Below are 243,793 nucleotides of genomic sequence, written 5' to 3' on the forward strand. Positions count from 1 at the left end.
CCATTCCTCCTCATCCTAGTAAAGGAAAGAATGTATGGACTGATGCATGTGAGGAAACATAACAGACTAGGGAAAAGGCAAACCGAGCACATAAATGTATTCCTCTGAAGGTGCTCAATGCCACTGAACAAGATATCAGGAAGCAGCAAACTTTCTGGAAGGAGCTTGTAAATGATACTGGACTCTGCTGTCATAGTAAATAACTCACATAACAGAGCTGTGCTGCTACAAATGAGTCTGAAGTGCTGATATCTGCATCTTGAAAAAGAATTTGCACCTACTCCCTCCCAGGCTCGTGTAACAGCTTGGCTCCATGCCTTGATTAAATTTTATGGCTTTTTCAAGGCAACCTCCTCCTGGAATTATCGGTACATGTTGCAACTCATAAAAAAAAATAACCCAACCTGTTTGCTGTCACATGGCCAAGATCACAGCACAGAGGGGAAATATACAAATCTACATACAGGCAAACACACTTAGCTTCATTTTGGAAATTAGGCCTCTAAATGTTGTAGACAGGCAGTATACTGGTTTGTATGAACTGTGCAGCTGTTTATCCCACTAATATTGCTGGTGTGGTACAGTACACAGTGTACACTGTGAAACATAATCCATCATATAGCAGCAGTTCAGGACATTTGTTTATCCGTTATGTTGTCCTGTTCCTAAACATTCCTGCCTCATGGTACAGCTGTTCAACAGAACTATAACACACATTTCCTATGGATCTTTAATAGAGCAGGGATTCAGAAATGAAAGAAAAATAGCCTTCCATGAAAACTCTTCCCAGCAATAATCGCCAGTGAACTCTGCCCTCATTATAAAACTCTACATAGCTTGCCATAAAAAGAGCCCCGTGATGCACATTATTTTTCACCTCTATATTCTCTGTAATATTCTTGGTTTTAGTATTCCGTTCTGATATGCTAACCATTTGGAATGTTAATCTTCATCCTTTTTACTGTTTGTCACCAGACATTATGTGCTAAACCGGCTCAGAAGATTCTGTGTGCTGTAGTGCTATCTACTGAACACAGTCAGTAACTGCAGAAGTAGCACAAAAGCCGGGCAGGGAGGAATTGCACAGGCCAGCAAGACACTCAGAAGCAAGGAACACCGTAAAGGAATGAGAACAAGAAAACACCGTTAGCACATTAAGAACATTAACAGGCGATTACTTGTATGACAAATGTTTGATTACTTAAACCTCTTTATTACTTAATTGTCTATTTGAAGAAATGGCTTTTTATGCTCAGAAATCTGTGCAAGAAAAATAATCTTTGGGAGCTCATTAATTAGAGGAATTGTTCCTTGTCATGTTTGTAGAGGCAGGGGCTTAGCATAAAGGGCAGGGTTGTAGCACATTAGTGACAGTCTTATTGTCACCCCTACCTACCATACATCGGCACCACTGAGCTTTCAGACAATTAAATAGCTTACAGTTAATGTAAGACTTGACCGGTGCATTACTATTAATAAACAATAACGCCATTAAGGCCTATTAAGGCCGCACAATGAACTTGTCACAACGGATGATCTACAAATCAATATAAATAACAGTGACGGGTGATAATTGAATTCCAGCAGTCCCTCAGCACACGCTGTATATGAAGAGACATGACACACTGTAAGTAAAGTAGGAAAGCCAAAAGAAGTGATAACATGAACATTCTTATGTGAAACTTGATGTCACTATAGCTTTTAATGGGGTCACACTGCAAATATGTACTGACTTCTTTAAAAACAAGAAAATAACTAGATAGTTACCCACTCTCCCAAATTTGGAATTAGACATAAAAGTTTAGCGTGATTCTAGCCTTGGTTCCTTCCAAACAATGAATGCAGCCCTCAGATGGATTCATTAGTGGGTGCATCGCTTGCACCTTGGTTACAGTAAGAGTGGGATTTTGTGCAAGCCGGGAAGTCTCTGAAGTTGCTGCCGGTTGATTCATCACTTTACATAATCAAAAAGGTACCAGCAGAAGTAAGGAGGTCAGGAAAAATAAATGATGCCATTATGCCATGCTCTGGGTTGGCATATTACTTTCAAATTCAGTTATAACAAGCTAGGTCCCAAATATATGCACATGACTAGACCATTCGAACAGAAAGAAATACTCTGGGTCTGCAATGATCTTTTCGATGGAAATGCAAACTCCAGCAAATAAGTCCCCATAGGTTCTTCGGAGGAATCTATGTTCAAACTTTTATTTTCTCTTGAAGCAGCAAATGAAAGTCCATCCTTCTTACTCAAGTTTTTAAAGGCGGGCACAATGCCACCTGTGTTTTGGAACTGCCTCTAAAGATAGAAGGTAAAGAGATCAGATAATATTGTTGAAGACTGTTTTGTATGTGCCTCCTCTGTTACAGGCAAACAACCACTACAAACAAAGGGCTGGCTGATCTCTGCACATCAGGAGAGTTCTTAGAAATGTAAGCATGCAGTGTGTCAGAAATAAAAACTGGATTTGTACATATGCCTTGTCTGCACGCTTGTTAAGAGATGACACAGTAATAAGGCCTTTAATAACAGGGGAATGAGTAAGGAAACAGAGAACTAGTAAAGGAGCTGTTTGTGTGATGCAGGGTCAGCATGAATTGCCAGAAGCAACAGAGTACTGGGCTGCCATGGTTTAAGCAATGAAAAACAACAATTAAAGTAAAATTTCTGTTTAATATGAGATCAAGCAGCCTGTCGTCGTTACAGCTGTCACATGTCATTGTGCTCGGAATGGAACCTGGGTGATCAAGGATTTGAAGAATGAGGGGATGTTTCCTGCATTTTTTTTTTCAAATAAATGATAGTAAAACTGTTTTGTCACAACACTGTGGCGTATTTAAAACAGGAGGAAAGCCTGGAAGGGATGCTTCCAAGGGCGTGAATATTTTCCTTTTCAATATTTTGTATCTATTTTGAGACCAGTCAAGGGTAATTTAGTATTTTCTACATGTAAGTCCTAATTCAGCCGTTGGACATGCTGGCCACACTAACATACCCCAGGGTTCAGGGAGCCAGCGTCTGGAAGTCTGCCCACAAGCTGTTTGCAGAAAAAGTGCCCACAATTCCCCACTCCACCAGGGGACAGTTAACTCTTGAGCCGTCCCAGAAGTTTGTGCTGTTGGCTGGGGAATAGGTATGACCAGCGTAACCTAATATATTGAAGTAAGTTACACATTCGCCGTTGATCCCCTGGGATGCTTGGCAGTGCCAGTGAACACATAGGCACTGACTCCATGGGTACTCCAGGGCTGGAGCACCCACAGAAAAGAACCTAGTGGGGAGTGGAATGGGCAGGACCAGCCCCTTCTGGCTGCTGGGACACTGCTCTGCAGCGTGGCGGGCTGGCGGCTGCCTGAGAGAGCCTGGCTGGGGAAGTGGCTTCCATTCCCCACCTCCACCCCCGGGCAAGCGTGCCAGGGGCGAGCAAGCCAGATCCTCCCCTCTCCACCAGCATGTTTTCAGCTCATTCAGCCGAGGTCCCCGGCAGCTGAGCTCTGGCAGGGAGCGGAAGCCACCTCCCCAGCCTGGTTCTCTCAGGCAGCAGCTGGCCTGAAGAGCAGTGACTGGGAGGAACCGGTGTCCAGGGGCAGTGCGGGTGGGGGACCATCCTGCATCCATGGGGCAGCGTGGAGAGGAACCAGCTCAGTGCACTAAAGGGGCAGAGGACCAGGCTATGGCCAAGGCAGCTGAGGAGCGGGACCCACTGGGGCTGGCTGATTCGGTGTTGGCTGTCCCCAATCTGGGCCGTGCCCCCACCCCCAGGCACAAAGCTCTCTGTGTGTCCAAGCCCCGCACGCTGGGCCTGGGACCGGGGCAGTTTGGCCTGGGGAGGCACCTGGGCTGAGCTGGAGGCAGGAGACACTGCGGGGGGAGAGGGAGGAGCAGGGGGGGCATGCTCAGGGGAGGGGAAGGAACAGGCAGGAGGCAGGGGAGCTGGGTGGAGGTGGGGTCTTGGGGGAAAGGATGGAGTGGGGGCAGGGACTGGGGTGGAGCAGGGGGTCGCGCACCCCAGGAAAATCACAAAGTTGGCACCTGTGAGTGAACCTATACCTTAGGTTGTCTTTACTGTCCTAATTTCTTCTCGATTTGTAATGTCTTTATTGCTGTGTCCATGACTCTCTGCTTCCCCAAGTCCCCACCTGATCTTTTTCAAATCCCTTCTGGAAACCCACCAGATCTGAAAAGCTGCAAATTGCAAGAGTCTACATGATGCACTGTTCATTAACTGTCATGTGCCTTCAAATTACAGCCTGTTGTGAAGCATCATGCACAATAACGGCACTGTTGGAATCAACAGAGCAATAATAAAAGTAACAAGGTTGACACCTTCCCATCTGCCATGTTTTGCTAGACCACCAGAGTCCTAGAGTAGATGCACTTACTCTGACTTTGCTTTCACTTGTATCATTCTTGTTTTCTGATGTAACCCCCTGTTCGCTGGCCCAGTGTGAGGTTGTTCAAGATAGGGGAAGCCTGCCTTGCGACTTTTCACTCAACTTTGGGAAACTGGGCTTGAGGCTCTTTTGTGTGCTCTGTGTTGTGTGTCAGTGTGTGTTCACCTCAGACCAGACCCACTCCGACAAACCACCAGGAACAAGGCTTTATTCTGTAAAGAACATAGAACAAGGATTACAGACCAGCAGCCTCCTCTCTGCTTGCCTGCTACATGCTCCCAGCTCAGTCAGTGCTGAGACGTCCTGCTGGGGGTGAAGGTGGGCGGGGGGGGGCAGAGGGTACATCCTGTCAGGAACCAGGAAGTTCTCCCAACATGCCGCAGTTTGTAATCCACAATCTGTAGTTCCCAGGGCTGCTGTTGAAGCACACTGCACCTTGGACTACACCCTTCCCCCACTTATTGAAAGGGCAACCTCATCCCTTGCCTTAGTTTAAACCTCTCAGATTGACTATCACATCCCCCCTTTTCAATGTTTCTAAGAGCTTCCTGCTGCACATCGCCCCACAGCAGCACTGTGACTGGTTGCGTCCAATTTAGCAGTAGTAGTAACATAGGTCAGTGGATTGTTGTCAGTCAGCACTGTAAATTGGTGTTCGAGTAGATAGTCTTTAAATTTATCTGCCACCACCCATTTTAACACCAAGAACTCCAGTTTATGGGCAGGGTATTTTTTTTTCTGAAGGAGTTAAGCCCCTGCTGGCATAAGCTACGACCCTCACCTTCCCCTGACTGAACCTGAGCCAGTACAGCTCCTAGCCCCTCTGTGGATGCGTCTGTCTGGAGTATGAATGGTAATCTGTAGTCAGCATATCTCAGTATTGATGTAGTAGTCAGCTTTGTCTTCAGCTCTGTGAAAGCTTGGTCACATTCCTCTGTCCAAACAAAACAGGATATCTTAGTGGAACCCCTCTGATTTCTCTTTCTGGTCTGGGCTTCACCTGCAGTTAATCTGAATAATAAGGCTGCCAGTTTGGAGTAGCCTTTGATGTATCTCCTGTAATAGCCAGTGAATCCAAGAAACGGTAACACTTCCTTCCTGATAGAAGGGGTCTTCCAATCCCTCACCTGCCCTATCTAATTTGGATCTGTTGCGATGCCTTGGGCAGACACTATGTGCCCAAGGTATCCTACCTCTTCTCGTAGCAAGTGACACCTCCTGGGCTTCAGCTTGAGACCGTGTTGAAGGAGTCTATCAAAAACCATCTCCAGGTGCTGCAGATGCGCTGTAGATCCTCCTCAAAAGTACGGGAGAACACCATGACATCATCAAGGTAAATCAGGACTGTTGAGAAGTTTTAATCCCCGAAGACATGCATCATCAGCCTCTGTAAGGTAGCCAGGGCATTCTGTAGACCAAAAGGCATCTGAGCAGAAGGGAGAAAAAGGAAAATATATCCCATTAACTTGTGAATGATTCAACAATCAATAACCCCATGCCTTTTGATGCGCCTCCACGGTGCGAGAGGGCTGACACAATATGAGTGGTTGAATCTTCATGCTCAATTTGCCATTTTCCCATTTAAGCCATTCCCAAGAGAAGACTTCTATACTAGAAGAGATACCTCCATCCTCACTGCCAATGGAGTTACACTAGGGAAGCATATCACTCATTACCTTACGTCAGAGGCATCTCAATCTTTGAGCAGGACTATGAGGTTTAACACTGATTTTTGCAAAAATTTGGCCCAAAAGAACCTTTGTCCATTTTCATCACCAAAATAGCTTTCTTTTGTGTAAAGTGTGCCCTTTTTGCTCCTTAAGAATCTCATGAATGGTAATAAAACTATGCAAAGTCTAAGCCTTGAAAGCTACGCTTCAATGCATTTTGTGCCCACTGGCTGGCATTTTTCCACCCGGGCCTTCTACCTTTCCCTTTTGGAAACTCTTGATTCCCTCCTGGACTAGCTGAGATCCCAGTGTCTTTCCAGCCGGTGGTCTGCAGAGGAGCATGTTGTAGTGTGAAACACTACAAGTCAGTGAAGCCATTGCCCATGAGCATACATGCCGTGGATTATACAGGTGTGCACATTTTCATATATTTGCATAAATTCAGGGGCAAACAAATAGAAGAACACCACTTCTAATTTTAAATTACACTGTATCAAAACCTTAGTGTTGGAGGACACTGTGGAGGTGGGGGGGTACTCAGGGCATTAAGCCCCTAGTATCCCAACAACCATCCCAAGCAGATCACATGGCTCCACCCCTCTGTACTAGGGTTAGAGCTGCCCCTTAGTAAGGGGAGGATTTGGACCCAGAGCACCAGGGACAGAGGGAAGGAGCCAGCCAGTTTCCTCTGTCCACCAGAGCAGCAAAGTCAATGGGGAGTCTCCCAGGGTGATAGGTGTCCTGTACCCTTCCCTCCCATCACAAACAACTACACAAAGGAGTGATCCCACCACTGGCTCCAGTCCAGCCCTAGGGAGGGGGAGACTCAGTCCCTGCTAGGCGCTGGAGGACTAGGGCCCCCTTTCACCATTCAGTGCCCCAGGACAGTGACATTACCAACTACCATTGCATTTCAACCACTAACAGTTGCCTCTACAGCATCAGGAGATAAGGCACTAAGGGGGTGAGTGTGGGCCACTGTCCCTCCCTCTGCCTTTACCCAAACCCCACTCCCTGCATCAGGCTTCCTTCTAGCCTTCTCTTCCTGAAGCTACACTCAGTTCTGTACAGAGCACCTCTCCAATATGAGTCTTTGCAGTGTTGTCTCCTTGTCCTACTCGTGGCTGCATATTACTGTCTTTGCCATACCCCACCATATCCCTTCTCCCACCTGCCTTCTCTTCCCAGCAATTTCATGCTCACCTATTCCTACTGTACACATCACCACTAAAAACAAACATCAGATTCAGTTTTGAATTACCCCAATATATATAGATAAATGAATAAACCTATAAAAACAAATAGCAACTAGACATGCCACTAAGCTAACCTAGGATCCTGTTCTTGTGTAACCTGTGTTGCTTATATCCCCTGTCTCTTCTTTCTGTTCTGTCTCCTCTGCACTTCAGTATCAATCCTTTAATCCGATCCTCACATCTGAGCCATGATCTGAAAACATGGTTCACAGACATCCGCAGATTAGCAGGGCTCTAGAGGTGGGCCCTTAGCCGGAGTGGGATCTTCTTGAAATCAGTGGAGTTCCTAGTGAATGGAGGGATTCCTAGTGAATCATCCCATACAGCTCATGGTGCAGGATCAGGAGCCTAGATTCCAAGTTCTCCAGAGCATGGACTGTGTCTGTTTTATGTGCCTGTGTGGTACCACAGGCAGGGCTGGCTCCACATTTTTTGCCGCGTCAAACAAAAAAAAAAAATAATAATAAAAAGCTGGAGTGCTGCCCCTTGGAAAGGGCCGCCCCAAGCACATGGTTGGAACACTGGTGCCTAGAGCTGGGTCTGACCACATGCATTTGGGGCTGTAAAAGAATAAATGATAACAGTGTATAGATGGTTTATAAGAGAACCAAAAGTGTGCAAATAATCACACATTAATGTCCATATCAGATGTCTCACACTGTTAATTTTCATGGTGACATATCCTAAAAAGGTGAGACAGGGAAACAAGGACCATCCCTACTATGTATATCAGCCAATTCCAGAGGGATTGTCAAAGGGAAATTCAGAAAGATTAAGACATTTCAAGCACTCTGTGCTGGTGCAGATGAGAAGATCTAGTAATGAAGGGCTTCTTGAAGTTGCACCTGTGGAAAGTCCAGGATCCAAATAAATAATTCATTCCCATTTCCTTTACTGCAAAACAGCTTGATCTTTTACACCAGGGACAACCTGAAATATTACAAGGGAGCCCAGAAGCTCTCATAGCAAATTTCAAACTTAAAAGGGATGAAATGGGAAATCTGAGAAATAAGGACATGGTGTGTGGGGGGGGTGTCAAGAAATATACTTAGAATGATGTCTTGTCACAGAGTCTGGCAAATCTGGATCTGGATACTCTAAATTATGAGCAAAACAAGGAAATGGATAATTATTTTTGATGGAAACTTTTAGCTGCCTGCTCTGTTATTTTACAGGTATATATCACTCCAATCTGATATGAAATAACCATCTGTTTATCCCAGAGTGCTTAGGTTTCCCAACAGGAAGTGCTAAAAACCAGTAGCCTGCCAGGGAAGCAGAAGAATTGGCAGGACTGTATTGGCCTCAATAAACCATCTCGAAAAAATGTTTGCCTTTGGGGTTTTGGGGACTGGGAATGCCAGTCAGGAACAGATGGAAGATCTTTGCTACTGCTCACTGCCACCCTAGCTGAGATCAGACAAGAACTCTCCAAGTTCACCAGTAACAGAACGTTTCATATATGTCTGTTACATTAATACACAGTAGTAACTCGGGGCACACTAAGTGGATAAATTGCAGCTGTAAAATGCCCCAAATCACATCTCCTGCTGTGATTTAAAATGACAATTTCTGCAGCAAGCTGAAGTATGATGATCTTGCAACTAAGTTTGTTTTCTATTGTGGCTGGCCATTAGCCAGGTGCAACTCAGCCTGCCATGCAGAACACTTACACTGTTCCTTTGAAAATAATGAGATTTTACAAAAGACGTTTCACTCCAAATACCTAACATGGAGTCTGACAAAAGATCAATCGATGCAACCCAGAAGCTGATTGTACCAACGTATACTTCCTGTCGTGCCCAGCTTCATTATTCTTCATTTGTTTGTGAAGCCCGACAATGTCTAGAGTCATGGTCTCTTGAGGTTCTCAAGCAAGAGTCTGCTAATTGTTCACCTATAACACCATCCAGGTGCAAAGAATCAGCATAATGCCATTTTGACTTCCTAGGTGGCTGTTCCTGCATATCAAAGACCTAGTGACAAAAACAGGATCTTTGATCCTTGCCAGCAGAAAACAAATGAAATCTTATCATCCCTTGGACACAAGGACAAATCTCTATTTGCTGCAATCTGCAGCCTCAACATAAGAAATTAAAATCCTTTTGCTAGTTATGAATATAAATACAAATGTCTCTTTTTAGGAGAGCTGCAGCTCACAGTGTGTTCCAGGAATAGTATCTAACTTGGTATTTTGGGGGAGTAGCCAATTCTAAGCTGTTAATGGAAAAATATACAGGTTGATGCTAACGCCACTGATTCCTTACTTCTCTGCAATTTCTAGACAACAGAAAGGGTGGGTGAAAGACTGAATCCAAGTCTGGAAATGTCCCTGGGAGATGTGCTAAAAGATCCCTTTGATAACATAATGTCTCAGCAAACACTTTGCCTTTAAAATATGATTAAAAGCAGTGGCCAGGCAGAGTTCACCTTTAGAAAATAACACAAGAAATCACTTCCCAATAGGATAGTTGCTTGAGTCTCAGAGATGAAGAAGAGATTTGATGGATGAGAAGGCAATATTAAAATGTCTCCTCACATAAGAAAACAGAACAAGAGCAATCATCAGAATTTATCAGCCAGAGAGAAGCACTGTGTTTTCTTGGTACTAAAGGGACCTGATATACTAAATCAAAATAAGCACACACACAAGAAGGAGAAAGATGTCACTGTGGTATAAATACCATATAAATGAGCCTCTTGGAACTGGGAGCTTATTGAAGTCCACACAATAGTGACATCTGAGAAAGAAAAAGGGGGAACCAAATCAAAGTACCGGATTAACATCAACAGTGAAAGCAGCAATTTCTAAAGAATAATGCCCCATCCACCAACTCTGCTGGGGAATTGTGCCTTTCTTATCTAGTATCTACCACATTGCAAATACCAAGTTCTTATTACATCTAAAACAAGAACTAGTTACACTTCTCCATCCATTTTGCAATATATCTATATGCACATTTATATCAGGCTCACCAACACCACATGCCGAAGTCAGGAGGAATGTGCTGGTGTCACGCAGTGAAATATGTCTCATTGTGAGTCATATCACTAGATTTTGTGAAACCCTTTGAAAATTAAGACCCTAATATTCCGCATTAGCAAATGCGCTCTTGGTTTGTATGGGTTTCTCCCAGCCCTACCACAGGGATTTTAGTGACTATACTGGTGTGTTTTTAACACAATGTTCAGTTGTGGTTGGTGATTTTTAAAATTGTCCTTCTTCAGACAATATACAAAATAGAACAGTTTGACCAGAGCCTCTTTTCTTTTATGAAAATAAGTGAATCTTTCATCAAACCCTAATTGAGGCCCAAAGTGTGTTTTGTATGGGTACACGTGCATTTACAAATAGGCTGAACTGGAGGCCTACAATAAATATTTACATCCAGCTTAAAGCTATTTTTGATAAGCCAAAGTTCATATCACTGGAAGTACAATCTGCAGGTAATATAAGGACTGATCTTGTGCTGTGTAGGGATACTGGAACAATTTGTATAGTGGGGGTGCTGAGAGCCATTGAACCAAACTATAAACCCCGTGTCTAATGGAAAGCACTCCATGCCAGCGGGTGCTGCAGCAACCCCCACACCCCTAGTTCCAGCACCCGTGGTGCAGGCTGTTTAACTCCAAAATTTAGTTATTTCTCCTTAGCTCTTTCTACTTTGGGTTTCCTACAGAAAAGCTTTGACATTGTTCTTCCCACACTCATCTTAAGAGAAAATCAGCACGACTAGGATCCCAAATTCATTGCTATAGACCAAGTAAAGTGGGGGAAAAACAATGGGTTGAACCCCTGGCACCAGAAGTTACAGCACAAGGCCAAAGAGATTATAAGCCATCCATTCCCACTCAGGTATTTAGGCCATCAAGTAAGCAGCACTGCACTGGAGCCATAAATGAAGTTTGCGAGGCAGGATTTGCACATATGGATGAACATATCCTGATTTTTACCGAAAGCTCTGTGGAGAGCCAGGAAACTTGTATAAAATGTATGAGAGCACATTTGTTCAGCAGGAAATGTTATACAAATGCTGCATATGCTGAACTCATTTTAACTTCTCAAAAGCTGAAAGAAACTGGAGCCAAAGGATTAGGTCATCACTTACCTTGAAAAATATTCACATTTTTGTACTGTGAAAGTGCTTAATTGTTTTGCCACTGTTGAATACTACCCTCTTCTGGGGATATTCAGGGGACAGGTACCTAAATACAAACATTTTTGGCATTCATATATTCCAGGAATATATAGAAGTCCCAGTCATCAAGAATATATCAAGCTGCTATTAGTACAGTCATCTGGGGAATTAGGATAAGATAATGAATTAATTAGTTCTAGGACATTGAATTTAACTGCGATGGCATACATATATTTCATTCCTTTAAACAGGATTATTTTGTCCAACTACAGTGATACCAATAAATATCTGATTTAAATGAAGCCCTTATTTTGTCATCCTGACTGTGGTCAAACAGGAACTCAGCTTCTGATCTGCTATGAAGCCAAAAAAAGAAAAATGTGCAGGAAGTAAAAATAGCTGCACCATGAATTTCCCCACTAACAATCCTAAATAATAAGGGTGAAAAATGACTGCTCCAATTAACATGATACTTCATTTTCACTGGCATTCACTATGTTAGATGTCCAATCACCACCAACCTTCTTGGTGAACCAAAACAAAGAAGTCATTAAGTACCTCTGCGATTTCCGCATTTTTTATTATTGTTTTTCTCCCCCTCACATCTTCCCATGAACTGCGCTGTACAATTGGCCAGGTGCAGAATGGTTGGGTGGATGTGCCACAAAGTTTTCTGCAACTATTCAAATTTCTTTTGAGTTAATTTACTTTGTATACACTCCCCGCTGGTGTTCACTTCCTGAAAATAGCCAAGCCAAGGAGATTACTGGCAGGAATCTTCATGATGAGATCAAATTTAAATAACTGTGGCAGCATCTCCTTGGAAAACAAGTTCTGAATGTGTATCCCCAAGTAGTCACACTAGAAACCTGATTCTAGAAATTATGGTCATCCATCCAAGGCACTACACATACTATGTGACTCTTGTGTCCAATCAAAACAAGCTCAAAATAACTTGCAACAAACTGCTTGTGAATGAGCGGCATCCCAAGTATATGCCCCAAAATTATGTGGCAAATAATTTGTGACTTGATGGTAGACAATTCACCAGTTGAAAAAGGAGTCCGGTAAATTATTCTGTACAAATGATCTGTAATGCTTAGGCCCCAATTCTACCATGAAAAGTGCACAGGCAAATGCATTTGCCCATGCACAGCCCCTCTCTTCAAGAGGGCTTTGCCTACACCAGGCGTCAGCAAACTTTGGCATGCAGCCCATCAGGGTAATCCGCTGGCGGGCCACGAGACATTTTGTTTATGTTGACCACCCAGAGGCATGGCCCTCCGCAGCTCCCAGTGGCCACAGTTCACTGTTCCCAGCCAATGGGAGCTGTGGTAAGTGGTGGCCAGCATGTCCCTGTGGCCCACGGCACTTCCCGCAGCTCCCATTGGCTGGGAACGGCGAACCGCAGCCACTGGGAGCTGTGGGGGGCCGTGCCTGCAGACAGTCAGCGTAAACAAAATGTCTCATAGCCCGCCAGCGGACTACCCTGATGGGCCACGTGCCGAAGGTTGACGACCTCTGGCCTACACATATTTTATCGCAGGATCAAATCCTTACTGACTGCTGCTGGAGACAGGTCACTGTACTTGAAGGATCAATTGCCTGATGTGATGGTGCAAAGGATGTGTATTCTTGACCCTTCGGCATCTAGGCCCAACCAGAACCAACAAGTGCACAGATGCGAAAGATAAAAATGACAGTTAAATGAACTTTTTCAAAGAGCCACATGGGTCCAGGTTTGGTCTGAGTTTGGACAAAGGTTCAGGAGAACCTCATTTCATCCCATCCAGTTCTCCTACATCACATCCAACAATAAGAACACGTTTAAAAATTATTTTCCTTATCCTCTAGTACATCAGAAGAGACAGGAGTTCCTTACTATCCCACCTCATCAATGATTCTGCATGCTGCGCCAAAGACTGACCATGAGCCAAACCTTGACCTCCCCACTGGAGTCAGTGGGTTTGCACGGCTGACACTGAGAGCAGAATTCAGCCAGTTTTTCCATGTATCATACTAAGTCGCTGGTTAAACTTCACTTGGAGATATTCTCACAGGTTACTGCCAACACATCTTGTCAGAAAGGTCAGCTCACTCAGCCCCCAGTGGGTTCAAACACAGCCCAGCCAGACGCGCTTCAGGCTGCACTTGCTGTTACACTGATATAGAACATGACAACTCAACGTATTAACCATAAGGTACTCACAGGCTCAGCTTCTGTTTCTAGCAGACTGAGCTCTGCTTGAGGAAGATATTCTGTCCTGAGGGGTCACGAACAAGTCACATTTTAACAGACGCACACTAAGCAGATTCAGTTCCTGGTTCCAGTTTTATGTTAGAATTTTCCCTCAGTCTGTTGATGTTTAGGGCTTACTTCTAGGCTGCAGTGCAGCAATGAAGTTGTTTTAGGGTTTTCTCTTCTGCTCATCCTTGTAGCATCTATAATGCATTAATTAATAAAAGAAATAGTTTGGTGAGTCAAAATGGCATTGATTGATTGCCTTCTGATGGCTGGCATGTGAAAGTGGGCAGAAGAGACTGTGTGACACTGCCTTAACTATCTTGTGTCATCGGTAATTTCCAACACCACCTGTGCAATCATTTGCAGAAACATTAGCTATTTGATTTTTTCCCCAGTTTGCTTCCATAGCAACATCCATCAGGAAGACAACAGCGGGTGCATATGGTGGAGTTACAAAGCATATTTTCTACAAGTAAAAGGAGGCCAAAGCATTTAGCACAGCACTCAGGTTTCCCTTAGTAACTAAAAATCCAAAATACCTCTCCTGTTTCAGTGTGTCCTAGTATTAATTAGGATGCTTTATAATGCACTAGCTTAAACTGCTGCAGGCTAAAGTAACACTTGGACTGTCTTTAATTAATCTGGGTGCTGGAATGTTTGCATGAGATTTAAGCCTATTGCCAAAACACAGTCATGTTACATTTGTTTATTTTTTATTGTTAGTAGTAATATGTTTTACAGGCAGGGCTCTGAGCTGTTTGACAGCCTTTGACATGCTAAGTATTGGGGGAGGGGGGAGGGGTATTGAGCCCTCAGTGCCAAGGAGAAATCCAAGTACTGAAAATTATTTATTTGAAGTAGTTGAAATCAGTCATTAAGGAAGTAGCAGAAAACTGTTAGGTTAATTCTGAAGTAAGTTGGGGGGAAAAGTGCACCTCCTGCTCAGTCATTTCTCTCCCTGCCAGTAGCTTGATACTCACAATGCACAATGATATTTTAGTACTGAAAACCATAGTGGTGCTTCTCCTTAGTTTGAAATACAGCCCTTTAAGCTGAGTAAGAAAAAAGGAGTATTGAGGGGAAAGAAGAAACACATTTCCAGTCTCAGACTACAAGGGAAAGGAAACCAGTTTGCAGCCTATCACAGCTCTGGAGTAAGCTAACAGCTAAAACAAAAGCCAGGAATCTAGATACACACCAACTTTCTGAAAATTTAAGAGCTGCTAGGCCTTTTATTGAAAGCAACAGTTCCCTTTTTGTTTTTGGATAGGTACCTTCTCTGTCCTTATTTGTTACTTGTAATGATAACATTGATATTTTGGGTTTGTCACATATTTCATAAGTGTAAATGTTCTGACCATGAGCTCTATAGGACTGGGCTATAGTTTTGCAAGGAACTTAAGTTGACGGAAATCAAATCACTGGAGACTGGACAAAAAACCACTGGAATGACTGTAATGAGCTGACAAGTGTGTGGTTATCCCACTGCCCTCTGTCATTTATCTTCATCATTATTATTAGCCTAGTTGTGTCCAGGCTGTGGTAGGCACTGCCCAAAGAAGTAGCAAGACACAATCCCTAATCACCCAGAAGTTCGGGAAACTGAAGAGAACAATTTTGAAATACTAGGTACAATTTCCCCAAGACCCTCTGCCCTGAAATGTACAGCCCTCTCCTGGAACACTCAGAGAATTAACAAGGTGTATTGCTCCTTTAAAGAGACAAAAGCACAACTTATCCCTTTAACTGGCATTAACGACCATTTCAGTTCAAACACAGCATAGAGTGAAAGTAAAACAAAAGCGAGGTTTTAAGAGAGTTCATGAACAAGGGATAAAATATAAAAATGGTTACAAGCACATAAAAGTAAAATACATTTTCTAGTGGCTAAGACAACTCAATAAGCTACCGCCTTGGTTCAAGGTAGATTTCTTTCCAATCTTTCTTTCCAGCCATGACTGACTTTCTCTCAGTCAGGACCTTCCACAGAAGTACAAGCTGCTAGTTTCCTGTTTCCTCAGAGGTGAAAGATCTTTGCCTAGGCTGGTGTCTCACTTATGTTCAGTTTCCAGAGAGTTCAACCCCCTGGGCTGAAGGACCTGTCTTTCTCAGCTTGTCAGAGCTCTAGCCTCTTGTGTCTGTCCAGTGATGGGTGTCAGGATGGTTTCTTTCTTTCCTTATATCTTCCCATATTCACTGTTTTGTCCCCAGACTCAGGATCACCTCATGCTGTTCTTGCTTTCCTGTGGACTTCCCCTCCCGCTGCTGATTTGTTTGTAAATTGGGCTTCCATTATTTTTTATCACATTTTGCTTTTAATTTCATTGGCAACAGGTAAATAGTTGCCTTTGCTCCTGTCTGGGTGAAAACCTGGTTCTCCCTGTGCTTGGTCACAGACTTTAAAGCATCATTGAGTATCCATGTTTTTTTCACAGTGTTAATAGATACATTTCACAATAAAATTAATCACCAGTGTGTCATTAGCTTTCGTAAAAGACCTCATTTGATAGACTTTTATAAAGAGCAATATTGTATACAATCAGCTGATTCAATTGCATTTCATTTGAGGTTCAGCCCTCCCCGCCACCAGAGGCTATCTCCTCCACTCACTAGCTCTGTTTACCTTTTATATAAATATACCTTCATTGTCTCTGCCTGATGGCGAGGCTGGTGAGCCAAGCAAATACACATTCCATTGTCTAGGGCAGACTGGCCTTATGCATTGCTTGCCAAACGCATTTTAAAAACATAATTCTAGCACATATCCAAAACTCTTTGTACACACCTCATAGACATATCATTCAAGAATATTAATGACCAGTGAGTTGAGAGTTTTGTGATGATATATTACATGCTACCTTTTAGTTATATCATGACAACAAGTGTGTTAGGTGTATTGAGTATGTCAGGCCTGACAAGAGCAGCTGACAGAGAGTAGTGAACAGTCAGTGGGCCTCTGTGTCACAATAACCCCACAAAAATAACCTGCTTACCCTGCTGCTGTACTGCATGATCATGAATGGAACCATGGAGAACATGAACAGGTGACTATAGCAGCTGTAACTCACAATAGTTGTGAATTCTTGATGTTTGGTCATCTTTTCCAGAGTTTATTTTTTTAAAACCAGAACTTGAATAAATACATTTCTTGACTTTTAACCAGTTTTTTGGGTTTAAACTGAAAACTGGAATCCCTAGACTGATAATACATGGTAAGGGACAATCTTGCACTGGAAAAGTGAAGGGACTAGTGCCTAATAGTACTAGTCCTTCTTTAATGTCTGTTCCTCTGATATTCCAGGGGAGTATCTCAAACTCTGCTGCTATTGGAGGTGACAAAGTTTGAACATATCCACTTAGAAGTTGTCAAACACTAAATAAAGAGAAAAGTAATATCTTTCTCCCTTTATGAAGAAACACCTGCCACATTGACTAAGTGATAACACATATAGTGCATGAAAAATGAAATCCAGCAGGCCCTGCTAGGGGAATTTCTTTTGTCAAACTAAACACAGCAATGGACAAAGCAAGGGGTTTCACTTGCCTCAACTTGCAAAGGTGGCTCTACTAACAGCTCCTGAAAAGCTAGCCAAAACCCTAGCCAAACCTCCGCATGTGAGAAAAAAAGCAGAAGACAGGAAAGCCCTGAAAGCTGAGTCTGTTTAGGCTGCATTCCTTTGTGTAGCTGAAGGCATAAGACAAAAGGCTGAAAAGGAATTGATTTTACTCCAGATAAGGGCAGAAGACAGCAGCTATTAGTTTGTACCTATAGTCAATTTTTTTAAATGTTAGCCACATGCACTTTTTAAAGAAATATTCCTAAGTAATTACAGATCGCCACTAGATGGAAAACAATACTCCATCCTTTGCTATGGTATGGACTGGAGCCTTAGAAATGACAGACAGAATATGATTCCATTACTGCATCTGTATTATTATTTTTACAGCATCCAAAACTGTTGCAAGTGCATTATGGGTCAGATAGAAAGGCCCAGTCCCTGCCCCAAAGAACTTACAATGTAGTCTTGGATGTGACATGACAACTGGGAATAACAGGAGAATGGTGAAGGAGAGGTGACGAAGGACAAAGGTTACGGCAATAAGACAGGGCTTTCCAGCTTAGGTATGCCTATAGCTCAATCGGTGGTTAAATTACACAGACAGGCTGAAATGTGAGATTGGCTCAAGGGCAGTAGTGGAGAGATAGATTTGAGATTTGTCAGCATGAAGAAGAAGAAGTGAAGCCAGACAAGTGGACTGAGTCCCTCCTTTAAAGGTCATTAGAAACCTTGGTGCCAGCAGTTGCAGAGGGTAGAACGTGTTGGAGGAGAGCTAGGATGGAGTTAAAGGAGAGGAACTTGGGGCAATGGCTGTGGATGGCTCGTTCAGTGAGTTGAAGGCAGGAAGATGGGTAGAAGGAAGCGGAGTAGTATTTGGAGAGGCTGACACTTAACTCCCCGGCTTCTTCGACTACCTCTCTGGCTCCTTCTCAACGTATCAGGGCAAGAAAGAGGGGGAAAAGAGAGTCAGTCACCAGGAGATGGATCAAGGGTCAGGTGAGGACATTAGAAGTAAAGAACTGATGAGACCCCTCAGAGTCAGTGAGGGGGGAAGTAGGGAGAGGGATGAGTTTATGTTCTGTATTTCAGTAAAATAAACACAGAGGAGAAAAGAAATGCGGTGCATGATTTTTGCCAACATTGTTTAAAACCAACTCCGTATGAAGAAAGAGTCACACAGACCTCATTGCTGCAGATGTGTCCAGAGCAGAGCTAAAAATAAAAGTCCACAGCTTACAGTTTAACGCTCTGTAAAAACTCTAAATCCTTTCTGAGACCCATTATTTTCAATATTATAAATAACCCTGCAAGGATTCAATAAGGATTAAGGGCTTTTATCTTACCATGAAAACCACCGTCAAGTTCCCTCTCACTTGTTTAATTTTTAACAAACTGTGCTCAGCTGCACTGGCTTCCTTTCATCCCTGTGTGTATGAGGAGGTCTCTTATTCCGCTGCTCCATCTTCAAATTAGCCTCCCAAAAAACAACTGTTGTTCTTTAATTTGTACAAAACATAAGAGTTCTATTTCATACAGCTTGCGCAATTTGCCAACTCTTATAGTTCTGGAGTTTTGAAGTCTTTTCCATTGCTTCAAAAGTAATTTGCATATTGTGACGATTGTGAGGATTATCTGTAATATTTGTATGAACGATCAGTATGACTCTGTACCTAACACCTTGGTATCCGGTGGGTTCAGAAGGGTTAAACTGTGGCTCTCAGAGCAAAGCAGGAGACTTGAAGTGTTTGTGGCAGGTAGCAGTCTTGGATGATATGAATGGGTCCATTCAGGACTGGCTGGAGCCAACCCATATTGGAAGATCCTACAGAGACAATGGAAAGCTCAGCTCCTGAACAATTTACAACAGAAGGCTCCCAGCTGGCTAAACAGGTAAATTCAGCATGGCTTTGCAGCAGGAGGACAATAGGCAGAGGTGACAAGAGGCAAAGATAAGAACTGGGTTTGCAGAGACACAGAGCTCTTACCTGCGACTAAGACAAAGGAACAGAAAGACGCAGCAAAGATGCTACAGCAGCATGGCTCAGGGGATCCCTGGTGTTGGCCAGTCTGAACTCTGGCTTAGGCTTTGTCTACACTACAGAGTTTTGTTGACACAAGTTATGCCGACATACAGCCACTGCTATAATTAAACCACTGTTACATGCCCACACTATGCTCCTTGTGTCGGCGGAGCGCATCCACACTAGCAGCTCTTGCATCGACACAGAGAGCAGTGCACTGTGAGTAGCTATCCCACTATGCAACTGGCCCATAGGGTACTTTGGGAAGGGTTTGCAATGCCTCATGGAGGCAGGTTCAGTTTCACCTGATGCAGGTTTCCCAATCCCGTTGTTCCACCAGCATCCAGTCACTGCCAATACTTGCTGACGTTCATCAATCCCTGAACTGGTTAAAAGTCTCTGTCCCGGGATTCACTCACCATTTGTGGTGCCTCCTCCTGGCTACCCTGAGGATTAGCTCCACCAGCCTCATGCTCTCCCGCCGGTGTTGTCTTCCCCTGTCCTGTCCCACACTCTCAGATCAGCAGTCTCCTCTTTGTGGGTTGGCCACTAAAATCTTCCCCTTCTGGGAAATTCAAAGTCCTTCCAGACTCACTGTCTGGCTGCCATCTCCAATGCTCCCTGGCTCCTCCTCCAGGTGCACTGGGTGGAGTTAATTGGCCTTCCTGAGCACCTTAAATTCTTTCAGCCCTGTGTGGGGTTGAACACTTCTCTAAACAGGAGTCTCTCTCTCTCAGTTGGCCTCGCTGGGCAGAGCTCATGGTGAGACACAGGAGTGCTGGAGCCAAAGGCTCAGTCTAGGATGTGTTACAACCCACATGGCCAATCCTTGTGGAAATGTATGACCGCTTGGGAGGTCTGGCCCACTGAAGGGGTCCTCCCAAGGAATTGCTTAAGGTCGGAGTGTAACATAGGCAGTGCTTGAATTATAGGAACAAAGTAGAGAGGACCCAAGCCAGAAATATAACCCAGGAGTCCTGGGCTCTGCCTCCTGGGCACTAGGCCATGCTGCCTCCCAGCAGCCTGGCTGCATTGCCAGCAGAACCCAGATAGCTCCAGGGACTATGCCCCTCCCCTGCTACTTTCTCCTGGGGGCTGGACCCAGGCAGGATTAGGGATTGACCCTACCTCCCCCATGGCTATGTAAGAAGCCAGGTCCTCGCACATGGGGGCGGGGGGCCCACACTCCAGTTAGGGTGATCACATGCCCCAATTTTACAGGGACAGTCCCGATTTTGGGGTCTTTTTCTTATATAGGCTCCTATTACCCCCCACCCCCATCCCAATTTTTCACACTTGCTGTCTGGTCACCCTAACTCTAGTATCCCTTTCTGTGAGGCCATCCCCATCCTGGGAGCACATGCCGGAGTCTGCCCACAGAGGCCCCAAGCTGCTATACTTACCCCCAGGGAGTGCAAGCTCAGAAGGAGCATGGCCCCTTTAAGAGCCCAAGTAGCACCCTTTGGCAGCTGACACATACAGTAACAGCTGCCTGGGTCCCTGCTGAGTGGGTGGGGCCAGAATAGGTAGCATGTACCGGGGCCGGAGTGTGTGGGTGGTGGTGGAGCCCAACTCCCTGGCCTGGTTTGGTGTCTTCAGCACCATGCACCTCTGGGACCTGCTGCAGGACAAACCCAAGCTGAAGCACAATGTGCAGCTGAGCAGGAAGGTATCTTGAAAAGTAAGGGGGCCAAAATCCGGCCCCCTCCCAGGTGTCTTTGAATAAGAGAGAAGCGAGGTAGCCCCCTAAAAGTAGTAAGGGAGCCTGCCACTCCCCAAGACGCCTGGTATTAAAGCACAGGTCCTGTAACTCCATGTGTCAGATTCAGCCCTTTCTTAAACATGAATAAAAACCTGTGATGCTTTAACTATCCAAAGGCAAAATCACAGAGCTAACACCCATTATCCATCTCAGCAGCCAAGAGTCCCTTTGAGCCACCATATCAGTTTCCCTGTGTAAGATGGAAGCTGCACCAGAAGCAAATTCCAGCTCCCTAAAGTGAGCAGCCTCTTCAGCCACTTTAGAGAATTTTTTTTTTTCAAAACTGTCCCTTGGGACAAGTACATGCATCGCAGTCTCATGCCACTTAGGCTGCCATGTTGGGACATAGCGCGACAAACATAATACAGGTGATAATGTTCCTATTTGACACCATTATGCTGTATAATAATGTCATCGTATCGACTTCACATGGTAACACGGTTGCTGCAGAGATGTCATCATGCTGTGATACGATGTTATTGTGTGCTTCGGGTTTGTGCGTGTCAAAGTTACTTCCAAGAAATCCCGGGATACGTGTCAACCCTACACTTTCCACCAGTGACCTCTTCCTACCCCTGCTTTTTTGATGAATTCAGGATGCAGCCTTTATGGTGCCCCTGAGCAGTGCCACAGTTTGCTCCCTATTCAGTCACACATGTTTCTCAGGACACTTGAAAGTCTAGTCTGCTAGATTCACATAAGATGGGTTTACAGAAGCTATGTGAAAGCCCTGTTGCGGGCAAGAGAATCCAGAACTGAATGGCAAGCATCACTCTGGAGCTCAGCAGAGAGGCTGTGCTGAGAGTTTAATATTAAGACCAATACAAGTGTGGTGGAGACTGCCAGGCCAGGAGGGAATGGCCAGCTAACTAGCAGTGCTAATAGTCCTATGTGCCAGCACTAATACATATTCTAGTGGTTTGCTCCCATTGATCTCAGTTACCACCTCACTCAGGCAAGAGAGCTCACTCAATGTCCCAGGGATATCCTGATCAATTCAGTGCCATGTGTTTAGCTTTATAATACAATTTCACCATCTTTAAGAGGCTCCTGGTTATGACTAGAGAGGATAATGGTGTGGAACACCCAAACTGCTTGAGTGGCCTCAGGTACCTTAGGATTTTGTTGTCTATAGGAGAGAGAGATAAAGAGAGAAACGAACCATTCTGTGAAAGACAACGCAGAGGTTCTGTACTCTGATTTAATTAATTATTATTATTAAGTGCTTTAAACTGAGATCTGTTATTACTGATATTAATTAATATTTCATTACATGACTGATATGCCTGTCAGCCTAGATATTAATTTAAAAAATAATCTTCCCCAGATAAACCAAAATTCTGGATTATGTGCTCAATTTCTGCTCAGCCCTGTTCTGGTAAGTCTATCTACCTCTAAAGTGAAGTTGCTTCTGTATATTCTGTCCCTCTAAAGGTATGCCACTCTGAAACACCTGATTTGTATTTTCGCCTCTATGCCTCTACCGGCAGGCCTTTCCCAGACAAAACGTCCATTGAAGGCACACAGAGATCTTTCAGGGAAAAGCACTAGGCTTCTAAACAGCAATAGCATTAGAACAGTTACACTTCTGTTTACACTGTGCAGATATTACCAACACACTTAAATAATCTGAGTTTGGACTGTATGGAGCAACTCTAAATTGGAACTCCACAAAGTCTATCAGTGATCCTGGGAAATGGAATTCTCTGATACTCTGAAAATCTGAATGTTTAGCTAGTATTTAGGGACTGGTTTATGAGGAGCTGTCTGGACCTTATAGAGTATGTCTACACAGCAAAGAAAAACCCACAGCTAGCCTGTGCCAGCTGATTCAATCTCACGGTGCCCAAGCTCTGGGATCATCCCATCCCACAGGGTCCTAAACTCCAGACTGCAGAAGTCTACACAGCAATTAAACAGCAGTGCAGCCCAAGCCTTGCAAGCCCAAATCAGCTGGCAGGGCCATCTTGATTTTACTGGTTTAGATATAGATATAGGATATACGAACCCCACTCTGGAGAGAAAAGGGTTAAGGAGCTGCTCTATGCCCAGGCGGCCTCACCCCATTGCACCTGCAAAGCCCGAGCAGGCTGGAGGAGGGGCGTAGAGAGGCGAGCAGAGTAGCTCAGTGACAGGCAGACAGTGGAGGTCAACTGACATGCACTGTAAGCTCCTAGGAAGGAGCATTGCAGGCCTGGCGATAGTGACCCGGCCAAGCCTGCAAAGATGGGACTGGTGACTCTATGGAGGTCAAAGGCTTTATCTCTGTGTTTGGTTCTTTACTTTACTCTGTGAGAAGAGAGGAGGTTGGTAGGACGTGATCCAGGGAGGCAGCTGCATAGCACCCCAGGATGCAGGGCTTAGCTGCCTACCATTGGGCCCTGGATTAGAGCCTGGTGGAGATGCTGGATCTGGGCTCCACTACCAACCTCTGAAGAAGGCAATGAAGAAAATCTATCCCTCAGTGGGGAATCTAATTAGAGGAAGAACCTGAAGATACAATGGTCTGGGCCATGAGGTCCTGACCCAAATCCCTCACTTAATCCTGATGATATTTGACTCTTCATATACCCTGAAAGGGGTGGACTTGAAAACATGCCCTGGCTGGAGGACTGAGTCACAGAAAGGACTGAGCACCACAGGGCAGAATAGTGGTAAGAAAGGGGAACACCAGGGAGGAAGTCAACCTGCTGCACCTCATCTGACCCCTACAAGTATGTCTACACTGCAAGGTAAGCCCAGAGTTAGTGGGACTTGAGTCATGTGTTAGTGTACCCTGGACTTGAGTGTCTACATTGTATTTTAACCCTATGTTAAGACTTTTCTAACCTGTGTTCAAACCTAGGGTTGTGGTGTCCACACTGAAGGTGCAGATCAGAGTCAAAGTAACCATATCACAGAGTTCCTAGCGCCCACCCCCAAAATGTGGACATTCTAGCCTAGGACTGTGGTGCACTGTGGGAAAACTTTACCTGCCCTGCACAATACCAGGAAGCAGCTTGCTGTGCAAAAGGCTCGATCAGTTCAGTCTCCGTTGAGACTCCAGGAAGTCTCTCTGATGGTGTGCTTGCAGGTTGATGATCAGAAGAGAATGGGTTAATACTGACCTGAGTGGCTTCCATTTTCAATAGAGTGGACTGCAGATTGTTGGGCTAGAGAGGACTAAGAAAGTTGTCCCATGAAACTGTGGGATACTTCCCACTGACTCCTGGGACCCGAGTCAAGTGGGGCTGCATCCACACTGCAAAGCATTAGGGCTTGGACCCTGCGTCCTGACTTAAATCAAGCTTGGACCATTCAGTCCTGCAGGATCTGAGCCCTGGGTTAGCACAATTGCAGTGTAGATTGAGCCGGGGCTCAAATACAGGTTTACGTTACAGTGTAGACTTACCCAAGGTGGCACTGGTGGCGAGCATTCCTCTCACAAACACTTGTGTGTGGCTCCGCAGTAACGTTTCTCAATCATGGTGACTCATGGTTATTTTACATGTTACTGTAGCTGGACAAGAGAGAGCAGTGCTGAACTGACAAGGATTGCTGAGGCAAATAGGCAGGGTATCACTATCCTCCTCCTGATAAACAAAAGAACTAATGGAAATTTCAAAAGACCTGTGTGCAGCCTTTACCTGCAATCAACACGTTCATCTACAAGAAACAGCCATACTTCTGTGCCATTTCCTATAGCAGTCAGGTAATCAGAATTGATGTGCTCTCCCAGGAGATTTCACTGCTACAGTGAGGAAGGAGGCTTCATATCAAAACAGTCAGGGAATATCAAGTACTTTGCTAGAAATGAAATTTTTGGCTAAACATTTTAGAATTGTACAGATTTTAGGTATAAAAAGTGTGTGAACCTAGCACTGGATTCAGAAAAACACTGAAAAAACAACAACAAATCAACCAACCCCCTCGCCCTCCCACAAAAAAAACCCAACCCTATCCCAAGCAGAGTTTTTACATCAAAAAGGGAAAAGCCTGAAACTCCATGGAGTTCGCTAAGGACTTCATTATTGCTATCAATTTTAAATTTAGAGCTAAGTGTTTAGATGTGACAGGCTTTAAGCTTCAGCTGAGTTTTCAGGTCTGAGAGCTCAAGATTGTTTTTGAAAAAGAACAGATTTACTGAACATTTGATTAATATGAACTACTTGGGAGTGGGGGGTGGTGAATGTTTTACCAGTGGCCCCCATTCCTTATGACAGGAGTAACTCTGCTGAAGTCCATGGAATTATACTGGTGTAAATCAGAAGACAATCAGGCCACTGCTTCTAGAAACTCTCGGGATTTTGTAAAAACACTGGCACAATACAAGTAGATGCAAAACTACTGAGGTTTGCAGAATTGCACCTACTTAGACCAGGCCAGAATTTGTCCGGAGGGTGGAGGGCGGGGAGCCTTAAAATATAATAGAAATAGACCAGCAGAAAAATATTCTGAAAAATGAATCATTCACTTTTCCTAGTAGCTTTTAAAGGTGTGAGAGTAATGAACTTGCACACAGCTCAAGAAGAAATAAAACAAAATGGGTCTCACACAGATAGGAAAAATCACCACTATGCATCCACTGTTCTCAGAACGTAAACCAGCTGCATACCTTTGCAGGTTAGCACACTCTGCACACAAACATCTTTATTCGCTAATCTGTGTGTTTACTGTTACATATGAAGAAACCTCTTATTGTCCTGTAGAGATGCAATAAAATGTAACTAAGTCTCGTTGTAATATCAGAAAGCCCAGAACAGAAAATCAAACACAATTTTAATGATACAGTTACCTTTCCTTGGTGTGTGACATGACTTTATTTTCCGATGAATGCCAAGTGACAAATGTAAACTCTCTTGAATCTATGTGGTGGGGGGAGAGGGGGCTCTCACCTAGAGAAGGTGGTGTATAATAGATGGTTTCAGGGAAAGACGGCCTGGCAGGAGGGTGAGTGTATCTCTGTGAAAGGAAGAAATGTGCATGAAAGTCTCGTAACCATTTCACCAAACTTTCAGTTTGCCATCTAGCACTTGTATTTTAACATTGAATAAAGTACAGCCTGTCCTTGCTGTGCCTCTCTAATACCGAACCAGTGGGGGATTTCAAAAAATGAGTCATCGGCAAGATAAATGTTTAGTGCCTTTTCTTTCTTCTAAACCTCTTGACCTCAGGTGGTGGGGAGCATGCACAAATCTGTAATGTAAATCATGTGGATTCATCTCATTTCATTTCTGACTAACCCAGGCAACTCCATGAGGTTCAGAGCTATCTCCTCTCAGAGGCAGCAGCCTATTTGTTATAACTGCTCTTCATTGTACAAAGTGGCCAGGTGCTGTTACAGCTTATTGAAGCTCTCCGAGTCCCTTCTACAGGGTTTTTCTATGATTATCTTCCTCCAGCCCCTGGGGATATGATTAATTCATAGAGTGTCACTGAAGGCATCTTTCTATGGCATATGGAGTGAAAGTGTCCTCTTCACACAGCTGCCTGGGGACAACTGTGAAATTTGTACAGACAATCCCACTAGGTAGTCAATCTTGTAAAAGCATTGATATTACAAAGTAAATACAAGTGATCTATTTGTTTAAGGTTATTACTGTGACCGACAGGGTATTAAAACAATCTTTCTACTGACAAAAGATATCAGTCCTGCATTCCCATTTGATGTTCCTAAATGTGCTTTTTTCCCTCACTCTTTCACAGCCACTAAGCTTTGGGGTGTTCATAAAATTTGACTGATCTGGAGATAGGAATACATTGCACAACCAACCAATTGAAATTCAATTCATATACAAGCTGAAATTATAAAAAAGAAACCTCAGCTAGTAATAATACTTTGATGTACAGATACATAAAACTTTTAAGCTTCCTCTTTCTTCTTAAGGAAGGCAGCTTCCAATCATGCCATTGGTTCATTTTTTATCTTTTACTACACCCAAAGCACAAGTATTAAACATTGCACTCTGAAGAATTATATTTGGAGCCGTTTGAAGGCTTCCTTTCCATGCTCTGATCACTGTTGTATACAAACAGTTGCACAAGACAGACGTATTCTCCCACTGTACAGAGAGATTTTGCCCCTTTCATGGAAATGACCAATTTCACTTGAACTGGGAAATGCAAATAAGAAGGTGAGGCGACAACAGTATTATTTACTGCCTGTAGTTCAGTAGCACCAATGATGTGCTAGTCACTCTGCAAACACAGAACTAATCATGGTGCCTGCCCTGAAAAGCTTAGAACCTGAAAACCACAGGAGCAGTCCCCTGAACTTTAAACAGTCGGGTCTTGATCAATCCCCGTAACCATGTTCTCTGCAACCTAGGAAAAATATGTGGAGGGAGACCTTTGAGTCTGCAAGACAATACCATCCCCAAAGGGTTAGCCTGCTTCCACTGTAGTTAGTGGGAATTTTGCTAGAGACTATAATTGGGACCTGAACATATCCTCAGATGGGTACAATTAGTACCCTCCCCTCCCAGTTATGTGGGGGACAGGCTAGGTTGGATAGATGCTGCACTCCCTGGGGGCAAAAACTGCACAGCGATTGGTTTTCAGGACAGTAGGTGTGGCCAATGGTGACAGGGCCAGTGCACTCTGCTGAAGCTGCCGAATGAGCGTAATGTAAAACAGGCCAGCTGGGCGTGTTCCCACCAACAGGCAGGGACAGCAGCATTTAGAGAGACATGGATGACCATGCCAAGCACTATGGCATTCACCAAACCCCACTGGTGCCAACGAGAGTAAAGGTGCACTACAAATGCCATAGATAATTACATTAGTTTCATAGTATGGGAAGGGGTCAATGATATCACTAACCAGCAGGGAGAATGGTGCCCACAGACCCCTATAAAGGAAGGAGGAGAGATTCTGTCTTCACTTTTGAGCTGTCGGTTGTTCATATGTCACCCATATGTACCTGTGACATACAACATCATTTTTCTCCTAGACTGGCTCCCTTCATGCTCCCCTACTGGGCCCATTCCATCCCCATCTGGTCTTCTCTGGGCCTGTTAACTATTATTTACAGATGAACGAGTGGTTGCTGGGTGCTGCCATTTGGCCTGCACTATTTACAACTGTTGCATGATCTCCATTTCTGAAAGTCCTGTGTCCCTCTTGACCACTCCCTGTGCTGCCTGCGTGCCCCTGGAGGAAAAATTGCATGCACCCTGCATGTGCTGTTAGAATCATAAGGTTAGAAGGTACCGCAAGGGTCATCTAGTCTAACCACTGTCAAGATGCAGGATTTGTTGTGTCTAATCCACCCAAGACAGATGGCTGTCCAGCCTCCTTTTGAAAACCTCCAGCAAAGGAGCTTTCATAACCTCCCTAGGCAGTCTGTTCCATTGGCCTACTGTTCTTACAGTTAGGAAATGTTTCCTGAGATTTAATCTAAATCTGCTATGCTGTAGTTTGAACCCATTGCCTCTTATCCTGCCCTCTGTGGCAAGAGAGAACAACTTTGCTCCATCTTTTTTATGGCAGCCTTTCAAGTATTTGAAGACTGTTATCCTGTCCTCCCCTTAATCTCCTCTTTTCCAAACTAGACGTACCTAGTTCCTTCAGCCTTTGCTCATATGACTTGCATTCCATCCCTTTGATCAACTTTGTCGCTCACCTCTAGATCCTTTCCAGTTTCTCTACGTCTTTTTCATATGTTGGTGTCCAAAATCGGACACAGTACTCCAGCTGAGGCCTAACCAGTGCCAAGTGGAGTGGTATTATCATTTCCTGTGACTTGCATGTTAGGACTCTGTTAATGCAACCCAAAATTGCATTTGCTTTTTTTTGCAATGGCATCGCATTGCTGACTCATGTTGAGGTTGTAATTCACCGCAACTCCCAGATCCTTCTCAGCATTGCTGCTGCCAGAGAATCATAGACTTTAAGGTCAGAAGGGACCATTATGATAATCTAGTCTGACCTCATGCACAATGCAGGCCACAGAATCTCACCCACCCACTCCTGTATCAAATCTATGTCTGAGCCACTGAAGTCCTCAAAGCATGGTTTAAAGACTTCAAGGTGCAGAGAATCTTCCAGCAAGTGACCCATGCCCCATGCTGCAGAGGAAGGTGAAAAAACCCCAGGGCTTCTACCAATCTGCCCTGGAGGAAAATTCCTTCCCGACCCCAAACATGGCGATCAGCTAAACCCTGAGCATGTGGGCAAGACTCACCAGCCAGACACTAGGAAAGAATTCTCTGTAGTAACTCAGATCCCACCCCATCTAACATCCCATCACAAGCCATTGGGCATATTTACCACTAGTAGTCAAAGACGAATTAATTGCCAAAATTAGGCTATCCCATTATACCATCCCCTCCATAAATTTATCAAGCTTAGTCTTGAAGCCAGATATGTCTTTTGCCCCCATGACTCCCCTTGGAAGGCTGTTCCAGAACTTCACTCCCCTGATTGTTAGAAACCTTCATCTAATTTCAAGTCTAAACTTCCTGATAGCCAGTTTATATCCGTGTTATCCCCCATTTTGTATTTGTGCATTTGATTTTTCTTCCCTACGTGTAGCACCTTGCATTTGTCAGTGTTGAATTTCATTATACTGTCTGTAGTCCAGTTCGTCAATTTATCAAGATCCATCTGAATTTTAGCACTATCCTTTAAAGTGTTGGCAGCCCCCTGCCCCAGCTTTGCGTCAGCTGCAAATTTGATCAGTATGCTCTCTATTCCTACATCCAGGACATTAATGAAGATGTTAAACAACACCAGACCCAGAACAGATGCCTGTGGAACCCCACTTGAGACCTCTCTCCAATCTGACACCATTCCATTAATAGTTACTCTTTGTTTGCAGTTGTTTAATCAATACGTGTCCATTTAATGGTAGTTCCGCCAAGCCCACATTTCTCCAGCTTACCTATTAGAATGTCATGTGGGACTGTGTCAGAAAAGCCTTTTGAGTGTGTGCTTATTTTTATGCCTCTTGGGATGATCAAAGTTCTGATTTTTTTGTAATTTCCAATAATTCTCTGTCTGACATTTACATAAAGCACCATCTGAATACCTAGGAGTTCAGACTGCCTTTAAATTAACTAGCAAACCAGACTGGTGGCTGTAGCTTGTGTTAATTCTAACTTGTTTTCTTTGTGCAGCACCTTTTAAATGGAGATACATTTCCCCCTTGCCTGCAGAGACAGCTTGTCTTTTGTACTGAAATGCAACCTGTTCCAGGGCTGAAATACATCTTTTTCTGCACTTGGAAAATTAGGGCCTGTAAATTGCCACTTGTTGATGCCTAGATGACATGGTGGTAAAAACACCTGAGTCTTTTTTCTACTCTATAGCCTGCACTTGTGGTAAATTATGGGTCCTAATTTTGGCAATGTAGATGCAGCCAGTATGTGCTTTCTAGTTTTCTTCATTGTTCTCTTAATATAAAAGAAAGCTCTCTCTGACTGATTGTGCTGACCTTGAAACCAAAAGGGCTTTTGCTATTGACTTCAATGGGAGCAGAAGTGGGTCGGTTTTAAAGCTGTAAGTAGGAAACAATGGACCTCATTCTGATCAGTTATGGAGTGGGGTAATTCCATTGTCTTGGGTGCAGTCACTCCTTATTTACATCAGTGTAAATGAGAGCAGAATCTGCCCCACTGTGTAAGAAAAAGCCCCAGTAGACAGAGATAATGGGCCTAATGCAAGCAATATAATCTTTCAAAATATCAGCATATATTGAGGAATAGTGAGAAAGCATAGCAGTCGCCTTTGAATGTTCAAGTTAAGGATTTATCATCCAGTTATGAAATCTCCTTAGGTAGAAATCTATGTTTTCCCAAACAGTTGGTGTTAGCTTACACAGTCACTGTGAACCACCCACACCAAACTGCAGCTGTGGATCATGGGAATAAGTCAAGACCTAACTATAATTTACATTTTGTACTTGATTTAACCCGAGAAATCAGAGCATCAGATCTCTTGGGTGTTATTAAAACAAGTCATGAGAAGTTCCAGGACAAAAGGTTAAGCTTGTAAAATCCATAATTTGTTTTTAAAATAACTCCATCAGATTTTTCACTAGCTAAAACGTCAGAGGTGTTAATTTTTTGCATAGAGCTTGGAGCTTCAGCAAGTAGAAGTCATGGGAGGCAACACCTTGCTGAGATTCCACTGGTGCTAATTTTTAAAGCTCTTTATAGAGTGTTTAGGCTGCAGTGGCAATTTTTCTGTTTTGCAGTACAGTATCCGTTCAAAAAAAGTGAAGTCTGGATTTTTGTATTGCGTGACATTGAAAAATAACTTGAGACAATGTAACTGTGATGAGATGTCTTTTCCAGCCTTCTTGAAAGTCCGCAGATGGCAGAGTCAGACAGTCAGCCTTTGCCTGAAGGATTGGCTATCAAAGAAATTAATAAAGTTCAGCTCAGATCTTCTTCTCAGGCTTGGCTGCTTCTTGGGTTCTACTGGACAATTGTTCAGCCTGCACCCTAGATCCTCTAAGCATGTACCTGCTCCAATGAGTTAGCAGAGCCCATCTCACTATCTCCCAATAGAACCAACACTGTTAGCAGGGTGGAGGTGTTTCAACCAAACGCTGCCATCCACTTACAATTATTTATTAACGAGGGAGCCCTGCGGAATAAATACTTTCTTCAAGGGGCAGTTGTGGATTAAGGTCAGTACTTGGGAGTTGGGTAACTTGCATTCTCTTTCTGCTTATGATCTGACGTGTGACCATGAGCAAAACACCTTACCTCTGAGCCTGAGCCTGCTGAATGGGGATAATGCTTCCCATTATTGCAGTGGGATTACAATTTAAAAGGATTTAAATAGTCCACAGTAAGGGGCTAAAAACTGGTAACATTTCTGTAAACAGTAGTTTGGGCTGGGTTTGTAAAAGGAGCCTATGGGAGTTAGATGCCCAACTCCCATGGAAAGTCAGTGGGATTTAGGCACCCAACTTTCTTAGGCTCCATTGAAAATCCTAGTCCTGGGCTATTACTGTAGAATAATGTGGTAGGTTTTCATATAATCACACAGAGGACAGAAATTTACTGTATGCAACTGGCTTAAAAGGGAGTCAATAATTTATGGTAGCACCATATTAGAACTGAAACCAGCAGCCTTCAGTAAATATTATCTTGAATTTGACTATCAATTTTAAAAAGTCTGGGCTCTATTCTCATGGTCTAAGAGCCTTTCCAGCTCTTTTCCCTGTAGTATTTGCCAGGGAAGCAGGTAAATACAAGGCAAACATCCTCATGTCTCATTATTACTGGTTATCCAACTCTGGTCCACTTTTCTCCCGTTTGTTCTGCGGGTCCTTCCTTTTTTAGCCAACGCCATCAATCCCCACCCTAACAAAGCTTAGAGATTTATTGTGAACTGCATCTCCTCATTCCGCTCTGAAGTATCTGGCAGCGAAGCTAATTAAATCACATCCTTTCAGAAAGAAAAAGGACTGACATAAGAATCCTGCTAATGGTACATTGCACTGACCCAGTGGCTTAAGGCTGCAGCCCCTGGGTCTGCCACAAATTTGCAATCCAAGCTCTTTATCAAGAAATACAAAATTACAGCAGAACAAGTCTATGGTTGATGCACCTGTCTGTCAGCAGCCCAACAACCGATGCACTATTGCAACAATGGAGTTTTACTTCGCTGGCATCTCATTTCAATAACACCAGCATAAATGCAAAGTAACTCCATTAATCTCAGAGCTGTTGCTCTGGATTTACATTAGTGTAACTAAGATCTGATTCTGTTCCAGTGTCTTATTCAGTCCCAAAGCAAGTTAAAAATGGCTTCCTTTTCAAAAATGATAGCTTAATGTGCATTCGTAAGGGTAAAGAGTAATTACATCTCCCCATCTCAACAAAAGAATCAAGGCAAAAAAGATGGATATTCTACCTAGATCACATTTCACTGCCCATACCTGCTTTTGCTGCTGCTGCTTTTTTTTTTTTTTTTGTAGGTCTTAGAATAACATTGCTTCTGCACTCAGACACCCCTAGTTTCTGCGAGGTATTTCCAGTAGGCCATTCCTCAGGTTGGAGTTAGTTTTTCCTCTTTGTGCAAAGAAAAAGAGCAGTCCTCTCGTGGGGTACATCAATAGAAATGGTAATAACAATACTCTATATACAAACTTGTTCATCCATAGAGTCAAAGACTTTTACAAAAGAATGTAAGTACCATTATTCAAATGTAACAGGACAGCAGGCCCATTAAATAAAACTGGACTCAGCTCTCCTGTTCTAGTCCAGGGGCTCCTAGTTGGGCCAACTAAGGTGTGGAGGGAAAGCTCCTGGGGGCTATGGATCAGGAACTCCTGCGGATGCTGCCATCCTTCTATGCTCAGCTCAGGAGGGTGAACATTTCCCATCCACAAAAGTTCTGAGCTTTTTGACTCTATCATCCCTCCATGATGGGGGCTATAACGGGTCAGTCCGGCATTGGACAGGAGTTGAGAGTTGTAAGAGACAGGAAGTGTAATGGTGACCTAGGGAAGCTCAGGTCACAGGAGACTGTGTGGAGCTGGGATGAGCCACTACAAGGAGAAAGTTTGGGTCCTGCAAAGCCATTACCTGATAAAGTCTATGAGTGAGAGTAAACGGAGAGCAGAGCTAGCAGGGGACTGCAGAGTGAAGCTACGGGGACAGAGAGCCTCCTGCAGTGGTCCCCAGGGAAGAGAGAGTACCTCATGGAGGAGTGGCTATGCCCAGTTTAAGGCTGGGAAGAAGATTTCTTCTATTTATTTTTTGGGAACCTAGCTTCAAGCCAACGGGCATGTCCCACTGCTGCTGCTGCTGCTCCTCCTCCTGCCTTCAGCCCTCTGCCCCTGGCTCAGAGACATCAGCCAGCAAACCCCATTTCTACTCTCCTGCCTTCATCCTTCATCCAGGAACCACCTTCCGTCTCTGAGTGCTCTCATTTCTTGACTGACTTGGCCTGGTCTGCCTCCTGACTGACATTTTATAGCCCCCACGTGCTACCCACCACTCTCTTAATTGGCCCAACTGGAAGCACCTGGACTAGAACAGGAGAACTGAGCCCAGTTTCATTTAATGGGCCTACTACCCTGTTATGTACATTATACATGTGAGAAAACAAAGGCCCAGAGAGGTGAAGTGACTTGCCAAAGGTTATCCAGCATGCAGTAGCAGAGCCAGGAATAGAACCCCACACTCCTGAGTCTCAGTTCAGTGCCTGTCCATGGGACCATGCTGCTCAGGTTCTTTTTGGTACCATCATCCTACTACATTAGCAGGGCTGGCCCTCATTATATTGTGTGTTAAGTAAATAATGTTTCTGGTGCTTCCTCTTACTCATTGAATCATGACCCCCATTGCCTTCTCTTCCCCTCTTTCTGGGTTGAGCCCCATTTCTTTTCTGCTGGACAGGGAAGTTGTCTTAAGTGGCTAGAAGAAGCCTCCTTGTGCAGATTTGCTTCCAGAACAGTGGATCCTTCTGGGAGAGGGAGTCTGCCTAGAGCGAGAGCAACCCCTGGCAATGTGTCCCCCTACACAGCTTGCTATGCAGCCCAGGCTTTAAAAAGAGGAAATGATGAGTTAGCATTGACCTAACAGGCCAGTTCCACAGTGATCGTTTTATAAATGTGTTGCTTATAGACATGGCACAAGACCTCACTGTTGCCAGTTACTCATTCAGTGAAGGCCACTCAGTTTAAGATATTTTAAACACCCAGGAATTATAGAGCTTTACAGCCTTCTGCTGACGTGACATACAAGCAGCTAAGTGCAACAGATTCAGGGGGCTGATTTTGAACTATGGGTCAGAAATGGAGATCTGCAGAAAGGCAGGAGAAACACATATACTGCAACATGACTGGGACCTTCCTGGATCATGTGCAACACCATGCAAATCAGACACGCCATCAGGGGCTCGTACACCTGCACATCTACCAACGTGATATATGCCATCATGTGCCAGCAATGCCCCTCTGCCATGTACATTGGCCAAACTGGACAGTCGCTACACAAAAGAATAAATGGACACAAATCTGACATCATTGGCCATCTTAATTATCACTTCAAAAAGTTTTTTTCCCTGCTGATAAGCTCATCTCTCAATTTTAGACTTTTTTTTGTTGTTATGCATATCCACCAAAAAGTTTTCATGTTCTCTGTATGTATAAATATCTCCTGTCTGTGTGTTCCATTCTATCTGTTCACCCTGCAAATGCTTGTTAAAGCAAAAATGATAGCTGAGTGATGAGTCAGATTGATACAAAAATCCCTAATGTTCAAGAGAACAAATGAATTGTTCCCCCCACTGTGCTATTTACAGTTATTTGAGAATTTGGCCCTGTTCTTTACAGAAAAATATCCTCTCTCTGTGTTTCTTGCTTATATGTTGTAAATTCTATAGTACATGAGGATTTCCTGGGAGATACAAGCATACTGTTGAGGTAAAGATCTGAATTCAAAATAGAAATATGTTTGATCTTAAAATGCTGCTCATTGGAGTGCGGCACAGTTATGCTGAAAAGTACAGGTTTTCTATCTCTGTCAATACTGATGCACTTTTGCCATTAATAACCCCTTGTTGGCTGAACTTGATGTGCATTCTGAGAATGAGTAGCCTAGAATAACCTGCAAAAATGACTGGTGATCAATACCAGCGCTACTCAGCTTTTTGTGAACACTCATAGGAAATTGAAAGAGGCAATGCTTATTTCCATGCTAACAGGCCACACTGTCATGAAATGCCTAAAACAGGAAGATAGTTGGAAGCCTCAACTCCTATTGGAGTGGTAGTTGAGGACTCTCATCAACTCCAAAGAGATGCTCAGCACCTTGTAGGATTAGGCCTTTAGGATTTTGAATTCACTGCAGAATTAAGCAGATGATGACAGGACAATGAGGAAAAAGTAGGAAGCATTTAAAACTCAGCTTTTCTATAACTGTCAGCAAAAGCAAGGAAAGCAGAGTGTTAGTGCCAAATAGCTGTTTGGGTCAATATTTTCTTTCTGTGCATTTCCCCCACCCTGAGAGTCCTACTACCAATTCTATTTAAACTGAACTTGAAAGAGCAGGAGGAGGCACTGTCCAGATTCTCAGATACTTGAAGTTACTGTGCATAGAAGTAATAAGTAATTTCAACTACCTCTGTTAGTTGTTGCCTGGGTATTACAGTGATGAGCTGAGCTGTCTTTCAAACAGTTGACCCAGTTTGCTTCAGCTAGTTCCTGAAGTACCCTAGGATGAATGTCATCAGGCCTTGCCAACTTGAAAACTCACTGCTGTATATTGACTAGGAATCAATCTCGCAACAATAAGTGATTATTTTTAAGCACTCCTGGAGGAGGGGTGAGATCCCAGAGGACTGGAGATGGGCAAACATAGTATCTTTGTAAAGAAGAACAAAGAGAACCCAGTGAATTATAGCCTTCAATACCAAGAAAGATACTGGAACAAATTATTCAACAATCAATTTGTAAGCACTTAAAGGATAATAAGGTGATAAGTAATAGCCAACATGAATTTGTCAAGAACAAATCATGCCAGATTAACCCAACTTTCTTCTTTAACAGGGTTACTGGCTTAATGGACAGAAAGGAAGCAGTAGATGAGATATCTTGGATTTTTTTTAGTAACCCCTTTGACACAGTTCCATGTGACATTCTCATTAGCAAACTAAGGAAATGTGGTCTAGATTAAACTACTATAAGGTGGGTACACAACTGGTTGAAAAAACATATTCAGGGTCCACTGTCAAACTGCAAGGATGCATCTTCAGGGAGGGAGTGCCATAGCTTTCTGTCACTAGTCAATATTTTCATTAGTGACTAGGATAATGGAGTGCTTATAAAATTTGTGGACAATATCAAGATAGGATTGGTTGAAAGCACTTTAGAGGGCAAGATTAGAATTCAAACTGACTTTGATAAATAGGAGAATTGGTCTGAAATCAACAAGAGGAAATTCAATAAAGACAAGTGAAAAATACTACTTAGGAAGGAAAAATCAAATGCACAAATACAAAATGGGGAATAATTGGGTAGGCAGTAGCACTGATGAAAAAGATCTGTAGGGTATGGAAGATGACAAATTGAATGAGAGTCAACAATGTGATGCAGTTGTGAAAAAGCAAATATTACTCTGGGATGTATTAGCAGGACTGTCATATGTAAGACACTGGAGTTAACTATTCCACTGTACTTCACACTGGTGAGGCCTCCTATGGAGAGTTGTGTCCAGTTCTGGGTGCTACACTTTAGGAAAGACGTGGACAAATTGGAGAGAGTCCAGAGGAGAGCAACAAAAATTATCAAAGGTTTAGAAACCTGACCTATGAGGAAAGGTTAAAAAAACTGGGCATGTTTAGTTTTGAGAAAAGACGACTGAAAGTGGACCTGATAAGAGTCATGAAATATATTAATGGCTGTTATAAAGAAGATGATGATCAATTGTTTTCCATGTCCACTGAAGGTAGGTACAAGAAGTAATTGACTTAATCTGCAGCAAGGGAGATTTAGGTTATATATTAGGAAATATTTTATAACTCTAAGGATATTTAAGTACTGGAGTAGGTTATCTCAGGAGGCTGTGGAATCCCTGTCATCAGAAGTTTTTAAGAACAGGTTAAACAAACACCTCTCAGGGATGATCTAGGTATACTAAATCTTGCTTCAGCATGTGGGTTGGACAGGAGTTCCCAAACTGTGGGCTGCGGCCTACAGGTGGGACACAACACAGTCCCAGGTGGTCTGTCAGCGCAACTGCATTCTCCAGTCAAGCTCTTGGTAAATCTTTAACTCCACGTGACTCGTGTAATCTAAGTAAAGGCAATATACATGTGATGTTTTGAACTGTATATGTTTGACAGTGTATAGAAAAAAAGTATTTATTTAAAAAACAAACAAGATGCAATATGTCAAGTTTAATTTTCACGAGTACAATGGTGCGTTTCACTGCAAGGTAACCTAGCAATGTACACACAGTCTGTCATTTACAACTGTAAAAAATGGCAAGCAGTATTTCAATCTGACATGGATCGATCTATTTGTCAAAAATGAGAAGGGTGCACTAGTGGAGAAGATAATGAAAGTTCTGGGCCATCTACAGCTACACAAAATGAGCCAGTCAAAAAAAAAAAAAGAAAGAAAGAAAGTGGTAAGAAAATATGATGACATATACTTGAAGTTTGGATTCTCTTTTACTGGATCGGATGCCTCAGTGTGTTATAATATAAATGTTATTTTATATTTTTATTTACAATATTTGATTATTTTATAATTAGTAGAGCGTAGAGTTGGGTCTTTATTTATACCACACAGAAATTCAGATTTTATGCACACAAAAATTGAAAACTCAATATAGTGTTCAAAGTTGGACAACTATTTTGTTTTAAAATCCAAAAAATAACACAATGTGGTTTTTTAACAATTTTGTTAATGTTGTAACTGCTTATTGCTCAGTTTTATACAAAGCTGTGTTTTCCCTATTTTAATACCATATTTTGCTCTCAACTTTTTTTTTAAAAGTGTAGTTTTACTAAAACTGTTTAGTTTCAAAGATCTTGCAGCATTTTTTTGAGTGGCTATTGCTAGGGATTTCTCTCATTACAATTTTTTACATTCAAATGAAAAGGATCCCAGACATTGTCTATTTGCAGTGTTATAATTTGTGTATGTAATAACTAAAATGAAGAGAGAGAGCGCGCACACGCTAGCTGCTCTACAGCCTTAGCTAACAGCCAATGGGCTTTTAGCTCATGCAGTAGAGGCTCATGCGCTAAGCTCCAAAGGCCCCAGGTTCAATTCCACCTGCCGACAAGCAGGGTCTGTTGGCGTTACACAAACACACAGCATTACATTCAGTGGGCTTGGCTACACTTACAAGTTGCAGCGCTGGTGGAGGCTTTCCAGTGCTGCAATTAACACCCCGTCCACACTTGCAGGGCACAACCAGCGCTGCAACTCCCTGGTTGCAGCGCTGGCTGAAAACCCATCCGGGTTGGGGTATAAGGAGTGCAGCGCTGGTGACACCAGCGCTGCTCAGCAGGTGTGGACACTCACCAGCGCTTTACCTGTCCTCCAGGGAATAAGGAGCTATCCCAGAATTCCTGTTCAGCCACTCTGCACATCAGTTTGCACTCTACTGCTCTTGCCTCAGGTGACCTGCCCTTTAAATGCCCCGGGAAATTTAAAAATCTCCTTCCTGTTTGCTGCAGCCAGGTGTGGAGTGCAATCAGTTAATCAGTTACAGGTTACAGGTAACCATGCCTCCACGCGGCAAACGAGCCCCAGCATGGAGCACAGGTGAATTGCAGGACCTCATCAGTGTTTGGGGTGAGGCATCTGTTCAGGCACAGCTGCGCTCCGGCCGTAGGAATTACGATATCTTTGAGCAGATAGCAAGGGACATGCTGGATAGGGGCCATCAACGGGACGCACTACAATGCAGGGTGAAAGTTAAAGAGCTGCGGAGTGCCTATTACAAAGCCCGCGAGGGTAATCGCAGATCCGGAGCTGCTCCCACGACCTGCCGTTTTTACTTGGAGATGGACAAGATACTTGGGGGTGACCCCACTGCCAATCCCAGGGTAACGATGGACACTTCTGAGCAGGCTGGGGGACAGGAGGAGGAGGAGGCTGCGGGGGGGGGGGAGAGGAAACCGCGAGTGAAGCTCCTGGGATGGGGGAAGAAACCGCAGATTCCCTGGAGGCATGCAGCCAGGAGCTCTTCTCAAGCCAGGAGGAAAGTACCCAATCGCAGCAGCCAGCAGTTGCAGAAGGACAAGCAGAGGAGCGGGGTACCGGTAAGCGGCTTTTATTTTCTGGGTGGAAATGTTTCTGGAGAGGAAGGGGGGTTATGGATGCATGCATGGCAGCGTCTAGATGTGGAATAGCCCGTTGATGTGGTCTATCACGTCGCGGTAATCTGCTTCAGTTATCTCAGCAAAAGCTTCATCCAGAGCGTGGGCAATATGCCTGCGCAGGTTTATAGGCAGAGCCACTGTGTCCCTTGTCCCAGTGACGGTGACGCGTCCGCGCCACTCTTCGGCCAGTGGGGGGGGACCATTTCTGAACACAGGCACGCCGCATAGGGTCCCGGGCGGAATCCACATTGCTCTAAAAGAGCCCCCCGCTGTTCCCTAGTGACTCGCAGTAGGGAAACATCTTCCAGGAAAAATGTTGGGAGACTCTTTAGTGAAGAGATAGGGAGATAAGATCACCCCTGCATCTGCATCTTCACTCAACCCCTCTAGCACTCCAGATTACCCGAAGCAACCAGCTCCCCTCTCACTCAAGCCCCTCTTCTCCCTATATAAGTAAACACTCCTCACTCACCATTTCGTGGCTTCTGTTGTGTTTTCCTTTTGGGATAAAGAATGCAAGTGAGAACTTGCAAGTGAGAACTCCCTCAGTGTAACAATTCATGTCTGGAGATAGTGGATACAATGCTGCCCGTGTTAAATGTTGTCATTTCTGTGTCTACAGTGACCTTGACTGGACTGCCCAGATGTTCAACATCACAGAGGCTTCAAAATTTGAGAAAAAATCCCCGAAAGAGCAAAGAGGACATGCTGAAAACTGTTCTTCAGCACTCTGCTACAGAGAGAAAAGAATTGAAGGAGTGGCGAGAGAAAGAAAGCAGGACCCGCAAGAGAAATGCAGTGGCCAAGAGGAAAAGCATGGAGCGGCTGCTAAGCATCCTGGAGCGCTGCGGAGTCTATAGAGTCACTCGTTGCCATGCAAGCAGAGCACTACCGTGCTACTCCCCCACCCGCCCCGTCCTTTGTGCCTTGTGCCCCAATGTCAGCTCAAACCACCTTTCCCCAGCATCCAGGCTCTTACCACCACCAGCTGCCTCCAACACCTGTACGTTCCCCAACCAGCCCTGATACCTACCACCACCCTTACCCTCTGCATTCAACCCCATCACCATGCAGTATATGAACCCTGAAGTGCAGGATTCATTAAACAGCAATCCAGACATGGCATATGCAAACTTGTGACTGTACAGTTCACCAACCCACACCCTTGCCCTCTTGTGTTAATGAAATGTTGTGTGTCTGTCTGTCTGTCAAGGAAGTTTTTTTCTTTTCAATAAAACAATTCTTGGCTTTGAAAACAGTCTTTATTATAGCAGATAGTGAAAGATACCTTAGCCCAGTAAAGAAAGAGGCACTGCAAATGATATTATTATTATGGATAATAGAATAACAGTGTAAGCAGTGCAATTCACTCCCATGCAAGGCAGCAAACATTACTGTTGGCTTTCAGCCTCAAATTCTTCCCTCAAGGCATCCCTAATCCTTGAAGCCCTGTGCTGGGCCTCTCTATTAGCCCTGCTCTCTGGCTGTGCATATTCAGCCTCCAGGACTTGAACCTCGGTGGTCCATGCCTCACTGAATGTTTCACCCTTCCCTTCACAAATATTATGGAGGGTACAGCAAGCGCTTATAACCGCGGGGATGCTGCTTTCCCCCAAGTCTAGCTTCCCATACAAACATCTCCAGCGAGCCTTTAAACGCCCAAAAGCACACTCCACAGTCATTCTGCACCGGCTCAGCCTGTAGTTGAACCGGTCCTTGCTCCTGTCAAGCTTCCCTGTATAGGGTTTCATGAGCCAAGGCAGTAACGGGTATGCGGGGTCTCCAAGGATCACAGTGGGCATTTCGACATCCCCTACTGTGATCTTCCTGTCTGGGAAAAAAGTCCCTGCCTGCATCTTCCTGAACAGGCCACTGTTCCGAAGATGCGTGCATCATGCACCTTTCAGGCCAGCCTGTGTAAATGTCAATGAAAGCGCCGCGGTGATCCACAAGCGCCTGGAGAACCATAGAGAAATACCCCTTACGATTAACGTGCTCTGATGCCAGGTGGGGGGCCAGAATAGGAATATGCGTCCCATCTATCGCCTCCACAGTTAGGGAAACCCATTTGTGCAAAGCCATCCACAATGTCCTGCACGCTCCCGAGTCACGGTCTTTCTTAGCAGGATGCGATTAATTGCCTTGCAAACTTGCATCAAAAGCGATTCCCACGGTCGACTTTCCCACACCAAACTGGTTCCCGACCGACTGGTAGCTGTCTGGATTTGCCATCTTCCAGATTGCAATAGCCACCCGCTTTTCCACCGTCAGGGCAGCTCTCAATCTTGTGTCCTTGCGCGCGCAGAGTGGGGCGAGCTCAGCACACAGTCCCATGAAAGTGGCTTTTCTCATACAAAAGTTCTGCAGCCACTGCTCGTCATCCCAGACTTCCATGACGATGTGATCCCACCACTCAGTGCTTGTTTCCCGAGCCCAAAGCGGCGTTCAACGGTGCTGAGCATTTCCGTGAATGCCGCAAGCACTGTAGTGTCACACGCGGCAGACAAATCCATATTGATATCATCGTCGGACTCCTCACTGTCACTTTGGAGCTGAAGGAATAGCTCGACTGCCAAACGTGTTGTGCTGGTGACACTCATCAGCAGAGTCCTCAGCAGATCGGGCTCCATTTGCCACAGAAATCGCGATTCACAGAGAGTAACAGAAAGACACTCACAATGGCGCCAAACGCTGCCGGAATGAATGCTGGGATGTGAAGCGATGCACCACGGGGCGCTGGCAAACAGGAAGCGGAATGACCCGCACACTTCCTTCCCCTTCCCACAATACTCAGCGCCAAAACGGCGCCAAAACGGGACGAGGTGTTCTGTGGGATAGCTGCCCACAATGCACCTCTCAATACAGCGCTGGAAAGTGCTGCAAGTGTGGCCACACTGCAGCGCTGGTAGCTGTCAGTGTGGCCACACTCCAGCGCTGGCCCTTACACAGCTGCATGAGCAGCGCTGTAACTCCCAGCGCTGCAACTTGTAAGTGTAGCCAAGCCCAGTGATGCAGAGTCAGGGAAACTGTCTGCACGATGGAGTGGCCAGGTTAGCTCAAGGGCTGTCTGTTCTCCCTGGAGGGAAGAAAATGATGGGGGAGAGTGTCCCTTTCCTTTCTGCCCTTCCTCCCCATCCCCAGGCTTCCTTCTGGAACACAGGGGAGAGACAATGGCTCTCTCTGTCCCCACCCCCACCACATAGAGCAGGAGGAAAATGGTTAACCCTTCCATCCACCCCCCAAAAGCAAATGAAAGGAAATTAGTCTCTGTCATGCCCTAGAGAAGAGGGATGGGAGAGAAAGTCCTGCTGTCCTTCCTGCAGCAGGGTGTGAGGGACTAGCCCTGTCATCAGTGGAGCAGACCAATACAGTCTGAATAACAAATCCTCAGCAGAGAGAACTATCCATGATCAATCCAGGGATGATAACAACAGGCAAAACCAGTTCTTCCAGTTGCAGATAAGGAATCTGAGAGGATCACAGCTTGCTACAGGCAGAGACCTCATGAGTAAAAAGAGGCAACATTCACCCAGTAAGTTATTTGCCAAGGATGGCCTATTCAGCTCTACTCTGCCCCTCGCAGTGAGATCCTAACTCAATGCTTGCTTCTGGCATAACTTGCTTTTCATCCCACACCACTCATGGAGTGAGGCACCAAGGAATTTTCATTCCCCATTTCCTTCTGATTTCTACTTTTCTCCTCCGTGGCTGAGCCAGAAGGGCCACCAGGAAATTGTCAGTATGTTTCCCCTCATCCCTGAGCCATTCCTTTCTGGAGAAAAGAAATCTAGTGGAGAGGGAGATCATTTCTGTGGTGCTGTGAAGTCTGTAGGCTACATTTGGGAGAGGAGGAAACACCTCGTCCCTCCCTTTCATTCTTCCTAGATAACTCACCTCCCACCACCTCCATTCCTCCGTGGCTTAAGGCATCAGTCTCTGCTCTCCTCTCAGCAGCAACTGCCTCGTCTCAACAGGCATAGGAGGGACGGGGCAAGGAGGCTTCTTTCATCCTAGCATGAGGAATCCTAGACTTCTATGACCACCATGAAAAAATTACTTTCTTACTCTTCATGTACTACTAGAGTCCTTTGGGGAGTTACAAGGTGCCCAATGTTCATCTGTACAAGTGAAAAGTAGGGAGGCAACAGTCACCAGCAGCAGAAGATATGGGGACTCTCACTTCATTTGGCCCCAGCTCAGACCCTAAATGTCCCATGGCTTCCTCTGAGCCTAGAGTTCAGCACCGTCCTCAAGTTATCTGCCTCCTGCCTGCCTTGCTCCCACAGGCCCATACCTTACTTACTGCTCTCACTTCTAAATTTGACTTCCTATAGAATTCTTAACATCCACAAGAGCTGCTATGGACCAATTCCACTAGATACAGGGTTCCCTCTAACCAAAACATTCCAAAGGATGGACATTCATAGCTAAAGTCACCAATAAACTCTATACCTGTGGAGAAGCCCTGAGAAAAATCAGAAACTCTGAGTCCAATTTATTCATCCCTAAGAGTTTAATCTTATTGGTAGACAAAAAAACTAAAATGCCTTACTCTTAATTGTGCACCATTAATGCTAGCTACAGGATTTTTTTTATGGCCACACAGAATCCACAAAAATGAAACACTTCACAAATTCCTGATTAGACAATAGCTTACTGAAGCCAGTCTTCATTAAAATTCTATGTACACAAGTATCATTAAACACATAGCACACATGTCCCAGTATCAGATCATGAAATTGTAACACTTAATTATGCTCAGGACAAAAACACGAGGCAACAAAATATCAGACATACTGTATGCATGAAACCAATTGTAAAACTAATACTTTGTGATGCACATTTTTTAGACTCCACCCCTAATCTGTACAAATACGCCAAATGCCACAGACTGCAGACTTCTTAAAGCCTTTGTGAACAAACGTGATGAAGGCAAGAAGAAGGCATGTTCACTGCATGATGACTGCATTGCACCCATAACTGCAGACCTCTTAAAACGCTTAGTAAAATGTCCTTGATCCACACCAACTCATCATACCCCCTATATGAAAGATACTACGATAGCAAAGTGGGAGGCTGGGGGTACCACTAAAGGGCCATAGGTAACATTGTTGGGGCAACTTAGCTGTGTATGTTGATACTTTCAAGTGTTTCCGTTTCTTTTTAAGTTCAACTTTACCTCTGAATTTCCCAGATTTCTAATGTTTTGTTGATAACTACAATGTTCTTGTAAGGCATTTTCTTTTATATTACTGATATGTACTGCCACCCTTACCTCCAGGTTAGCCAAGTTTTTGCCTGGGAATGATAACTTTGGTAGCATAATGTGGCATATATTTCAGCTATAAGAACCATAACAAGTACAAAAACAAAGTAGCTTTGAGTTAGATGAGACAATTATTTCATTTTTCCATAGTGAGGTCGCTGCCTGCCCTACACTCCTATGATTGTTACACTTTGTCACGTTTATGGGCTTTTAGAATTGTAGCCTGTCCCCTGAGATGTGCCCTCTCTTCACAGGGGTTGAGTCCTGGATGCCTGATGCCTCCTCACGGGTCCCGAGACACAAGGAGTGCTGTCCCTTGTGAAAACTACAACTACTACTGCAGCTGGCAAGGAGTAATAAATCCAGTATACAAGAAACAATAAAGTGCATCAACAGAAACCCCAGCAAAGGAATGACATCCCAAAATAACAATATAACCAAGGGGGAGCAGGAAAATAAGATCTGGTGAGTGGAAAGTTTAGTGTTAACTAATAAGTACCAACACACCAATGAATTTTCCTTCTCCCAGGCAGATCATAGATTATTAGGGTTGGAAGGGACCTCAAGAGATCATCTAGTCCAAACCCCTCCTCAAAGCAGGACCAATCCTCAAATGGCCCCCTCAAGAATTGAACTCACAACCCTGGGTTTAGCAGGCCAATGCTCAAACCACTGAGCTATCCATCCCCCCCAAATGGCATATTGGGGATGAGACCTGTGCTGCAGCGCTGGGAACGTTGGCCAGCTTACACCCAAAAAAGAGTCCTTTACGGTGTCGTCACCTGGGTGAAGACCCGGTCATAGTCCCTTGGTTAGAACCGCTAGCGGCTCAGCCTGGCACTCCAAAAGCTGGCAAACTCCAAGTGGGGGTTACAGGATTTTAATGTTAAGGGTAATGAGTACATTCCCCCCATTCTGTTTTCCAGTAATACTCCCGTTCCATGTTGATGGTTTCCGTGCCACTCGTTTGAATGCTATGTCTTACATGGAAATGGGGAAAAGCAGCCTACGGAGTTCTTTAGTATGGCTGTCATCTTCATTAATATGGAATTGCCGCTATCCGCAACTACAAATCCTAGCAGGCAGTGCTCCCTCTCTGTCGGTTCCATTGTACGTAGATTAGGTGTGGCTCTCCGGCAATTAACTAACGTGGCCTTCAGTTGAGCAAAGTTTATGCACATCTGCTTTACAGTCTTGACACAATGAAGATTTAGCTTTGACAAAAGGATTCAACATAAAGAAAGTATCTAGGAGCTTCAGAGCAAGTGCCAGGGGTATTAAAATACAGCTGAAGCATAAACATACACGGCACGTGTCACAAAACGAAATCACTTTACCTTTATTGTACTGTATTGTCTGCCTAGTGACCATAACTGCTCTCCGTAGCACGGTCAATTTATGGCATGAAACGTCTCTAAATCAAATTTAAAATGTTTGGAGATTTCTCGGGAGTACAGCTCAGAAATAAATAGCAAAGCAGCATTTCTTTGAAGTATCTAGTCACCAGTCATCATCAGATCTGACAGACAGAATAAGGTGTTTAGAAAACATATTGAATATGGACAGTTTTCCCCTTATTTAGCTATGAACTGAAATATTTATCTGATGTCCTTTAGCTTTTCTTTACACACAAAGATTCATTGTTCTACTTTTATTGCAAATAGAGTGTATATATTCATCATCTGTAATATGGACCATATTGACTACAGTATATTGTGTGAATCTTATACTTCAAATAGATTCATATTTCATGGCAACATAGTTTTTTATGCTTTATACATATACATGATATGCAAAACTATTAACATTTAGGTGTGCATAGTTAATACAGGACAAAATTCTGCTCTGATTTACACACGTATACATCTAAAATAACTGGGGACTTCTATAGTTACTCTAGATATCCACGGGTGTAAGTGAGAGCAGAACTAGCCCCAAACAGTTTTATATATTTGTATTTTGCTAGTCTTTAAGGGCCGCAATCAGAGCTCAGTACTGCATAGCAGAAGACACTATACAAACACGAATCAAATGTCCCTGCCCTTCTAGCTGAATCTTCAGTCTATTTCTAGTCTAGCTTCACCTGGACTCTGTTTTGCCTTTGTCTGCTAGATTAAAGATATATCTGCTTTCTGAAATCTTCTCCCTGCATAGGCCCTTATAGCAATGAACAAATCACTTAATCTTCTTCTGGAGAAACTAAATAGATTGAATGTCTCTTGTCTCCCTGCAAGGCAGGTTTTCCAGATTCAAATCATTCTCATTGCTCTTTCCTGAACCCTTTCCAATTTATCAACATCTTTTTTAAAGTATGGACACCAGAACTGGTCACGGTATTTCAGTAATGGTCTCACCAATGTAGGATTGCCAGGCATCTGGTTTTCAACTAGAATGCCTGGTCGAAAAGGCACTGCCGACTGGACCATTAAAAGTCCGGTTGGCGGCACAGTGCGGGCCCGGGGCTAAGGCAGGATCCCTGCCTTCCATAGCTCTGTGCGGCTCCCAGAAGTGGCCGCCAGGTCCTTGTGGCCCCTGGGTGCATGGGCAGCCAGGAAGGCTCCATGCACTGCCCCCGGCCCGAGTGCTGGCTCCGCAGTTCCCATTGGCCGGGAACCGCGACCAATGGGAGCTGCAGGAATGGTGCTTGCAGGTGTGAGGAGCCTCCTTGGCCACCCATATGCCTAGGGATAAGTGCCGCTGGGACCCCACACCCTGAACCCCCTCCCACACCCCAACCCCCTGCCTCAGCCTGGAGTCCCCTCCCATACCCAAACTTCCTCCCAGAGCCCATACCCCTCACTCCCTGCACCACCAGCCCTGAGCCCCCTCCTGTACCCCAAACCCATCATCCCCTGCCCCAGCCCAGATCCCACATCCCCAGCTGGAGCCTTTACAGCCACACACACCCAGGACTCCCTCCTGCACCCCAAGCCCCTCATCCCCAGCCCCACCCCAGAGCCTTCAACCCCAGCTGGCACCCTCACCCTCCTCCCATACCCCAACCTCCTGCACCATGAACCCCTTATTTCTGGCCCCACCCGGAGCCTGCATTCCCACCCCAGAGCCTTCACCCCCTGCCACAGCCCAACCCCCTGCCCCAACCTGGTGAAAGTGGGGGGAGGGGAGTGAGCAACAGAGGGAGGAGGGATGGAATGAGTGGGGGTGAGTCCTTGGAGAAGGGGCAGGCCCTCAAGGAAGGGGTAGGGTAGGGGTGTTCAGTTTTGTGCAATTAGAAAGTTGGCAACCCTATACCAATGCCATCCATACAATGGTAATACCACCTCCCTACTCTTGCTTGATAGTCCCCTGCTTATACATGGAAGTCTTGTGGTAGTTCTTTTAGCCACTGTATTAAACTGGGAGCTCATGTTCAGGTGGTTATCCACCATGCCCCCTAAGTCCTTTTCTGAGTCACTGCTTTCCAAAATACCTCCCCTCTCCTGTAAGTACGACCTTGTTTCTTTGGTCCAAGATACATGACCTTGTGCTTTACTGCAATAAAACACATGTTGTTCAAGGGAGCCCATCTTCCCATGTAATTCAGATCACTTTGTAGTCTCGACCTTTCTTTATCATTATTTACTACTCCACTAGCTTTGTGTCATCTGCAAACTTCACCAGCATTGAATATGTTTCTTCCAGATCCCTGATAGATATAGAACAGAATGGGCAAAGAAAGATCCCTGGGGCCCCAGTAGAAACACTCCCATTGGATGATGATTGCTCATTTACTATTATTTTATTAGATCTGTCAGTTAGCCAATTTTAATCTATTTAATATGGGCTGAATTGATTTTGTATAGTGCTAATTTTTAAATCGGAATGTCATGCAGTATTAAAGTCAGATGCATTACAGCACTCCAAGCATATTATGTTAACAGTTATCTTTATCAACCTGATTTGTAATGTCATCAGCAAATGATATCGGGTTTGGCAGAGAACTACTACACACTCATTTGCCTGCATAGACATCAAAAGCAATCAATCCTGCAAAACTTCAGCAAGTAACAAAATGTATTAAATTGTTCAAATACTCAAAGAAATAGATTAAGGTCATCCTCTTGCAATTGTCCTGCAAACAAAAGGCCTTCACTTCTGCTGGCTATTTGGTTACTCCCAGAACGTCTGAGACAGCTAACTTCTTTCTTTAGCCATTTAAAGCAGATGGATAGTATTCGCGCACAGAGCTTTCTAATGAATCAGGCCAACTACAATTGCATATTATATTATATAATAACCATTTGTAAAGAACTGGTCACTGAACCAATTGAAGTCATCACTTTCTTTGTTTGTCCAGCTAGTTTTTACTGTGCATTTACTGCCATCCAGTGCTTATGTGGGATAGTGCATTTACACTTTCATGTGAAGAGCTAACCCAGTGCAAGGCGATTTGGCTCCTTAACAAATAGGTTGACCTCCTTTGTAGAAGAACTGCTACAGGTGTTGTAGGTAACAGGCCAAAGCATTGCCATAACCCTGCAAAGCTGGAGTACCTTGAGATCTATTGTATGATATTGGTGTAATAAGGACTGAGTGCTCATCTGGTCATCCTCATTTCAGGTGCCTCAGTTCTTAAGTGCCCAGCTTCAGACACCTTAACAGCTGAGTACCTCTAGGCTTGGCAGGTCACAGCCTCAGCACCTCTGGGCTCCCAGCCAGCAGCATCTGCTCTCTGGGCACCCAGCTCTGAAGGCAGAGCCGCCGCTAGCAGCAGCGCAGAAGTAAGGGTAGCAATACACCACACCATGCCACCCTTCTTCTGTGCTGCTGTTGGCAGTAGCGCTGCCTTCAGAGCTGAGCAGCCAGCCAGCAGCTGCCGGTCTCCAGCCACCCAGCTAGTGCTTAATTTGTGCCAGGGTTTGCGAGGACTGAGCCCCAGCACCTTTCATTACAGCAACTCCCACTCTCCTCTCAGAGCCAGGATAGGGGTCCAGGTTCCCAGAGGCTTTGGTCTGCACAGCCCTACTTCTAGATTTGTTGTTGCTGTCTGTATTTTCCTCAGCTTAGGTTGTCCTTTCTCCCTATGTCGTTCTTTTTTCACTCCCCCTGTCTCCGCTTATTGTCCCCCTCTCCGCTTTTCTTGTCTCCACCTCTCCCCTCCTTCCCTCTCTGCTTTTTCTCTTTCTCTCCTCCCGCTCCCCTGCTCTTTCCCCCCTCTCTCTGCTGAAAGTATTTACTGTCTTTGAAGACATGGTTGCCAGGCAATACTGATCAGGGCCTGGGAAGCAGTTTTGAGAAAAGCAGAAAATTAGCAAAAGAAGGATCGGGCCCAAAGATTGAAAAGTATGTGGCCGCATGAAGCAATCTTGTTTAATGCCATGGTCCCTCCTAAATAAGATTTTAAAGGAGGGCAAAAAGGAAAAATGAATGAAGACAGGCCCTTTCCAGGGTCCAGTCAAAGCTCTTGATCCCTGGCGGGTGGAAATTTGGAAACAGTTTTTAAGCCTTGTCCACCCTGGAATTTTTGTTGAGGTTGGCTGAGCATGCAGAAAAAAACCCCTGAGTGCTCTGCTACCATAGACAGTTTCCTCCATGTAGGAAGGCCAGTGCCCCAACTTCCCTAGTAATGAAACATTTGGACACCGACAGGTGGGGATGGTTCATGGTTTGTGTGGAGTTTGAAGGAGTGGAGGTCAGACAGAATCTGTTGTTAGATACAGGTGCCACTTACTCCTTGATGAATACCCAGACTGAGAACCTGTTTGGCCTGCTGGCTGGAGCTAAAACCTTACAGGGCTTTAATGAGACAAAGAATGTTGTTCCCTTTTGCAGAAATATTTTGTATTAGGTGTGAAAGAGGAGAAATAAATAGCAATTTGGCTTAATGAATTTGGGAGAAGGCGGCATTTTGGGAATCGATGTTTGAGGAGAATGAAGAGTGTTAGCTGATTTTGCTAGCAGGGTTCTATGGAAAATAACTCCTGATATACCCTAGGACAGGGTTTCTCAAACAGGGGTCACTGCTTGCATAGACAAAGCAGCACAGGCTGAGGGACTTACTGGCCGCCACTTCCAGCAGCTCCCATTGGCCTAGAGCGGCGATCCACAGCCAGTGGGAGCTGCAATCAGCCAGACCTGAGGACGGGGCAGGTAAACACACCGGCCCGGCCCACCAGGGGCTTTACCTACACAAGTGGAGACCCCTGTTTGAGAAACCCTGCCCTAGGAACCAGTGGAGATTTTAGCAAGCTACCAGATAGCAGCCTTTAAGACATTTGAAGAATTGGAGTGGCCCACGTGGACTCCAGAAATGTTGGCAATTGCAGAGAAACACTGGGAGGTGTGGGCCAAGAATACAATAGAATGTGGCAAAATTGAATCCTAGTTACCGACCCCCATCCCCCACCCCAGAAGCAGTACAGGTATCCAAGGGAGGCAGAAGCCAGCCTGAAAGAAACAATTGATGGACTTTTAAAGCCAAGGGATTTTAGTGAAATAGTCAAGCCCCAAAGCCAGTCCTTGAAAGTGATGGCAAGACCTGGAGGCTGGTAGCTAATTTTCGCCCACTTGATCAGGTAACATCCCGATAGCCCCCATAGTGGCTAAGTATTAGGAGGTGGTGTGTGTGGGGGGGGGGTTAGTTTTGTCTTTGGCCAATGCTTTCTTTGCTATCCTTTGACATTTGGACAGCTATTACAAATTTGCTTTTATCTTTCAAGGGAAGCAGTTGTGTTTTGCCAGGGTCCCCCTGTAATCAAGATGTGGGATGGGATGCCTGAAAGAGACAATGTGAGTTCTTTATGTGGATGACATCCTGATATGCACTCAGACCAGACCAGCAAGAAACTAAGCAGGGAGGTGCTTAAGACTGCAGAGATGCTGAACTAGCTGCTCAATACCATCAGTGGCTGAGCGCAGGGCCGGCTCCAGGTTTTCTGCCGCCCCAAGCAGCGGGAATAAAAAAAAAAAAAAAGGCCAATCAGCAGCTCAATCGCGCCGCTCCATTCTCCAGCAGCAGTTCGGTGGCGGGTCCTTCACTCCCTCTCTTCCTCTTCAGCGGCACTTCGCCGGCAGCTCAAATTGGAAAAGAGGGACTGAGGGACCTGCCACCGAATTCCCACTGAACACCCAGAGGTGCCACCCCAATAGCGGACGGAGTGCCGCCCCTTTGTATTGGCTGCCCCAAGCACCTGCTTCCTTAGCTGGTGCCTGGAGCCAGCCCTGGCTGAGCGGAATGAGCGAGGGTGGGTATTGCTCATTACTGTGCAGTCTGTGCTGTACTCAAAGTTGGCATTTCAGTGGGTGGAGGTCAGAGGGTAGGGATCAAGTACTTACATGTGATCCTGGGAATATAAATGAAGTACTTAGCAGCTATTTTTGCTTCAAAAGCTACTCTAAATCCCACCTGGAGATTGAGGCAGGGCGGTCCAATGATTAGAGATAGGACTTAGGAGACCCAGGCTCAGGTCCCTGCTCTGTCACAGACTTCTTGTGCAACCTTTGGCAAGTCACTTACTAACTCTATGCCTCAATTTCCCACCTGTAATTAACACTTCCTTACCTCTGGGGGTGTTGTGAGGATAAATACATTTAAGACTTGAGGCTGCAGAATTCTACAGTAATGAAGGCCATATAACTACCTCAGATTCCTAAAGCCCTCAGGTAAGTATGTTCAGCAGCAGGATTTGTCCATTCTGGAAAGTACAGACAATAAGCCCTACCCTGCACCTACCATTGCACTGAGTCACAAAGTATTCACGAGCCAGTCCAACTGCATGTCAGACCCAAAGTGTGCACTGTGAGCTGTATGTTTAAAGCAGTGTTTAGCATTTACCTCAGGTAACTCAACTATTTTTAAAACTCCCTATTGTATACTGCTAACACCAAAAATGTCAGTCTCAAAATGCCCAGCTGAGGAATGCAGTCAATTCCTCTTCTATGTAATAGCTCAGCATTTCTCAAACTGGGGGTCCCAACCCAAAAGGGGGTCATGAGATCACAAAAAAATATAGCCGGGGCAGGAGGAGCTCAAAGGGAGGGGGGAACAGCAGCTGCCGCTCTCTAGCCACCTAGTTGAGAAGGCAGCACTGCCACCAGCAGCAGCACAGACGTCAAGGGGGCAATACCATGAGTGTGCTCTTATGAGTATGTACAGTAATTTGCTATCACTTTGGGGGAGGGGGGTTGTCACAGCCTGAAATATTTTCATATTTTCAAAGGGGGGCCCAGCAAAAAAAAGTTTGAGAACCCCTGTAATAGCGGATTGTTCATCATCAATAAGGCAAAGATTTTGTCATGCAAAAAAACCCTCAGTCAGGGAAAGTTCACAACCACCCAAATGGTGGTAATGAGGCAAATAAGGACTTTAAGGATTTACCCATGGAAATTTGGCAATGTTGTGTGTGGTGTATGAATTGGAGGGGAAAATCCTAACCTGGTATAAAAATATCAAATTTATCAGGAAATATTGCATGGTATTCCTTAAAATATGCCATAATAAATGACAGTGGGAAACAGTCATACAGATAGGTGGTTTATCACAAAGGGATGAAAATTATCACACTCTGGCCTCCTGGGGTGTTTGGATTATGGGGTTCCACAACTGGAGTGTGGTATTACCATGTGTAATCATAATGGTACCTCCATAAAGGACAATCCTTAAACTTCCAGACTGGGCATGAAGTCTCCCCTAAAATGCTGGGAATATAACAATTAACTGCTTTGCAGAATGTAACCCTACAGGCACTATGGATGCCAAGCTGGAAGGATTCTGATTTAAACTGGCTGCAGCCCAGAGCAGGAAATACTCGTGGGGAAACGTGTGGGAGCCACTGTGGGAGCGGGTGCAACCAGAGCTCGTCAATGTGTCCTTTCAGTCCATTGCATGGATGGGTGGTACACCCCAGAGAAAGGGGGGTGGACCAGGTACACCCCAACTGCAGCACATACATTGAAGGGATCTATGGGCAGTTGGAACTACAGGGTTGGGTGTATGGAATCTGGGGGACTGTTGGATAACTAAGTAATTAATAAGCTAAAATGTAAAACTTCAACAACAAATCAATGAACTACTGGTACAGCAACTATCTACAATTGCAATGGAATGAAAAAGGGCGGCAAAGGTGAACTCAATGAACAGGGAGGGGGGGGTAGCTTCAAAAAGCTAACTTGGGGGAAGAAGGTGTGTATGAAAATGCTCAACTAAGGGTCTAGCACCTGGGTAATAGTTGCTGTAGTACCTTGGAATGAGATGGCAACTAAGGTGGCCCCCATGAGCCCTATGGGAATAATAAGAAAGGGAGGAGCTCACTGGGAACCACTGGAGGATAGAGAGGGAGAATGAAATGGTGTAAAATAAACAATAATTCAGTTACGTAATTGTTTGTCCAAAGAAAATATTTAAATGTGCCCCTCCTCGACGGCCATGAAGGAGCAGACCCAATGGCTTGTGCCAGGGGTGAACACATATTCTAAGGGACCAAGTGGCCCATTAACACCTCTGCAGTCATAGGACAAAAGGGGGGCAGGGTTAGTGGGTTACAGATTGTTGTAATAAGCCATAAATCAAGTGTCTTTATTCAGACCTTTTTTGTGTGTGCGTATGTCTAGCAAAGTTATGGAGTTACGCTCCAAGGCTTCCCTTTTGAAAGTGTTGGGAGGGTTTCCTTTGAGGATGAGAACTGAGACATCAGATGTGGAGTGATCATTTTGTGAAAAGTGATCACCCATGGGTGATAGGGTGCTTTTGACTTCTATCATTTTTCTGAGTGAGTTCGTTCGAGAGTGTAGTGGTTCACTACAAGTGAATCACTCAAGTGGTTGTTACTGCGTCCTCAAAGGAAGCCAGCCCAGCACTTTGAAAAGACGAACCTGGGAGTGTTCCTGTCTGTGTCTGGATGACTCTTACTGGGATGTCTCCCTTGATTTTGAATTAGGGGTACAGACAATCCTGGACAGAGTTGATAAAAGTACTTCATATACCCTACCCAGCCATCCCTGGAGCTGCTGAACACTGCATCATCCCACTGGCTTTGAAGAAAACCAGATCTGCTAGCTGTGGTCTGGGCGTCTACCACAGAGGGATCTGGTTCTCACAGGGGCCCCTCTGTGGTTTCCAGATTACATTGTACTGTGCCTTTTCTCTTTTCCCTGGGCCCCTTGGACTCTAAGAGTCTCCTTCCTGGTATGACAATGTTCCCTTCAAGGCCTGGGCTGGGTACTGAAGAGTTTGGGATCAGAGAAGATAAAGACCTATTCTGGCGCACTCACCTGCTGCGTGTTGATGCCTGAGTCTGAGCCTGCTCCAGCTGCCTCCAGTAAAAGATTGGCTACAGAGCCCAAATCCCAGCCCCAACTGGGGAAGGCAGCTGTTTAGCTACAGCTACTGTCATACATTATTAAGGCCTCCCAGGGACAGTTATAGTCATAGGTAGGGCTGGCTGTCTCCATGGACACAGTCTATATTTAATTACTTTCCATTGTGCAGAATCTCTGAGGTAATTAGCTGTCCAGGCACGTATGTCTGCCCTGAGCATGAATCCACCAGGCCTAACACCATTATCCCATTTACCATGACTGGAACTACATAGACTTTTGAATCAGGGGGTTCCTCTTGGGTTTCAAAGGCTCAGGTTTAGGCATAATCACACTCCACACTGGGACAATCCCAATACCTGAGGACTTCTTGCCCACAACAGAAGCAAAAGGGGTCACTGCAATCCCACTATGAAGCCCCTGGTCCCTTTAGCCAGGGATTCCAGCACTGCATGTTACTTGTTCCCAGTCATAGGCCTGATACTGGCGTCTAGCCCAGGTCTCGATCTCCCCATAGCCTAGTGGAACCCTTTCCTGTGGGGGCCTTGTAACCCTGGCCACCCCTTCATAATCCCAGCCACTACTGGCTTCACTTTCATAGAGGGGCTGGTTTCAAAAGTCTCAGTAGTCCCACAATACAGAAGTATCTTCAGAAAGTTCTCCTGGTGGTTACAAACCCACTTCTTGGGCCCTATTAGTAGGATCTGACAAAATTTCTCTAGGCCACCACTGCCACAATTTCAGGGGACAGGATCTCTGGCCATAACTAATGAGAGCAGAAATCCCATAACCATTGAACCGCTGCTTGAGGCTCAGAGTTTGCAACAAGTTTTGTCTGAAAGAGTCATGGTATTCCTCCTCACTGAGACCCAAGCAGTCCAAGATGGCTGCTTTCAGCAGCCCATTGCTCTTTGCCAAGGCCCCAGCCGTAGCATAATAAACAGCCTGGGACTCCCTTGTCAATCAAGGAGCTATCTTGAGGGCTGTAGCCGAGTGATTCAAGCCCCGCAGGGCAGGAGCGGGTAAACAGCCCAGGAGAGGGCTGGGGCAAGAAGCCTGGGCTGATTGGAGGAAAGTAGGCCCAGCTGGCCCCTATAAAAGGCTGTGAGCCAGTGGCCTAGGCAGTCTCCCTCTGCCTGTAGAGGGAGAAGGGCCTGGCTGCAAGGTGCCAAGAAGGGAATGAGGAGGTTACTCACCTTGTGCAGTAACTGACGTTCTTCGAGATGAGTGTCCCTGTGGGTGCTCCACTCTAGGTGTCGGTGCGCCCCTGCACTTTTGATCGGAGATTTCTGCAGCAGTACTCCTACCGGCCACGCATGCTCAGAGCCTGCCCCCCCGCTCTGAGCATACCTCTAGTGAGCATGCGCAGCCAGTTCCCTCAGTTCCTTCTCTACAATGGAGGCTACCCCAACTCCGAAGTAGAGGGGAGGAGGGTGGGTAGTGGAGCACCCACAGGGACACTCATCTCAAAGAACGTCAGTTACTGCACAAGGTGAGTAACCTCCTCTTCTTAGAGAGAGATGTCCCTGTGGGTGCTCCACTCTAGGTGACTTCGAAGCAGTGTATCTCAAGGAGGTAGGGACTTCGGATCTGGCAGGAATGCCGTGGTTAATACTGCCCTGCCTAATCGAGTGTCAGAGAGAGGACCCTGAATAAGGGCATAGTGTTTGACAAATGTGTGCTTGGAGGACCAAGTGGCTGCTTTACAGATATCAGTCAATGGCACTTTACATAAGAAGGCTACAGAGGTAGATACAGATCTAGTGGAATGAGTTCTGATGAATGCTGGTGGTGTAACATTTTTTATCTGATAGCAGAGTCATATGCAATCGGAGATCCAGTTTGACAGTCTCTGGGGAGTGATAGGCATGCCTTTGGAGCGCTCCGCGATGGAGACAAAGAGCCTAGGAGAGTTTCTGAAGGGTTTGGTTCTGTTCAAATAGAATGATAAGGCCCTGCGCACATCCAGTGTATGCATTGTGGCTTCGAAAGAGTTTGCATGTGGTTTTGGGAAGAAAGTTGGTAGATGTATTGGTTCATTGATGTGAAATGAAGTGTGAACTTTAGGAAGGAATTTCGGGTGCAGGCGTAGGGTCACTTTGTCCCTGAAGAAGAGCGTATATGGTGGATCTGCCATAAGGGCTGCTATCTCTCCTGCCCATCTGGCGGAGGTAATCGCCACCAAAAAGGCTGTTTTCATCGAGAGGTGCAAGAGGGAGCAGGTGGCTAATGGCTCAAAGGGTTGATGAGTTAAACAGGACAATACCAAGTGAAGATCCTATGGAGGGACAGGTGGCTTAATGTCTGGATATAAGGCTTGGAGTCCCTTGAGGAAACGCTTGGTTATGGGATGAGCAAAGACCGAGGTATTGTCAACTGTACCATGAAAGGTTGTGATGGCAGCTAAATGGACTCTGATGGAGCTGAAGGAAAGGCCGGATTGCTTAATGCTCAATAGGTAGTCGAGTATGCAGGGAAGGGGTGCCAAGGTAGGAGACAGTTGTTTAGTTGAACACCATTCTGTGAATCGTTTCCACTTTCGGAGATAGGTGGTATGGGTGGATTGTGTTCTGCTGTGTAGAAGCACCCTCTGAACTTGGTCGGAACAGTCTAGTTCTCGTTGGGAGAACCATGCAGGTACCAGGCTTTGAGATGAAGCATGGGCAGGTTCGGGTGAAGAAGCTGGCCGTGTTGTTGTGATAAAAGGTTCGGGATGAGAGGCAGTGAGATCGGTGGTCGAATTGACATTCTGGTTAGGAAAGGGAACCACAGTTGTCTCGGCCATGAAGGTGCGATCAAGATCACCCTGGCGAGGTCCGTCCATATCTTTATGAGGACCCTGTTGAGCAAAGGTATTGGGGGAAATGCATAGAGCAAGTCCCGGTTCCACAGGATCATGAATGCTACTCCGAGGGAGTGTTTGCCCAGCCCCACCCTGGAGCAAAAATTGAGGCATTTCGTGTTTTTTGCGGTTGCAAAGAGATCTATGGTTGGGAGACCCCAAGTGCGAAATATGTTGTAAATGATTCCCTCGTCTATCTCCCATTCATGGTCCAAAGGGAAACGTCTGCTTAACTCGTCGGCAGTGGTGTTCATTACCCCTGGGAGATAAGCAGCTGATATGCGGATGTGGTTTGCAAGGCACCAATTCCAGAGTTTTATGGCCTCTGAGCAAAGAGAGTGGGAGCGAGCCCCTCCTTGTCTGTTTACGTAGAACATGCAGGCAATATTGTCTGTCATTATGCAGACATGTTGATTCTTGATCAGTGGTAGGAAGTGGCGGCAGGCATTTCGTATGGCTCGAAGTTCTAGAACATTTATGTGCAGGGAGGTCTCGGACGGAGACCATAACCCGTGGACTGTTTGGTGAGAGATGTGGGCCCCCCAGCCAGTGAGAGACGCATTGGTCACCATTATCAGAGTTGGGGAAGTCTGGAGGAAGGGGACTCCAGAGCAGAGGTTGTAGGGGATCGTCCACCAAAGGAGAGTGTCCTTGAGTCGGTAGGGTATGGCCAGGTGTTTGTTTAGTGAGTGCACGTTTGGTTTGTAAACTGTGGCCAGCCAAGCTTGGAAGCACCTCATGTAGAGACGTGCATTCTGGACCACGAAAGTGCACGAGGCCATGTGCCCTAGTAGTTGGAGGCAGTCTCGGGCGTTGACCCGGGGGCTGTTGCAAAGTCTCGTAGCCAGCAGTTTTATGGTATTGAATCAGTCGGGTGGGAGAGATGCCAGCCCGGTTGTGGAGTTGAGACTCGCTCCTATAAACTCCAGGTGCTGGGTAGGACTTAATGTGGATTTGCTTCTATTTATTTGCAGACCCAGGGATTGGAAGCAATCGATGGTGAGTTGTGTGAAGCGGAGGGCCTCGTCGAACGTGGAGGCCTTCAGGAGGCAATCGTCGAGGTAAGGGAATATTATGACCCCCTTTTTTCTGGAGGTAGGCAATGACTACCGCTAGTAGCTTGGAGAAAACTCAGAGGGCAGTGGAAAGGCCGAAGGGTAGAACTCTGTATTGGTAATGCATTGAGCCGAGGGTAAAACGAAGGAAACATCTGTGGGCCAGGTGGATAATGGCGTGAAAATAGGCATCTTGTAGGTCAAGGGCTGAAAACCAATCGCCCTGCTCCAGGGCTGGAATTATGGTGGTGAGAGTACCCATCTTGAACTTTTGCTTTTTGATAAACTTGTTGAGCCGCCTGAGGTTGCGGATCGGTCACCATCCTCCAGTTTTCTTTTCTGTTAAGAAATAATGGGAGTAAAACCCTTTTCCCTTGTGGCATTCAGGCACAAGTTCGATAGCCCCCAGGTGGAGGAGATGTTGTACTTCTTGCTGGAGGTGTAGCTCGTGAGAGGGGTCCCTGAAGAGGGACGAGGAGGGTGGGTGGGTGGGAGGTAAGGAGAGGAAGGGGATAAAATACCCAGTTGTGATGAGCTCTAAAACCCACTTGCCGGTGGTAATATTCTGCCATTGGTGCAAAAATGGCAGTAGGCGGTGTCCAAAGATAGTTGTAAGTGGTGCATACGCTGAAATTGGGGTGATGTTTACGAGACCCTCAACCAAAGATTCAAATCTGCTTATTAGCTGGAGGAAGCTGGGGCATCCCGGAAGAACTGGGGCAACGCCTCTGGTATCTGGATCTCTGGCGTTGGTGTTGCTGATGTTGATCCTGAGATCTTGGGAACTGCTGAGTATATGGGGGGTAGCGTGGACGTTGGTAAGGTTGATATCTGTACTGTCGCCTTCTGGTTGTAGGGGTTTGGATGCCTAAGGATCAAAGAGTGGCCCTGGATTCCTTCATTGAGTGAAGCACCTCATTTGTGGTGGAAGCAAAGAGTTTATCACCATCGAAAGGGAGATCCTCTATGGTGCTCTGAACCTCGCGAGGAAAGAGAGAAGAAGAGAGCCATGAACCTCGGCGCATGACCACCGCCGTAGCGGTGGACCTTGCTGTGGTATTGGCTGCATCCAGAGCTGCTTGAAGAGCCGTGCGTGATATAATTTGGCCCTCGGAAACTAAAGCTGAAAACTGTTGTTTCTTCTGGTCCAGAATGTGTTCAATAAAGTCCATGAACTTATTATAGTTTCTGTGATCATACTTTGCCAAAACTGCAGTATAATTGGCAATTCGAAATTGTAAGGTTGAAGAGGCAAACTTTGCGACCCAGCAGGTCTAAACGTTTGCCTTCCTTGTTGGCTGGGGTATGGCAGGAATACTGTTGTTTGTTCCTTTGATTGGCTGCGTCCACTACCAGTGAGTTTGGCGCAGGATGGGAGAAAAGAAATTCAGAGCACTTAGAGGGGATGAAGTATTTACGGTCCGCTTGTTTGCAGGTAAGCTGGCTTGTGGCTGGAGCCTGCCAGATGGACTTAGCAGGTTGCAGAAGGGCTGGATTGATTGGTAATGCCAGTCTGGATGAAGAAGAGGGTTGCAGGATGTCCGTTAACTCATGTTGTTGGTCCGGTACTTCCTCTAGATTAATTCTGAGATCGCTGGCAACCCTTTAAAAGAAATCCTGGAATTTCGTAAAATCGTCTGAAGAAGTTGGTGGGGGGAAGTAAAGCTTCTTCAGGCATTACTTCAGTTGGTATTTCAGTTGGTACTGGGTCCGGGGCAGGATTTAATTGATCCTGAGAATGAGAAGGTGCTGCCAACTGAGAGACATCATCTAGATGTTGGCGTCTCGTGGAAGTGGAATAGCGGGTGTGCTGCCGAGGGAAAGGTGCCCATGGGGCCCAATACTGCCATGGTGATGGAAAAGGTATAGGTGGAGCCATCCAGGGGTTAACGCACCAGGAAGCAGGATCTCGAGGAGAGTCTGAGACAATTTTCCTGTGCCCGCGGTTGACAGGAATCCGAGGATGGAATTCTGATTGCATTGAGGCATCACCCTGTAATTCAGACTCCTCTTCACTGGAGGAATGCTTTTCAGATCCTGAATCATTGGTAAGGAAGAAGCAATCTTTAAGGAAGGGTGATTGCATTGTAGGTGACACTAATAGGTCACTTGACTGAGTAAACGGCAGCACTGAGGCAGCTGAGGGTGAAGGCTGATAGAATTGCTGCAGGGGAACTCAGGCTTGCACCGGTGTTCTAATTCTTGGCTCAGTGCCAAGTAGCGTTGTCAATTTCGGTGCTGGTGTCGGCACCACTGCCGTGCTATTAACAGCAGGCTGCGGTGCCTCAGGGGGGTCCTGGAATGTCGGCACCGCGTTCGTCGCAGTGCCGATGGGTGCCATAATCGAGGCAGGCAACTGAAAGCCTGTCGCCTCGGCACCGGAGCTTCGCGCCGCCGCCAAAAGCACAGGCGGGTTTAAAGTGATTCCTGAGGACCCCGGCTCGTCTAAAGTGCTCAGGCGGGGGAGCACTGGTAAGGAAACTGTGGATCTCACCGGAGAAGGTTTGTATCTTAGGGCTTCTTTTGTTCCTGTCAGAGGGTGCCCTCATTTAGTTGATTTCTTCTGCTTTTTAGCAGCAGGTGAGCTGTGTTGGTGAGCGGAGGCAGAGTCGGCGCCAGGGTCTGAGGTGGACCCTAAGGATTTTTGCAGTAGAATGAATTTAAGTTTTAGCTCCCTGTCCTTTCTTGCTCTGGAGCTTAGTTTAGTACAGTGAGAACATTTTTGGGGAATATGAGTTTCCCCCAGGCATTTTATGCACTGTGAATGACCATCGGAGAGAGGGATAGCGTCCTTACAGGAGGAGCAGCGCTTAAAGCCTGTGGAGCCAGGCATGTCTGAAGCGCTGAGAGAAATTATTTTTTTTAAACGGTAGAGAAATAGGTAAGTAACACTAACAAACAACTAACTAACAAGAAAACTAAGTTATTTTATGATAAGGCAGAAATTCTGTAAGGAGTCTGCTGAGCTCCGTCTCAAGCCGGGGACGGTAGAGAAGGAACTGAGGGAACCGGCCACGCATGCTCACTAGAGGTATACTCAGAGCCGGGGAGCAGGCTCTGAGCATGCGTGGCCGGTAGGAGTACTGCTGCAGAAATCTCCAATCAAAAGTGCAGGGGCGCACCGACACCTAGAGTGGAGCACCCTCAGGGACATCTCTCGAAGAAGAACTAGAGTGGAGCAGGGCTGGGGAAAGACCCAGGCTGAAGGCCTGGTAAGGCCCATTAAGTATTGGGTTGCAGGAGGCAGCCCATGGGTAGGCAGAGGCAGCAGGTCCAAACCCCTTTTCTGATGGGTGGCTTACACTACAGACTGCCCCAGTGAGCGGGGGGCTAGATGGGGACTGGCGGTAACTGAACACTGAGGCAAAGTGGGCATAGAGGGTGGGGGTTCCCCTGGGAGGGGGAGACCCTGAGGCTGAAAGGGGTTACTGCCAGGGGGCAGCACCCTGGGTAAATGGGGCAGCGGGGTCCTGGGAGGGCCACAGGGCCACAGGTAAGGCGGATCACCGGCCTGCAGAGGGCACTCTGGAGCTGGAATGAGCTAATTCCTGGAAGTCACCAGCAAGAGGCTCCGCGGCGGTGAGTCCAGATGCTTACAAGGGCCCAGACCTCCTGGGCATCTGCCACATGTTCAAAGGTCTCTAGGAAGGCTTTGGAGTCACCCTCTGGCCCCATCTTAATGAGAAATCCTCCCCTACCTATGGGTAGCGACAGCATTACATCAACCTGTGAATCCTGGCCATTCTGAGCCAGCAGTTGGAGCAATAACTGCTGCTGGCTTTCCTGTTGCTGTTTAATCTGCGGTTGCTGCACTTGTAGCTGTTATTGCTGGAGCTGTTGGTACTGCTGTTGCTGTCACTGTGCCAAAAGCTGCCTCAGCTGCTGTTATTCTTGTAGGGCTTCAGGATCTAGTTTCAGGCTGTGGCAGTTTGCCTGTGTTCCCCATCATGTGTAAACTCATGGGCCCCCTCACTAGCAAGAAGCCCAAGACTTGGTGGTGATGGGGGACTTCAACTATCCAGATATATGTTCGGAAAATAACGCAGCAGGGCACAGACTATCCAATAAGTTCTTGGACTGCATTGCAGACAATGTTTTATTTCAGAAGGTTGAAAAAGCTACCCGTGGGGAAGCTGTTCTAGATTTGATTTTAACAAATAGGGAGGAACTCGTTGAGAATTTGAAAGTGGAAGGCAGCTTGGGTGAAAGTGATCATGAAATCATAGAGTTTGCAATTCTAAGGAAGGGTAGAAGGGAGTACAGTAGAATAGAGACAATGGATTTCAGGAAGGTGGATTTTGGTAAACTCGGAGAGCTGCTCCACTTAGGAAGGGAATCAAGACTGAGGGGAAAAACAACTGAGGAGAGTTGGCAATTTTTCAAAGGGACACTATTAAGGGCCCAAAAGCAAGCTATTCCGCTGGGTAGGAAAGATAGAAAATGTGGCAAAAGACCACCTTGGCTTAACCACGAGTTCTTGCATGATCTAAAAAATAAAAAGGAGTCATATAAAAAATGGAAACTAGGACAGATTACAAAGGATTAATATAGGCAAACAACACAGGAATGCAGGGGCAAGATTAGAAAGGCAAAGGCACAAAATGAGCTCAAACTAGCTACGGGAATAAAGGGAAACAAGAAGACTTTTTATCAATACATTAGAAGCAAGAGGAAGACCAAGGACAGGGTAGGCCCACTGCTCAGTGAGGAGGGAGAAACAGTAACAGGAAACTTGGAAATGGCAGAGATGCTTAATGACTTTTGTTTCGGTTTTCACCGAGAACTCTGAAGGAATGCCTAACATAGTGAATGCTAATGGGAAGGGGGTAGGTTTAGAAGATAAAATAAAAAAAGAACAAGTTAAAAATCACTTAGAAAAGTTAAATGCCTGCAAGTCACCAGGGCCTGATGAAATGCATCCTAGAATAGTCAAGGAGCTAACAGAGGAGGTATCTGAGCCTCTAGCTATTATCTTTGGAAAATCATGTGAGACAGGAGAGATTCCAGAAGACTGGAAAAGGGCAAATATAGTGCCCATCTCTAAAAAGGGAAATAAAAGCAACCCAGGAAACTACAGACCAGTTAGTTTAACTTCTGTGCCAGAGAAGATAACGGAGCAAGTAATTAAGGAAATCATCTGCAAATGCTTGGAAGGTGGTAAGGTAATAGGGAATAGCAAGCATGGATTTGTAAAGAACAAATCATGTGAAACCAATCTGATAGCTTTCTTTGATAGGATAACAAGTCTTGTGGATAAGGGAGAAGTGGTGGATGTGGTATACCTAGACTTTAGTAAGGCATTTGATATGGTTTCACATGATATTCTTATCAATAAAATAGGCAAATACAACTTAGAGGGGGCTACTATAATGTGGGTGCATAACTGGCTGGATAACCATACTCAGAGTAGTTATTAATGGTTCCCAATCCTGCTGGAAAGGTATAACAAGTGGGGTTCCGCAGTGGTCTGTTTTGAGACCGGCTCTGTACAATATCTTCATCAACGACTTAGATATTGGCATAGAAAGTACGCTTATTAAGTTTGCAGATGATACCAAACTGGGAGGGATTGCAACTGCTTTGGAGGTTAGGGTCATAATTCAAAATTATCTGAACAAATTGGAGAAATGGTCAGAGGTAAACAGGATGAAGTTTAATAAAGACAAATGCAAAGTGCTCCACTTAGGAAGGAACAATCAGTTTCATACATACAGAATGGGAAGGAGTACGGTAGAAAGGGATCTAGGGGTTATAGTGGACCACAAGCTAAATATGAGTCAACAGTGTGATGCTGTTGCAAAAAAAGCAAACATGATTCTGGGATGCATTAAAAGGTGTGTTGTGAGCAAGACAAGAGAAGTCATTCTTCCGCTCTACTCTGTGCTGGTTAGGCCTCAACAGGAATATTGTGTCTAGTTCTGGGCACCATATTTCAAGAAAGATGTGAAGAAATTGGAGAGGGTCCAGAGAAGAGCAACAAGAATGATTAAAGGTCTAGAGAACATGACCTATGAAGGAAGGCTGAAAGAATTGGGTTTGTTTAGTTTGGAAAAGAGAAGACTGAGAGGGGACATGATAGCAGTTCTCAGGTATCTAAAATGGTGCCATAAGGAGGAGAGAGAAAACTTGTTCATCTTAGCCTCTAAGGATAGAACAAGAAGCAATGGGCTTAAACTGCAGCAAGGGAGGTTTAGGTTGGACATTAGGAAAAAGTTCCTAACTGTCAGGGTGGTTAAACACAGGCAGTTTATTCCAAGGGAGATTGCAGAATCTCCATCTCTGGAGATATTTAAGAGTAGGTTAGATAAATGTCTATCAGGGATGGTCTAGACAGTATTTGGTCCTGCCATGAGGGCAGGGGACTGGACTCCTTGACCTCTTGAGGTCCCTTCCAGTCCTAGACTATGAAATACGTGAACTGGTAGACCCCCAAATGGTGGTAGGGCTTACAATAGCAAGAATAGCAGCAATGATTGGTTTAAGGTCCGGGCATCCTTGTTTTCCTTTGTGGGTTTACCTGTAAGATGCATGCAACAGAATTTATTTATTTTCATTTTTAATTCCCCTTTTGTGCCTTTTTATTTGTGTGCAATAAACCCATTTTTGTTTTGTTTTTAATGGCAGCAGACTGGGCCCCAATTAGTCAAAGACTAGGTAAGGAACCCTCCTTTTAGGAACTGGGAATGGATGGTGTTTGCTGCTATACGCGTTAACCCTTCTTGTACAATATCCGGCAAAACAACAAACAACAAAACAATTTTTGTTATGACAGTGTCGAAGAAAAACTCAGTTCTCGCTTTTTGTTTGGGTGCAGCAAAATCAAATACTTTATTATTTCTCCAGTAATTACAATGGAGGGAGAGAGTGCCATAGGACACAGGGTCGCCCCAGTCCTGGACAGGTCTCTCAATTGGTAAACAGTCACAGCAAGCCTTTATACCTTTGTTACAGACAATTTCTAGCAATAATACAGACAGTAAAAAGCAACAAATACATTTTGTTTATACATAGCAGAAAGGCTTATCTTATTTGTCTCACTCCTAAGAAAAAGCAAGCCTTCATTTTGGTTAGTGATTGCAAGGTCGTAATAACTTTGTACACAGTTCTTGTCCTGTCACCTCGCACTATCTTTGCTCCTACAAGTCTCACGTAATTAGGGTTACAGTATGGCCTGACTCTTGCTAACTGACTGACACGTATTAAAATCCCCTTCAAATCCTTATTGAAGCTTTCCCTGCTTCCACACTCCCCCCTTTTGTACTTCTAGTACAATATTTTCAAATCTCCATTTGCATTAATTCGTGGAGTTCAGATTCTACAGCAGATATGTCAACCTTAGGGGTTGTCAAGGGATGTAATGACAAAGCATGATTAGCATGAACATGAAAGGTAGTGCTATTCTTACGTTTTTTACAACAACAACAACAACAAATCCCAAGCTAACTAACAACACTACAAACAATAACATTCCCATAGGAATAATATAATGGGGCTGTTGTACAATTGTGATTACAAAGCACAAAACATCATACCTAGTACATAAAGTAAACACTCTATAAGCTGTATGAAAGGCATTCTTTTCAGCTTGATATATATTCTAAAGCATGTGAATTTGCCCTTGCAATTCAGAGATTCTTTGAACCTTTGGTAACAATGAAAGCAAATTTTGAAACCGATCAGGCACTACTCTAGTCCAATCAAAATATACCTGAAATCTAAGAGCTACTTGCAACATTCTATCTGCATTCTATCTGCAGGCCAGTAAATGATATAATTGCCTGCAGCAGTGGTAAGATCAATATGTATATCTTGTGGTGTTATTCTAGGGGTACTGTCTATAAATCAGGTAGGTATACCAGGTGGTCTAATTTCCCAGACGTCTCGGTAAATAATTCAGTTCCACATGCATCCTCCCCATGGACCCAGCAGGATTCGGTATGTGGGAGCCCACACCCACCCTAACCGGTCCATATGCTTGGAAGGAGCACTGTGAATGTCCACACTTCCATCCAGAAAGTGTCCAAGTATGTCTTCATGACCACAGATCAGATGGTACTCCTGACGTGTCTGTAAGGGCAGTGGGCCAAGTCCGGTCTAGATCCCACTGCAATGCCTTCCCAGCCTCAGTGATATTGCAATACCATCTCTATCAGTAACTTCTGGGTCATAGAACTAAGGGTGGAAATGACATGTAACTCACCAACTCCAGCCTGTACTTAAGATAGCTGAGCTTCAAAAATAAGGCTAGTGGCCTTTTCTAGTAGGCCCAATTTCTTATCATGTTCTTGGCCTGGAAGAATAGTCCAAATGGCTACTACACTATCGGCCCCAGCCCACAGGGATCTGGTCAATTCCCTTTTTGTCCAGAGGAAATAACCCAGCCCTTTTTGTTGTGTCAATCTAATGGCAGCCCCTCGTGAGCAATCTGGGTATGTAGAAGTGATTTGAAAACCTGATAAGGGCAATGTCATTTAAAATCCAATTAGGGAGGGCAATACATACTGAAGGATTTATCCAAAACACAGGGCGCAGCCTGTAGATTAAACCCCAAAATCCAATTAATACCACATCCCCAAGCATGGGTCCCATAAATTTCTTCTTGCCAGTGTACAATTCTTTGTTTCTTCACCAGGGTCAGTTCTCAATGTCCTTTTAGTCAGGAATTCCTGGACTTTGGCAATGTCAGTGGAGTGAGTGTTTCTTCTTCTTTCCCAAACCAATTGTGGTTTAGCATCCTACAGGGGAGAGGTTGCCAGCACATATCACCCTGTAATGGCTTTGCTTTTTCTAGAAAAGTCTAAAGGCACAGTTGGTCTGTCAGTGGACAAGGGAGAGGTCGCTAGTACGTCACCTTGTCCTTTTTCCCTGCTGTCCAGAAGCACAGTAGAGCTAGAAGAAGAAATAGGCTAATCATCAGTAGGAGAATTCTTCTGATGTGGAGGGGTCTTTTTGCAGTGAAAATCCTGGGTCCAAGCAGTCAGTCTCTGGCACTTCACAGCGATGTTGGTAATCAGCAGGACTTGGAAAGGCCCTTTCCAGCGTGGAGCCAAGGCAGTCTTTCGTTGATAGATCTTTATGTAGACCCAGTCTCCTGGTTCCAAGGAGTGGCAGGGCTGCTAGGATCTTTGGGTTGTTTCTTCTTTATCTGTGAGAAAAGAAACCTAACACATTGCATTAGTGTCTTTGCAGATTTTACAAATTTTATAGCTGCACGGGCAAATTTAAGTCCTCCCCTTTTTCTGGTTTTTAGCCAAGTAATGGCTCTTATACTTATCAGTGCCAAAGGAAGGGCATCTGGCCACTTCAAGTTCGTCTCAGCACAAATCTTGGCCAGTTTATGTTTAGCATGTTAGCTATTAGTTTTTCTCAGTTAACTTGTTTTTCTCAGTTAACTTGTTTTGCTTCTTTTCCCATTTTTTTGGCTTCCTTAACCTATAAAGGAAACTTTTACTCTTTACTTATACACATTCTTTTATACCATGAACACATAAACATTACCGTTATACAGTACATTAGTCTTATTATTCAATGTATGTCACATATACCCTTTCATTAAAATAACCTTATTACAGAACTTTGGAATAACAAGCCAGGACAAGCACACCCACTTTGAGAAGTTCACTTAATATAACTTCCAGTCCAATAGCTTTCCACCATCCCCAGCCCTCTGGCTAAAAGTCTGAGGTAGCCAGAAGGATCCCTTGTACAATATGGGGAGTGGGTTAACTTTTCATGTCCTTGCTTCCAAAGACTGTCAGTATGATTTTAACAACAATTCTCAATTAAAAGATTTGGCCAATGTAGTTTCTTTCTCTTACTGAAGAAAATGTATTAGACTTTAGTATATCACATTTTTCTGATGTAACCAAACACTTTGTATTCTAAGTTGAACAAAACAAGTATCTGCATTTCAATCCAACACTTCCGCTTGATTTCAAATCAGACCATCTCATGAAAATATTAAACACAACAATTCTGGCCACGAGACAAACACCACAAGACAGAACATAGAACACACAACATAATTTTTACTGTGCCAGTAAATCAAGGTACGTTGAATGTTGTGCAGCTGCCATTAGTTTTCTTTGATTATCTGAAAGACAAAAACAGAGGTCCACCCCTTCTGGGCAGTTAAATACTTAAAATATACAAATACTCTTGTTGATTCTAGGCAAAACAGAGGAATTACCCCATATTTTCTCATGTGTGTTTCTTAGACAGCCCTGGTTCAGCGGCCTCTACCTTATCAGTTAGTTAATTTGCATTAACACAGATGCTTTCTGGCTTGCTTTTTTTACTTTTAACTCCTGCTTTTAAACACTGAAAGAAAACATCACCACTTATAGTGTCTGTAGAGCCTAATAAAATTTTCATTACATAGCACTGTATACATTCTTCAACTGATTTAACAAAATTGTTCATAGCCAAACAATTGCAATCTAATAATTTCTTTGCCTGAATTTATTTACAAACATTTCAAAGACACCAAAAAACTGTTCTCTTAAAAATCACTTTCTTTTCCCTTCCAACAGCCACTTTACCAATTCAAATCACCATTCCAAATATCCTTCTGAGTATTTGAAATTCTCATGCTTATATTCACTTACTCCTTCTTTCCACTACACCTTCAAAAGTTTCCAACCTGTTTCCCATCACTCTGTCTGTTGCCTGCCCGCCTGGGCCCGATCCTTTTTTTCTCGCTGAGCCGTCCCTTCCATTTGGCACCAATTTGCTCCACTACCAGTTTAGCTAGGATGGTGAGCTTCTCAACTAGCCCCACCCTTCTGGTCTTTTCCCCAAAACATTTCTACTCACAAGACTACCTGAGTCCTCCCTTGTAAGGCTTGCCACCTGGGCAAAAATACATGGCCATTGGGTAAAGGCCATTTACTCAACACACAATCCAAACCCCTTTAGGGGGTCTACCCAGAGACCCACCCATTTGTCTGCTGACCCTTAAACAGAAAAGAAAATTACACAGAAAGCAGAGAAAATTACAGTCTAAGCCAAATTTTTCTACTTCTATTACATTGTCCGTTACAGGGGGCGGGACAGAAAGATCTCAATACAACCTCAGAGCTTCATCGCACACATGGCTTCCACTCTGAGGAATTACGAACGAGAAGTTCAGTTCCGCTCACACACCCAACGCCCAAATGAACAGAGCAGAAAAACAACAGTAACCGGTTAAACAAAACAGAACAAAACTAAATAGTGTTTCCTTATTCTATTAGGGCTCACCTATAATCATGCAATCCTTATCATATAACACCAACAATACCAAACAAAGCAAACATAAAATAACAAGGGTAAAACAGATAGATGGTGTAAATTCTGCAGGGCTCCCCCATTATTAATTGCTCACCAAACTGTGACAAATTCCTGTTACTAATTTATCCCTCATGTCAGGTGATCAGACAGACTGACACTGCAGGAGGTCGAGGGAAGAAAACACACCATATAACCAAATTTTAAAGCTTCATTAAAATAATAAAACAACAATGGAGAGTGTTGGGAACGCTCCCACCTCACACAGGAAAAATATGAACGCCCCAAGCCTTAAGCCACTTTAATACTCACACATGTCTCACGGGAAAGCTAAGCTTTGCAAATATAATTCCAATTCTGTAACTTGTACTGCCTTTGGTTTGCCCCTGTCTCTATTTTCCACAAGCAGCTGGGGCTGAAAGCAGTTTTTCTTTGCACTTAGCATAGTCCGCACTGATTCTTGACCTTGAACACAAAACAAGTTCTCCTTTATCTCTGGGCTAAGCCGAATTTCAAATTAACCCGTTCCTAGACAAATTGCTCACACTGTGTCAGAGGCTTTTCTTTCGTGATTAAAAGCTCCTCTGAGATATATGATCTTATCTAGATTGAAGGTACCTTCTAATGGGCATTGTTTAGATGGATTTTCACGCGTGTGAAGATTCCAATTCTCTAAAAACCTGCAGGTTTTAGGACCATAATGTACGTACATGTAATATGCTGGGGTACCCTTAGGGGGTGAGGAGGAATGTTTAGACTGTCCCTTACCCATTTTCCACTTACACACACAGAGAGGGTGCCTTGTCCGCGCTAGCGGCTCAAAAACTAAGGAGATGATCAGACTGTCAGTAGCCCACATGGAAGGGAAAGGGGAGGGAAGATGGGTTCACGCACCCTTAGACCCAGGCAGCTTCCTCGCCGAACTATGCCAGGCTGAGTCAGCCCACCGTGGGTCGGATCTCCTAAAGATCCACTAGTTACCGGGCTTGCGTTAGAGCAGTCCTGATCATTAGCTTCCGCTTCACAGGGTACTCTGGGCGTCTTCCGATAACGACCACTCACACTGGTGTACACACACACACACACACCAAGGCCTCTTTTCTTCCTTTTTGTTAACCCTTTTTTAACCGTTTTATCTCTTTTTAAATTTTTTTTTTTTTTTTTTAACCACGATGCATCTTTACCTGGTCCGGACCAATACCATGAGGCGGTATGACAACCCCTCTTGAGGCGGTAAAAACCTATGCATTTACCTTGGCCAACTCAGCAGTTTCCAGTACTGCTATAAACTAACCTTATTGGGGCCTCTCCCCAATACCACTTTGCATCTGATCCTGCTGCACAGTCAATAAGTTCAGATGGCGTGAGCCCAACAGAGACAGACGTCCTCACGGACAGTCCTCCTCCGATACCCCAATAGAGATTTCAAAAGGTCTCATACCTCTCATGTGGCGCCATGGGGTTCGAAGGGGAATGATCCATAGTAGCCGTCTGTGGGTCCGTGGGCGTTGCCATCCCGGACGAGCCCCCAAATTGTCGAAGAAAAACTCAGTTCTTGCTTTTTGTTTGGGTGCAGCAAAATCAAATACTTTATTATTTCTCCAGTAATTACAATGGAGGGAGAGAGTGCCATAGGACACAGGGTCGCCCCAGTCCTGGACAGGTCTCTCAACTGGTAAACAATCACAGCATGGTGTTCTGGGTTGTTCTTCCACTGGTGCCAGCTTGCCCATATTGTGCCTGAAAAACAAAATGAACATTTCCCAGCTCCTGGGGACAGATTATTGCTTAAAAATATTTTCTTTTACAAATCTTTTTGCTAGCCGCAGGAAACAAAAAAAAATTACCTTCATACTTTTCTTGTTTTGTTTTATAGGCAGGCTAGGTTTTTACCTTTAAAAGGGAAAGGGTGAATTATTCCATGGTTCATTTATGAAATTCTTGAGGTTGTGTACCTCTTACACAAGAGATCAGGTTTGTAATGGTTTCTCTGCTGTGCAAAGTTTTACGTTTATTCACCGGTAATAGCTGAGAGGCACTATTACTATGAGACCTTTGAAATTTGCTTTCAATTACCATTTTTAGCATGCTTAAAAATTTCCCCCCAAAATCACACACATTATACACTGTCACTGGATTACTTACTAGCATTTATTCCAAGGTTTAACACTGTGACCGATTACTTAGAGCCACCTTAACGCTCAGTGTTGTGCATTTCACCTGCTGTTGCTCCAGAAGGGCACGTTTTAAAAACTTTTTTGTTCCCCTCCTGCAGTTCTTAGCTGCCAAAAAAAAAAAAAAAAAATCAGAATCTCTCCCCATTCTTCCTGTTTAGGCTGCCCCAGCCAGGAACACATTTTCTGGTCCTTATTTAAAAAGATATTCAACTTGATAAAAAACATGGAAGTATCCAAAGGGTTAAATGCTAAATACCAAAGCCACATCACACTAGCTGTCCCTGTCTAGCACAAGGGTCTGTCAGTGTTGCAACTTTGAGTGAGAGATTTAAATGTTCCCCAAAGGAAGGACCTGAAAAGAGACTCGGGAATGGCTCTGAATTCTAACTGAGCTGGTGAGGGAGCCCATCGGGTTACAGGGATGGAAAGTCAAACTCTGGATATTTTTCACAGAACAGAGAGAGTTTAAAAAAAAACCCTAGAAATGCTTAAAGGTTTCATTCTAGCTAGATTCAATCCTGAACTGTGTCTGCCTGAGCCGCAGCGGTGCTTCCTTGAAGCTGCACTTCAGCTCCTTCATGCCCCCATTCTCTGCTATGGGCTACAGTCCCTGGCAGGACTATATCTCCCATGATCCATCACAGTCATGGCAGTTAAACCAGAGAAGAGCCTGCAATGCATCCAACCCCATACAGAAGGGTGCCACAAGGAACCCAAATTCCTACAAGACACCAGGGCAGTTCAGGGGGACAGATTAATGTTGACTTGACCCAAAATGTTTCAGTGCAGATCAACAAACTGAAATGTTTTGATTTGGGTTAACGACTTAAATATTTTGTTTTGATTTTAAATCAAAAATGTTTTCAGAAACTGTTTTCCTTTGGAAAAACCATTTTGATGACCATCCCTATGCTTTTTAAAGCTTCAAAAGTTAACATATATAGCCATGAGTATCAAAATGGTGACGTATTTTCTCCAAAATTTCAATAGAACATATCAATAGCACACTACACAGATTTAGCCACTGACAATATGTATTTATTATACAAGTTCAGACTTCCAACTTCAGTATAGCATACTGTCCATCACCATCATGTAACCAACACATTATTGCAAAATAATCATAACCAAACATTCCAATTATGTTCATGCTAATATTTTTCTCTTATCTATCAAGTAGTTAGGTGTCCTCCAAATGCACAGCACTTCACAATAAAATTCATACAAATATTACATAACTTAGGCAATTCACCAAAGTATTTAAGCATCTGCTTAGCTTTAAGCACATGAGTAGCCCCATTGGACTCAATAAGGCTACACATGTTTAAGGATGCGAGTCTGTCATGGAGGTCACGGATTCTGTGACTTTCCCTGACCTTCGTAACTTCTGTAGTGGCTAGTGCTGGCTTCGGGCAGCCTCTGGGCCAGCAGCAGCAGTTTGCGTGTGTGGGAGGGGGCTCAAGGCTAGGGACGGAGGGTTGGGGAGTGCAGGGAGGGCACTTACCTTGGGATTGGGAGGTCCCTGGTTCCCACTGGCATGTCCCCCTTACAGCTCCTAGGTGGCAGAGGGAGGTCTCCACACTGCACACTTCCTGCCCCCATAGGCCCCACCCCCACTGTTCCCTGCAGAGACCCCCGTATCCTCTCTCTCATGCAGAATGCGCGGCACCAGCGCATTCGGCTCTGTGAATACGGTCCCTGCCTAAGGAGACTGCAGTGCACACGGAGCCAACCCCCTCTTACCTACTGTCATGGGGAGTGGGTGAAGCTGCTGCTTGGGGAGTCTAGCTACCCAGCACATCTCTTCTGCCTGTGGCCATACCCATACTCCACCCCTGCTCCGCCCCAGGCCCCACCACACCCTGCCCAGGCCCTGCCCTCTCCCCACTGTCCCGCTCTTCTCTTCCCTCCCACCCAAATCCCTGAACCCAAATGAAGCAAATTACATTTGAAAAAAAAACACTTCTGCAATTTCTTTCTAAAGAAAATGGAGCATGTTTTCCACTGAATGCCAGATGGTGAAGATTGGACATGCAGAAGGTACCTAATTAAAAGCACTAAATTTGGGAATAAAAAATGTCAGTCACAGGTTTTTTGATATGCCCTGAAGTTTGTCAGAGATTTATTAGCAAAAACTTTGTAGTAAGGGTGAGTCAGCTGTCTTGCTGAATACAACATTAAATATTATGGAATACATGATACAGCTCTTCTCTGTTTTACATTTTCTTAATCAGTATTTCTAAGCTGATTTTATATTTTAAATGTACTCAAACTCACTGAAACAAAGGCCTGGACTACACTAGCGGGGGAGGTCGATCTAAGTTATACAACTTCAGCTATGTGAATAACGTAGCTGAAGTCGACATACTTAGACCTACTCACCGCGGTGTCTTCGCTGTGGTGAGTCAACTGCTGCTGCTCCCCTGTCGACTCTGCCTGCGCCTCTCACAGCAATGGAGTACAGGAGTCAATGGGAGAGTGCTCGGGGGTCGATTTATCGCATCCGCAGCGGGTAGTATAGACATACCCAAAGACATTATTTTAAATTAATCAGTCACAGAGGTTTAGTGTGTTCATAACAATGTTGATTGCTTTTAGAAAAAGGGGACTCTAATTTACTTGATGTGATCTCCATAACAATAGACATGTTTATGAAATTTCACCAACTTTAAAAAATATGTTTCCAAAGATTTTAGGCGTAACAAAGAAGTTTATATCTTACTAAGCACTGATTTTGCTGGAGGGTTCTCTTAAATCTAGTTCGTCAGATATTCAGAAGTAAAGAAAAGGAAGCTCTTTGTCCAGCTATCTGGAAGGAAAAGGGTGTTGTCTCTTTAAGGGCTCTTCAACAGCAGGTGGGAGAGGCAGAAAGGGATAGAGAGAAATGACAGGAAGACTTTGGAAGCAAGTTTTTTTTTTGCTATAGTAATTCAAATTAAAATGTGTATTTTAGATAAGGGTGGTCTTTTGAAGGATTTATTTAAAAAACTATGTCTGAAGAGCCACACATTTAAGGTTAAAGATGATTGTGCATCTAAAAATCTATGCAAGGATTTTTTTAGAGATGTGATTTTATAATCTTCACCAGCTCACTAATGAAACATTTTAAAGCAATTTTTAAACTAAGGTCCTGTAGACTAACATGTTCTGAGTAAATATTACAGTAACACACAACTGTTTTTGTCAGTAAATTCAGAAACTGACAGCATATACCTCAGGTTGGTAAATGCCTGTTAAATGGCTTCATTACCACTTGAATGGCTCTTTAACAGTTTCAGTGCTGTGCTAATAGGTCTGGGAGGCAGGAAGGCCTTCTCACTTTTAAGTACTAGATCCCCTCCAGAGTAAGAGTCACCAGGATGCAGCAGCCAGCTGTGGGAGCCTGCAAGAAGGATCAGAACAGGGATAGGGAGAGCTGGGAGGGTGGACTCTAAGACCCAAAGTGGTGCCCCAAATTTGCAGGTACCCTACGCAGCCACATATTCTGCCTATAGGTCTAAGGACAGCCCTGTTACCATCCCAGGTCCAGATCTGAAACTGGATGTGCTGGCTTTTTGGAAAGTCATCAAAATACACTTCCGAACTTCAGCAAAGTGGCATGGTGAGCTTTGAGTGTACCCCCTGGATCTATTGATGCAGAGTGCTTCTATTCAACGTTGGACTACCTCCACGACAGCAAGAAGCTCCACACGAGTGAGAATACTTTGGAGAAAATTATGCGAGCATATGCAAACCAGGATTTCTGGAAAAACTACTAGCTCTGAGAGATACAAAATACCTTTGTACATAAAAAAAGTTTGTTATACTGTAGTAAAATTAGTATCTTGTGAAAGGTTTTTTTTTCCTCCCAATTTTTAAAATTATTTTTAACCAGATTTCATCCTGGTTTTAATGCTTGGAAGATAAACACTAAAAAAAATTCCTGGATTTTTTTTTTTTTTTTTTACAAATAAAAACTGAAAGACTCCATTGTCTTTATGAAAATGTGCTTATGATATGGATATGACATAACTGAGATGTACTTTATGCAAGATGGCTCATGTAAGATGTCATTGGAAAGGTTATGATTTACTGAATGTGCTTATCCAATTTGTATGCCTGTATCATTTCTGTATCTGAAGTTAGAAATATTGACCATGTATCTGTATTTCAAATGTGCTACTTTGGGTATCACCCACAACTAGCCCTTCAGGTACAACAATGGAGAGCCAGACAGGGCTAATGGCCCATTGGCAAAGACAATGGACTATGAAAGGGCTTAGTCTTCCTGTGGACGCTCCAGATAGCCTGTGAGTAGTGGCTGCCACAGCCCTGCAGAGACGTGGGGCTGAGTCTCCTGGTACTGGACCCATCCCTTGGAATGCCTGTGTTCTTCCACTGGGAGACAAAGGGTTCCCGCCTGACACAAGAGCTATATAAGGCAGGGGAATGACATCATCATGGTTCTCCTCTGCCGCCCCCCCCGCCCCCACTTAGAGACACTGAAAAACACATTGTGGGGGAGAAGAGTTGATTCCAGGCTGGAAGGGCGTACAGGCTGAGTGTGGAAATACCTGAAGTTTCAAGCTGCAGACCAGTGCTGCTGGCTTTCAAGACTCTCTGTAATCTGACTGTGACAATATTTGGGATGAGAAATTACTATTTGTAGCCAATTTCTTTAGTGAATCAAGCTTAGTTTGCTTGTTTTGTTTTATTTGCTCAGTAATCTGCTTTGTTCCGTTTGTTATCACTTTAACCAACTTAACTTTTTATAGTTTTATTTGTTTGGTTTATTATTAAACCCAGTTTGTGCAATTTCTAATGGGGGGGGGGGGAGTGGAAGAAGTTGTACAGATCCTCCTCCACATTGAGGAAGGGGGTGAATTTATGAGCTTACATTATACAGATTTCGCTACAGCAAAAGACAGTATTATTTTGGGTTTATTCCTCAAAAGACGTGTAATGTGACTAATACAGAACTGACTTCAGTCTGTGTCTGCAATGGGAGATGGCCCTGCCTGTGTGTGCGCTCGATGAGGCATAAGAGCCTGGCTCAGTAAGTCAGGATAAAGGGTGCCCAGGCTGGCAGAACAGGCGGACTCAGTGGTATCTCAGCACATCAGGTGGCATCCTGAAGGGGGACAACCTGTCACAGGGAGAACACTACTGATCCTACAGTCAGATCTACACAGGCAACCCTTGCACCAAAATGGAGCCCCATATCTTTTTAAGGGACACTATCAGTTCTAGTTTGGCCCAAATTTAGGCTTCCAATTGCAGGACCAGGGCTTACATTTGTGGCCAAACCACACTTGACAGTATTCCTTCAACAGATCTGGATGACAAGTTTGTAATGTTGGCAGCTTGAAATGGCCTGGTAAGAATATTTCACATTATGAGAGCTGAATTCACAGTTTAACCACAGAAAGTAGTGAGGGTCACAGATATTGGAGAGAATGTTCTTTCCCATACTCTTATATAATTGGGTCAGAAGAGACCACTTAGCCCATTCTGATCTTACATTTTTATAGGCTTGCTCACTACATCATTTCCTATGAAGTCTCTCTCACCTGTTCATGAACATTTGCAATACTCATGAGTTTGCTAACTCTACTTTGGTAGCGTATTGAACCCCTGCCCAATTACTCTTAAGAACTTGTTCATAATTTCTAGCCTAAAATTTTCCTTCTTTAGCTCCTTGTTCTGTTGTCTTCATAGACCTCATTTATATTACGACCTTGAAGGTATTTATAGACTGTGATTACGTTCCCTTTAGTTTTCCCTTTTCTAAACTGTATACATTTAGTACTCTGTCTCCTCATACAATCTTGTCCTCCACGCGTCAGGGTTTTTTGTTGTTGTTTTTTTCTGGGGAGGGGGGGTGTTTTAGTTCCTCCCCCACTTTTCTTTGCAGTTTACTCTTAGTTTTTCTATATTATTAAAACTTCACCAAGAATGCACGTGCTCTCTCTCTCTCCACATTTTTAATGTTTTGTTTTGCTCTGAAATGTGTTTTTCGCAAGTAAACAGCTCAGGCCAGTGTTCTGTAGTTTTGTTACCTAGACACACAAACCTACTGAACTAAGGCTCAGTCCTGCTAGTTAATAAGTGTCTTTCCCATCCTGGGCTTACATGAGAGCTGAGGGAGCTCACCACCTCCTAGAAGCATTCAGTACAACACCGGATCAGACCCTTAGTAAGTATGTATGTGTAGTAAAAGGACCCCAATGCATAAGCTACTTTCAATAATGCCACATCATAGATTTATTACACTTCAATTATATTTAAACTCATTCTAAGTAAAAATAATTTGATCATAAAATACACATATTTTAAAAAAACAGGTTCTATCTGGCTACTGGCTAACAGCTCTATTGTAACTAGAATCTACAGTTGTTAAAGCCAGCCAATTGCCACTCTAACAACATTAGATTGCAATCGCTGTTTCCAAATGCAACTATTTTAATAGATGTGACAAATTGAAATGATAAACACTGATCATCATTTTAAAGCCAACATTTGGGAACTGCTACCTGAACTCAGTGCTATCTGAGGTTAGCATAGCTTTTTCCTGTACTTAGAAAACTATAAAGCTGGCTGGGAATTTTCTCTCAAAATGATTTTTTAACAGAAAACAGCTTCCACAAAATCAAAAATTTCCAAAGGGCTTCAATTTTCTGTCAGGAAAATCTAAAAAATATTTTTGGTCTGAGTTAATTCAACCCAAAGTGAAGCATTTAGATTTGTCAGTTCAACATTAAATTGCATCTGTCTAAGCTGCTGTGGTGTCTCATGCCCATATTCTCCCCTGGGGGCTGGGCTTTTCACTGACTACATCTCCCATGAGACTGCCCCACTATCTCCTCTATGTTTGAGCCATGTAGAGAATCATGGGAGTCATGTGACTGCAGGTGCATCATGGGAGATGTAGTCCACCCTGGAAGTCCAGGACAAGAGGTACCTGAATTACAACTCCCATGAGGCACTGCAGCATCAAAGGCAGGCACAGTTTAGTGTTGAACTAACTGGAAACAAAACATTTATATGCTTCTGAATCAAAAACCTGATATTTCAACTTTTCAACCTGATTTGGGACACAAACTATTTTTGAAATATCAGAATTTTCTATAGGACAGACATTCCAATTTTCTTGCAGCTCTAGCAAAGAATACATCTGCGATAAAAGACGCATAATTTAGAACAGAAAATATCTGTAGTAACAACTGGAAAATGTTAACTGTATAATGTCTTCTGCTGTATGTGAGAGCAATCAAATATTTATAGAACATGGAAAAATCTATTGACTCAAAGGAAGTAACGAAAGTACCTTGAATACCAGGCTGACATACTGAGGTCATACTTTATTGATACTACTCACAAGTCTAAGGCAAGTGTAACCATTCTGCCAGTTGGAGCCAGCAGCAACCAGGGCCAGGTTCAATATCTAGGGACCCCTTCTCAACACTACAACACAGACCCAGCTCGAGCCCCCACCCAGTAACCTGGAAAAATTACACACCACCCCTGGGTGCCTCTGAGAGGCAACACTTCCCCTCTCACAAGAACAGAATCTGAGTGTAGAAAAGAAACTTTTAATGAAAGGAGAGAAGTCACACGACATTAATTAAGGAAAATGCTGCAAGCAGGATTCATAAACATAGAACTGTGAACAGGATACCCACCCCAGAGTGCGTGTTGCAGTCTTCTGCCTCAGGTTCCTGAGTTCTACCACCGAAAGCCTCCTTCACCGTACCCACTCAAAGTGGTTGTCTTTGGTCAGTGAGGATGCAGGATTCAGAGATGCATCTGTGTGAGTCACCTCCCACCCTGGGAAGAAGGCACCTAGCTTGCTCCACCATCTGAGCAGACACTGTCCCTCACCGCGTAGCAACCCTGACAGCTGCTGTTCCTGGCCATCTGGCCGCCCCACCAACCGCTCCCTCTGGCTGACTGCTGGCCACTTTTGCTGGCTGTTCCCACCAGCCAGGACTGCTTGCCACTTTCACCGGCCACTCTCGACAGCTGCCCATCAGTCACCTTCTGCTGTGACCTCTGTAGGTCAGTCTCTTAGGCTATGGCTACACTTAAACTTCAAAGCGCTGCCGCGGCAGCGCTTTGAAGCGCTAAGTGTAGTCAAAGCGCCAGCGCTGGGAGAAAACTCTCCCAGCGCTGTCCGTACTCCACCTGCCTGTGGGGAATAACGGACAGCGCTGGGAGCGTGGCTCCCAGCACTGGGGCTTTGACTACACTGGCGCTTTGTAGCGCCGCAATTTGCAGCGCTGCAGAGGGTGTGTTTTCACACCCTGCTGCAGCGCTGCAAATTTGTAAGTGTAGCCAAGCCCTTAGTGATTTTTAGCTCTCAGCAGGCTGGGCAGAAACACTACCCCACCATAAGTGATTTCAGCTCTTACTGAGTACTTAAAGCAACAAAAGGCTCCTAATGAAGCCTATCTTTGAACAGTGGGGAGGAACAGGTTAAACCAGTCCGGGGACCCTTAGGGACAGTCCACATCTCCTGGCTCGGGCACCTGTGCCCACCGATCTCTGCTTTCACAGGGGTCTGGCTTTCACGCACCTCCCTTAGCGAGTACTTTTCAACTGAGGGTGACTTCTCAATCAGGACAGGCTCAGCTCAGTTCTGCTCCCCTTTACTCATGCAATAAAGATAACATTTCACTACCTCTACATTTCACTACCTCTACAGTGTTTTTTAACCCAACACAGCTCCTGTCTGCTGGATACCTATGCAGAGTAGGTGTGTTCATATAAATACAGTTTGCTCCCAGCTAGCTGTCAGGGGAGAACTCATTCAGACACTGCTTACACATGTATTGTGTGAAGCATGCTGTATAAAGTATTACCTCAGTGGATTATATGCTATAGAGATGTGTGGCCTTATGGGTAGACCCTGATTATGACTAGAGAAAATGAGTGCACGGTGTTCTGCTTTAGAGATTGTCCAAACAAGATTTGCCCACCACACCTCTAGCAGAACACAAAAGGATTAGGTAATAATAGGTCATTGGTTTATCAGAGTGCATTACAATATGTAAACTGTACCCTTACGGAAAATCCAACAGAGATTCAATTAATAGAATTCTAAAGAAATTACTCTAAACACCTACAACAATTAATTTTGTTTAAATGGTTGTTTTAAGTTAAGCTTTCCTATAGAAGGGATATGATTTGCTATTACTTTCTATGGGATGGTTCACAAATCTATAGAAAAGCTGCCATTTTTCAATAACTTTTCCATAGTTTTAAATGAGATTAGATTGATGTAAATATGTTTTGATGAGAAGCAGTTAATAAAATGCTCTTCACTTCTTCCCGGATACCATTTTCCCCCCACTGTTGCTAACCAGGGTCTCCCACAGAAACAGAGAACAAAGTCTGTGGCAAACTATAGCCTAACAGTTTGAGTGACATTTTAAAATATCTCTTCATTTTTGCTATGTCAAATATCCCCTTTAGAAGATCCAACATTTCACACTAGTATTTATGCAAATAACAGACCTCCCCCAACATGCTTAGCACTAATTTCTGCGGTTCTCACTGACTTGCAGTGAAGTCCAATTCTATATTTATTAATTACTGAAAGTAATATATACCCATAATAAATGCTTTCAGTCTTGCCAATCTGCTCATTTGTTAATCAAATAAACAAAGGAAGAAGCTGGTTAATTTGATAGCGTGTAGGCTTCCTTCACTGATATTATTCATTATTATTCGGTTATTATTCGTCTCCCTTTCAGTGATGAGTTAAGGATTGCTCCCTCAATGACTCCAAGTCTGTAATAAAGACAACGGATCTGATGTTACATTTAAAAAAAACAAACATATCCGTCATGTCTACTTTTAAGTGAACACATTAAGACACTTGTGAAGAAGAGTTATAACAGAAAATAAAATGGAAAATTTATTCACCTTGATCGATCGGTCCTTCAGCCCTCATATAGATTGCGCTGATCACAACACGTCTTCCATTCTTCTCATATCTTGGCCTTCCTTCTCCTTGTGTGGCCATGTCTTTTCACAATAAAAACTTCCCATCTCTTTGGAGGTTGGCCAAGTGGTCATTTCAATTCCTGTGGGTACAACTTGGTGACAGCTGCAGTCCATTGATTGGCAGCTATATGCCCAGCACATCACATTTTACTTTACCTGCTTTCAACAAGGACATCCTGTACTCCAATCTGCTGACTGATCACTTCATTGGGGACTTGATTGTGGATTGAAATTCCCAGAATTATTCTTTCCATTGCCCTCTCCATGACAGACAGTTGCTGCTCCTCTTTCTTCGTCAGCACCCATATTTCACTACCGTACAACATTGCTGGTAGTACTGTTGAGTTGAAGAGGCTGGTGTGTGTTGCCTTGTTGATTTTTCCTTGGAGGACATCCTTGCTAGAACTGAATGTGCAGCAACCTGCTTTCTTTTACCCCAGTTCCCTAAATGGCCTCCTCAAGGATTGAACTCACAACCCTGGGTTTAGCAGGTCAATGCTCAAACCACTGAGCTGTCCCTGCCCCCCCCGATGGTCACTACTGGTGTTCAATGATGGTACTACTGAAATGTCTTGTACAATGCACCACTTATTGATCAGAACATAATCATTCTTGTTCTTTGCATTGGGCACAATCCATGTCCACTTCCTCTTGGCCTTCTTCTTAAACCAGGTGTTACCAATAAATTTATTACCAACTTTAATCCATTTTGGATTTTTTATTTAGACAAGCTCATTATGCCAGGAGAACTGAAGTTCTGGAGGAGCTGGGTTTCTTCTACAGCGCTCCGATGAGCAAGCCTCATGATGTACTGAAGTGTGAAGAATCACAGTTCAGGGCTGAATCACTAGATCAACATGAAGATGGAACAACACTAGAATTAGATGCACTATCAAATATATTGATCCAAACCTCAGGGGCGGCTCTACCGTTTTGGCCGCCCCAAGCAGTCATGCGCGGGAGGTGCCCCGGAGCCGCGGGAGCAGCGGACCTCCCGCGGGTATGACTGCGGAGGGACCGCTGGTCCCGCGTGGCTCGGCTGGACCCCCGCGGCTGCGGACGGTTCGCGGGTCCGGCGGCTCCGCTTGAGCTGCCGCAGTCATACCTGCGGGAGGTCTAGCCGAGCCGCGGGACGAGCGCCCCCTCCGCAGTCATGCCTGCGGCAGGTCCGGTCATCCCGGGGCTCCGGTGGACCTCCCGCAGGCATGACTGTGGCAGGTCCGGGGCCCCAGCCTTTTGCCGCCCCCTAGATTTTGCCGCCCTAGGCAGGTGCCTAGAGCCGCCCCTGCCAAACCTTCACTCAGAGTCCCTTACTTTTCACTTCTTCATGCACCTTTTCCTTCCGCTGGCAAGCTGTCTGTTTCCAACTCTGGCACTTTTATGATGAAATTCCTGTTGAATTTTCAGATATTTCAAAGGCATTGTGGCTTTGTTTTTAATTTCAGCCCTGCAATTTCTACTTTGCTATTCACACTGGAAGTCACATATGGTTGGACAAGATATCACGTTTGATGGGTTTTGAATCAAAACAAAGTTGCTCTGCATCTCAGAGCTGCCAGGTGGGGCTATTAAAAACATTTTAAACATCGCTGCATTTCTTCTGCTTTTGTGAGTGAAATCACAGGCTACTTTGATCTTTGACAAGTAAGTGATGATTACTCCAGACTGCACAGAGAATGGTATTTTAAAGTAGCTGAAAGCAGTTACACAGTACACCCATTAATTTAAATCCACATTTACCTCTCAGCCACATAAGCCTGCTGTCATCTGATGGTTTACTACATGCTCCAGACTGTGGTTATGCCTCTCCTATGCTGAGCCAGCAATGGTGATCTGCACCTTTGTGACACTTCCATTGACCAGCCACAGTGTGCTCTGATCCATCACCTGCAGTCTGTACAGCACGCAGCAATTCCATTCTTGTTAGACAGACTCTGCTCACCCCTACCTGCTGTTGGGCTCCCTTAATTATTGTCTGCATGGGCAGATCTTGGTTTTAACTTTTAAGGCTTGAATGGTCCCAGATACTGTTTGGATTTCTACCTCTCTTTGCCCCCCAGGGGATGAATCTTAGAGCTTGCCAGGCCTGCAGGGGAAGTGTCTCTCTGCTTCTATGGTGCTGGGACAGTGCTAAGGAATGCTCTTGCTTCTGCACTGAAGATGACTAAAGAATCAGACCCATTTAAAGCCCTTTTTAATTTGGGAGTTTTTTAACATGATCCATTCATCTGATATATGGCGAGTTAATTTTGGAGGAAATTAGGGGGAAAAAAACCCTCCATTCCCCCATCTCTGGATTTTCCATTGCATCCTGTCTTCGGTGTGTCTACTTTCTAGAACAGGGGTTCTCAAACTTTTTTTGCTGGGACCCCCTTTGAAAATATTTCAGGCTGTGATGCCATGCTTACTTCTGTGCTGCTGATGGCAATGCCTGTAGAGCTGGGCACCCAGCCAGCTGCTACCGCTCTCTAGCTGCCCAGCTCTGAAGGCAGTGCAGAAGTAAGGGTGGCAATACCACGACCCACCTACAATGGCCTTGTGACCCCCTTTTGGGTCGGGATCCCCAGTTTGAGAAACGCTGTTCTAAAACCAACTCTGCTGGAGAGGAACTGCTCTACATTGCAGTACACAGCTCCGAGATACTGGTCAGCACTAAGCAATTTAAATAATTATGGGTTTGTATTTATTTCATTCTTAGCGAGTTAGGGCCTGATTCCCCTTTCACTTTACACAAGCTTTACGGCAGATTGACTTCAGCATCTTTCCCTTGACTTACAAGACTAAGCAAGACAAGAATCTATCCTTACCTGTATTTGTTTTATTGTACAATGTCATTGCAGATAGACACTATATAAAATATTCTGGAAATTAAAATCCCTTATAAAAATACTAGTCACAGTCCAATACTCTAGAGCATTTGGAGCCAATATGGTGGAGTGTGTTCTAATAAGTATGAATTTAGAACTGACATGAACAGATGCATAAAATTAAGGTTATAGGGAAATGCATATTACAAGGCAAACTGTAGAATATCTAATGTGGAATTAAAGCATTTTGCACCCAGAAGATTTTTCATTTGCAGCACTAGAAAAATAAGTGTGTAGCTATTGAGATTTTTGTAGTGGTGGTGTTTTACCTCGGGTTTTTTAAATGAAACTGCAATTGTCACAGAAGAAAACTCTTTTGCTTTTCCTACAAAAATATTTAATTGCAAATGCCCCCTCCCCTTGCCAGTCATTTTTCTGATACACTGCTTATAGCTATACAACAACTTTGGTATTGATGGACTAAGGATACTCAGAGCAACTGTAATAGGCACGATAGCAGCAACTGCAGTGACATATGTTGATTCAACCTGACAGTAAGATCAGATATAACCTATTAGCTACATTCAGTAGTGCAAGTAGGGCGGTTGTCTCCAGTACACAGTACCAGCAAGAGATTTTTAGCGGGTACAGAGTACCAAACAGACTTGGGGCTAGTGTCCTGGATGGGGAGTGCTGTGCTCTGCTCCTTAAAGGAGCAGAACATGGCTAGGGGGCAGTCATTCTTTATATGGCTTTAACAGCCTTTGTTTAAGTTGGTTAGCATATGTATTGTGATGTTAAGTTGGTCAGGAGTCCTCAAGAGGGGAGGGATGGGTGGGACGGAAGGTGTTTAAATAGTGTTTTTGATTCTGTTTCTCCCCATTGGTCTGAATTATCCATGACATTCATTCTGCATCACATCAAGTCCAAATCATTAGAGCAGGGGTCGGCAACCTAGGGCACGCGTGCCAAAGACTGCACGCGAACCAATTTTTAATGGCACACGGGAGCCTGCCAGGACTCCAGCATGCCATTAAAAATCCTGCCAAGCCTGGCCCGCTCTCCTCTGCCCTCCGCTCCCCCACGGGGGCAGGGAGCAGAAGCATAGCTGTGCACACGGGGTGGGCAAATGGCCCCACTCTCCGGGCACGGCAAGCCGCGGGGTCTGCGCTCCCGGGCCGGAGCACCAGGTTAAACGCAGCAAGCTGCCCCCGCCTTCTCCCCTCCCCTGGAGCCCTGCTGCTGCGCACAGCGCTCTGGGGGTTGGGGCTGCGTGCTCCCGCGGGGCAGCATTTGGCTCTGCGGGGAGGCAGACACGGTCCCTGCTCAAAGGGAGCTCTGCCACCACGCTCCGAGGGCCAGGGCTGTGCTCTCCCACGGGGCAGCGTGTCTGGCTCTGCGTGGAGCCTCAAGGTAAAGGGCCCAGGGCTGGGGGTGTTGGATAAGGGGTGGGGGCAGTCAGGGGACAGGGAGCAGGATGGGTTGGATGGGGGGGTGGGATCCCGGGGTGGCTAGGGGCGGGGTCTCTGGAGGGGCAGTCAGGAGGCGGGGGTTGGATGGGGCATGGGACTCCTGGGGTTTGTGAGGGGGCAGGGGGTGGATAGGGGTCAGGGCAGTCAGGGGACTGGGAGCAAGGAGGGTCATGGGGGCCAGTTAGGGTGGGGAGTCTCTGAAGGGGGTGGTCCGGGGACAAGGAGCTGGGGGGGTTGTATGAGTTGGGAGTTCTGGGGGTCCTGTCAGGAGGCAGGGGTGTGGAGAGGAGTTGGGGCAGGCAGGGAGTGAGGGGGAGGTTGGATGGATCGGGAGTTCTGAGGGTCCTGTCAGGGGGCAGAGAGCAGTTGGATGGAGCATGGGAGTCCTTGGGGTCTGTTTGGGGATGGGGGTGTGGATAAGGGTCGGGGCAGTCAGGGGACAGGTAGGGGGTAGGGTCCAGTCCGGGGACAGGGAGGCTTAGATAGGGGGTGGGGTCCCAGGAGGGGGTTGTCTGGGGACAAGGAGCAGCGGGGTTGGGAGTTCTTAGGGGGAGGGCAGTCACCCAGCCCTCTCCCCTGAGCCCTGACACCCCCCCACACACACACACACACCATGCCCTCTGCCCCGCACACCCCCCAGGCCCCTGACCTGACCCCTGTACCTCTCTCATACACACCCAGCCCTCTGCTTGACTCCTTCATCCCACCCCCAGCCCTGACTCTGGCACCCCCACCCATACCTAGCCCCCGCTCTGCCCTGACACCTCCAGCCCTGACTCCAGCCTGCCCCTAGCCCTCTGGGTCCTGGCTGCCGGCCCCGCACAGTCCGCTGCTGGTCTGGGGTTCTGGCTGACGGACCCTTGCCAGCCGGGGTCCCTGCCGCAGGCCTCGCTCAGCCCGCTGCCGGCCTAGGTGAACAGAACCCCAGACCAGCAGCGGGCTGAGCGGGCCGGCAGCGTAAGATCAACATTTTAATTTCATTTTAAATGACGTTTCTTAAACATTTTGAAAACCTTGTTTATTTTACAATACAACACTAGTTTAGTTATATAATATATAGACCTTCTAAAAAACATTAAAATGTATTACCAGCATGCGAAACCTTAAATTAGAGTGAATAAATGAAGACTCGGCACACCGCTTCTGAAAGGTTGCCGACCCCTGCATTAGAGGAATGCCTCTGCTTGCACTGACCAGAGGATGTTTGGATTCTGATGTCAGCCCAGTTCTGCAGCCTTATAGGAATCAGGTGTTCTCCCCAGTGTACATAGAATTCTTCTTTGCAGCCAAACTAGTCCAACATGCATTTTGTTAACTGGAGCAGCAAAACAAAGAAAACAAATGCCTCATTTTCCAGCTTTGTGGGTGAGAGAACTATAAGTGGAGTTTATAATGCCAGACACTGATAGCCTTAAACCAGCTGCCTCAGGAATCTGCCAAGAACTTTGCTGAAAATATGTTCCTCATCTTAGCAATGGAGCTAAGACTTATCACACATCTGCCCACCTTCATTTGAATGAAGCTCCTTCTGATCTGACTTCTTGGGCATTGTCAGTTTCATCCAGAACAATTTACAAACTTGGAACCTAATCCTGTAAACCCTTAATCATTTGATCAATTCCATTGAAGACAATGGGACTATTTGCATGAATATGACCACTTTTGTGGTAAGAGTTTCAGGGGTCTGTTCTGTTCCTATAAAGGAAGTTGAATCTCCCATTGAAATGCAGTGTTTGGGTACGGTACCATAATGCAGTTTAGGATACAGTTCTACTTAAAATTTATCTTTTAATAAGTCATACATATACTGAAATGGCTCCTCACCCAACTCCCATATTCCATATAAACAGACTGAAGTACTACATATTTGTGGGGGAAGTGAGTAGTTAAGCATGTTGATGCTTGTATATACAAACACACATTTTCCAGTACAGTGGAAAATATAGCTGAAATTAACTTTCTATGGAATTTGAAAAAAAGTTTAACAGCCCCAATTGTTTTCTGTGTTAATCAGTGTGAACCTGAAAAAATTACATGCCTTCTAAGAGAAAAGAATCAGTCCACACTTACTGAAAAAAAATTTCTTCCAATTAATGTAGCACTCTTCTGAACAAGACACATACATAACCTTGTGAGCAGAGGGTGGCAAGGATACCCTCCCACATTATGACCAACAAAAAAACAAAACAAAAAACTAGTAATAAAATCTCAAAAAGAGGCAAAAGTTCAGATTTGCAAACCTAAAAACCTGTGTTATGTTTTAAACCACCTCAGCACATACCAGGTTTATGAACATTAAAAAGTTAACTGCAAAGGAGCACTGAAGCCCATTAACCTGAATGTGTGCCAGCCAGTATGTCCTTACTGATTGAAGGTGCAGTCACACCTAAACAGCTAAAAATTAATCTTGCCCTTTTAGGCTAAACAGAGTCATGTCACTGGCTCCATCTCTGTTGTTACATAACAGATAAAACTCCAGTCGGGCATGGTGCTGGCACATTGCGTCTCAGGTATGTGGTGTGATTTTTTCAGAATCTCTTTTGGGAATAGTCACATACGTGAAATAGCTGGTACTTATGATTATGCTGTTTCTATGCATGTATATTCATCTTGGTATCTGAAGTTATGAATATTAGCTCTGTTTACTACACGTTTGGTCCTGTGGTAACACCCACAAGCTATTTAGCCAGCACATGAAGGGACAAGTCAAGTTGAATGGCCCATTAAGGAACACTTAGCTCACAATGGACCCTGGAAAATGCCTGCCTACACTTAATGGACTTTTTGTGAATGTTCTAACTACAATATGGGTGGGTGTGATGGACATGTGACTTCAAACACCATCTTTTACAGTGAGAACAGCTTTTGCTTTACGTAACACTTGGCAGAAGCTAAAAGGCCCTGGCCTGGAAACATCTCCATTTTGCCTCTTTCCTGCTCCAGCCTCTGGACTATAAACATACACTAATGGGAGCATTCCAACCAAGGGACTGAGGACTTTAAGGTAATCTGGAGCTTTCATATTTCCTTGATCCTTTGCAGATGGACTTATGAGTTGGATATGGTACAGACACTGTTCTAGCCTCATTGACAGCTGATTTCTCCTTTGCAATGGACAAAGATCAGATGTTTGCTGACTTTCTCACACGAGTCAGCAGCCTATGATACCTGGGGTATAAGCAGCACAGCCCTTGCTTGAGTGGTTTTGTTCTTTCCTCTCCAAATGTCAAAGCATGTTCTCATTGAACTCAACAGCAAAACTCCTTTGATTTCAACGGGAACAGGATTTGGCCCCAAGAGATCAGAGAATGTGATTTTGATCAATTGCTTATCTGTCCAGAGGCAGTTCTCATGCATGTTCTGCCAGGCTAATTTTGATTGCCCCTCCTGTATGTCATGCTGAAGATGATAATAAAACAATTTGGGCTGTAGTTCTATCAAGATGTAGATGGCACACACAGTTCCATGCCTCTTTTCCATCAAACCAAGATGGCGCAGCATCTTCGCTTTCCTAGTGCCTGGCGGAGTGCAATACTTAGATAAAGGCAAGCTGGCAGCAGCTTAGTTTGGACATAAGGGAGGCACTGATAGTGTGATAAGGGAAAGTGGGGTGATTGTCCCTCCTTCCTTCATTTAAGAAGTTTTCAATTTGGGGTGCTGCTGGATCCACAGTGGCACCTGGAAGTACAGGTGGCACCAGGGGCCCAAATCATCATTTTACAACTGCACCTATTTAACAGATGCAGTTGTAAAATTTTAGACAGGTAAGGGGAGTGTCGGAGGGGATGGGGAGAGCGTGGGGGCCCTGGGCTAGGTGGGGAGGAGTCACATGGCGAGGTCATGTGCCCCCCCTTGTGTCCTTCCCATGAGTGCAGTACCAGCAAGAAATGATTTCTACCTGCACCACTGGCTACGTTCACGATTAAAAAAGGGTCTGAGTTCTGTCTGAGGCTCTGGTGCTACTCAAGGAAAACCTTAACTTAAATTACAACAAACCAACCCCAGTTTAACAACAAAAGGAAAACCCGAGGAAGGGGATAGATTTGGCTCATCTCATCTGCAGTTTATATGCATTGTGTCAGGAAGAGGGTTGAAATGCCATCTGCTTGCAGACCAGCTCACGGCTGTTTTCCAAAGGGGCTAAGCAATCTATTTAAGTTGTAGTTATAGCAATAGTCACTATAGTATCTAGATGCTATATCTTTGCCCATGCAAATTAGGAGAAGGAAACTAAGATTGGACATCTGGAGAAAGGGAATACCGGAGCTAATCCAAAAAATGTTGTAACACAAATCCTTTTAGTTTTGAGAGCTGGGCTACACATACTAATGAAGACTTCTAACACTTGGACTTGCAAAGCCACACAAAAACAAGGAAGAAATAAAGAGACACTATCTTTGATGGGACATGACTAAGGCTACATTTTAGTCATGAGTATTTTTAGTAAAAGTCATGGACAGGTCATGGGCAGTAAACAAAAATTCATGGCCCACGACCTGTCCATGACTTATACTATATACCCCTAACTAAAACTTGGGCCAGGGGGCCATGGGTGCTATGGAGGGGTGGCCTGGGGAGTGGGGTGTGCTGCGAGTGCTGGGGGAGGGGTTGATGGCACATGGCCCTGGACTCCCGCTCGTGCTGGGGGAGATGGTTGGCAGGCTCCCTACCAGCTCCCCAGAAGTGCCCAGCATGTCCCTGCAGCTCCTAGGGGGAGGGTAGGCCAAGGAGCTCCATGCACTGCCCCCGCCACAAGTGCCAGCTCCGAAGCTCCGATTGGCCAGGAACTGCAGCCAATGGGAGCTGCAGGGGCAGTGCCTGAAGGCTGGGGCAGCATGCAGTCCCCTGGGCCCTCCGCCTAGGAGCTGCAGGGACATGCTGGCCGCTTCCGGGAAGCCCCTCCCCCACACCCTAACTCCCTGCCCCAGCCCTGAGCTTCCTCCCACACTCAAACTACTGCTGCTGCTGTGGGGAGGGGGGCGCAGTAGCCCAAGACTGCCCCAGCAGCGGCCGATGTGGCTGGCCCAGGGGCTGCCTGAGCTGCCCATTGAGCCTGACGATCTAGCCAGCTTTCTATCCACCTTATAGTCCATTCATCCAATCCATACTACTTTAACTTGTGGGCAAGAATACTGTGGGAGACTATCAAAAGCTTTGCTAAAGTCAAGGTATATCATGTCCACCCCTTTCCCCATATCAACAGAGCCAGTTATCTCATCATAGAAGGCAATCAGGTTGGTCAGGCATGATTTCCCTTGGTGAATCCATGTTGACTCTTCCTAATCACCTTCCTCTCCTCCTTCAAAATGGATTCCTTGAGGACCTGCTCCATGATTTTTCCAGGGACTGAGGCAAGGCTGACTAGTCTGTAGTTCCCTGGATTCTCCTTCTTCCCTTTTTTAAAGATGGTCACTATATTTCCCTTTTTCCAATCGTCCAGGACCTCCCCTGATCACCACCCATTTTCAAAGATAATGGCCAATTGCTCTGCAATCACATCAGCCATCAGGTTCATTTCTCTTTAAAATGGTTTTTAAAGCACACATTGGCCATGTTTCATTTTATGTGCCTTCTGCTGTTTGAACTCTTAAGTTTCAAGTTTTTCCTCTGCAGTCTTGAGGGTTGGAAACATTTATTTTAAGTGAAACATAATATTGTCATGTACTCCCATGACTACAGGAGCTGTCGATAGAAGACACACCAAATCACAAGCCTCAATAAAATCATATGAGTTGGCAACACTGTGCCTGAATTAAGCAATGTCTGATAAAATGGAGCTCTGACCCAGAGCTGTTTATCACGTGGTTTCCCACACTTCAGAGTGCTGTTACTTTGCTTACATACCTTCAAATTATTTCAGTTGAGAGTGTATAGGCCTGGCCAGCAGCTGATCTGTCTGTGAACAATGTAATGAGATTACTGCAGTAAAAAACGCTGACAGGTTGCAAAACATTCTTGTTCAATTCGAGCTGAGTAACTCCTTGTCACCAATAAAAAAAAAATAGCCTTAATTTCTGAGTAGTTGTGAACACATACAGGCAGCCAAAACATGATTATAGTTTTGTGTAATGGTCAGTGGGGAAAATGTTATCAGCATCCAATAATTATAATATACAGCCGATAGGATGCATCTAAGCATTCCAATTACAGCAAAATATAAATAGCTTAATGTAAAGCAACTCATATGAAACCAGCTTTCACACCTACTGTAAAACTGTCTTCCTGTAAACCACATTTAAATTCAGTCATAACATTTCAAACATGGAGAAATATTTTAAAGGCACTATTTCAATAGCAGACATAAGCCCAAAATCCCTACGTGACCTCCAAAGCAATTGCACTTCAGAGGGACAAATATAACATTTTAGACTGCATCCATTGTAGCAAAATATTTCATGCTTCAGCCTCTTTCAGGCTAGTGCCCTTCTCCATAGCTCAAGCCTCCTCCACTTTGTAAAGATGATAGAAGAGAACCAGAAAGACTGGAAGGTTGAGGAAGGCAAAGCTTCCATTAACTTTCTTCTGATGCAGGCTGGCAGCGCTGAATTTGCATCTACTGCCAACTCACGCAAATCCAAGGTTGATCCTTTGAAGTTTGCTTAAGAATTTTACAGGCCATGCAACACAGCAGCCCTGGAAATAATTAATTTAAGGGTGGGAGAACATTCATATGCGTGGATTTCCTCTCGGCACCTGCGAAAGCCCAGGTTCACCAAAATCATTTCTAAGGCTGGGGAGCCATCCTGCCCTGACTTTTATCAACACTGCCACTCGGGTGCCACCTACCCATGTGCTTAGGGTGACCAGACAGCAAGTGTGAAAAATCGGGATGGGGGTGGGGGGTAATAGGAGCCTATATCAGAAAAAGCCCCAAATATCGGGACTGTCCCTATAAAATCAGGACATCTGGTCACCCTACATGTGCTAGAGCCCATTATTTCATACAGACGCACTTTAATGGAATGCTAGAATCCTAACTGCATTGCCAGCACTTGTACTGTCAACGCATCGGGTTAACTGTTGAGGCTCTAGTGATAAAACAGTTACCTCAGGAATTTTGCTGGAAGATTCCCCCTTTTGGCTGCTGGAGGCTGCTTGTGCTTCAGGCAGCCATAGCCTCTGCCTCCAATATCAGGGCATCCTTGTGTGCTCTGAGGGGGAACAGGAAACTCTGCTGCGATCTCAGCCTAACCCCCCACCACTGTGGGCTAATGGAAGTAGGAATCCAGGGGAAAAGGTGTGGAGCCTGCAGCGAGGTGGGAGCTGGGGGAGTAAGAGGCTGCTGGAGCCTGCATTGGGTGTTGATGGAGCAAGGAACCGGAGGAGTGGGGGCAGCCAGGAGACGCTGGGGAAGAGAGTGGGGGCTGCAAGAGGCTGCAAGTCGGGAGGATTAGGCAATGGGAGGGAGTTGGAGAGCGCAATCACATGTCTGTGCATGCACATTCTGAATGCAATTTCAACCTGTAATTGTGTCTGTCTCTCTCCCACACACCCCAACGCCAGGAAGGGGAGGTGAAAAAACTACCCAAATCCCTATTTTGTTTTTCAGTCTCATGACTTTGGAGTCCTGAGTTTTAACTCCTCCTGGGTGTGGCAATACTGCCCAGAGCTAATAAAATACCTGCCCCATCTGCATGCAAACACCATAACGTACATAACACTACAGTGGTCTTTCCCTTGACAGGGTTCAAAGATGGATGAGCTGGTTTCTATGCACACCGCTTCTCCTGGTGTAGAAAGACTGTTCCAAACTGACATGCCAGTGGCCTGCAAGTCCCAGCAGGGAACAGGCCCTCCAAGAGGAAACAGGTAGGACAGAATGGGGGAGCAACAGGGACTCAAAGGAGAGCTCCTATGCTTCCTCCAGCCGGTGCCCTTTGGAGCCCTCTCACCTTTCCCTCTCTTGATTGCAAAGCCCTTAGGTAACTAGCTGCTCTGCCACCTCCTTGCTCCATATTTGCTGGGCACCACCAGAGGGAGCCTTGAGAGAGGAGCAGGTGAAATGTTACCCTGCCATTGGGTGTAGATGCCCCAACAAACCCTTGCAGGTAGATGGGTAAAGTTTGCTCAGTTCCTGCAGCTCTGCTCGATATGTGAGACTTTAGCTGGAGCTGGAATAAACACACAGGAAACTCTAAAGAGAAAAATCTCAGTGATTTGCAACCTTATCTCCCAATATTGTAATTAAAAAGATAGGGGCTTTTAATCAGTTGGAGCAGTAGAAGATGCCCCTAAGTATTTGAGCAATTGGCTTTTCAAGCAAAAAATTGAAAAATGTACAGTTGAAAATTAGCTCATGTGATTCCATGCATCCTTAAGTGAACAGCAATTACAGCTACTACCGTGTATCCCATTTATATTGAAAATTTACCCTAGAAATTTTTCAGTATTTTGCCATTGGTCGACATTTCAACAAGACAAAAACCAGTTTCTAGCAGAATACTCACAAATATCAATTAAAATAGCACGTGTTCCTTAAAATCAATCTTTTTTCCTAGACCTGGCTGAATTATTCTTTGCAAATATTTATTGCAAATTTAGCCCTTTTTTTCCTGTTTACAAATCTTCTGCAAACTGGATGACTTTTTACACAGGAGAGTAATTAATGATGAGTAGGGACCAGTGTATATACTTGTTTCCATGAAAACACGGGTATTTATGCAAATAGCAATCATTCTTGCTACATTCACCTGAAGACCTAAGGTGGGATTTTCACTCAGTATCCGCCTAACTTCCCTCCAAGAGCAGAGTTAAGTTGGCACTGAACAGTCCCACCCTGAATGTTCACAAATGGGACAGGAGTTCAGAGGGTTGGACAAAGACAGCTGGACAGTTATTTGGAATTCAAACAAATGTTCCCAAACATCATCTTGCAATATCCAGCGTGCTCTAGTTTTTTCCCCCTCCTACAAGCACATATTCTGCTGGATGAAGCTAGAGATTGCATTTGTATGGAAGGTCTTGTAAAACAGTTTCTCTGTCTGCACTGGAAAGAGTGTACATAATGTTAACTGACCTCAGTTAAACCCAAGTTGTGCAGGAATTTGAAGGCAAGAGTGAAAAGTTTAAACTTGATATGATGAGCAAATCTGATCCAGTGGAAAGATCTATAGAGGGCATGATGCTGACAGGGCAAGGAAGATAATTTTAGAAGCTATGATTTGTACAATCTGGAGGGGCTGATACGGAGGCCAGAAAAGAGGAGGTTGCAATAACTGAAGCATGAAATGATGAGGTTGTACACACTTATTTTAGCTGGCAGGGCAGGAAGGTCTGGATTGTTTAGATGTTGTGAAGATCACCAAAACTTATTCGGATGTGAAGGGAGAAAAAAGGCAGTCAAAGATGAGCAGGGGTGACTTTGACAATGGTTGTAGTATCCACATCAATAAAGAGTAGTGAAGAGAACATGGGAAGACAAAAAAGCCACTTCTCTTTAGCCACATTGAGTTTGAGCATGCACCAGGCCATCCATGACAATGTGTCAATGACAGTGGAGATATATCAGGATGGAGTGAGAAATTTTTCACTTAAACATGCAGATAGCAGGTGAATTATGTAAACAGATGAGTATCAGAGGGGTAGCCATGTTAGTCTGGATCTGTAAAAGCAGCAAAGAGTCCTGTGGTACCTTATAGACTAACAGACGTATTGGAGCATGAGCTTTCGTGGGTGAATACCCACTTCGTCGGATGCATGTGATGCAGATGAGGTCACCCAAAACCAAAATATAGAGGGGGGGAAATCACAGAGAAAGGGATAACTGGGAAAAAAGGGAGGTCAAGGGGCTTGAATGAAGGGCACTCCAGTATACACTGAAGGCTGGAGCCAGAAGGAGCAGATGACAGGGAGAAATAAGAGCCAGTGCAAGAGAAGTCAATAAAGAGAAGTGGGTGAACCCTAGAGGCCCAGTGGCAAGCAAAACACCTCAGGATCAGTAACTGGTAGAGAAGAAAGGGTATAGAAAGAGGCAGGCTGAAATAAAGTAATGCTACATATGGTCAGTTTTCCCCTAGAAGCTGGCAAGAAAAGTGGAGAAACAAGGAATATTGCACCCTTTATTTAAATCCCAAATAGAGGCACTTACCACTGACTTGATTGTAAACTCAATAGCACAGAGGTAAAGAACATGTAACCAAATAAGAAGGGTTTAGATATCTATAAATGTCCAAAGACAGAGAAGCCTCCAACACATATCATTCAAATACAGAGTAAATCCAGCTTTAAAGAAATCTTTATATTCTCAAACCTACATGTTGAGAATAACTGTCTCCCTAAGACAGCTTATTAAGTGCACGTGCACTTAAAAGGCTGCCAGCAACTGAGTTGTGGATACTGTTGCTATGGGGGATTGTTCACTGGAAAATGCCCTACTTCTGTGATTCAGAAGACAGATGGAATCACTTTCCTACATTATAAACAAACTACTAAAGTTGTTTGTTTATAATGTAGGAAAGACATTTGAATCTCTTAAAGAAACGGTGGCCTGCTGACAAACTATTTTAGATAGCTTTATGATTAGTTAGCAGAGTGTTAGTGCGTCATAAAGATCCCTGGTGAAGATGCTGTTATTGTCAACCAGACTGCCACATCTGGCTATAGAGGTCGTTTTAAAGAAACAGAGCCAAATTCAACTCTGGTGTAAACTAATGTAAATGCCATGAAGGTTCCCATGAAGCCTATAGGATGCTGCACCACAGGATACCTATTTCCTAATTTGAAAAATGGAACACATTTATGATGCTGTACAAGTAAGAGCTGGCACACTTGCTTTCTTCCCAGCTCAGTTAGAGTTGTGTGAATAACCTATAATAAACAGTTCATTTAATGAATTTAAATCACTTTCACAGACTGTCAGAACAATCACAATTTTCATGATTTTATTTTAGGAAAGTTTGAGAATCACAAGTTTTGTTTACTCAGTAGCTTGCTACTGGAAATTCAAATTCTGAACATGTCCATCAACATTTGTTTGCTTCCAGCATTTAAGTGTGCATGCCTCAGACCCAGGCATGCAGATTAGAATTCACTTTCTGAGCACTGGTACAAATAAAACTAATTTTGCACAAACATTCATGGAAACACACACAAAAGGGACATGAGCATGGGCAAAGAAAATTTTTTAGAACTGACAAATTTCAGTGAGGAAATTGCCAGCTGTTTTATTAGAATTAGAATAAGAACGTGTCAGAATAAGGGAAGCAACATGTACTCATTTAAAAGAAAAATCACAATGGAGTGAAATGCATGAGGAGCACGGTTGTGGCGCAGCAACATGGCTGGACTAGTTAATCTGTGAAGTCTCAAACCTCTGGTTTTGTATTTCTAAACCAATCAATTAGTGGCAGGGGCGTGTGTACTCCAACAGGCCATGGAACTGTTGGTGCAGTGCTGGTGCACAAGAGGCTCAGGATGTAGTGACCTGTGCAAAATCTCTCAACACTATGGACACTAGAAGCATGCTCTGTTGGAGGCTTCAGCCACAGCAGTGCAGAGGGGTGAATCAGGTGCAGGAGTGGCCACTGGATCAGTGATTATGGGATTTCCTACTGCCCCACCCCCCCATCCCTTACACAGGGTGTCCATAGGTAGTGGGGTAACTGCAGCCCATGGCACAACCTGACCTGGAAGTGGAATTCTTCCTATCTCCCCTATGCTCTGTGGAACTCTCCTGGGAAAAATCCAGCTAATATGATTATAGTGAGGGACAGGAACTTAGCCCTTAATAAAGGATCAGAACAGGAAAATTACTCTCTTCCCCACTTATTTTGTGAACAGACTTTTTGGGGGTGGGGGAAGAAGAGGAAAGGGGCGGTGACTTTCCAGAAACTTGGGATATTTGTATTATGTATGGGTAATATTTATTCTTCATCCACATTCATTTGTGTTAAATGCAATATAATGTAGATACTTCAAATGTTTAGCAAAGTTTTTAAAAAATTACCCATGTTGTGTTTGATAAAACATTTTGAATGACCATACTTTTTAAAAAACAAACGTGCATCTAATAGATAGTTACAGTGGGTGGGCTGTGAACTCTTGCCAAGTTTATATGTAACATTCATGGTATTTCTTACAGTAAATACAGGCATGCAGAACGGAATACATCAGATTCCCAGGTAAGCACATTTATCTTAGATAAAACCAGAAAATGTTAAGGGCCACCACTGCAAAAAGAATTTGTATTGAAAAAATCTGAACAGACGGAAGACAGAAAAATATTTTTTCTTAATCTCAAACAAGCTAAATGAGCTAATTCAATAACGGTTTGTAGATATAAAAATTCAAGCAACAGCTCATAATACTGCTATTTATAAAAGCCTGCTACCTATTTGATCTTCTTGATGGGGTTATAAACATACCAAAAAAATAATTTTTACTAACCTCAGTCTGTGGAAATCAAGAAAGACTATGCTCGCACTATCTGAAGGATGAAAAGTTGTTAAAAACATACCTGTTAGCACAAAGCATTTTTCAGTTTATTTAAATAAAAATTATAATTTATACAATACTTTTTTTAAACAAACAAGATTCTTAAAAAATGTACAGGGAAAATTGTTTCATTATTTCAATTCTTCATACAGTATAAGTCTTTTGTTGAACAAAAGTTACACTGCCAATGCATAATTATTTACAACTTCAAAATAGACAAACTTCAGACATAAAAACTATTTTAACATCCATTCTATTTCAATGATTAGTAATAGAAATTAAATATCAGCCAAAATTTACAGAATTCAATAAAAACTACCAGTTTTCTTTGTAGGAGTTTAAGTTGCCCCCCCCAAAAAAAAAGAAAAGAAAAAAAAAGTACACACATTCACTTCTTCACTCTCGCGTGAATTATCTTCTCTCTTGGTCTGCATGGACAGTAATAAGGTTTTGCTGCTGGCTTTTTTGTGCAACATTGCCACTTATAAGTGACCTCACAAGAGTGACAAAGTACAGAAAAACATGATGATGTATTTAAACTTTTCGTCAGGAATTTGTACTTAAATGGTCACTGATGAGTAATAAATGTGGTAAGTTTTCATCTCCCTTTTTTTTCTTGAAAGGAACTCAAACTAACCACTACACTTCTAGGAAAGAAGTTAAATCAATTAAATGTGAATGATCCAACAATAAACCATATACATCAACAGAATTACAACAAATGACAGCAAATGAACAATAGTATGGCAAAAACATCACTTTTTGCTGTCAGAAAGTAACACTTTACATTAAGTGGCACCACTCAACCTTGAATCAAAAAGGCTATACTGCAAATTGTATGTAGGAAGGTAAATTTTAAATTATTAACTTCAGTGTAATTACACAACTAAATTATGTAACTGCCCACTGCCTCCCAGCATTTCAGGACTCAGGAGAAACAAAAGTGTAGCAATACTCACACGTAAGCGCACTGAAGTTATTGTTTAGTGCCTTTAATTATGTAACATGAGAGCAGTTAATTTGCAGTAATTCTTGTAACCTAATGTAAAGTGAACTTTGCAAAATATATACATGAATGTTTAATCAGTTATATTACACATTTTACTCTTTAAAAAATCCAGTTCATTTTATTTTTATCAGAATGAACCAATGTTGCATTGTAGTTTGCAATAAGTTTACTGCATTAACAATTTTTTTAAAAATACATTGTTAAAGTGCAGATTAATTTTGAATGACAAATTAGCGTTAGTAGGACGGTTATCTTTGTTGACAAACTAAAGTGTATTTTCTGTAGGAGCATTCTAAGTCTGGGAAGATGGCAAATGATTTACTACTTCTTTAAAAATAAGTCTTGTTAACTGTCCTGGCATCATCAACTCAACAATATTTTAGGTTTTCAGGAACCAGAATATAGGACAATATCACATACTACAGTCAGTCAGTGGGAGGAGGAGGTAATAAGTGCAGTTACCGGTAATTACACTGAAACCAGTGCCTTATGACCAGAGTGAAGGTAAAAATTACATTTGAAAATGATACAAAAATAAGAAAAACCACTTGCTCTGTAAAAATATAATCTTCTGTTTCTTCAAAAAATGACAACCTCACAAACACCCAAGGGATTTTAAGACAAACTGAATGAACTATGAATATGACTAAGTTGTACATAACATTAAGCTATATTAATGCTTATTTATTTGCCATTTACTATAATTCATCTGCCACTTTGATGCTTAAAGGAGGCTTTATAAAAGTCTAATTATATAATAAATTGCTGTTGGATAAATTACCATTTCTTCTCTTTAAATCAAACTGCTTTTTAAAAAAAATTTGCAAAATTAAAAGTAATAGTTTTACTTAATATAAAGCCTGTATATGCAAAATGAATATCTATTTGCCAAACGAAAGTAGCTTCAAAATGGTATTTGGTTAACATCCTTGTTATATAGTGGGTAATTGGATCTCCTACCAATTTAAATTATATTGTAAACATTCAAGGCCTGGTTCAGGAAAACATCCCTCTTCGTACTGTATTTAAGCATGTGCTGAAGTCCATAACTATTCCGGACATTTGAATACATGATTAAGTGATTTCCTGAACTCAGTGCATGGATATTAATTTTAAATTCTTTAAGATGGATTGTGCTACATATTTATACACTTATGTCTACAGCACAGAGCTTTAGCATGAACAACTTTGTGCCTTAAATATTCAGTTGTGTGAGCCCCAATGCACATGAACTTTAAATACAATATGGAGAAATACTGTCATTAAATATTCATATTAATATTAAAATTAATTATCTCCACTGCACTTTGAAATAGGTTTCTACAGTTTCAGAGTGCCATTTTCCCCTGGATCTTTGTATTGTTGTTATGCTTAACTGAATGTAAACTTGGAATTTGTTTAAAGATCTTCCTAGTAATGATGTCCCATAAAACTTGTTTAACTAGAAAACATATGGCTAAGAAGTGTATTTTTTAGATAGGCTAACAGAATTATCTTCTTGATCGGTTTTATGGGAAAGTTTGTGCAAGAAAAATACTACTAAACTCAAAAGATGCAGTAGGGAGAAAATATACTGGGGGGTTAGTATACATTCTGCTGTGCCTTTAGGAGAATGCAAATGAAATCCTAAACTCTCAGATGGGTTTAATATTACATGACTTATGCAAATTTTCAAAATTTCAAGTAAGACCAATGTTATTATATGCGTTGCCCCTCAATAGAGAAGCTATGGAGAAGGTGGGCACAGTGTCACTGCTCCATTTGGCAAAGTCAGGTTCTATTGTTGGAAAAACTGAAGAAAGATCAAAATAGAATAATTTCTTCTGGAAATAATGCTTTCATTTGTTACATTATCCTGACATTTCTGTTACAAGGGACTCTCACAAACCCTCCCCACCCCCACAATCCCAAATATAAATGAATATATAACATACAAAGCTGATCTCAAGTTTTGCTTGGGTGTAATTATTCCCAACTCCCCCCGCATCACAAAAAGATGCCCAGTAAGTCTTTTTGCATGAACGTACGTGCATCTTGCTACACTACGTGTACAAGTACAATTATTGAGCCCTTCCATGACGAATATCAATAGGAATACAAATATAAGTTGCCTAACATTTTATGAACAAAGTTTTGATGCCCTCAAAAAACAAGTAGTTCTTTTCTTCCTCTTGTACTTTGGTTGATCAGAAAAGGAAGATAACGTTCCAAAAATTTCCTTCTGCTTTATAATGCTGAATACACTGTACAAGGAATTTGAAACTATGTATGCAGGGAAAATTGAATCAGGTCAAACTGTTCAAAAATAAACTCCTTTAAAGTACAGAAATCAGCAAGAAAAATTGCCTTAAAATCAATATTCTTACCAGCTAATAGTGATATTTCCTAGGTGTTGATACTGGTTTCATAAAGTACCCAATTCGAGCTTGTTGTACTCAAGAAACACACACCAGACTATTGTAATGTGCTTCAACTCATGCAAAAACAACAGACAGTGGGCAAAATTAATCCCTGATGATATCAATGGAGACACCCAAGGGATGAATCTGTTCCAGTCTGTCTGATATCTAGTCAGTTCTCCAAGTATCTTCCTAGCTTTTAATGTCAGTAAATAAACAGTGAAAGTGCTTAATGTGCAAGGCTAATAGTGATGACAGCACTTTCACTGTTTTTTAAAAAAAACCTTAACAACAAACATGAAGGCATATATAAAATACACTTGATTCATGTAACAGATAGAATATAAACCATATGACAAGAAAAATTATTGCAAAATAGATGAGGATGTTCAATTTTTCACTACCAAGTTGTAAAATAAAGTCTCCTCTAGATCTTCTGAAGATAAGATACTAGCTTTCGCTGTTTGATGCTGCAGAGGTTATTTTCATATACTGGTTGAAAATTGTTTCAAAAGCTTCATCTCTGTGTACCATGGCACCAAACACCAATGGCTACAGGACAAAAAAGAAAGAAAAAAAAATCAAACCAAATTATAGGCTACAGGAAATCAGAAAATTTCGAGAAGTCTTTAGACAATCTGACCAGGTTTTTTCAAATTAACACCCTTCTCCCCCCTTCTTTTTTAACAAGCCTTTACTAGAGTTTTAGGGGTTTTTTGGTTCAGTGAAACATGAATGGGATCTGAATGGACGTTAAAAGGGGCTTTTTCCTAAAAGTCTAAGAATCCGTTCAGTGTTCAATTCCTAAGAAAACCTCCCCCACATATTCCATTTCCATCTCCCATTTTCCTCTGATAATGCACTGGATTAACAACTATCAATGTTCACAGGTGTTCTATATCAATTGTCCTATTTCACTTTCCAACTGCTTGGGACCTATAAAGCCTTCTTGATAACCAGAGACAGAGCTCTTTTAAAGTAGTCTTATGATTTCTAAAATGGCACAGTGGCACTGAGTTTCAGGTCACTGGATTTCCAATTTAAACATCTGAGTAATTAGTTGTCTATTAAAATTATCTTTAAAAAATAATTTTCAAATGCATGCCCAGGCATGGTGTAGAAGGATCAGCACACTAACTAGCATATGAATCAGAAGAAACCTCTTTACAAGTTATTAGTTTGATTAGTTATCAAGGCTCAATAATATCTCCCTGCTTATTAGAGTGGCTTTTTGTAACCCTGAAATGCTCATTAAACTACATAACTACATACACAGAAAACTTGGTGGATTTCAGCCACACTTTGGAGGACCTGTCAAAAATCACATTGGCCTTCAAAATACCCCAATTATATTACTCTTTGAGTGCATTGCAGACACCATTACCCCAAGGCACTACATACAGAAAATGTGGCCTCAAGTTTCTAACATGTTTGCAGCAGTGTTACTAACAGCTCTTATGATTGCCATGAAGAAGGTTGGTAAGAAAATGGTCAATTTAAGGTTGGAGTAAGAGAGCTGTGGGCACCACAGGTGAGGGGATGAAGTAAATCCATTTTAAAACACAGTTGTTTGATTCCACTTGAATGAACCAAGTCAGAGAAGGTCAACTATACTATATAATAGATACACTCAGCTTCCAAAATATATTAAACTAAATAAAACAGAGTGAGAGCAAACATTTTAAACATATATACATAAACACACCACCCCATCACAAGCTATAAAGAAATGGAGGGCATTTATGTTGCTTTTAAAACAGAACAGGAACCCTGAGCACATGAGGGTGCAGTGCAGCACTACAGATAGAGCTGGCTACTTACTTTTTGTGTAGACGGTGTTGATACTGAAATACCCATCCCTGATCCTGGGAGAACAGAGAGCACTTTGTACTACAAAAAACAAACAGATATTTTACAGACTGAACAATTACAAAGGGGCATGAAAGAGAATGTGATGTAACCCGTCTACTGTGGAGCCTCCCACCCACCCCTGAAGCTTGCCTAAAAGATGCCTACTTATAGACAACTGCAAAGATTATTTTCCAAATTAAATAGGTAAATTGGTCCTAACTTAAGCCAAATATGCCAATGCAATAAGTTTTCCTTGTACTTAATGTGTTTGTGTATGGCATGTTCTAAGATCACTGGTGGAGGTCTGCCAAGGCAAGTGCATTAAGGAGTTAACAACTTTTCATGAAAGTGAAATATAGATAAGTGACAACTCAGAGGTACAGTGGCAGGAATCATAGCTTCCTATTGGGCTAAAGAATCCTCATCGTGCAAAAGCAGTACACTGAAAATCCAATAAACTATGTACTGTACACTGCCTTTCATAAGTACTGTAGCAAGAGTGGACCACTTGAATAAAACCAAAGCCAAGCAAAAGGAAGTGCCAGAAATACTATTCAAGAATGTAAGTTTCTTCTGGGGCATGTCTTTTGTGGGATTGTTCAGTTTTCAGTCTCTTATTTCCTACCACCTAAAGGCCCCACAAGAGATTAAACCATCATTCCTAATGACGAGAGCTGGAGAGGATCTTTGCCACAGTTGGGTCAGCATGAAAGAGAGCAGAGGAGAGAAATTACTGATAAAGAAACAGGATTTAAGGAAATATTTAAAGTAGAGGAAAAGAATACTTAGACACAATACTGGAGATAGCTGTGTGTATGAGAGGCTGGACAAAAATTTGAAATCAAGGGGAAGGAGGGTACGGAGCCGCATTCTGGATGGACTGGAGGGAGTGAAGCGAGAAGCAGTAATACATAGGTCAGGGATTTGGCATGGATCAGGATTTTAAGAGAGCAGGAAAAGGGTAAAATTTTGGTGACAAAGTTACTATGATGACATACTAAGAGACAGAAGAGAGAGTCAAACATAACAGAGGCTCAGAGTCTGAGATGGGAAGGGCACTTCACCTGTCAGTCGCAATAAAGAAGCACCAGGAGGAAAGAATTTCAATTTTGGAGGGACAGTTTGAGAAAGAAGTGAAATGTCGCCTGGGTATATCCCACCTAATCAATTCCCTGCCATTTCAGGGGCCACGGGCCTGGCGTGGGGACACCTCAGTCTCTCCTGTTCTCTGCCTCTGGTGCACAAAAATTTACTTTCCCAAAGATTGAAATGCTTTAGTTTAACCCCAGTTATTACGCTCAAAACGGGATGAAATTTAATGGCCTGTGATATACAGACGGTCTGACTAGTTGATCTAATGGTCACTTCTGGTCTTCAATTCCATGAAATCAAATAGGGAAGAATGAGGATTTCAAGAAACTGAATTAGAAGAACCCAGTCATGGTTTCCAACTTAGTTTTATATGATAATCAGTCTTCAATAGGAAAAGACTGGTTTTCAAGGTATCATCAGAAAAGAACCCTAATGTTTGCATTTGAGCTATTGTGAGTTCAAAGCATGCCATATACTCCTGTAAACATCATATGCTGGAAGAATCAACTGAGTTGCTTTGCATTATTTCACTTCATCCCAATTTTACATTAGGAAAATCCCAACGTTCAGTTAAATAGTTTTATAAATTTGTCATCTTCGTTCAGATGATTGCATATCTACTTGCATGATAAAATCTAAAACCCCACCACCTGATTCTTAAAGATACACTCCTTGAAAACAAAGTAAAATTAGCAAGGAACACAAAAAGTGATCTTCCCATATTACTGTACACTCAACAAAACAGAGACATACCTTCTGAATATCTGTTATCTCCGTTAGTTTAATAACTTTATTTCTCTTAGAAGAGCCAGATTTGGAGCTTTCAAAGCATAAGTAACTGAAGACAAAGGGGGAAAAGTGCTTATTTGGTACAATAATCTGAAAACCAAAACTGTTAAAATTCTGTCTTTTTCCAAACAGTTTTGAAATTCTCTACATTAAAAACAGCTTTGCAAGGAATTGTGTGAAAAATGTAATTTCCAATTATGATTTTATGTTAAAACAACAATTCCATAAACTCCATCAGTTGAACATCTAATTCCACTAAAAGATCAGTAATCTACTGCACGCACAAACATTTCATACTCATATCCTTACAGTGAAAGTCTATGTAATAAGACCAAACATACCAATCTTAAATGAAAGCAAAAGTAGGCCACTGTACTGAAAGTTAAAAAAACCCATCTCATCCGTATAACCTCCTCCCCTCCCAAGTGAAAACTAATGAAAAGTTGGACTTAACTGCACACTGCTATAATGCAGACAAACCTGAAGATATGCTAAAATAAAGCTTGAAATTCTAGATGTTAGAAGAATTATCACCATCACTAGAGGGCACAGTATACAGATAACCTAGGTTTAGTTCCACTAGATTCTAATACACTGAAGGAATTTCAGTCTAAGATCCTAAACAGCATTGGTAATACCCATACAGTGTGCGCAGAGAAAACAGCTTTGATTTTGAAACCAAAGCTTAACTTATTCAACTGTGTTTTTTGTTTTTAAAGAAGCCATACATTCATTTTTAACGGGGTTTTCACAGCACTCGAAATACACAGCAAAACACAGAACATTTGGTAAATTATAATGAGCTAACGCTCGTACTGCACTTAATAAAAGTAGCTAGAGCTTTATATTTTCATAATTTAGTTGCCCCGTTCACTGTAACAAGTGCTAACATACTAAACACTGATGCTATAGTTTGCTTCTCTACAAACATTTCAGACACCTAATACATTTGTTAAATCCTACCATGCTCCAATTTCCAACTGTCGTTACCCTATACAGTTTCTCTATAGGTTTAGTATTATGAAAAAAAAATTGTATATCCAAATGTCAGGAGACTAGGTAGTTAAAAGCTTTTCCTATAGGATTACATTTATACAGTAACTCCCCACTTAACATTGTAGTTATGTTCCTGAAAAATGCGACTTTAAGAGAAACGATGTTAAGCGAATCCAATTTCCCCATAAGAATTAATGTAAATGAGGGGGTTAGGTTCCAGGGAATTTTTTTTTCCACCAGACAAAAGACTATTTTTTACACACACACACACACACACACACACACACACACACACACACACACACAGTTTTAAACAAACAATTTAATACTGGTACACAGTGATGATGATTGTGAAGCTTGGTTGAGGTGGAGGAGTCAGAGGGTGGGATATTTCCCAGGGAATGCCTTACAGCTAAATGATGAACTAGGAATTGGCTGAGCCCTCAAGGGTTAACATTCTCACTCTACAAGGCAGCAGGAATGGAGGAAGGGGAGACAGCATTGCAGACAGAGAGACACACTGGGTGTGTGTGTGTGTGTGTGTGTGTGTGAGTGTGAGTGTGTGAGAGAGAGAGAGAGAGAGAGAGAGAGAGAGAGAGAGATGCGCATTTCCCTTTTAAGTACACTGCCTGGTTAATTAGATCACGTTGCTGAGACCCCAGCTGCTGCCAGCAAGTTCCCTTCATCCTGAGCCCTGTCGTGCGTCCCTCTGCTCTAAGGAAGATGGGGTAAGCGGGGAGCAGGGGGGAGGGGAATACCCTGACATCAGCCCCCCGCTTCTTCCCCTCCCCCCCCGCAGAGCAAGCAGGAGTCTTGAGGAGCAGCTCCCAGACAGAGGGCAGGAGCAGCACATAGCGGGGGAGGGAGGGACAGCTGCAATTGCTAGCCCGCTGGGCAACTGCTGCACAGGGAACTTAGGGGAGCGGGGAGCTGATAGGGGGCTGCCAGTCCACCCTGGTTCCAAGCCCCCACCAGCTAGCTGCAACGGGCTGCTCTTCCTGCAAGCAGTGGACAAAGCAGGCAGCTGCCAAACGATGTTAGAAGGGAGCATTGCACAACTTTAAATGAGTATGTTCCCTAATTGATCAGCAACAAAACAACATTAACCGGGACGACTTTATGTGAGGAGTTACTGTATTACATTTCTTTGTTTAACAGTATTTACAAAAGAAAATGAGTTCCCAATAAGTTTCTCTGGGGAGGGAGGACAGGGGAACAATGGACTGCCAAGTGTCAATGACTTACTTTTCTGTAACATAAAGAACCCCATTCCTAATGTAGTCCGTGGGCATCTTCTTGTCTCGGTTAATCAAGCAGCAGCGCCAACCATTTTCACATACTACCAGAAAATACAACACACAAAATCAAATGTGTCAAGGAAAGAGTTTTAGGAAAGAAAGATGCAAGTCTTAAAATCAGACAGATGGTTCCCCACAATTACACAGTTCTCCTATAAAAAGCAGCATAGCCTGCAAATGAAGCTTCATGTATGTTGTGGTTGCAAAGCTTTTGCTCTATAGTCAAACATGAAAATATTTGTTTCAAAGAATGAGTTAAATTACTTCCTCTGAGTTGACTAAGCATCTTTTCTCCCCTATCAAATTTGTATTACCACAAGAGACAAGCCAGGCAGTGAGCACTGGGTCCTTTCAGAGAATCTGAGGATAAAAGATTAACTTCATCTCCTGTGTATACCAGTTTAGAGTAGATAATATTACAATACAGTTCATTTCTGAATAGTGCTGGGATATGCAGACAGGGGCCCAGACTTCAAATTACATGTCTGACTAGTTCAAAAGAGTTAATTTTTCCCACGACTGTAACTGTAATAGCTGTACAAATACCTGCCAAAGGACGCTCATTTTCTGATAGGTTAAAGACTTCATGGAAATTGCCTCTTTTAGTGGTATGAAAACGACTACTATCTTCATCTTTGTTTACTCCAGTTGGAGCACCTAAACCGACATAACTTCTCGATGATGCTGTTTGAACCTGCAGGAAAATAATTGGATTAATTTGAATAGCAATATTTAATTGCACTCTTTAAATGATTAGTTAATTATTAATTTTCATTTAAAAAGGATAGCTAAAAATAACCTTGAATAGCATTCTTGATATCTCCAGCACAAATTGGACTTGGTACAATACCATAGTATACTTGCTATACCATAATGTACTAATATCCCATCTGAAGATAATTTTTAAGGGATTTCGCGTCACTGCAGTGTTATTCTTTAGACAGATGCGGTCTCATGCCTCCAAAAGACATTCTGCAAGAGGCATCTGTATTTAAATACAGTCTCTGCACACCAAGGAGTATATCAGATTAGATGTGAATATGTCACTGCACACAACCCAAACTAATTTGCTAGGAGGGACTTCCCCAGGCCCAGTTAATATATAACCAGTAGCAGCATTTTTTATGTCTCAAAGACAAATCTTAAACAAACCCAGAACACTCAATATAAAGAAAGAATAAAAAAAGCAAACATTAAAAGAACACATACACAAAACAGCATCAGCTCATTATGAACACAAATGCTCAAATTGAAAGAAAGTTTTCCACGCTAAGATCCATACCTTTTCATGCCCTGACAGCTAGCAGGAAAAGAAACAACAAACACAAATGTGACAGTGACAAAAGAAAAAAAGTGAAATCTATTTAACAGTATCATATACAGAATAAAACATGAATTGAATGAAGCTGCAAGATCTTACTCACATACCAAGAAATTGCACACAATGAATGCAATTTAAAACAAGTTATCAGTGGTTAGAGCACACCATTTTAATTATTCATATCATCTTAGGGTGGGCAGGCCTCCCAACTTCGGAAGCTGATCTGAATTTCCCAGGCTAACACTCTGAAAACTGGCATGGTTATTATTACACACTGATGATAAGAGTGGAGATTTCTAAAACACCATGTGCTAAAGCAAAATCAAATTTCAAACAAAGCTCCTAAGTCACTGGATGCTGCCCCATAATAAAGGGTGAGATCCACAAAGCGATTTAGGCATCTAACTGCCACTTTAGGCACCTAAATCCAACATTTAGGTACCCCTTTGATCCTTGAAACTGCTACTCAGCTTCACCTAACCCTCTGGGAGCCAAGGGAATTTAGGTGCCTAAGTTTTGGCTAGTAGGAATCTGCAAAACTGCTTAAGTCCTGATGCCACCGAACTGCTCTGCATCCTAGTCCAGGTGGGAGTCTCAAATGAGGCATTCCCTCTCCTAGTTCACCTGCAGGACCCAATCTAGTGGGCCTGCTCAGAGCACAGGCCATATACAAAAGACAGCCGGGGGTGCATATATCGGGAATTTTTGTGGCTAGCTGCGGGGTGTATGATTATAACCAGTAGCACAATGGTTTGGAGTACTCCCCCAGCATACGGAACACAAGTTCAAATTCCCTCTCAGCCAGATTTGGAGCAAGAAATTGAACCTGACTCTCCTACATCCCAGGTGAGAACTCTAACCACTGGGCTACTGGCTATAGGGGACCTCTCTCTCTCTCTCTCGTTTTTTTGCCAGAATGGGCTGACCAGGGTTAGGTGCCTAACTCAAGGAGAGGATTCATAGCTGGGAATCCTGAGTGCAGGGAGTCATCTCCCTCTGCCCCAGAGTTAGGTGCCTAACTCCCTTTGAGGGGTGGGACTTGGCATTTCCTACTGGCTAACTTAGGTGGCTCCCTGCTCAGTTTTCTGACTTCTGAGAATCCCTTTCTCAAGTGCTTAACTCTCCCCATGCATTGTAAAGGGAGCTCGGGCAGCTAAGTAAGGGCTCTGACTTCTGTTTGCCAGCAGGGCACCTAAGAGTTAGGCACTGTAAGTCTTATGGCCCTTTGTGGATCTAGCCCAAAGCCTGAATTCTGACAAGGCAGCGCACAGCTGAATTTGGAAAACTTTCTTGCACTTTATTTTCTTGTATCTTGACTGGTAGAACAACTCACAGTTCTACAGGCTGGCGTATCTCACAGAAATTGCATATCAAGGGCTCCATTCTCATTCTCATCACACACATGCATCACCAGCTGGGTAATGCACACATGCCTGATATGTGGGTGCAGGATCGAGCCCTTAGTCTGTACAGAGAGACAATCCTGGGAAGAGCTGACTACCCTCTGCTGCTTCTGATTTCACTGTAAGTTCGTGGCACTCTCAGTATTTAGCCCTACAAGATGAAAAAATTCAAAACGAATGATATCTGTGCACTGAAACTGAATCAAGTTTTACAAAAGAGCTAAGCAGACATGGGCTATTTATCATCTTGCCTTTAGGGTTACTGTAGTACAATGATGCCTCGGTGGAAAAGGATAGGAAAGAATAAAAAAGCTGTACAGTGCAAGTCTTATGCTCACAGTACTTGGATTGTACTATGTCCTCATTCTCAGCCTCTTGCTTAAGGAGCAAGCAGCGGGTTTAATGTTAGCACTACTTTTAAAAACAGAGCATGAGTCCTCCTGTCAGAGATTCAGAAAAGTCTTGAGTTATGAACACTTATCCGCAGTTATGGATTGTGTGGAGAGTAGATGGGTTTGGGATAAAGTTGGCTACCACGTTTGGTTTCATTCAGTAATTTTACAGACTGGATCCACAGCCAGGTTTGTTAAACCTGACAATGCCTCTCTCTACTGAGTGCTAGTGGTTAATTTAGAAACCAGACACTATCAAAGTGGGGAAAACGGGGCTGGAGGGGAGGAATCATATCTATTGGAAAATACTGTACTTTTTAAAATACTAGTTTTCCAAAATCTTTCAGATAACAGAAGAGACATACTGTCCTTTAAAGGTTGATTATAGTCCTATAAATCAGTGGTTCTCAATCTGTGGTCCGTGGATCCCTGAGGGTCTGCAGACTATGTTTAAGGGGTCAGTGAAAGGTTGTCATTACCACAGAAAAACTGTGGTCCGCAGACCCGGAGGTTCGCAAATTATGTTTAAGATTTCCAAAGGGGCCTTCCCTCCATTTGAAATATTTTAGAGTCTGCAAATGAAAACAGGTTGAGAACCACTGATATAAATGATTGTCAAAGTACTCAGATATTACGGTTAGGGGCACTATGTCTATGTCTGACTAGCTCTACTGCATGCAAGTATTCCTTGTAAGTACATCTTAGTCTTCAGCAAAGTTTTACTGTTGTGAACACTGCCAAAGATGTGGAAAAGCATGTTGCATTCCAACCTGCTTCATGCATCAGCAAAGTTATTGTTTCTTATTCCAAAACGTGTACTGCTAGTAATGGTGTACAAAGCAGAATGAGATTGCCGTTTATATTAACAATACATGTATAAATAGTTTTAAAAACATTATTAACTCTTATTAAATGGTTAATCGATTGTTAAAGACCAAAATGTTGACGGCTCTTTATGACCATGGGTTTATACTCATTTACCATGTTTTTTACTGAAGCACTTATAACCATCTCTATAAGACATACTACTTATGTCTAAGAGTCTTACAACCATCTATTAATCATTTATTAAACTAAACTATTAAACTTAAACTATTTATTATCCTATGGGTACTTTTAAGTGTCACAGTGATTCTTTATCTGGGTAACCCAGATAGCACATTGAATATTCATTTCTGGCATATGGTGAAAAAAAACTTGCTTTTACTTGTTACGTAAGCAAAGTTGTCATGAAAATACAGACTAATATGGATACCCAGATCTTATTTTTAGTAATTTTTCTGGTTATAAAAACATTAAAACACCCACTTTTTTTTTTAAACTAAAAGAAAATTCTTTGTCCACAAAAAAGCAAGTCACTTTATGAATATTGGGACCCTGGATTTAAAAATAAAGACACATCAGACTGCCACTGAAGTGTGAACACTGAAATTAGGTTTAACGATTATCCCTCCCTCAATGTGCTCTAGTCACTGGAAACAAAAACAAAAAAAAGTGGACTTTGCCAGATATGTAAAAACATGAAACTTTACTTACCCGTCTTGACACTGTAGCATTAGACCTTTCTTTGAGTTGAGGATCTGTAGGTAAATTTGTCCAGATGATATAAGGAGTATCATACTTAGCTCGAAGTCTTGGACATCGTTTGAAGATAAAATCAATAAGGAAAAACTTAATTCCAGCATAAAGTCCTGAACAATTGAAAAAAATCTGTTTTTAGCAAACACAGTAACTGGCATTAAGATAGTCAGATTTTCCATCACTTTTCCATTAAAGTCCATCAATAAACCATATTTTTGCAATTATATTTCTAATCAATACGGTATAAAAAATATAGCACACCCACATACACGCTTTCGTCTCAAAAGAAATTCAAGTGGAGAACGTGGGAGCTACAACTGCACGATCTCTGCAGCTATAATTTTGGTTTCTTTGCATAAGTTTAGTATTCAATGCTGAGAAGCACTAAAAAATTCAAACATCCATCTGCTGTTTTCAGAACAAAACTGAGAAACATGAGAGATGCCCTTTTGCCTCTTTTTCTATTAAAACAGTAATCTCCTCTAATAATCTAAATGGTAACACAGAGCTCTTGGACAGTTGATTATATCCTCTTATCTTACACAAAAGATCCTCTTCCTTTATGCTAGGTTACTGAACATATTTCAAACCTCTAATCTCTTAACAGGGACTAATGATTTTAAAAGGAGTCTTCAGAATGAATGAAATCTCATTCTGAAAGCCATTGGGGAAAAAAAATTCCAACCACCATATAAAGTGATCCAATATGTGTAGTAGGTGCCTAATCTAGTGTAGCAACTTAAAGTCAATGCCACATTTAAAATATTACCTATAGTTTAAGAACTGCACACATGACAGTCACAAGCTTCATTACAGAGACATGGTAGCAGGGGTGCTAGACAATTTGGATAGTGGGGGAGCTGAGAGCCATTGAACCAAACTGTGAACCCTGTATATGATGGTAACTACTTCAAGCCGGGGGGGGAGGGGGGGGGGGGAAGAGCACACACCCCTAACACTCCTAATTCCAGCACCTGTGCCTGGTGGGTACTCCTAGTTCGCAGTGCATGGTTACATGTTACACAGAAGAGGCTTTTCTCTCCTGATTTCTCATTTCAAAACCACACCCCTCACCCCACCCCACCCACCCACACACTTCAGAAGCATACTGAAAGCAGCAGCCAAAAGCATCCTTGGCCACTGCTCCCACAGCTTTCCTTCCTATTCAATCCCTCTACTGGCTACCCCTGGCCAAACCAATCAAATATAAGAAGGGACAAATGTAAAGGGACAACTTTGCCCCCACTGTTATTGTTCATTATGTCCTTGTTCTACCAACGATGTCACTGCTCTTTCATTTTTTTTCCCCAACCATTCTCAGCTTCATTACTTCTTCCCTGCTGCCCGCCATGCCTCATACTTGCATCCCAGGTTGCCACTGTTTTACATACTTCCTGAAAACCTGAGAGGCCTTCAAACTCTAATCCAGTGTTTTTCAAACCATGGGTCGCGGCATGCAAGGCGCTGGGTTGCCTTGCTCTGGTCAGCACCACCGACCGGGACATTTAAAGTCCTATTGGCGGTGCTGCCCAGCTAAGGAAGGCTAGTGCCTACCTTTTCTGACACGGCGCTGCGCCCTGGAAGCGGCCAGCAGCAGATCCGGCTTCTAGACGGGGGGGCCACGGGGCTCTGCGTGCTGCCCCCACCCCAAGCACTGGCTTTGCATTCCCATTGGCCAGAAACCAGCCAACGGGAGCTGCAGGGGTCGGGGGAGGAGAGTCCGGTGCCTGTGGGAGAGAGTTGCGCCTCTGCCTAGGAGCTGGACCTGTTGCTTGCCGCATCCACGGTGCCAGGACAGGCAGGAAGCCTGCCTGTGTGCCTTGGTTGCGCCACTGACCAGGAGCCGCCGGAGGTAAGTCCGTGCCCCAACCCCGCATCCCAATCCCCTGCCCCAGCCCTAAGCCCCCCAAAACCCAGAAGCCCTTCCTGCACCCCAACCCCCCATTCCTGGACCCACCCCTGAGACTGCACCCCCAGCCCAGAGCCCTGACCCTCTCCCACACCCCAACCCTCTGCCCCAGCCCTGAGCCCCTCCCCCCCAAACCTCTCATCCACAGCTCTGTTGGGTCGTGGGCATCAACAATTTTTTCAACTGGGTCCCCAGAAAAAAAGTTTGAAAACCACTGCTCTAACCCACGTCAATGGTACATCATCACCATGCCTATTCTGTACACTCCCCACTTCCCAAAGTTACCATTCACTAGGTCTCCTGGTATACTGCCTATTCTGTCTTTTAGACTGTGTGCCTCCTGGGGCAGGGATTTTGCCTTTATTCTGTGCATTTTACGCCAAGAACAATGCTGATGCTTTAGTAAATATGGTGCTTTAATGTAAGGACTTAAGTTTTGAAGGAAGGATGACAAAGGTCTTTCAAGAAACAAATTCTAAGATGTAAAGAGCTATGTCTACCCTGTGATATAAACATTATATATGTAATTTTTACCCATTGCAAGCCCTATAATCCTGTAGGGAAAGAAGCAGGATGCAATAAAAGCTGCCCATAGAACAATATATAGCTTCTGTGTTATTTCTGGCTGGACCCACATGAACAAGCTGTAAAAACAAAACAGAAAAAATTGTTACAGCGTTTTATTTTCGGCTGGTCAGAGGTTGTTCAAATGGTTTATTTAGGAAAAAAAGAAAAATATAAACCTACTTCTTGATTTTTTCCAATATGTCTGCCATTTTGCCAAATAGGTTCTGCATTAAAAGCAAGAGACAGTTAATTTACAATATACTTTTTGCCTGCAGATAACTGAAACTAGTGGAAAGCGAAGTTATTTTCTATGTTAAGTGATTCTTGAAAGCCAACCACTTAGTTTCTCCTGGCTTTAGTTAAAAATCTAGAGAATTATGAAATATGCACTATTAACAACATGCATGTTTTCCCTTTAAAATTTAATCAATCAGCATTCAGGGGATTTCCATTTTGTTGTATACCTTGATCTGCAATTTCTGAACTATTTATCACTGGTTATTTAAAGTAAGTGAAAGGAATTGATTAACTTTATTGTTATGGCTGGAAAATGTGTGTATCCTGGTGGTAGTTTTAAATTAATGGAGAAGTCAAAAGAAACTATGTAAGTAGACAACACAACAGATCTGAACTAGTAGGTTTTGGATGGGACTGGAATTTTGGGAAGTGATTATTATTATATAACACAGGAACTGGAAGAAAGACACGAAGCTTCAATTTGATGCAGTAGGGGAGAAAGTGAGGAACAGGGCAGAGGCATTAGTTTTAGTTGGGGATCGGTCCTGCTTTGAGCAGGGGGTTAGACTAGATGACCTCCTGAGGTTCCTTCCAACCCTGATATTCTATGATTCAAGATATTATGAGAAAAACAATGAGCCACAAAAGTTATCTTAGCAGCCATGTTTTGTACAGAACAGAGGGGTTGATGTAGGTGTCAGGCGGACCAGGGGAAGTCGCTGGAGATGATGAGGCATGAATGTGAATTTTAGCTGTCAGGTGAGAAAGGATGTCAGACCATAGTGGTGTGGATGAAAAGGTAGTAGAATTTGGACACTGCCTGGAAGGTGTTGGCTGAGGAGGAGGGAGTTGACGATTCCCTTCAGGCTCAAGTTACATGACAGACGGTAGTGTGTTCATCACAGAGAATGTGGTGAGCAGAGAGGGTGTGGGATGAAAGATAAGGAGTTCAGGTATTATCGGTTCAAGATGATGGCAAGACATTTAGGAGGACATGTCAGACTGCCTAAATGAAGCTGCATGTCCCTGTCATCTCAAGACTACAATACTGCAACGTGGGTCTACATCTTGGGATCACTAGTTACAGTTAAATAAAGCTAGTGCAGAATGCAGCAGCTCACTTATTAATCAAGTTTTCGTAAAGACCACATTGCACCAAGGGAGCCCAGAACAGAACGTGGATGCATATTAACTACTAGGTGGCATTTAACGTGTTGGTTTAAGTCATTAACCTTTCCCAGGAGGCCACCTATTTCCAGCCTTTTTTTTTTTTAAATAAGGGATGGTGATTGAAGATGGTGAGCACTTATAGGGGGTTATTATTTTAGTATTCTGGGCTAATATTATTGGTCTGGATGGCCAGGAAGTTCACTTATGGCAGTTTGTATGTTGGATTTTATTTCTTTTTACATTTTATTTGAGGTTTTCTTATCTACTTCAGCATGCTGTTTTCATAAAATCTAAAGCTGTTTAGCATGATTCCTACCTCTCCATTACAGGGTATGTCTTTTAAATATATAAGGGTACAAGAGATTACAAGGTAAATTAGTTTGTTCTGACCCACTTTCACACACTGTACATGGAGCTCTTTCAAGATGTATCCTCTCTTTACTCAGGAAACACGGACAAAGTCTGAATGGAGTATAGTACCTGTGCTTTTTGTGCCACATCTAGAACAAGCTGAAACTTTTCTGACACTGTCAAGTCTTCCTTTGGAGGTTCCTTGGACAAGACAAAAAAAATCCAATTAAATTTAACTTTCAGCTTTGTCATTGCTCTTTATATTTTAGAAAACTGTTAGTGAGAAAAATAAAAATATTTAATATACAATAAAGCCACTGAGTGTGCATCCTAGATTTACTACATTCCACTTTCGGGTTTTAGTTCTTCTGCTGCTAGCCATGATTTGTATTAGCAGTAGCTAACTAACAAATTGCTCTCCTCTGACCTATATAAATGTTGTGCAAATTTGATGCCCTTCCTGCTCTAAATACTAGTCATTTATATTTCTGTTTAAAAACTATTTAGTAAAGTTGTATGTCTAGAAACTTATGATAAAAATAAAAATCTTTTGTCATTTAAGACCGCAAGGCTTTCCCTGGAACCCCAAAATCCTCAATAAATTTTACTGAAAAGGTTTTTAATTCAAATAGCTCTTTATCGATTATCAATAGTTGTTTCCAAGAACTCTTGCAGATAGTGTAAATTTCTGGGCTGTTTAAATCAAATCAATATTAATTTTCACAGGCTGAAAGCTACTGACAGCTTCACACTGTTACAGTGGACTTTAAACAGCAGTATAAGCAAAGTTTCCTGAACTGAAAAGTCCACTGGATTCAACTATGAGATTTATCTCAAATCTCAGTTTAAACCAGAAATTCAATTTACACTTTTGTTTATGATGAAACTGCCAACATTTTCCAGTATTAAACAAAAAAACCCACAACCAATGCTGGCTTTGAAACTGCAAGTAAGAAAGACAAAAGTGCGGCAATGGCTGTATATTTTTACATTCTCCCAAACTGAATGATTAAAAATGGGAAAAGACTTTGAAAGGACAATTTTCACGTAGGCGTGTGTGTGTTTTGGAATAGCATTACAACATACAATGCAAAATGAGGATTAATGACTTACAATGGGCTCAGAAACTTCAGGCACAATGCTCCACTGTATTCTCCAACCCCTAAAAGTCAAAGCAACAAACTATGTAGATATCTCTTCTCCACAAGTCTACCAAGCAGGGTTTAAAATACTTTTCTGCAATCAACACTTATGTAGCTTTAACAAAATAATGAGGATAGCTAACAGTGTCCTTTCAAATCTACACTCTCTCTCTCTAATAACCAGTCACATGGCCTTGATATTTCAAACATTTTACACTGATTTATGGCAATGAAGTGATTGATTTGGAAGTTTGTTCTAGGCTGTAGAGGAAAACATCACACATCAACTGTTCAAAATCATTTGTGTTGGGAGTTCTATTTTAAAAAAATAAGCACATCAACCCCTTTCTGACAATAAGCAGTAATTAAGGAATTACAGTATTGTTCCATAAATACACCTCTACCCCGATATAACGCAGTCCTCAGGAGACAAAAAAATCTCACCGCGTTATAGGTGAGACCACGTTATAACAAACTTGCTTTGCCCCCGCCCCCCGTTCCTTGTTCTGTGACCGCCCCCTCCAGAGACCCCCATCCCTAATCACCCACAGGATCCCACCCTCTACCCACCCCGTCCCCTGACTGCTCCGACCCCTATCCACCCACCCTCCACCCCCTCACAGGCACTCACGAGCAGCAGCGGGAAGCGGAGCAGCCCAGCCCCAGTCCACTCCACTCCGCCAGCTCCCAGCTGCGGTGCTCCGCTTCCCGCTGCGGGTGAGTGCGGGGAGGTTGGGGAAAGGATGCCCCCCCGCACTCACCTGCAGTGGGAAGCGGAGCGACACGGCCCCAGCCAGCTCCGCTTTCCTTGCCCTGGCCCCAGCCGTGTCACTGGGGGGCGGCTGGGGCAAGATCCTGCACTCACCTGCAGCGGGAAGCAGAGCGCCACGGCTGGGAGCTGGCAGAGTGGAGCTGGCTGAGGCCGGGCTGCTCCGCTTTCTGATGCTGGTGAGTGCAGGGAGGTTGGGGAAAGGACACCCCCTGTACTCACCTGCGGCGGGAAGCGGAGCGCTGCGGCCCCAGCCCGCTCCACTCTGCCACCTCCCAGCCACGGCATTCCGCTTCCCGCTATGGGTGAGTGCGGGGAGGTTGGGGAAAGGATGCCCCCCGTACTCACCTGTGGCAGGAAGTGTAACGCAGCGGCTGGGAGCTAGCGGAGTGGAGCGGGCTGGGGCCGGGCTGCTCTGCTTCTGGTGAGTGCAGGGGAGATCCCTTCCCCCAAGCCTCCTCCCCCGAGCGACCTGGCTGGGGCTGGGGCGAGAGAAGCAGACCGGGCTGCTCCCGGCCCTCCGCTAATCCCTCGGGCCACTCTGGGACTGCGGGGCCCCCATCGAATCCCTCGGCCTCCGGCCTGGCCCGGCACCCTTAACATGCTGCTCAGAGCAGCATGTCAGAGCTTTACCACGTTGTATGCGAACCCACGTTATATCGGGTCATGTTATATTGGGGTAGAGGTGTATATACTAATGCTGCATAGGCCATTTGCAACTGAACCGTCTAAGCTTATATTTTTCTCCTTAACAACTGAATAATTATACATTCTGGATCCAAATCGACACTGGTTTAAACAGATGACGCTTCCATGAAGTCACTGGAGTTACATCCCACACACAAACTAAATTTGACCAGTTAAGTTATAATTAGAAAAGGCTTCAGTGCAAGGATCTGAGCTTTCCCCCTTCCTCCGCAGAACTGTTGATATATATTATAGCTTGCAATAAGTGATTAGTACTGGAAGTGAGACTTTGCACTCTAAGAGTCCTAAACCTGACACTTCTGTTTTAGTAGGAAGGATTCTTCATGGCTCTCAGGAAATGGACATTTTCAAATACCTCAGTTTCTCAGAACAGTCAGCATATACTGTATTTTTAGATTTCTTGTGCAAACAGATTCTATATAGCTGCTGAGTTTTAAATTTACAACAAAAAATGCCACTACATCTAAGAATATGAAAGCTAGTTAGGTTTAAAATTGTGAAAAATTAAATCTTTTCATTAACATATTTGTATTCAAGTTAAAATATTAATTCAACCTGTGTTATGCCTGGATGAAAGAAAAAGTTTTCTATAAAAATGTGAACAGGCTTCAGCCTGTAACGTGATGCTCTCCAATCACTTCCAGTTCTACTGGAAGATGGAAACTGGTTCCTTTAACAAGGGTGGGCAAACTATGGCCTGTGAGCCACATCCGGCCCTCCAGACATTTTAAATCTGGCCCTTGAGCTTCCGTCAGGGAATGGGATCCGGGGCTTGCCCTGCTCCGGTGCTGCAGTCGGGGAGCGGGATCAGGGGCTTGCCCCGCTCCATGCGGCTCCTAGAAGCACCAGCATGTCCTCCTTCCGGTTTCTTCGTGTATGGGCAGCCAAGAGGCTCCGCATGCTGCCCCCACCCTAAGTGCAGCCCCTGCAGCTTCCATTGGCTGGGAACCACAGCCAATGGGAGCTGTAGGGGCAGCACCTGCGGATGGGGCAACGCGCAGAGCTGCCTAGCCATGCCTCAGCGTAGGAGCCAGAGGGGGGGGGGGGACACACACTGCTGCTTCTGGGAACTGCTAGAGGTAAACACCACCCAGAGCCTGCACCCCTGACCCCCTCCCATGCCCCAACTCCATGCCCCAGCCTGATCCTCCTCCTGCCCGCCAAACCCCTCAGTCCCAAGCCCAGAGCACCTTCCTGCACCTCCAACCTCTCATCCCCAGTGCCCTCATCCCGTCCCACACTCCAACTCCCAATTTCATGAGCATTCATGGCCCACTATACAATTTCCATACCCAGATGTGGCCCTCGGGCCAAAAAGTTTGCCTATCCCTGTACTATAACAATAATCACTGCATTAAGTCAGTGAATATGCAGCATCACTTATGGCAACCTGAGTCATTGCAAACCAAGAGTATTACTTACAAGGGTCATAAAGATCTATCACAACACAACTAGTTTGGATTCTATGCCTTTTGATATTTGTCATAGCTTTAGAACCACAAATTTATTTAAACCCACATTTTAACCCTTGCTAATAGCAAAGTTAACAACTTACAATTATTTCAGTGTAAGAATAAAATAAAAGCCTGTACATAAATTAAGTTACACGAATGGCTAAATCCTTAATATTTAAGCAAAGTAAATACCTGGCTATGAGGTAATTTAGGGATAACCTCAAAATTGCTAAAAATAAGAACATAGGAATGGCCCAGCCATGCCATACAGCATTCATGTAAATCTGCAGATAAAAAAGGAAAGAGTTGCAGATTACAAGCTAAATTACAATGATTTGCATGAAACAATACCTGAACTGTGTTACTTGGTTTACTGCAACCCATGCTAAAACACAACTCCCCAAGCCATTAACACTTAAGGGTGTGAAAGCACCCCTATGACTGATGAAAAGGCACCAGATTCACACACCCAGTATCAAACATTAACTATGAGATTCAGTCAGTCAATCTCAAGGAACCGCTACCTCAGCAGCCCTGAGCTGCATGCGTGGCAGTGAATCTCTCATAGTCACTTGAGCCCAACAACAAACGTCATTAGATTAACAGAATTTAAGACAAACGGGGCCATATTATGATCATCTATTCTGACCTAGCAAGGCCACACTAGCAGTGAATCAGAGTGCTGAGTGGAAGTCAGAGTGGTTCTAGCAACTGGGCACTTGAGGGAGAGGAAGCAGCATGAGCACCAAGATATTGACTTGTATTTTATTCACAGAAACAATACCCCAATGCGTCATCAACTTTAATACCATTCGGGGGAAGGAAAAATAAGATGTCTAAGAAGAAAAGGAAAAAAGATATTTAGCACTTGCATAACAGATTGCACTTCAGAAGTGTTTTACAGACATACATTACTGCTCTCACAACCTTTGAAAAGGCCATTTTATGGACAAGTAAACATAGCAAGGTGTTCTACATGAAGCCACACAACGAGACAGTGCCCAGCAAGTATTAGGAATAGAAGCTCCCAGATAAGGCTCTTCTCCAGACCATGCTGCTTCTATGTAAATCACCTTTCAGATGAGAAGCAAGAATTGGTGAGATGAAAGGAGGTGGATAGAGGTTTGGGAAAAGGGGTGTAAAGGCAGTGTTAGAAGGGGTAAGGGAGCCCAGAAGGGAGGTGGTTCTTTTTTAATGTTCCTTGATCAGTGTATTAAAAACAGTATTAAATCAGTAGCCCATATTGACGTATGGGGCTACAATCAACGAACGTGCAGCTGTAACTACGTAAAATAATTAAACTTCACTGGCATGTTTTATGATGTTGCTAGAACCCTTCAATTCAGTTACCTGTAATTTATTTTTAAATTAGAATTTAGATTTTTCCTGCATATTTTAAATTAGATGTAGTGTGGATAAAGTGTCCTCACAAAACTCCCCTCAGTGTACCTCAATTCTAGTTCAGTCTGTATGCCTATTCCCTGGGCCTCTCTTCTGACAATAGCACAAAGAGCACCAAATCAATGCAAACTGTGATGTTATGGTGGGGTATTGATGTAGAAGACTTGCATTTGATGTGGAACTGTCCATATTAGGAACTGGCCCGAGACTGACAAGATATTTCACAGAGGAACATCAGTCAGATGATTGGACGCATTTTCCAGAGGGCAGGGAGGGAGTGGTGGCAAGCGCAGGCAACAAGACAACCAGGATGATATCCACTAGGCTATAAACCATTTGCAAATATGGAAATTTTGTCTGAATATCTGACATTGTTAAAAAAATGAGCAAAGAATCCTAATATTAAAAATAGTTCTGAAATAAGAAAAAGTTTTATTTAATTTAAAACAAAATATTATGTAAATTATGCCACATTGTTTTGACTTTGCCATGTCTGCTAATGCTGAATTATAGTAGACACTTTCAAAGAATGCCACTAGGCGATGGCTATACAGTCTTCAACAGTTATTACACTTAGAGGAAGAGGATAACTTACAATAAAGGCAATAGCAGAAGTGTAGACAGAATACCAATCTGATAAGGCAGAAAGATTCTTCACAAAATTAGTAACAGGTTTGGCACCTCTCTCTAGGCAGAAGAAAAAAAACAAATGTAAATAATTAACAGCAATTGAATCATTTGTAAAACAAACAAGTAAATTGGGAATAATCTGGGATCTTTATTGAATGTTAAAGACAGATTTATGGATTGGATTATATATTTTTTTTATTTAAATGCAAGAGCTTGTCCAAAATCTCAGTGCCCAAATTAATTAAAAAAAACTACAGAAAGAGACTTCAAGATCACTGAGCAATTAAAGAGACTCCCACAAACTAAACCGCGTTTAACACAAAGTAGAAGAAATATGATTTGCACTGTGGTTTAGATCCTTTAAATACTCTCCCCATTCCAACCCTGTATCCTATTGATGAACCCAATCTGATCTCCTGTAGTCCTTAGTCAAGACTCCTGCTAACTTGCAAGAGTACAGGATGAGGCCCTTAATTTCTATTGCTCAAAATTCAACTATCCCTGCCACGCCTTCCGTGGGAAGTTCTTAAACAACCAGGGCTAGATTTGCAAAAGGGTAGCTCTAAGGGCCAACATCACACCCCAAGGATTGTATGGGGCTAGCTGGGAGGGCCGTTTCACCAGAGGAGCTTATCAGTTTAATTGCTCTTTACGGCAGCTCCTGTCGACAGTGCTGTGCTGAGTTAAGACTGCTGCCCAGCCCTTGCATGACCCTCAAAAGAGGCTAGTGCTGTTTGCCTTCCTTTGGACCTAGGCACAAGGAGTCTGTATGGCTTAGGGAAATCTTTATAAACCCTTACACCAACTTAAGTCAGTCAATCTAGCCCTCACTGCTCACCTGAGGGAATTTATGTGGGAGATCCAAATAGTTCTTAAATACCCAGGGCATGATCTTACATTTTTTACTCAGACAGGACTCCCCTGACTTCCTAATAAGGAGGACAAGCCATAGAATAGTCTCTCAAAGCAAATGATTGAAGCAACATACTATGATAGTTTTACTTTAAAAACTAGGCTGTATAAAGCATTAGGATATAGACTGAAACAATGACGTATTCCTCCTGGTCAGTTAGGGTCCATGCCTGCAAACTTTTATTGACTCTAGCAGGCCTCTATCTCTGCTAATAATTCAATTAACTAAGTAGGAGTGAGGGTTTGTAAGATGAGCTTTCAGTTACCCAGCTCTGAAGAGTTAAGTTTCACCGACTGGGTATTTATTTAGCATACTGTATTACAGTTTTTATGGGAGCATCCTGTTTTCTTGGAGCTTAACAAGGGAATATCTTCTGCCACTATTTAATAATGTGGCAGACAGTATCATCCCTGGTGTTATACTGCTTACTTAAGTTACTATCTACACCAAGGATTAATTCAAGACTTTAGAAATGCTTCCACCTATCAACTGGCAGAAGTATTTCTCAGGACTTCTGCATTTTTATATGCACAAATATTAAGTTAAAGGATAAAAAAATTTGATTTTATGTCAAGATAATGATGTTGCTGGATACTTACTTAATCGTCTCATATTTTCAGTTAACCTAGAAAAATATGGATAATACAACATGTTAGGCAGACATTAAGCATTTCAGTGCAACTCAACATATCTGTACTTCTGTTCTAGTACAATATGTACAGCACATACATTAGACAGCTAGCGTATCAATGGTGTAAAGCTATTCAGCTGCCAAAAATGCAATTCAAAATGAATTACAACTAAGCCCTACCTGATATCAGATCAAAATTGAAGCCAAAACCTCACTAGCCTACTGAGGTACTTAGCCTCAGCGCTAAAGGAAACATTTCTAGCACACTGCGGACCCAGTAACTAGTTTATGGGTATGTCTACACTATAGCTGAAGTATACTTTCCAACACGAATAGACAGATGCACTAGCCCTGCTCGCGCTTGCACACTAATAATAGCAGTGTAGCAAGGAATAGCATGAGCGGCAGCTTGGGCTAACCACCTGAGTACAAAACTATCTGGACCCTCTGGTACATACTTGGGTGGCCAGCCTGCATTGCCATCTGTGCTATCCCTGGCTACTCTGCTATTTTTGGAGTGCCCGGCTTGAGCAGGGCTAGCACCTGTCTGTTTACCTGAGCTGGAAAGCACACTCCCAGCTGCAGTGTAGACATACCCCAAGTCTAATTTCATTCTAGACATGCAGAAAATATGGGATTTGAACTCTCTGCTGCTAACACTGATTTAGAAGCATACATACAGAGTCAAAATTAGCCCTGCTACTTCAACTTCTATTACTTTTTATACAAATATATTTCCTTACATGTATTTCATTATAGTAGAATCACTTGTGACAAGTTATGTTGATTTATCCAAAAACAAAAAAAAATAGTTTTACAAGTATTTTTACCTTCTAGCGCTAAGTGGCTCTTCAGTTTCCACTGTGTTTTCCTCTGGCTGAAATCTGAAGTCTTCAACATACTCCCCAAATTTGTCATAAAACCACTTCTGGACTCTCGAACACATCATCTGACTGCGTTTATCTATAAATCCAAACAGCATACTTTGTATATTAGGACAAAAAACAACTTTTGAAAAAATCAATTGAAAAGAACTCATGTTGTAACATGCAACTAGAACTGCCCCAGATCTAGTTTTCCTTTGTAGTTTAGTGGCATTCTTTGTAAGTTATCACCTCCCTCAAGAACCCCACTGCAGATTTCAATGGGATTGAATGGTTCCTTCTCCACCAACTCTGGAAATTAAAAACAATCTAGAGCCACCCACTTTTTTAAATTAACATTTGTCTCCTGGTCTTTAAGGAGAAATATTACAGTTAAATGTAGATGATTCCAGATAAAGTTTTAATAAAAGTATCAGTAGTTCATATAATTTGGATGTTTCTTCTAGATTGCTTCTCTTTCAGATACTCTGCCAGTTATATACAGTAGGCAATTACAGGCCAGTAAACCTAATTTCAGTACTGGGCAAATTGATTGAAACTGTAGTAAAGAACAGAATTATCTGACACATAGATGAACATAATTTGTTGAGAGAAGAGTCAACATGGTTTTTGTAAAGGGAACGCATGCCTCGTCAATCTACTAGAATTCAACGAGCATGTGGATAAGAACTATCCAGTGGATATAGTATACTTAGATTTTCAGAAAGCCTTTGACAATGTCCCTCACCAAATGCTCTTAAGCAAAGTGAGCTGCCATAGGATAAGAGGGAAGGTCCTCTCGTGGATCAGTAACTGTTTAAAAGATAGGAAACAAACCGGTAGGAATAAATGGTCAGTTTTCAAAATGGAGAGAGGTAAATGGTGGTGTCTCCCAAGGACTGGGACCAGTACTGTTCAACATATTCATAAATGATCTGGAAAAAGGGATAAACAGTAAGGTGGCCAAATTTGGAGATGATACAAAACTACTCAAGAAGTTAACTCCCAAGCAGACTGCAAAGAGTTACAAAGGGATCTCACAAAACTGGGTGACTGGGCAACAAAATGGCACATGAAATTCAATGTTGACAAATGCAAAGTAATGCACATTGGAAAACATAATCCCAACTATATATATATAAAATGATGGGGTCTAAATTAGCTGTTACCACTCAAGAAAGAGATCTTGAAGTCATTGTGGATAGTTCTCTGAAAGCATCCACTCAATGTGCAGCAGCAGTCAAAAAAGCTAACAGAATGTTGGGAATCATTAGGAAAGGGATCGATAAGACAAAAAATACCATATTACCTCTATATAAATCCATGGTAGACCCACATCTTGAATACTGTGTGCAGATGTGGTCGCCCCCATCTCAAAAAAGATTTATTGGAATTGGAAAAGGTACAGAAAAGGGCAAAAATGATTAGAGGTATGGAACAGCTTCCTTATGAGGAGAGATTAAGACGACTGGAACTTTTCAGTTTGGAAATGAGATGAATAAGGGGGGGATCTGATAGAGGTCTATAAAATATTGAGTAGTGTGGAGAAAGTAAATAAGGATGTGTTATTTACGCCTTCTCATAACACAAGAACTAGGCGTCACCAAATGAAATTAGTAGGCAGCAGGTTTAAAACAAACAAAAGGAAGTATTTCTTCACACAACGCACAGTCAACCTATGGAACTCTTTGCCAGAGGATGTTGTGAAGGCCAAGACTATAACAGGGTTCCAAAAAAACCTAAACACGTTAATGGAGGATAGGTCCATCAATGACTATTAGCCAGGATGGGCAGGGATGCAAAACCATGTTCTGAAGTGTTCCTAGTCTCTGTTTGCCAGAAGCTGGGAATAGGCAACAGGATGGATCACTTGATGATTACTTGTTCTGTTCATTCCCTCTGAAGCTCCTGGCATTTGCCACTGTCGGAAGAAAGGATACTGGGCTACATGGCCATTCTTATGTACTTATGTTCATCTTTGCTTTTAGAAGAGGACAAAAATTCTACTTAATGTCAAATACTAAAGAACATATTAACACCGGCATTCTCATTTAACTTCAAAGGAAATCAAGAGAGATGCAGAGCACTCTTTCCTTTCATCCTGTAAACTTAAGTTTATTAAGTTAAATCATGGCTGCGTGAACAGAAGAGTATATCCACATAATCTCTCATATGTAGCTCTCCAAAAGCCTGAATAAAGAATCATCAGCTTGTACACAAATGCCAGTATCATCTTGCAGATCAGTTTTGAGAGAAGAGCTCGTGTGAATAAAAACTGATAAGTGAATCAAATCACTAGTACTGACTTAGTCAAAACTACCTGTTCCATTGACTTGTGTCGGTGGTTTTGAGGGTTGCTGTGTTGTAGGCAGCTCTTCTGTTCTACAAAGAAAAAAAGCAACAAGAGATGAATTCCTGTAGAATCAGAGTATTTCATGCTTATAATTTCCCATGAATGAACCAGATGCATATTTTCATGCTGCAGGACTGCCTCTGCTGGGGAATGGGAGAAGTGCTGTCAGTGTCTGTTTCCATGGCAGCACAAGAGCATGGGAGGAAGGAGGCAGGAGGAGGAGTTAGGTTTGTTTCCATTGTAGTGCAAGCTGTGCTGGTAGCCACCGGGAAAGTAAAATATTCACTGTAGATTTATTTTCACAGATTTTTAGAATCTGTGAAAACAGAATATGTTTACAATGAAATGCTAAAGCATGCCCCTGTTCCCTGACTGCTCAGTTCCTCCTCCCTTTAGCTCTACAGCCAGCCATTCTATAGTTCATTCCAAGATATCTGTGTACACATGTCGTATGTGCAGCACACTGGTCCAGAACTGGGGTTCCCAACATGCATCAGGATTTCCTGACCATACTTCCTTCCAATACTGCTGACTGGGTGGGGGATTGAGAACCACAGTTCCAGAACAATACTCCAAAAGTAATTATGCCATCATTACTACTGGAGCCACCAGCTACTCATTTTCATTAAATTAAGAATAAGACAAAGAGTTTGTTTAAATATGGTATTGTTTAAACTCCTATACAACACAGAGTGCACAGATATCAACTTATGATGAAATTACTTTTAAAACTCACTGAGGCAAAGTTAATCATTCTTTCACTAGTGGGGAAAAAACAGGTATGCAAAAGCCCAACTTTCTGTGTATTGAACATACAGTAACGTTCTAGTTACCCCCTCATTTACATTAATTCTTATGGGGAAATTGGATTAGCTTAACATTGTTTCACTTGAAGTCGCATTTTTCAGGAACATAAGTAGAATATTACTGTATGTTCAATACACAGAAAGTTGGGCTTTTGCATATGTGTATTTATTTATTTTTATATTATACACACACACACACACACACACAATCAATAAGTTTTAAACAATTTAATACTGTACACAGCAATGATGATGATCATTGGTTGAGGTGGTGAAATCAGAGCGTGGAAGAAGGTGGGATATTTCCCAGGGAATACCTTACTGCTAAATGATGAACTAGCATTCAGCTGAGCACTCAAGGGTTAACCCATTGTTATTAATGTAGCCTCATACTCTACAAGGCCGCATGAATGAATCATAGAATATTAGGGTTGGAAGGGACCTCAGGAGATCATCTAGTCCAACCCTCTGCTTGAAGCAGGACCAATCCCCAGACAGATTTTTGCCCCAGATCCCTATAATGACCCCCTCAAGGACTGAACTCACAACCCTGGGTTTAGCAGGCCAATGCTCAAATCACTGAGCTATCCCTCGCCCCACTGGAGTGAGGGGAGACAGCATGGCAGAGAGACACACACCCTGTGTGTGAGAGAGAGAGAGAGAGATGCGCATTGCCCCTTTAAGTAGGCTGACCCCATTCTAAGTACACTGCCTTGTTAATTAATCAGCAAGCTGAGACAGCAGCTGCTCCCAGGAAGCTCCTTCTGTCCTGAGCCCTGTCGTGTCATCTCCCCACCCATGGAGATGGGGTAAGTGGGGTGTAGGAGCAGGGGGGGGAGGGGAACACCCTAACATTAGCCCCCTCTTCTCCCCCTTGCCTCTGTACAGTAAGCAGGAGGCTCCCAGGAGCAGCTCCAAGGCAGAGGGCAGGAGCAGCCCATGGCAGTGGGCAGAGGGAGAGCTGAATTGCCGGCAACTGATAGCTTGCTGGGCAGCTGTCACACAGAGAACTTAGGGGAGCAGGGAGCTGATAGGGGGGCTGCTGGTCCTCCCTGGTTCCAAGCCCCCACCAGCTAGCTCCAACGGGCTGCTCTTCCTGCAAGCAGTAGACGAAACAGGCGGCTGCCAAACAACGTTATAAGGGAGCATTGCACAACTTTAAATGAGCATGTTCTCTAATTTATCAGCAAAGTAACAACGAAACAATGTTAACTGGGATGACTAAGTGAGGAGTTACTGTACCAGGAGAGCTGAGGTGATAGGTGCCTGAAAGGCCAACAAACATGATTGGTCATAACAGATGAGACCAATGGTCCTTCAAGCCCAATATCCTGCCAGTTTGAAAAGTTAACTTTGGTACATTTATATGCAAATGTTATCACAATATATTTAGATGTATATACACTTCTGTTCCCATACCTAGTTTTCCATTTTGTTGCTATTTTTACACTAATTTTCAGCAACTCTATTTCGATCCATAGCCAGCTGCTGCTAGGATGCTCTTAGGTAAAACTGTGACCTTCAGGCATCTTCCAATCCATACAGCACGACTGACACCATGCAACTACACTGCTCCACTGGAGAAGTTACTCCGACAGTGTAGGATAGTCCGTAATAAGAGCTTCTTTAACATGAACTTACATGATTGCCAAACCTACTGCTTGAAGCAAAAGTATAAGTCACATACATGCATTCTCAAACTTTTATGATATAGGTGCTCTCAGGTGTATTTTTCCCCATAAACACTAAGAAACAAATCCTGGCTAGGTCAGCAAACTGCAGATGAGCAGATGAACCTTCCTCTAACTACAGGAATCCTGCATACAGGATTTCACAGGATAGGCTGTGGGGCGCAGAAGTGCAACTAGCCCGATGCAATGCTGCTCATCTGCACAGGATCAGCGTTCACCCCAGCTGCTGATCACTGTGGGCTGCAGCATATGCAGCACTGGGGAAGAGGAAGGATCCTGTAACAGGCAGAAGGCTCCTCAAGGGCATGATGCATCAGTCGGCCTGCTAGTCAGCTAGCAGCAATTAAGGGTTAATGGATCTCCCAAAGGCCCTGACCCTATTGTTGCATGGGGAGGAGGCTCCCTTCCATCCTCAAGTGGTGCACCACAAGATAAACCTATGCAAATCATAACATCCTCCAACCTGGACTAAACCCCACTACAGCCAAGGGAAGAACAACAGATATAATAGGGGCAAGCCACTGTGGAGATTAAGCAAAGATGTCCAGAATGAAATTTGAATTCAGTGTCTTAGCGAGGTAAGTGACTACAGTAAAAAAAGGATGTGAGGCAATGCTTCACAAGCCTCTATTATGCACAACCTAATTAAATTGCAAAGTTGATTTACAAGGACTGAGCAGGATTAGATCCAATACCACAGATTTGAAAGTTTCTAGGTCTTGCCAAATAACTGATCTTCAGACAGCCAAGTTATGTCACTACCTACCTGACCATAGGAAAGGGCAAAGAGACAAAAAATTATTTCTCTGTGAATATGAAAAGCAAAGAACTCGGCAACACAACACTATTCAGAAACAGAACTGAACACAGAAAACAACTGAAGGAGGGGCAGGTAATTTAGATCTCAGTTCCAAACATTTTTATATATTCTAATATTTTACAAACCTCCTCTATCCTAAACAATTCCCACAGCACTTTTATAGATTGAATATTGAGGAATAACTCAGTTTCTGAAATGCAGACTGCTAAAATTACCATTTAAAAAATGAAAGACAGTGATGTGCCGCCTCCTCCTCCCTGGGCCTTTTCCATGCTGCATGGCATTCCTCTTTCAGCATCAAGCAATTTAACTCTCCTTCAAACCCCTTCTGAAAAATCATTAATTTAGTTTTATTGCTTACTTACTACTTCTGCGCCTGTATTATCTACTTCTCTCGTCTTGCCCTATTTCTGTTTAACCCTTAGAGTCACTTGCTATGCAACATAACTCATTTTCTCCCTCAGCTCTTTCTCCCTACCCCCACTCTGTTTTACTTCCTGTTACAGACCTGCTCATGTTGCACTACACATGATGGTATTTGCAGAATCAGGCATTTATATTGTAAACGCTCTGTAGCACTTTTTTTAATCTATAAAGTAATAGATATTAATAATGCCACCAGCAACTTCTCCTACTGACGCTGAAATATCAGGTTTAGGTAGGCAAGATAATTATTTAAGCAAGTATTCTGGCAGAACACTGGGGTTCACACCTGCATTCTTATAAAGACGTACACAAAAGTGCCGCAGGAACCAATGGCCACAAGCAGTCAGGCCTGTGGCTTTGAGTCTTATTTGAAATAAGACACCATGAGCAACACAGTGCCATTTTTCGTCACACATTTCTGGGAAGGAGAAAGGATTTTAACTTATGATTTAAAATTAGTTCTGAATGCCAATATGAATAAGATTAATGCAACCTTGGGTGGTACTTTCTTGATAGGACTAACCTACCATCTGCTTGCCACTCACCCCTGCCCACTCCGAATCAGGTTATGAGATGATAGCCCATGGCAGCTTTGGTTGCATCTGGAGGGTGGGATGGGACAGAGACTGTAAAATTAATTGCTTCAGACAGATTCAGAGGGAGAAGTCATGAACTCCTTTGTTTCAGGCTTGTGCACTTGTAAAATAGTGGACCAAGTACTAGAACTGAGACACACTGAGTAAACAGGCTGGATTGGAGAGATCCTCTTCTCTGTAGCTCCTGAGCTGCTCCTTCAGCCAGGGAGATGCTGGGGCGCACTGGCTTAATCATTCTCCCCACAACTCCCATGCCATATGGAGATGGGCAGCATGGCACAAGCTTCCTAAATCCACTCCAAATCCAAATTTTAAAAAAAAATCACATCAGTTCTACTGCAACTAGGGACTCCCACCCAGAAAAAATGGTGAGAGGGGAAGGGCTAACCCACTCTAAGGGGTACCAGCATTCAGATTACAGTAAGTCATATGCTTACTCAACCTCAAATTACTTGTACTTGAATGCAAGGACTGACTAAGTTGATAAAAAGGCCACTATACCCAATAGAAATGCAGACTTTTTTTTTTAAATGGACTCATTTGTGCTTAAATATATTGCAATTAGGAAAGCATGAAACATCATTTATAGCTGTTCGCAAGTAGCAAATGACATGTAATATTACACAGTAGCAAAGTACAGGGTTACATGCTTCCATTCAGTTCTGAACCATGGGAAACACCCTGCAACAACGTCTAGATATTAGTAAGCATGAGTTTTATAGCTACATGCATGATGCATAAATTAAAAAGGAAACCTGACACCAGACATGCTGGTTATTTACTCCAACATTCTCAAAGTGCTACGCAAACCCAAGCGGTTTTTTTGGAAGCTGCATGACAATATCATTACAATTTTTGGAGAGAAAACAAAAAAAATTTAAAGCTTGGAGCCACTGTATACCCATTCCAACAGTACTGAGGTACTTCAGAATTAAATAAAGTGTACTTTGCCACAAAGTGCATCAGGTTGTGGACAAAAGACAGAGGTGGTCTTCAAAATGCCAGTATTCCAACATCAGCACTTCACTGGTGACATAACTGGCCTCCTGATGACTGCTACAGAAGCTCAGAGAAGCAGAGATTCTAGCCCTGCATTTCTTACTGCAAACACATTCAGGGGTAGGCTATAAGCATCCTCCAACCCTTGAAATATATTTATTTTAAAAGGGTGTAGATAGACAATGACACTATTTTTCTCAAACTGGGGCAGGAAAAGTGTCATTCAAATTGTGCCCATGCAAAGTAAAGGTTTCTGAACTTGGAGTGATCTTACGTACGGCAATCGTTGAGTTAAAAAAAAAAAGCTACATACATTCTGGATTTCACTCCTCTTGTTTGAATACATCCAACATTATTTATGCATGTTAAATTTACTTCTGAGGAATGATTAAAGATTTACATAAAATACACTGACTTTCCTTTCTCCCTCCCCACTAAACACTCCCACACTTGTAAACATATAGCACACTTTATGTAGCTAACATCCTATGCTTGTCGGTTCTTTGCCAACAAAAACAAAGGAAAGGATTCTCACACAGGAGATCCTGTCAACAAAACAATATTGGTCCATGTGTTTTTACGTATGAAGAGATGTTCCTGGAATGTTAAAAGGTTTCACAACAGATAAAAACATTCTCAAGAGTAGCTACTGTACATGCAACCTAGCACTAACTTGGGCAGATTAAAAATAAATAAAACAAGAAGTGCAGCCAACTGGATGTTTTGGAGATGAGTGTTCTGCACTGTCATGCAAAAGAGCCAGACAAGAATCTGTGATGTGGGTCCTGGTCTCTCATTTGCTAAACTGGCAGATCATTTATGCATCATTCCACTGGCAAAATAACGCAAGCTGCAGCTGCTGTACCAAAGTCTGGGCAGACCGAGTACATCCCTACAGAAAAGCCTCTATCTGGGTGACCCCATGTTCTCAAACAGTTCCTTCCCAAATACTGGATGTTGGTGTGGGCACCACAGCTGCAAAATCAAGAACAGTAGAGAAACACAGAAGAAAGAAGCCAGGTTTTTGACAAGACGGTCCTCTTAAGCATCCCTTTTCTTGCCTTCACTGAATTCTAGTTGCAACCTCTGTATTCGTTTCGGAGTACTTACAAGACCCACCAAAATTGTAGTATCTGAGCACCTCCCAACTGTTTAAAAATAGAAACAACAATCTCCTCTTCTTCTTACTCTATAGCTTGATTAGTTTTGGTTTTGTTTGGTTGTTCCCATTTGTACGCGAGACCTGCATTATGTGTCTGTGCGTGAAAATCTTTTAAGGTGTTTTAAAATACACTTTGTGTTACATGTAACTGATCAAAAAGGAATAAAAAAAGACACTTCATTCACTCAAGTGCAAGGCAGGTTAGAAAAAAGGCACCTTAAAATAACTGACATGAGCATAAACATGGAAACTTTCCCAGTGCTGTTGTCTTTTTGGTCTTGCACACATATGCATGCCTCACAAACAGAACAGAGGGCAGAACTGGTGAAACAGAAACAAATTTGGGGGTTCTGACAATTTGGAGTATCTATGTGCAACTTTTGAATTTTGTTTGATATTATGAACTCTATGGGTATGTCTACACTACCCGCTGGATCGGCGGGCAGCAATCGATCCAGTGGGGATCGATTTATCGCATCTAGTCTAGACGCGATAAATCGACCCCAAGCCCTCTCCCGTCGACTCCTGTACTCCAGCACCGCGAGAAGTGCAAACAGAGTCAACAGGGGAGCGGCAGCAGTCGACTCAAGGAATCAATCCTGAACCACTTAAAGGAGGGGACAGTGATCAGGAACAGTCAGCATGGATTCACCAAGGGCAAGTCATGCCTGACTAACCTAATTGCCTCTATGATATGATGAGATAACTGTGATGTGGAAGCAGGAAAGCATGTGCTTCTTCTGGACTTTTAGCTTTAGCAAAGCTTTTGATACTCCTATTCTCACTGCCCAGCAAGTTAAAGAAGTATGGGCTGATGAATGGAGGAGTTGGCAGCCGTATCATGGAGGAGTGCCCCAAGGGTCGGCCGCAATTGGTTTTATTATCATATCTACTAATCGATCTGAGAGGATGGGGACTGCACCCAAGTTTGTTTTTGAGATGACACTAAAACTGGAGAGGAGTGGCTACGCTGGAGGTAGGGAGGGAGGGAGGGGGACAGAGAGGAAAGAGGGATTAGAGAAAAAAAAAAAAATGATGAAAGATGAGGTTCACAAAGGACAGAGTCCTGCCTGCAAGAACTTAGGAACTCCCATGTTACAGAATGGCTGGGCAGCAGTTCTGCAGAAAAGGACCTAGAGGTTACGTGGATGAAAAGTGCCCTTGTTGCTAAGAGGCTAATGGCATTTTTTGGGTTATAAGGTAGGGGCAGCAGATCGAGATCAGGGATGTCCCCATTCCTCACTGGTGAGGCAGGCATTTGAGTAAGTGTGTCCAGTTTGGGTTTGTTTTTACAAAGAAGGACAAGATGTGGAAGAGGGAGAGAGAGGCAGGCAACCAAGGGGCTGGAGCATATGAGGAGAGGCTGAGGGAACTGGGATTGTTTAGCCTGCAGAAGAGAAGAATGAGGGGGGATGATAGCTGCTTTGATGACAGAACAAGGAGTAATGGGTCTCAAGTTGCAGAGGGGAGGTTTAGGTTGACATTAGGAAAAACTTTTTTCACAGTAGTGTGTGGAAGAAAAGGGAATGGAGGGGAGGGGGGGTGGTCTCCTTCCTTTTCCTTAGAGGGTTTTCAGGCAGGGTTGGGTTTGGTCCTGCTTTGAGCAGGGGGTTGGACTAGATGACCTCCTGAGGTCCCTTCCAACCCTGAGATTCTATGACTCACTGCAGTGAAGACACCACGGTAAGTCAATCTAAATACGTCAACTTCAGCTACGTTATTCTCATAGCTGAAGTTGCGTAACTTAGATCGTTCCCTCCCCCTAGTGTAAACCAGGACTATGTATCTATATCAAACTACAAACCCCATTTTGACTGTAAGGCTGGTCTGTGCCTTCTCTGCCTTTTTACCTCCATCTTGATCTGAAATTCCAATGGGTGGTAACACAAGGATTACCGTGGTCTTCTATTTAAATGGAGGCACTCTACTTCAGTGAGCTGGCTATCATCAAGAAGAACCAGTCCACCCAAGATGGGCTGGAAATCAGACAACTGATCGCCTGACTATGGGTTTGAGGCTAAACAGCATGTCACCTGATAAAGGGGGCTGGAAGTCATGGAAAGAAGGAAAGTACCAGCCATTTTACAGAGGGAGAACGAGAAGGAAACTGGCTACTGGAGTAAGAGCTGACTCCATGTTCCGAGGAGAAGACGTAAGCAAGACCTGGAACCCTGAAAAGACACTAATCCTGACCCCAAAGAACATTTACGGTAGTGAGGAAACTGAGGCAGGGAATAGTGTTCAAGCATTTGTTTTTATCTAGATCTATATATACACACTTCTTGTGTGTGTGTGTGTATATATATATATATATATATATATTTGTTTTTATCTAGATCTATATATACACACTCTTGTGAAGAGCTACTGGAGTTTCTTGGGGGGTCAGTACTGGCCCGGGGGGCTTAGGGTAGCTGGGCCACGGGGCCCCACTTCCAAAAGGGGTATCAGACAGTTTGGCATACAAGATGTGTGCCAGAGAGTGTGGACCAGAGACAGTGCTGGAGCCTACCCAGACCAAGGGAAGCTTAAAAATTACATAAGCCCAGCATGTGGGTCCAGCAGCCTGGTGAGTGTCCAGTAGCAGGAGCTCAACCAGGACTGTGACAGGGATCATGTTAGATCATCAGCTGAACACAAGCTTCCAGTGAAACGCTGTGGACAAAAGGACTAATGCAATCCTAGCATTCATAAACAGGAGAATTTTAAGTAGGAATAGTGGGGCTTACATTACATCTGTATTTGGCACTATGTCCATTTTCAGTATCCACAATTCAAGAAGAATATTGAAAAATTGGAGAGGGTTCAGAGAAGAGCCAGGAAAACGATTAAAGGATTGGAAAAAGTGTCTTATACTGAAAGACTCAAGCTAAACAGATTGAGCTCCTGAAAAGACATTTAAGGATTGCGACTTAATCAGTCTGCAAGTACCTACATAGGGAATAGAAATTTGATAGAGAGCTCTTTAATGTAACAGACAAAGGTATAACAAGACCCAGTGGCTAGAAGTTGAAGCTAGACAAATTCAGACTGGAAATAAGGCATTAAAGGTGGGGGGGAGGAGGAAACCGGGCGGAAGGGTTATTAACCAATGAAACAATTTACCAACTTATTCCAATGGTTGCAGTGGATTCTCCATTACTGGACATTTGAAATCAAGATTAGATGTTTTTCTAAAAAAAACCACGTTCTAGTTCAAAGGAATTAATTCAAGGAAGTTCTACGGCCTGTGTTATGCATGAGGTCAGATTAGATAATCACAACAGTCCCTTCTGGACTTTTTAATCCATCAATTCTGACTTCCCTGTTCTCCCTAGGGAAATCCTGGGTGAATAAACAAGCATGAGTTTTTTAAAAGTTTCTCTGTAACTCTTCACTCTGTGTCACCCAGATAGTTTATCTGACACTTGAGTACACTTTATGTAGTGATTTCTCTTACCTTGTTTTAAGTATTTCATTGACCTTTTGTTCCAGTTCCAATCTTCTCTGCCGTTCTTTTTCTAGTTCTTGTTTTAAGGTTTCAGCGTTTGTTTCTTCTCTGAGCTTCCTGAGCTCTTCCTCTGTTAAGAAAGGAAGGAAGAAAAGTTTAATTACTCTGAAGTGTTAAGAAATTTTTAAAAAAGCAACCCATGAAAACAAATGAGTAACCAAATGGACTGCTTTACATGCATGTCTATGCAAATATATTGTCCAGCAAAACAGAAAAACCATTTTATATATAGTATTTTGTTATTACTGTTGAATATGCTCCTCTTCATAAAAAGGAAGTCTATTTTTCAGCATATCCATATGCACCATGGAAGGGTAACATTGGTTAACAATTATTTTAAAAAGGACTGGGTTAATTACAATGCATTTGTAAAACAGTTAAAATAGTAAAAAAAGAAATTTGAAATAAACTTGAGGCGTAAGCTATCAGTACCCAATACAGTTTTCTAGATTGGATCCCAGGAACAGGCAAGTTTCTCAAGTGATAGAAGTGTTCTTCACATTAAGATACAGCACAGGAAATACAAGGCAATTTTTTAATTTTCCCTTTACATTAGATACAGGTCCAAACCAAAACCCTAAATCTGAGCACTTTTAAATCTGGGTAAGTTTTTAATATAAACTTTGCTACTCAGGCCCATTCCTACCCAAGATGTAGGTTAAATTTTTATAGTCAATAGGGTATTATGATACAGGCTTTTCTTAAAAGACTGTTGTGTTGAATCAACCAGTACAACCAATGAAAAGCCTGCTTAATTACTAATTAATCTTGCAGTTTCGGGGGCTGGAGAATTTACTGATAGTATCCTTTTCACAACTCCACATTAGTCTCCAATGAAGGAAAGGATTCAATGTCACTTCCAGCACATCACTCTGAACAGATGCACGAAGGCATGAAACAAAACAAGACAGGAAGTCTAACTTTCATTTTTTAAAAATTAATGACTCTGCTCAGTATTTTGTTGCCTTTTTTTTTAAATTGCTTTGACAATAAGCAGCAGAACAACTGTAATGTCTCAAACTCAAAGCAAACCCGACAAGGGAAACTAGCTAATCCTGCTATCTCCACAGAAACAGATCTATGCTATAAGTTATTTCATATAAACTAACACCACATGCTTATAATATGTCCTGGCCTCTGGCTAGCTGTTCTGTGCCTATTCATATCGCTTCTTGTAAGTCTGTGCTAATCAGAGGGTTGTGCAATTTGCAAGAATATTTTAATATATTTTAAGTGACTTGGTGGCCAATAGAGAGATGTTCTGTCCACTCTCCACTTCCCTCGACTCTCTGAATACATACTAAATGTTTACAATACATTTGGGGTAAAATAAGTGACTGATAATAGGATACAGCTCCATTTATTGCTAGATTACTGGTTCAATTTCCACCCATGTCTGTAGAGAATAAACGTTATTAACATACCACTGATGTCCTGTAAGGAGTCCCTGCAAAAAGAAGGTCAAGTATTGAATGAGCATGGAAACTAAGCCACCCTCAAACCCGTAAAGGAGTTTCCTCCATGTCAGTGTTGTGGCACATTAGGGAAAGAAGAGGGAGGAGACTCTGGCAGCTATTGCATGTACTATATCTATTTTGTGGATAAAACAAAACAGTTTCAGTGTAACAGTCAATGAGCCAGGTGTGACAATTCAGAGTAGTTAAAAGTTAGTGAAATATTGCAACAAAATATCAGGTGAAGTTTGAGTGCTGGGTAAGAATATAATGGGCCAGAGGGAATGAAATATACAGATTCTTCATTGTAATGTTAATGTTAGAGGAAATTATTTTACAGTATATATGTACACAGCAGAATGACTAAGTGGTGCATATAAACCTCAATCACCATGAAAGATTGTTGCTTAGACCCTATTCCCATTCCACAGTTTGTTTTCATTGATTCAGTCATAGAAAATTAATTTGAAAAAAGTCAAGCATTTTAAAATTATACATGTTGCCTGAATCATCACACTATGTATAACTTATGAGTTCTGGTTGATATTATAAAGTTATTATGAAACTACTGTACCATCAAATGCATAAATATAGATGTGGTACCAACCAGGGGGGGATTCTGTGTCAAAAAATTACAAATCCTGAAAATTGTATTTGTCAAAACAATACATTATAATTACTCCAGTTTCAATTGTTTTGGCAAGTTATTTAAACTACAATACAGAAAAAAGTCACGAATAACTATTGAGCATTTCCTAAATACAGTATATGAAAGTTAAGTTACAAACACTTGGTAACTAATACCCTGGATTTAAATTACATTACAGAACACGAACCAGCAAAGAAAAAAAATAGAATGTCATTTTAAACTGCTCAGACTTTCACACATGAAAGTCATACAATTTTGCTAATCATTGTCCTGAACCTGGCTGTGTACTTTGGGAAGTGCTTGGTTCTGACTGTCCTGAAATTTTATTGACTGCTTGGTAAACGTTTTATTTGCCCTCAAAGTCTTTTTTTTTAAATGGGTAAGTAAAGTAAATCCTGAGCTGTAATCTAACCCCACTGTGCCACTTTGGCACAGGAAAAAAAGTGAGAAAGCACCTAGATCTGCCTAGTTGATTCCTTGACTGTCATTTATAAGGCTTTACCTCACTCTGACAATGTAGGGGCCTTAAAGGTTTTACAGAATGGGAACAATTAACTAACAATAGGAACATTAACAATGCTACTACGCTGGCAGGCTGCTACACTTCTGCCTCAAGGAATGAGATCAACTAAGCATCAACAGCAACATTAACAAAACATGTTGTTGGCTTTTTTCTTTTTTTGGTTTTTCTTACAAAAGCTATTTTCTTGAATTTCAAAACAATCATTTTTCAGTAACATGATACTACTATTTAATTGAGTGGTTTTTTTTGATTCTCAAGAAGTTATAGGCATATTACTAGGCAGGCAGACTGCTCCATTTCTGTCTCGGGGACAGAGTCTTGCTCTTGCATAATAAAAAGACCTAGCTCCCTCCACTCCTGGCAAGCCGCATTAGCCCCGCCCCATTATGATAATTAACATTTCCCCCACAGGCACATCCAGCGCCCCACTACCTTCAGTGATTTGCCCCTCTGAGGCTGCTCCAGGCATGCTGGAACAGATGCGCTGCTTGGACTGCTGGGGAAGAAGCACATGTCCCCCTGCAGATTTCTTTTGCCTTTTTCTACACAGGGGGGCACAGAAATATGCAGACTGGGGTGCAGAACTCTGTCAGGAATAATGGAGTCTGCCATCTGCTGTCAGGGCTGTAGCATGTCCCTCCCAGATCAGGTGCAACGGTGGCTTGATGGATCTATCGTTTTTGGTCACCTATTCAAGTAGAAGCACCTTGGGACAATGGGTTGGCTGATGCCAAGGGAAATCAGTTCAGTGAAGTTTCTTTGCAGGGGGCCATAAAAGTGGAGAGTGAAAAACCCTCAGCAGCAAAATAAAGAAACCAGGTGTTGTTGCTGGGACATGTAAACTGGAGAGAGCCAGATGCACAGGAAATTTGGAAAGGAGAGAAGGGAATGCTTTCATAGCAGAGGGTCCTGCTTAACTGCAGGACCAGCCAGGAAAGAAGAGTGCTAGCTGACTTTGAGAGGAGGACTCCATATTGCTGAAGAGAAGGATCCAGGACCTCTCAGAGGTCTCTGCTCTCAATCCAAAGGACTCTTCAGAATAGTGACAAAACTGAGGCAGAGAAATGTGTACAAGTGTGTTTATTATTTTGTCTAGATTTGTATTTCTTGTAATATCTAAGTAGAGTGATTGTGTTTAGAATCCTATGCAAAAGATGTCTGGGTGTCTGCTGGCCTTCACTTTCACATGGCCCTGAAGAATTAAACTGTAAACCCAGGGCACCCTCTCAGCTGGAGTTCTGGGAGAGCATGTGCTTAGGCTATGGGCAGAGTCTGATGTTGGACTGCAGGGTCTCATCTCTCAGAAGATAGTGCCACACTGATCAAGAGTATGCCTAGACAGGCCAACCAGGGGCAGTGCCTGGACTTTGTTCAGACTCAGCAGGTTTAAAGCACAAAGCCCACTTTGCTGGGCCCCCAAACACAACCCCCTGGTGAGTGTCCAGCCAGGAGGGGCTCTACCACTGCTGTGTATGACAGTTAGCAAATTCCTGAATAAAGGTTTCATGTGGAACCTTAATTCTGCTCCCTCGTGCATTCATCCTATACACTGAATGAGACAGGGGTCCTATGGGAAAAAATAATATGTGATCATCATATTTAAGATTGTACAATAAAGCATATGGACAATGGCAAAATTAAGATCGCAAGGACAACCATAAATCTGACATTTCCTAACTTTCAAGCTCATAATTTTGGAACTGAAATAATGTTCCTTTAATGTAGACTTTTAGAATGTGATTTCTTAGGTTTTTGGGGAAGGTTTTTTTTTTTAAAGGAAAACAATGGTAAAAACAGCCTCCATATGAGAGTAGTTTGAACTCTGGACATTCAAAACTGCAGCGTATAACTAACTACATTAGGTAGCATCAGTAGAAGACAGTTATCCCACAAGGGAAGCAGAAAGGGACCATGCACTGGTCCCGGAATATGCTGGTGTTGAAGACACCTCTTCCCAATTTCCCACCAATACAGCTGCTTTGGGAGCAATAGCAGACACTCCCAATGCAATGTCTGCTACTGCTACTTTTGACAGCAGTGTAGGTCTGGCTCTTTAGAACGTTCACGTGCAGTTAGCTTGGCATGCTTACAAATCTTGCTAAGTAACTGAAGAGTAAGTGGCAGTTTTCAATGGTTTATAACTCAGCCAAATCTGAACAGAATTTAATGGGACAAAAAAACAGATATGTCTCTAGCTCCAGGACTTTGTCCCTGCAGAATTTCAAAGGTCTACTGCAGACAATGGAGTTGTTAGAGCTACTCAAAAAAAGTCCACAAGAATCTTTTACAGGGGAAAATTCTTCAGGGTACATCAGCAACTTGTCTGTAAAGTATTACAAATGGGTGAATCTTACTGCACCCTCAACAGATGACAAAAACTTGAATTAGTACCTGAAACTCAGCCCCACCCTTCCTATGATTTGATCTTAAAGTTAAACACCCCCACTCCTCCTTCCCAGATTACAGACACATGCCGTAAACCTCTGTCTAAATTGGCTTTTACTACAGTTTCCCTCCAGGACCTTCTGTGTTGTAGCTCCTTACTTCCCTCTGGCCCAAAGATACACTCCCACACACTTTATATACTGGACCTACCTACCAGCATAATTCTTCAGTAATTACAACGTACAGTTTTAGCACCACCATCAAAGGTGATTTTAGAAAAGCGCCCTGCAATTTTTTCTGTAACAGGGTCATATCTCATTCTATTACAAAGCCTTGGGTACTGTATAAATAAAAATTATTTTTAAAAGGTCATTAAAACAATGAAGGGAAGTCATATGAACAAGTTTATATGATAAGATTTAAGTACAATTACCTTTAGGCTAGATAAGCATGTAGTACAATACACCCTAATAGCAGAAACCAGCAGCAGTAGGATGAGATTCCAAAACAACTTTTGGATGCAAGATGAGATTCCAGAATAAATTTGGGGTCTTCAGTTTTTCCAAAGCATCCCCCCAACTCCACCACTGCCTCTCATTAATACAATAGCCAAATTATGTATGCCTTAGTCTAGAACTTCATATGGAAAATTTGTCTGCATCAGGATTTTTTGTCTGCATGGTAACATCTTGATGCCAGAAGAAAATTTCTAGAAGTTGGAATAATACAAAAGGCATTTAGGTCAGTCAGACATCTATAGCTCTGTGCAGATAAGGCACATTTCAGTGTTTTCCTTATCAAATATCCTTTGATGACACCAGTTAGCTGTAAGACCACCTTTTCATTAGATTGCCAAAAATTAAAATAGTAACATACTACATTAGAGATTGGGAAGACTCATTATGGCAGTAAACTAGATTTCTAATCTCATCACAAATGCACACACAGTAAGGATAGTCTTCTCTTAATACCGATCATAAACTGCTGCAGTATCTATTGTGCCTTTTACCAGATAATCTATGTAGCAGCATTGCTTGCTAAATATAGAGGTATGTGACACATTCATAGACCAGGTGCCAGCTCATTCCAAGGTCACTGAGCCTCACTGAACACTGACAAATGCATAGCTGGAAACCAGTCATGCTCGCTTGTATCCTAGTGTTGTTAATAGATAGAGTTGTAAGAATGTGTTTAGTGTTTAGACATTATGAAATGCTTGACCGATGCTGCATGTAGTAATCTTATTTATAATATCTGTATCCCACATTATAGGGTAATATTTAAGTGTTTGCTCTGTAACTAAAAATATTTGATAAGACAATAAACCGCACAGTCAGGAGAGAAGCATTATTAAGTGTGAAATACTAGTTTACCACAACATGTGTCATCTCCTCCCCAACAAAAGAAGGCCTATAGACCCAGGCCAAACCATTGTGGAACATCAGTGGACAAAACACTTTGTTGATTGCTTCCACCCACACCCATGAAGAGGGTATGTGCATAAGCCCTGATCCCATCACAGCTTGAACACTGGGAGAAGGGAATAAAAATGAACAGTGGCCTGTTCAGGAAGATGCAGGCAGGACTTTTTTTCAGAGAGAGATGTGCAGAATGACTGTGGAGTGTGCTTTTGGGCGTTTAAGGCTGCGCTGGAGATGTTTTGTAAGCTCATAATATTTGTGAAGGGAAGGTGAAACATTCAGTGAGAGCATGACCACGGATGCCTTGAGGGAAGAATTTGAGGCTGAAAGCAACATTACACTGTTATTCTATTATCCATAATAATAATATGATTTGCAGTGCCTCTTTCTTTACTGGGCTAGTGTTCTTCATCTTCTGCTATAATAAAGACTTTCAAAGCCAAGAAGAATTTTTTTGAAAAAAAAAAAAAACTTCAGACAGACAGACAGACAACATTTCATTAACACAAGATTTGCATATGCCATGTCTGGATTGCTGTTTAATGAATCCTGCACTTCATGAGTGAAGATGCAGATGCAGGGGATCTCTTATCTCCTCTCTTCTTCAAAGAGTCTCCCCAACATTTTCACAGGACTTGGAAGATGAGGCATGGTTACCTGTAACCTGTAACTGATTAACTGATTGCACTCCACCTGGCTGCAGCAAACAATTTTTAAATTTCCCTGTTAAAGAGAAATTGTTATCACTATATTGCTTGGAATTCAAAGAGGGTCATTTCTAAGCATAAGCAAGGGATCCCTAAGCTGCTTCGCTTGGGTTAGCCACAAAAAACATATAGAGAGCTTGTATGCAGTGTTGTGGTATCCTTGTCAGTCCCAGTATATGAAACAAGGTGGGTGAAATATATTTTACTAGACCAACCTTTGTTGGTGAGAGATGTATGCTTTCAAGATTACACAGAGCTCTTCTTCATGTCTAGGAAATATACTCAGATTGTTACAGTTAGATACAAAGTGGGCTTGTATATTATAGCAGCTACTATTATCTTTTGAAACCTAAGACTAACTCATTTGTGTGTGTATGGTTACCTACATTAACTTTGTAAATAACGAGTTCCTTTCCTAGTTAATAAATCTTTAGTAATTTTTTTAAAACAGAATTGGCTATAAAGTGCAGACTTTAGAGAGAGATGTTCAGTGCAATTAACCTGGGGGTAAGTGACTGGTCTTTGGGCCTCAGAGTAATTGAATATTATTGTGATTTTTGGTGTAATGGACCCTCTATCACAAAGGCAGGACTGCCGAGGTGGCAAGATACAGCAGAATACCCAAGGGGACTGTGTGATTCCATGTTAAGGCTGTTGTAGTGCCTGTGGAGTTCACACATATCACTTGGCTGGTGAAATCTAATTACAGAACATAAAACCAATTTGGGGTTTGTGCCATGCTTCATGACAGTCTAAGTTGGCACCCACATTCATGAGCAACTCCAGGCAGCCTGACAGTACCTCTGTGTGTGACAGTACCTCAAATTTCAGTGCAGTGCTGGAGTACAGCCCATAAGGCAAGATTTATGTTTACCAACGCAGTACAGTATCAGGCACTGTATTATATGGACTTTGAGGACAATGAGTTGAATAAAAGTGGCAATGGAAAGTTTAAATATATCCTCTCTTTATAGACAGTTAAACACTGGTGTTTCCCAGTGTAAGCTTAAGACAGAAATAGTTCCTCTGTGTCTGTGTTAATTATGGCAAATCCGCTATGACTCCCTGAATACTATTTCAGTTCAAGCATGTTGTGTAATTGGTACAGACTAACACACTAAATCCCAGTCACACACTGGGAAACTGGATCTGTCAGCAACACTGGCAGTGCCAGACACTGTAAAATAATTTTAACAAGTACTTACTACCATTGCCAGGTTTGTTTTTTCCCGTAACGCTAACATTTAAAAACTTTTTCAAGAGGTCAGACATATGGTACTGCTTGCAGAAAGTCAGCATCTGGCTGACAGAGTTCAGACTAGGATTTTCAACATATTAACTACCAGGCTTGTTCCTTTTTTTGATACAGATTTCAATCAAAGCCAGTATCCCCAACATAGTGATAAAAATAAACTATAAACTAACATATTTACGTTTTTAGTCAACCAGAGAGATCAATATCCCATTACCCCTACCTCCTGTGGTGTATCCAATTGCTCAAACATTCAGAGGAAAGCTCATTTTCTGCCTGAGGGGAAAACACAGATGAAAGCCTAAAGCAGCAGTGCCATTGCTTGTCATTTTTTAATTCACACTATTTAGCAGCTAGATGTGCCAAAAGAAAAAATTTCCATTAAAAAAAATCCCTGAGTTGTTTTTTTGTCTCCTACCACCACTCTACCATGGACAAAGGGTTTCCTCTACTAAAAGCAGGAAAGCTTACAATTCCTTAAACGTGGGAATGAGTTTGTCCACTTTCAATATATGTTGTTCAAATAAAAAATCTGGCAAAATATTTTCTAGCAGTGATCTGCCTGGGAACCACAGTATACTACCAAAACCTGAGGACAAGGGTATGGAGAAGGGTAATCCAGCGTCCTTAGATTTTCAGAAAGCCTTTGACAAGGTCCTTCAAAGGCTCTTAAGCAAAGCAAGCTGCCATGGGATAAAAGGGAATGTCCTCTCATGGATCAGAACTGGTTAAAAGATAGTAAACAATGGGTAGATATAAATAGTCAGTTTTCAGAATGGAGAGAGATAAATAGCAGTGTCCCCCAAGGGTCTGTACTGGTACCAGTACTGTTCAATACATTATACACGATCTGGAAAAGGGCGGTTAACAGTGACGTGGCCAAATTTGCAGATGATACAAAACTACTCAGGAGAGTTACGTCCAAAGCAGACTGCGAAAAGCTACAAAGGGATCTCACAAAACTGGGTGACTGGACAACAAAATGGCACATGAAATTCAATGTTGACAAATGCAAAGTAATGCACACTGGAAAACATAATCCCAACTACATATATAAAATGATGAGGTCTAAATTAGCTGCTACCACTCAAGAAAGATCTTGGAATCATTGTGGATAGTTCTCTGAAAACATCCACTCAATGTGCAGCGGCAGTCAAAAAAGCTAATAGAATGTTGGGAATCATTAGGAAGGGATAGAAAATAACTAGGGCCCTACCAAATTCATGGTCCATTTTGGTTAATTTTATGGTCATAGGAATTTTTAAATTGTAAATTTCATGATTTCAGCAATTTAAATATGAAATTTCACAGTTTTGTAATTATAGGGGTACTGACCCAAAAAGGAGTTGGGGGGAGTCACAAGGTTATTGTAGGAGGGGTTGGGGTACTGCTCCCCTTACTTCTGTGCTGCTCCTGGCAGCAGCACTGCCTTCAGAGCTGGGCACCCGGCCAACAGCCACCGCTCTCCAGCAGCCCAGCTCTGAAGGCAGTGCTGAAGTAAGGGTGGCAATACTGCAACCCTCCTGAAACTCCCTTTTGGGTCAGGACCCCCATTTGAGAAACACTGGTCTTCCCCATGAAATCTGTATAGTATAGGGTAAAAGCACACAAAACACCAGATTTTGTGGTCCATGATGCATTTTTCATGGCCGTGAATTTGGTAGGGGCCTAATAAGACAGAAAATATCATATTGCCTCTATATAAATCCATGGTATGTCCACATCTTGAATACTGCATGCAGATCTGGTAGCCCCATCTCAAAACAAGATATATTGGAATTGGAAAAGGTACAGAAAAGGGAAAAAATGATTAGGGGTATGGAACAGCTTCCTTATGAGGAGAGATTAAGAAGATTGGGACTTTTCAGTTTAGAAATGAGACGACTAAAGGGGGATATGATAGAGGTATATAAAATACTAAGTAGTGTGGAGAAAGTAAATAAGGATGTGTTATTTACTCCTTCTCATAACACAAGAGCTAGGAGTCACCAAATGAAATTAGTAGGCAGCAGGTTTAAAACAAACAAAAGGAAGCATTTCTTCACGCAGCGCACAGTCAACCTGCGGAACTCTTTGCCAGAGGATGTTGTGAAGGCCAAGACTATAACAGGGTTCCAAAAAGAACTAGATAGGTCCATGGAGGACAGGTCCATCAATGGCTATTAGCGACGATGGGAAGGGATGCAATAGCATGCGAGTGTCCCTGAAGCTGGGAATGGGTGACAGGGGATGGATCAATTGATGATTACCTGTTCTGTTCATTCCCTCTGACGCAACCTGGAATTCGCCACTGTTGGAAGACAGGATACTGGGCTAGATGGACCGTTGGTCTGACCCAGCAGGGCCGTTAAGTTCTTAACATACTACAAACAAGAGCCTGTGTAAGTGGGGCATCGCCCTCTGCAGCAAGATCTCACACAAATGACAGTTTCCTACTTGCATGCGTAGTATTAAACTAATCCTCTCTTTACCCCATCTAGCTCCTGCTACATATAGCAACTGTCTCCCAAAACAATACTCTAGGATCTTCATTTTCTCTATTACCTGTTCCCCTGGTTTCTTTACTAACTCTTAGCTTCATGCCTTTTCATGTTTGATGGCTATGCTTAGAACTGACCCTCCCCTCTCCTACTCTCCCACCTCCGCACCCCAATTCGTATGTGCCTTGGCATTTTATGGCAGGCCTGAGAAACAATTTCCACCTCTCTCCTCCCTTGCCTCCAAAATGTAACCAATTCCTGTCCACCATCATGCACAAGCACTACCAAGATGAGGCTGTGAGAGACTCCAAACTTGTCTAGCTCACTTCACATAAAAATCCTGCTTCTTACCCCTGGAGGAACTTTGCTACAAACTGAAGCTCTGAACAAAAGGACTGAGTGACCCATCCAAGCTGTGGATGTATTCCAGGCTTGACCTAAGCCAGCAGTTTATTCCATCACTGCTACAAGCCTGAATCAAGAACTTTGCCATTACTGTATGTAATTGATTCCTTTAACCAATTTTAACTCGCCCTTCCTTCTTTTTATAAATAAACCTTTAGATTTTATATACTAAGGGATTGGCATCAGCATGATTTTTGGGTAAGATCTAAGTTATATATTAACCTGGATGTGTGGCTGGCCCTTTGGGATCAGAACCACCTATTATTTGATGAGACTGGTTGAGAAGAACCACTCATCTCTGAATCCAGTGTTTTTGGTGGCGATATAAGAACTGGAATGCCTGAGGAAACTGCCTTTATGTTCTCTTGTTAACCAGTGTGGTGAAACAGAAGTTTACTTTTGTGGCTGGTTTGGTACATCTTATAAAAGAATAATTACCAGTTTTGTGTTGCATTTGTCCTATTTCTCAGCAGTTCATTCTGAATTTTGCATCCTCGGTGTGACCCACTCAGGCACGGTTACACATGCACACACACTTTAGGTCCCTACACTCTACGTACTCTGCTGCTAAATTGGAGCCAAGGTACTTATTTTCTTTTGAGCCTAGCAATCACTGCATAATTTCAATGCTATCCTTACACGGAAGTAGGCTAGGAATACACACACATACACGTGTACCCGGAGATTTTCCTTTACATTTACAGCTCCCTTAAATCAAAGAGGCCCATGACTGTGGACTTTGCAGGGCACAAAGACCAATTCTGGCACCAAAAAACCTTCCTCCTCCAAATCCTTCCTTAAAACTTACTTTGGGGAAGTTTTCCTAAATTGACCTTTTTGTACCCCCACCATGCCACTTTGCTTTTGTATTGCTGCCTCACGTCTATGTTTGAGTTAAATTATAAACCTCTCGGGACAGGAACTTTCTGACTTTGGCCAAACTTGTTGCTTTGGGGGTGGGCTTGGGGAAGAGAGGGGTTGTTTGTTTGAAGGATGCATAAAGTTACTCTTAAATCTATATTTAGATACCCAGATGAGTGATGAGTAAACATGGATCTCGCCCTACATGTTTTTGTGTAAATGTGTATACTTACAGCAGGCTAAATACTGCATGCATCATTCTCTTCCTGCTTATGAGCCACTTGAGCTATCCCTATACACAGCACAAAACAAAGGTGACACTACAGTGTTGCATGGATAATGAATGCTATATAAAACTGTTGCAATTCCCAACGTACTGGTGTCTGCAACAGCTTCCCCGTTCTTACTTGGGTGAGAGTCCGAATGAAAACAGAATTAAGAACATAAAGTCTTTTTTCACTAAGGGCCTTTTCCCTCAACTCATTCATCATCCAAATAAGTCAAACCATGCTAGTTTGTTTAAAATGCACTAGTATTAATTTTTCAATCAAAAGTCAGTTTTCAGGGCACATATAATCAAAGTAACGAGTGTCAGATTCATTCCTACTTCCTAGAATCATTTAAAATTGAGTTATAATAAATATATTGTACAGAAAATTCTCATGGTTTGTTCTATTGAGCTGTCATGAATAGCATCCTACATTCAAGATCTAATCGTAATTGTACATATTAATTTACAGGAATAATGTCTTAGTGACAATGTACTTTAATTTCAAATATCATGTGTGTTTAACAAGACTCAGTTTGGTGAGTTGCCAAGCACTGGAGAGATGCAGTGTTGGAAAATACTGGATTTTGCAATCTGAAATGGAAACCCAGACCTGAAGAAGAGCTATGTATCAGCTTGAAAGCTTGTCTCTATCACCAACAGATGCTGATCCAATAAAAGATATTACAACACCCACCTTGTCTCTCCAAGCACTGCAGAGTCAAAAGATAATTTAGGTCAGTATATCCTGTGTCATTATGATTGGTTTATTAAGAGACATTTATCTGGTGTAAACTTCAACAGAAGAAAGAAATCCACACATAATGCAAGTTAAATAGGTGGCAAATGTGAAAGACCTCAAGCAATGTGTGCTTAGACATAATAAACATGCCTACCTAGAAAAGATGACAATCAGACCTACCACTGCAGTCAAAATTTGCTACCTGTGCACAGGAAGAGGAAGAAACAAGGAGTGAAGGGAAGAAGAACGGCCTGCCTGAAGAACTTGAGTGTGGTTTTTCAATAAATGGGCATGACTATTATTTTTTGAAGATGGTCACTTCCTTCTTTTGCCACTTCTGCATGCAATAACCTGTCTCTCAGTGTGTATCTTATTCTTAGTTATTGTGAACTACTTAACTTTCTAAAATACATAGTTAGTCCTCAGAACTAGTCAGACTTGTTTGTAGTGAGAAAAGAGGAATTGCTCTTCACCTCATTCAGATTTCCTCTGAAATGCAATTGCGAATGATAGGAAAGGGACATTATTAGCTTTTCTGTCTGAAGTTTGACACCCACTAGTTTAAGGATGGGAATAGTAAGGTATTCAGAAACTAAGGTGGATAAGGGCCATGAATAGGGCACAGAACCTTATAGGTAGTAACAAAAATACCTGAAGTCACTATACACAAAAGATTAGAGAGAAAATATTTCTTTGCTAGTTTTGTTTACTTCATGCATTTGGCAGCACTTGTGTATTGTCAATTTAATGGATTCCCATGTGCAGGCAGGGTCTTTTACACAGTAACTAGTGAGAGAAGCATTTAAGAATAGGAAAACATGATTTGGTTACAGCCATAAATATTGGCAGGGGGGACTCAGTGGCAGGTGCTGTACCTGAAACTACATTTAGATTTTTTTTTAAGTGATTAGATATCAAGTGCCCCTTTAAAATGCATTTAACATTTTTCTTCTTTAATATCTGCATTTCCTCCTCCCTACCAATCCTCTCCTCTACCAAACAAATAGTTTAAACTATTTCCATACTATGGAAAGTATGGGTGAATCTGACATTTGTAGAGACAGACAAGGTGGTGAGGTAATATCTTTTATTGGAACAACTTCTGTTGGTGAGAGAAGCTTTCAAGCTTACACAGAGCTCTTCTATGACTTAACTGGTATTTTCCAACTCAAGCTGATGCAGGGTTCACTCACATGCAGGACTCACTTCAGAAGTGGTAAAAGGAGGAAGTGACCTGCTACTTTAAAAATAATGGTCATGTCCATCTACTGAAAAAAACACACAACATCCTCAGTCAGGCAATCCTCCTTCCCTCTCACCCACGCCCCCTTATTTCTGCCACTTCCCTATGCCTGAATTTGCTTTTCTAGAGGCCTGTCACTGACAAGAAACAGTTTCTGTTGAGAAATTTTCAGTCTTACTATGTGTCTAGTTCTCCATCTCCTTTTCTAACTACAGTCATTTATCAAACCCTATCCTAAAATCCTACAAACAAGCTATTGTGCTTTCCAGAGTTTCCAAAGGGGCACTTTCAGGTCAGTTTTTGGCCCACAGCGATACAATTAAAAAAAAAAAATCAGACAGCTTCATCCAGAGTCATAAACAAGGAATTGTATAGGGTCAGATCTACTTAAAAAATTCATCTCTTAGGTAAACTGATCTGGCCCCCTCCTTCATTGTTCATGCAGCTTCTGAATATCTTGTTTCCCTGCTCCCCACACGCCGATAGGCACTGATGCTGAGCTATCACCCACAAATATGATTTCCAGGGAAATAATTTCTCTATATAAGAAGTTACCAGATCCATCTAAAATCCTACCAACGAGCTGTTATACTTTCCATAGTATTGAAATATTCAGGATTGCCATTATGTTTTGCTTATGTGCATAACAATAGTTAAATCTTTTAGTATGCGAAGAGAATTTTGTTATTACAATCAACTTTTGGAACTGCACCTGCATTAGTTTCTTTTTCTTAAAAGTAAAAAAGTTTGCAGGTAAGTTTAAGAATTAAAATGGTGTCATTATGATATATATAAAATAATTACACTTAAGGTTTATGATAAAAGGTGCTGTGCATCTATATATAAACCTACAATGGTTCTGTACACCTTTCCTCCTATGTTCAATTTTAAATTGAATTGTAATGATTGTGACGGGTTTGGGCCCTTTGGGGTGTCAACTGATGTGCTGGGATGCCACTGAGTCAGCCTATTCTGCCAGCCTGGGTCACCTTTACCTGGCCTTGCTGGAATAGGCTCACAAGCCTCTTCCAGCCAAGCACACAGGCAGGGCCACATCCAGCTGCACAGAGAGACAGAGATCTGCTCTGGAAAGATTCAGCCTTAGGGGCTTGCCCCAACACCCTGGTGCCCACTCCCTTTGAGGGGTACAAACCCAAAGGTTTTATGAAATTCATCCCCTCAACTTCTTGCCCCTCCCCAGTTAGAAATTACATAAACTGGGTTATATTATGAACAAGAAATAAGTTTATTAACTACAAAAGGTGAATTGTAAGTGAATATAAGAGATGACAGAACAAAGCAGATTACTGACCAAATAAAGCAAAATACGCAAGCTAAGCTCAATATACTTAAAAAACAGGTTACAAAATGTAAATTCTCACCCTAAACGTTATTTTAGGCAGGTTGCAAACTTTCTGTGGTTCAGAGTTCCACTGGACCCTTGTCTCAATCTGGACTCCCTCCTTGCCTTCTGTTCAGACTGGACCCTTGTCTCAATCTGGACTCCCTCCTTGCCTTCTCTTCAGGTGACTTTAGCAGTCTCTCTTTTTAGGCAGACAGGCCAGGCAGAAGAGGAATCCCATTTGCCTTCCTCTCACCCTTAAATAGGACTTACACAAGGCGGGGAATCCTTTGTTTCCCAAGCTTGATCCCCCTTCCATTCCAGTTGAAAGTTACAAGAAGTCCCAGGTAATGTTTAGTATCAAGTGACAAGACCACCTGATTCGGTAGTATCACAGTGTCCATGAGTCAGTGGCAGTATGGAGTGTCCGCAGGAAGGCCAAGCCTTTTCACAGTCCACTGTCCTCACTGATGGGCCATCAGCCCTGTCTGGCTTTTCCATTTTGTACCTGAAGTGTTAGCAATGGACATCACCCAAAGCACCATAGTTGAAATACAGATACATAGTCAATATTCCTAACTTCAGATGCAGAAATGATACAAGCATACAAATTGGATAATCACAGTAAGTAAATTATAACCTTTCCAATGATATCTTACAAGAAATATATTGCAAAAAGTACATCTCAGTTATTGTCATATTCATATCATAAAAACGGTTATTCATCTTCTCATAACTGTTGTTCTTTGAGATGTGTTACTCACGTCCATTCCAATCAGGGTGTGCGCACACGCACATGCGCAGTAGCCGGAAGATTTTTCCCCTAGCAGCACCCATAGGGTCAGCCTGGGCGCCCCCTGGAGTCATGCCTTCCTGGCGCCCAATATAGAGCCCTGCCGACCCACCACCCCCTCAATTCTTTTTTACTGGCTACTCAGACAGAGGGGTAGGAGGGTGGGTATTGAAATGGATATGAACAACATATCCCGAAGAACAAAATTTACAAGAAGGTGATAACTGTTCTTCCTTCAAGTGCTTGTTCGTGTCAATTTCAATCAGGTGACTTTCAAGCCCAAGTTCAGGAGGCAGGGTCGGAGTCTTCCACTGATTGGAGCATTGCTCACCCGAAGGCCGTATCATCTCTGGCCTGCTGAGTAACCACATATTGCTTGGTAAAGGTACGGATGGAGGACCGTGTCGCTGCTCTGCATATTTCCTGAGTAGGGATCTGCGCCGGGAATGCTGTTGATGAAGCCTGTGCCCTGGTAGGGTGCGCAGTGATCGAGGATGTGGGAACCCCTGCCAGGTTGTAGCACTGGCGGATGCAAGATGTGATCCATGATGAAATGCGTTGTGATGACACAGGTAGGCCTTTCAGTCTGTCTGCCACGAATAGCTGGACCGATTCTCTGAATGGCTTCATTCCCTCAATGTAGAAAGCGAGACCCCTGCAAACATCTAGTGAGAAGAGTCTCTGCTCCCTGCCGTTAGAATGTGGCTTAGGGTAGAACACTGTGAGAAAGATGTCCTGGTTAATGTGAAACTGTGATACAACCTTCGGGAGGAAAGCAGGGTGAGATCTGAGCTGAACTTTGTCCTTATAGAACATGGTATAAGGGGGCTCTGAGGTTAGCCCTCCTGGCCAAGGTTATCGCCACGAGGAACGCCATCTTGTAAGAGGTAGAGGAGGGAGCACATTGCCAAGGGCTCAAAAGGCGGTCCCATCAGTCTAGAAAGGACCAGGTTGAGGTCCCAGACCAGGACAGGCTGACAGACATGAAGATGTAGCCTGTCGAGCACTTTTAAGTACCGGCTGACCATGGGGTTAGGAAACACAGAGCGTCCCTCCTCGCCCGGGTGCACTTAGCCGCACGAGTTGGCGGCTAAGTGCATCCTTACAGACAACAACGAAAGCCCCTGCTGCTTCAGATGGAGGAGGCAGTCCAGAATAAGTGGCACTGATGTTAGTGTCAGGGATGAATGGCGTTGCGCCAACCAGACTGAAAAACTCTTCCACTTGGCAAGGTATGTGGCTCTTGTAGAGGGTTTTCTGTTTTCAAAGAGGACCTATCTATCCTGGTCTGAACAGGAAAGCTCCATCAGGTTCAACCATGGAGCTTCCATGTTGTGAAGTGAAGTGACTCAAGGTTTGGATGTTGAAGACTACTGTGATCTTGGGTCAAAAGGTCCAGGAAGAGCGGCAGGGTGATCAGGGCTTCCACAGACACATCTAGAAGAGATGTGTACCAGTGCTGACGGGGTCAGGCTGGTGCTATCAATATGACCTGAGCTCGTTCCCTCTGGACCTTGAGGAGCATCTTGTGAACAAGTGGTATGGGTGGAAAGACATACAAGAGAGAACCTCCCTAATGGAGGAGGAACGCTTCCATGCTGGAGCCCAGGCTGTGATTTTGGAAGGAGCAGAACTGCTGGCACTTTCTGATGTGTCGCATGGTGAACAGGTCTATCTAGGGAAAGCCCCACTTCTCGAAGATAGAAATCCCGACGTCCAGGCGAAGGGACCACTCATGGTCATGAAACAACCTGCTGAGATGGTCCGCCAACTCGTTCTGTACCCCAGGGAGGTGGATGCTCCCTACCGTCCCCACCCGATGGGATCTCTTGACCCTGTGGGAACTGCAGAAGGTTGGCCTGGTCCAGGTGCTGTGAAAAGCATGGGTGTCAGCGCCAGGGTTCCTGTAGGCACAGTCATAGCCAACGCCGATGACGGAGGTGGTGTCTGTGCTGGCACTGGTGTTGTCAGTGCAGAAGGTGCGTCGTGCGCCGTAGTTGCAATTGGGGCCGCTGATGCCTCTGGTGCTGAAGCAGTCGATGTCAGTGCCGCAGTTAATGACCAAAGCACTGGCTCCAGTGCCAATCGTGGCAGAACTAATGTCATGGACGCGCTACTGATGCTGAACTGTTAACTCTTCCAAGAATGATTTCAGTGCTCTGCTCAGTATCACAGAACAGCTATAAAAACTAGAATGTGGATTTACTATATGAATCATACAAAAAAAAAAGGTGAAAAACAGCAAAGGGTGTGTGATGTGTGTGTGGCGGGGGGGAATGGCTGGGTTTTTTTGGGTAAGAAAACTGGTTTGCTTCCCTTTCTTCTTCTTTATGATGTGTAAGGGCACCTTACCCCCCGTAGTTTTTTTTGTTTTAGTTTCTGGATGTTTTTTACTTTAGAAATATTAGCAATATCTCCCTGGTTTTGCCAGAGGACAAAATCTGATCCCATCCTGCTGCCAGTGCATGATTGTTCCCTACACTGGTGCACTGGTGCACTGGGGCAAGGGAAGAGAAGAGGACCCACTTCTCAGCATTTCCTGGCTGCCATGCCTAAAAGATTGCCGGGAGCATTCCTGAAATTGGCAGCCTACTAGCTCAGTCTAAGACCCTACGGAGAAGATAAGTGCGAATCAGCAGGACCTAGCAGTACATGCTCTCTAACTACAAGCCAGGGATGCCTGAAAAGCCCACTCACTTTGTCAATGTCCCTGTCCACTGGCAAGAGAATAGGTGCCTTTTTCTAGTACAGCCTAAAGCCTAGATACAGTGACTTCTTTTGCACAAAATTATCACCTGACTCTCTAGTTGACACAGGCTTGTTCAAGATTCATTGTTCTATTTCTCTAATAAACACCACCACAGCACTTTTGTTGTGTTCAGTGAGCTAGCAGCAAAGTGGTGCTCCCTAAAATGCTGCTTGCTTAAGTCCTGGAAAGCAATTCTCTGACAATAGGATTTTAGACAATTTAACTTCAAAGTCAACACACACAATGCAGCCAGTACTATAGCGACATATCATAGGAACTGAAAGGAAGCATGAAAAAAATATAAGGAGTGGGATAAGATTTCATTCACTTCCTAGACAGTCAAGCAATTTTATATTGCACACAAGCTCCAATTCCACAAAAGTACCCACATGATAGACTTTATTCATGTGAGTAGGCCTAGTTAACTGAACGGGATTATTTCCACAGGTAAAGTTAGTCAAGAGAGTAACTATTTGCATGATCAGAGCTTTAGTTAGGCATACAAGGAAGAATACATATTCACACTTCAGAAATCACAAAACAGACATCCCTGAAGACATGATCAATCATTTTTTTAAAAGCCTTAGAGAAAAACAACTCCGCTTTCCCCAATTCCATGTATGCATTTCAGGATGAAAATTCAGCCTTTAATGTATGCACACAATTGGGGGGTCTCCCCCTCTTCAATCCTCCACATCCATCCAGACTTTCCCCTGTTTTCACTTGCAAGCAGTGTCCCCTGCTCTCTGCCCTGGGTACAGATATAAAGAAGCAAGACTACAGCACTCCCATTATCAAGTGAATTCCACGGGCTCCCCATTCATATCAAGATCCAGTATAAAACTATATTACTGCGGCACCCAGAGGCCACAATCAGGATCACTGTGTAAAGTGCTGTACAAACACACAGGAAAAACAAATTTCAGCATGGTAGCCGTGTTAGTCTGTATCAGCAAAACAACGAGGAGTCCTTGTGGCACCTTAGAAACAAATTTATTTGGGCATAAGTTTTTGTGGGCTAAAACCCACTTCATCAGATGCATGGAGCGAAAAATACAGAAAGCAGTATAAATATTACAGCACATGAAAAGATGGGAGTTGCCTTTCCAAGTGGGGAGTCAGTGCTAATGAGGACAATGTAACAAGGCGGAAGTGGCCTATTCTCAACAGTTGACAAGAAGGTGTGAGTATCAGCAGAGGGGAAAATTACTTTTTGTAGTGACCGATCCACTCCCAGTCTTTATTCAGGCCTAATTTGATGGTGTCCAGTTTGCAAATTAATTCCAGTTCTGCAGTTTCTCATTGGAGTCTGTTTTTGAAGTTTAGTTGTTGAAGAATTGCCACTTTTAAGTCTGTTATTGAGTGTCCAGGGAGACTGAAAGTGTTCTCCTACTGGTTTTTGGATGTTACAATTCTTGATGTCTGATTTGTGTTCATTTATTCTTTTCCGTAGAGACTGTCCGGTTTGGCCAATGTACATGGCACAGGGGCATTGCTGGCACATGATGGCATATATCACATTGGTAGATGTGCAGGTGAACAAGCCCCTGATAATGTGGCTGATGTGGTTAGGTCCTATGATGGTGTCCCTTGAATAGATCTGCAGACCAAGTCCCTGTCCCCAAGATCTTAGAGTTAATTGGAGACACAAGCGAATGAAACAAACAATGGGTAGGAGCACAGGTAAAGGAGAGGAACAAACTCTTGCAGTGATAAGAGGCTTGCTATGTACACAATCTGATGGTTTGAAGACATGGGACTTCCCATGTGTATTCACACAGAGTGTGGTTGAACTGTAACACTGTGAAAACCTTAACACCTCATTCTGACTTGTGTTTAAATTTGAAACATTAATGGTAGAATAGTTAAGTATTTAATTTCCTTCATTTTTTTTAATGTATTTATTTTGAGGAAAGTGACCTGAAAAGCATTCTTTGCTGATTGGGTTAAAGTTCCTCTGGGTGTGGGGATCTGGTGCACTTCAGTATGGTGCACAAAGGAACCTTGAGCAGTTTTTCCTCAAAGACAAGTTTCCCTAATTGATTTTTACCTTAGAAATATCAAGAATGCTATATCTAGCCTTCCTAGAATTGCTGGAAGACATGGAGGTCTTGGAAGCACTCAGGAGCAAGGGGCATTTAATCTTTAAGGAAGACAACCCTTTCTCCCAGAGCATGTGACATTAAACAGTGACTAAAATTCCCTTCCCTCTCAATTGCTCAGGTGTGAGTCTCTTGTAACATCATATTTTCAAATGATAGAGTTCTCCAGGGTAGACAAAACCTATTTCTAAAACTAAAAAAGGAGGAGACAAGGTGGGATTTTGTTAAAGAGATTTATGCCTTCTCCATATTGTAGCCTTTATGTTAAATTGAATTAATAGTTATGTGGTAAATTATAGCGTCACCCCCTTATGTCAAGCATCTTTAAGCCTAGTGGGGCTAAGTTGAAATCTTACAGCCTGTAGGCCTTGCATTACAGTCATTCTTCACTTATATATCTGGCCTATATACCACAAACAGTTACAGTATGTGAAAGGCAAAAACCAAAAAGGTACAAGATCAGCTAGTTTTCCTTACCGATCACCTTTAAAAGAAAAAAGCTGCCTACTAACATTTAAGATATCCTAAATAGTGTTAGATAGTCAAATCTTACTGAAGTAAATGTGATGTGTGGGGGTGAGGGGAAGAAAGAGACGTTTCTATCTTGGCTGCCATAGACACATTGTCTGGCTGAGTTTACAAACCAGCAAAGCTTTTAATAAATGGTTGTAAAGTTCCAGACATTTACCAAAGGCAGCAAAAAATGTTAGCTCCATGGGGCAGGGAGAGTCTTTTTGTTGTGTTTCTACAGTACCTAGCAAAATGGAGTCCTAATCCCTGACTATTGCTCCTAGGTGCTACAATAAATAATAAACTGCAGAACCTATTTAGAACTGCAAGAACTACAAAATCTTCTGTTGCTGTTAATGCTTTACTTTATTTTATTTCTTGTGTTTAAGAGTGAGAAATTACAGTTTTCTTCATGTGAACTGTCCAGGCAGTCAGGCAAATCTGTATAGTATAGATGGACATGGAGAATAAGAATCTTGTCCAGCCCTCTAGTAATGTCACACAGGGCATGGAGGGCCCTCTTAAACTCTGAGAGTATGTACACACTACAGCTTATGTCGGTATAAGTTATGTCGCTCTGGGGTGTGAATAAGCCACCCCTGTAGCAACGTAAGTTACACAGACTTAAATACTGGTGTGGACAGTGCTATGTTGGTGATAGATAGTCTCCTGCTGACAGAGCTACCACCGCTTGCAGAGGCTGGAGTAATTAAGTCGACGGGAGAGCTCTCTCCTGTCACCTTAGAGTATCTGCACTGTAGTGTAGCCATAGCCTAAATGTCTTAGCTGAACGTGACACTGGCAGACCAGGTGCCAGTTCAGGCGAAGGCCTCAGGCCTCACTGAACACATACAAATGCATAGTTGGAAATCAGTCTTGCTTCTCTGTGTGTTTGCATTATCAAAATAAATATTAGCTGTTAAGCTGGTAAGTGTGTGTAGTGTTTTATAAAATGCCACTAGGATGCTGAACGTATTGTTCTCACTCAACTATACCCCATGTTATAAAGTGATAGCAAGCATTTGCTATTAACTCATCAAACAGGGAAAAAGCCTTGTACAATGCAAATGGTCTCTAACAACATGTGAAATCCTGTTCATTAAATGCAAATGAGCCATTGTGCGAGATCAAGGATCAAAGACTTAATTAAGTGCATTCCTCCCCTGCTCCATTAAAAAGGGACCTAAATGGGAATTGTTGTTGTCTATTTGTTTTTGGAGAGAAGATATAAATATGGTCACAAGAAAAATTCTTCCTCTGTTGGCTGTTTAGATTCTAACAGGGCAGAGAACTGAACAAAGAGGTGGAGATTCCCCAGTTGTTCTTGGTAACCCTGAAAGACTTCTGGGAAACTGTCAGAACACTGCATCTCTGCTACCTTTTGAAATTATAGACTGTGACTTGCCTGCACATATATTTTTACCCGCTTTAATCTCTCAATAGCTCACATTCCTTTTTGTTAATAACCCTTTAATTAGTTTACTATAGAATGGATAACCAGTGTTGTCTTTGGTGTGATATCTGGGATGCAAATCGACCTGGTTGAGTGACACGTCTCTTGGGACTGTATATAATCTGAATATTTTGTGATTTTTTTGGAGGAACTGACCATCTATCACATAGTCCAGGTTGTCTGGGTGGCAAGAAAGACTGGAAAATCTAAGGAGACTGCCTCAAACTCCATTATAAGACTATTATAGTACTTCTGGAGTTCACATTTGTTACTGGGTTGGTGAAATCTAATTATAGAACATACCACGAGTTTGGGGTGTCTGCCCTGCTTTTGACAGTCTGCCCTGGGTAGACACTCAAGGTCATGAACCACTCCAGACAGCATGTCACTGATATTCAGCAAGTATGATCAAAGTGATTCTTTAATCATTCACAAAACATTAGTTTACTCCACTTTCCCCAACTTATCAGGGACTCCCTCATGGAGGATAGCTGCATACAAAAATTTGAAGACTGAACTGGAAAGCAAAAAAGTATTATTTTATTTTTAAGTGGAAATTATCTTCCTCACTGTCCTGTAACTTTGAAATGCCCAAAATTACTTTCCTCAAACTTGTAAAAACAAAAACACAAAACCAAAAAAAGTTAAAGTCAAATCTAATCTGAAACCAAGCATGGAAAACGCCTACACAAATAAGAGAAATGACAAAAATCCGATAAGCATGTGCAAAAAGGTGATTATATAATGGAAACCTGAACTTAGTGCTACCTGTAGTTTTTCCATGAGCTCTTAACATTTGGCCAAGTTTTTTTTTTAAGCATATTTAACAGTACACTCTGTAACAGCCCCTCAGACCAGTATGAGCAGTCTACATAGTCAGCATTTGTTGAATTATATTCATAATTAAATCCTAATGAAAATCCTTCTATAAAGAATCTGTACATATCACATAACCCACATTTCCCTAAAAACCAGAGATATCCCTATTTGTCTTTCAGAACCCAGTGCTTTTATCACTGTTTTTAATCAATTCCTAGAGATCCACCAAGTTTGGAGGCAGAACCCATGGCCTTTTCTGAAGGGTAGGGGCGCAAACACTACTGGGAGCAAACTACTCCTGTTATGGAGAGATTTGAGGGTAGCTCCAAGAGGAGACCCACATACAGAGTTCCTCTCCCAGAATCACCTACTGTGGAATGGGACGATCTGGGCCCTTATTAGGTGGGTGCTTTGCATAGAAATTAGAACAGAATAGAAGCCAGGAGACCAGACTTCCATTTCCAACACTGATTCCCTGTATTTCTCTGTGCAAGTCACTTAACATATCTATAAAACGCACCATCTCACAGGTAGAGCTTGACATGTCACAAGCACAAAACTAATCTCTAGTAATATCATTCACCATTTTATAACAAAAAAATGTAAAAAAAATCTGAATACGTGTAAATTAAGCTAAATAATTATTTAAATGTGTACACATATAGTGTATCCTCTTTGGTAGCAAAAAGAAACACCAAATCTAGTGTAAAGGCTATATTAAGCTGCAAATCAAAACACTGTAATGGTTACCAACAAATGAGAATGAACCTTCCTTTAGGGAAAAAAAGGTATAAATGCAATGCACAATTAAAGTCTACAACTTAAATTAAGGTTTCCTGTTTGCTGATTTAAATCAAGATTAAAATCAGTAATTTAAATCAATCCACCCAGGCCGGGAGTCAATCACTTAGAGAAAATGTATTATACTACTTATCTGAATGATGCCCAAAGCCAAGATGTGTAGGGATATTAAAGAAGGTTTATATTAGACATGGTTTATATGAAAAATGACTTATTGTTAATTGATGCCTTATAACTAAAGGTTTATGTTAGAAGTAAATTTGTGATTCTAACCTGCAAGCCACCAGCTGTGTCTGTGTGAAGCCTGCTCAAAGAAATACTTTGTATAAAACTTGTTAAACATTAATTAACTCTAAGTAAGCCAAAACAGTAGCTGTTATAGTGTATAGAGACCCCCACCCTCTGTAAGTTTTCATCTCACTTTATCTTTGATCATTAAAAGACAGGGAGTCTCACATAAATTGGTAACACCCCAAAAGGTAAAAAGACAGTGAACTAAATGTGATTAAGATAAAGAATGTATGTGAATGAATGGTTAGGGAGTTACCAGCCTGAAGAATTCAGTGTAGGCTGAAGAAGGTGTCAAGTGGGATCAACCAGATGACCCCCACCCCCTCAAAGGAAAGAAAAACAAGCATCTGACAACATGGAGCCAGCCACCTGCTGATTGATTTAGCAACAGCAAAATGAAGCAACTCTCATGAACTGACATAGGAATAAATTCCTATAAAACTGGACTCTAAAGACTGAGGACTTTGAGTCTATGGTTCTGCTGCCAGCCTCCAGGAGCATCAGATGCATCTGACACAGACTCGGCTCCATCCTCATGACCAAGATACCTGGCCAGTAACTTGGCATGAGCAACATCTTGGCTGGTAACTATAACATCTATACAGAACCTGAATGAATGATTTTGTGGATAAGAGAGAGAGAGAGAGAGAGAGAGAGAGAGAGAGAGAGAGAGAGAGAAAGTAAGTGTGTGAGGAATAAGTAGTAATAGAAATAAGTAGGAAAACATTGTCTTTTGTTTTGTTTTGGTATTTACAATAAATGTGGCATCTTTGCTTTATCCCTCTTAATAAGATCCTGCTGGTTTTTATTATATTGGTATAACAGATGTGGGGGATGTAAATTCTATGAGACAAGGGGCTAAAAGATTAAGCCAAAATGAAGCATGTAAGAACATAACTCATTTTCTGACCTTGATATTCATGATAATCAATGCATCAGAGTTGAGGATTACATCTAGACACCTGATGGGAGACTGAGTAATATGCAAATCTATTAAAATAATTATACTAAGGAAGTGGCAAAGTAGATAAAATAAGATTTTTAAATGCAAAAGAACCAAGTAAAGCAGCTCATGGCCCTTCACTTTTTACAAATTCTTGCTGATATTCAGCCTAAAGTTTACCTGCCTCTCAATTTCCTCCTATGACTAGTTACAGCTTTGTGTACCACCCTAAACTATTCCTCCACATCCTCACTCTTCACACCCTCAAATTATTTGTAGGCTATGTCTCTTTACCAAATCACTGCTTAGCCAACCTCTACTTTCACTCTTAAGCTTTCCTTGTGATTTAACCACACTAGTTCATTGATAATTTTTGTTGATCTTCTCTGAACTTTCTTCAGTTTGTCACTCTTTTAGTGCGGTGCACAAAAGTAGGTATATTATTCCCAGTATAGTCAGACCAAAGCTGAGTTGAGAGACACAGTTACCCTCCTACTGTATTAGGTAATATATCTGCACATATAACCCAAAACTGTTTTTATTGAACATGTTTAATGTGTGGTGAATTTAACCACACCCTGGTCTCTTTTCACTATTACTGCTTATCAAGTTTCTTCCTCTCAAGAGACATTGATCTGAAACATCTCTCATGATTTAGTTTCCATTTTTCCAAATAGCATCTCATTTTGTTATTTATTGTGCATGTTTCTGATATGGTCCTTCTGTATCATTTTCTTCTGTCTTGAAGAGTGTTCACAATTCTAACTTTAGAATCAACTGCAAATCTCATTAACATGCCATTTACTTACCCTTTAAGGTCATTATATTCATAAGTTCAGAGCAGTCTGGTCATCAATCCTTGCAGTACCGCGCTAGAACTATCCACCCAATTTCATACATTGCCAGCTCACCTTTGTTTAGTCTTTTCAGCCATAGGACAGAGTTTTTAATCCACACAGTTCCTATTCAAGCCAACAGTTAATTTTTTAACTAAGAACTTGAAAGACATAATATCAAATGTTACATCCACTGCGTTTTCTTCATCTATCAAAAGGAGAAATTCAGGTTTGACTGAACACTCATGCAATATAATATATAAACATATACTGTATCCTATATAGAAGGGAGACAGATTTCCCCTTAGCCCAGCTAATTTCATGACTTGTGTTCTTATAACAAAATATTATTTGGCCATGCTAATAATTTAAAGACATTGTCAAAGCTTTTACAAAATCTCTTAACCCTTTAGGCTTCAAGTTTAATTCCAGGACATTTGTTAAATTAAGCAAAAACAACTATGGGCGGGCACACACCTTTTGCCTTCCATCTCTTTGTGGTTATGCAAACTAGCAGCTTTGGTGAACTAAATGGATATATTGTGCAACTAAAGTTAAAAACAGAAAAAACAATGAGGAGTCCTTGTCACACCTTAGAGACTAGTCTGTAGGTGCCACAGGGACTCCTCATTGTTTTTGCTGATACAGACTAACACAGCTACCATTCTGAAACATGCATTAAAAACAGAGCCACTGAAGGCCATATTTCAGCAGATCCACAATTTTAGCATCTCGGTTCTAGTGACAACAAACAAAAACATTTACTATCCAAAGGAACATTTATGTGCTTTATTGTGTGCACCTTTTCTATAACCCTGATATATTGATCAATAAATAGATACTGCCTCTTTCTTGTGCAATGAACTTAACTTGGGATCTAAAAAGTGAAGATTTCTTGTTCCTTGCCATTACTCAATAATTCTCAAGATCATCTTTGCCTGAAGTTTGTAGTTTTGCATTGAGGAAGCAGTTAATTAAAACTCAGGTTGAGACACATTTCAAAGGCTAACTGACCTAACCTCAGCCCCGTGGTTTCTTGCTAACAAGACAGAAATGTGTTAACTAAACATATGAGAGAGAAAACAGTATGATTCTCCAAGCTTCTTTGGACTTTTTCCTAGTACATAAACAGCATAGGAGCATTAGTTTAGTATCATGTTGTGGTGCTCTAGTTTGTGCTTTGCTAACACGTAACAGATACAGGTATCAGATATCTAGGGCAACATACAACCTTAAAGAAAAACAACTGCCTAAGCATCAAAATAGGATGCATCAGCAAATCACAGTAAGTGTACTAATTATAAATGCACTAATTTATACAAGTCACCCAATTATGTATTACTATTTAACAACAAGTGAACAAGAAACTGGCTTGGAGCAAGTGCCGAGTGTATCAAGGTAACCCAGGAATACCCTGGTACTAGCATAAGCCACTCAGATGGCCTGACTTAGACTTCCACCATCCTCTCCACTGCTTCATTCCCTCCACACACCCTGTCTTTTCTGAATTTAATATTTCAAAAAGAAAAAGTGTCCCACATTAGTCTTAGTCTTTGATCACAAATAAAATCCAGTATAAATATACCCATAAGGAAACCAAGAAACTGCAATTGCCATTTAATCTGCTTTTTCCACCTACAATCAGTGAGGTAACAAAAATTGTTTTGGAAAGAGACCCCCGCTGGTACTAACTAGATGTACATATTTTAACAAAAAATGGACATCAGCACTTCTTTGCTAACTGTAAAGATGTTCTAAGATATTTGTCTTTCACAACACAGCTTCTTTCTGCTTGGTCTATTATCTAAGTCAGTCCTGTGTTTGTCACATCGGGTTCATTGCCATGAAGATCTACATTATTGTGAAAGTCAAAACTTTAACACAACAGGTCAAAATTCTGCTCCACTTGCATCATTTGTGCATCCTCCACTATGCTATATGGAATGGAAATGCGCAAAAAAATATGGCCCTATACAATGTTCCCTCTAATTTTTTCCATCCATGTGCACCAATATCCGGGTAATGTGCAGATGTGACTACCAGTAGAAAAAAAAACACCAAGATGTAATATATATTTTTAAAAAGTTACCATTGGGATAATTACTCCTGCCAGGACAGGTTAAGCATTTTAGAACTCACTTCTCAAAGAATTAAAGAAAGAAATAAAATTATGAAATGCATAGACCAGACAAAAAACTAAAACAGCAATTTGAAAGAATAAAATTACAGAGACGTGTGTGAGACACAGAGACAGAAAAAGTGTGAGAGTGATGTGTGAGCGCAAGAGCGCGTGCTGGCTGCTGGGGAAGTGTATGAGAGACCGTGCACTCTCTAAGCAGTCAGGCACTCACCAGTCTGAAGGCTTGTTCAGACCTCAGCACTAGCAATCATATCTAACTCCCAAGTCCTGTCCCTCCTCCCTCTGCGGAGATGGGGTACCTGGGCGGGGGGGGGGGAGACTCCCTGACATCAGCACGCTCTCCCCCTCTGCTCAGCAAGCAGGAGGGTCCCAGGAGCAGCTGGCCAGGGGCTCCAAGGAAGAGGGCAGGAGCAACATGGCTGCAGAGCAGCAGCGGGAGGGGCACCTGAACACAGTCGCTGGATGTGTGCAGCTCTGCTAATCAAGTGCTCAGCACTTGATTAACTCTTGGGTGGCCATGCGGCTTAGAGGGAACACTGACCTATAAGCTCCCTATGTTCAAACAGAATGATTATTCAGCCTGCAGTAGTGCCCAGAATACACTAGTTTACAATCTGGAAGGAGAAAGGTAATGACGAGGAGGAGGGGAAAAGATACAGACAGAGGGTTCAAAGGCTGAAAGTTGGCACACATATTGGTAGTTCCATGGGGCTGCCTTTTGTTTATTCCTGAACCATCCCCCAAACATCCTCCTTCCTTGTCATTATTAGATGACTAGTTTCTTGTAGGCTTCCTTGGGGAAAAGGGGAATGAGACGTAATAGCAGAGCACTTTTTGTTTATACATAAATGACTTAAGAAATATTGGTGAAGAAAGCATCTACTTAACTTACTTTTCAAAATAGGAAATTCCCTCTTTATACAAGATGTATTTTGCAGACAGCTGCATGCAGGGGCACCTCTAGGATTTGCACCGCCCCAAGCAGGGCGGCACGCCGCGGGGGGCGCTCTGGCGGTCGCCGGTCCTGCTGCTCCGGTGGACCTCCTGCATATGTGCCTGCGGAGGGTCCGCTGGTCCCGCAGCTCCGCTGGACCTCCCACAGGCACGCCTGCGGATGCTCCACCGGAGCCGCGGGACCAGCGGACCCTCCGCAGGCACGTCTGTGGGAGGTCCATCGGAGCCGCCTGCCGCCCTCCCGCGAGACGCCGCCCCAAGCGCGCGCTTGGCGCGCTGGGGTCTGGAGCCGGCACTGGCTGCATGCCATGCCTCCCTTTACTGTTTTCTGTATTTTACTTTTGATAGCTCAACTCTCATTCTCCATTTTGAAACTTATCCTCCAAGGATAAAGTAAGTAGACTTCACATTTCAATCATGTTCTTCTATTCAGCATGTATCTCCCCCTGGAGGCAACCAAACACTGCTAGTACCATGGGATGCTCACCATTATCTGGGCTGATATCATAATCTAGAAAAAAAAAACACTTGGCATTTGTTTACTCTAGAGAGCATAAGCAAGTGGGACAGGGAATGGAAAGGAGAAAGGAATCATATCAGAAAAATAAATTCTGGTCTGGTACAGTAGACCAGCAGCCAGATTATTCTAATCAGGCCAGAAATGTATTTCAAGATTTTGGTGATTTCTTCACCACCACTACGGTTTACTATCCTGTCCCCTTTTGTATCCATAATTGGCTGCTACTCAACCTCAGTCAGGACAAGATTCTGTCACTGCAGCATAAGCAAGGCTGCTGCTTTGGCAATATGACAAGGGGTTTCTTACAAGGGTGGAGGCAAACTGATCTACCTGGATGTCATGAATAAGGCTATGATTTTGTCACAGAGGTCACAGAATCAATGACTTCCAAAGACCTCTGTGACTTCAGCCCCAGCAGCTGGGAGCTGCGGGGTCCCACCCCCCCCCCCCCAGTGGCAGGGAGCTGTAGTGTAGTCCCACTGCCTGAGGCAGTGATCCCCCAAGCTCCCCAGCCGCCACAGGCAGGGGGTTACCACACAGCTCCCTGTTCGCCACCATGGGGGACAGGGGAACCCCCCGCAGCTCCCCAGCCACCACTGCGGGGTTGGGGGCAGGTGGACCCCTGCAAGCTCCCTTGTGCCGCTGGGGAGGGGGCAGGGGGATCCTGGAGCTGAGTCCCCATGGGTAGTGGGGGCCCCAGAGCTGGCAGCTGCGGGGTGTCTGGGCAGTCCCTTCCCATTTTATCATGGATATTTTTATTAAAAACAAGTCAGGGACAGGTCACAGGCTTTTGTGAATTTTTCTTTGAAGCTTAATATTTTGAAGTTTTAAAAAAGTACATTAAAATTGCCTCTTGTAGGGAAGCAATTGAGCGAGAACACCAACTTTAACAATACATCAGCACTAAATGTTATGATCAGTCAGAAGAGATTTTCTTAATATCAGCTAAAAAGAGAATTGTTTGCCCTTCACTCCTATCCTTAAAGTTTGCCTTAATGTAACTTCCTGGCAAATTTGAACTCCAATGTTACTAACGTAGAAGTGCAGTCAGATTCCTACAGCTTTCCTATTCCACAATACCATAACTTCTGGATATGAATGGGAATTCTTTTATGCCTATATTTCACTTAGTTGCTATTTTATGGACCACCAATATTTTATATTTGGTAACAGTTACCATATAATTAAAAGAGGAAAACATACATATTTTAAGACGTTTCTGGCAAAGCAGGGCCCTTGCTAAGGAAATGCTTAATTTGACTTTTTTCCCTTAAAAAAAAAAAATCTTCTTTCCCCCTTCTTGTAATTAAGCAACTAAATAAGGGGGAAAAACTAGCACACAGTTATTTTAGATGTACCCTCAGATGTCAATATATATGAAACATTCACCAGCTGCACATAGTAAATAAAATATTTGAAAGAAACACTTGTTTTTTCCCTTTTCCTACAAATTTATAAATAGATGTTTTCAAAAACCTACCACCACTCAATTATTCTGATAAGGCTTTAAAAAACAAACAAAAAAAACCTTATCACTTTTCTTCAGATCACCTCATATGTGGTACACATCTTGCATCAAACCCAAACAAAGACGGCATACATCAAAAAACCTCAGCCACTGCCAAACAGGTTTTCCATATTTTCCTACTCTCCATGCGCACCAAGCCATATTTCAATAAGCTTGGACATTCCTTATTCAAGAGCATTCTTTATTACTTACGTAAAAAGTGTTTTTCCAGTAAGGCGATTTCCAGGTGACCTTTGATCTCATTTAATCTATCAGACTCTGTTCTGTTAAAATCCTGGACTCCTGATGCCATGTTGATGGTCCCTGGACCAGCCTATGAAAAAGGAGAGGGGAAAACAAATAATAAATACATTGACAACTCAGAAAGAAGCTTCTCCCTGAAGTGTCATTTAAATACTTCAATTTACCTCAAAAACAGTAAACAAAGAGCTGTGTGAAAAAACGTGTAAGCATTTGAAGCCAACAACTCAGCAATGCTCTTATTCAGCATTAGAATTACTATAATGAATCAATAACAGCTGATCAAACATACAGCATCTCCCTCAGACAGGTTTGCTCAGTGCGCTTGCCTAGAAAGATTCTAGATTTGCTGCAACATGACGATCATTTCACTTCTCTCCTGCTGGCTGAAGGTGCATTTCAAATAACACCCCTTTCCCTTTAATTTGACACATGGCCAATTAAAACAAAATCCAATATGCACACAAGCAACAATCTATGTCCTGGTCTCGGGGCTGTGAAAAATCCACATTCCTGAGTGCCACAGCTATGCCGATCTCAATACCCAGTGCAGACGCAGTAAGGTTGATGAAAGCCTTCTTCTGCTGACCTAGCTACTCTGTTGCTCAGGGAGGTGCAGCTATTACAGGAGGAGTTACTTCCGTTGCAGTAGTGTATGTCTACACTATGGGGCCACAAAGGCAGAGCTGCAGTTCCATAGCTATACTGCTGTAACCCCCCATAGCACACAGACAAGCCTTAACAAAAACAGATTTTCTAAGCACTGACTTCCATTCTGTACAAATCCTCTCTCGCATATATGCGAATACTTTAGCGTCAAGACAATCCTGAAGAAAGAAAATCTACAATCCTGATGCAAGAAAGGCAACAAAAAACCAGCAGGGCTATTTTGTGGCATTTTTACAGGAATGTGGGTAGTGTCCAAAAGACGATGCTGCAGGACAAAAACTCTAGGCTCTTGCATCTTTTAGAGGTGATTTATCATCATCATCTTTACCAGCAGCGGCTACATAAACTAAGCACTGGAAATACTGCAGAATGTTAAAATCAAAGAAGAATGCATGGCTTCTAGCAAGCAGCAGCAGCAGCTTGCACAACATGAAACAACAAAGGAACAGATGTACTTTCATAGTAAGAGGCAGGTGAGGATGCTACGTTTCTGGAAATGGTCTGTTAAATTACAAGGAAGACAGATTTCTGTTTTGCAAGATAGTTAGTTAAATCATCACGTGCAATCACAACTAGCAATGTACAAACCCTACAGATTGTTTTTGGGTGTAAGCTCTTGGAGCTACTCCGTATTAAATGCTTGCCAGATGCAAGCTTTTATAGTATTCATTTTATAAGTAAAGCAAAGGTGAATTTTTATTCTTAGCCCACGATTGAGTCACCTGTACACATTGAGAACTCAAGTGAGAACATGAGTACTTTTAAAAGAAATGAAACATTTTATACAAAAATAAAATCCAGTAACCAAATTAGTATAATATGATCTAAATATAGTTAAGTAATTCAGCAAGTTAATAGAACTGTTTTAAATTTTAAACTAAATTAAATGTTTAAAAACTAATTATAAGTATTTAGTTTTAAAATCAGCAAAGAGTCCTGTGGCACCTTATAGACTAACAGACGTATTGGAGCATGAGCTTTTGTGGGTGAATACCCACTTCGTCGGATGCATGTTTTAAAATGTTCTTTTGTATCCCATCCAGAGGTTTTAAAAGCAGATCAGCGATTTATTCATAACATACACAGCATATACATTTGCACTGTTAGGAATTATTTACACTTTTTAAGTACCCTGTCAATGTACCTGTAACACAGAGGCCCATTGGTGCCCACAGGCAAAAGGGTTCACTGTTCTCTATGATCAAGTCCTATATCAGACCTGAAACTCACTACACCTAATACACTATTTCATGGTATTTAACCAAAAAGAGTCATTTATAAGGTCTCTACTGAAAGCTTGTAATGATTATGGGTACTGATAAGTTACAAGATGTGTATATGGATAATATTTAAGGAATAATGTAACTACGTTGAAAATTATACCCTTATGGTACTGGGTGAGTGATCCAGGGAATGTGTCTTGGTGATGACCCTTTTCAAGCAGGAGGAAGTTGTTATCCGTCCCTGGCTGGCAAATTTTGTAATATATGGTTCAGTTGCCTACCCTTGCCCCATCCCCGAACACTCAATGGAAAACCAACTGTAAACAATCAAAGCCATTTGAAGGTAACAAGAAACATTATAACAGACTTTGGTCTGGTCTATACCACGCGTTTATACCGAATTTAGCAGCGTTAAATCGATTTTACGCTGCACCCATCCACACAATGAAGCCCTTTATATCAATATAAAGGGCTCTTAAAACCGATTTCTGTACTCCTCCCTGACGAGGGGAGTAGCGCTGAAATCGGTATTGCCATGTCCAATTAGGGTTAGTGTGGCTGCAATTCGACGGTATTGGCCTCCGGGAGCTATCCCACAGTGCACCATTGTGACCGCTCTGGAAAGCCACCTGAACTCGGATGCACTGGCCAGGTAGACAGGAAAAGCTTCGCGAACTTTTGAATTTCATTTCCCGTTTGGCCAGCGTGGAGCGCTCACCAGCACAGGTGACCACACAGAGCTCATCAGCACAGGTAACAATGCAATCTCCTGAGAATCGAAAAAGAGCTCCAGCATGGACTGCACGGGAGATACAGGATCTGATCACTGTATGGGGAGAGGATTCCGTGCTAACAGAACTCCCTTCCAAAAAACAAAATGAAAAAAATTTGAAAAAATTTCCAAGGCCATGATGCAGACAGGCCACACCAGGGACTCAGTACAGTGCCGTGTGAAAGTTAAGGAGCTCAGACAAGCCTACCAGAAAACCAAAGCAGCAAATGGAAAGTCTGGGGCAGGGCCGGAAACATGCCGCTTCTATGCTGAGCTGCATGCAATTCTAGGGGGGTCCGTCACCACTACCCCACTCCTGTCCGTGGATTCCGAGGTGGGGGTGGTAATCGCAGCCACGGCTGAGGATTCTGCGGACGGGGAAGATGAGGAGGAAGAGGAGGACGAGCTTGTAGAGAGCACACAGCACTCTGTTCTCCCCAACAGTCAGGAGCTTTTTCTCACCCTGATGGAATTACCCTCCCAGCCCTCCAAGCTACTATCCCAGACAATGAAGCCATGGAAGGGACCTCTGGTGAGTGTACCTTGTAAATATAAGATATGGTTTAAAAGCAAGCGGTTTTTAATGATTAATTTGCCCTGAGGACTTGGGATCCATTCGCGGCCAGTACAGTTACTGGAAAAGTCTGTTAACATGTCTGGGGATGGAGTGGAAATCCTCCAGGGACATCTCCATGAAGCTCTCCTGGAGGTACTCCAAAAGCCTTTGCAGAAGGTTTCTGGGCAGCGCTGCTTTATTCCGTCCTCCATGGTAGGACACTTGACCACGCCATGCATGTAAGCAAGTAATCTGGTATCACTGCATGACAAAGCCTAGCTGCGTATGGTCCCGGTGATTGCTGGCATTCAAGCAACATCCATTCTTTATCTCGCCGTGTTATCCTCAGGAGAGTGATATGGTTCATGATAACCTGGTTGAAATTCAGGAATTTAAGTAAGGGGACAGAGATGGCCATTCCTACTGGGCTGTTTGCCTGTGGCTTAAAAGCAATCCTTCCCTGCAGGTAGCCAAGCGGGGAGAAGGGGGAGAAGGGGCGGCGATTGGCGCTGAGCTTTTCCGCATTTGGCTAGCAGGGATCTTTCCTGCTACCAGCCACGCGGTTGGGGTGGGGAGGCAAGGGGGGTGTTTAGCAGTTATCTTCCATGATACCAGCTACGCGGTTGGGGGAGGGGGAAGGGGGGTGTTTAGCAGTGAGCTTCCATGATACCAGCCACGGGGTGGTTTCTGCTGCTGCATGTTAACAGGAAAGAAGCAGCACTCAACGGGCTTTGCTTGCTATTTGGGAAAGGAGAGCGCTGGATAGATGAAGGCTGCAGAAGACGAAAGACAATGGCTTACCATGGCCGCATGCAAGCCGAATTCTGCTGCCCAGACCTGCGTCTGGGATCTGTAACACCAAAGCCGCAGGCACTCAATATTAAGATGCAAAATGCGACCTTGTAGTGAAAACACATGTGCTATGTAAGGTGAATAGTGTTGTTCACTGTGAAACAGTATGACCAATGTTCTCTAAAATGTATCTTTTAAAATACTTCTCCCCCTTTTTTCCCCCTCCCTCATGCAGCTGCAAATTTTTCAAGCCTCCCTACTCCGTCCCGAAGGCTATCTCAGATAAGGCGGCGGAAAAAAAAAGGACGTGAGAAGAAATGTTTTCAGAAATCATGGAAGTGACCCGCAATGAAAGAGCTCATCTGAATGAGTGGAAGGACGTGGTAGCAAAGTACAGGAAAGATGCCAGTGACCGTGAAGAGAGGCGGGACGAACGTGAGGAGAGGCGGGACGAACGTGAGGAGAGGCGGGACGAACGTGAGGAGAGGTGGTGGCAGGAAGATCAGCAGTGGCGGGATGCAACTCTGGGGCTACTGCGTGATTAAACTGACATGCTCCGGCGTATGGTGGAGCTTCAGGAACGGCAGCAGGATCACAGAGTGCCGCTGCAGCCCCTGTATAACCACTCTCCCCCCTCAACACGTTCCTTAGCCTCCTCACCCGGCAGACGAGTAAGAACTCGTGGGGGTAGGCTCTGTGCACCCGCCCACTCACCCCAGCGGACAGCCCAACCGAAAGGCTCTCATTATTACGAAATTTAAGTGGCTTTTCCTTCCCTACTATTCTCCTCCCAAACCCCACCCGGGCTACCTTGTCAGTTCTCTCCCTCTTTTTATAATTAAGTAATAAAGAATACATGATTTTTAAACGAGAGTGACTATTTCCTTAGAAAGAAAGCTGTGATCGAAGGGGGGGTGGGTGGCTTACAGGGAATGAGTCAATCAAGGGGGAGGGGTTTCATCAAGGAGAAACAAACAGTCACACTGTACCCTGGCCAGTGATGAAACTGGTTTTCAAAGCTTCTCTAATTTGCCCCGCTTCCTGGTGTGCTCTTCTAATCGCCCTGATGTCTGGCTGTGCATAATCAGCGGCCAAGTGATTTGCCTCAGCCTCTCACCCCGCCATAAAGGTCTCCCCCTTACTCTCACAGAGATTGTGGAGCACACAGCAAGCAGCAATAACAATGGGGACATTGGTTTGGCTGAGGTCTGAGTGAGTCAGTAATGTGCGCCAGCGAGCCTTTAAACGGACAAATGCACATTCTACCACCATTCTGCACTTGCTCAGCCTGTAGTTGAACAGCTCCTGACTACTGTCCAGGCTGCCTGTGTATGGCTTCATGAGCCATGGCATCAAGAGGTAGGCTGGGTCCCCCAGGATAACGACAGGCATTTCAACATCCCCAACTGTTATTTTCTGGTCTGGGAAGTAATTCCCTTGCTGCAGCCGTTTAAACAGAGTAGTGTTCCTGAAGACGCGAGCGTCATGAACCCTTCCCAGCCATCCCACGTGGATGTTGGTGAAACGTCCCTTGTGATCCACCAGTGCTTGCAGCACCATGGAAAAGTACCCCTTGCAGTTTATGTAGTGGGTGCCCTGGTGCTCCGGTGCCAAGATAGGGATATGGGTTCCATCTATCGCCCCACCACAGTTAGGGAATCCCATTGCAGCAAAGCCATCCACTATTACCTGCACATTTCCTAGAGTCACTACCTTTCGTAGCAGCAGCTCAGTGATTGCTTTGGCTACTTGCATCACAGTAGCCCCCACAGTAGATTTGCCCACTCCAAATTGATTCCTGACTGACCGGTAGCTGTCTGGCGTTGCAAGCTTCCAGAGGGCTATTGCCACTCACTTCTCAACTGTGAGGGCTGCTCTCATCTTGGTATTCTGGCGCTTCAGGGCAGGGGGAAAGCAAGTCAAAGTTCCATGAAAGTGCCCTTACACATGCGAAAGTTTCGCAGCCACTGGGAATCCTGCAACACTATGCGGTCCCACCAGTCTGTGCTTGTTTCCCGGGCCCAAAATCGGCGTTCAATGGCTAGAACCTGCCCCATTACCAGCAGGATCTCCAAAGTGCAGGGGCCCGCAGTTTGACAGAATTCTGTGTCCATGTCCTCATCACTCTCATCGCCGCGCTGCCATAGCCGCCACTTCTTCGCCTGGCTTTGCAGCTCCTGGTTCAGCATTGACTGCACGAGAATGCGCGAGGTGTTTAAAACATCCATGATTGCTGTCTTCACCTCAGCAGGGTCCATGCTTGCCTTGGAATGGCCCCTGCACAGTTCACCCAGGAAAAAAGGCGTGAAACGGTTGGCTGCTGCTGCTTTCACGGAGGAAGGGCTGAGGCTGTACCCAGAAGCACCAGCGGCAATGTTTTTTGCCCCATCAGGCACTGGGATCTCAACCCAGCATTCCAATGGGTGGGGGAGACTGCGGGAACTATGGGATAGCTATGGGATAGCTACCCACAGTGCAACGCTCAGGAAATCGACGCTAGCCTCGGTACATGGACGCACACCGCCGAATTAATGCGCTTAGTGTGGCCATGTGCACTCGACTTTATACAATCTGTTTTAAAAACCGGTTTCTGTAAAATCGGAATAATCCCGTAGTGTAGACATACCCTTTGTGATTGATTGGTGTCAATATCCCTGGTGGAGTACCCGAGTTGACGGGAGAGCACTCAGCGGTCGATTTATCACGTATAGACTAGACGTGATAAATTGACCCCCGCTGGATCAATTGCTGCCCATCGATCCAGCGGGTAATGTAGACAAGCCCTTAGTGAACAGAAACAAAAGACTGATTCAGTATGTGAGAGCAGAGAAAGACCCTCTGTGCATCCATTCACCGAAGAGATATCTTGTTGAGCAAGTGTTTTTGGGAGGAGGGATAACTCAGTGGTTTGAGCATTGGCCTGCTAAACCCAGGGTTGAGAGTTCAATCCTTGAAGGGGCCATTTAGGGATCTGGGGCAAAAATTAGTCTGGGGATTGGTCCTGCTTTGAGCAGGGGGTTGGACTAGATTACCTCCTGAGGTCCCTCCCAACCCTGATATTCTATGATTTTTCATGAAACCTGACTCTCAGTCCTGGGTACCTCAAGAATCACCACAGTACTATTTTATTAAATGTACATGTTTTCTTAATTGGAGTTATAAAGATGCAGAACTTGAATCTCACACTAATGAACTGTAATATAACAGATTCCATTCTTACAAGGCTTCAAACCAGGACTGATAAAAATTGATGATTAAAAAAAATCAGATTTTTTTACTTCAATTAAACAAAGGTTACTTTTAAAAAAACACCTAAAATTAAATTTGAAATTGATAACTTATGTTAAGGCCTAAATTTATTATAATCTTAAAATAATTTAATATTTTTTGTACTTCATTTAAACATTTTCTGCCAAGTTTTAAAAAAAGTTAAACCACTGAACTGGTGGAAGTCACTGGCTAAGCAACTTGGAACCACAGTTTGCTGATGCGCCAACCCAACTTTTGATAGCAGTAGCCTCTTTTGCAGGTTCAGAAAAACTATTTTCTTCATTTCAGTTTATTCAACTAGTTCAGTTCGATGACTACTTCATTCAAAAGTTAAGAAATCTCACCTGGAAGTTTAAGAAGTAGGTAAGGTTGTTTTCCTCTTCCAATTTATGAATACAAACTAAGTGTAGAGGATCAGATCTACTAGTTCTAAACTGCAGAAAGACATGATTACCAGAAACAAGCACTTCAATACATTAAACTACAGATAATACTTCCTTTGTTTAGTAAATCAGTTTTTAATGCCAAAAAAATGATTTCCCTTATGTATCCAGCAACTTTAAAGGTAGCTTTATTTAATTAGAAAAAAACTGTTTTTGATCATTAACTGAATTTGAATTTCCATCCTAGTAGAGCTTGACACAAGTCTCAAGTAAGATATTAATCTAGTAAGTAAGAAATGAATCAGTGACCATTTTCTAATAAAAATGTAAAAATTAAAAATCTCAATAAATGTAAGTTAAGTTATTTAAGCAATTACATAGATGCGTGTTGATAGTATCATAGTATCCTCCTGGCTAGCAAAAAGAAGCCCCAAATTTAGAGTAAAGGCTATATTTAGTTGCAAAGCAACACATTTGAATTATTATTAACCAATGAGAATCAACCTATCTTTAGGAAAATTATTAAAGTCTGTGATTTACAAATCAAGGTTCCCTGCTTGCTGATTTAAATAATGATTATGATTGGTGATTTAAATCACTGATTTAAAAAAATCAATCCATGGTTTAAACCATTGTTGAAACCTAGCCTATTGGCTAACCCTGTAGGTGAATGTGAGCAAGTAAATAGTATCCCAGTATCTGAGTTTCCTCATCTGTAAATATGGATCATCTAGTACATTTACAAAGCTATTACAAAACTTCATTTGTTATTATTTGTAAGACATTTTAAGAAACTCAGACCTACTCTATACTTAAGATTTAGGTCAACATAGCTACAGTGCTCAGTGGTGTGAAAAAGCCACACCTTTGAGCATCAGCTATAAATTATGCAGTTGGCATCAAGCACTTACAAGTGATAGATCCTCAACTCCCAGTGTAAAAGAGATAATACAGGGCTGTTTAAGGAACTGTGCCACAGCATGCCACACATCAAACTGCATCAAATGTCACAGAATAGGATGTCATACCAAGCAGAAATATTCACTGGCCAGCAGAATCATATCAGGAAATCTCTAAGGACACTGCTTTCAAAGAGCTACAACCCAGTCCCCACTATACAATCTCCCCACCAAAGTCAATTCCACGTGATTCTGGAAGCCATCATCGGGATTATTTTTTCTTAGTTTAAAAAGTATTACATCTCAAAATTGGATTATATCAAATATGTAATACATCCCTGAATGCCTGGGAGTGACCAGGAAGGGGGGAGCAAAGCTACCAGTAATTCAGGATACAAAGGAGTTAGCAAGGTTTGCCAGTGTGGCCAAATGCAAGAAAACTGCTCCCTTTAAAAAGGAAGTGAAGGAGGGAGGCAGGCAGAAATCAGGCTTATGCCTTTTCTTGCATCTTTGTGATATGTAGAGAAAGCCTGGAAAGAGATTCCCACACAGAATAGTTTTCTGCTAATTTCTCACATTAACAGTTTGGTTCCTCTCTAGCCTGGACAAAATTAGGACTAGCTGATATGATGCTGACCACAAAGTGTTCCTGTATACAGAGTTGTAGGAAGCATCACTGTAGTAAACATTCGAACATAATTAAATTTTGTAGTGAAGACAAGGTCTAAGACTTTATGACAACTAGTGAAATGACAACATCACAAGAGCCAAGAGAGTGAAGGCTCAGCAATGGAAGGGGGTAAGAGGAGGAAGATGGTGGCATACATGCCTCAAATCACCATCAACGTACTGTGGTTTGAAGCAGTAACCTGCCAACTCGGGATTTAAAGGGTAGTATGTATAAAAACATTTCACAATAAGTATCATCTCAGCTTCAGTCTGCATTCAAATTCAAACTGCAAACTCCTTAGACTAGAAACGATGTGTCTTCTGCTTGTTTAATACTATGGCTACTGACACCACTCAGTCACAAAGTCAGCTTACTGCATGAGCATGGTAGTTGACAATGCATTACATTAAAAGCAATAGACTAGTTTTAAGGGCTACTCCTGGGAGAATTCTGCACACAAAAAAATTAAAAATTCCATGACCAGTATTTTAAAATTCTGCAAAATTTTGCATATTATAATCTGTACAATATAATCAAGCTGGTTTCAATTATTTCGGTAATTTATTTAAACTACAATACGATGGATGAAGAATGCGAATGGGGAACATTGGAAGAAATCACCAAACCCCCTTTGTCTAATAGTAATGTAGCTCATGTTGACCCTTTAACTTCTAGTTATTAGTCAACAAATATATGCAGCCATATGCTCAGTGTTGCATCATAGGCAACTGAAGAGCAAGCGAAGGCTGGGGAATCAAACTCACAATTTATACTGGCTACTGACCATCTCCCAAAAGGTCAGTAGCAAACCGTTCATGGAGCACATTTTGATAGGAAACTTTTTCAGTCCAAACATTTAGACCAGTTCTAATCACTAAAGCACCATAAAAAGAACAGGAGTACTTGTGGCACCTTAGAGACTAACAAATTTATTACAGTATGAGCTTTCGTGAGCTACAGCAGACAGGAGATATTTATACATACAGAGAACATGAAAAGGTAGAAGTATGTATACCAACAAGAAGAGTAATCAATTGAGATGAGCTATCATCAGCAGGAGAAAAAAAACTTTTGAAGTGATAATTACGATGACCCATAGAAGGTGTAAGGAGAACTTAACATAGGGAAATAGATTCAATTAGTGTACTGACCCAACCATTCCCAGTCTCTGTTTAAGCCTGAGTTAATTGTATCTAATTTGCATATTAATTTGAGTTCAGCAGTCTCTCTTTGGAGTCTGTTTTTGAAGTTTTTTTGTTGCAAAATTGCCACCTTCAAGTCTGTCACTGAGTGGTTAGAGAGGTTGAAGTGTTCTCCCACTGGTTTTTGAATATTATGATTCCTGATGTTAGATTTGTGTCCATTTATTCTTTTGTGTAGAGACTGTCTGGTTTGGCCAATGTACATGGCAGAGGGGCATTGCTGGCACGATGGCATATATCACGTTGGTAGATGTGCAGGTGAACGAGCCCCTGATGGCGTGGCTGATGTGATTAGGTCCTATGATGGTGTCACTTGAATAGATATGTGGACAGACCTGGGCTTTGTTGCAAGGATAAGTTCCTGGGTTAGTGTTTATGTTGTATGGTGTGCGGTTGCTGGTGAGTATTTGCTTCAGGTTGGGAGGCTGTCTATAAGCGAGGACTGGCCTGTCCCCCAAGATCTGTGAGAGTGAGGGATCATCTTTCAGGATAGGTTGTAGATCTTTGATGATGCGCTTAAGTACTTAGAAGGCCATACTGTCCTTTACAATAAGGCTCCTTTACATCACTTTGGCAACATAAAGAAGCCTTTTTTTACACATTTTTTACACCTGTTTTATAGTCCTGGGGGAATTCACTAAGAACAATGACAACAATTCACTAAGCAGGCAGGCTGCTACATTCTGCTCTGCCTGAGGGAACAGAGCCTGCCCCACACCTACCTCTTCAGAAACACCCCAAAGCCCGGCCCCTCCACACCGAGTATGCCACAATAGTGAGCAAAAGGGACAGAGTCTCTCTCTTTCCCACACACGATTGCCCAGCCCCGACAGTTATGTCTCTACCATCTGCTCTGGGTGCCCAAACCAACCTGCCTGCACTGCCGGGGATGGGGCACATGACCACTCTTGCGGCTTCCATTTGCTTCCCCATCAGGAGTCATTTTTCTGCGGGGAAGCAAAGAAATCTGTGGAGTCCATGAATTCTGCACAAGCGCAGTGAGGCAGAATTCTCCCAGGAGTAAAAGGCAACAGCTTTACTCAAGGCTATATTCCTCCAAAGTCTCATTTCTTACTCATTCATATCGAACATCCAAAGCAGAGATCTTAACCTCATATTTAAAGTAAAGATAAAAGATGTATAAGATGTTGGCCATTGTCCTCACTGACCAGAGCACCTAGGCCTCCTCATTCCCAATCCTGTACTTTAGCTATTATATGAAATAAGAGGCACTGTTGTCTAACTATATCTTAATATGGTGGATATTGTGCACTGTTGGTCAAGGAGGGTAATTTTGGCAGTAATTTTCTGGCTTGATGGTTTGGTTTATGGTAAATGGCACAGGTCAGGCATCTGGTGTTTTTTCTTGCCATGTACTTTTGCACAATGTCTAGGATACCTGCAGTATAAAATACACTTTCTAGAAAGAATAAATCTAAAGGAGTTAAAAATACAAAAAGTTCAGTACAATCAAATTACTATGTACAAAAATGAGCATCTGGACATTTGAGTCTGCAGCTAATTTTGATGACTTAGCCACAGAGAATGAAGAAAACCACAGTTTGATTAACTGGTTTAGGATAAGACAACAGTGTCAGGTGGGGCTTGCAAAACTGCATGGTAAGCTAATGTACTTCGCTTGTTCTATGTATATCTTCTTAGATACTGACATCGTACTTAAATCGGTCTCCTATTTCCTAGGGCAACAACATGTGAGAGGAGTGAGGAGGTAGCATACCAAGCCCTTGGGAAATACCACCACATGTCATTTCAAGGTAAACTACTTGGCCATCCAAAGAGTGGCCTTGGTGATAAAGGGAGGCAAGTGCTGCCCAATACTTCTGACTGGAAGGACAGTGTGTCTGGAACAAAGGACTCTGGAATGTGTTAAAAAAAGAGAAAAGTGAAAGGAAAAGTGGGTAAATTGGAGCCTTTCCTATTTCTCTCAGTTGGTTAAAATCTGCATTTCTGAAGTCCTGTGTCCTTGTTTTGCTGTTCTCATGTCCTCCTTTCCTTAGGATCTTGAATTCTATTAGACCATGATCACTTCCTTCCAAGTTCCCAACCACCTTCATGTTTTCAACTAAGGTGACCAGACAGCAAATGTGAAAAATCGGGACAGGTGATTGGGGGGGGGGGGGGGAAAATAGGACTCTATATAAGAAAAAGACCCGAAAATCAGGACTGTCCCTATAAAATCAGGACATCTGGTCACCCTATTTGCAACTAATCATCCCTGTTTGTCAAAACCAGATCCAAAATGAATGACCCCCTTGTTCCCTACACATGCTAAGAATTTGCAGGACATATATTTTGCTGTAACAATCTTACAACGGATATCAGGGAAGTTAAAATTCCCCATTAATACTAGTACCAGCTCAGGTGTGTCTCAGGTGTGTTAGCTAATCTTGTTATCTCCTTGCAGAATGACTCATCCACTTTCATTATAACATGTGCATTTGCAACTAAACATAGCTTTCATACTAAATATGATACTAATTACCAACCAGGATGGTACACTGTATCCAGACATTTATTTAAGCAATTATGCAGCTTACAACACATTCAGATTCTTGAGTTTCACTTCTATTATCATTTCTTTCTTATTTGATTATGATGATTTTTTATTTTCTATTACAAAGCTCCATTTGGATGGAAGTTGGAATTCAATTAAGGCACAGGAACAGCATTTTAAAGTTGCTTTTCATTAATTAAAATTTAAAGGTGCTGGATACATAAATAAAGTTTATCAAAACATGTTTTGCTTTTAAAACTGATTAAGCGAAGGTTAACTGATTATCTGCAGTTAGTCCATTGATCCTATTATGTCTGGTCACCAAAACCTTCAAGATTTTACAACTAGAAGAACTGATCTTCACAACTTACTTTTATTTATGCCTGGAAAAGGAAACAAGCTTTTCTTTTTCAACCACCAACTGGTTTCTGAACTTTGAATAAACAACTCTCTGAACTGAATGAAATTAAGAAAATAGTCTCTCTTCACTTACAGATGAGACTACTCCTAGGTTGGTGTAGCACTTCAAATTCTGGTTCCAGGTATTTAGCCAGTGAATTCTACCAGTTCAGTGGTCAGACTTTCTTTAAAACTTTGCCAGCAAACCTTTACTGCTTGAATATAATTTTTAAATTTTTCAAATAAATTATAGTAAATGTAGGCCTTAATAGAAGTTGTCATTTCAAAATTAAATGTAAATAGGTTTATTTTTAAAAGATATTTTAAATTAAAATTATTTTTTAAAATTGATTTGTAATCCACCCAATTGCAGTGTATAAGTATCTTCACAAGGAGAAAACACTGGGTACTAAAGGGCTCTTTAACCTAACAGTGAAAGACAAATTGAAATTAGAAATATAGGCCAAAAACTTTAACAGTGAGGATGATTAACTAATAGAACAAAACTACCAAAGGAAGTGGGGGACTGTCTCTTGAGGTCTTCAGATCAAGACAGGAAACCCTTCTGGAAGATGTGCTTTATCCACACTCAAATTATTGGGCTCAATCCAGGGATAAATGGGTGAAATTGAATGGCCTGGTATGTACAGGTAATCAGCAATGTTCCCTCCAATTTTTCCCACCACTGTGCAGAATGAATTCATGTGGTGGGAAGGGCCAAGGGGTTCGGAGTCTGGGTGGGGGCTCAGGGCTGGAGCAGAGGGTTGGGGTATGGGGCAGGGATGAGGGCTTTGGCTGGGGGTGCAGACTGTGTGGTGGGGCCAGGGATATGGGGCTCAGGGCTGGGGCAGAGGGTTGGGGTGCAGGCTCTGGGGTGGGGCTGGGGATAAGGGGTTTGTGGTCCAGATGGGCTTCCCAGACCTATGGTGGGGAGAGAGGACTCCCCACCAGCTCTCTCCCCCAGCAGCAGCACCTGGGCTTGGTGGGGGGTCCCCTCTCCCCACCATGGCAGGTCCAGGCCAGGCTAGATCAAGGCTGGGAGAGGGGCGCCTCTCCCCCAGTTGCGGCAAGTTCCACTCTGGGCTGGGCTGGGGTCGAGGCAGGTCCAGGGCTTGGGGAGAGGCATTAAGTGCACCCCTGAGCTCCTGCACTGCATTTAATGGGCAGGCAGCTTAGTGGGAATTTAGGTAGTCAGACTAGATGATTAACAGTCCCTTTTGGCCTTAAATTCTATATTTTAACTCTTTTACCCGAGGAAAACAAATCGCTAAAATCCCAATTCCTATTAAACAAATGGCACACAGAGTATTTCACATCCTGTATACTTTTTTTTTATTTTCTAACTGAATATTAAATGAACATATTAAAATTAAATTATGTAAGAAAATAGTCTTCTTTACAGACAGCTTAAGTCAAGTTTTAGCCCAAAATAACTTAAAATGTATGAGTTGCTGTGCAGCTGCTGGCTCAATGGATTTAGTGGGAATGGAGCTTTTCACATCCTTTCAACATGGACTATAGTGAGTAATCCTTACTCGAGCAAGTACTCACAGTAGGGAGAACTATGTTCTCTGTTATTTGCAGGATTGGGCACTAGGTCACTGGTTCAAACCCCACCTAGGTAGTAGTGACTGAAAGTCGCCATCTGTGATGATTTAGTGGGCTTATGTATTGGTGGCCTTAGTCCAGTTCTTAGTGGGCAGATGTCCACATCACAAAGCCTGCCAAGCCTTGGGCAAGTTCACAAGGCAAGTACTGAAAGGAGACTGAATTTCCCTTTTGCTCCATTCCATTCAGGTTCATGACACACTACAGAAGTGACTTGCATTTCACTGCCCATGCTGCACTGATTTTATAGTTTTATAGACAAGATGCTATAGTCTACATGGCCATCAATTTGAAATCTTGTACAAACACCAAACTGAGTGTTAAAAAGAAATTCAGAGGCAGAGCAGCAATCCCCTTGGCAAGTTATTTATCTAAGAGAATCGCCAGTAAGTCCTTTTAACTATACTGCATTTGATGCACTGTGGAATTTTCACTGTTGGCAAGGAGAGTTCATCTGCACATCAAGGGAAATAAATGTGGGGCCCAAAAGCACTGCTGAGGACCCCTTGGGGTATGTGCTCAGGCAGATTTCATAAGAGATCAAAATTGTACTTCATTTTTCTGTTCTGCTTGGCTGAAATAACATGCATGATGGCAACAGTTTTACACTCTGTCTTGGCTTTTAATAGCATCATCACCACTGCACAGGTGAAGCAGCAAAAGCAGAAAAAAAATACAGGAAAGTGGAGAAATAAAGACTAAGGACTGGTCTACGCTAGAAAATTAGGCTGATTCAGCTATGTTGCTCAGGGACGTGAAAAATTCATACTCTTGAAAGACATCATTTAACTGACCTTATCCCTGGTGTAGACAGTGCTAAATTGATGGAAGAATTATTCTGTGAACCTAGCAAGTGCCTCTCAGAGAGGTGGATTTTACTACAGCAATGGAAGAACCTCTTGCCACTGTAGCATATCTAGTGTAGATACAATTTTAGGACTATGCAGTCTAACATGTAAACAGGCATATGCAAGATCTAGTGTTCATGTGTACTTTTCATAGTCTCATTCAGTACCTCAGGGAGTCAGTCATGGAGAGTGAAGTAATCCAAGACTTGATCTTCCCACACTACCTCTGTTCCTGAAAGTACCATGAAGAGAGTATATCTTACATTGTTTTACCTAGTAAGTAGCTCGGGGTGGGGGGGGGGGCGCCGCGGAGAGAGAAGAGAGGAAATTCCATATGAGACTGAACCCAGCAATTCATGTTTACTTGAGCTTTGGGTATTGATTTAAACACATTAATGCAGATTCCAAACATATAGCCTTAGAAAAAACACTATTCTTGGGATAGAAGTACTAATATTGCAATAATGCCTGAAGTTTTCAGGCATCAGATACAGTAGAACCTCAGAGTTACGAACTCACTGATCAACCACACCCCTCATTTGGAAGTGGAGGTACACAATCAGGCAAAGAGTCGCCCCATTCTCCCTCCCCCCTCCCCCAAAAAGGCAAATACAGTACAGTACTGTGTTAAACTAATAAAAAAATAAAGGGAAAGTTGGTAAGGAAACTGTTTCTGTTCTTGTATCATTTAAATTAATATGGTTAAAAGCAGCATTTTTCTTCGGCATAGTAGTTTCAAAGCTGTATTAAGTTAATGTTCAGTTGTAAACGTTTGAAAGAACAACCATTAAATTATGTTCAGAGTTACAAACATTTCAGACTTAAACACCAACCTCCATTGCCAAGGCATTAACTCTGATGTTCTACTGTACTCACATTTGGTAACTAATCCCTCCAATTTACAGTCACTGTCCTTAAAACCAGGCACCATATATCTCTATCACTCACTCTCACACACGTGTGTCCACACACACACACCTTGTCAGTTAATAAGAGTTTTGACAGCAGGACCTACATTTTGATTAGCAGTTATACAGCCCCGATCACTGTAGTATCGGAATCTCAAACCATTAATGTACTTACCCTCCACACCCCCATGAGGTAGAGAAAAGACAGTTACCTGTTCTGTAACTGGAGTTCCTCGAGATATGTTGCTCAGGTGTATTCCACAGTAGGTTTGCGTGCCCGCCACGTGTCCCGATGCGGGAAGTTTTTCCCTTAGCAGTACCCATACTGGGGGAGCGCCGCTGCAACCCCTAGAGTGGTGCCTCTATACCACGCTATAAGGAGAGCAGCGCACTCCCCCCACCGGACAACTCCGACAGAGGGGAAGGAGGGCGGGGTGTGGAATAGACAGGAGCAAGACATCTCGAAGAACGCCAGTTACAAAACAGGTAACTGTCCTTTCTTCTTCGAGTGATTGCTCATGTGTATTCCACAGTAGGTGATTCCAAGCTCTCTCTATTGGAGGTGGGTAGGAGTTCACGATAGACCGGGACAGAGTACCGCCCTGCCGAACCTGGCGTCATCCCTAGACTGGGAGACAATCGCGTAATGCGAAGTAAACGCATGAACTGAGGCCCAATTAGCCGCTCTACAAATGTCTTGGATAGGGACATGGGCTACGAAGGCAGCTGATGAGGCCTGAGCCCTCGTTGGGTGTGCCCTAATGATTGATGGCGGGGGAACCCCTGCCAGGTCATAGCACGTAGGTATACACGAGGTAATCCAGCAGGAAAGACGCTGGAGATAGGTTGCCCCTTTACCCGTTCAACCGAGGCAACAAAAAGCTGTGAGGATTTCCGGAACAGTTTGGTCCAATCCAGGTAAAATGCCAGCGCTCTACGTACGTAAATTGAGCATGTGAAGGCGGTGTTCCTCACTGAAGGAATGGGGCTTAGGACAGAGCACGGGGAGAAAGATGCTCTGATCCACATGGAAGGCGGAGACCACCTTCGGGAGGAACACTGGGTGTGGGCGAAGCTGGACCTGATCCCTGTGGAACCCTGGGGTTCCGAGATCAAGGCCCTGAGTTCCAAGACAAGGTGGGCTGACGTGATTGCTACAAGGAAGGCCACCTTCCATGAGAGGTGAGAACAGGAACATGTGGCCAGGGGTTCAAAGGGAGGACCTGTGAGTCATGACAAAACCAAGTTCAGGTCCCATTGTGGCACAGGGGGACTAGCATATGGGAACGAACGGTCAAGGCCCTTCAGGAAGCGGGAGGTCAGAGTGGGAGAAGACTGAGTACCTTTGCACCGGCAGGCAGAAGGCCAATATGGCCGCCAAGTGTACCCTGGCTGAGGCGGGTGCAAGTCCTTGGGCCCCCAGGGACAGGAGGTAGTCCAGGATAAGCTGGAGAGGTGTGGAGAAGGGGGAGACTCCCCACTCACTTGCCCACTTGGAGAACCTAGAACACTTCGCCATGTATGTACGGCGCGTGGACGGCTTCCTGCTTTCCACAAGGACCCATCGTACCTGCTCTGAACACCTGCCCTCCTCCTCGTCTAGCCATGGAGCAACCACGCTGCCAGGTGGAGCGTGACTAGATTGGAATGGAGGAGGCGGCCCCCATCCTGGGAGAGGAGGTCCAGGCAAAGTGGCAGCCTCCTCAGGGGGGCCGCCAAGAGGCAAAGGAGGATCCCGTACCAGTGTTGGCGGGCCCACACCAGGGCTATGAGGATGACTCTCGCCCTGTCTGCTTTTACCTTCTGCAGGACTTTGTCGATAAGGGGGAACGGTGGGAAAGCATAGAGGAGCCGGCCCGACCACCGCAGGAGGAACGCATCGGAGATCACATCCCTCCCCATCCCTCTCGTGGAGCAGAACCGGGGGCAACACCGGTTCTGGCAGGTTGCAAAGAGGTCCACCTGGGGAACTCCCCACTCTTGGAAGAGCCGGTGAGCAACCTCCGAGTGGAGCGACCACTCGTACTGGGGGGAGAACACCCTGCTGAGGCGATCTGCTTGTGTATTGCAGACACCTAGGAGGTGTGCGGCCCTCAGGGAGATATCGTGAGCTATGCAGAATTCCCACAGACTCAGGGCTTCCCAGCAGAGGGCTAGGGAGCGAGTCCTGCCTTGCCTGCCGATGTATTACATGGCGGTGGTGTTGTCTGTGAGGACCCTGATCAGCCTGCCACAAAGGTGTGTGTGAAAGGCCACACACACCAACTGAACTGCCCTGAGCTCTTTGACATTTATGTGAAGGGACAAGTCTGAGATCGACCATGTCCCGTGGGTTTGCATGTTTCCTGTGTGGGCTCCCCAACCCAGGTCCGACGCATCGGTCACCAGGTTGACAGACGGGCTGGCATCCCAAAGGGGAACCCCTTGCAGCATATTGCTCTGGCAAGACCACCACTGAAGGGAAGCCAGTATCAGGGATGGAACCGTGAGAACCTTCTCCAGCCCGTCCTGGGCCTGAGAGGATTGAGAGGCTAGACAGAGTTGGAGGGGCCTCATTCGGAGTCTGGCATGGCGGACCATGTACGTACATGCCGCCATGTGGCCCAGAATTCGAAGGCACGCTCTCACTGTTGTCACCGGGAAAACAGTGACCGAGGTGATGAGATCTCTCAGGGCCTCAAACCTGTCTAGGGGGAGAGGCTGTGGCCCTTGAAGGGTCCAGCAATGGCCTAATGAACTCTATGCACTGAACTGGAACTAAGGTGGATTTGGTCTCGTTCACCACTAGGCCGAGACCGGCACATGTTGAGAGGAGCAGCTCCACGTAGGTCTTTTCCTCTGAACGTGAGTCGCCCTTGAGAAGCCAATCGTCCAGGTATGGGAAGATCTGTACTCCCTCCCACCTGAGGTAGGCCGCTACCACAGCCATACACTTTGTGAAAACCCTGGGTGCTGTGGACAGGCCAAAATGGAAGGACCACAAACTGGTAGTGGTCCAGCCCCACTAGGAAGCGGAGGAAGCGCCTGTGCCCCTCGAAAATATGGATGTGGAAGTACGAGCCCTGGAGGTCCAGGGACGCATACCAGTCCCCCGGGTCCAGGGAGGGGATAATAGAGGCCAGGGACACCATGCAGAACTTGGAGCTGGCCAGAAAACTGTTTAGGCCCCGGAGGTCCAGGATGGGCCTGAGGCCCCTTTTGGCCTTTGGGATCAGGAAGTACCGGGAGTAAAACTTCGCCCTGGAATTCTACTGGTACTCTTTCCACCGCCCCAGATGCAGTAAATGGTCCACCTCGTACCCTAGGAGGTGGGCACGCTCTGGGTCCCCTGGGTTCACCAGGGAAGGCAGATGGTTTGGAGGGGGTGAGGTGAACTGCAACATGTAGCCCTTGGAAATGGTGCTGAGGACCCACTGGTCTGATGTTATATGGCACCACGCCATGCGGGAGGAAGACAAACGATTGCAGAACACAAACGTTATTATTCGGGGGGTCTCCCTGGCAACTGGCCCAGTGCCCTCCTGTAAATAGTCAAAACTGCCTCTTGCCCTTAGAGGGCCCAGGCTGCGGGGTGGAGCGGGACTGTCGCTGAGACTGGCATTTTTGGTCCCTCGGTCTCTTTTACAGGGGCTCATACCAGCTCCTCACAGGTTGAGCCGACGGTTGCGGTTTGGCTTTGTCCTTAGCTGGAAGGACAGAGGCCCAAGTTCTGCAGGGTGGTATGGGAATCCTTCATCCCATGCAGCCTGACATCCATCCGGTCTGCGAAGAGCACTTTCCCATCAAACGGGAGGTCTTGCAAAAGGGATTGGGCCTCCATTGACAGTCCAGACAGGAGGAGCCACAACACCGTGTGCATAGAAATCGCTGAAGCCATCAAGCAGGCTGCAGTGTCAGCTGCGTCCGACTCCGTTTGCAGGGCCGCTTTCACTGCTGCCCCCCCCCCTCTTCTACCAGGGCCTTAAAGTCCTTCCTGTCCCGGTCTGGGAGGAGAGGCTCAAACTTAGGCAGAGACTCCCACAAGTTAAAGTCATACCTGCTTAGCAAGACCTAGTGGTTGGCTACCCTGAGTTGGAAACTTGCTGAGGAATAAATTTTTCTACCAAAGGAGCCCAGTCGTCTGGCATCCTTATTTTTGGGGGTAGGCACGGGCTGGCCTTGTCACTCTCTGTGATTTACCGACTCTACCACAAGCGAGTTAGGGCCGGGTGGGAATAGAGGTACTCATGGTCCTTGGCCAGCACAAAGTACTTCCTTTCAGCCTTCTTGGAGAATGGGCCAGGGAGACAGGAGTTTGCCACAGGGTGTTGGAAATGTTGGCTACATCTTGGTGCAGGGGCAGAGCCACGCAGCCCGGTGCCAAGGAGGACAACACGTTAAAGAGGGAATCGGAAGGGCCCTTCATTGCCTTGGCCTGCAGCTGGAGGCTGGATGCCAACTGATTTAGCAGGTCTTGGTGCGCCTTAAAGTCCTCCTGAGGGACTGATGGCAGGGTGCCATTATGGTGTCATCCAGTGCCAGGGAAAGGGCCGGCACAGAGCCGTGGGCCTCGGCCAGTACTGGGGGGGAGGGGTGTCGAGCCCCAGATCAGAGTCCGGACACGGATTAGCCAACTCGTGGCCTGCCGATCTGTCTCTTAGACAGCCAGACGAGGCTGATGGGCCTGAGACGCTCCGGCGACCGAGTGGGCCTCCATTTGGGCGGCCACAGTGCCCACTGGCACCACTGTCCCTGCCACGGGGCCCCTTGCCACTGACCTGGCTGAGGGCCCGGTAGTGGTAGTTGTCCCAGCTGGGCCGCGCGGTTCGGGGATGGGCGGCTGAGTGCCGAGGTCACTGTCGAGCACACAATCTCACGGGAATGGTATGAGTGGCAGTGCCTGCGATGTCACTTCCCTCGGGACCTGGACCTCGACGTTGAGGACCAGTACCTGCCCCAAGTGATTCTTCGGTACCCATGACGGCAGCGGGAGCTCCGGTGCCAAGTCATCGTGAGGGGAATCCCGAGCACGACGTCTAGTTGAGCGGGAACTGGAACGAGAACCATGATATCTATCCCACCGAGAACAGCTGCGGTAGACACGCTGCAAAGGGAAACGTTCCCGGCACCTCTCTCATGCCTGTGCTCGCTGGCAGGCAGCATAGAGGGTCCCCAAGACTCCCGTGCGGGCGGTGACCAGGATGGCCTGGTCGGTGTCGAGGGAGGGCACAAGCTGCTGGACAATCAGTCACTCGGCGCCGAACAGTGCGGGGAGTGGTCCTCAGAGCAGGAACTGTGACCCGCAGGAGAGGTCTGATGGGCACCCAATGGGGGCTTGCCCCAAGTCCAGGGAGCCGTCATCGGCTGCGCGCCTGGAACCGGCAGACTCAATGTCTTTCGCAGCCTGCATCGCCTCCAGCATCAATGGCATCCATACGGCAGAGATGTGCGGGCAAACGGCGCCGGGCTGCTCTGCTCAACACAAGTCGGAGGCCTTGAGCCTGGGGGGGGGACCGTGGGCTGCCCAACATGGGACCAGCCTCCCCTCTTTCCTTGTCTCGGCGCCACTGAGAGGTAGGGCCCTTTCCCTGTTTCTTGGAGGGGGAGCGGTGCCGGCTGGTAGAGGAACCTCACTATGCGCCGACGATGCGACGGCGGGTGCCGAGTCCGCCCAGCATGCCAGAGTTGGGGCCAACGCTGATTCCATCAGGAGAGCACGGAGTCTAATGTCCTTCTTCTTGGTCCGCGGCTTGAATGACCTGCAGATCTTACAACGTTCACTGATGTGAGTCTCACCCACGCAGCGGAGACACTCAGTGTGCAGGTCACTCCTAGGCATAGAACTGCAACAGGAGTCGCACAACTTGAAGTCTGGGGCACGGGGCATGCCCCGAGCCCACTCTAACAACTGAAGTAATAATACCAGGAACAGTACCACTAAAGTCAAGTAGAAAGGCTGCAGCAGAGCTGGAGCACAAAGTTCCGACCACCTTCACTGGCGGCAAGAAGGAACTGAGGGTGAGGGGAGTGCGCAGCGCCTCTTATGGTGCCTGTATATTGCGCTACTCTAAGGGTCGCAGCAGCCCTCCCCCAGTATGGGTACTGCTAAGGGAAAAACTTCCAGCACCGGTGCACGTGGCAAGCACGCACACCTACTGTGGAATACACATGAGCAATCACTCAAAGAATAATTATTTTATCCCCATTTAACGGTCCAGTACCTTAAAAGCAAAAGGATTTCTTTCCTCCCTGATGAATCTGATTATTTGTCACCAATGACAAACACTACAGACATTCTTATCTCGCTCCAATATAACTGCCACCTTAGGTGCACAGTTTGGAGTTCCATATTAGTCATAAGCAGGGCCAAAAACAAAAGGCTTTTATTTTTTTAACTAGAAACTCTGCTAAACCCTAGAACAGAGGATCTCAAAGTGGGGGTTGAGACCCCTCAGGGGATCGTGAGGTTATTACAGGGAGTCCTGAGCTGTCAGCCTCCACTCCAAACCCCACATTGCCTCCAGCATTTATAATAGTGCTAAAGTTTTTTTAATTCACTGGGGGGGGGGGGTGAAATGGGACACCGACATAAAAGTTTGAGAACCACTGCCCTAGAAGGAAAATCAGAGTAGCCTTCTTGCATTTATATAGTCAGTATGGAAAGAAACACTCTCTTACATAGACCAAATACAGCAAAGTGCCTTTTTTGAGAACACTGAGCTGCCGGAACATAAGCACACACCAGAGTGCTTTACAGCCTAGAAAGTCTAATGGGAAGAGGTCTATTCTTAACTTTATATGCAGAATGACTCAATTCCCTGTATAGAAAAAAAGATAGCCTTTCTGATGTACTTTTCCTGCCCAAAGCAATGCATAGCTATTGATTTCCATGTAATTTAAAGAGGACACAGAACTAAACTCGTGCATAAAACTTTGGGGGAAAATCCACAACCCAAATTCCTGTCTAAATTATGTGACATGCTTTAAAGAAACAGCATGACATCTGGTAGAATATGGTTACTTAAAAGCCAGATAGCTGTGAGTTTATCAACACATTATTATATTTCATCAGCAACATTACATTAAAAATACAAAAATACATGCCTTGCACTGATCAAGCTAACCTGGTTTAACGTAAGGTTGCCAGCAGCCTTTAAGTAAATGGGATAGAGTAGAGATAACCATTGGACATACAGGTACAGCAGGAATTGGTGTGTATGAGCTAGTACACCGACACTGAACTACTGTCCCAGCAAGTAGTTAGAGAGCATCATTTCAAATTTCAGATAACATGTAAGAACAAAGACTCTTGTGAGTACACCCTTCCTAGTAAGAGGCTGTGGGTCTCCACTTCACTCAAGGAAGAGTCCTGCAACTCTGCTACTCTTACACTGGATCCCTAGGTTTCAGCCCCCCTTAGGGTGACCAGACAGCAAATGTGAAAAATCGGGACGGGGAGGTGAAGGGGTAATAGGCGCCTATATAACAAAAAGACCCAAAAATCAGGACTGTCCCTATGAAATCGGGACATCTGGTCACCCTAGCCCCCCCTCCTCCCATATTCACTATGGCTCCTTTAGCAGAGCCAATTTGGCTTGGCTCCCTGCAGGAGTCTTAAAGGAGGGAGGGAGGGAGAGAGAGCACGCATGCTTTGTAACCAGAAAGAATATGCAGCAACACAGTGCTGCCTTTTCAAAACAAAAGGTTTATGTATTATTCAACAGGAATACAGTAGTTAGAGAAACGGATTAAAATAACAAGGCGGCCTAAACACACGCATCTTACCTAAACCTCATGCAAGTTTTGGCTAAGTTCCACTCAGCCTAGAGACCCCTACTCCGGGAGAGAAACAGCCAGCCCCAGCAGCATTCTCTAAGTGTCTGTCAATCTCACCCCCCCTCCCCCCCCCCGCACTGCTTCCTACTCACCCCCATTTCTTGATAGACAAGGATCTTTAATGGTTTACTTCTCTTTGATGCTAGGTTTGGGCCTGGGACAAATAAACCTTTTGACCTAGCAGGAGCCAGGCAGATAGGTATCTCTCAATTAATCCCCCCCCCCCCCAATTGTTCTGCTGCTGTTCTCTCTAGAGGTATCTTCCCATGTCAATGTTTCATGTGTTTTCCCCTAACAACCTCCTGTGATTTAACTTGATGCAGTCAGACAGAACAATATCAAGCAAGTAAATTAAGGGACAAATATATTCACAGAAATACAAAAATCTCCCACATTCTCCACAGTATGTTAGTTTGTTCAGGGAGACTTGGTTAACATTCTGCTACCACTTAACTGCCCCTAAAAATCCGAGCTGACATTGCTAAATATCATTGTCCTTCCTTTCCTGTGCTAACTACATCCATAGACCGACCTATGGGCCCACAAAAGCCAGGGGAAGCAAGAGTGGACAGCATGAATAAAGAAACACCACAGTTGAATACAACTTTATACTTCCATGGCATAGATAGCTGTGGACCATTAGAGTAAATAGGCTTAAAGTCCACAAACAAAAAGGAAGAACTGAAGTGCAGTTACAAAAATATAAGCATGTTCAAAACTGTGCACCTTTTATCTGCGTTCTTAAACCTGAAATATTACTTCAAAAAAAAAAATCAAATCAGGAGAATAGCATTAACAGCTACCATGTTCCATTATTTTTTTTAATCTGATAATAGCTTTAAAAATGTAGCCAGATTGAATACTTACAGGGTCTCTTAGTTCGTCATTCTCTCTGAGTGACGTTCGAGGTATTTTCACTGGGATTTCATCTCCACATTCAGTATCTGAAGCATTTGGAGACTCTGCTAAATCAAGGAACTCATCTCTCTTGTGACCTCTGAACCTTATTTTGTCTAACCTCTTTAGCATGTTCAGCACTGCACTTTTCTGCTTTACCTTAACATGACGGTTAGAGTCTCTGCAAGAAACAAAAGAAAACAATATGCTGAAGATTATTATTAAAACATTTGCAGTATGCCTGAATACAAACATTCTAATTATAAAGAGTGCTTTTAATCATTTTTCAAGTGCTTTCTGGTTAAACAGTTATTTATAGAAGGAAAACTGTAACATGCCTTAGTGTTCAAAGAAGCACTTATTTTCAAGTATGACAATGAGCAGAGACTGTTCTAATGGCTGATAATTGATGGTGACCTTTCCCATCAGGCACCAACCTGCTAACTCAAGGTGACCCGCAAAGAGTTTTGTTTGTTTGTTTCATTCGGACTTTCTGCTTTTTTATTAAATGTCTATTCTGAGGGTAAATTCTCACACACACACACGGACTTCTGCAACATCTAATCAAAAGATATACAACTCCACTGAATAGCTGAGATCACATTTTTCAAGAGACTTACAAATCATAGCACGAACTTGGTAGCTTAGAGGCCAGCACATTGCCAAAGTATTACTCGAGGACTTGCATACATACTGCATAGAATTTACTGAAGAAATCTACTAGACGCCCAACTGAAATCAAAGACCTCATCAAAATTAAGAGTATTCAACAGAAGCAGTGACCTACATTCAATCTGTGCAAGCAGTCATTAGAGCCATCTCCAAAACCACCACTGCTCACTGATCCATACAGAATTCTAGAGAAACAAAGCCTTGCTAAGAGACTTCTTCTCTCTTGCTTCTCTGGGAGCGGGGGGAGGGTAAATTTCTCAAATCATTATTTAAAAAAAAAAAAAAACACTTTATTTCATAAAGAAAAGCACTGAAAAAAATGGATCTGAGCAAGATAGATAGCTAAGAGTTTTCTATAAATGGAATAGTTTGGACACCATATTAACATTTGCAGAATTTGTGAACTCAGTATTTCATCAAAGACAAAGAAGTAAGTTAGTTACCATCCAGCGAATGTCTGTTATATTTTTAAAACACAGGTGGAAAAATTAACGCCTGAGGTTTAACTGCTTTGCCTTCCAGTTTGTAACCAGGCTAAACTTAAACAGGGAAAATCCACCCATTGCACACAAGATATTTTCTTGTGGGGGGGGTGATTTTTGAGGGAGCACAGCTGAATTCTTAAAACAGATTCAATTATTTGAGGCAGAAAAGCATTTGACTTCAAAAGCTTCTTTTGAACAGGATGCAGCTTAACTCACAAAGCCGAAAGCAAGCATATTTTCTGTTTATTAAAAGACAAGTTGGCAGACTTGCTGACCCACTCCTCTTTATATCATACAGAAGCCTGAACGTTCCCTCCCTATCCTCAGGAAAATGAAGCTCCCCCCTTCAAAATCTCCTGTCATGACACACTTCTCATGCACAGTGCCTAATACAAGTTACAGAGTAGCAGCCGTGTTAGTCTGTATCTGCAAAAAGAACAAGAAGCCTTCCTTGCTATCCAATGAGTTTTCCCTTACCTGCCTTGCCTCTGCTGTCACCCTCAGCAATGATACACTGCTTGTTCTATTCTTCTTCAGCCTCATATTCCAATACAATGTTAGATAATATTGGGAATACAGTTCGGAGGAAAAAAAAAAAAGAGTCCAGCAGAGGCCCCTCTTCAAGTTCCAGCAGCCTGAAACAATCCTTTGCTTTCCCAGCATAGCATCTCAGCTAAAAGACAGGTCTCTCCAAAGTAGATGTGAAGTCTTAGACGGTACATCATTTATATCATGGGAAAAGTCCTTTTAGTATGTTCACAAGACTATTGACAAATTAGAGATGTGAATATGAAAGTGACGAAAGTCCCACAGTAACCCCTTTCCATAGCCTACAAGACATTTACCTATTAAGCAAATATGGGGGGAGGGCACAGCAGAGAAGGGATGTGTAAGAAACCCATGTAACAAGCATTAATAACACCATCTGTGATTAAAAACAAGTATTTTCCAAGCTAAGACATACAGGTCAAGAACCTATGCTACACTAGTTTCATGCACGTTTTGATTCATGGCACACAATGAGTTTAAAGACTGAGTTTTAGACAAAAATATTCTTTGCATCTGGTAGTGGCATGACGACAGCTTCCTGTTATTTACATGCAGATTTTTGCATTAGGTATACAATAGAACCTCAGAGTTAGGAGCACCAGAGTTACAAACTGACCAGTCAACTACACACCTCATTTGGAATCAGAATTACCTAATCATGCAGCCGCAGAAACAAAAAAAGCAAATACTATGCAGTACAGTACTGTGTTAAATGGTAAGCTATTAAAAAAATAAAGGGAAAGTTTAAAAAAAGGACATGACAAGGTAAGGAAACTATTTCTGTGCTTATTTCGTTTAAATTAATATGGTTAAAAGGCAGCATTTTTCTTCTGCATAGTAAAGTTTCAAAGCTTTATTAAGTCAATGCTCATTGTAAACATTTGAAAGAACAACCATAATGTTTTGTTCAGCATTGCTAACATTTCAGAGTTACGAACAACCTCCGTTCCCGAGGTGTTTGTATCTCTGAGGTTCCACTCTATTTAAAACATGGTCAGACTGCTTAATTTGCCACTGTAATTGATATGCTCACCTTTAATTGTGTTATTACCACCTGTAGTTTTGAAAATGCAAGACATTTTAAAAGTAAAATACTAACAAACTTGCTCTGCTGATCAAAATAAGTCTTCAATTTAAATTTTAGCTCAAAAATAGGCTACCACAAGATACAATCATAGGCAGGGACCAAAACAGCTCATCAGGCTGATCATTAAAAAGGAAAGGAAATAGTTCTTAGTCATCCTTCCTCTCAATTTTTCAGGAAAGATGTTACTGGTCAGAAGAATGGTTATCTTCAGTTATAAACTGAAAAGGGTAGTAACAATTAAAGCAGCATTTTTTCTAGTACAGGTCTGAAAACTATTGAGAACTTCTAATTTCTGGTTCTGTAATATTGCTTATGGCTACAACCTTCTTCACAATTTATTCCTTTAAGAAAACTATGTTTGCAACACTACTAGGACAAAAGTAAACTCTGTTTTCGTACAAAAGTGCAGCACTATGCATTTTCTGGTTACAACATATCTAGTGTCATAATTCTGCAATTAGCTGCTAAAAAAGTGAAGGCCAACAAACATGGCAACACTTAGGTAGACTCCCCGGATCATCATTATGAATTAGTTTCTCACAGCTTTGGACATCCCAAGCTATAAAATTAAGTAAGCTTCAGACTGAAAACAAGTCTGCTGCTTAACACTTTGGCAATATTTATAAAGATGGGAGCAAAGGTTAGAATTAGATTTACTGGTAAATTACAGCTACATTGCAAACATGCACATTAAACCCCCACCCTGCCCCCAAAAGATTTGCCATGCATGTCCCAATCTCCACTAGCTCAACTGTCAATTTCATACTGCTTCTAGTCATTTTCCTCCACTAGGGAGTGTCAAAATTGACAGCTGGATTATGTATGCATGACTATAGGAAAATAACCCCCTTCTCAAAAAAAAAAAAACCACAAAATAAAAAAACCCACCACAAGCCAGTAGCAAGCCAGAAATATTTGCTAATATTGAGTTTCAGATTTATTAGCTTTAACACAAAAAAAGCCATTCCTACAAACACATTTTGAAAAATAAAGTCCTCAAAACCAAACATGTAGACCAATATTTTCCCTGCAACTATATAGTTTAAACAGCTTCCCTCCCCCCACCCTTCCCTCTTGCGACGTTAATTCTGGTAACAGGAAACAGATTACACTGCCCATCACATTTCCACAGCATGACAAAAGGAGTTAAACTCACAATCCTAGTGGTTTATGAGATTTATGAGCTTAACTATCACATTGTTTTGAAACTGTGTCCATTAGATGTTTTTATTTACATTCTCATGGTCAAGAACAGGGGTTCTCAGACTTTTGTACTGGTGATCCCTTTCACACAGCAAGCCTCTGAGTGCAACCCCCCCTTATACACTAAAAACACTTTTTAATATATTTAACACCATTATAAATGCTGGAGGCAAAGCGGGGTTTGGGGTGGAGGGTGACAGCCCGCGACCACCATGCAATAATCTTGTGACCCCCTGAGGGGTCCTGACCCCCAGTTTGAGATCCCCCGGTCAAGAACATCTGCATGGTTCAGCAACTAAATTATGATACTATGTAATGAATGGTTTTGTTTTTAACCCATTTCTAATTTCTTACCAAGTACCTACAATTCCAGAAACAGGTAACTAGTTCAGCACTGGCTCTGTGGTGAAAAATTCCTCCTTACAATTTCAAAAGACTAGTCTTAGAACATAAGCCCTAGAAAAAAAAAAAGCACATTGTAAAATAAAAGTGGCAGATTGTGTCATTTACATGAAAAGAGTGTTCAAAATACTGTGCTGCAGATGACTCAGTTTGAAGACCTCAGCTGTCCTCAAGCGTGATGAAATTAATAGAGAGCAATAGACTTCTGAATCACACTCAGCATAGTATGGGGTTTTGAGTTTTTGTTTTGTTTATATATATTCATCTTACATTACTGCATATTACAGTATTCTCCCAGGGCACAATACAGCACACTAGCAGCAGCTGCTCCAATGGCAGTATCAGTACAGCTCTGTCATGCTTGGTCCAGCTAATGTGAATATTTGGAATTAACACCTTCCCAGAGATACTAATGAAACCACCTCTACAGTATAACTGGGGAGATGGAAATTTTCCACCATAGTACGAAGAAGAGACTACAAATATGAAGAAAAAAATTTGTAGAAGTTTTTAATTCTGGTACGCAGCCACTATAAAATTGCTATATTTGTCAATTACACTCCCATTCTCCTTCCCCTATTCCCAGCACACTTCCATATCCAAAACTACTACTTATGGAAAGATCATAAGAATATTAGCCAAACTGGGTATCTAAAGTCACATTCAATAGCTTGATTTTCAGGAATAAATGAGCATGCACAAAGCCTGAAGTCAATGGGAGTTACAACAACTCTGCACCTTTGATGGGGTGGCAGCAGGCTAAGGGAAAAAGAATCATGGCATTCATATTTAAGTGATTACAATTAGGTTCCAGAGATACATTGCCCCACTCAGGTTCAAAAATTTTAGCCCTTAATTCTATCTTACACTGCAGTGACAAACATTCCTGATGCTTTGTATTATATAACAGGATAGTTACTTTATTATCACATCATTGCCTCTAAAAAAAAGTTTCAAGCTATTCTGATTTTCTTGTCTTTTTTTTTTAATTGCCATTGCAAGATAAACAGAGCTTAAATCTTTGAAGGCATCAAAATTGTAAGAATCAAGCTGTAGGACACTTCATTTTTTCAAAACATTCAACAAGAGGAGACATTTGGGAATAGCAAGAAGCTTCCAAAGATATGCAATTTGAATTAACTAGTTAAAAAAAATCCAACTTCTGATTCTGCACCCTTTAAATAAGGGGTCTTGAGATTTCCCTGAACTTCTCCATTAAAAAAAAATGTTGTTTATGTAAGGATTCTTCCTGCTTCCCTATAAAAGAACTTTTAATCAAGAAAATGTTGGCTGGCTCAAGAAAGAAGAGAACCTTCCCCATGCATCTTAATAGGGTATTAATTGCAAGACACACTGCTGCAGGGAACCCATCACTACTAAAGCAAGCACAGCATGCGGCAGCAAGAGAAGAACACAGCAAGTCTGGCAGATTTGGGGGGAGGGATAGCTCAGTGGTTTGAGCATTGGCCTGCTAAACCCAGGGTTGTGAGTTCAATCCTTGAGGAGGGAACTGGGGTAAAAGTCTGTCTGGGGATTGGTCCTCCTTTGAGCAGGGGGTTGGACTAGATGACCTCCTGAGGTCCCTTCCAACCTTGATATTCTATGATTTAACCCACATATTGGAGTATGTACTGGGGAACCCCCTGCGTTTCCATTAAAGATAGACATCTACTATTCCTGAGAGAGAGGGAACACCTGCTGCCACTCCTGAAGTACAAAAATGGCACTCTCCCTACTCCCACCACCACTCTATATGGTGGGAGAGGGCCACAGAATGGAGACAGAGCCATGTGTGCATATGGCTTCAGATTACCTTAATCCAGCCCTGGGTGGATTATAGATTTCCATTATTTTTCCTTGCACCTCCTTTCTGGCTACCATTGCTTTTTGGCCATGGGGAATCTTAAAATCAGAGGCACAGTATCATCTAGTGGATCAGACTGAAGGTCAAGAGCTCTGCCTAACTCTGCCACTGGCAATATGAGTGACTTGTACAAGGCAACATAACTCAGTTTCCCCAAGCCATAAAATTTAGTAGGGAAGGGGACATACAGGAACTGAAGATTGTGAGCATTATTGTTTTTTATTGCTCTCCAAAACTTCTTGAGAGTATTCTTGGTTAGTTTCACAACTGTGAAAGGAGTGTACTTCCTATACCTCTCAAACCCAGCATTAAAGGACATGAACGGGTTTCGGGGCCTGTGTGAGCCTTTCACACTAGAATTTCACTGTGTGCATTGTGACCAAATAAAGTAGAGACGGTGTCCCAGAATGAAAAGTGTTGGAAATAATTTTCCTTTTACCATGACTCAGTTTCCACCCAAGCATTCCTTTACTAATCCGAAGGCCACTTAAAGTTGGTTACATCCAAAATACATATAAGCACATACACACACCTATATTCTATACCCCAGCAACAACAATTATAAGCATGGCCAAAATACTTAGAACGGGTTCAGTCCCAAGAGACACCCTCCCATTTTGGTGTGACTCCAGATGGGTAAGGAAAACTCTGACAAAGAAACCCCTGAAAAAAATTGATTTTATACATTTTAACAAACAAGTAATGTTATTGCTTTTCAGTCAAAGGCAAAAGGGGAGTCTTAGGGCTGAACTCTGCAGCTGGTACTCAATTAACCATGTTTTCTAGATTTCTATACTTTATCCCAGATCTTCAAGAAGATAACATTTGGTATTTCCAGGGTCATTACAAATGTAACACAAACAACTCTTCTTTTTCATTATCTTATTTTTGGGTCACAAAAAGCAAAATCAAAGGTTGTGAGGTATGGAACTTTTTTCTAAAACCACAATCTAAACTAAAAATAATCTTGCTCCCCACTCACCCTCTAGAGACACTGATTATAAACACACCTGAGCTCTAGGAAAAAAGAAGCTTAAACATGAGAGAGTTCTAGCAAAAATATTTTAAACAGATTGGATTAGTTAAACCTACCACAGGATGACTAACAAGAGTTTGTTGGAAGAGACTGACCACTTCCTATGCACTTTGACAAATTGCTCAGAGAGGAGGGCAGGCAATGGTGATTCAATATGTTGCAAGTTTAATCAGTAACTACAGCCATATTAAGGGCATGTCTGCACTAAAAAAAAAAAAACCAGGGATTTGGAGCAATCAAATTTTTGAATTGCTCTGGTCCAGCTCTGGGCAAAAACCTACTGGTCTGTGCTCCAGCTCCGGGCTCCGCTCCAAAGCCCTGCTAAAAACTTAGTCAGCCTATGTTAAGCCGACTTACAGCCACCACAGTAATTACCTGTGGTGATTCATGTCCACACTGCCCTTCTTCAGTAGGTGGTGCTTCCACCGACCTAAAGGGAGCAGTGTGGGTGACTGAAAGCCTCAGCTCCAAGCACAGTTCCCCTCCCGGGAGCCAGGCTGCCCCTGGGCTCCCGAGACTCCTGGCCTCCCCACTGGGAGCCTGGGGGATGCCTGGAGCCAGGCTGTTGCCCCCCATGTTCCGCACTCCCCACCCCCTGGGGTGCTACCCCGAGGCTCCTGACTTCCCACTCCCCAGTGCCCTGAGGTTCCCCGCTCCCCGCTGAGAGCACAGAAGATGCCAGGGCTCCTCACTCTCTGCCAGGAGCACAGCTGCCCACCCCCACCCCCCCAAAACCCTGCTCCCCGCTGGGCAGCTGCCATGCTCCAAGCAGGGAACGGGGAGCTGGGAATCTGGGCAACTGTCCAGCTGAGAGCAGGGCGGGCACAGCCCAGCTCCAAACAGGGAGCCTCAGGGCAGCACCCAGGCTCCAAAGGGGGAATCAGGACCCAAGGGCAGCCCAGTTCAGAGTGAGGAGCCCACTATCAGCAGGCTAATGCTGTTTTAGGATGCATCCGGCTAAGTATTTCCAGCAAAGATAAGGCGGTATAAGTACCGTTATACAAAGCACTGGTGAAACCTCATCTGGAATATTGTGTGCAGTTCTGGTCTCCCATGTTTAAGAAGGATGAATTCAAACTGGAACAGGTACAGAGAAGGGCTACCAGGATGATCCGAGGAATGGAAAACCTGTCTTATGAAAGGAGACTCAAAGAGCTTGGCTTGTTTAGCCTAACCAAAAGAAGGTTGAGGGGGGATACGATTGCTCTTTATAAGTATATCAGAGGGATAAATATTAGGGAGGGAGAGGAATTATTTAAGCTTAGTACCAATGTGGACACAAGAACAAACGGATATAAACTGGACACTAGGAAGTTTAGACTTGAAATTAGACGAAGGTTTCTAACCATTAGAGGAGTGAAGTTCTGGAACAGCCTTCCAAAGGGGAGTAGTGGGGGCAAAAGACATATCTGGCTTTAAGACTAAGCTTGATAAGTTTATGGAGGGGATGCTATGATGAGATAGCCTAATTTTGGCAATTAATCTGTGATTATCAGCAGGTAAGTATGCCCAGTGGTCTGTGATGGGATGTTAGATGGAGTGGGATCTGAGTTACTGCAGAGAATTCTTTCCTGGGTGCTAGCTGGTGAGTCTTGCCCACATGCTCAGGGTTTAACTGATTGCCATATTTGGGGTCGGAAAGGAATTTTCCTCCAGGGCAGATTGGCAGAGGCCCTGGAGGTTTTTCGCCTTCCTCTGCAGCATGGGGCACGGGTCACTTGCTGGAGGATTCTCTGCAGCTTGAGGTCTTCAAACCACAATTTGAGGACTTCAATAACTCAGACATAGGTTAGGGATTTGTTACAGGAGTGGGTGGGTGAGATTCTGTAGCCTGCATTGTGCAGGAGGTCAGACTAGATGATCATAATGGTCCCTTCTGACCTTAAAGTCTATGAGTTACCAGTCTCCTCTGCTTGAACAGCTACTACAGATACTGAAGAGTGAGATGGGTTTTTATTCCTTTTTGCATGTGAGAATTCTAAATTACCACAGCCAAGTCAGGTACATCTGTTCAAACCCACTGCATTCCATAACTTAGCCTATAAAAATCTTTGTTACTTGTGTTATGCAAGAAAGAAGCCAAACTCTACTTTCAGACTGAGTTTGCAGTGGTGTCAGAATAATCTTTTCTGCATTTCTAAAGACAGCACATTTGATATAGAAAGTAAAACATGGCCATTTTGGTAGTTCTTTGGAAGTCTTTTTATCCACAAAACAGTTACACCTTTTGCAGAAGCATTGGAATTATCCCTATCCATCTGCCTCAACAATGACCAAGAGGACTGAGGCACATTAGCGAACTGCCATTTAGATTCCAACCAAGTCAATTTTGGTTCTCTGCCACCACATGCACATTTTGTTAATATTAACAGAGGCAGCATGATGTGTTTGGCAAAGACGAGCAATTCATTTACACACCCAGAGAACCATGTTCTCCAAATTCCCTTATAGAGCAAATCAGTTTAAGGTTTTATAGATAAAAGCAGAAATTCACTAGATTCTGGGAAAGTCCTGGTTTAGAATGCAAAACCTCTCAGAGTCCAGGTGATAAAACCTCAAACTGAAGATCTAAATAGTGAATGGTATCTTGAAAAACTGGCAGGATCCAGGATTATGAAAACAGATAATCAAAACAGACTTCTAAATACCAGTAAGTCTGGAGAACCACATGCATGTAAGTCAGCAAGGGATGAAAATTCACCACCTTAACTCAGTTCATTATCTTCGCCAACCTAACAACTGGAGAGAATATAATAAAAGGCATAAATCAAGAGACTCGTTTAGGAGAATGACTATGCACTCATGCCCCCGACCTAGGATAGGCAAGCTGGTTATGGGTTTGCCAAGTATCCCTGTGCCTCCCCAAGGTACCACAGAGTCTAGCTAGAGACATTTGTATGTAGCTACATTGCTGGAGCAGTGATCATTCTCACCTTCTTGTTCTCATTCACCCCTACCTTCCCAAGAAATGTATATGACATAGCACAAATTGTGCATGCATACGTTTATAGGAAGACTTTGCAGGATTGAATGAGTCACATACCCCAGCATCCACACATGGGATTGTGTCACATTTTAGCATGCAGTCAATTTTTACAGACAACTTAACAAAAGGTGTGAAAACAGAAGAGCTGTAGTACAGCCACAAGAATTAGCTTTTGTGCAGCAGGGTGGATAAAAATGTATTGTGTTTTAATTTAAAAAATGATTTTTTTTTATTTAAATCGGATTTTTGATGTTTAAAATCATCTCATTCAAACTGCAGAACAATGCTGTTACAGAGTAACAACAAATGTTCTGTTCATAGTTACTACTGCCCATGAAATGTGTGATCTTCTTGTGAAAGATCATCTCTGATGGCAAAAGATATTCATGCAACAAACATCTACTTAACTTCTAGACTGAGCACTGAGTCCCACTGGGTAGCTAGAAAGACAACCAAAGAAGGGAATGTCTTCCTTACAGAAACAATTGATACATCAGGAAATGCACACACAGCAGAATACTTACAAGTAGCAGCAATAAAAGCTATAACAAACTGAAAAAAAAATCAAATGTCAAGTTGCACTTTGGTCACAAACAATGCTGCAAACATATCCCAGATGAGAAGAAATTATTTAGAAGAGAGTCCCAGGCTAACAACATACAGTTGCAGTGCTCATTTGATGCACCTCCTAGCCAAAGACTTCAGTGTTCCAGAAATAAAGGCTAATGTTGTTGAAATTGCAAAGTACTTCCGTAAAAACTATTTTGCAGCAGCTGCCATGAAAAAAGTGGGAGGAATCAAGCTAACTCTCCGACAAGACATGCAATGGAACTCAGTAGTGGACTGTTTTGAGCACTATATCAAGAACTGGCCTAATCTGATGACAGTTTGTGAACAAAATTGTGGGAAAAAAAAATAGATGGCACAGTCACAGCCAAAATTCTCAACATTGGTTTTAAGAGAAATGTTGAATACATGCTGAGTACCTTGAAGCCTATTTCTGTAGCCTTGAACAAAATGCCGGGAAATCACTGCTTTTATTGCTGATGCTGTTGAAATTTGGAAGGAACTAAGTAAGATCTTAAAAACAGAACTATGCAAGGACAGAGTTAAATTACAAGCATAAAAAAAAATGGGACAAGCACTATCTCCAGCTCATTTTCTTGCAAATATTCTCAATACTGGGTACCAGGCTCAAACCTTAACTGCTGAAGAAGAGTTGGCTATGACATGGACATCCAGCAATCATCCTTCTATAATGCCAACTATAATAAACTTCAGAGCTAAGGGTGAACCATTCAAGAAAGTCACACCAGTGAACTGGAGGAAGTCACTTGAGCACTTGGATTAAGAGACTGTTGAAGTGATAATCTCACTTTTAACAGCAGTAGCTTCTTCTGCCGGTGGAGAAAGAATATTTTCTTCCTTTGGACTAATTCATTCCAAATTGAGAAAGTGTTTGGGACCTCACAAAGCAGGAAAGCTTGTTTTTCTTTTCCAGATTATGAACAAACAGGAAATTGAAGATTAAGTCAACTGAGTTAGCTGTAGAAGCCAATATTTTAAATTTCTCATGTTGATCTTGCTGACAGTCTATTTAATTTTTGTTTTAAAATATATATATATATAATTTAACTATTTTAGTTAAACAATTTTAACAAAAACAAAACCTGATTTTAAAAATTGAATGTTTATTCATTTGCTTGTTTTGTTAAAATATTATATGTTTGCTGTTGAAGAAAAAAATCCTGACTACATAACATTGTTGTTTTAGTTAAAAAGCAATTTAAATGTCTGTCTGGTGATGTTCTCCTCCTAATACAGCATGGCAAGAAAATCCTCCAAATATTAATGATTAACCTATTGAATTGGAGATATTTATGATGCCATTGTGAGGTGAACAATCTGCTTCAATTACCTTTGGTAAATGAAATAACCAAACAATCATTCGTCTTCTGATATAGCTGTAAAACTAATATAAAAAGTTTTCAAAATAAATCACTTTTAAAATGTATAGTGTGTACCTTCAAAAATTGAAACCTACATCTATCTAAGTTGTGAAGAATATGTATTAAGGTTATAACAACCAACAAGAATGCACTTTTATGCAGAAATATTGCCAGAGGCTGGGAATGAGTGACAGGGGATGGATCAGTTGAGGATTACCTGTCCTGTTCATTCCCTCTTGGGCACGTGGTACTGGCCACTGTTGGAAGACAGGATACTGGGCTAGACAGACCTATGGTCTGACCCAGTAGGGCCATTCTTATGTTTTTTATGTTAAATCCTATGATTAAATAGTCTTCCTGACTACTTATTTAAATCATGATTTAAATCAAATCCACTCTGTTGTGCAGTGAAACAGATCTTGCTACATAGTACCGCCGTTATCTTCCTCAGTCCTCAACACACTAACGGCAGCCAATCCAGGAAGACGGAGCCCTGCATTCATTAACAACTAGCATTTCTACACTAACTGAATGGGGAAATATTTTAGGAAGATTCTTTCCCTACCTCACCCCACACACAATTTTCCACTGAAACTTTCCCCAAGCTCTATTAAGTAGATGTTTGTTACATGAATATCTTTTGCCATCAGAGATATTTCACAAGAAGATCGCACATTTCAAGGACAGTAGTAACTATGAACAGAACGTTTGCTATTACCCTGTAACTGCATTGTTCTACAGTTTGAATGAGATTCTTTTAATCATCAAAAATAAGCTGTACTATAAAAAACACAAAAATGTTAACCAAACAGTAATTGAAGTTATTTATCATATTTAATTAAATAAAAGCACAGCTTAAAGTATTACGGAATTTGTTGCCTAGATATGCCTATGATGGGCATTTATCTGCTGCAGTTTCAATTTCTCGGCAGGTGCCTTAACTAGTTAATGTATCACTTCTAGGCACTTTCTTTCGGTTTCTTTTTAATGAGAAAGGAAAAAATGAAGGCGCGTACATTTCTGGTACACAGGTCAAAGAGACCTCCAAGAATATATAGTAATCATCATACAGGCTATGATAATCTATAATCCTGGTTAATAGTATCATTGGCTTACAAACACATGGTCAAGGTCAGTATAATCCAAGAAAAGAAACATTTCTATTATATAACTTTATAGTTAACCAACACTTTCAGTAAATCAAGAGCATTGTGCAAGGGGGACAGGGGTGGACAGTATATCCATTCTTCAAGGAGCCAATAATGTAACAGTGTCCATTTTGGGGGGAGGGGGAAGTTTGGATGGAAAAAATAATACTTGTGTAACGATTGAAGATGCTCCTGCAATGAAGGGGAGAGGGGAGAAGGGGATGTAGTGTTCTACTTTCTTACCACACCAACTTCTAAGTGAAGAATTACAGAGTATTTAGACAGGTTCACACCAGCAGCCCGTAACAGGGACACCTTGTGTCAAAGAATGCTGTGCTGCAAGATACACAGAACAAGGATTTCCCCAGTTGTGAGCAGGCCAAGGGAGTTAAGTATCATACTGGGATAGCTCAGTGGTTTGAGCATTGGCCTGCTAAACCCAGGGTTGAGAGTTCAATCCTTGAGGGGCCACTTAGGGATCTGGGGCAAAAATCAGTATTTGGTCCTGCTAGTGAAGGCAGGGGGATGGACTCTATGACCTTTCGAGGTCCCTTTCAGTTCTAGGAGATAGGTATATCTCCAATTATTTAATTTAATTATTTACACAAGTCCCATTTTAGTCCTCTTTAGTTCCTTCTGTATCACAGTCCTTGCCATGAGCAGCATCATAGTAGTGTATCTGATCCCAAAATATAACTATATCCCATCAAAATGATGGAGTTTTGCTGCAAAGGCATGCACATTTCTTTTTCAAAATAGCAAAATCCTCTCTCCTAGCCCATGTGGCTAGTCAGAGATATGGGAGAGAGGCATTAAACAGTTTTGCCCCTTTACATTGTATTTATATTATATGTGGTAAGTAAAAATCTTGTCTCAATCACTCATATTAGATAGAACTACAAGAATAATGCTGTCTCTCTGGGCGTTATGCATCATCCCCACCATCTCCAGGAATGCAGCAAGATTTTCTTTTATGCATGTATGTATGTATGCTTAGCACTTCTATCACAAGTTTTCCCATAAAACAGAGCAAGTTTGAGTCACTGAGCTCTGAAGGGCCACCTGGTGCATACACACATTTCTGGACCTCACCGATAGTTTAAGCATTCCATTTCTATCTCAAAGGGATCTCAGTGGCTGAAGCCATACAGCCCTCTGCTAGTTGTGCAGCGTGCCCTCGCTGGTCAGGAAGGCAATTTTCAGTTCATTTGGGTTTGCTGTCCAAATTTTGTGTCTCCCTTTCCCGTACCAAAATCCTCGCTTCCATCTTAGCAAAAGAGAGAATCCCCTCAATTTTTAAACAGGAGAAGACAGCAGCAGAGAGACTATTTTGTTTGGAGTTAGTCACAGCATTGGTCCTTGGCCAAAAAAAATACAAAAAACAATCTTCTGGACAAGTGTCACCAAATATAGCAGAGAAGGCAGCATAGTGCAATGAGAGGCCCTAGGTTTAAAGTATTGTGAGTTTAAAAAACTGAAATCAACATATTTGAAAATGTTTATAATAATAATAGAATACCAGTCCAAATTTAACAGTCTGATTAAAACTGTGATTAATCATGATTTTTTTAATCAAGTTAATTTGTTTTGAGTTAACTGCTTGAGTTAACTGCAATTAATTGACAGCTCTAATTTAATTTCTATTTAGGAAAACAAGTTTGTATCTAGCTTAACAATTTGCATGCACGGTTTCAAGCAAATGAAAATAAAACTGGCCAAGTTACACATATATAGGGCTAATGTTTAAAAACAAAACAAAAAAAAAACCACTACTTCTAAACTACTTCTAAACATTGCTGCAGGATCAGCTGAACATAATTTTCCCCTTGAGACTGAAACAAGTAGAAAGCTCAATATTTGATATCCTAGAGCAAACAGGGTCAGATGGAAAAATCCAAGCTCCCTTTCCCCCTTTATATTCATTCTCTTTCTCTCTGTCTCACACACACACACACACTACACGGCGGCAGGTTATATACTTTTGTGGTGCTTGGGCACCAGGAATATTCAGGGCCCCCGCTCCCCTACGCATCTCCCACTCCCCCCCCGCGCCACATCCCTGCCTGAAAGAAAGCAGAGCATGCTTCGCCCCTGCTGTCTGCTGTCCCAGGGTCCTAGCGCCCCCCATTCCCTAATGGCAGGGCAGGCTGCCCTTACCCTGCCCTTCCGTTCTAGCCCTGAGCCTCTCCAACGCCCCAAACCCCTCAGCCCGAGCCAGAGCCCTCATCCCCACTGCACCCTAATCCTCTGCGCCAGCCCTGAGCCCCCCTCGCATCATGAACCCCTCATCCTCATCCCCCTGCACTCTAATCCTCTGCCCCAGCCCTGAGCCCCCTCCTGCATTACGAACCCCTCATCCTCAGCCCCAACCCTCAGCACCCTGCACCCTAATCCTCTGCCCTAGCCCTGCACTCCCTATCCCCAAACTCCCTCCCAAAGCCTGCACCCCTCACCCCCTCCTGCACACCTACCCCCGGCCCCAGCCCGGAGCCTGCACCCCTCCTGCACCCTAATCCCCAGCCCAGGACCTGCATCCCAGACCTCCTCCCCCGCCCCCAGAGCCTTAGGCAGGTGGGGGCGGAGTTGGGGGGGGCGGGTTCTGGGCACCACCAAAATTTCTACAAACTTGCCACCCATGCACACACACACACCGCTGAAATGAACTCTGACGCAGCTATGTCTGGAAGCAACCTTCCCCCAATAATGTAGCATCAGGCATCACCATCTCCCTGGATATCATTTCTTTCCAGGACACACTGCCACTGGCAATGGTGCTTTAATACACACGTACAAGACAGGCTTTGGAGGGATGGGGTATTTGGAGATAAGTCTCATAGGTATATGGCTATTTGCTGTTTGAGGAGCACCACTTCAGATGCTAAGTGAACACAGTACTATACCCATCTCACACTCCTTGATCCACTCTGCCTCTGACATGCTGTATTTTAAATAGGCGTTGCAGAATTCAATTTTTAAAAATAATTCCAGTGGATAATATTGATGTTTATTTTTACTTTTTTTTTATATTTCTAATAGATTTTAAATTCAGTTAACAAAATTATGGATGTTAAGTATTTTTTCCTGATTTTTTATCAACATTTTCACAGTTGTGGGAAATGTTGTCTGGACACCCTCCCCCCCAGTTAATTAATGACAGACACTGAGATTCAAAAAGTTAAGGCTTTATAACCATTAAAACACCTACTGTCAACATGAACATGGCAAACATTAAACAGATTAAAAACTAGCTAACAGGTCTCAAAATCTAACTGTAAACAGGGAACTGTCATCAAGCAGGTCGGTTTCCAATGGCGATCTGCAGCAATCAGTTCTTCACCCCTATGTTATTTAACCTTTTTATCAGTGACCTGGAAGAAAACAAATTCATCACTGAAAGTTTGCAGATGACGAAAATTGAAGAGTGTGGTAAATAATGAAGAACACAGGTCACTGATTTAGAGCAATCAGGATTGTTTGGCAAACTGGGCATGAACAATATGCATTTTAATATGGCTAAATCTAAATGTATACATCTAGGAACAAAGACTGTAGGCCATACTTACAAGATGGGGGGACTTTATCCTGGGAAGCAGAGGCTCTCAAAAGATTTGGGGGTCATGGTACATAATCAGCTGAACATGAGCTCCCATTGGCCTGCTAAACCCAGGGTTGTGAGTTCAATCCTTGAGGAGGCCACTTAGGGATCTGGGGCAAAAATTGGTCCTGGTAGTGAAGGCAGGGGGCTGGACTCGATGACCTTTCAGTCCCTTCCAGTTCTAGGAGATTAATAATAATAATTGGAGATATACCATATTATTATTATTAAAAGAGCTAATGTGATCCTAAGGTGCATGAACGAGAGAATCTCAAGCAGGAGCAGGGGAGGGGTGTTACCTCTAATATTTAGCACTAGTGTAACTGCTGCTGGAATACTATTGTGAAAATAGTTGAGGAAGGATGTTGATAAATTGAAGAGGATTCAGAGAAGAGCCATGAGAATAATTAAAAGATCAGAAAACATGCCTTACAGTGAGACTCAGCGCTCAATCAATTTAGCCTAAAAAGATTAAAGGGTTACTTGATTATAGTGTATAAGCACCTATATGGGGAACACATTTTATAATGGGCTCTTTAATCAAGCAGAGAACGGTATGACATAATCCAATCACTGGAAAATGCAGCTAGAAAAATTCAGACTAGAAATGAGGCATACATTTTTAATTATGAGAGTAATTAACCAGTGGGACAGTTTAGCAAGGGTCATGGTGGATTCTCCATCACTGACAATTTTTAAATCAATATTGGATGTTTTTCTAAAGATATGCTGTAGGAACTATTTTGGGGGAGTTCTATGGCCTGTGTTATACAAGAGGTCAGACTAGGTGATCACAATGGTCCCTTCTGGCTTTGGCATCTATGAAAAACACCATGTGTCAAAATATACAAATAAGTATCCTTAAGTAAAACCTTAAGCCAAGCATTTTCTTACTTTGCCTATCTGTATATTACCATCATCATCATCATCATCAACTGAAAATAAAAATTCATTGGTTTGGGTGTGTACAGTGAAATCAACGTTTACTGACACTGAAAAACCTAACCCTTCAAACCCAATTTTAAATAAAACATTTTCCTGCCCCACAAAAGGGAACAAAAGCATCATTAGTGTTATGTAAACTGTCAGATATCTGAAATGTTGCAACAAATTAAGGGAATTAAATTGCTGGTGAATAATCTGGCAATTCTTTGAGACTACATAATCCTACCTCAGTAGTCTATTAAATTCATACAAAAAGTTTAATAAAGAAATATATAAACCACACCACAACAGAAAACAATTAATCCACTCTTGAGCCTAACCATAACCAGATCAACCCGTTTTCAAGCAAGCTAAAGGGTGGTTGATATGTATGCCTCTAACACTGGGAGCAGGGCCAAAGTTATAGTAGTCAGAATTTAAGGATGTATTTTTCCTATGCCGACACTTCAGTTCATACAAGGTCCAAAGGTCAAAGTAGTTTTTATTTATAAACATGCTTCATCTGCCTAAATAGTCAAGAAAGAAGAAATGCAACACAGGCAAATCAGAAGCCGCAGAAAAACATTTTAGCTATATCCATTCTGAGAGCTTAATATATGTAGACGGATAAGGTGTCTTTGCATAGATGCCCCTTGTTGCCAACAGATCTCTCCCCTAACACCGATATTGGGATGTTCTAAATCTTGTCATCTTCTGCTCTTCTTTGCTGAAGTGGCACAACTCCATCCCCATGGCAGGATCGTAAGAGCAACTTCACAAGTCAAAACCCAGTGTTTACACTCCCTATAGAAGAAATTCCCCAAAGAGAGGAAATATTAACATCTTGTATATTCAGAAATTGGCATTTGAAGGAGGGAGTAGAAATTAAACTCCAGAGAACAGTGGAAATAGACAAGCAGTGGCCCTATCGGTTTCTTTGTTATTGTTGCTTTAAGTCAGTGGTTCTTAACCAGAAGCCCTGGGCACCCAGGGGGGGCCCATGAGCAGATTTCAGGGGGTCCGCCAAGCAGGGCCAGTGTTAGGACTTGCTGTGGCCCAGGGCAGAAAACCGAAGCCCCACCACACAGGGCTGAAGTCCGGGGCCCTGAGCCCCACCACTTGAGGCTGAAGCTGAACTTAGCTTTGCGGGGCCCCAGGCAACTGCCCTGCTTGCCACCCTCTAATGCAGGCTCTGGTTTTTATATGCAGAAAACCAGTTGTGACGGCAAAGGCGGGCTGTGGAGTTTTTATAGTATGTTGGTGGGGTGAGGCGGGGGGGCTCAGAAAGAAAGGTTGAGAACCCCCTGCTTAAGTGACACAAAACGTGAAGAAACTTCTTTCAAATTGTAATTTATTTGTCCAGTTTGGCATTTCCATTGCATTCATGTACTCAACCCCTGAAATGTCACAGATATCTGGAAATATTTCATGGAACAATCTGTTAAAAAGCGTTTGAAAGCCTAACAAGCTGTCAGAGTTGAGCTCTGGTTTTAAACAGGTGAGATATCAAGCTGAAGTGCTAACCATTCCGCTTTATCTGATTACACCAATTTTTCAACAGCATATTGACAGATACGCACTTTCCCCCCTCGTTCATGCAAATACAGAGGTTAGAACCCAATACATTACAAGACCCTTGAGTACTTGAGAAAAAGTACCTACACTACAGTAACACAAGCAATTAAGGAAAAGCAATTTTTCACTTGAAGATGAAAACACTACATTTTCTTCAGCTTCATCAGTTGCCTTTTTTTTACAGATCTCTGATCCTGTCACTGGTGACACAGCGTTCACAGCGTTCCTGAACCCTTTGGGATTATTTTTCCCTTGTGTCCATGTGACTTTTCAGTTTTATTAAGTTGCACTTAAAACAACATTTATATGGAGGTTTTAAACCATGAGGGAAAAGTCATTTTTCAAAGAGTGGCTACATTCTACCTGGTATCAATATTTCACTTACAATAGGGTTTGTTGCAACCTTAAGATTTCTTTTTTAATAAATACTTCTGTATTGTAATTAGCAGTTTACAAACTTGTAACTGAAGTTCACTTTCAAACTGAATGAGTTTCTCCAATTTAGTTAAAATTCCTGAGAACAAAGCACTATACATCCATTTTAGTAGTCACAAATTAACCTGCCTCAGCATGACAACACCCATGCACTGGAAGCGCACATACACTTTCTTTTACTCCTAAAAGGGGTTAAAGTTGTTGGTTTTGTTTTTTCGAATTACAGAAAGGTATACTGAACACTATACAACAAAACCAATACCTGTAACCAGCCTATAAAAAGGTGGGATTTTCAAAAGTGCAGGAGAGTCCCTCATAGTCCAGAATTGCTTTTTTGCTACAGCTCCACTGCCCAAAAATGTGTAATTTAGATGTGTCAGAGCTCCTAATAACTCATTGTAACAATGGAGAAATTTCATGAGGATTCACTTACTGCTGCAAGTGCTGCTTTGAAGAACATTTGCATGTACTAGAAGGTAGGCTATTTTTGTTTATATGCAAACTATGGTAGTGTCCAAAAGCCCATCCAGAACAGAGGGTTCTTGGTACCAGTACAAGAATCAAAAGAGAACGGAATCATAGGAAGGCACAGTCCTTGCTCCAAACATCTTAAAGTCCAACTAGATAAACATTGAATATGGTTGGGAAGGCGTAGGGACCCAACTCTGTGAACAAGTGATGGGGCTAGGGAAAAGCTAACCTGCCTCGCAAGGGCACACTCATGCTACTGCGACTGTCTTCCTTGTGCTATATTTAGGACATAGAGGATGCAAACAATTAAAGAGAAAATAGTCTAGGGAGGCTGAAGAGAATTGGGTTTTGGGTCCAAACAGGAGGAGGACAGTGTCCCTTTTAGTAAGGAAAAGCATTTTAATTAATAAGTTGCTGCAAGATTTACTATGTTTTTCTTTTCTTCCCCCAAACAACAAAAAACAAAAACAAAATTGTTTTGTGAACATTTATACCTGCACAAATGTCCAAGCTACTCCAAATAGTGACAGACATTATTAGAAAGCTTTTCATCCCATCTGGAAAAGAGGGTGAACACTGAGGGTGGCAAAGTTCACAGATGATACAAAATTACTCAAGATTGTTAAACCCAGAGCTGACTGCAAAGAGTTACAAAGGGATCTCACAAAACTGGGTGAGTAGGCAACAAAAATGGCAGAAGAAATTCAGTATTGATAAATACAAAAAGTCATGCAAAATAGACAATATAATCCCAACTATACATACAAAATCATGGGGTCTAAATTAGTTGTTACTGCTTAAGGAAGATCTTGTAGTGATTTGGACAGTTCACTGAAACATCCACTCAACTCAAAAAAAAATGTTACGAACCATTAGGAAAGGGAAAGATAATAAGATAGAAAATATCATAATGTCAGTATATAAATACATGGTGTGCTCATACCTTGAATACTGCGTGCAGTTCTGGGCACTCCAGCACAAAAAAGGACTTAGAAGGGAAAGAAAAATGTTTACAGGCGTGGAACAGCTTCCATATGAGGAGAGATTACAAAAAAACGGGGACTGTCCATCTTAGAAAAGAGATAAAGGGGAATATGATAGAGCTGTATAAAATCATGAATGATGTGGAGAAAGGAAATAAGGAAGTGTTATTTCTCCTTTCACATTACACAAGAACCAGTGGTCACTCAATGAAATTAATAAGCAGCACATTTAAGACAAACATAAGGAAGTACTTCACATAAAGCAAAGTCAACCTGTGATACTCATTGCTAAGGGATGTTATGAAGGCCAAAAGTATAACTGGGTTCCAAAAACAATTACATAAGCTCATGGAGGATAGGTCCATCAATGGCTATTCATCAAGATGGTCAGGGACACAACTCTGTGCTCTGGGTGTCCCTAAACCTCTCACTGCCAGAAGCTGGGACTGGATGACTGGGGATGGCTCACTTGATAATTGCCCTATTCTGTTCATTCGCTCTGAAGCATCTGGCTCCAGACACTGTCAGAAGACAAGATACTGGGCTAGATGGATCATTGGTCTGACCCAATATGGCCATTCTTACAACACTCCTATTAAAATGCAACTAAATCACAGCCATCATATGAAAGTTTAGCCCTCAGTGCAACTTTTTTCTTAACCAGCAAGATAAAAATTACATCTGTTTTACTTCAAGCATTCACAGTTACCCTGAAAAACAGACATAAGAGGGAATGTAAACAGTAGAGCCACCATTAAAGCAATAAGCCACAGATAATTGTGTATGCCTTAAATGAACCTGGATCATTGGTGTATAACGGTATGTGTGACGTAGGAAATTAAGAGGCAGGGTATTTATGCCATTGACTAAGGCAGGAGGGCTATCCTGAGTGACAGCTGGGGGGGGAGGGAGGAGCAGCTAAGGAAGTCAATATTTACATAATTACAAAAGTAGCAAGTCTATGTTAAATAATTTCCTTCTCCCCCACCCTGTGCAGGCTGCTAGTTTTAACAGTAAACTCTGTGGAGCAGAAAACTGTCTTTCATGTTTGCATAGCACCAAGCAATATGGGGCCCCAAATATTGGTCAGAGCTCCTGGGCACTGCCATATTACAACAGACACGCACAAAGATGTTCACATGGGCAAGAGGCAGAGATAGGGTACCTCCACTTCATCCAAGACTTGCACAAGAGGCTCAAGGGGATGCAAATCCTAATGTAGATTATTGATGTTAAAGGGTTTTAATTTTTTAAGAAATTGCTATATGGACAAGGTTCACCAAAAAAAAATTTAAAGACAGGCGACTGCCAGAAATGAATATCCCCACCCTAAGCAGGAAGCTGGATTTTCTAAAGCAACTACTCATTTCCATTGTAAAGACGTTTACCAAAAGAAAAACAGTATAGCTCAATTTCCCTGACACCAATTTGGATCTGACACTTCTGGTTTCAGCATGGAAGGAAGAAAAGCTCTTCACAACAGGAATTCAACAGGTTATCAGTGACTCCCACAGAAAAACTGCTATTAGCGGGGGTTCCACCAACTGGAAACAGAGGGCTTGGCTACACTTACAAGTTGCAGCGCTGGTGGAGGCTTTCCAGCGCTGCAATTACACCCCGTCCACACTTGCAGGGCACAACCAGCGCTGCAACTCCCTGGTTGCAGCGCTGGCTGAAAACCCATCCCGGCAGGGGTATAAGTAGTGCAGCGCTGGTGATCCAGCGCTGCTCAGCAGGTGTGGACACTCACCAGTGCTTTAATTGTCCTCCAGGGAATAAGGAGGTATCCCAGAATTCCTGTTCAGCCACTCTGCTCATCAGTTTGCACTCTACTGCTCTTGCCTCAGGTGACCCGCCCTTTAAATGCCCCGGGAATGTTAAAAATCTCCTTCCTGTTTGCTGCAGCCAGGTGTGGAGTGCAATCAGTTAATCTTTCCAGGTGACCATGCCTCCACGTGGCAAACGAGCCCCAGCATGGAGCAATGGCGAGCTGATGGACCTCATCAGTGTTTGGGGGGAGGAATCTGTGCAGGCACAGCTGCGCTCCGGCCGTAGGAATTACGATATCTTTGAGCAGATATCAAGGTCCTTGCTGGATAGGGGCCATGATCAGGACGCACTGCAATGCAGGGTGAAAGTTAAGGAGCTGCGGAGTGCCTATTACAAAGCCCGCGAGGGGAATCGCCGATCCGGAGCTGCCCCCACGACCTGCCGTTTTTACAGGGAGATGGACGAGATACTTGGGGGTGACCCCACTGCCAATCCCAGGATAACGATGGACACTTCTGAGCAGGCTGGGGGACAGGAGGAGGAGGCGGCGGCGGCGGGGGGGGGAGGAAACCGCGAGTGAAGCTACTGGGATGGGGGAAGACACCCCAGAGTGGGCATGCAGCCAGGAGCTCTTCTCAAGCCAGGAGGAAAGTACCCAATCGCAGCAGCCAGCAGTTGCAGAAGGACAAGCAGAGGAGCGGGTTACCGGTAAGCGGCTTTTATTTTCTGGGTGGAAATGTTTCTGGAGAGGAAGGGGGGTTATGGCTGCATGCATGCCAGCCTCTAGATGTGGAATAGCCCGTTGATGTGGTCTATCACGTCGCGGTAATCTGCTTCAGTTATCTCAGCAAAAGTTTCATCCAGAGCGTGGGCAATATGCCTGCGCAGGTTTATAGGCAGAGCCACTGTGTCCCTTGTCCCAGTGACGGTGACGCGTCCGCGCCACTGTGCTGCCAGTGGTGGGGGGACCATTTCTCAACACAGGCAAGCCGCATAGGGTCCCGGGCGGAATCCACATTGCTCTAAAAGAGCCTCCCGCTGTTCCCTAGTGACTCGCAGCAGGGAGACATCTTCCAGGATTAACTCCTGTGAAAAATGTTGGGAGACTCTTTAGTGAAGAGATAGGAGATAAGATCACCCTGCAGCTGCATCTTCACTCAACCCTCTAGCACTCCAGATTACCCAAGCAACCAGCTCCCTCTATCACTCAAGCCCCACTTCTCCCTATATAAGCACCCTCACTCACCATTTCGTGGCTTCTGTTGTGTTATGCGTGTGGGGAAAAGAATGCTAAAGTGAGAACTCCCTCAGTGTAACAATTCATGTCTGGAGATAGTGGATACAATGCTGCCCGTGTTAAATGTTGTCATTTCTGTGTTTCTACAGTGACCTTGACTACTGGACTGCCCAGATGTTCAACATCACAGAGGTTTCAAAATTTGAGAAAAAATCCCCGAAAGAGCAAAGAGGACATGCTGAAAACTGTTCTTCATCACTCTGCTCGAGAGAGTAAAGACTTGAAGGAGTGGAGAGAGAAGGAAAGCAGGATCCGCAAGAGAAATGCAGTGGCCAAGAGGAAAAGCACGGAGCGGCTGCTAAGCATCCTGTCGCGCCAAGCGGACTCTATAGAGTCACTCGTTGCCATGCAAGCAGAGCACTACCGTGCTACTCCCCCACCCGCCCCGTCCTTTTTGCCTTGTGCCCCAATGTCAGCTCAAACCGCCTTTCCCCAGCATTCAGGTTCTTACCACCACCAGCTGCCTCCAACACCTGTACGTTCACCAACCAGCCCTGATACCTACCACCACCCTTACCCTCTGCACTCAACCCCCATCACTATGGAGTATATGCACCCTGAAGTGCAGGATTCATTAAACAGCACTCCAGACAGGACATATGCAAACTTGTGACTGTACAGTTCACCAACCCACACCCCTGCCCTCTTGTGTTCATGAAATGTTGTGTCTGTCTGTCTAGGAAGTTTTTTTCTTTTCAATAAAACAATTCTTGGCTTTGAAAACAGTCTTTATTATAGCAGATAGTGAAAGATACCTTAGCCCAGTAAAGAAAGAGGCACTGCAAATCATATTATTATTATGGATAATAGAATAACAGTGTAAGCAGTGCAATTCACTCCCATGCAAGGCAGCAAACATTACTGTTGGCTTTCAGCCTCAAATTCTTCCCTCAAGGCATCCCTAATCCTTGTAGCCCTGTGCTGGGCCTCTCTATTAGCCCTGCTCTCTGGCTGTGCATATTCAGCCTCCAGGACTTGAACCTCGGTGGTCCATGCCTGACTGAATGTTTCACCCTTCCCTTCACAAATATTATGGAGGGTACAGCAAGCGCATATAACCGCCGGGATGCTGCTTTCCCCCAAGTCTAGCTTCCCATACAGACATCTCCAGCGGGCTTTTAAACACCCAAAAGCACACTCCACAGTCATTCTGCACCGGCTCAGCCTGTAGTTGAACCGGTCCTTGCTCCTGTCAAGCTTCCCTGTATAGGGTTTCATGAGCCAAGGCAGTAACGGATACGCGGGGTCTCCAAGGATCACAGTGGGCATTTCGACATCCCCTACTGTGATCTTCCTGTCTGGGAAAAAAGTCCCTGCCTGCATCTTCCTGAACAGGCCACTGTTCCGAAAGATGCGTGCATCATGCACCTTTCCAGGCCAGCCTGTGTAAATGTCAATGAAACGCCCGCGGTGATCCACAAGCGCCTGGAGAACCATAGAGAAATACCCCTTACGATTAACGTACTCTGATGCCAGGTGGGGGGGGGCCAGAATAGGAATATGCGTCCCATCTATCGCCCCTCCACAGTTAGGGAAACCCATTTGTGCAAAGCCATCCACAATGTCCTGCACGCTCCCCAGAGTCACGGTCTTTCTTAGCAGGATGCGATTAATTGCCTTGCAAACTTGCATCAAAACGATTCCCACGGTCGACTTTCCCACACCAAACTGGTTCCCAACCGACCGGTAGCTGTCTGGAGTTGCCAGCTTCCAGATTGCAATAGCCACCCGCTTTTCCACCGTCAGGGCAGCTCTCAATCTTGTGTCCTTGCGCCGCAGAGTGGGGGCGAGCTCAGCACACAGTCCCATGAAAGTGGCTTTTCTCATATGAAAGTTCTGCAGCCACTGCTCGTCATCCCAGACTTCCATGACGATGTGATCCCACCACTCAGTGCTGGTTTCCCGAGCCCAAAAGCGGCGTTCAACGGTGCTGAGCATTTCTGTGAATGCCACAAGCACTTTGGTGTCACACGCGGCAGGAGAATCGATATCGATATCATCGTCAGACTCCTCACTGTCACTTTGGAGCTGAAGGAATAGCTCGACTGCCAAACGTGTTGTGCTGGTGACACTCATCAGCACAGTCCTCAGCAGCTCGGGCTCCATTTGCCACAGAAATCGCGATTCACACAGAGAGCAAAACAGAAAGACACTCACAATGGCGCCAAACGCTGCCGGAAAGAGTGAATGCTGGGATGTGAAGCGATGCACCACGGGGCGCTGGCAAACAGGAAGCGGAATGACCCGCACACTTCCTTCCCCTTCCCACAATACTCAGCGCCAAAATGGGACGAGGTGCTCTGTGGGATAGCTGCCCACAATGCACCTCTCAATACAGCGCTGGAAAGTGCTGCAAGTGTGGCCACACTGCAGCGCTGGTAGCTGTCAGTGTGGCCACACTCCAGCGCTGGCCCTACACAGCTGCATGACCAGCGCTGTAACTCCCAGCGCTGCAACTTGTAAGTGTAGCCAAGCCCAGAGAGGAAAACACTATGTGTATTAGGGCTAGTCTACACTGGCAACGCTAAAGCGCTGCCTCAACAGCACTTTAATGTGGCTTGTGTAGTCACGGCAGAGGCGTGGCTCCCAGCGCTGGTGCACTGCCTATACCGGCGCTTTACAGCACCGAAATCTGCTGCGCTCAGGGGGATGTTTTTTCACACCTTTGAGTGAGAAAGCTGCAACGCTGTAAAGTGCCAGTGTAGACAAGTCAATCACAGGATGACTAATGTAGCTGAGGCCTGGCCTGTAGTGTGTAATTAACACATGGAGGGAGGCCTCATTTCTTTGATGATAGAATTAGGAAGGTAAACAGGTCGTTAGGCTGCAGACAGAAATCTATGCTAAATAAGATAAGTAAATAGGTCAGTAGACTAAAAAGACAGTCTGAACCAGCTAGGATAAGAGGGTCAACACCCAGGGAACCATTTACTTACTACCAACAAGATAACTATGGACAAAATCAGTTAGGAATATAGAGATGAGGTTGAGCATGGACAGAGCATGCTGCACAGGGATTGGTTCCTGAAAAGTAACCAAGCCAATCCAAAAAAGTGTGATGTAATACAGTAAACACAATGTAATGTGTACATGTTTATAAAGGAAGAGGTTTTCAGTGAAACTTTGAATGTCTGCATGCCTATACCGACCCACCCCCTACGTTTGAGTCTGATCAATTCAGCATAGCTTTGCTGTTTTCCAATTAAAGATACCTAAGTGATACAATCTGGAGTCAAACTGAGTTTTTTTGGATCCCAGAGAACTGAATGAAGTGTTTTCCCAGATCTGGACAAAGTGTTCTGAACAAGCTGAGTGGAAAAGGCCTCCGAGGGAATCCCAACATTAGTGGTGCCGTGACATCCATTCATCTGAAGCAGGAATGTATAGTTTATTGTACATGTAGCTTTATTGTCAAAGATCGCAATCCAGCAGTTTAGCAACGGCATTGGAAGGGTTTAAATATGAGGTTTCCAGACCAAGCATTTCAACAAAAGCTAACAGCAAAAGCTCTGCATCTATTTATTGCATAAGCAAATATTTCAGCTACTATTAGCATCGTATGTACTGTATTTTAAAAAACAAAAGCAAAAACTTTGTAAGTTTAGCTATGTATATTTTAAATTTATATGTTTAAATGTTTTGACAATAAAATTAATTTCCTATCATAAAAGTAAAAAATCAAAAATAATAACGTACAATATATAAAAAAATACAATATATAAAGTAAAAAAGGGCCTTAAGCAACATGAAAAAGGTTGTCCTCTTTTCTCGCCAATGTAATACGGCCATAAAAAAAGCAAATTTGATCCTAGGATGCATCATGTGAGATATTTCCAGTATAGATAGGGAAGTATTAATGCCTCATCTAAAATATTACATGCAATTCTGGTCACCCATGTTCAAAAAAAAAAAAAGATTAATTCAAACTGGAACACGTGCAGAGAAGAGCTAGTAGAATTATCAGGGAATGCAAAGCCTACCTTAGGAGAAGAGACTAAGACCTGATCTACACGGAGGGGGGCGGGAGGGAAATTGATTTAAGTTACGCAACTTCAGCTACCTGAATAACGTAGCTGAAGTCGACGTACTTAGATCTACTTACCGTGGTGTCTTCACTGCGGTAAGTCGACAGCTGATGCTTCCCCGTCGACTCTGCCTGTGCCTCTTGCTCTGGTGGAGTATCAGAGTCGACAGGAGAGTGCTTGGTGGTCGCTGCCTGTCAATCCAGCGGGTAATGTAGGGTACGTCTACACTACAGGATTATTCCGAATTTACATAAACCGGTTTAGCAAAACAGATTGTATAAAATTGAGTGTGCGCGGCCACACTAAACACATTAAATCGGTGGTGTGCGTCCACGGTCCGAGGTTAGCGTCGATTTCTGGAGCGTTGCACTGTGGGTAGCTATTCCGTAGCTATCCCATAGTTCCCGCAGCCTCCCCCACCCCTTGGAATTTCCGGGTTGAGATCCCAGTGCCTGATGGGGCAAAAATCATTGTCGCGGGTGGTTCTGGGTAAATGTCATCAGTCACTCCTTCCTCTGGGAAAGCAACGGCAGACAAGCATTTCATGCCTTTTTTCCCTGGATTGCCCTGGCAGATGCCATAGCATGGCAATCATGGAGCCTGTTTTGCCTTTTGTGACTATCATCGTATGTGTACTAGATGCCGCTCACAGAGGCGATTCAGCAGCGCTACACAGAAGCATGCTTTTGCATGACAGCAGAGATGGTTACCAGCCATACTGTACCATCTACCATACCATAAATTGGTAATAAGATGATCATGGTTACCAGTCCTTTTGCACTGTGCCATTTGCTGCTGTCATAAGTGCCCCTGGCTGATCTCAGCCAGGGGCGCAAAAGCCAAAATTGGGAATGACTCCCTGAGTCAATCCCTCCTTTTTGGTATCTAAAAATAGAATCAGTCCTGCCTAGAATATGGGCAAGTGTACTAGAGAACCACTGTATCAGAGAATCAGAGAGCACAGCTGCTCTGTGTCAGATCCTGCAGAAATTATGAGCTGTATGCTATTCACAGGGGGTGCTCCTGCAACAACCCCACCTGTTGATTCCGTTCTTCCCCCAGCCTTCCTGGGCTACCATAGCATTGTCCCCCCACTTGTGTGATGAAGTAATAAAGAATGCAGGAACAACACACAGTGACTTGTTAGTGAGAAATGAGTGGAAGGCAGCCTCCAGCTGCTATGATAGTCCAGACAGGACAGTAAGGAGTGTGGAGGAGAGGAGCCCAGCATCCCTCTGCTAGTCCAGGGGCAACTGAATCTGTTCTTTACACATGAAGGGTGGGGGCTGATGGAGCTCAGCCCCCTGTTGCTATGATGACGATGGTAACCAGCCATACTGCACCATCTACCAGGAAAAATTAGGGCCAGGCGCCCTTGACAGACCTCACGGATGCTAGTCAGCATGGTTACCAGTCCTTTTGCACTGCCCCATGTGCCAATAGGCTGATGATGAGGACGGATATCAGTCATATTGCACCATCAGCCACCCATGGCGGGGGGAGAGCAAGGATGTTGGTGTTGAGTGCTGCAGCATCGCGTCTATCTGCAGCATTCAGTAAAGATAGGGTGACATGTTAAAGAGTCAAGAGAGGATTGTTTTCCCTTTCACTTCTGGGGGTGGGTGGGGGGGTGCGTAAATTGCCGAGCTATGCCCTGACCCACCACGGACACTGTGTTTGACCCTAGAAGCATTTGGAGCTCAGCCAAGAATGCAAATACTTTTCGGAGACTGCAGGAACTGTGGGATAGCTTGAGTCCTCCAGTCCATGAGCGTCCATTTGATTCTTTGGCTTTCCGTTACGCTTGTCACGCAGCAGTGCGCTGAGTCTCTGCTATGCCGTCTGTCCGGAGATTTTTTAGAAATGATTTTGAATTTCGTCTTCTGTAACGGAGCGCTGATAGAACAGATTTGCCTGCTCTTACAGCGATCACATCCGCATGGTCCATGCGGGAGCTCTTTCTTTATTTTGATTTTTAACTGCATCACCACACGTGCTGATCGAAGCTCCACGCTGGGCAAACAGGAAATATTCAAAAGTTCGCGGGGCTTTTCCTGTCTACCTGGCCACTGCATCCGAGTTCAGATTGCAGTCCAGAGCAGTCAGTGGTGCACTGTGGGATACCGCCCGGAGGCCAATACCGTCGATCTGCGGCCACACTAACCCTAATCCGATATGGTAATACTGATATTAGCGCTACTCCTCTCGTTAGGGAGGAGTACAGAAACCGGTTTAAAGAGCCCTTTATACCAATATAAAGGGCCTCTCAGTGTGGACGGGTGTGATGTTAAATCGGTTTTACGCTCCTAAAACCAGTTTAAACGCCTAGTGTAGACCAGGCCGTAGACAAGCCCTAAAAGAGCTTAGCCTTCATTTTGCTAGGCTAAACAAGCCAAGAGAGCATATGATTGCTCTCTATAAATACATCTGTGAGGGAGAAGAGTTATTTAAGATAAAGAAACAATGTGGGCAGAAGAACAAATGGGTATAAACTGGCTATGAATAAATTTAGGATGGAAATTAGAAGTTTTCTAACCATCAGAGGAGAGAAGTTCTGGAACAGCTTTCCCAACAGGAGTAGTGGGAAAAACAACCTACCTAATTTTAAGATAGAGGTTGATAAATTTATGAACAAGATTATATGATAGTGTTACCTGAAATAGCAAGTGGCTGGATTCCATGACCCAGGGTGTCTGTAATCATAAAGCTTTGCACTGTGATCCTTTCAGGTCTCAGAAGCAAAGTAGGGCTGTGCTAAGTCACCTATATCTTGGAGGTGATCTTGGTGATTAGATAATGGCACTTTTATCTCCAAGTCACTAATAAATCAGCACCCCAGCACGGTGTTAAGGAACACTGTCCTCCTGAATCTCACTTGGGATGAGACACTGAGGTCCTGACAACTTGTAATTACGAAAAACTACAGAAGTCTGCAATTTTCCTAAGAGGCAACTCATTCTGCCTATCTGTAATTTGTTGGATATGATATTCTTCATTTCCTGACCCAAACTGTTGAGTAGCACTGCTGTCAAGCTGCTATGTTTCACTCCAGAGGTGGTAACATGAAGCAATCCCACATGTCCCTCAAGAGTGTCTGGCATTCCAGATTAATGTCTAAAAAGTACTTTGAAGTCCTCGATTGAACAGTACTATAGAAGTGCAGAGTTATAAATTATGGTTAAGAGGACTGGAATAAAGCCTAAAGACAGTTTTTAAATACAGCTGTACGAGTCACATTAAGCACGGAGGCAGTTAGACAAATTCCATTAACGCTTATCGCTTCCAATGGCAGGGTCCTAGCTATACATTCAGTCAGAGTTGGTATATGGCTTGACAATATAATAAAAATAGGCTCCAGACCAATCAGACCTTGGATTTGAAGATTATCCAAAGCCACCCTAACATTAGAGTTAGCAGTAGAACATACAAAGCTGTATGCAGCAACAGTGGTATGGAGCTGAGGGCCTCCCTCCAGAAGATAAGGGCTGGAGATTGAGGAAGGCAGCTCTTTCACCCACCACATCATCTTCTAGGAAGGAAAACAGACTGCAATATTTGTTTCTGCCACAAAAACCAGAAGTTCTAATCTAGATACTTAAAGCTTCAAATTATCTTCGGCTTAGTTGAAGACTTATATACACAGGTTTGTGTATCCCTCATTGAAAACTCAAATGCCAACTTTCAGCCTACAAAACAATAAATTCAAAACATAAGTAAAAATAACCTCATACCTGAAAGGGATATTGAGAGAATGATTTTTACAGGCACTGTATAAATGGCAAGTAATAATATGAGATTCTAACACAAGTCTGACACAGTCTTATATTACAGGGCTGATAAGACAATCTTAGCAGCTGGAAACTACCTGCACTTAGTCACTAATTGTATGCATAAGACTAGCATGGAGTGCATGGCTTTGTTCTCCAACATAAATATTGCCTTTCCTCTCATGTTGTGCAACTATATTTTGCATATATGTATTATGCATTGAGTGACCAGATGTCCCATTTTTAAAGGGACAGTCCCATTTTTTGGGACTTTTTCTTATATAGGCACCTATTACCCCCCATCCCATTTTTTCACAGTTACCATCTGGTCACCCTAATTATGCATGCAACCATAGCATATGAAGATGCAGAACGAACAGAAGTGACGCGTCAAGCAAGTTTGCCCTTCCCTTGAAGGCTTTATCTAACTTTGTTTACATACATTTCTGATCTACTTTCCTGCTCTTTCACATACATAAATCTTCATACCTTACTGCTCGCTCACAAAAGAGGAAGAAAAAAAAAGCCACCTTCATATAGAGAGGTGGTAGTAAATAAGATAAGAACTTCCAAGCCCCTACGACATCTGCCAAAAACCACCTCAAAACCAACTTTCAGGAGTTCTTCCTCTTTTCTTTTCACTAATAATTTCACCTCAATCTCCTTTATCTGAATTGCTGTGGTGTTTGTTTGTTTTTGTATTCTCCTTCCCCCACCCCCACTTTAAGCTCTTCAGGCAAGGAACTTCTCTAAATCTTTAAAGTACATCTTGCAACAGCCAGCAATTTTTAATAATAAAAAGTTAATACTGTGGCAGATATGCATAAAATCAGGTTTGTTTTTGGATTTTTAGTATTTTGATGGCAAACCCTGATATACTGAAAAGGCTGCTCATTTTTGACACAGTTAGCAAGTAGCCTGCTTATATCCAACACTGAAATGCTTTTTTCACATGCTGTAGCTATATTCTCTCACATGACTGGAAAAATCCACCTGTCAGAGGAGAGTGGAAAGCTTCTCCAGGGCATTACCCATAAATGTCTATATATTTTAGTTTTCATTGTTTGAAATTGAGTTTCTAGCTCCTATCACAGTAGAGAACATCCTAAACATGAAGCAAATGTTATAAACCAATGCTGTTCTCTGTTCCCAAGTCTGCCCACAACTCCAGCACATCCTTTATGGATCATAGCATTGCTACCCAGAGGCAGAGGGAAGTTTACATGACTGTCAGGTTCACTGCTGCTGTTTGTGGGTAACAGTGAAACTTTCCATCATGACAATTTCATGGTGTTGGCCAGGAAAAACCAGGAAGAGAAGCAGAGTCTGGAGTTATTCATGAAAGAGATCTACAAAAAAAGCTAGATGTGAGAGTAGAACAACGGAGGAGGAGGAGTAGAGATTGAGGATAGTTGTGAAGATAAGGTGATGCTTCACCATTCAACCCCTCACCCCCAAAAATTCTTAGCAACAGCCCTATAAAGAAAAAACTTAGGGCAACAAGCATTTTATGAGACTTGGGGGTGGGGGGGAGGAAAGAGAAGGGAGCATAGTTCTACCAGTAGCGAAGCTGCATTTGCACTACAAGGATTTAGCACTCTCTACACCAATGCCAATATTACTAGCTCATCTGTCTGTATAAATATTGCGAAGGCTCCACTAGAGTCCACAGACATAAAAAGCGGGGGGTGAGGGGAACCACACTTGAACTTCACTCTATTTATCTTAATTTTGAAGCCCAGTGTTGACCTCATTAACGTCTTTAGCCATGTCATTACAGACTTCAATAGCCCAAGGAAATAGCTATTATAGATTATTTAGTCTAGGGGCACTTCAGTTCGCTTGTTCCACTGATCAAATTAATACGACTCACTATTTCTCCACCAAGTAATTGTCATGTTACATCCATTACTGTGCTTATCCAGTGAAGCTAGACATAGCATATCTCTCACCACACTGTCAAAAACTGCACTAAGATACACTTGTGTTCCAGCAGTAGTGAAGAATTTTACAAAATAAGATGGAGTTAAAATAAAAACTAAGCACCTCTACAAAGTAAGGGTTAAGTTACCAGACAGAGGTGGACTTACATTACAGATATATCTAACAAATACCACTTAAATCTGTGGTCAGCTTAGGAAGTCCTACACTGAATTTAACCAACATTAAATCAGTGATTTAAATCAGCAAGCAGAAACCTCGATTTAAATAATTGATTTTAGAACTACTTTTGCATTTATACTTTAGATATTTTCCTAAAGAAAGGATCATTCTCATTGATAGGCAACCATTAAAACAGTTGATTTGCTACTAAACATAACTTTAAATTAAAAACTTGACACTTTTTGCTGACCAGGAGGCTATATTATACAAGAACATAAGAACGGCCATACTGAGTCAAACCAAAGGTCCATCTAGCCCAGTATCCTGTCTTCCAGCAGCGGCCAATGCCACGTTGCATCAGAGGGAATGAACAGAACAGGTAATCCTCAAGTGATCCATCCCCTGGTTGCTCATTCCCAGCTTCTGGAAAACAGAGGCTAGGTACAACATCTCTGCCCATCCTGGCTAAGAGCCATTGATGGACCTATCCTCCATGAACTTACCTACTCTTTTTTGAACCCTGTTATAGTCTTGGCCTTCACAACATCCTCTGGCAAGGAGTTCTGCAGGTTGATTGTGTGTTGTGTGAAGAAATACGCCTTTCATTTGTTTTAAACCTGCTGCCTATTAATTTAATTTGATGACCCCTCTTCTTGTGTTATGAGAAGGAGCAAACAACACTTCTTTATTTACTTTCTCCATACCAGTCATGATTTTATAGACCTCTATCATATCCCACCTTAGTCGTCTCTTTTCCAAACTGAAAAGTCCCAGTCTTATTAATCTCTCCTCATATGGCAGCTGTTCCATACTCCTAATCATTTATGTTGCCCTCTTCTGAACCTTTACCAATCCCTGCCCCCACCATTTGGGGGTGGGGGGGGAAGTGAGGCGACCACATCTGCACACAGTATTCAAGATGTGGACGTACCAAGGATTTATATAGAGGCAATAGGATATTTTCTGTTGTATTATCTATCACTTTCTTAATGATTCCCAACATTCTATTAGCTTTTTGACTGCCGCTGCAAACTGAGTGGATGTTTTCAGAGAACTATCCATAATGACTCCAAGATCTCTTTCTTGACTGGTAACAGCTAATTTAGACCCCATCATTTTAGATACATAGTTGGGATGTTTTCCAATGTGCATTACTTTGCATTTATCAACAGTGAATCTCATGTGCCATTTTGTTACCCAGTCACCAGGGTGTACAAAAAAAAAAAAATCAATGATTTAAAAAAAAAATTTTTTTTTATTTAAATCTGAGGGGGGTTGATAAAATGCTTTTTGAGGAAAAAACCTATCTAAAGATAGTTTTAATTAAGATACATTATAGCTCAAAGATATCTCATCATGGAATAGGAATTATAAATTCTAATTCTATAGTATGAGACAATATATTCATGTAATGTTTAAGAAAAGTTTTGTAACTGAGTTCCAACAGTTCATGGATTAGGGATCCAATTTTATGGAGTTCCAGGGGCTTCTGTATAGATTATTTAGGTTAATCTTTCTATCTACCCAATAGGACCCATGCTCAGTCTAGAAGATACCATCAGAGAACTGCAAAACTAAGCATCTCAAACTATGGATTTGTGTCTCCAGAAATAACATAACATGCTTGTTAACGGCAAAAATGTTTAATACAATATAATATAATATGGTGAGAAATAACAGACCGCAACTCTATTGTGTCTGCAAATTTCTGTACACAGAGTCAATCTTACCTCTCTCTAAAAGTGCAAAGTTTCAAAAAGTTCAATGAATAGAAGATTGTTGGGAGCGGAATAGATTTGGACAAGGAGAAGTCTGGAGATAAATGTGAGAAGGGAGGGACAGCAGAAGAAACAAAAGTGAAACTGTTTGAGCAGAATATTCCAGAAGTCTTGAGGTCTTTCTGAGTGTAACCTTCATTGATTTGAGATCTACCACACCATTCTCTCACTAGAAGGGAAAATCTATAATGGCAGCAAGCCGTAAAAGAGACCCAGGTTGGGAATAAGAACCATTCAAGAAATATATGTTTGCTGCTGATGTTTTAAAGAAAGTCACACCAGTGAACTGGTGGAAGTCACTAAGCACTTGGATTCAGAGACTGTTGAAGTGATAATCTCTCTTTTAACAACAGTAGCTTCTTCTGCCGGTGTAGAAAGAACATTTTCTTCCTTTGGACTAATTCATTCCAAATTGAGATATCGTTTGGGACCTGAAAAAGCCGGGAAACTTGTTTTTCTTTTCCAGATTATGAACAAACAGGAAAATAAAGGTGCAGACAACTGAGTTAACTGCAGAAGCCAATATCATGTTGACATGGCTGTGTGAATTTAATTTTTTTTAAATATTTCATTTAACTATTTTAGTTAAACAATTTTAACAAAAACAAACCTAATTTTAAAAAACTTGAAATATGCTTGTTTTGTTAAAATGATGTTTGCTGTTGAAGAAAAAAAATCCAGAATACATAACTTCATTGTTTTAGTTAAGTAAAACAATTTAAATGTCTGTCTTTAATGTGGTTTGTGTAGTCTACCTCCCACGAGGGGAATAGCTACCAGCGCTGATGCATTGTCTACACTGGCACTTTACAGCACTGAAACTTGCAGTGCTCAGGCGGGTGTTTTTTCACACCCCTGAGCGAGAAAGTTGCAGCGCTGTGAAGGGCCAGTGTAGACAAGCCCTTAATGAATTCTTTGCATCGGTCTTCACGGATGAGGATGTGATGGAGATTCCCAAACCTGAGCCATTTTTTTAGGTGACAAATCTGAGGAACTGTCCCAGACTGAGGTGTCACTAGAGAAGGTTTTGGAACAAATGGATAAATTAAACTGTAATAAGTCACCAGGACTGGATGGTATTCACCCAAGAGTTCTGAAGGAACTCAAATGTGAAATTGCAGAACTAACTAATCTATAACCCATCATTTAAATCAGCTTCTGTACCAAATGACTGGACGACAGCTAATGTGATGCCAATTTTTTAAAAGGGCTCCAGAGGTGATCCCGGCAATTACAGGCCAGTAAGCCAGACTTCAGTACCAGACAAACTCGCTGAAACTATAATAAAGAACAGAAAATGTGGAAATGGCAGAGGTGCTTAATAACTTCTTTGTTTCGGTTTTCACCAAAAAGTTTGGTGGCAATTGGACGTCTAACATAGTGAATGCCAGTGAAAATGAGGTAGGATCAGAATCTAAAAGGGAAAGAACAAGTCAAATCACCAGGGCCTGATGAAATGCATCCTAGATTACTCAAGGAGCTGACTGAGGAGATATTTGAGTCATTAGCAATTATCTTTGAAAAGTCATGGAAGACAGGAGACAGAAGACTGGAAAAGGGCAAATATAATGCCCATGTATAAAAATGGAAATAAGGACAACCTGGGGAATTACAAACCAGTCAGCTTAACTTCTGTACCCAGAAAGATAATGGCGCAAATAATTAAGCAATCAATTTGCAAACATCTAGAAGATGATAAACAACAGTCAACATGGATTTGTCAAGAACAAATCGTGTCAAACCAACCTGATAGCTTACTTTGACAGGGTAACAAGCCTTGTGGAGGGGAGGAAGCAGTACATGTGGTATATCTTTAGTAAAGCTTTTGATACTGTCTCACATGACCTTCTCAAACAAACTAGGGAAATAAAACCTAGATGGAGCTACTATAAGGTGGGCGCATAACTGATTAGAAAATCGTTCCCAGAGACTACCGTAAATACTCGTTCATTAGCCCATTCATTTATAAGCCGACCCACCCCACCCCACCCCCCAAGATGGATAGGTAAAAATAGCAAAAAAAAATGTATGACCCTTTCATAAGTCAACCCTATATTTCAGGGGTTGGCAAACTTTGGCTCCTGGCCCATTAGGGTAAGCCACTAGCAGGCCTGGACATTTTGTTTACCTGGAGCATTCACAGGCACGGAGCCCCTCAGCTCCCAGTGGTCGCCACTTCCCGCAGCTCCATTGGCTAGGAACGGCGAACCGTGGCCACAGCGAGTTGAGGGGCTCCATACCTGCAGACGCTCCATGTAAACAAAACGACAATGTATTAGATATTCAATTTAATGATTCCACAGAGTTTAAAATCATCAAATTTTGGTTTATAAGCCGACCCCCGTTCTTTGATGAGTCACTTTTTTACCCAAAATATTCTGCTTATGAACGAGTATATACGGTAGTTATCAGAGGTTCACAATCATGCTGGAAGGGCATAATGAGTGGGGTCCTTCAGGGATCAGTTCTGGGTCTGGCTCTGTTCAATATCTTCATCAATGATTTAGATAATGGCACAGAGAATACACTGGGAGGGGTTGCAAGTGCTTTGGAGGACAGGATTAAAATTCAAAATGATCTGGACAAACTGGAGTAATGGTCTGAGGTAAATAGGATGAAATTCAATAGGGAAAAATGCAAAGTACTCCACTTAGGAAGAAACAATCAGTTGCACACATACAAAATGGGAAATGACTGCCTAGGAAGGAGTACTATGGAAAAGGATCGGAGGGGCATAGTGGATCACAAGCTAAATGAGTCAACAGTGTAACGCTGTTGCAAAAAAAGCAAACATCATTCTGGGATGTAGTATCAGGAGTATTGTAAGCAAGACATGAGAAGTAATTCTTCTGCTCTACTCCTCACTGATTAGGCCTCAACTGGAGTATTGTGTATAATTCTGGGTATCACATTTCAGGAAAGATGTGGACAAATTGGAGAAAGCCCAGAAAAGAGCAACAAAAATTACTAAAGGTCTAGAAAACATGACCTATGAGGGAAGATTGAAAAAAAATTGAGTTTTCTTAGTCTAGAGAAGAGAAGATTGAGAAGGGACATGAAACAGTTTTCAAGTACATAAAAGGTTGTTACAAGGAGGAGGGAGAAAAATTGTTTCTTAACCTCTGAGGACAGGACAAAAAGCGATGGGCTTAAATTGCAGCAAGGGCAGTATAGGTTGGACATTAGGAGAAACTTTCTAACTATCAGAGTGGTTAAGCACTGGAATAAATTGCCTAGGGAGGTTGTGGAATCTTCATCACTGGGGATTTTTTAAGAGTAGGTTGGACAAACCTGTCAGGATGGTATAGATAATACTTAGTCCTGTCTTGAGTGCAGAGGACTGGACTAGACGACCTCTCAAGATCCTGTCCAGTTCTATGATTCTATAATTCAGTGATAACATCAGGGGTCTAACATCTCTTGTCAGTTAACATTAGGGGGTAAAGTGAAAGTAACTTCCAGCAACACAATCAGATCTAGAGCTGAACAAGAAGCCATTTTTCCATCCCAGGAAAATTTGAGATTTTGAATCCCCCCCACCAATCCAATCCAATCAAAAGTTAATCTCAAAAATGTCTACCAACCAAAAATAAAATATAATTAGTAAAGGCCAAAGTGTTCTGTTTTGATTTTGGTGGTTTATTTTAATATATACATTAAATTTCAAAATGCATAATCATTTTGAACCAAAAACACAGAACTTTGTTTCAAAAATGTCAAAATGGAACATTTTGCCAATTCTGAAGCTTTTAAAAAAAATCTGAAGTGTGAAACTCATCAAAACCAACACTTTTTTGCAATAAGTTTTGTTTTGATGATTTTTGATGGAAAAAAAACAATTTTGTTGACGGATTTCCAATGAGCTCTAGTCAGAATGCAATTTTAGAGACTGTTTACAGAATATGGGCTGGTACTGGAAGTGAGTGAAATCATCATTTACAATGGAAGGAAAAGAAGATAGTGGCACAGACTACAGTCATGAAGCTTTGGAACAACCATTTGAACCTGTTAACTTTTAGACCTTATTCTCCAAGTCCATATGAGAGACCTGAAAGCTTTCTGCATGCAGAATCAGGTCCTTATGCTGTAGCTACTGCTTTAGGAAGGTTCAGTTACTGTTGGCATCATTGCTAGGCTTGATAAATGTGGGGGATCCTGACCAGCAAACTAGCTTTAAAGAAAATTTCAGCAAGTCATGAGTGGCCTTGGCAAGTCATCCAACATTCCTAAATGGTGTTCCAAATTCATAAACACAAAACAGCAGCGAGAAAAGTCTTGGAAGCTATGATTTATATCTGCTTGAACAGAGTAGTTTCACTTAAAAAGCAATTTAGTTATTGGAACTGTTTGCAGTGTTGCTGTAGCATGGTGTTCCCAGGATACTAAAGAGACAAGGCAGATGAGGTAATATCTTTTATTGGACCAACTTCTGTTGGTTAAAGAAACAAGCTTTTGAGCTTTCAGAGTGTCACAGCTAAATGAAAGGTTGAACAGATTCTTTAGCTTAAGTAGTTAACACATAAGACTGCCCCAATAACTGTATGGGTGAAAAAGGACAATCACTACATTGTCAAATGAACTCACACAGTAAAATAATAAAAAGACAAAAACACCATTGCTGTATTGTGTTGTTACAGCTGTGTTGGCCCCAGGATGTTAGAGATACAAGGGAGAGGTAAAGGATATACCTCACCCACCTTGTCGCTTTAAAAACACCAGATCATCTGTGGGCGAACACTTTTTACAAAATGATTAATCCATATCTGACCTCTCAGTCCTCATCCTCAAAGCTACACAACATCTTCAAAAGATGAGCCCGGGAAGTTATATTCATAACTTTGTTAGACACTAAAAATCAGAGTCTTAATAAAAAGACTGGATTTTTATGGTTTATTACAACAATCTGTAACCAACTAAATTGGTGTTAACTGGCCACTTCACCTTGAATGGCCTCTTATAATATATGTTACCTATTTATGCTAAATAATCTGTTCTACCTTGCATTTAGCGGTGACCCTCTGGCCTTGCCTACATTACAGAGTTTTGTCAACACAAGTTACACCGACATACAGCCACCACTGTAATTAAACTGCTGTTGCATGCCCACACTATGCTCCTTGTGTCAGTGGAGCCCATCCACAATAGTGGCTCTCCATCAACACAGAGCAGTGCACTGTGGGTAGCTATTCCACTGTGCAATTGGCTGCAGGGTGCTTTGGGAAGGGTTTGCAATGCCTCACAGGGGCAGTTACTGTGCTGAGCCTGGCACTGTTTGTTTGCCCCATGCTCTGAACCTCGTAATTATTGCTGTGTGTGCCCGAGAAGTAAAACATTTTAAATCACTTTTTAAAGTAACGCTTGGTAATCTGACCAAACTGACATTGCTGAGCACTAACACAAGAAGCCCAAAGTGTGTGTGTGTGTGAAGGGGAGAGTGTGTGACAGAGGGTGTGAGTGAGAGAGAGAGAGAGAGAGACACACACACACACACTGAGGGGAGGGGGGAAGTGTGTATGTGAGAGAGAGAGAGTGTGTGTTGGGGAAGTGTGTGTCAGCATGCGGTCTCTAAGTTCAGACAGCTGCCAGAAGCAACCAATCTGAGGCAGAGGCTGGTACACAGACAGCTGGTGTCCCCCATTCCCTACCCCAGCTCAGAGAACAGTACACCAGCAGGGGGCAGGGAACACCCAGACATCAGTCCTTGCCTCTCTCTCCGGCTCTGCACAGCAGTCTCTCCTCTGCCCACAACAGCAGCAGCCTGCCCTGCCTGCCTCCCGATGTGGTCCTAGTGGTGGGGAGAGCAGAATTACTTGTTATAATGTTTTGATTATGTGATTCCCTCCCAGCTCTCTCCACGGAGGAAGGCGATCCACCCCCTCCCCTGTAGTCCAGGAGGCATGCTCAGCTGGGTGGTAGCTATGTAAGTTCTCAATGCTGAGCAGTTTCAAAACTTTCTGGGGCTTTGAAAGGGGAGGTGTGCATGACTGTGTAGCTGGATGCAAGGCAGCAGATTCAAAAGAGTGAGCACAGCAGTCATGGTGGGCATTGTGGGATACTCCTGGGGCGCAGTTACAGCGATGTAACGAACGCAGCATCTACAATGACGCTTTGTCAATCTAACTTTGCCCCAAAAAGCTCTATGCCTCTCATCGAGGTGGTTTTATTTTGTCAGCAAAGCTGAAGAGTTTTGTCGGCGGAAGGAGCATTATAGTGTGTACACCTCCACTGTTTTATTGACAAAAAGCTGCCTTTTGCTGACAAAACTGGGTAGTGTAGACAAGGCCTCCAAGTACCTTTCCCAGATCTGAAGCGCTCTGTTTAATTCAAAAGCTTCTCTCTTTCACCAACAGAAGTTACTCCAATAAGAGATTATTGGAACTGCAGAGTCATGTAATATGGATCCTTTCATCTCAATCACCAACTGTAATCCAGTGTAGTTTGACAGTGACCTAAAGTCATTACAAACTGATGGCTTTTTGGTAGTCTACATGAAATGAAGTGCAAGTCTGAGTCCATTTCCTGGTTGACAATTCACCACCAGAAGAGGAATCACAGGTTTTGCGGTCCCAGCAGAGGAAGCCAGTTGAATAGGTTTGGAGACTGAACAACTCACTTCTAGAAGTGGCCCCTCCTAGCCAAATTTGAAGCCACTAGGCGTGGCACCTCAAAGAAATGTATGTATTCTGTGCATGAAGTTCAGTCTCCAGAGGTCAAGTAGACCAGGACTTTTCAAGGGCACTATATTCATTTAAAAAAAAAAAAAGTGGGGGGGGGGAAGAGCTAGAAATAAAAAGAGAAATATGTAAACACAAACTTACTTGGAGAAGAGTTCTGTGTATCCTCAAAAGCTTGTCTCTTTCACCAACAGGAGTTGGTCCAATAAAAGATATTACCTCACCCATCTTGTCTCCACATCCTAGGACCAACACCGCTACAACAACACTGCAAACATTCTTGAAATAATACAGGAACTGCCTAAGATAAGAATGTCTGAAATGTTTGCAGTGCTCGTCATATGCTAAGTCACTGCTTCATGGTCATCCTGTGAGATCTGTATATTGAAAAATGTGCTACAAGTTATTCTATGCACACTTTAGTCTCTGCCTTAGTATGGCTGAGCTAATACCTTGTGTTAAATATCAATGTTCTGCTTGAAATGACAGAGAGACCATTTTATACCTAATAAAGAGCTAGCTTAACCTTTCCCATGGAAAAAAAGCAAGTGGAGCAGGACAGAGAAGCTGGACTCAGTGCCTAGGACCTCCTACCATCACCTAGTGGAGGTCTGAGAAGAGATCACAGGGAAAGGAAGAAAAAGGCATGGCCTACTAATCCTACCATCTAACAGAAAGTAACCTCCAGGCATCTCTTCCTGCTGCTCCTCCAATTACCTCTACCCTGACAGCATAACTCCAGTAGGAATCTGCTGTCTTCACCTGATTCCCCCATAACAATCCAAAAACCTTGCAGGCGGGCGGTGCAGGGCGGGAGGAGCACAAATGGGGAATGGGACTCCACAGGAACTGGTTGCTGTGCTACCTGAGGCATCTAGCTCTATAGGATACATCTGGGGAGCCAGATAGGAACAATGCTGCAGGAGACCCTTTCTACTCCATCCCCAAAAGCCCTATCAGTCACTATGGGATCTGATCACTGATGTACCTACAGGAGCCAGGGTGAAAGAAAAACAAACGCCGTTTTCCACTTAAACAAGTGTGTTTGGATTTAAGGATATTTTTGCCAAGCATACAACCAGTGTGGCCAGAATCCTGAAAGGAACCAGGTGCATAGGGTCTGACAGCATGTTGCTCCTCGCTGGCGCAGAGCCTAATGCTGTGACACCGTGATAGGGCATGAGAACCTGAAAGTGAACTAGACTTTCTAGTTCATCTTCCCCATCCACATTAAATGTATTGCACACACTTCCCTCCCTCCTCCATAACAGGCAGGATAAGGAAGTGCTGAAATGTAAATCAGATTTTTAGTTAGTTTGCATAATTGCTCATGTTACTAATAACATAGTTGTAAAACACTCAATCTCATAAGTTTAAAACTGCTTTAAGCTTTAAAAAGACTTCCATAGAAATGTGTTTCTGGGAGCCAATGCACTGTCACAAGGATATCACTTCCCTGCATTTTTAGTAACTGCAGACAGACACATGGAGGTGCTCAAGAGAGTCTGGCTTGCTGTACAGACTTCTACCATTTTAAAGAGAAAAGTTAAACAAGTATTTAACATCCATAGATAAAAGCTCTAAGGCAGAGTCTTCAGAAGCTCTAGAGTATCTGACATTCTAAAGTACTGTAACTAGATTCTCTAGTTTAGTAAACATGCTCATCTCCCCCCCATGAAAGCTAAGATCTAACGCAATCAATCTTTCCCATCCTTCCCCCTCACCACACACATGCTTAAAACTCAAGTTTACTCAATCTAAAATGTATTAGTATAGAAGAGTTTACAGCTTCAGTAATTCAATTGACTCTTGATAACACTTCGCAAACAAACATTTTTAGAAAAATCACTTACTCCTTACCTACAAAAGGACTCAGTGAAGGCTGGAGAGAGGAATCTACCAATATATTTGTGGGCATACCCACCAGAAGACCATTTCTTCAATAAGCTTACTAGCACACAGCTTAGCCTGTATAACACCAGATATTTGTCTATCAATGGAACTCAGATGAGCCTCTACCCTTCAATCCATCCCCCTCCCTTCACTGTCTCTTTGAAAGAGGAAAACCCTAGACACAATTATTTGCTGCTATAATTCCTTCATTCTTCCTCTGCCTCCTGCTCCACATTGTCAGTCATTTTTGAATACACCTTATTGCTAAGATAAATGCATTTCAGATAATACATTGCTGATATTGCATTTAAGCATGCTTATTCAAACTAAAGATAGACATTCAATCTCTACCTAATAAAGTAACTAGACAATGCCTTGCAGTAGGTCTTACTCAAATGAAAATTTAGCCAGTTTGTATGACACCAGATTAGGCTCTTTATACAAGACACTGGTGATATATGCAGGGCAGTAGTGTGCAGGTCACTCCTGTCCTTCACTTCTGCTTCAGGAGAGACCCTATCAGCCACCCCAAAGAATGCATTACAGTGCTAAGGACCAGCTTCCACTTGCATATCAGAGAAAAGTCTCAGGATCAGAAATGGGGTAGGTCTGCCAGGGTCACTTTACCATCAACCCCAATCCTCACTACAAAAATGAATGCATCTTTCAGGGGAGGTTCCTAGTGTAAGAGTATCCCTACGTGCTTAAGGAGCATATGAAGTATCTTCATCTCCCCCAGTGTCTGATCTTTATGGAGATTATTAGTGTCCTGCATAGTGTACTTACACAACACTATTAAGTCTTACTTCATAGCTACTGAAATACCAAGGGAAACAAAAATAAACTAGTTCATTAGATTTTTCTTTTTTTGTAAAACTTGATTTACCTAACTCCTTGAAAGGAATCTAGAGCCAAATACGCTCCAACATGAGAAGGGCCAGGAATAATTTCCATAACAACTTGCATAGGTAAGAGTGGGATGACCCTCCAATGCAAAATGGAAAAAAAAAAGCAACAACCAAGCTAAAAAGGTAGATGGAGAGAATCACTATTTTACACAGTGAGAAACATAAGCCCAGAGAGGATAGTTGTCAGAGGTCACAGAGCAAGTAAGTGGAACAAAAACAACCCCCAAGGCTCCCATTTCTAACCACACTGCAAATAAACTGACAAGACACCTTCCTGCTCTCACCTGAGACAGGCCACAACATACATACTTACACAGTGGTGCTTTCACCAGCAAAGACACCACCCCATCACCCTCACAAAAAGGGTTCTGCTTCCATGGAGTAAGACACAACACACCCACCAATACTCAGGATGCTGCTGTCACACCCAACAGTGAAACACAACAATCCCCCTACACATAACCCCCAGGAGTGAACAACCCACCCCCCCCATACATAGCCCCAATACTGAAACATACACGAATCCACACAATAGCATGCAAATTGTGAAGCACAACATAGCTGCTCCCTCCCCCGCTCGCATCCAAGAGGACACAACAACCCCACACAATATACTTAACCCTTCACATCCTGAAAGCACTACACAAATGACATTGACATCTGCACAGGGCGCTGCTCCCACAGGCCAGGGCAAGGCGGGTCACGCAGAAAGGAGTCGGGCCCTTCCACCAGGTCTCCCTGGGGCTGGGAAGCGGCTCATCACGCCCCACATGCCAGACAAAGGGCTGCAGAGAGGCAATGGCCCCACGGATGGGAAGGCAGCAGCTCTCTGGATTTGGGGGGCGGAGAGCGGGTGTCTCCTTGTCCCCAGGAGGGAGCAGGGAGCTCGCTCGCCGCACTGGAGAGGAAGGGGCAGCTGCCTGGAGCTGGAGAAAAGGGGGCGTTTCCCTCCAGGGGAGGAGAGAGGGTCTCCCACAGGCCGGTCTCCGCCATCCCTCCCCGGGCGCTGCGGACTCACCCTGCCCGGCACTCGGTGCACACTCTCATCCACGCGGGCGGGCGGCGCGGCTCTGTCCGGCTCCCCGCCGAGCCCAGGGGCCGCCCGGCGCGGAGGGATCCCGCTGCTGCCGCTGCTGCTGCTGCTGGGCCGGGCGGGCCACTCAGCCCCACACCCAGCCGCTGGCGGGGAGACGCGCTGCCCGTCGTCTGCCTCCCTCCTCTGGCCGCCGGGCCCGCGCCGCCGCCAGCCCCGCCCCGCGCCCTGCGCAGCCGCGCGCCGCCCCTCGCGTCAGCGCCCCGAGGGGCGGTGCTGCGGAGGCACCGCCGGCTCCGCGGCCCCCACGGCTCACGCTGCACCAGGCGGGGGCGGGTGTGGGCGCAGCCGCCCGGCGGGGTCTCAGGGGGGGCCGGGGCTCCAGGCAGCTTTTAGTCCTTTAGGGCTGTTGAGAGAAACCTGTCACCCCCCCCTTTCCCGCTGCACCTGCTGCTGCGCCGAGCCTGCGCCCGGGGATGGCCCCGAGGGAGTCTAGCCTGGCGGGCTGGGCTGCCATCTGCCAGGTGCCTCGGCACGGGGCTCCCTCCAGCCGCCCTGGGCCGCGGCTCGCGGTGTCCGTCTCACCCGGCATCATTATTGCGGCACCCAGAAAGCCGCCAGCCAAGTGCGGGTCCCGTTGTGCAGCGCTCGGGGCTTTAGCAAGACGCAGGGCGGCCGCCCCGCGGGTCCCCCTTCCCCGCGTTGTGCTTCGCGCGCGTGAATAGCTCCCTTGC

At 43.2% G+C, this 243,793-nt stretch overlaps 1 protein-coding gene across 2 annotated transcripts; it reads right to left on the reverse strand.

Annotated features, from left to right (window-relative positions):
* Positions 1–99,484: 99,484 nt before the first annotated feature.
* On the reverse strand, positions 99,485–243,216 carry GRAMD4 (GRAM domain containing 4). 2 transcript variants are annotated; one of them, XM_039515366.1, is made up of 19 exons: positions 243,045–243,216; positions 196,418–196,628; positions 170,974–171,094; positions 138,560–138,680; positions 128,588–128,649; positions 126,235–126,367; positions 125,373–125,398; positions 123,826–123,917; positions 122,022–122,113; positions 118,870–118,918; positions 117,886–117,957; positions 116,179–116,222; positions 115,966–116,075; positions 113,478–113,632; positions 109,372–109,519; positions 108,773–108,866; positions 106,496–106,580; positions 104,621–104,689; positions 99,485–103,351 (listed from the first exon to the last, which is right to left on the reverse strand). In XM_039515366.1, the coding sequence occupies exons 1-19, from the start codon at positions 243,071–243,073 to the stop codon at positions 103,250–103,252; spliced, it is 1,815 nt and encodes a 604-aa protein (XP_039371300.1). In that variant the 5' UTR covers positions 243,074–243,216; the 3' UTR covers positions 99,485–103,249. The 2 variants fall into 2 exon arrangements, with proteins under 2 accessions (XP_039371300.1, XP_039371310.1); XM_039515376.1 differs by lacking the exon at positions 243,045–243,216 and adding an exon at positions 242,647–242,685.
* Between the last annotated feature and the right edge of the window lie 577 nt (positions 243,217–243,793).

Source organism: Mauremys reevesii, linkage group 1 (assembly GCF_016161935.1).
Source record: "Mauremys reevesii isolate NIE-2019 linkage group 1, ASM1616193v1, whole genome shotgun sequence".
In the NCBI taxonomy this organism is placed as follows: domain Eukaryota; kingdom Metazoa; phylum Chordata; order Testudines; family Geoemydidae; genus Mauremys; species Mauremys reevesii.

Bases quoted from the DNA above. Each gene is read 5' to 3' on its own strand.
- GRAMD4 (XM_039515366.1), bottom strand. From the start codon at position 243,073: ATGAGAGTGTGCACCGAGTGCCGGGCAGG. The intron at 138,681-170,973 runs GTAAGTAATAAA...CTTTCTTAACAG, and splicing joins ACTGGAAAAACACTTTTTAC to AGGAAGAGCTCAGGAAGCTC. The intron at 113,633-115,965 runs GTAAAAATTACA...TCAATTGTTCAG, and splicing joins GATTATAGGGCTTGCAATGG to GACTTTATGCTGGAATTAAG.